Source organism: Mytilus californianus, unplaced genomic scaffold (genome assembly GCF_021869535.1).
Source record: "Mytilus californianus isolate M0D057914Y unplaced genomic scaffold, xbMytCali1.0.p SCAF_4, whole genome shotgun sequence".
NCBI lineage: Eukaryota > Metazoa > Mollusca > Bivalvia > Mytilida > Mytilidae > Mytilus > Mytilus californianus.
The window spans coordinates 19495946-19752606 of NW_026262690.1; the positions used below are offsets into that span (position 1 = coordinate 19495946).

Here is a 256661-nt window from a genome sequence, read left to right on the forward strand (position 1 = left end):
ATTCCTAAACATTTACGGGTAGGCTGATTACTCCCAAAATCAATCCCAGCCTTCCCTTTGTGATATGGTACCTTGCAGTACAATTTCAGAGAGATCCATACAATTGAACACAAGTTATTGTCTGGAAACTAGAAAAATGCTTATTTTTGGCCCCTTTTTCCTAAACGTTTTGGGCAATTACCCCTAAACTCAATTCCAGCTATCCCTTTGTGATATGGCACCTTGTAGTACAATTTCAGAAAGATCCATACACTTACACACAAGTTATTGTCCTGAAACTAGAAAAAAATGCTTGTTTTTTGCCCCTTTTTTGGCCCCTAATTTCTAAATTTTTGAGGCAATTACCCCCAAAATCAATCCCAGCCTTCCCTTTGTGGTATGGTACCTTGCAGTACAATTTCAGAGAGATCCATACACTTGAACACAAGTTATTGTCTGGAAACTAGAAAAATGCTTATTTTTGGCCCCTTATTCCTAAACGTTTTGGGCAATTACCCCTAAACTCAATTCCAGCTTTCCCTTTGTGATATGGAACCTTGTAGTACAATTTCAGAAAGATCCATACACTTACACACAAGTTATTGTCATGTAACTAGAAAAATGCTTGTTTTTTGCCCCTTTTTTGGCCCCTAATTCCTAAAATGTATAGGCAATTACCTCCAAAATCAATCCCAGCATTCCCTTTGTGATATGGAACCTTGTGGTACAATGTCAGAGAGATCCATACACTAACACACAAGTTATATGTCTGGAAGTTACAAAAATGCTCATTTTTGGCCCCTTTTTGGCCCCTAATTCCTTAACTGTTGGTACCATAACCCCCAAAATCAATCCCAACCTTCCTTTTGTGGAATTAAACCTTATGGTAAAATTTCATAGAGATCCATTCACTTAAACTAAAGTTAGAGTGCAAAAACCAATGTGTCTTCGTCCGAACGACGACGACGACGACGCCATTGTCATACCAATTTACGACCGCAAAATTATTTTTTGCGGTCGTATAAAAATAGCTGACATCAATTTTATCCACAGCACGAGATTTTTATATGGCGGGAAATAATATCACGTACCAGTAAACTCAGGTGACCTCTCTGAACGACCATGGCAAATTCATTAAGGTTTTTAAAGTTGCTTTGTATTAATGATTGACATTTTTGTGCGTTAGTATTGAGGCTCTAGAAGGTCCTTTTACAATTGATTAACCAGAATCTAAAATATAATCCTTTTCCGAATAAACGAACACACATCTTCTTTAACTATTTTATTTTTTATGTTTTATCACTTATCAGTCAAAACAGGACGTAGACCTGAACATTAGTTATACGTCCATGGTCAACAATATAAATTTATTGTAGATGAAAACACGACGCATGTCGTTAAGTTGGGCGTTGGTAGAGATCCTCTGTGAAAATGTGTAGATCGTTTAAATCCTGTCCACTTATTTTTTCACATATTTTTTTCTTGTAGCATCTGGGTACACAATATAATTTCATTTTAATATTTTTCGTATATATATTTGATTTTTTTCTTTAGTAATTGTTGAAATAATTCATTTTTTTTTCATTTCGCCAAGGACTTTTAACGAGCAGTGAAATCATGAAAATACGGATTGCGCTTATCCAATTTTATTTTAAATAATTAAAGATCAATAACAGAGATAAACACAAGATTTTTTTCCATATAATTAATTAAGTTGTGAATGTTGTGTTGTGCCTGGGCGGGGAATTTCTCTCAAGTGTTTTTTTTTTATGAATAAAGGGCATGCATACAAAACTTATTCCCTTTGTTCAACAGAGTTGTCACTTAACAGTTTCTTTTTGGAATTCAAATAATTCAAGTCTGTCATGTACCGAGGTAGTGAAACATAATATTTTACTTTGCAAAATAAATATCCACCGGAAATTGCTTACTGAGTAAGTCATGACCCGACCGGACTATAATAGAAATACAAAATAAGTTTTTTCTCCGTATTTTTCTTCGTTTGTACGTTTTATTTCAAATGACAATGACATGGGGCAAAAACATATAAGAATAATTATCGTATGCTGAATGATAATGTCACATCTTTATCTGTTAAAGAAAGGAAAACATTTGTTAAAATTTTAATACCGTGTTTTTAAAGCACACTGGTGCAATCAAGATCGATTAGATGTACATAGGTAAATAATCTGGCTAATACTATTATGTTGTCATGCGTCGTTAATTTTTAGGACATCCGATGGGCATCCGCGGTGTTGGGAGAGAATCTTTGGAGGAAATTGGGAGTATCATCCACTATACGCGGTGTGACTCCGAAAAACACGGAAATCAGAAAAAAACGACCTTGAATCGATCCGTTTAAATGGTACTGTATTTACTGTAATTATCCATCATAAATTAAACTAGAACATGCATATGAGGTGGTGAGGAAAGTCAACAACACAAGTGCTTTCTTACAGAGAAACATCTACCAGTGCCCTCTCAAAACTAAGGAACTCTACTATAAAACTTTTATTAGACAACAGATGTTATCAGTCAGGGGTACTACTTAAACAAGTGATTTCATTATCACCTATTTCAGTGATTTGATAAATTCAATTATCACCTATTTAAGTGATTTTGGTGTTTCCTTTGATCTTCAAATGCTAATTTCATTGATTTTCCATATTTTGACAAACTTTTCTATAATTTTCCTACATAGAACTAATTATCCCTTTCTTTTGTATATCAATTTCACCAGTGCGCTTGGACAGTAAGTTAGTGCGCTAAAGCTTTTAAAAGTACCCTTGGGATTTTTTCTATAATCAAATATGCATTAACTACTCTTACTATCAGACAAAGGTCAACAATATTAGGTAACCTGATTGGTTTTCTTAAGAGTTATAATGATCTACTTCAAGGTTATGTCCTGATCTACAAATTATTCCAGTTTTTGCATATTTTAGATAAACTGTAAAACTGACAGGCTAATCAAGCAAAAGACAATTTCTGCATGTACATAGTTGTTTTTTCAATGGAATTCTTGTCTTTTTACCAATAAAAAAGGCAAGCTTGCGGGAAAAATATCAAGAAAATGTTATAAACACGTGTTGAAGTGATTACATTTCAACTTCTCAAATTACTTGTTTCAGTGATTTTAAAAAGTCTGTGTCCATTTTTGTGAAAATTTTTAATATTTCACAGCCTAAATCACTTGAAGAAGTGATTCTGAAATCACTTGTTTAAGTAGTACCCCTGACTGGTTATTACAAAAATTAAACTTTGACACATGCTAGCCAAAGTAAATGCCCAGGTCAGGGGAAGACATTTCAGGGGCATTGATAGGACATTTAACAGGTCAGGAATAACTATTAATTGGTGGATTATACCTCAAAATTTATAAGAAGGAAAAGGAGGGGTAATATTAGTTTGGTTTTTTTTTTTGGGGGGGGGGGGGGGGGGGGGTTTCTAACAAATCACAGCACAAAATGTAATAAACTGTTAACACAGAGATATGTCTCGCCTATTTGTTATTTTGATAATGCAAATATTGAAATTAAAATAGCAATACTTTAACATGTAAGTTATGCAAATGTAATAGGAATGGATTAATTCCCTTTTCATTACTTAATTATTTCAGGTTGTTAATTGATTTGCTTGATAATATTTCATTTCCATTTGATTTATTCTATTTAGTATTCATATATTGAGCAATACTGACATTTGAGTTCCTTTATTTATTTGGCATTTGCGATAATTTTGCAATGTTATTTATTTTTGCTTACCATTTTGAAAGAAGCTATTTAAATGAAATAATTAAAATAATTGAATATAAACTAATCGCCTAAAGACAGGTTGCCTGTCTGAATGCGATGCACATTAAAAAGAACTACAATAAGACGGTTTATGTGTCTGAATACAAGCTCTATAGGCAAGCCTCGTGGCGTCATGATGGCTGAGTATACCTGGGTTTGTATAAGGGTTTTTGTCTATATGTTACTAAGATGTTTTGATGTGTTAAATGTTGAATCGAATACGTCTTTACTTTCTTTTTATTAAATTGTTATTTGTTTTGCTGCTTTGAGTATTATTTGAAGTGCCTTGGAATATACCCCATACACTGTATCCAGAACCATCCCCTCACATTTGGTCCCGCGAGGAGGATACAGTTGTTCCTTGGGTATATTGTTTATAAGTTTGATTCATTTTTAAAAATTTATATATATTTCTGGTCATGTTTCGGTTTGAAGAAAAACCTTGTTTGTTCGATGGTGTCAGCATTGATGTTACAGATTATGTGGTTCATTTTGAAACTGTTTCATTATGGAATCAGTGGACTGAGTTTGAAATGGCTTGTCAACTTATCATTAATTTGAGAGGTGAGGCTAAGACAGTTTTACGTTTTCTGGAAAAGAAACATATGCAAGATTATCAGTATTTGAAAACTAGAGGCTCTAAAGAGCCTGTGTCGCTCACCTTGGTCTATGTGCATATTAAACAATGGACACAGATGGATTCATGACAAAATTGTGTTTTGGTGATGGTGATGTGTTTGTAGATCTTACTTTACTGAACATTCTTGCTCCTTACTATTATCTCTATCTATAATGAACTTGGCCCAGTAGTTACAGTGGAAAATATTTTGTAAAAATTTACAAAAATTTACAAAATTTATGAAAATTGTAAAAAATTGACTATAAAGGGCAATAACTCCTTAAGGGGTCAATTGACAATTTTGGTCATGTCGACTTATTTGTAGATCTAACTTTGCTGTACATTATTGCAGTTTACAGTTTATCTCTATCTATAATAATATTCAAGATAATAACCAAAAGCTGCAAAATTTTCTTAAAATTACCAATTCAGGGGCAGCAACCCAACAACATGTTGCCTGATTGGTCTGAAAATTTCAGGGCAGATAGATCTTGACCTAATGAACAATTTTATACCATCAGATTTGCTCTAAATGCTTTGGTTTCAGAGATATGAGCCAAAAACTGCATTTTACCCTATGTATTATTTTTTTGCCATGTCGGCCATCTTGGTTTGCGGGCAGGGTCATCGGACACATTTTTTAAACTAGATACCCTAATGATGATTGTGGACAATTTTGGTTAAATTTGTCTTAGTAGTTTCAGAGGAGAAGATTTTTGTAAAAGATTACAAAAATTTACGAAAAATGGTTAAAAATTGACTATAAAGGGCAATAACTCCTTAAGGGGTCAACTGACCATTTTGGTCAAGTTGACTTATTTGTAGATCATACTTTGCTGAACATTATTGCTGTTTACAGTTTATCTCTATCTATAATAATATTCAAGATAATAACCAAAAACAGCAAAATTTCCTTAAAATTACCAATTCAGGGGCAGCAACCCAACAACGGGTTGTCCGATTCATCTGAAAATTTCAGGGCAGATAGATCTTGACCTGATAAACAATTTTACCCAAGTCAGATTTGCTCTAAATGCTTTGGTTTGAGAGATATAAGCCAAAATCTACATTTTACCCCTATGTTCTATTTTTAGCCATGGCGGCCATCTTGGTTGGTTGGCGGGGTCATCGGACACATTTTTTAAACTAGATACCCCAATGATGATTGTGGCCAAGTTTGGTCAAATTTGGCCCAGTAGTTTCAGAGGAGAAGATTTTTGTAAAAGTTTACGGACGACGGACGCAAAGTGATGAGAAAAGCTCACTTGACCTTTCAGGTCAGGTGAGCTAAAAATGTTGGTTCAAAGGTTTAACCCCAAGGAAAGGGAAGCATATTTCAAAATTGAACTGAAAAATTGTACGAAAAAGGAGAGTGAAAATATTTCTGAGTTTAGTTAGCGGTTCAAAATTTTGGCACACAAGGCATATCCAGAGAGTTATTTTGATTTGAATTTGTATTTGGTTGATTTATTGATGTCAAAATTGGATAGTGAAATGGGGAAACATGTCGCTTTGAAACACCCCAATTGTTTGGATGATGCAATATGTTTGGCACTTGATTACGAAACAGTTTGTCTTACAACTGGCAATTTTATTTCTGAAAGTGTTGAAACTGAATCGTGTGACAAAGCTTTAACTTGTTCTGAAATTGTTTGTTCGGGTTTTGAGATATTGTCTAAATTTGTCAAGAAATACTTGAAGTGTCGGAAGAAATGTAAACAAAATAAGTGTTTCAACTGTAGTCAAATTGGTCATGTACGAGCAAAATGTCCTTATAAAGTGGTTAAAGCCAATGTTTATGCTGAAAAGTCTGATGTAAGTGGTAGTATTGAAATGTTTTCAGAACCGGAAGTTTTAATCAGTGATGATTTCTTTGGACTGGCATACTAAAAACGGTTTACCTTGATGCATTTTCTTAGAATTTATGTGTATTTGTGTGTTGTAGGTGTTTTTGTAGTTGTTTGCATACAAATTTTGTTCTCTACTTTTGTGGCAATAGTTCAAAGACATGTCTGAATAACTGGTTTGTACAAATTTTCTTTTTACTTGGTTTAATTGGTGGTAAATACTAGTTTTAGGCTTGATCTGAAGGCAGGTGTGTAGTTTGTAGGATAGTTATTATAGTTTGAATTGGTTTATATTTTGGGTTTTTACTCAATTGTTTGGATTTGTAATCTCCATTTAGATATTTTGTATTTAGGGAGTTTATGATGGTCTGATATTGTGGCTTTTGTTAGTCATGGCAGAAACCAATAGTTTGTACCAATAGTTTGAAGTTAGGAACACTTCTTGCTTTTATAGAAGGTAGCACATAGATGGACCCGATCCATCTCAAGTGGCACACAGCTGTGTTACTTTAAAAACAACGTTGGAGTGCTGAACCCGATGGTACATGTCAAACGTACCGTCATGAGATCTACAATGGTGGACTTTACCTGGTATTGCCTCAACAGAAGCATAAACAGCGACTTTCGACCGTTACAGCATTTATTCACCTAGATGTCCGCCCGATATTATCTGTAATCCGAAACAACTCGGGGAATTATAGCAATGGAGATTTAAAGAGCGCGTCCGTACAGAATTAGCAGTTCAACCCTTGATGTGATGTGTGTATCCGTGTGCTGTGTTGTGACATTTTATGTGAAACTGGACATTAATTATGTATTTTTGAATTGAAAATTTCATGCACATTTATTTGTACATGTGTAATTTGTTGTTTGTGTCAAATGTTATTTCATGAACATTTTTTCTTAAGGGGGGAGGAATGTAATAGGAAAATGATTAATTCCATTTTCATTACTTAATTATTTCAGGCTGTTAATTGATTTGCTTGATAATATTTCATTTCCATTTGATTTATTCTATTTAGTATTCATATATTGAGCAATACTGACATTTGAGTTCCTTTATTTATTTGGCGTTTGCGATAATTTTGCAATGTTATTTATTTTTTCTTACCATTTTGAAAGAAGCTATTTAAATGAAATAATTAAAATAATTGAATATAAACTAATCGCCTAAAGACAGGTTGCCTGTCTGAATGCGATGCACATTAAAAAGAACTACAATAAGACGGTTTATGTGTCTGAATACAAGCTCTATAGGCAAGCCTCGTGGCGTCATGATGGCTGAGTATACCTGGGTTTGTATAAGGGTTTTTGTCTATATGTTACTAAGATGTTTTGATGTGTTAAATGTTGAATCGAATATGTCTTTACTTTCTTTTTATTAAATTGTTATTTGTTTTGCTGCTTTGAGTATTATTTGAAGTGCCTTGGAATATACCCCATACACTGTATCCAGAACCATCCCCTCACATTTGGTCCCGCGAGGCGGATACAGTTGTTCCTGGGGTATATTGTTTAGAAGTTTGATTCATTTTTAAAAATTTATATATATTTCTGGTCATGTTTCGGTTTGAAGAAAAACCTTGTTTGTTCGATGGTGTCAGCATTGATGTTACAGATTATGTGGTTCATTTTGAAACTGTTTCATTATGGAATCAGTGGACTGAGTTTGAAATGGCTTGTCAACTTATCATTAATTTGAGAGGTGAGGCTCAGACAGTTTTACGTTTTCTGGAAAAGAAACATATGCAAGATTATCAGTATTTGAAAAAAATGTTGGTTCAAAGGTTTAACCCCAAGGAAAGGGAAGCATATTTCAAAATTGAACTGAAAAATTGTACGAAAAAGGAGAGTGAAATTTTTCTGAGTTTGGTTAGAGGTTCAAAATTTTGGCACACAAGGCATATCCAGAGAGTTATTTTGATTTGAATTTGTATTTGGTTGATTTATTGATGTCAAAATTGGATAGTGAAATGGGGAAACATGTAGCTTTGAAACACCCCAATTGTTTGGATGATGCAATATGTTTGGCACTTGATTACGAAACAGTTTGTCTTACAACTGGCAATTTTATTTCTGAAAGTGTTGAAACTGAATCGTGTGACAAAGCTTTAACTTGTTCTGAAATTGTTTGTTCGGGTTTTGAGATATTGCCTAAATTTGTCAAGAAATACTTGGTGTCGGAAGAAATGTAAACAAAATAAGTGTTTCAACTGTAGTCAAATTGGTCATGTACGAGCAAAATGTCCTTATAAAGTGGTTAAAGCCAATGTTTATGCTGAAAAGTCTGATGTAAGTGGTAGTATTGAAATGTTTTCAGAACCGGAAGTTTTAATCAGTGATGATTTCTTTGGACTGGCATACTAAAAACGGTTTACCTTGATGCATTTTCTTAGAATTTATGTGTATTTGTGTGTTGTAGGTGTTTTTGTAGTTGTTTGCATACAAATTTTGTTCTCTACTTTGGTGGCAGCAGTTCAAAGACATGTCTGAATAACTGGTTTGTACAAATTTTCTTTTTACTTGGTTTAATTGGTGGTAAATACTAGTTTTAGGCTTGATCTGAAGGCAGGTGTGTAGTTTGTAGGATAGTTATTATAGTTTGAATTGGTTTATATTTTGGGTTTTTACTCAATTGTTTGGATTTGTAATCTCCATTTAGATATTTTGTATTTAGGGAGTTTATGATGGTCTGATATTGTGGCTTTTGTTAGTCATGGCAGAAACCAATAGTTTGTACCAATAGTTTGAAGTTAGGAACACTTCTTGCTTTTATAGAAGGTAGCACATAGATGGACCCGATCCATCTCAAGTGGCACACAGCTGTGTTACTTTAAAAACAACGTTGGAGTGCTGAACCCGATGGTACATGTCAAACGTACCGCCATGAGATCTACAATGGTGGACTTTACCTGGTATTGCCTCAACAGAAGCATAAACAGCGACTTTCGACCGTTACAGCATTTATTCACCTAGATGTCCGCCCGATATTATCTGTAATCCGAAACAACTCGGGGAATTATAGCAATGGAGATTTAAAGAGCGCGTCCGTACAGAATTAGCAGTTCAACCCTTGATGTGATGTGTGTATCCGTGTGCTGTGTTGTGACATTTTATGTGAAACTGGACATTATGTATTTTTGAATTGAAAATTTCATGAACATTTATTTGTACATGTGTAATTTGTTGTTTGTGTCAAATGTTATTTCATGAACATTTTTTCTTAAGGGGGGGAGGAATGTAATAGGAATGGATTAATTCCTTTTTCATTACTTAATTATTTCAGGCTGTTAATTGATTTGCTTGATAATATTTCATTTCCATTTGATTTATTCTATTTAGTATTCATATATTGAGCAATACTGACATTTGAGTTCCTTTATTTATTTGGCGTTTGCGATAATTTTGCAATGTTATTTATTTTTGCTTACCATTTTGAAAGAAGCTATTTAAATGAAATAATTAAAATAATTGAATATAAACTAATCGCCTAAAGACAGGTTGCCTGTCTGAATGCGATGCACATTAAAAAGAACTACAATAAAACGGTTTGTCTGTCTGAATACAAGCTCTATAGGCAAGCCTCGTGGCGTCATGATGGCTGAGTATACCTGGGTTTGCATAAGGGTTTTTGTCTATATGTTACTAAGATGTTTTGATGTGTTAAATGTTGAATCGAATATGTCTTTACTTTCTTTTTATTAAATTGTTATTTGTTTTGCTGCTTTGAGTATTATTTGAAGTGCCTTGGAATATACCCCATACACTGTATCCAGAACCATCCCCTCACACAAATATGCAAAGACAATGAACCATGACTGAAGGTACAGGGCTTAACAATCTCCATAGAAATGAGATATGCCAATGCAAAGACATCTGCATACAAAATACCATGGACTTTTCATAAGTCGTTTCCTTTAAACAAACCTAAACACTAACATTAACTTGTAAACTATGTAAAAGTTTCAAAGTCAATGAACCATAATGAGCGTGTGGGGTTATAAAATCTCCATGGAAAGAAACTTGCAAATGTCAATATATTTGCATACCAAATATTATTGACCTAACATTAGTTGTTCAACTTAAACTGACCTAATCACAAACTAATACATGTAAACTAAGCAAAAGTTTCAAAGTCAATAGACCATGACTGAGGGGGTAAGGACCAAATATTCTACATGGAAATGAGATGTGCTAATGCTTATACAACTGCATAGTGCATATCAATTATCATTGACCTACCACTAGTGGTTCTCCCTAGAAGCTGACCTAATCACAAACTTACATGAAAACTAAGCAAAAGTTTCAAAGTCAATAGACCATGACTGAGGGGAGGGGCCAAATAATCTCAATGGAAATGAGATATGCCAATGCTTAAACAACTGCATACCAAATATCATTGACCTACCACTAGTGGTTCTCCATAAACTGACCTAATCACAAACAAATACATGTAAACTACCCATAAGCAAATTTTCAAAGTCAATAGACCCTGACTGAGGGGGCGGGGCCAAATAATCTCCATGGTAATGATATGTTCCAATACACCTTATCGCCGGAGCGTCTTTTTACCACAGAACACCACAGAATACCACAGAACACCACAGAACACCACAGAATACCACAGAACACTCAAAATATACCACAGAACTACACAAAATACAATAAATCTACTGAAATATACCACAGAACATTAAACTTACTTTATAAAACGCAAATCTAATAATTCAGAATTATATTATTTCTTTAATTCGGGTTACACCAATGACATGACGATTGACTGGATGAGATATAATTTTTTTGTTTTTTGGCATATTTTTTTTACATTTGGAGACCTTTGAGACACTTAACTAATGCATTGTAATAATGAAAATCTAAAATAAACATTTAAAAAAATAGTTTTGAGCAAAAAACATTTACCGCACGGTTTTCACAGTCGCTGATCAATATTTGCTTTGAATATATTGAACTGATCGATAAAAAGTGTCAATATCTCTTTTGTTTTACAATATTTTTTCGTGAAATTAAGAAATCTGCGAGTTTGTTAAATATGTTGTTTACCAATAAAAACTTTATATAAATAAAACATGTTTTTCTACAAAAAAAGTTGATCTGACGGATTTTACCAGGGAATATTACGCTACGAATAATATTGATCTGATCGACAGAAAGTGCTAATTTCGCTTTTTCTTTTTAAACATTTTTTCATTAAATTAAGAAATCTGCGAGATTAATGAATATTTTATATGAAAATATAACAAAAAAAAATGTTTTTCTACAAAAAAAGTTGACCTGACTGATTTTACCGGCGCGAATCACGCTATGAATAATATTGGCTTGATTGGCAGAAAGAGTTAATATTTCTCATATGTAACTATTTTTTCTGTGAAATGAATAAACCTATAAGACAATAAATATAATTTTTCAACTAAAATGATGTTGAACATCGGCTCACATTTTAATCTTGAATTTTTATTATTATAAAAATTGTATTCTTGAAATTACTTGACAATGATTAGAGAACAGGAAGACTGCTATCAACATTCTATTTAATATAATATATATCATTAATAATGGAATATTTACAATATTCTTCATTGTTTGGATTCTAGTTGCCACCTGATTTTATAAGGTAATTCAATTAAATATATTTGATGTCTCAGGTGTGAAAACTTAAATGACATGTTAATTGGCTTGATTGGTGAATACGACAAGTGTCAAAATTGGCTAATCTAATTAAATTTTGGTACTTTTAAAAATTGTGTCGGTGAACTTGCTAAGGTCAACATTAATTTGGGTCTCAAAAATATAGAATCTATATGTAAATGCTACAAATACAAGTTTTTTCGATATAAAGTTTCAGTTCAACGATTTCTAAATGCATACAAAATTTGGTAAAAATCCGAAATATTGTCAAATGATTAGAGAAGATACACACACAACATAAGAATCCAAAAACAGTCATCGAACTTGAACTTTTTGATAATTAAAAAGACACACTTATAATATGTTATTAGTCAACTCAAATATAACTGTCCTACAACAAGTTCAGATATCTTTTTGAAAGTATTTGTAGCCCTTAACACAGGATTGTTTTATATATAACTCTAAAGGAGAAAACTTTGATGTACAAACAGTCAAGTTTAAATAATTGCAGACTACACGAATGAATTTTATTTTTACAGGACATTCGGTCTGGTAAACAACCTAGCTTTACCAGACCGAATGAAATTTTACCAGACCAATTTTTTTACATATAATTGTATATTATCCGACAAAATACAACAAACTTATGACTTGTTGTGACCTACTCCTATCCAAAATGCACAAAAACAAAGTCATGTGACAAGAGTGTATCTTTCGATGAAAGTTGTGCACAATTGCTTGAATGCATTTCAGTGATAAAGAAAAGTAATGTCACATTTTATTGGATTTTGACATGAAAATTATTTGTGAACTAAAAATAATTTAGAGTTTCTGTATAAAATATTAACTGTATCTTCTTTCTTTTTCTTATATCTTTTGGTTTTCAATTCTAGTGTTTATATTTCATAGCTGTATTTTGTGAACCTGCTTGGATTTTTTATTTTTTTATTTATTGTATTTGATCGGCAAAACCCGGAATTGGCCTTATCCGTTCCCGGAATCTGATCCGGTATTGTCTACATTTCCGGTTGATGGCAGCCATTGTTGTTTTTGTCATTCAGATATGTTTTTACTCGGATTTACACATTACTTGTTGGCGATTTTCGGCATAAAGCTAGCGGTTGAACAAAATAAACATCGTTGTCATGAATAATAAAGATGAAAATGAATTTCGAGATCGTTTGGGTATTTTGCTCCCAAAATTGGGAAAAATGTAGGGTTTTTAGAAAAATCCATGAAAAAAACAACACCGGACATTCGGACCGGAATTCAACAAAATTTTACCAGACCGATCCATTATTCACCGGATTTGTCCGACGAATTTCGTGAAGTCTGTAATTGTTTGAAACAACTCTAGATATCAGCTTAAAAACTCCTTTAATCACTTTTATAAAGTTTAATTATTTGTTGACAACAACTTTAATTAAATGTCACATTAACCATTTTTATTATTTATTGTAACAACTCTTAACATAAAAATAATAAAATAGTGAAAAAAAACTGATAAACAAAATAAATTTAACAAATAATTACGTATTTTCAAAAATGAATTAAAAATTTCAAAAAAGATTAAAATGTATTTAAAATATAAATGTCACAAATATAAATACTCTTTGTATATTATGGTTTTAATAGCTAGGGGTTTTCGGTATGATCCCAATTATTGGCCATTTAGTTGGGGGCATAGCGATAGTGAGTCGACCCTAAATAGAAAAATTAAATTTATTTGAATAATAAATGTCAAATTATTAAAAGAATGAACAATAACATGATAATAATGTCTGAAGTATTAATATTTCGAAGTTCTGTGGTAAATTTTGGGTGTTCTGTGGTATTCTGTGGTGTTCTGTGGTATTCTGTGGTGTTCTGTGGTGTTCTGTGGTAAAAAGACGCTCCCCCTTATCGCTATTTGTCCGCCATTACTGGATATCACAAAGGTTCCCGTAAAATTTTGACACCACAATGGAAAAGTGATGTTGTATGACGTCAGTAGTTCAAGAGGAGCAGATTCTCGGGTCAAGCAGAGCAGATTTCAAATAGGGATAAGGTCTATGCTAATACAACTGCATACCAAATATCATTGATCTACCACTTGTGGTTCACCATAAACTAAAAATCAATTACATATCATCACTAAGTGGTCGTCAAAGCTTGGTATTCAAATTCAAAAGCTTTATTTAAAGTCGGCATGTCACATAACAATAACATAAGCTCTTTGAGCTCTTATAACCGACAAATACATACAATTACACAATAAACATGCACAATGCATACACAATACTAATATTAAAACATAAAAGACATAGAACATATATTCATATGGTGATTGCAAAAAGATGCTCCAATATGTGGGATGTGGCAGTTCAATAAAACGATGTGTCAATTACTAGACACTTACACTTACATGAAAATTATTTTTTCTCTAGATGTCATTTCTTCTTTTTAGATATTTTCGTTGTCTTTTCTACTCCTCACTTTTTTTAAGAAATGCCGGGAAATATCACATGTAGCTTCCGGTGGGAGAATGTATCTGTAAACCAAAATGATTTAAATGAAGCAACAAACCATTACGTTCGTATTAACATTAACCAGCTACCTATGTAACATATGTAGTGTAAAGATGCGATGTACTTTAAGACCCATTTCTTACCATTATTTATCTGTGTGTGTGAGTGTGTTGGAAGGGAGGAATAGTGAATTAATCTGTATGATTTATAGATTGATTAATCAGTGATGGCGCTCTACACACGGCATCACACATTTTAAATAGCTAAGGGTCTGACCATGATATGGATAATATAAAATTAACATTAACGAGAAGGAAAGGAGTGACACACATCTATATGAGCATATTATATTAAAGATCAGAACTGGATCAAGTCGAAATATTTGATTCATATGCCGCTTGCACATATAAACTGAAGATTAAATAGACTAGTCATAATGACTTAACATTATTTATTTTGTATTTACATTGTGTCATAGGTCAAATTTATTTGTTCAGTCACGGTATGTTCAATGGTGTTAATATGTCCTTTGATTGAGTTAAGCTATTTCAGTTGATATTTTATAGTGTGTCTTTCTATGTTGTGATGTTACCCTATTGTTTCAGAAAAAGGGTGAAGGTTTGGTACCATTAAAACGTTTAAACCCGCTGCATTTGTTTGCACCTGTCCTAAGTCAGGAATCTGATGTTCAGTAGTTGTCGTTTGTTGATGTGGTTCATAAGTGTTTCTCGTTTCTCGTTTTTTATATAGATGAGACCGTTGGTTTTCCCGTTTGAATGGTTTTACACTAGTAATTTTTTGGGGCCCTTTATAGCTTACTGTTCGGTGTGAGCCAAGGCTCCGTGTTGAAGACCGTACTGTGACCTATAATGGTTTACTTTTATAAATTTTGACTTGGATGGAGAGTTGTCTCATTGGCACTCATACCACATCTTCTTATATCTATTAACTTCGGTCAACATTTCTATGAAATACATACTCATGGTATGTGCGGCAGACATTCGGATGATTGAGAAAAAAATCATGTTTAAAATAGTATAAGGAGTTGTGGTATAATTGCCAATGAAACAACTATCTAACAGAGCCCTGGATATAAGCAATTATAGGTCACCTTCAACAATGAGCAAAACCCATACCGTAAAGTCAGCTATCATGTGAGCGCTCAACCCTCCGCTACCCTGGGACAATGGTGTTACAATGCAATATCATAAGAACACATTGTAAAAATCAGTTGTAAATAGCTTGACTTAACAGAATAGCACGGAGCACACGTACAAACAAAAACTATTAGAAAGACAAAAGACACACTCGTTCTTACCCGCAGCAAGAATTTTTACTTTGAATAGGGTTTTTATCGGTGCTAACATTGCTTTTGTTTTTAATAAATTAAAACATAACTAAATATGTATTGCTTTTCCTTTTAGGAAAACTTATGGTCCTAAATACTGTCGATATTATCAGCTTATATTTTAGCATTGCATGAGATCAAGCTTTCCCCACACTGTTAATGACAGTACCGATCTCAAGAGTTTTAGCAGTTACTGAAAGCTGGGACTATTATACTAATTAGTATAATAGTCCCAGCTGAAAGCTAGTTGGAAGACAATAACATCTAATGAATAAAATATGTTTTCCCAAATCAAATATCAATCAGTACACATACAACCGATTTGGTGTAAAGACGTCATTAACAGTCTGGGAAAAACTTGATCTCATGCAATGCTTAAATATAAGCTCATAATATCGACAGTATTTAGGACCATAAGTTTTCATATTTTCTTATTCCTTTGGGCTTGAAAACACTGAGTAACTGTTACATGTGAATGAATATCAATGAGGTTAAAAGTCTGATCAAATCTTTGTAGTCAACCATTTGGAATTGAACAAATCTCTTCATATCTTAGAATTTATCAACTGTGTAACCTACATGTAGATTCGTGGATAATTTATTACCTACAATGGATCTGTGCAGGTTTGGTGACCAAGGAGACAATTATCCATCAGAGACCAACGAACGATGATGTAAACACCAAGAGGTGATCCTATTAAATCCTTGTTTTTACAATTTTACAAAATTATACTCCGAATTGTATTTTATAAGGTGAAATAGGCAGATTCTCTATTGAGATATATCTATAAAAGCAGATGCATATGAGAGATTTGTTATATGCTAAATAGATATGTTGTATTGAGAATAATTAAATGATTGTGGATATTCTGAATATTGAATTGTACATAATGTACCTAGATGATTCTTTCAATCTGTCCATAATGAAATAGAGAATGGAAACGTGGAATGTGTCAAAGAGACATCAACTCGAATAAAGAGCAGAGAACAGAAATGGTCCATATAAATGAGGAATACTAGTGTAGAAGGTAGAGAAGCCAACTATTTTTATAATATTGCAAGAGGAAGATACTTAGATTGTATATGTTCTAAAGTAACAGATCTTTGCAAATTTTAAGTATCCACATTTGATTCACACCGTCCCATATAATGGGCAGAAAAGGTCAATACCAGTTCTCTCCATAATATTATGTCTGGTGCTTTCTTCTCTGTTTCTATCCAAGACATCATAAATCTCCTTCATCTCACTTTCCACTGTTCTCCTCCATGTTCTTTTGGTCTGCGCCTTTTCCTCTTTCCACTTGAGGTCCCTCTCTATGACACTTTTGTAATGTTTGTATGTTTTTGTCTATTTCATTTCCATTTGATTTATTCTATTTCCTACTTCAAATTTTTCTTTCCTCTCTAATTTCACTTAGTGATGTCAGTTTGCATAAGCATTTGGTAGACCCAGCAATATAACGTTCATAGGAATATACAACCATAGAAATAATAGCATCTATGATAACAGACCTATGATTGTTCATGATTTCCCCCTTGGTAAGTGTCGTGGGAGTATATGTTGAGTTTCCAAGTGAATTGTCAATGCATGTACCTAAATCCTTTATTAAGCAGTTTATGTAATGTGAGTTACAAACAAGAACGATGTTGTTCGGGGTATATACGTCTTCTTTTGTACGTTTAGCCCATTGCTTTGCATAATCTTTGACGAAATCCATTAGTATTCCAAGTTATGGAAACTAAACAGTAAAAATAAACGGAACTCTACCTTCAAGACTTTTTAATCGTCAAGACCCTCTACATCAATAGTTACCAAATTACGGCGTCGGTAATTAATCATACACAGTTAGAAAATACGATGGATAAAAGTTGTAAAGACGCTGATTGTGATCTTGATTTCGACTACCAGGATTAAAAAAGAGATCGAAAAGTTATTATTTCTAGTATTTCAATAGTTTGTCACTTTATCGCTTAGGATTCCTTTACAAACCTTCAGGTATGTAAGATCTACACTATGATCGGTACTAATTTATCTAGTGTAATTACCATGATTACGGCTAAGTATTAAAAGATACATGGTATGTATCTTAAAAAAATGTATAAACTTAACATGATTAATGTTTATTTCCATGTCATATCAACCCTTTCGTATGAGAAAAAACAGGCATATAGTGTTGAATGTAAGGACACATGAAAGAATTACAGGAATTTTACATTTAGAACAAGGACAATGAAAGCATCACCAAGGCTGCAATTATTCTAGGTATGTTTTACTTTTCTTCACGTTTCAGCAGAAGGACAAATAAATTGTCTTATTTTTTCACAAATGTTTAGAAGAAAAAATCTCGAATCTAAGAAATTCAGAGGTAGGACCAATTTACCCTGAATTTATTTCAGTACAGGGCCATTTTCAAAAAAGTCATCCAATCTTTGCACGAATTCACAGTATAACAGCTCTATGTATGTATTTTGAATATTTTAGCTTATTTCTAATACATGATTAGTTTATAAACGCCTAAGGAGGCTCACAACTGCATTTTTGACAGATTTTGAAAAATTTTGAATTTTCATCCAAAAATATGTAAGAAGGTCATTTTGTAATCAAAAGCAAAATTCTGTTGGAGGTAAAGCTATATAATTATTGTCTTTCGGATATGGTTTTATTCATTTTTGTTACAGACGTCATTCGATACATCAAAATTTGAAATTGTGTATCAAAATGACTTCAACTGCAATATGTAGCGCTAAATAACATTTTGAATTTCAGGAAATGTGTAAATCTTTTGAAAACTGTTAAAGTGTATACATTGATTTAGGCTCTTTGATGTTCAAATTACAAAAATACAGAGGAAATTAGCCTTACTTCTTTTCTCTAGAGAATTATTCAGCGTAGTTCATGTATTTTGAAAATGCACATGATATAATAGTGATTGGTAGCTTTACGTGCAGTAGATAATAAATCAATTCTAAATAACACGAAATAGACTACAAGGGTGACTGGAGAAAACATCCTCTCTAAAGAATTATCTTGTTCATAGAAAATTGCTATTAGAATGTTGAAGTGGAGGACTTGTATCAAGAACCCGCAATAAAATCGAAGACAATTTATTCTTTAACACATTGAGAATCATGAAATAGAAACATTATCAGAAAAAGAAATAGAAACATAATCATAAACACAAACAGAAACAGAAACAAGAAACATAATCAGAAACAGAAATCAGAAACAGAAACAGAAACATAAGCAGAAACAGAAACAGAAACATAATCATGAACAGAAACAGAAACAGAATCATAAACAGAAACAGAAACATAAACATAATCATGAACAGAAACAGAAACAGAAACATAATCATAAACAGAAACAGAAACAGAAACATAATCATCAACAGAAACAGATCTAGAAACAACAGAAACATAATCAGAAACAGAAATCAGAAACAAGAAACAGAAACAGAAACAGAAACAGAATCATAAACAGAAACAAGAAACAGAAACAGAAACAGAAACAGAATCATAAACAGAAACAGAAACAGAAACAGAAACAGAAACAGAAACAGAAACATAATCATTATCATAAACAGAAACAGAAACAGAAACAAGAAACAGAAACAGAAACAGAAACAGAATCATAAACAGAAACAGAAACAGAAACCGAAACAGAAACATAATCATTATCAGAAACAGAACAGAAACAGAAACAGAACAGAACAGAAACAGAATCAAAAACCAGAAACAGAAACATAATCATGAACAGAAACAGAAACAGAAACAGAAACAGAAACATTATAAGAAACAGAACAGAAACAGAAACATAATCATGAACAGAAACAGAAACATAATCATAAACAGAAACATAATCATCAACAGAAACAGAAACAAAAACAAAAACAAAAACAAAAACAAAAACAAAAACAAAAACCAGAAACAGAAACATAATCATAAACAGAAACAGAAAAAGAACCATAACCAGAAACAGAAACATAATCATAATCAGAAACAGAAAAAGAAAAAGAAAAAGAAAAAGAAAAAGAAAAAGAAACTGAATCAGAATCAGAAACAGAAACAGAAACAGAAACATAATCATAATCAGAAACGAAACAGAAACATAATCAGAAACAGAAACAGAAAAAGAAACAGAAACATAATCAGAAACAGAAACATAATCAGAAAAAGAAACATAATCAGAAATAGAAACAGAAAAATCAACATAAACATAAGCGTAAATATTATTTCCAAATCGGAGCCCTTGTGGGCATACAGATGATACATAATAAGATAGAATGACTACACAACTTCTTTATAATCAAAATTAAATTCATTACATGACTCATATCAAGCTAATAATCAGATTTTGGTCCGAAATAGTATCCACGAAAAGTGACCTCACATGCTATACTCCCGATATGGTACCAGTATTGTTGATTCTACATTTATAACATAAATGTCTTAGATGATATTTCGATCTTTCGGGTGTTTTATTTATTCCTTTGTCAGATTGTCACTACACTTTAAAATGGTGATAATGATTGTCCGTTTCAGGTGATATTACAATCCGACTGGGTAGCCGTCTCCTGCTTTCATGCATCATCATGTACGTGTACCATGGAGATTTATTCTTCCATAATTTCATTGTTGTGTTGTTTATTTCTCCTTCAAGGACACATTATGTGCATGCAAATATAAGCAATATTTTGTACGAATTAAATATCATACCATGAAGGTGATAATACTCATTTAGATTCTTAATAAGCAACAAAACGCTATTCTAACTCATTTAAAAAAATAATCATTTTGTGAAAGGCATCAATTTTTTATGCATTAGTCTGGTCGATCAACTTAATGCTTTGCTTGATCTTTCACGACCAACTATGGTAAAAAATTGCAAAATCCTATATTTTCTGAAATAATTAGAACCTTTTCCAGAAAAAAACCCCAAATAACAGTTTTCTGTACTATCTTACACCAAAACAATATAGTTTCAAATATGGTTTGATATAATTCTAAACAGATTCTGAAACGTATTTTGTCCACACATGTATATCTGCAGGATCGAGTTATGTTTCTCCTTATGGGTTTTCTTCAAAAGAATGCATTTTTCGCTGTCCTCTTGAACAATATTATTGAACAATTAAAAACTAATTGTTCAGAGAACAATTGAAGGTCTTTCCACTTCTTACGATTCATTTTGATATGAAAGTATTAAAATACGGTTTAAAGTGTCATATACAGTGTCAAATGATACCTTAATGTACGCTGATTCAAAAAAATATATGGTTTCTAAACAATTTTATTGAAATAAGGGAGATAATTTGTTACTTCCGGTCTGAAAAATGTCACTTCTAGTGTTATTTGATAGTTTACTTGACACTGATTCCAAAAATATTTGGTTCTATATACTTTAGCATCAAATAAGTACAAAACAAAGCTACTTCCGGTTTACACAAAGTCATTTCCGGTTGGATTTTCAAGCTCATGTAAATTGCAACCTAATGAAAAGAGTCCCATGGCTTTATCGTGTCTAAATATGAAGTTAAAGCAAAGGTCAAAATCTAGAACGTCAATTTCAACTTTGGCCTTGAGCTCAATTTCAAGGTTATAAACCAAGGACCTTTAATCAAATTACCCTAGGTCTTTATTATACTTGGTAAATGAGTTATACCACCATACATGTAATTTTAAATATAAAAAGGGAGAAAACTCTCCTTTACGGTCAACGTACTCTTGCAATCAAAATTTACGTGTTACGACATGTCGCAACTAACAATTTAATAAAAGTACTTTGTCGATATCTTATACGGTTTTTGGAAAGAAGTGAAAATAAGCCAAAATCAAAATTTAGAATATGACCTTGACCAAGGACCTCAAATCAAGAGACCCTAGGTCTCTATCACTTATGGTTTACCAGTTAGAAATGCATATCTACATAAATGTAAAGTGGTCGGTTAAGCAGTGTTAGTTTCAAAAGCGTATAAACTGTACGATATCATATTCCAAATATATAAGCGACATCTTATAAAACAAGAACACAACGAAAGAAAAAAATTAGGCGGAAGAAAAAAAAATAATAATCAGAACAAAATCAATAGGTCTTTCCACGGAAAAGTGGAAAGACCTAATAATAGCCATTGTGACCGACACATTGTATTGTTTTCTGATTTGTTCCGCCATTTGATAATGCACCGCATATTTTCACAGATTTTGAAGATGACTGATTACATTCACGATCCGATACCAGATCATACCAGATCTTTTACGATCCAATCGCAATGCTTGAACTTTGTTACTTATTCTTTTACGATCTTATACCAAATGGCAACCATGACTAAATTCGTCGGGTAATTTGATCTTCAATTAAACGTCTATGTAAACACATCTTTTAGTTTAAAAATTCAGATTAAATGACGAAAGATATGTCAATTCACTATATTGATCATCTTTATCAACCTGTTCAATAGTTAAAGTTTTTCACAGGAAACTTGTTCAGATCATCTGACGAAAAGGGACTAACGTCTTATTTGACCAGACATACATGTCCTTTACTATAATAATATGGTAAGTTTTACATTTTTCACTTTTCATCAACAATGTGTTTGTAGAAGGATGTGTTATTCACTTTCTAAGCCGTGGTCGGTTTACATCCTTAACATAAAAGTACAGAAACTAGGAAACTGGATTTTGATGGAGGAGAAACAGAAGTATAACTTCAAATAATATTGTCTTTGTTTGTAAATCGTACTACTACGAGTGTCTTGTAAAAGAATTAGGAATGCACGAGAACTCTGAGTCTCAGGTAATCCCACATACAAAAATATATCATTTGACAAGGATGAGATTTTGGCGAATCATAAGTCCTTCATGACTTCAATGAACATTACATTAAACAGCAAATCTGAGGACTAACCTTGTTTGTATTGGATACCCAAATTTCACAAAATTCCGTACAAACAACGGTACATTGCCGACCCATCTCCATGTTCTGAAAAGGAATTGTCCATTAGATTGACAAAAAATCTGTCCGTTGTGAAAGAGGGTCTTCAGAAATACTGTGAAACTGTTTTTACTCGCGTAGTGGTATTAACCATATGTGGATTCTAAAAAAACCCTAAAGAACTTCTGGATAATTCTAAATCTCGATCTTTCTCTGAAATTAATTTTATTAAAACTTTTGCTTTTTCAACCCTGTATACCACCATTCTCAATGTGAAATTGAAAAATCGTCTAAAAGAAATAATCCACACTGCTTTTCAATATAAAAATGGTAGCATACGCTATAAATTTATTACTTTGGGATAGTACCATACGGCATATTTTGTTAATAGTGAACAAAAAGGTAAAATATGCTACACAGAGGAACAAGTGATCAGTATGCTGGAGTTCCTTATTGACAACATATTTGTTGAATTTGGAGGTAGACCTTTTCAACAAATTGTCGGCATTCCTATGGGAACGAACTGTATGCCTCTCCTTGCCGACCTCTTCTTATTTTCATATGAGTCGAAGTTCCTTCAGACAGTTGTCAAAAACAAGAAGATCAATGAAGCCAGATTATTTAATTTCACATTCAGATATATTAATGATGTTCTTTCTATGAACAATCAAAACTTTTCTGATTGGGTTCCATTAATATATCCTCCAGAACTAGAAATTAAAGAAACAACAGACACGGCTTCCTCTGCCTCATTATTAGACTTATAATACCTCGAATTTGACATAAGTGGTCATCTCAGTACCAGAATCTATGACAAACGAGACGATTTTAATTTTGAAATTATTAATTTTACCCACCTTAGTAGCAATACACCAACTTCACCTGCATATGAGATATACATTTTCCAACTCATTCGGTATTCAAGAGCTTGCAGCTGCTACTCAGACTTTATAAAACGTCACCAGTGTCTGAACTAAAAGTTGACGAACCAGGGTTATGTCAAAGAACGCCTCGTCCTTTTTCTAAAAACGTTCATCGGAAGATACCAAGACCTTGTTGATAAAAATTCCGTAACAACTTCACAAATAATACATGATGGTCTTGGAGTATAGATTCTAGGTACTGATGTTGTTTATCATCTTAAGGGCATACGATACAGTTTTGATCCCATATTGAAATTTTGATGAAAATTTGCATATAGGCTATTTTTTACCTGATTAAATCAAATATGAAATAAAAAATATACCATCATGTGCTACTTTTTGAGTAAATTGAGGTTGAAATTTCAGATTTTTCCTCAAAATTCGGATTTGTGGACGTATTTTTCCTTTCGACAGAAATACATAACTTTTTTGTTTAAAAAGACAAACACAAGCTGTTTTTTGTTAAATTATTTGTAATTTCTTTTTTATATAAATGTTCTATAAATTTGTACATTTTATTTTTACAATTAACTCATATTTATCAAATGTTCATGAATGTAGAAAAATAACGTCATTTTTTGCTGTATATTTATGAAATTTAAAAAAATTGCACTATTGACTTATTCATGAAAATTGGTATACATAATCTTCATACGCAATCAAACCAAATGTCACTTTAAAAAAGAGGGGTCCATGAACTCGTTTTCAAGTTAAATCAGTTTGAATGATAAAAATCAGTCGAAAACTGCATCTTTCCCCGATAAGTCACAGTTTGACGTCGCGAAAATAACAATTTACGTTAGCAACGTCATTACCTCCCATGTAACTGTATCGTATGCCCTTAATTACGTGTACGTTATAGGGTTCTTTTGTTTTTTCTTTTTGAATTATTTACCTTTAATGTTTGGTCCGTTTTTGGTGATGTCCTTTTGGCGTGGATCGGTGCTTGTGCGTCCCGCCGTTGTGTTGGTGTGCTATGGTCATTTTTTGTATTCTTGTCTTACGTTTTTGCCTATGTGCTTTGTCTATATGCGATTTTGTTTTTCTTTGTTGAAATATTTGGTTTTTTTTTTATAGTGATTAAGATTATAACACAATGTTGACTGCTGTACCCCTATTTTTGACATTTTTGCCTATTGTGTCTGATTGTTTTGTTCACACATTGCTGTCAGTATAATGGAATTTTATGCGACTGTCATACAAGTAAGAGGTTTAGCTAGCTATAAAACCAGGTTTAATCCACCATTTTCTACATAAGGAAATGCCTGTACCAAGTCAGGAATATGACAGTTGTTTTCCATTCGTTTGATGTGTTTGAGCTTTTGATTTTGCCATTTGATAAGGGACTTTCCGTTTTGAATTTTCCTTGGAGTTCGGTATTTTTGTTATTTTACTTTTTATAAGACCGTTTTTAAGGGGCATCCATAGGCTTCATGAAACATTTGATGACATGCAAGAACACGATGGCAATATTTAAGTAATTCTTACACAAATAAATAGTAACTTAAGTTATGATGTGGTGAAACAAATCTTTCTGAGAAATTGAAGACAATACAAAGATAATATTTAAAAAGCAATGATAAAAATGCATTTTTTTCGAGATCGAAAATCATTAGGCTATTCAGGGTGTATTTTTTTTTTGAGAAATTGGAGCTGGAATCCCGACTTCCTTTTTTTGAGTCTATTTTCAAGAATATGTTTAAGGCAATGATAAGTCTTAGATTTACTTTTAATTCACGATGAATCAAAAATCATTGCGGTTAAAGTTTATTATTCAAAACGCCCAATCGGTAATAACCATGAAACAGATGCAAATGCTCCAAATATACGAACTCTCTCTCTCTCTCTCTCTCTCTCTCTCTCTCTCTCTCTCTCTCTCTCTCTCTCTCAGCAGCCGGTTGTATACGAACGTGGCATTAGCCTAATGGGTCATTGAGTTTTCATTAAGCCTTTATGATGAATTCGGCTAATGAAGACTTAATGACTCATTAGACTAATGACACGTTCGTACAACCGGCTGCTGAACATTTTTGTATTGGAGTGTAAATTGGCGTTTTTTGCTAGAAGTAACTTTTGGTATAACGAAGACGTTTGTTGTTTCAATAAGTGTCCTTCATTCGTTTTAGAATATAGATTAGTCTTACATTATCTTTAAACTTACGATGAGTTTTGTTTAGTTGTAAAACTTAAACGTGTTTTATCAATTTTATGTAAAGTCACAATTTATGTTGATAGCAACACAAACATTTTTGGCCTATAACCATTTTTGAATTATTTATACAGATATATACCTGAAGATTACCTGAAGTGGATAGGAATTTCGTTTTGACCATTTCCCGTTTTGATACATGCATAACGGTAAGTTCAGTTTATCTAAAAAAAATGTACAGAACTAAGTTTTGTTTGAATTCTTTAGGCTGTAATATTTTCAAGGGTTGATCTGGACAAGGTCAACATTATGTATTTCGTACTCACGCTTAATCATTAGCACACAGTGTCACTGTTTTCTTTTAATTTGCAAAAACAAATGCGTTATTTTAAGACTTCGATATAGTCCTTAATACTTACATGTACCATTAAAAACCGACTGGTCATAAACGTCTGAGTTAATGTCATTTGTCGTCATATTCAACCATGATTTGTCTTCAAAACGACCTTATAATTAAATGTTATTTGCTCATTTATTGATAGTTCATAATTTAATGGGCGAGACCAAAATGTATGATTGGTTGATTGATTGATTGTTGATGTTAAACGTCACTGCCAGCACTCATTGCTAAATTGTTGCTGGAAAAATGTATGTATTTTTCACAAACAAGGAGAAGAATTATACTTTTTACGCCAAAACTTATTTATTATGACACCGTGGATCCTGTAAAATTATTGTTTTTAGTTTTGTATTACATTATATATAAAATACACAATAACGATAATCTTAGGTCAAAACTTACTTCAAATTTCATTGACAATACAAATAACAAAATAATGTCCTTATCAAACCCTGCATGCACTGTTCCGACTATAATTATATTATTTTTGAAACATTTGAAGTAATAGTTCTTAATAACACCAACAGTCTTAATTTAGGGATTCTAACGCCATCACTCCTTTCCATTAATTCTCAGTTTGAGGACGAAATACAACTTTCTTTAACACACGATAGTTGAACAGCTGGTTTTTTTTTCTAGGTCAAACCCCCATCTCCTGTAAGAAAATTGCTAGTATTGTTGTTGGTTTTAGTGACATTGTTTTTGTTTGTTTGTTTGTTTGTTTTTGTTTTTGTTTTTTATAGATTAATTGTAGTGCGATATTGTTTGGTTATATTGTTGGTTTTTATAGTTTTATCTTTCGTCCAGAATCAATGTGCTTTTGTAAAGTATCACTAATTCGGGAACATATCAATTGGTATGTTATCCAATTAGTCAATCAATTAAGTTATACATATTAATAGTTCTTACGCATTACTGTAACCTGTAAAATATGAAAAAAATATTTGTTTAGTTTTGACATCAAATGAAAGATTCAGGACTTGGGATCACTGTTGAAATACATTGTAGGAGGGTTTATGGCCTGATTTTCATATATCACCAGTACCTGTTATGTACGTCCGAATTTCCGAGCCTATTTTTTTAAATTCTTGTCGGAACATCTCTATGCAAGTTTATGTGACTACATCTGAGAGTACCATAAATCTGAACTTCCATGTTAACTTTAATAAGCATGACCAAAGTAAGAAAAAATACATCTTTCTTGACTTGGATGAACCACATGTAAATGAGGTAAACTTAATATTCCCAAACTATAATACTGTTCATGCAAGCTTAATGACACAGTTATACTGATTAATTTATTAATAAATTGGTAGTTAAAGACACACTTCGTCTCATATATATAGTATTCTAGATATATAAATACGGACTGGGACCACTATGAATACAATAATAATACGGAGTAATCACAACAAGGATCGAAGCAACTCGATAACTCAAGTATATCACACACATAAAAAGAAATATAAGTTTGAAGCTGTTAATGGTCATGGATGAACTTAAACAATAACAATAACAACATCTAAATCAATCCGATATAAGTTCACTAGATGAAAACCATATTATTATTATTGTTTATAGATAACAGTTGAAGACATGCAATTGATCGATGGTTGCTTAACGTCTAGTAGCAAATATTACTTGCATATTCAGGACGGTAATATGGCGATATAAAAATACCTGCTTTGTACTAGACTAACACACTGAGTACATTTTTATGTAAGTCCTGGCTGTTTTGACGACCACTCTACGCCATCCTACAACTTTTATGTAAGTCCTGACTGTTTTGACGACTACTGTACGCCATCCTACAATTTTATGTAGGTTTGTTACTACTTGGCAATAGGAAATCAACTACGTGTTAATCGGAAATTAAACATATATTGCGAATAATGATGTCACTTGCTTACTATGATCATTATCAATGCATGCAGTTATTTTTTGTTTATACATTCACTAACATAATGTATGTATAACGATCGAGGGTAAGTACATGTATGTTTACGACGCACAGGTTTCATTCAGAGCTTGTTATTTGTATTGTTAATTGGAATAACTTGGAAATATTCTAATGTCATTGAACTCCATCCCTAAACGAACTTTAGTTTCATTTCAGTTCGAAAACCAAACAAAGTCTATGTACACCATTTCTCCAAATATTTATACTGTTTTAATATCGGGATTTTAATACATATGTCACGTGTTTGAAGTCGTTTATTGTCCTTTGATGATAAGATGTTGGATATTTCCCTTTTGATTTTACTGCGGTATTCAGTCTCCGTGCACTTATTGTACTTAGCAGTAAAGTCACCCCTTTTACAGATTCCTGCAAGACTTGACCACGTTGACTGAAATATACAATAGTTGTCTATGTATTTTCAGCAAAATGCACAAGTGCAACACAACAGACCTTTAAGTACAATGAAGTTTTAAAAGTGGGTTGTAAACAAAAATCTAAATGTAAATAATCGGTCAAGTACAAACAGAAATGTTATCTTACTTTTTGTAGATTTACAGGTTCAAACATGAAAGCTCTTATACTGTTTGTAGTGTGCTTGTCGACAGTATCTGTCATAGAAGGTAAGATATCACATCTTCCTAGTTGCCTATTAAGTATTCGTTGTCATGATTAGTATAGAAGGCGTGGACTATTACATACATATACTTAACTATGTCACTGACTGGATAACGATACATCATTACCGGTATCTCTTTACAAACAACAGCACGATATAAAACACTCAACGATTTTAAATTGACAAACTTCATTAGGATATATATATCAACGTGAGAAGTCAGTTTTTGCTTATTTTAAGACCGTACGAAAAATAGCTTTGTGTGTATAAAGGAGTTGTACAATTAACATACTTTAATAACTTTTTCTCCAAATATTTTCACAATATTAAACAAAGTAGGAACAATCGTTTTCATTACATGAAATGAAGTTGTTTTTTACACTCCATGCGATATCTAAATTGAGTAACTCGTTTCGATCGCGTTATGTGAGTTTTACTTTGCTCGTTAGTGTGTTCTTACAACCAGATTACGTGTTTTAGAACTAGAGTCTGTGAAACCAAACACACTGACTCAAGTTCCTCAATTCGTCTTAATGCAAATAGTGGCGCCTTTTCAATATCAAACTTAAAAAGCAATGGAGGAGCCAATATTTGCATTAAGACGAGTTAATAAACTTGTGTCACTGTGGTTGGTTTAACAAACTTGAGTTCTACAATCGTAATCGGGTTGTCAAAACACACAAACTTGCAAAGTAAAACCCGCTAGTTTGAACTCGTAAAACGTAGAAATAACTCAATAAGACATGGCACATATAAGCTGCTGTACTTCCGTATTAACTTATACACCGCCGGGACAGTATCACGAAAAGGTGTCTACATATGCCTTTAAGAAAAACACATAAGACTTATACACAAACACAAATTAAAACTACAAATGTAACAGATTATACAAAAACACGCACAAATTATACGACAATACCATAAGTATATCATAAAGAGTATGGATGATAATGAAATAATGCCATCCTACAAATGCGACATTCAACCATTGAGTTTAGTTCAATACTTGCATTTCATAATCGACGTAACAAATCACATCATACTTTTTATAAATGGTGCTGCCTTTAGGGAGCAACCATTTAACTTCAAGGGGGGTTATGGTTTTTTGTCTGAGTCAGAAATTTTTTTTCGGGCACATTTTTTTCTAGTTTTTCGACGCTATCAATCAAAATATTTTTTTTTTCAAAATTCAACTCTATAAGGTATGGGGAAAAACTGGATTCAGAATATTTTTTTTTGTCATCTGCCTGACCACAATATTTTTTTCATCAAATTGGGGATCAGAATATTTTTTTAGGAAAAAACCATACCTCCCCCCCCCCCCCCTTTGAAGTTAAATGGTCGTTCCCTTAGTTGGACGTAGAAGTACCACACGAAAATCAAATACTTTTTCTGTATGTTTACTGTACTCCCCAACTTAAGGCATTATGGTGCTTTATGCGGGGACATATGGTATATCATAGTGTGCTTTATTGACATGACTTTTGTGTTATATCATAGTTTGCTATATTGACGTGTGTTATATCATAGTTTACTATATTGACATGTGTTATATCAAAGTTAGCTATATTGACATGTGTTATTGTGATAGCCTCTTTATTTTGTGTATATCTAAATTGTAAAATAACATGTATAGTTATGTAAAAATGTGAAATAAAACTACAAAACATATTGTCTTTTCTAAATTTTGATTCCATTGAAACGTTTCCATACATTATTGACGTATTAATGAATATTCATGATTATTTGGATTTCAAGTAATCTGATTGGTTGGTTTAAAGTTTTAGCGCTGAGTTTTGTGATTCTTTGTTTGAGATAGAAGGACGAATGGATTCGAAATGGACAGATGTTTATGTCCAGTAGTAGCCATTTAAATTATTGAGAAATTATATTGAGAATTGATATTGAATTGTATTGAAACGACAGAGTTGACATTTTGACAATTTGTAAGCTGTTGTATAAATATCACTGTGTAATGATATACCAGAATGTACTTTTGAAATGGTTTGTGCAGCAGTAACTACCTTGCTCCACAAGTTGTGTGTTTTACATTACTGATTAATAAATATCCTGAACCCAAGCAAAGCGACTTGAGTTTTATACGAAGTCTCAGCTATTTCATTATATCATAGTTTGCTATAATGACATGTGTTATATCATAGTTTGCTATATGGACATGTGTTATATCTTAGTTTGCTAACTTGGCATGTGGTATATCTTAGTTTGCTATATTGACATGTGTTATATCATAGTTTGCTATATTGACATGTGTTATATCTTAGTTTGCTATATTGACATGTGGTATATCAAAGTTTGCTATATTGACATGTGGTACATCATAGTTTGCTATATTGACATGTGGTACATCATAGTTTGCTATATTGACATGTGGTGTATCATAGTTTGATATATAGACATATGCTACGTCAGAGAGTCAGTGGTATATCGACATTTGGTATATCAAAAAGTTTTATATTGACATATGGTATATCAAAAAATTGAATATTGACATATGCTTGGTATATAAGAGAGTGATCTATAGAAATTTGATATATCAGAGAGTGGTATATCGCCATTTGGTGTACCAGAGAGTGGTATATCCATATTTGGTATATCAGAGATTGGTACATCGACATGTGGTATATCAGAGATTGGTACATCGACATGTGGTATATCAGAGTTTGGTACATCGACATATGCTATGTCAGAGAGTGGTATATAGACATCTGGTATATGAAAAAGTGGTATATCGACACGAAGTATACAAGAGAGCAGTATATATACATGTGATTTATCACAGAATGGTGTATCTGTATGTAGTATACCGTTAGCAAACACAATACCAGCCACCCTTTGCTTTGGTTTTTAAGGCTTCCCATCCCAATCTATGAATGAAATTAGTTGATTATTAAAAAAAAAATGAATAACGTCTAATAATGCATATAGAATTTTCTCACTTAATTCATTTGCACTATACGCCCAATAATTAGGAATTATTAATGTTTACTACAGGCACTTTGGAGGAGGACCTCGATAAATTACAGCAGGACTTCAGTAATTGGTTGTTTTCAGAGAATCCACAATTCGCCACTAGTATAAACATACATAATTATGACGACAGAATAGACGATTATTCCCTAAATGTGTTCGATAGGTGGAAGGTATAAAGCTTTCTTTTACTAGACGTTATGGATCTTTACGAATATAAAGAGTAGAAAATATTATGTAACAACAACAAAAATATATTTCATACAGTAGACAATCAAATATTTAAATGTACATAACGAACAATAACATTTCAAAATATTTTCCCGTAAATAAACGAGTCAGACAGAATTAAATTGGAGTATACGTCATAAGAAGAATTAATAGAGATTTCCAATAAAATGACATTACTCGACATAACCAACCAATCTTGCCGTATCTCTGCGTATTGAAGGATGACGGAGGGGAGCATAGACTGTATGAATGTTTGGCTCGTTGAATACACATACTTTGTTGGAATAGATGCTATTTAAAAATTAGCACAAACTACTATTTTAATTCTTTACATGTTTTGTTATCCGCAAATTTGGCATGATTTCATTGACCTCAACCTTTAAAGGGAATAATTAATTCAGGTACCGGTAATCAAATGCACCGATCATTACTTCGTTATTTCACTTGACCCATATATTTATCTCTCAAACGATGAATTCTCAAAGCTCCTAAATCCAAATTAAGTTTGAAAACATAAAAATAATGGAATCTGAAGCGAGATCATATTCTCATTTTTGATTTAAAAGGTATAAGATAAAACAAGAGTTTCAAACACGCCGGAATGTAAAAGGTGTACACAACTTGCTTCTTCTTCTTCTTTATTAGCATACTTCTATAATTTATTTCAAGATACTTTTGTCAGGTAAAATTCAGATCACTGATGCATCTTTCTGATAGTACTTTGTTACCTTTCCGTAGAATTTTATCAAATGGAATTTATGAGGACGCATCTTAAATAAATTTATTTCATTTTACTGAATCAGTTGATTTTTTATATCTTGTCTTTAATTATAATGATGCATGGATTCTAGGAAAAGCCCGTACAAACGTATGCGTAATTTAACGTCATTGCTCTTTAATTGTTTTTCTAAAATGTTTGGCGTTTAACTTATGCAAATACGTATGAAAAACGGACATGTACGGAATATTTGATTGAAGTTTTGTTAAGTAGGATGATCATTTTAGTTTTATGACCAATTTATGACAGCAAGGGGATATTATATTTACTGGTCTGTGCGTCCGTCCGTTCTTCCGTTCTGTTCAAAATATAAAACGTTTAAAATTGTATACCAAATTAGAGTTTGACCCGGATTAAGTGGTGCACTGAGCATGGAAATATGATCATGTGAAGGGGCACGGTGTCTTAAGGCCACACATTCTTGTGCAAATGTTTTGAATAATACACGTACATGTGTATGTATCTTCCATATTCATAACTGTCCCTTTTGTCGCGCGCTCGCTTCGACAGTTACCCCTCAAAGGTGATCGGCGGAATAGAAATATGGTCATTATTGGTTTTGTTCCGATCGGCAGTTAAACCATTGTCAAAGTGGGGAGTCCGTTTGGTTGTGCAGGAAGTACGCAGTCCCGTCCGGTCAGAGTGGGGACGTTAAATCCGATGCCTCTTGTAGAGAGAATGCCACGGTCTCTACACGTTAATTATGCATGAAATATTTGCCACTGGACGTTAAGCAACCAACTATCAATCAATCGACAGTAGCGTAACTTGAATTTTATTTCTGGTGTGGCAAATGATTTGAATATTTGCAGTCAAAGCCTCACCATGGTTAAAAGACGCCAATGCCAATAGGGAGTGGACGGTTAAATGAAAATATGAATCGCAAAATAGGTGTAGGTGATCATACTCTTGATAGGCCACACATTGGCAAAAAGATCATGTCTATGAAAATTTCGAATTTGTGGAATTTTATCATGAAATAATATTTCTAGTGCGCATTAAATCAATATATTTCAATGAAACTGCTGGTTAAAGGTTTAATTCTCAGTATTCAGTTACAGACAGGTCCTGATCAAAACAAAAATAATTGACAGAATTATATAGAAATAAGAAGATGTGGTATGAGTACACATGAGACAACTCTCCACCCAAGTCACAATGTGTAAAAAGTAAACAACTATAGGTCAAAGTACGGCTTTCAACACGGTGCCTTGGCTCATACCGAACAGCAAGCTATAAAGGGCCCGCCCAAAAATGACTATTGTAAAACAATATGTATGACCTCCTCTTAAATGCTTTTGTACAGATTTGGGGATATTAAGTTTAAGATCCACTATGTTTTTTAATTTTATATGTTTAGCTTTTGTCAAAATGAACGGATGATAATAACTGGGTGAACTATGAAGTATCGTGTTTAATTTAACCAAGGTAGAAGAGAACTACATAAAATGTAGGAATGCCAAGTGTCTGTTGAAAACTTTGTCCACAAAAAGTAACAAGTTAGTTGTCAAAAAAAATCAAGCATCATATCAGTGTCACAGTTATCCCCTCTTGTTTGAATCAGTTTTTTGCGAGGTATACTTTGTCTGTTACTTAAAAAAGATATTTGCATCTACCTTGTTCATTTTCTGAAAATAGTTTTCAAGACGTTAATAATGAGGAATGAGTGAGTAAAGAGTAAAGCAGTCAACGTTTTGAACCGTCGTCACTCAGTATACTTTATACTATGACGTACATGGTATATAATTCTCTTTATCTCTCGTTTTTAATGGTCAAAAATTTGGTGAGGCGGTTGCCTCATCCCGTCAATGAAAGCTACACAACTGCCCGAGTGCGGGAAGTCTTGGACTCGATCCTCGCATGTTTCAAATCGAAGATTGGCTGCCTCTCTGCCAAGTACGCAATATTTAAGAGTTACAGTAAAGATTGGTCGGTCCGGGGTCAAAATCATGTTTCCAGGTAGGATGACATGTCTTCCTACGGTATAATTCAAAGTCTGGTTCATATTCATCTTCTCGTCCTAACTATGCATATGTAAAATACATATGCAAGGAACACTTATATATGGCCCTACATCCTATTAATACTCCTATTTTTTTTCCACTTCTAAAAATGCCAATACCACACCCCCCCCCCCCCCCCCCCCCCCTTTTTTCAAAACCCTGGATCCGCGTCTGGCAACGAAATCTTATTATATTATGTTGTTCAATATTACTTACCTTACACATTTCCGTTAATGATTTATTCAGTAAAATGAATTCGGTGACCCCCTTTTAATTGTTTATCAATAAAATGGATAAAATACTTTAAGTTAATTTACTTCAAGGGATATAAAAAAAAATTGCCTGGAAATGTCTTATGTATTTGGACATTCCCGTTCAACAAATAAATACAGAACAATCCCTAATCGAACACACCGTAATTCTAAAAAAAAAAAACTACATATATAGGGATTTTTTTTATCAATACATACATGTATTATAATAAATGAAAAATACTTTTGTTTAGAAATAAATGGAAGCGATAGTTTTATCTCAATTTTCAATTTTTATAAAGAGACAGATTCAGACAAATTCTGGTTTCGATATTTCTGAAATTGTCAGAAAAATATCCTTCGTAATATTTTCCCCGCAACAAATATAATAAAAAGATAGATAAACTATTAAGAAAGACCAGAAAAAAAGTATGATGGGGCGTTCATCTTCAAAGTATATTGAAAAATAATTGTCATAATCAAAACCATGAAAGATAACTCAAATCGTACGTATGATAGGTATGAGATACGTGTGTTTAAACGTGATCTTATGTCAGTGAAAATAAAGGCGGGAATCTGGTAAACCACGTGATTAATAAAAATGCAAGGTTTCTATCATTTTTCGTCATGATGAAATCATTTTATATGGACGAACATTCCAGTGCGTGATTTTAAAGTCTTGGAATACTTTGTTTAAACTTGAGCGACGTATTTAATCAAATTGAATGGTTGGCAATAACCAGTCCCATTAGGTCCGTACGTCGAGTTACGTACGTATGTCATTTTATTGGAAATCTCTATTAAAACAAAGGTCCGTATTGTTGACGAAAAAAGAAAGTAGCAGTTAGTTTAGTCACTCTTTATTTGCAGCTTAACTTTTATCTTGTAAATAGTTTGTTTTCCCACAGTTTTTCCTAAATACGTGTATTTTTTTCTATCAATGGCATTCATGTTGGTTTGTTTGTTTTGTAGAATGCTGTTGACAGCTATCTTCAACAACTTGCTGCTATTCCACGAAATTCATTATCTGAAAAATATAAAATAGACTTTGATATATTCGAAAATTTCCTTAAAACATACCAAGAGGGTTATAACTGGAAGGAGTAAGTATATTATTTTGATACCGAAACTCGTCTGTACTAATATCAACTAGTTTAAAAACTTATGGAGTCAAATATAAAACAATATTGGGGATTAAACAATTCATCTTTCGCTTGTTCGTGTTTCGGGCACATATAGGGACAATCGTTCAGGACTGTCACTTGACCAATCTGCTACCGATGTACAAAATATGTGTATATGAATATTTCCACAGAGTAAACGATGTGGTTTATCAAATGATTCAAGTACTACCGTTTAGTTCATTCCATGGAATATTTCCACAGAGTAAACGATGTGGAGTATCAAATGATTCAAGTACTACCGTTTAGTTCATTCCATGGAGTATTTCCACAGAGTAAACGATGTGGCGTATCAAATGATTCAAGTACTGCCGTTTAGTTCATTCCATGGAATATTTCCACAGAGTAAACGATGTGGCGTATCAAATGATTCAAGTACTACCGTTTAGTTCATTCCATGGAATATATGTTAGGAGTTTTGTATATCTGATATTTTGCCATTATAGCTTCCGGATAGTATTAAGAATGGTATTTGAAAAAAAATGACACGGATGTACACAATAGATAAGGACTTTATGAGATACTGAAAAATAGATGAAATAAAAGCCGTTTCTATTTTCGATCTTCTGACATCTTAAAGCATACAGTTTTTTAGATTTAATTTTTTTACAGACTGATTTTGCTTTCAGCTACAATTCCTTGAATCCAATAAATTTTCTTGAAGGACCACACGTTGATCCAGACTATTTAGTTAGTATAACACCCCAAAATACACGTGGAGATTTTGAAAATTTCGTTGCAAGAATAGAAGGCTTTCCAAATCAGGTATAACTAGATATATTCAAAACAATGTACAGTTAATATAGAAGACATCTTTTGTTTCATGTTTTAATTTATATTTATACGTATATTTATAAAATTTGTAAACAAACAAGTCTCACGCAAGACTTGTCTACATATGGACAAAACCTTCAACTTGTTAATGTTTCATTCTTTGTTAAGATGTAGTTTTATATTGTGTTTTTTTTTTCAACAACAAAAAATTAATGAAAATTACAGGATTGTGGCAACGTCAGCTGGAACATATCAATGGATATCAGTGACATATATTCCACAATGTTCAACCAAATCATGAAGGCGTTCGTAAAAATTTCGAAGGGATGTACATATTACTCAAATCTAAATCAATTCACTGTTTTCATAAGAGCCAAATTTGAATGAAATTGTTATGATTTTGTTTTCTTTCCTGAATCTAGCTGCATCAGATACAAAAACGATTTGAGAAAGCAGTCTTACAAGGGAACACATACCACAACGTCTCAATTGTAAGTTAATGCATTATTGATTCCAATGATATAACAAATATGATTTGTAGGGATCCTTCAATTTTATAGCTTCATTTTAATGTTCAGTTTTTGTTTCTTATTTGTTGTAATTTGATTTCAAGTAGATTTTTGATGAAATAAGAAATTTGTTTGCTTAATTTTCATTTTTTCTGTATTTTTCCCTTTAGTACAGGTGTTTTATATAACCCTCCTGCTTCTCAGTTTTGTTCACTCGTAATTTAAACAGCTATAATTTATGTCAGATTTGTTTCTTTTTTATTTTATATCTAACGAATTTTATTTAGTTCAAGGTACCGTCTATGATCGACCATGGTATAACATCCAGACCAGAGGATTTCAGTTTTTACTCTCCATTTAACGGCACATTAGAAAACATCACAACTATACCGAATAACATAAAGTAATGTTAACACAAAATCGTATTATATACATTTTATAGTATAACGTAACATGCATCCATGTTCATTTCAACGAACCAGTAAAATATTTTTACTACTAACAAAAAGAAATAAGAACACAGATAATGTCTGATATTCCTTAATCCACCAGTCGATTTTTCTTTTGTTTGTATGCACTGAGCTGATATTTTATTTGTAAGTTCGTAATACTAACTTACAAATCGAGTTTGAGTTTATTTGCAACAAAAGGGGCACTCACGTCTTTTCCAATAAGCTAGTTTTATTTGATTCTTTCAACTTATCGTTATGTTAAATTATTTCAAGATCCTCATTAATTATCTTTAACATGCCCATTACTATCTTCAAGTTATCTTTTAATTTCCATCAAGTTATCTTTTAATTTTCTTTTAGTTTTATTTGATTCTTCAACTTATCGTTATGTTAAATTATTTCAAGATACTCATTAATTATCTTTAACATGCCCATTACTATCTTCAAGTTATCTTTTAATTTCCATCAAGTTATCTTTTAATTTTCTTCAAGTTATATTTTAATTGTCTTCAAGTTATCTTTTAATTTCTCTCAAGTTATCTTTATTTTTTTGTTCAAGTTATCTTTAATTTTTTGTCCAAGTTATCTATTAATTGTCTTCAAGTTATCTATTAATTGTCTTCAAGTAATTGTTTATTTATCTCCAAGTTATCCTTGATTATCTTCAAGTTATTTTTAATTACTTTCGAGTGATCTTTTATTAGTTTCGAGTTATCTAGTTTCTTGCAAACCCAGATATTGAAAATGATCAACTATATTTTTAAGTGAATGTTGTCGACTCTTTAAGTTAGATGTTTGCTAGATACACAAGGCATGATTCTATTAACTTTTGTCTTTCTTTTCTGTTTACTTCAGAACCGACTTACGTACTAGAGCAAAGATAGCCATTATCGCATACTTTCAGTCGTTGAGAGATGTTAAGACATACCTGAAAACGGTAGGTTTATCGTACATAAGGCGTGGAGGGGGAAAGGGGGGAGGGGTTTAAATTATTTTCAAACATTTTCATATCTGTAAAGATACTCATGGATGATGAAAAAACTATAAATTTTAGTCGCTGTTGTAGACTTGTAAAATAATCTTCTATTTGTGTAGCATTGTGATTTGCAGGCGATCGATCCACAAATATTTAGACGTGTATAAAATGTGCTTCATTTGGATGTCAAATCATAGCCGATGAAATATATATATATATATATACATAAACAAGTCTAAATTGAAAACAACGTTCAAACCTATGATTGCGTTGGATAAAAACCGCAATTTTTATACGTGTGCATGCAAAACAAATTTTTTGTTAGAGGGGTCTAACATACATACATACATGCCTTTTGAAAAATGGACAGTTTCAGAAACCATTTTATTTGCATTTTTCGTCTCTTTATGTGTATTACCACAAAGTTAGGAGTGTATATGCTAATGCGATAACAACCTGCACATTTCAGTTTGAGACGCGCGATTTCCTGAAAATCCGTCAAATTCGTTCCTTTAGTATTATAGAATATGAAAACATGTTTTTAATTTTTACACAAAGCATGTATAATTCATTTGTTGAATAATTATGGTTCGGTAGAAAAAAAAATCATTTTTCTTCACATTTTTAGGAATATTTTCAACATCTTCGAGACAGTTATGGTGTAAGCGGTTGGAACAACGGTTCAGATTATTATAAGTCAGTTTTACAGTGGCATCTGTCTTTGCCGCTTACACCAGATGAAGTTCACCAAAAAGGCTTAGATGAAGTGGATAGAATATCCAAGCAAATGAAAAAGGTGAACTGGATATAAAAATTCAATCTAAGCATACTTTTACGTTATTCGGTCTCTGATAGAGAGTTGTCTCCTTGGCAATCATGCCAGATCTTCTTATTTTTATACTGTTTGTGGCAGCTGTTTAAAACATGTATTGAAAATATATAGCTGGTAACTGTACCATCTAGATCATAGAAAACTCAAAAGAACAATCATATATGGAAATTTTCGAATAATAAGATAAGAAGGTCCTCTTCATTCTATTTAGGTCGCTAAATTTGAAACAATATTTTTGTCATCTAAGAATGATATATCTTCATGAATAACTTAAAGTAATTACAATTGAATGTTTTAACTTTGATTTTCCTGATAAGAAATATATGGAAAAGGTTTGAATGACCCCTAAAATGATAGAAATACCCAAACTGCTGACAAAATGAAATAAGCAGAAGACAGAAAATTTTATGCATGATTTCCTATGCATAATTTCCTATCAGAGTAATTTAAAGCAAGCCCTAACTTTTCTTAGGTATTCAAATCTATGTGGTTGTCAGCTACACTACATATTTATCGAAAACTGTCTATTTCAATCAAAAAAATGCAAGAAATTTAAGGAAAAGGATAATTTCAGGACTTTTCAAAGTCATAGTATATGGTGATGATAATGCTTTCAAGTAAATCATATACTGATAGTTAGTATATAAAAAAGAAGATGTGGTATAGTTAGGACTATATAATAATTATTATTATGTTTATTAATTTAAAATCAAAGATGTTCATGAGTACAGGTATTTCAATGTTTTTTTTTATTTCTTAACATGAAGGGTCGGTTAAATCAGATTCCTCCTCTTTACACTGTATCAATGATCAAAATAAAATAGTTTGTGGAGTTTTGAGAATTGACACAATATTTGATGGGACTTTAATGCTAAATCCTGTGCAAAACCCGAATTTGCTTTGAAAGTTTTAAGGAGTCTGTTTTTAAATATATAAATAATATGAAAATTGACAAATTGCGTATCCATGCTAAGTATTTTTTTTTTCTTCTTCAGATAATGGCTAATCTAGGCTTGCATGGATCTGTTAAGGAAGCGTTTGATACCATAAAAAATGATTCCAGATTTTATCTCAAAACAGGGGTAATAATATTAATCATAATAAATAGAATAGTATCTATTGTAGCTGTGTATTATTTCACCAACCTTCCAGTGCCTTTGCTAAAAAGGAAACCTATAATGTAATAGTTACAATTACTTTATTACAAAAGATACCACAAACATAGGAAAAAAAATGCATTAAATTTCAAGATAATTTAAACAAAGCGAAACATTCGAAAGTCCAAAATCGCTCACAAGAGGAAACACATGACAAATTGCTAATACTTCTGACTTGAAAAATATACTTACCATGGGAAAACGCATGAAGAGAGAGATACCTAACTTAGGACAAACAGTTGCCAAGAGAAAATGCATGTAGATATACACCAGAATAAGAACAGACACTTGCCAAGAGAAAACGTATTAAGAGACACCTGACTTAGAAAAGACACTTACCAAGAGAAAACGCATGAGGATACACCTGACTCAGAAAAGACACTTTCCAATGGAAAATGCACAACGATACAGTGACTCCTGACTTAGAACAGACACTTGCCAAGGATAAATGCATGGCAATATACTCTTAACTCAGAACACTTTTCGGTGATAAACGCATGACTCAGACTCCTGACTAAGAACTCACATTTTGAGGAACATTTTTGAGGAAAAATGCATGTCTATAATTTCTGAATTAGAACAGGTACATTCCACGAATAACAAAAATAAAAAGCATCCTATTAACAGTCACTAATCTATGTAGTAGTAAAACGAAAATGAACAATTTAGAACAATATCTGCCTAAGTTATAGGAGCTGTAAAGAATAATATGAAAGTAAAAGATATTCGAATAAAAGGTTTTATATTTTTAAGGCAGATATTTTAGCCAGATTTAACCACATTATACACGAAGAAATAGAACCAAAACTACCACTTATGTTCAAGAACATACCAGATCTTCCAGTGGAGTAAGTTTATTTTAAAATCAATCTTGATGATCTATCAGAAAATAAGAATACTATCAAGATATACGAAAACATATATTCAATAATGCAGTAAAAATATGACATTTTACAACAAGCCTACAGATTTGCTTCTGACAGTACTGACACGTAGTATTATCGGTCGTTCCACTGTCTATATCACTCTGCTCAGTATGCAGACAACCCGATAATCGGTACTTATTGATGCTTGGTTGTAGATATCGTCTTTACATAATTAAAAAAGTCATATCGATGTCAAACGATGTAAGGATCTTAAAATTAAGTACAAAAATGTTCAGAATCTAAAATTTCTTTTGTAATAAGTGTAATAAAAGATAATTATCCCCATTTCTTTACACTTTAATATTAATTTGGAAAGGGCTGTTTTATTGCACGTTTATTCTTGACGCTACTTCATAGTAACTTCAATATTTCTTGTCATTTAGAAGTGTTAAAACAATATTTACGTTAAAAATTGTATTGCACCAGTTCTATGTGCATTTTGACTATTAATTTTGTCTTCAGTGGTGTTCGTAGGCTCATTTTCAAAATAAATAAGAAAAACATATTCAAAGGGGTAATTCAGTGAAAAAGCAACCCAATTACACTCAAAATATCGAATGGTCAAATCGAACAAAAACCCTTTTGTTGATCAACTGTTTGTTCAGTACAAAGACTCGTAATGTACACAAACAAATTATATAATTCATATATGTGTATGTTTTTTTTTCAGGGTACGACCAATGCCTAATGATGGCCCGGGCGGGCAGTACATTCCAGGAACAGCTGATGGATCTAGGCCAGGGGTATTCCAAGTTAACCTAATGCATCCTGATGAAATGTACGTTGTTACGGGTATCTGCTAGTAGAAATGTACATTGGCAAGTTTAGCCTATTCTATTTAGTTTACTCTAGTGGTCTCATATTTTCCTTAAAATCAAATGAAGTGAAATAGCAAACTGAAGCAGTTCGTTCTTTATTAGTAATATTTGTTTTCTGTATTTAATAAAAAGAATGAATACCTGAAATAGCACTTAATATCCCTCCAAAGATATACATATGCGTAACTTTTATTATTCAGGCTGACAATAGATTTTATGGCTTTATCAATACACGAAACCAACCCAGGACATCATTTACAGGTAAATGTCGATCATGTACAAAAAGTTGCTGTCTGAAAAAATATTAAATGACCTTTCAAACAACAGTTGGAGGTATCATACCAGTAAGAATAGGACGAATTATTCTCAGATAACCATGAAATAACACTGAAAGCAACAGTATCTCCCTGAAATAGTGAAAATACCCTGGTCATAAATATAACTATATATGTATACTGTAGCTAGAACACTTCCTGTTGTCTTTATTTACCAAATTCATTAAGAAAGTGATATTTTGTGCAATGTCGGTTTAGGGATAGAAAATAAGTTTTATTTTTGTGTAAGCGAAACTGTTGAAGGGCTCGGTAAACCTCACCCTTTTCCAGTTTCTGAGGCTCATACCAAAAAGTTTATATTTTTCTGAAATTGACCTAATATTGTCTATATAAATACTATTATTCACGTTTACAGATCAGCACAGCATTGCTGGCCAAAATAGCAGACTTCCGAAGATATGGTATCGTTGAAAAATACTTCCAAGCTCCCGCTTTGTTTCCATTTTATACAGCCTTTGTTGAAGTAAGGATTAAAAAAGAGAACAGACACTTATTAAACACACAGTACAATTAGTTTTATAACATACACACAGAACAATTAGTTTTATAAAGAACGCACAGTACAATTAGTTTTATAAAGAACTCACAGTACAATTAGTTTTATAAAGAACGCACAGTTCAATTAGATGTATAAAGAACTCACAGTACAATTAAAAACCAATTGTTCACAGAACAATTGAAGGTCTTTCCACCAGTAAAGATCTATTTTGATATTAAAATATTAAAAATCAGTCTAAAATATCAGTTCCTATGGCTTTATGATGTATAAATATGAATTTAAAGCAAAGGTCAAAATCTAGAACGTCCTATCAACCTATGACCTTGACTTCAATTTCAAGGTCACAAACCAAGGACCTCAAATCAAAAGACCCTAGGTCTTTAATATGTTTGGTTAATGAATTATACCACTTAACGCATAATTCTAAATATAAGATGGGCGAAAACTCCCATTTATTGTCTACGTACCCTTTCAACCAAATTTTATAAGTTACGACATGTCGCAACTAACAATTTAGTAAAAATAAGATGTCGATATGTTATACGGGTTTTGAAAAGAAGTGAGAATAAGCCAAAATCAAAATTTAGAATATGACTTTGACCTTTGACCTTGACCTAATTTTCTTTTTTTTGGACCAAGGACCTCAAATCCAAAGACCCTAGGCCAATGTCACTTATGGTTTACCAGTTAGAAACGCATATCACTTATATGAAATACATAAGGGGGAATAACTCTCATATGGAATATCCGGATAGCTTCGGTCAAATAAAAATCCTAATCCTGTAGATGTAACGAGCAATTTGGTAAAATAAATTTGTCGTTATCTTTTACGGTTGCGAAGGAGTAGTGGCCACAAGAAAAACAGTGTTTGGGGAGATAACTCTTACAACGTAAGGTATTTGGTTACGCGGTTGTCAGTTTTAAAAGCGTATAAACTATACGATATCATATTCCAAATATCTAAGAGACAACTTATGAAACAACAAAACTACGCAAGAAGAAAAATTAGGATAAAGAAAAAAAAAAAAATAATAATCAGAAGAAAACCAATAGGTCTTTCCACGGAAAAGTGGAAAGACCTAATTAGTTTTATAAAGAACGCACAGTACAATTAGTTTTATAACGTACACACAGTACAATTAGTTTTATAACGTACACACAGTACAATAAGTTTTATAAAGAACGCACAGTACAATTAGTTTTATAACGTACAAACAGTACAATTAGTTTTATAACGTACAAACAGTACAATTAGTTTTATAACGTACAAACAGTACAATTAGTTTTATAACGTACACACAGTACAATTAGTTTGATAACGTACACACAGTACAATTAGTTTTATAAAGAACGCACAGTACAATTAGTTTTATAAAGAACGCACAGTACAATTAGATTTATAAAGAACTCACAGTGCAATTAGTTTTATAAAGAACGCACAGTACAATTAGTTTTATAAAGAACGCACAGTACAATTAGTTTTATAAAGAACGCACAGTACAATTAGATTTATAAAGAACTCACAGTGCAATTAGTTTTATAAAGAACGCACAGTACAATTAGTTTTATAACGTACACACAGTACAATTAGTTTTATAACGTACACACAGTACAATTAGTTTTATAAAGAACTCACAGTACAATTAGTTTTATAACGTACACACAGTACAATTAGATATATAAAGAACTCACAGAACTTAGTTTTATAAAGAACACACAGTATAATTAGTTTTATAAAGAACACGCAGTACAATTAGATTTATATAGAAGACATAGTACAATTAGTTTTATAAAGAACGCACAGTACAATTAGTTTTATAAGAACACACAGTACAATTTGATTTATAAAGTACACACAGTACAATTAGTTTTATAAAGAACTCACAGTACAATTAGTTTATAAAGTACACACAGTACAATTAGTTTTATAAAGAACACACAGTACAATTAGTTTTATAAAAAATACACAGTACATTTAGTTTTATAACGTACACACAGTACATTTAGTGTTTTAAATTACACACAGTACAATTAGTTTTAAAACGTACACACAGTACAATTAGTTTTATTAAATTGGACGTCACAGCGTATGCAAAATAGACATGCGCTGGCCATACATACCTAAAGAAGTGACCGAAATGGTGAACTATGGGTCCTTTTTCATTTTTTAGTGATACTAATTTTTCGAGATTTAGTCCGGATAAGTGAATAACGAATTTCAGTTTAAAAAAAAACCATATATCGTATAGAACTGTATGAAAAAAAAACCCACGAAATCATGTCTCTTCGAAAATACAATGATCCCTACATGCTTGAAAATTTGTATCAACGAAAATAAACTACAAAATGCTACACCATATAAAATCCAATGAAATAATATAAACATACTTTTATGCAACTGCAAAAGACAACTATATGCAGATGACAACATAGTACACTGAATAAGCTTTCGCATGCTGTAATACCTATCTTTGTTAGACTATTGAGATCAAATAAAAAGATATTCTGTTTTTGCTCATTTAAATCGTAACTTTAAATTAGATCAATGAAGTACAGTATAAAAAAATAATTCAAATTGTTTTGTGTAATTTCAGGGTTGGGCCTTGTACGCTGAATCATTAGGAGAAGAAATGGGTCTTTACAAGGATGAATATGATTTGTACGTTAAGATGTTAGCAATTATCTTGCAATAATTCATACTCTTCCGTAATTTTGATTGGCCTAGGCATTCCAGAAGTTAAATTTTATTTCAGAACAACATGCAACATATTTGACTGCACGTGCTATCCGTGACAACATTAAAACAATGAATAGGAAAACAAACGAGCGACTTGATTTAGCTCGTACCTTATACAGTTAATCATATACATTGAATGCTTCCTTTTGTATTTTTATTGAAGTGTAAAAGCGTTGCCTGAAGCACATAATATGCGCATTATTAAGAATAATTTTAAAGGTTTTATATCAATTTATTTTAGGCTCGGTAGATATGCGTCAGAAGTATTTCGTGCATGCAGACTAGTTGTAGACACAGGTCTTCACTCCAAAAAGTAAGCATATAGTTAAACTTATTTGTACAAGAGTAAAAGATCTTTGTCATGTTCTATCATCGTATTTTCATTTCTAATTGTAGAGTTATAACATTAAAACTATAGTAACAAACTTATCATTGAGTAACTATACGTAGATATTAAAATATTTCCGAGATATTTGAAATAGTATGGATCGAAAATCAAGATGAAAGTAAGGAAACGGCTATCAACAGACAAAGTTTTGAACACATATAAAACAAACCCCAACACCTGAATCTTTGGACAAAATTACTCCAAAGAGGACCACGTGTTAGGTAGTATGGTGTAGTTTACGCAGAGTGCTGCGGATGCTACAACATATATTGATTTCACCATCCGAAAGAGTGACATATTCTTTTACTTCGATAGCTGGACACGACAGCAAGCAATCGATTATATGGCAACTTATACTGCATATGGTGAAAGTGCGATTGCTACTGAAATTGACAGATACATAACATGGCCCGGTCAAGCCTGTGCTTACAAAATAGGAGAATTAAAAATTAGAGAACTAAGGAACAAAGCAAGGGCTGAGTTAGGTAAGAATTAGTACGAGTCTATGATTTTGTATATTAGACAATTATCTTGATAAATATTATTCGGCAATGCTATATGTAAACGTTTGCAACATAGATAAAGACGAACTAACTAAAAACGACTATAGAGAGGATACTCGTAAACCACAATAGAATGTACGATGATATAAATCATAGTGTTAATCAATATATCTAACATTTTGTCAATCTCTCAATTCTCTTGTTGTACAAGAAAAGTATTGCATACATAACATACGGAGAAAAGACTAGAAAAACAAGCAATACTCAACAATCAATCATCAAAGATCGAGGAACACAATGTATATATTATATGATATAAAACTATGACACTTCTGGACTGTTTTATCAATCAGAATTATGGCATTTTATCTTTTTTGTTGAATGATTGACGACTTACAGCTTATGATCAAGTTGTTCTACAAGGCAAAGGCTTATTAAGAAAACAAAATATTTTAAAACATGTGTTACATGCACATTGATGAAAAAACAAAATCCATAAGTATTGTTTCAAAAGATGTAATTAAAACATATTTCAGGAGAGCTTTTTGATATAAGAGATTTCCATGCTGTCGTACTTGAAAATGGAGCTTTGCCTCTATCAACACTTGAAACTATTGTTGATGATTGGATTGAGAGATCAAAAATAGCAAATGCCCGAACATCAGGTGAGATTTTGGGATGTAAATATTTACTTTGATAATGTTATTCTGGGAGATATTTATTATAAAAAAGTTAAGATTGTAATTTTGTATTTATTTTTCATTAAAGTTACTGTTATGTCGTTTTAATTATATATTTCTATTATCAATTCTTTGTTCTGTCTGACACGCTCATGTGCTACCATCTGTTAGATACATACAACACCGAACATCTCATTGGACTAATATATTATATTTAGATTTTCACCTCAATCTTATCAGTTCACACGATAATACCTCCTTACTTTTTAAATCAGTCTTTCCCTATGTATACCTTACCACCCTTATTGCAACAGAAATTTTCAATTACAACCACGTATTGAGGGATCTCAGTATTGACGACTTCAAGTCTAAACCTCCTTGATTGCACATATGCTAGTTCCCCGTTCATATATAATCCGACTGCCAGTGGACACGTTATTACTGGTGACCTGAATACTGTCGTTAACACTTCTCTGCGAAATGCGATATCCAAATGCCAGAAATATCGTGAGCCTAAATCCGTCAATTGGTAATTCAGTCGAGGATTATGCCCAGCAATGCGCTATATGCGAAAAAGAAGACGTAGATATCTTTCCGAATTGGTTAAGGCTGTGAGGTCGTTGATACAAATCAGAATAAAAAACGGAATGGATCTATGTATATACATGCTACGTCGTTCTTTAAAGACCGAAATCTTGCAAACACATGTGCTACCTCGATGGCAAATATGTTGTTGTCCCCGCAGATAAAGCCGCAAACAGCATAGTTTTTGTGTGTAAATCACATTATATAAACTGCTTGAAAAAGGAATTAAGTATTGACAATTCACCTAAAAACTCAATGTATAACCCCACGACACTTATCAAGGAAGAAATCATGAATAATCATAGGTCTGTTCTATGTTCCATTTTGGAATTTCAACCAAAGATGAAGAACTGGCTCTTCCTTCACTGTATTCGATATCTAAATTACATAAGTGTTCTTACAATCTGGGAACATATATTTGTTCCGCATAATAATTGTTCCCCCTGGAACAAAACTATGGATAATAAAAGTTCTTGGGAACAAACATTACATAATACTATTTCCACCTTCATAAGATATTTTCCTGGAACTAAAACGTCATAATATTTGTTCCTTTAATGAAAGAGTGTCATTTGATTTTTTACACCTGATTACATCTTAATTAATGTTCACCTCACATGACATTTACCTGTACATGTAGTACATACAAAGAATGGAGTCTGAGGAATACAACACTGTGACTTATTTAACTAAATGGTCCGTTAGTCTGTACCAATGAAGAAAGTTTAACTTATACTTTAGTCAAGCATGAAGTTAGCCACAAATTTCAGATGAAAATGCCTGTACTTTATTATTGGAAATTTACCTCCATACATTTGTAGCTAGAAATAATTTTGTATATTGTAGTATATATTCCTAGAACTTTAATTATCTAATAACCATGATAACTATTCCTGAAACATTTATAATATAGCCAATATTCCAATATGCCTGGAACTTTTATAATAAAACAAATATTCCTAAAACTTTTAAATATAACAAATATTCCTGGAATTGTTTTTAATATAACAAATTCTCCTGGAACTTTTATAATATAACAAATATTCCTGGAACTTTTATTATATAAAACATTGTCCATAATATTTATTCCAAGAACTTTAAAACATAAAACATTGGGAACTTTCCTTATGTAATATTTTATCCTTTGTGAAGGAAATTTTCTATAGCATTGGATAAAATATTATATAAGGAAAGTTCCAAATGGAACTTTTGTTATATGCTAAAAGTTCTTTGGAACAAATATTATGGGGGAACTTATATTCTGTCACATAAGTCTCTTTCCTCGTGCAATAGCATTAAAACATTTGATTTTTCTACCTTTTGCATAAGTATTTCCATTTTAAACTAAAAGACAAATTGGTTAAGAATTTGAAAGAATTGTCCTGCTTTCTTTCATTTAAAAGAATGGCCAACGTAGATACATGTATCTTGTCTTAGGGAGGGATAAATCGCACTTTGTGAAAAATCATTCTGATTCAAACAAAAAATTCTCTGAAACTGACATTATTTAGAAGCTTGATTTCTTGATTGACAACATATTTGTTACTTTTGGATAATGTGTTTTTCAAGAATCAATCGGCATTCCCATGGGAACCAACTGTGCCTCTCTTCTTGGCGACTTCTTTCTTTATTCATATGAGGCTGCCTTCATACAGGAAATCTTGGAAATATATTTTGTTTTTTCCCCGACTTTTTTTGTTCTGGTTGTTCCTTTGGGACCTTCTAGCTCTTTTTTACAGAACATCCTGTAGAAGACCTTGACAAACTAGAAACCGACTTTAGTAATTGGTTGCTGTCAAAGAACCCAGGAACTGCTAGATACTTGAATATACATGTTTATGACGAAGATGTCAGAGACTTTTCGCTCCAGTCATTTGATGATTTAAAGGTATAAAATACTTTGAACACAGAGTTATATGATAAAATGTAAACATGTCGAAATAGGTTATCTTTTCTATCCATAAACTTGCAATATATGGCGAATTAGTATTGATAGTTATATTGATAAATAAAACTTAAAAAATGCTTTATTTTCATCAACTTACTTTTTATACTCAATAAATGTTTTTTTCAGTACACACTTTCATCTTACATATTTCTTGAAATTTAGCTAACAGAGAAAAAAATGCAATCTATGACAAGTGTCCTAGAGTTATGTCCCAGGGTATATCGTTACTTATCTCAGTATTAGAAGATACGTTAAGGCAAAATCTCATTATGACCAAAACACAAAGGAAATACATTTCCAGGCAAATACTACTGAAGAAAGATATAAATGACTTCACAAGATTTTTATTCGGAATCATGAAGTGGTTGATCAGTAAGTGTTTTTCTCAGGTCTACAATGTAATCATTAATGTTGTCTAATGTTTTAGAAATTAAAAACTTACTAAGGATTTCGACTTGAATTGTGTTGAACTGATTCTTATCGTGTCGACGAATGCAGTCTATCACAATTTGGATTTTATAAGATTTTGATAATATGGACTCCTATAAGTCTGTTTAACACCAGAATATAACTGAACATCAGTGTACTACCTTTATATTTAGGAAGACGTCGACAGTTTCCTAATGAAGCTCAACAATATACCGAGAAGTGCACTAAATGAAAAGAACAAAGTGGATTTCGATATATTCAAAGATACTTTAATGACATATCATGATGGATACAAATGGGGATGGTGAGTTTTTCCCGTGTATGATAGATAACAGGTTTGATAACGTTTGCCATATGACTTGTGATTGGTATAGTGATGTTTAGTCAAATTTGATTGAAGTCATGTTTTTAAATGATTGCATGCAAATGGTGGGATGAATTTAACATTATGATTCTTTAAGTTTTCAAAGTACCAGTAACTAAAAATTGAGGTTTTAGCTTTTTCATCAGGACACACGAAAGTATTATTTGTTAATTCATATGGTTAGAAGTAGAAGATAAGAACCTGCAAATGTATAAAAATAAATCCAAAACACCTGATTACTCGAGCTCTTTATGAACTTACTAAACTTTAGACTGACTAAGAGGGTAATCAGGTCCTGCTTTGCATATTTCACTATTCGGTTAACACGTGTTGACATTTGTTAATAAGTAATATTAACGAAAACGAAATTCAAATGAAACTTATGTTTGGAATGCATGTAACATAATCAGTTCGTTATTGCCAAACAAGTCACAACACAGCTGCGAATAAAAGCCGATTCAAGAGATGAAGAAATACCTTGTTATTAGCAAATATTCATTGTTATTTTTTTTCATTTAATACCAGTCAAAAAATTCATATCCTTCAATTCATTTTAAAGTACATAAAGATAATATGTGAAGGGCGAGTTGTTTTAACAACATGTAAAATTGATGAATAAACTTGTATTCAGGTATGCCGCTGTCAATCCAATTAATTTCTTAGAAGGACCACAAATAGACCCATCAGGTGATGTTGATGTTTTACCAAAGAATATGAACCTTACTGACTTTGAAAGCTTTATAACAAGAATAGGAAAATATCCAGTGCAAGTAAGATTTCGGCTTCCGTATTGTCATTGCATATCTTTCAAATCAGGTTACGTAAAGAAACATATTTTTGTTTAATAAACATGCCATTTTTTTTTGGGGCTTTTTATATGTAAAAAGATTGAATAAATAGAAAAATTAAAAAGAAGGCAAAAGTTGCTGCTATTACATTACACTTATACAAATTAAAAGGGTTTTCTTGGTTTTTTGTGCAGTTTTCATCCTTTAGGGAGCAATATATTTGTCAATTCTTCTGACTTAACACTATGATAAAAAAAAAACACCAATTCTTCTTATTATGAAAATAACAACAAAAATGTTAAGAAAAAAATGCTTTCATGATTATATGTTTTTTCTTTGACAAGGACTAACCAAATACTTTAAGTGAATGTATCAAATATATGTCAAATATATGTCACATCTCTAGTAGATAGTATGATTGAAATAATATGAGGTAATATGACTACTTCTAGGGGTGAAGGTCTCGCATATATTTACCCTTTATAGTAAAATTGAAACAGAATTGTTTTCTTGATAGATGAACCAGTTTAAGGCAAGAATGGATAAAGCTATAAGTGAAGGTCATACAAATCATAATGCATCCATGGTAAGAGTTATAGTAAAATACCTTATTTTACTCTTAATACTATTCTTAAACTTTCTGTAGTTATTTACATTGTGCAAACCTTTGTTCTATACATATACATTTGATTTGATTTGATTAAATGACAAAAATGAAAATGTCAAATAAAAACATTAAAAGGAATAAACAATTTATACGAAATTATTTTAAAAATATAATATGTAACAACAAAATTGAAATGCGTTATTGTACTTGATTAGAGTATAACTGCACCGTTCAAGAAATTAAACAGATATAGTCAGTCCAGTTTCAGAGTATAATAGAGAAGTCACCTTTACGACAAAAGAGGTGATCTATGATTTTCCTTTATATTCATATAGTATTCCGGCAGCCCATTGATATTTCCGAGTTGATAGGGTATTTCTGAGCTTATGATTACTATCATGCAGGATTTCCTCTTTAGATGGTTGATTCGTATAGTACAAGGACTGTAATAAACCAAGGTTTCGCAAAGGAACCGTGGATGTTGCCATCAAAAAACGGGTGTCTGTTACGTTACATAATAGACACAGATGTCAACTAGTCCGAGACACAATACCGTCTTTATTTTCCTTGTTTATAATTATCTACAGATGTGACTTATCATCGGATTGTTTATTGCGAGGTGCAACAATTATAACTGCTTACTCTTCTGACATATGTATATTGTGGGATTTGTGTTACTTAATGTTTTTGGCGTTTTAAGTAGCGTTTATGGGTTGTAATTTGTATTTTCCTCAATTTGATTTTTGCGATGTTGCGATCTGTCTTTTTCGATGTATTATTGTAATTTCCCTTTCTGTATTTCCATGCATTCTGTGTGTCATACTTGCTGACGAAATAATGTTGAAAAAAACAACTAGCAGTATTATACTTACATTTTACCTTAATTACAAAAAGAGGTATTGTTGCAAGTTGATTGTTTGTTCAATCGTCAAAATAGTTTGGATACCTTCTGAAAAAGAAAGTTTTGAAGAACACATTTCTATCAGTGCTTATTTGACAGAGTGACCGATTGAATGCAAAAAAGATATATACTTTAATAAATAACAATAACAAAACAAATCAGTTGACTATTCTAATATAGGAAACAGCAAACAGACAACACAATAAGATGAGTAAAATCATTTCAGGTCAGCAAACTGAGTTAAATGTGAAAATTTCTTTTCAACAACTTCATTATTTGTTAAAACGTGTATAAAATGATGTAAAATAAAAGTTTACCAGTCGCTTGGAGGTTTAATTCGGTTAATGATGGGCTATTAAGTGTACATGTAAGCCTTTCTACAGAAAAATAAATAGGTGATACTTATGAATATACGGAACGGTAAATAAACATTTTTATTGTTATCAAGACTAATATGATGAACTGTTCTTTTTTTTTTTTACCTTAAAACAGTCAAAGATAACGTCTATCTATTCACACATCTTAACGTCCATTATTGGCTAAAACAGCGCTGACCGATATTTGAAACATTTCTTCGGCTTCGAATCCTATAAGTTAAAGTTCATTCTCAAAAGATAAGATCATAGACTTTAGAATTGTAAACAGACCAGGCACCTATCCCATGGGAGGGTATCACAGATACAGTAAAGCCTAAATTACACCTTCATTTCAATGAGACAATCAACAGTGAGGGTTGATTGTGAAGTAAACTTTACGACAAAAGAGAATATGACCTTATATGTTCTATTGTGTACATGAAATACTCATGTATTAGCATTCAGGAAGTTCATTCACATATCCGAGTTGATAAAGATTTCCTTAAAGTTGCCATCATATACCGTTACGTTAGTTAATAGACAGAGATGTTCAATTTCTCTCAATCCTGTTCTGACTTTCTTCTTTTATGACAATCAACGTATACAACTTATCAGCAGATAGTTTCTTGTCATGCGCAACACACCGAATGCATTACAGGAACTGTTCACGCTTCTTCATTTTGAGTTTTTTTGGGGGATTCATGTAAATCAATTTGTTTAGTGTACTAAGTAGTGTTTGTGGACTGCTGTTTGTATTTTCATCAATTTGATTTTTACGCTGGTTTATAAACAACAATAACACGTTATATATGTAGGACTCTAAAGTGCGATGGGGACGCTAAAGTACGATGGTCTGCGCTAAAGTGCGATGCCTCCATACGCTAAAGTCCGATGGTCCGCGAAAGTATAGACGTACGAAACGTAGTTGGATTATGACGTTAACAGTCGTTTATACAAACCAAAAATGAACATGCTGAAAGATAAATTAAGAATATTTGCTTAACAACTTTAAAATCAAATATCCATGACTTAATTAATTTAAACCTAATCGTGCTTTATCGGCTGAAGCAAATGTGGTTTTTTTTCGGGTGCTGGATGCAGGACTTGTAGCATCCTGCAGTCGACCATTTTACTATATATTTGTAGGATCATATAGATACAAAATAGTATACGCACATTAGTGAAAGACTTATTGAACGGCAAGCTACATAAATTATCCAAATATTTGATACGCCCGAATTGTTAAAAATTCATTTACAGGAAATATAGTATTTTGTGACACCTAAATTACCTTTTTAGCAATTATTACGTGGTCGGTCTTCTAAATTTAGAAACAATCACTTAAGCCTACAAGTAAACTATAAAGCCTATCACATATGTTATACCTTAGCATACTAGCTTTTGCAAAAATACTATTTTTTTAACATCAATATACTTTAACGTTTAAAGCCCTCGAACCTTACCCTATTGGTTCATCGCACTTTAGCGTGATATACCATCGTACTTTAGCAAACAAACAACCATCGCACTTTAGCGTGAGACACCATCGTACTTTAGCGTAGACCATCGCACTTTAGCGTGACCATCGCACTTTAGAGTACCATCGCACTTTAGAGTCCTACATATATTTGGTGCGTCCGAAGCGCTTTTTTATATACTTTAATCAGCAACGCTCATACCCACATATGTGAAAGACACATATGGGGAATAAATACCTTGGCATGTTAGGAGCTATATGACCAAAATGAACCTAGAAAGTATAGTCTAATGCATCAGAGGTCAACTTTGCCTGAAGAAGTAATAACCTTAGTTTCTTAATAATTTCTTGATTTAGCAATGGAAAAATTAAGAAAATATGTTATAAATCATGTAAGTACTGAATACTGAGCTGATGTCACTGATGATATCCATGGGAACTTAAAGTCCACTAACTGTGGTATCGACCCAGTTCTAGTAAATGAAAATAACAGTTGATAAATTTCGTGAGTCTTAAGCACTTTTCTGAATTGACTTTAATCAAGAACACTAAAACCAGCACATTTGAAAGCCAATGAGATATACATACTTAAAAACACGAGGAGCTCTATATAAACTTCTCGATGTATTTTTTTTTTCAAAATCCCTGTATGAAACTCCTTACCATATGTATATCATACTCGTTGGCATAATATTATCGCAATCACCAATTATGCTTACACTTTACTGTAATCACAAATGATGTGTGGTTATTAATTGATTGTTCAATTGGAAAAAGATTCTGGATACATATTGATGAACATATTCACTAAAATCGGTGCTTATAAGATAGAATCAATGACCGATTGTATGAAACAAGATGCGAACTTGAAATAAATAACAGAAGAACAAAACGCACGGATAGACTAGTTTGTCACATGAGGAAAACACATTATTATTGTATTTTAACAATTATGATAAACAATTAGACCAAATATATTATTCCTAATGCTGTTTTAGTTCCGTGTTCTAAAAAGATTTGAAGACATCATAACATCGCAGCCAGAAGCATTTCCACTGTACCAGCCATTCAATGAAACCTTAGACAATACTACGTCAATTACAGACGATGAGAAGTAAGAGTACAACATATATTCAACTTTTCAAAGTTTATCAGTGACACTTCAGTGTTAGATCTTTACAGAAAATAATTTGTAGAAGCGGTAATTGCACAGCCAATCACACTATATTTAAGGCATGCGCACAAAGAAAATGCAAACACCTTAAATTTGCTCAAACTGCAATAAACGTGGGAATGGTATAATGTTTTACGTTTTTTTTTTTAAATAATATTCGAAAAAGAGGAAAGTGTAAATGCACACACAAAATAAAACATGTTATTCATTGTAGATTAAACAATAACGTTGTATGCCATTTAAACATTAGATTTCGGTTATTGAAACACGTTTTCTAATTTTCAGAACAGAACTACGTCGCCGGGCAAAAGAAGTAATACAGAAATATCTGACATCATTGACAGAGATGAAAGATTACATTCAAAATGCAAGTACACAGCTATAACATATATAAAACTTCATCCACGAAAGCAATTGTTTAATATAAATTTAATGATTTTTTTCATTCGTGTTGCATCAATCATCTCGTGGTAGAATGCATGGAACAACTATGGTAAATTTGGGTTCGATTTCCGATTGATTTAAACTGAATACAAATATGTGATATTTTTTGCTTCTCTCCAAAGCGAAAGAAAATTCGAAACAGGAATAAGGACAGAGAAAAACAATAGTAGAAATGTAGAATGTGTCCAGAAAGAATGACCCTTTTTGATCAGATAATTTCTTGCAAATCATTAAAATAGACCTAAAAACGGTATAACTATCAAACACTTTTAATAGTAAAAAGATTTAAGAGGGAAACAGCCAATATTCAGTACTGTTGTTCAGACATTTTTCTTATGATCAATAAGAGTGAGACCAGTCAATTCTCATAGAAGCCATAATCATTTTTTTTATATTCGATATTATTTAATTCTTCTTCTAGACTTACATGAAACACCTAAGGCAGGCTTTTGGTGTTAACGTTTGGATTCATGGTAACGAGTTTTACGAAGCTTGTCTAAGATGGCATTTATCCCTTCCACTGAAACCAGAAGAAGTTCATCAAAAAGGCATTGATGAAGTCCATCGAATATCATTAGAAATTCAAAAGGTATATTCAAATTATAATAAACCGGGTTACAAGCACGAACATTTTTTTGAGGATACCATAACTATCAAAACTCATCATTTACACTACTACATACACTTTATGGAATAATGATTCGAATTGGGATAAGAATAAGAATGTTATGTACTGAGACCGTTATGCCAACCTTCTTTGTGAGCAATTAAGAAGAAGAACGAACATTTTTCACGTTCATATTATAAAACAGACCGATAAAATAGAAATGATGGGATATGGTGTGTTTATTCTTCGACAAATCCCTACCACCACTAGACAAACTACACAAAAGTGAAACCAAATTTAAAGGAACAGCGATTTAATTGATGATTTTTATCTCAAAGTCACATTAAGGCCTTCAATATGGGACGCACAGTTCACACATTAATGCAAGATTACGACAGGACAACGATATTCTCAGTAATTTGAACATGATTTGTGGGTAAACTTTCAGTAAACAACTGTAGTCATATCGTGGATGTTAATAGTTATCAAAGGTACCAGGATTATAATTTAATACGCCAAACACGCATTTCATCTACATAAGACTCATCAGTGACGCTCAGATCAAAATAGTTATAAAGCCAAACAAGTACAAAGTTGAAGAGCATTGAGGACTCAAAATTCCAAAAAGTTGTGCCAAATACGGCTAAGGTAATCTATTCCTGGGATAAGAAAATCCTTAGTTTTCCGAAAAATTCAAAGTTTTGTAATAGGAAATTTATAAAAATGACCATATAATTGATATTCATGTCAACACCGAAGTGCTGACTACTGGGCTAGTGATACCCTCGGGGACGAAACGTCTACCAGCAGCGGCATCGACCCGGTGGTGTAAATAGTTATCAAAGGTACCAGGATTATAATTTGATATGCCAGGCGCGCTTTTCGTCTACATAAGACTAATCAGTGACGCTCAGATCAAAATAGTTATAAAGCCAAACAAGTACAAAGTTGATGAGCATTGAGGACCCAAAATTCCAAAAAGTTGTGCCAAATACGGCTAAGGTAATCTATTCCTGGGATAAGAAAATCCTTAGTTTTCCGAAAAATTCAAAGTTTTGTAACAGGAAATTTATAAAAATGACCATATAATTGATATTCATGTCAACACCGAAGTGCTGACTACTTGCGTGTTAAACTTTCAGTTCACAATAAGATCTGTTAAATTAAGTTTGTTTGAACATATTCCATCTTTATCAATATTTCTTTTTATTTTACAATTTTTCATGTATTTCAAACATCAGTTTATCTACTGAAACAAAAAAGGACCCTTACTATATTTGTATATTGATTCATAACTGGGGATTTCCAAGCACAGAACATTTCTTTCAACGGTTCAACAGTTCCAGATCTTATACATCCTTGGCTTCCAAATATTAGGCTTTGGGCGTTCCTCATGAAGGTAAATTCAGAAAAGCGCTTCGAACGCATGAAATTTATTACATGTTGTTTTCATTTTTTTGGCAAAATACGGGGTAGTGATTTGATGTATTTTAGCAAACTAGCTCTTTAGCAAGTCTGTTGTATCCTTGTATGAAATTATATATTCAGGTGACATGCTTGGATCCCTGTTTTACGCTTTTAGAACCACAAGAATGTTCATCCGTTATGGGCTTTTGCATGACTTCTTGTCGTTAAAAAAACTACCCTATTAAGCAAACAATGGACCGATCCTTTACTTGATTTTTTTGTAGTAAATTATATCTTGTATGTTTCAAGGTAGAACTAAATGTGAGCCGTCCAAATTGGTGCTGTGTGGCCTCTTGAACGTACATTTTTTTGCCCTGTAATGACTGCTTTACTTTGTTACTTGAAAGAATGAACAACTGTAAAAGAGCTGTTCCTTTGTTTGGTTTTGACGAATACCGGTACACTTTTTTTCATTTGTCAATATCTCATCACTTCTTTTCTATGATGTCATCACAGATGGTTTGATCACATACATATCCAAGGGTGACTCGGGTATAGAAATATGGTCCCATCAGTCTTTTCCTTGGTTTATCTATCTGCAGACTGATATTCTAGAGGTATTATGCATACATGTTTATTGTTTGTACATGGCGAATGCTGAGAGGCCAATAATCCTGTAAAAAATGTGTTTTATTCTAGTCAATTTGATATGGGACTTTCCGTTTTGAATTTCCCTTGGAGTTAGGTATTTCTGTTATTTTACTTTTTGCACAGTCAATTTACAAAAAATATGAAAAGGTTTTTAATACTTCATAATTCTTAAACTGGATTTTATATCTTTTTTTTTATAGATCTTTAAGAGACTAAATCTCACAGGAACAACCAAAGAAGTCTTCGACGTAATCAAACATGATCCAAAATTTCTACTAAACAACACTGTGAGTACATAAATAAATTACTAAATGTAGTCGGATTCAGTTGACTGCTTTACTTCATGTAGTCCGATATAGTTGACTGCTTTACTACATGGGGTCTGATTCAGTTGACTGATTTACTACATGTAGTTTGATTCAGTTGACTGATTTACTACATGTAGTCTGATTCAGTTGACTGCTTTACTACATGTAGTCCGATAAAGTAAACTGTTTTACTAAATGGAATTTGATTCAGTTGACCGCTTTACTACATTAAGTCCGTTATAGTTGACTGCTTTACTACATGGAGTCTGATTTAGTTGACTACTTTACTACATGTAGTCTGATTCAGTTGACTGCTTTACTACATGGAGTCCGATTCAGTTGACTGCTTTATTACATGTAGTTCGATACAGTTGACTGATTTACTACATGAAGTCCGATAAAGTTGACTGCTTTACTACACGTATTCCGATATAGTTGACTGCTTTACTACATAGAGTCCGATATAGTTTACTGCTTTACTACATGTAGTCCGATACAGTTGACTGTTTTACTACATGGTGTCATTCAGTTGACTGATTTACTACATGTAGTCCGATAAAGTTGACTGCTTTACTACATTTAGTCTGATGCTGTTGGCTGCTTTACTACATATGGTCCGATATAGTTGACTGCTTTACTACATGGAGTCTGATTCAGTTGACTGCTTTACTACATGGAGTCTGATTCAGTTGACTGTTTTACTACATGTGGTCTGATTCAGTTGACTGCTTTACTCAGTTTATTGATTTACGAGATTTAAACAGCGGTAAGCTACTATCGCCTTAACTTACCAAAGATCCTCGGACACAGTTACCTACATTACTACAGGTTGTATAATACAGATGACTACTTTACTACAGGTCGTTTGATACAGTTGCCTACTTTACTACAGGTCGTTTGATACAGTTGACTACTTTACTACGGGTCGTCTGATACAGTTGACTACTTTAATACTGGTCGTCTGATACAGTTGACTACTTTACTACAGGTCGTCTGATACAGATGATTACTTTACTACGGGTCGTCTGATACAGTTGACTACTTTACTACAGGTCGTCTGATACAGATGATTACTTTACTACGGGTCGTCTGATACAGTTGACTACTTTACTACGGGTCGTCTGATACAGTTGACTACTTTACTACGGGTCGTCTGATACAGTTGACTACTTAAACATAGGTCCTCGGACACAGTTGCCTTCATTACTACAGGTCGTATGGTACAGTTGAATACTTAAACATAGATCCTCGGACACAGTTGCCTTCATTACTACAGATCGTATGGTACAGTTGACTACTTTACTACAGGTCGTCAGACACAGTTAAGTACTTTACTTCATGTAGTTCGAAACAGTTGATTGGTTTACTATATGTCGTCTAAATCTGATACAGTTGACTACAAGTCGTCTGATACAGACGATTGATCATTCAACAAAGCGTTTATATAAACTGTGTTTCTTCAATTAAACGCTTTAACAGATCACATTTTAGCCAATGTGAATATGGTTTAACCATTCGATTAAACTTGGACGCTATTCGAAAAAAACAGGACTGCTCTCGGAAAAGACCGGATATATACAAATTGATTTATTCTCAAAAAGTACTTTTCATCTGTTTCTGAATACTTTTGTATTCTAGATCTGCAACTGTAAGGAAATGCATAATCTATGATAGCATTTCCTTTCAATTATGCCTTCGTTTCTGCATTAAATGGGCTTCGTTCTATTTTGGAATAATAGCATTTTAGGATACGATTCAAAATAATGTATGGTTGATAATAATTTTCTATCACAAATACAAACTCACTTTGTATATATATTTCAAGACTAAAAAAACCGATTGGTTACATTTTACTTCATGTTAACGCGAAAATCGTGGTCACATTCGAAAAACACAATCCAAACTGGACTTTACCTAGCGTTGACATAATCTGTTTAAAGGAAACCCAGATTTTGGTGGGGTTCGTGTTGCTCGTTCTTTAGTGATCTTTGTTGTGTTTTGTGTACTGTTGTTTGTCATTTTGTTGTTTGTTGTTTTTCGTTTTTAGCCATGGCATTGTTTGGTTTAGTCTTGTGAGTTTGGATGTCCCTTTGGTATCATTCGCCTCTCTTTTAAAGGGTTTACCTAATATTAATAAAATAAGTACAGAAAATTAATGAAACCAAAGGTATTTACATGTATTAATATCAAAATCCTTGTATTTGTAGGATGCAATATTAGAGGACTATAAAGATATAATATTTAATCGAATACAGCCCAATCTTCCAAAACTATTCAAAAACATTCCAAATCTGCCTCTTGAGTAAGTATTTTTATTTTCTAAAAATAAGTGTGAAATAGAAGAGGGACTAGACAATAATATCAGTGATCCTCAATGAGCGAAGCATTTTCAGTTGCCATTGTGTTCAGTTTTTTTTTTTCATAATTTTATTTACAATTTGCAATTAGATGTAAAAACAAGTATGTGATAAACATTCACAGATTTAAAAAAATAAATAATAAGTTAACTTCTACAAAACAAAAATATCACTCAATGAATTTCGTTCCTCCGAAGTCCTTTTCTTGATTTCCCTTCATCAGGAACACTCAATCTCACTCAAAGTCAGGATGTATAAATACGTAGAAACGTTAAAAAACAAGATCATAGAGAATACTATTGTCAAAAGAAAATCCACATTGCAGGAAATCAAAGAATAAGGTATGGGTATCCCACTTGTTTGGTCCTTGAAATACTAAAATTTGAAAGCTTTATGAATCTTTGAAATAAAATCCTTCAGATGTTCACAAAAGTTGTCTTTCATTTATCAGTCTTAATTTTTTCGAATTTTGTCTTACATATTTGCATTTGGACTTTGAACTTGTGGCATCAAATTTTAAATGCCAAAACCTCCTATTAGCCACTTTATAAACTTGTCCGAAATATTAAGCCAATTTTAAAGTTTCCTTAAAAAAAGTTATGCAACGAAATTTGTTTTAAAGATACCAAAATGTACAAATTTCTTTTTTTAGTAAAGGTTGGATCATTTCTTTTTTTTTTCATGTGTGAAATAACCCTTATTGGTCAAAGATGTCAGCATATTTATGTCATTATAATGACACCACAACTGCTATGTTTATCATAAAATATCAAGATAATACTAATACTGTCCTTTTGCATTTATCAATAAAAACTAACATAATTTGTAAATAATATCGAGTTTGTCAGCGACTGATGTGTTCGAATATCCCTTTGGTATCTTCTGTCTCCATTTTGAAAAAAAAACCCAAATTTTTGCAATTTCAAGGACCAGATAATGACACATATTATACTTACTTCATCGTGTGTTATGCCTTGTTCACTTTTCCCCAAAATTTCAATTCAAATAGATTGCATATAATGGGTTTCAGCATTTATGTTAAATATGATGCAACTTATATCATAAATGCGTAAAATTCTTTTTTGTGACATGTTATTCATATAATATAGGGAATTGTGATATGTATATATTTCTTAATGTGGCTGTTTTCCCGTGGGTAAGTAATATTATCTATTCTATCATATTTCAGAGTCAGGCCATCTCTAACAGATGGGCCTGGGGGTACGTACCAACAAGTAGCACCTGATGGATCTCGTCCTGGAATATTTTATGCTAATCTGTTTCATCCGAATGAAAGGTAATGAAAACACAATTTATGATATAATATTTACTGCTACAGAAAAATATACCCGTGGTTGTAATGAACTTCCAGGCTTCTTTCTTCGTCTCTTCAACGATTTTATGATTCTCATAAACATACTATATATGATATATACAGTGGCCAAGGAACTGCCAGGATTAACCATCATATAAATAATCAGAATGTCATTTAGGGGAAGCCACAGATGCATAATCATATACACGGGAACGTACAGAACAAAGCATAATCAACTATTCACATTGTCTAAAGTCAATTTCTCATATTAGTTCGAAACTATGATTAATTTTGTACAAAACAATACTTTTCTCCGACAAATTATTCAAATTATTAGAAAAATATGCCAAAACTATACAACACCTGTACAGACGTGCTATCAATGTTTAGCAAAAAAAAAAACAAAAAAACAGGGATACTTTTTAAAAAGGCGAATAAGACCAGAAAAATTAACAAATCGCAGATATCGGGTGTTAAAATATTGCCAGTAATTATTGAAACTTTTAAATTATTTTCAAGACGTTTCAATATTTCAGTCCGACGTTTAACTTTGTTGATCTGGCTCTACATGAAGCCCTTCCTGGTCACCATTTACAGGTTGGTACTACACTATATAGATATAAAGATATAAAGGTATCTTGTGCAAAACATAGCATGAATGAAATCAAGTATACGTTTCCGAGAATTAAAGGCAAAGTTCCTCTGATACAGCATCCCCCCCCCCCCCCCCCCCACCAAAAAAAAACAATAATGTAGAGTATACCGACAGTCAAGTTCTAAATCGCCCTTGGAAAATTTTGACTAAAATTAACAAAGACTATGGTCAAAGATATCTTTCATCAACTCAAATATTCCTAAATGATAAAAAAAAGTCCTATACTGCCTTTGTTGAAGTCGGTAAAAAATGTCTAATATATAGAAGTATTGTGAATAGCATTAACCAATTTATTTTCCTGATCCTACTACACTGTGTTGAGAGTATATATATATTTTTTTTTAAATTAAAAAAAAAGACAAACAAAGACAATGGACGTACATATGACTAATTTTAACTAGTTTATGTGACCTAAACCCTGCCCCTCTCAATCTCGAGCTGTGAAATAAAAAAAGATACATGGAAACGTTAAAAATCAATTCCGAAAAGCACTTAAGGATGTTCGCTACTCTGTTTCAAAATAACAACTGTTATAAATTGATAGTATATAAATAAAGAAACTAATAAAGCAGAACAATATTAAGGGTTCGTGTGCTTGTTTTCGAGATATAAGCCATTAAAAATTTGGCGGGAAATAATTCTCTCTAGATTTTTCTTACATTTTACATTGGCACCTTTTTTCTTTCAAAAACGATGAAAAAATAACAAGGATTTTATAAGATTTTCAAAGATGACATTTTAAACTATATGTGATCAAATTATGGAAAGAAAAGTAGGGGTTAGGAAAAATTTTTAATGGCACTACATGGATAAAACCAGAGGATTCCGAATATCTGGCAAAAATTCAAAAACAAGAGGAGCGAACATCCTTAAGGATGTTTGCTACTCTTGTTTTTGACCTTTTGTCAAATATTCGGAATCATCTGTTTTAATCCATGTAGTGCCATTACAAATTTTGTCCGCAAACCCCTACTTTTCTTTACTTCATTGTATTAGATATAGTTTTAAAATGCCATATTTGAAAATCTAATAAAATCCTTGTTATTTTTTTTATAGTTTTTGAAAGAAAAAATGTTAAATGTATGAAATATCAAGAGAGAATCATTTCCCGCCAAATTTGTAATGGCTTATATTAAAAAAAAAGGACACGGACCCTTAACTTTTTTCTGTTTTTTTCAGTTTTATTTTTAATTGATAACAGTCTTTTAAAATCTTGCTTTTTTTTAAAACAGAGTAGCAAACATCCTTAACTCTATAGTAGCTGCATAATAGATAATAAAATACACGTACAAAGACAGCAATAAAAATACACCAAACCTATCGAAGATTGCTAAAAGCAAGCTTACATTACTTCATCTGTTGATATAAAATAGACTAATTATTTCGACAAAGTAGAAAATGACATGGCGCCTAATTATATAAATGAGAGATTCGAAAATCTTACAGACAACAACAGCGTCACAGATGACCACATGTATGTTCCACTTGTTCGAACCAATCCCATCCTCTTTTCCTCGATTGTTAATCGCCAAATGCGACTTACCATCAGATTTGTACTTGCATGAGTAAAAAGACGGGTGCGACAAGTGGAGCAAGTACTGTTTACCCTCTCTGATTATTTGAGTTCATGCCAGATTTTGATAGGGTTCTTGTTGCTTTTATGCTATATTTTATATCGTTGTTTGCCTTTTCGTTTGTTTTTTTTTTTCGGTCATGGTGTTGTCTGTTTTAATTGGACTAATAATTTTAGATTGTCCCCTTGGAATCTTCTCTTATCTTTTTTTTTATACAAAAGATAATTTTTGATTGATAAATACGGTGGTCAATATTACATTGAATCAAACAGTGAAGGGAATAAAGCTAGATGAGGAATTTAAGCCAGTCAGATAGAAACACTACGACACAAAAAAGAACCCCCAAAACTATAGAGGTAAACATATTGGCTTCAACAAGTGTCATTTTTTAGATGTAAATAAGGCACAACAAAAACAATTTTTATCGTGAAATAAACAATCATCCATCAATTTTTTTTTGTAGTTGTTACTTTTGATACAAATGTTCTTAAGATATTCTCCAAAAACAAAAGCAAATATTTTCACTATGAAAATTGTTTATTTTATTTTACTCTGTTCCTTACAGCTAAGCTATCAAGGTGTTGCAAAAATTCCACTTTTCCGAACAACATACGTAGATTGGACTTATATGGTGCCGACAGCTTTTCCATCCTATACTGCTTATATTGAGGTCAGTAAAAAAAAATCTTATTTATAGAAGTATTGTGAATTGCATTAATCGATTGATATTTTTTATTCTACTTCACTGTGTTAAGAGTATATATATATATTTTTTTAAATATTCAGAATAAGGAAATAAAAATATAAAGATTTCAAATGTTATCAAATACGAAACTAAAGATGCAGAATCTAATGTCATAAACTGTCTGTGCATGATTTTTCAAACATTGACTATACATACTTATGTATATATGCATATATATATATTCTTATAATATTGATATTGCACATTTTGTTTTCCTTTTTTAAACGAAGGGATGGGCGTTATATGCTGAGTCACTGGGAGAGGAAATGGGTGTCTTCGAAAATGACTATGAAAGGTAAGAAGTAGTGGTTTGCATTTTATGCTTCCATGCATTTCTATCTAGAAAAGTGAGTAATTGAAAACTCATTAGCAGACTACATTAGTATCTTGTATAAATATGTTTTTTTTCGTAGCCACAAATTAATTATACATGTATTTGCCTTTTTGCATAAAACTTTTATTGTGTTTTCTTGTGTTGAAGTGGCACAAGTCACAACTTTAAGTTTGTAACAGCCACGCACTCATATTCATGGAAGCAATGGAGTAATGATCGGTTGGATTTTATGTTTTTTTGCTTTTCTTCCAAAATCATAATAAGGTTTGACTTAAACTGATGTATAAAGATATATATGCGCTAGCAGTCAAACAGAATATAGCCTTGACAAAGAATACTTAGAAAATGAAAGGATATTGAGTAAATGTACATTGGACGAAATCGCACACAATACATAGAAAACATAGAAAATTATCAATGGACAGGGCTTTTATTACAAGCTATCTGGTTATATTTTGGAGCAGTGCAGAGATGAACTTTATCGGTGATAGACCATATCTAGATTGGCTTTTTTTCGAATACATGTCTTTGGTTTTGAGGAGTCTTTTGAATGTCTCAACTATAGACTAGGCTTTGGACAAGTCTTTTGTGACAGCTGCAGGTGATAAGTTTGCTTTGTGATTTTTGCATTGGACAGGCTTGCTTTTTAACGGTCTAGGGACAGGTCTTGTCAACACCTGCCCTGTGGACAATTCTGTATTTGACAGGTCCTCTTTTCCTTGATTGTGACATCACTCAATGAGACTCATCACCAAATGTGTATCTGCAAACCCTTCCAGAGCACATGAGACCCCCTCCCTAGTGTTTTGTAAAAGGGGTTCGTGTTTTTCTTGCTTTAGTCTTCAGTGTTGTACTTTGTGATTTTCAATTTTGAAATTTATTTTTAAAAAATGAGCGAGTGCGGAGATTTTATTTTAATTAGATTGGTTTCTACCGTTGTCCTAAAAAAATTGTAGTTTCAAAATTTCTTGTTCGGTCTAGTATTAGGATAAGAAAGTTTACAGACCGATGGTTTACGAAATTGGTGATGTCTTAGGGTTGGATAAGAATCAATTACTAGTTATTTATTTTTCTGATTTTCGTAGTAGAGCAAGGTTTTCATTATAACAGTTGATGTTCGATAGTGAACAACAATTTTCAAGAGTTTATAGATACCGATATGTTATAGCTAGCGATTTTGAATTATTTTGGACGTTAGCGCAGGACTCGGCGCTTTCTTTGGAAGTGGTGTCGGCATTATCTCGAGTTACAGGTTTCCATGAAATTATTTTTATATTTTTCCTGGGTGGCATTCATCACTAATGACAGAGGCAATAAAAGATTCAAGTTAATCAATCTTAAAATGTTTATCTAAAATCTATAGATGTTCATAACTTTTAGCCTAATTTATTTTTTTCTATTGATGTATTGTATAAACATGTATTGTCATATACACTACAAACCAGTAAAAGTCTGAAATGGCCTATATCTGTACTCGACTGTACTGATTTTTACTCGACCAGTCTGAATTGGTCTGAATTTTACTCGACATTACTCGACCCCAGTCTTAACCAAACTCGACCGTACTGATTTGTACTTGACCCTTATCTTTGCCATTGAAAATAGTCTGAACTATTACTCGACCAGTCTGAAACAATCTTAACCCATTCTCGACCTGTACTCGACCAATTTTTTTCAGTCTAAACCATACTCGACCAAAGGTCTGAACAATACTCGACCAGTCTGAACCATACTTGACCAACAAACCTATACTTTTTTTTTAATTTTAGCTGTTAAAATGAATTTCTTTTTTTCTGACATGACAACAGCCACAATAAAATAAAGATATATATAAAAACATATTTTTACATCCTTACATCATGTACATGATTCTCAGATTTATCAAATAGAGATAGTTAAATTAAATTATCCTATATAACAATTTAATTATATTAATTTTAAAGTTTTAGAGTTTTGTTAAAAAAAAGATGTTCTTTTAACTCAAAACCACACCTTTACTGAGGGTAATAAAACCTTATTAAGGTGCTTCTTGTTTGGCATGTGTTTATTTTTTTTTTTATACTTCATTTTCCTAAATTTCTAAAGAAAAACTATATAGGTTTCATGGTTGCATACAATAGTTATATAATTATCTTTTTAATGAGGTAACAACTGCCAAAAAATCACTGAAATTGTTTAACCTTATATTAGAAATATATCTATTCTTATTATTATTTGGGATACATTATATATAATATATATCAAAAATGGATAAAAAAATTAAAGAAATAGATAAAATTTTTCTTCTGATTAGTGGTAAAGTATAAAGTAATACCTCCTGCTTGGGGCAAACTCATCAAAAAGATCACACCTGGTCAGAGAGTATTAATTTCTAATTAACATTTATTAAAAATTGCCATATCTTGTAAAACTTAAATCGCAAGGCCTTGTGATTTCCCTAGAAAAAGGGCTTTCTTTTTACCTGTAAAAAAGACATGTACTGAGGTAAATAAACCTTATTAAAGTGCTTCTTGTATGCCATGTCTTTAATTTTGACAAAAGTTATTTAAATTTAATTGAAACAAATTTTTTCTGCAACTTTGGAACACATTTCCTTTTTTAAATGGTTATCAAGGATTGCTATGGAAGTTCTATTATCATGATAATATTAAAATCTTGGTTTTACAAAATAAGGTGTTATTTTTAAAATTTATTAAGTTGCATTATATACTATTTTAAATATATTTTAATAAAAAAAATGTTCACTGCATTATTAACTAAACTCAACTGACACCATAAATCTATACAAGGCTTAAGTAAATGGTGAAAATTGTCCAGTAACCATAAAATATATCTGTACATTCAAAAAATTTGAATAACATTAAAAATATTAGTCACAATTCAGTTTTGAGATTATTTGATCAGCTTGTGTTATTTTTACTTTAAAGGTGATATATATATGTAAGTGTTGATAAATATGGTGTTGAATTTATATTATGTTTATTGGGAAATTTTGGTTTCAATGCCATATTAAATACATTTTAAATTTCAAACTGTTGTTCAAATTTCTAGCCAGGGGAAATAGCTGTTAAAAACAGTTCCTAAATTGATGAAATACAATAGATAGATACAAAAATAAGGTCTAGGTTGGTTAAGACTTAGTCGAGTATGGTTCAGACTATGTCGAGTATGGTTCAGACTAGGTCGAGTGTGGTTCAGACTAGGTCGAGCATGGTTTAGACTAGGTCGAGCATGGTTCAGACTAGGTCGAGCATAGTTCAGACGAAAATAAAATGGTTAAGTACTGGTCGAGTAAAGGTCGAGTACAAGTTCAGACTGTTAAGTATGGTTCAGACTACAGTCGAGTATTATCAAGTAAATTTCAGACCAATTCAGACTGGTCGAGTAAAAATCAGTACAGTCGAGTACAAATATAGGCCATTTCAGACTTTTACTGGTTCGAAGTGATATGTTAGTTAATTTTATGGTTATTAAATGCCAGCTATATTCGTCCGCACGGCAAACACAACAGAACTTAGTTGAGTTTTTTTTTGTTGTTTTTTTTTGTTGTTTTTAGTTCGTCCGCACGGCAAATGCAACAGAAATTAGTTGTTATTTTTTAAGATTTAGATAGTTTTAAAGTATCATGAGTCCGTTCAGTGTATTATGGTATACTGGTCCGTCAACATTTTCAGTATGTCTGGTCTATTTAGTATTGAACAGTAAATACCCAATGGGTTATTGCGAGATACCTAACTTTTTAACTTATTTTATAAGAGTAATATAACCCAAAAATTGTTCGTCCCCAGTTCACTATTGTTGATTTTGTATATTTTTATAGGCCATGCCGCTTATCAACATTCCGAGTTGTTATTTGATTTTAATCATTCAATGGTTCATTATATAAATAACACTTAGCTGAGAGGGTGATAGAGCAGACACAGGCACTTGTCTGAATTTTTTTTCTTCCTATATACCTTAATGTTATATTAAGGTATATAGGATTTTTTTTTTTCCGAGACAAGTGCCTGTGAGAGCAGATTTTTAACCTGAGAAAACGTTGTTAACCGCGGCGAAGCTAAGGTTGACAATGCCTTTTCGAGGGGTAACAATCTGCTCTATTACCCTCTCAGCTATGTGTTATTTACTTTATTATACTGAATGTTCTGTTATTACTGTCTATTAAATTTCAAATTCAAAGTAATAAACTATGACGTTTTGTACATAACAGTCATCCCTATTTAAAAAAGCGTACAAATGATCAAGCGTCTCCGTGAAGGGTAATAGAGTTTTTGCCATGGGATAGAGTATTCCTCGTATTAACCAATCAGAATCCCGCATTTTGACATGAAGTATAATAATAAATTTTATGCTATTCAAAAGTTCATTGTATTTTATTCTATTCAAAAGTTATTTGCATTTTAAGATAAACCCGGTAATCATTTCGTTTAATTGAATAATCATAGATTTATGTAGATGAATTGGCACGTAGTGATAACTACCGAAAGCGACTCTTGACAAACTTAAGAAACGTAATCCGCACAATAGATATTGATTTGTTTCCATGCAATAAATTAAAACCAAACTTTTTAATATTATTGTTAAATAGAGAATTTTTATGCACATTCACGGTTCTTCCATCTGTCGATACCTGTATCTTGGCATTCAGCTTAAGGTCAAGGATTTTCTCTGACTGTTAATGACGTCTTTACATTAAGTCTATTGGATGTCGGATGTGTACTGATTGATATTTTAGTCTTAGATAGATGATTTTTTTATTTGTTGCTATTTGCTTTGAAGTAGCTGTCAGTAATTGCAAGTACCCTCAGATCTGTACTTAGCGTCTTTTTTGTTGTTGGGTTGTATAAGTACCCTGCCACGTCCGACCTGTGTTTAAGTTTATTTGTTTTTTTTTCTGCTTTGAATCGATCTGATGAGTTAAGCCCTTTTCAACTGATTTTTATAGTTTGTTATTATGTTGTACTGTTACACCACTGTCCTAGGTTTAGGGAAGGGTTTGGCGCCAGCAAACTAGTTCAACCCCGCTACATTTTGTTTGTGCCTGTCTCTAGTCAGGAGCATATAATTCAGTTGTTGTCGTTTGTTGCTGTATGTCATATTTGTTTTTCGTTCATTATTTTGTAAATAAATCAGGCTGTTAGTTTTCTCGTTTGAATTGTTTTACATTTGTCATTTCGGGACCTTTTATAGCGGACTATGCGGTATGGATTTTGCTCGTTGTTGAATGCCGTACGGTGACCTATAGTTGTAAACTTCTATTTTATTTGGTCTCTGGTGAAGACTTGTTTCATTAGCAATCATATCACATCTTCTTATTTTTTTTATTAAGAAACGTAATCCTCGTTTTCGGCAAAACGGGAATGTATAATTTGGTAACTTTTTATTGTAATTGGTTCAATTCCGATTGTTTATCAGAATTTGAATTTGTATTTTGAATTTGTTATGTAAAGAGGTCTAAGACAGAACTACGTACAATGTACAGAGTTTCTAAAGATAACTAGTTCGAAAGTTCAATGATTGTTTTGCACTGTGACACTGGCCGTGATCTGATGAATTCTGGTGTTAGCGAATTGTCACATGAACACGTGATCGTATAGCGGTATAACTGTTCGGTCCTGATTAATTCCAACCTACCCACGAAGGGGGAGACCTTGGCGGAATCTCCAGTCGGAATCTGCCGTTCTAGTCCAAAGCTGGATCTTATATAGCTCAGAGGGGCCATCAATCAGCTTTCAACAATAGCCCATAACTGTCGGTATAGTTTATAAAGTAGTCTAGCTGTTGAATAATACATGTACTAGGTCAAGCATCGGACAATGCAATTTCCCACATTGTGTTACAGTTATTCGGTTAAGTTTTTGATCATTGATCGAAATATATGGATGTGAATAAGTAATATATAAATTTTCCAGAGACTTGGACATAGAGACAGCCAGTTTTCCCCGAAAATATATATTGTATGCCCGGGACCTCCACGTGAACGTGTTAGTCTATTTGTCGTTATTCGTTTTTTTGGCGTTGTCAGCTTCTCATGACCTTTTGTTATGAGTATACAATGTCCTCTTGATATTTTCCGTCGTGATTTTTTTCAATATGTTTTTAACTTTTGATACCAGACATAGCTATCTTAATTTGTTTCTATAACGAAATTCTATCCTGTCAATGGTTAGTATTCTCCGTTGACAATGGCTCACCTTGTTTTTAGACAGGTATACTAGTCACAAACGATCAACATATCTTAATTAAAACCAGCAAAATAGAATCTTTCTGTAGCAGTGGCTATTTTGCCGGCGCCGGCAGTAAAGTAAATTTGTTATTTTGCCGGTTCTTTGTAACGAGTGAATTTTAATATTTACTTTTGAAAAGTATTACGAAAATGTGCATTGTCAACATAAAAGAATCAAATTATTACTCATACAGTTTAATAAGATAACAGTAACAGTACTTGAGATACATATTAGCTGGGACTATTATACTAGTTTATAATCGTTTAAAAACATTTAGTCAGTCAAACTGAAAATAAGAATTTGTAAAATGAAATAAAAAAAAAAAAATATTGAGCGTCCATTTGTAGCAATGAAATCATATCAAAACATGTACTTCATATTGAAATAACTTCTAAAATGGTCACAGTCTAATGTTACATGTATGCAAAGAATAAAATAAGATTTTTTAACTGTATGCTGTAAAAAATAAAAGTTGAAAATCTCATTGCATATAAATTTGATAAAACATTATACAATCTAACATAATCAATCACATAGCTTCAAGATTAAAAATGTTTAAATTAAATTAAATTTGATTTTGAAATAATAATCAGTTCTTTGAATCATATCTGTTAACAAAATCGGTTTTTACTGTCAAAATTGACTTTCGCTTACCTAGAGCCGGCGGCAAAATAGCATATTTTCTATTTAGCCGGCGCCTGCAAAATAGCCACTGCCTATTTAATTCAGTGGCGGATCCACTCCCCCCCCCCCCCCCCCCCTCTTTCCTGGGTTAGGAATCCCCCTTTTATAAATGGCTGGATCCGCCCCTGTAATTTGACTACATTTAATTTGCGCAAGTCGCACAAGAAGTTTGCAGCTTATCTCCCCAATGTCCTTATTAAGAAAATGTAATTTATATTTTTTCCCAAGCGTTACTAACTTTACTAAATCCAGATTATATTGCATGAGTAATTTTTAAAAATGTTCACTGTATGAAAATTAAACATCAAAACATATGTACGCGATATGAACACTTGCAATTGTTTTTTTGTGTGATTTAGCATCCTCGATTTTTTATTAGCTTTTTACAAATGCATTTGCAATTGTTAATTTGTGCATGTACACTTAACATTTTCGAGTTATGTGATAGTCCTTGAAATTTTGCGACTTTTTGGTTATTGAAAAACAGTTATTATATAACAGTTGTGTCAGACATTTTCTCTTTGACGTAAAAATTTTACGGAAAGCATGAGATGGAAGGTAATAGATGACAAAAATCGATATAGAGTGTCAGTGCATAAGAAGAATCGAATTAAAATGGTGGTACAGTAAAACTACAGTTATAATATTTTAAAGTTGTTTCGTTTACAGCAAGGAATTACATAGTAAGATCGTACTGTATTAATCATTGTTATCAGTTTTTAAAAGTTTGATAATTGATCTCAACTTGAAAATATTATCCATTCAATGTCGTTCTTTTTCATCTTAATGTTCACCTTTGAATGAAGGACATGTTTCAACCGATTTGGCTCACAAGTTTGGGGAAACAAACATTAACACCAGAACTTTCAAAAACGTGTACCGGCATTTTTAAGATATGAAAATATTTTGGCTACTCTTAATTGCTGCCTTCAGTGGAGGATCCGGGGGGGGGTTCCGGGGGTTGGAACCCCCCTTTTTTGACGATCAATGCATTTGAATGGGGACATATAGTTGGAACCCCCCTTTTATCCTGGGTTAAGACCCCCCTCCTTTTACAAATGGCTGGATCCGCCCCTGGCTTTAAACATTTAGTTGGTATCTAATAATTGATTGTTCCTAGCATAAATTGAAGCTGGCATACATGTACATCCGATTGTTAGGAATAAATCTACTGGTAGATAAATTTTTAAAACAAAGAAGAAATGTATCACTTAATTTTAAATGCTGATAATAAGTTAATTCAAGGATTCGTATAGTAATTACAAATCCTTGGTTAATTTATGTAACTCTAACTCTAAACTATAAAAAAAGTGTTAATTTTAATGCTGAGTTCCAAAGTCGTTTGATCTAAAGCCAACATGTATTGTACAGTGGTTTTGTCCACTAGTAACTTCTTGGATAAAAATAGACTTTTTATCTTGAATACACATATATATATATATATATATATATATATATATATATATATATAGACTAACTGGCTTGATCCAGATTTAAGACAGATTTATTAAACGACGATGAAAAATAGAATATATACAGTGTGTTGGCTTCCTATTTAACAAATGAGAATTTTTTATAGATTAGGACGTTACAGTGCTGAGATATTTAGAGCATGCCGACTCGTGGTTGACACTGGCCTTCATTATTACAAGTAAGTGACTCAATTCTTTTTAACAGGTGTTCGCTGTGTATTAACTTAACTCTCTCTTCTGTGTATGTGCCTCCTTTAAGTAGGAGCACCTTTGTATGGACCTTTACTATTAAATTCTAAATTGATTAAATAAAGCATTTACATTTTGAAAAAACAACCCACCTGTTTTACATGGTATGTTTACAAGTAAGGACCTTTTTAACCTTTAAAAAAAATCTAATAAGCTGAAATTTTTCAGTGCAAGAATAAACTTATACAATACCCTTATACTAAAGAAGTCTAGATACAGTCAGACTTTTTTTTAGTTTTAATATTTAATAGGTGAACATGGTATAAAACAATGAAATTAAAGAAAAGTGCCAAGTGAGCTTTTCTGATCTCTTTGTGTCCCTCATGGTCGTCGTCTGTTGTCATTGTCCATTTACTTTTACAAAAATCTTCTCTGAAACTACTTTGCCAAATTCAAACTTGGCCACAAACATCATTGGGGTGTCTAGTTTAAAAGCTGTGTCTGTTAAATCCAGATTGTCTGACAACTTCTTATAGGATTTATTGCCTTTAAATGACAAATTTAACCAATTGTTTTCATTTTTGCCTATTATCTTGAAAATTTAATAGATAAAATGAAACTTTATATGGCAAAAATGATCATCAAAACAAGATCTACTAGTAAGTCAACATGGTTGAAATTGTCTGACAACCTCTTATGAGTGTTACATTTGTATTGCCCCTGTATGACAATATTACCTTTCTTTTTTTTCTGTTTTTTCCGAATACATTTTTGTAATATCATAAAAACTATGAGAGATAGATAAAAACTGAAATAAGCAAATATGATCAACGTGACCAGAGGGCAGAAAACCAAAATTTGGAATGACATATATATAACCAACACAAGACTAAAATTATGAATAGAAATAAAAAAAATTCAGAATCATATTATTTCTTATTGGTTCATGTAGCTAAGAAAAAAGAAAAAGTCTTAACTTTTGGATAGGTCTATCTCTAGTTGGTCAATGGAAAAAAAGCAATAGTTTATAGTTTGATTGAATTTCAGGTATTTTCTTCATTTGGGATATTTTTAGAAGTGTGTATAAGTTGTGTAGAATATATATTTGTAAATTAGACAGTCAGCTTTGTGCCTTTTTCCAACCTTTTTTCCTAGCTTGTCATTGTGTAGTGAATCCAGCTGAATGAATCTACAGTAAATATTAAGGTATATGTGGTAGTTTGTTGTATTTCATTAAAAAAAATGTTTTCCTTCATCAAAGTGAAATCTACGTTCTAGAATTTCCTCCATCATAGTGAAATCTATATTCTAGAACACTGAAACCCTAAACATTCAGAAGTTGCAGCATGTACCAAGATGTCATGTTGAAGGCTGTACAGTTACATATAATTGCATACTTAAGCTTCAACAATATTTGATTTAGGATTGAGAGTTGTCTCATCTGACCATCATACCAAATCTCCTTTTTTGAATATCATGTGTTAAATTCTTTAAAGAAAAGTTGCTTTTGTTAAATGGAAATGTGTAAATCTTGTACTTCAGTATTGCAAAAGTTAAAAACTAAGACTTTAACCTTAAACAACTGTGTGAAACATGAATTGGACAAAACTACGGGTTTAATGTAAAACATAATGCAAAGTTTGGGGATAACAGAGATATTTATACATTGACATTGAAACCTGGCAAAAAGGTAAAAAAAACTTTTTTGAAATTGTTACTATATTATACACAGCTGATATCACAGCTGGCAGTTTGGAAATAGAGTACATATCGACATTGTGTACATCTTTCCTACATAGAAAAATTTACAACTTAAAACAGGTCAAAAGAATAAAATATAGACCCTGTTTACTTCTTTAATGGAATTCTATTGCTCCTATCAATCAAATGAGGACAAGGGACATTTACAGTTGTGTTGTGACGTTGTTACAACGTCTTATGATGGTCATAAATTACGTCATAAATTACGTTGTGCCAACGTTGTGTGGATGGTTGTCAGCACGTGCCTTGGAGTCCACAAAATTACGTTGTACCATCGTAATTTTACTACGTTGTCACAACGATAGTATTACGTTGTCACAATGTAGTGTCAACGTTGGATTGTTTACTGGGACAATACATGATCTTCAAATAAGTTAACATTTTTGAAATTGTCTTATGACTCCTTATTGGCGTTACTAATATGCTCTTTAATGACTATTTTTACCCAGTTTTAGTGTTTTTGCCTATTATCATAAAAACTATAAAAGATATATATACCAAATTATACCACAAGGGTCCATACCTCAAAAGTAAGGTTGGGATTGATTTTAGGGGTTTTGGCCCAAACCGTTAGGAATAAGGGGTCAATAACATGAATAAGGGGCAAAAAAACCCCAGGGATTTTCTGGTTTTTAGACAATAACTTGAGTATAAGTCTATGGACATGATGGATCTCAACGAAATTGTACAACAAGGTTCCAAACCAAACAAGGAAAGTTGTTATTAAGTCTCCCAAACGAAGTTTGGGAAGACTTATTGTTTTTGCTCAGTTCTTATTATTATTATTCTTCTTCTTCTTCTTCTTCTTCTTCTTCTTCTTCTTCTTCTTCTTCTTCTTCTTCTTCCGCCGCTTTTAAATTTGAACTTGTCCGCACCCGTTCTCCAAAACCGCTTGTCAGATTAACTTAGGGTTTCACAATATGTTAGACTAACATGTCTAGTGGTGCAATCAGGGTTTTGTTTGTGCAATGGGGTTTATAAAGGGGTACTTTGAGGGGCAAATAGAAAAGAGGGTTTTACTATAGAACCCTATGGGATTTTATTTTTTTAAATTTTCAAATGATTATAAATTGAAAACCGTTTGTGATAGAAACAATCTTTTTAATTGAAAATGTTCTAAATGATAAAGTCCATTAAATGAAATACAGGGTTAGTCCCCAGGGGTCACCCCCACCCCCTGCCATTTAAGAAAGTTCTAATACCTTGTAAATGGTCAAGATCCCCACCCCTAAACCATATATATTCTGGTTTGTCATGCTAAGATGGTTTGATTGATATACAGGGTTAGTCCCCAGGGGGTCATCCCGACCCCATGCCATTTGAGAAAGTTCTAATATCTTGTAAATGGTCGAGATCCCCACCCCTAAACCATATATATTCTGGTTTGTCATGATAAAGCACATCAATTGTAATACAGGGTTAGTCCCCAGGGGTCACCCCCACCCCCTGCCATTTAAGAAAGTTCTAATATCTTGTAAGTGGTCAAGATCCCCACCCCTAAACCATATATATTCTGGTTTGTCATGCTAAGATGGTTTGAATGATATACAGGGTTAGTCCCCAGGGGTCATCCCGACCCCCTGCCATTTGAGAAAGTTCTAATATCTTGTAAATGGTCGAGATCCCCACCCCTAAACCATATATATTCTGGTTTGTCATGATAAAGCACATCAAATGAAATACAGGGTTAGTCCCCAGGGGTCACCCCCACCCCCTGCCATTTAAGAAAGTTCTAATATCTTGTAAGTGGTAAAGATCCCCACCCCTAAACCATATATATTCTGGTTTGTCATTCTAAGATGGTTTGAATGATATACAGGGTTAGTCCCCAGGGGTCATCCCGACCCCCTGCCATTTGAGAACGTTCTAATATCTTGTAAATGGTCGAGATCCCCACCCCTAAACCATATATATTCTGGTTTGTCATGATAAAGCACATCAAATGAAATACAGGGTTAGTCCCCAGGGGTCACCCCCACCCCCTGCCATTTAAGAAAGTTCTAATACCTTGTAAGTGGTCAAGATCCCCACCCCTAAACCATATATATTCTGGTTTGTCATGCTAAGATGGTTTGAATGATATACAGGGTTAGGCCCCAGGGGTCATCCCGACCCCCATGCCATTTGAGAAAGTTCTAATATCTTGTAAATGGTCGAGATCCCCACCCCTAAACCATATATATTCTGGTTTGTCATGATAAAGCACATCAAATGAAATACAGGGTTAGTCCCCAGGGGTCACCCCCACCCCCTGCCATTTAAGAAAGTTCTAATACCTTGTAAATGGTCAAGATCCCCACCCCTTAACCATATATATTCTGGTTTGTCATGCTAAGATGGTTTGATTGATATACAGGGTTAGTCCCCAGGGGTCATCCCGACCCCATGCCATTTGAGAAAGTTCTAATATCTTGTAAATGGTCGAGATCCCCACCCCTAAACCATATATATTCTGGTTTGTCATGATAAAGCACATCAATTGTAATACAGGGTTAGTCCCCAGGGGTCACCCCACCCCCTGCCATTTAAGAAAGTTCTAATACCTTGTAAGTGGTCAAGATCCCCACCCCTAAACCATATATATTCTGGTTTGTCATGCTAAGATGGTTTGAATGATATACAGGGTTAGGCCCCAGGGGTCATCCCGACCCCCATGCCATTTGAGAAAGTTCTAATATCTTGTAAATGGTCGAGATCCCCACCCCTAAACCATATATATTCTGGTTTGTCATGATAAAGCACATCAAATGAAACACAGGGTTAGTCCCCAGGGGTCACCCCCACCCCCTGCCATTTGAGAAAGTTCTAATATCTTGTAAATGGTTGAGATCCCCACCCGTAAACCATATATATTCCTATTTGTCATGTGTCGAACATTTGAATGACGTATACGGTCAGTCCCCAGGGGTTCCCCCCACCCCCAATGTTCTAATATCTTGTAAATGGTTGAGATCCCCACCCGTAAACCATATATATTCCTGTTCGTCATGTAATGAACATTTGAATGACGTATAGGGCCAGTCCCCAGGGGTTCTTCCCCACCCCCAATGTTCTAGTATCTTGTAAATGGTTGAGATCCCCACCCCTGAACCATATGTATTCTGGTTTGTCATGCCAAGATGATTTGAATGATATACAAGGTTAGTCCCCAGGCATCACTAATGCATATAACTTTACTGGACCAAACCAATTTTCACTGGAAGTTGCCCAATGTCAGGCGACCCTGGGAATTACGAATTATGGGAGCATCGTTTGGGAGACTTCGTAACAGCATCCTGTTACAATCATTTCTTGTTGATATTTGTGTTTTGGGCAAAAATGAAAGAAGACAGAGATAAAGTGTAAATAGAAAAAAAAGATCACCAAAACAAGATCAACAAAAAAGAATTTTTTTCCATGAATTCTATTTTAGTCCACAATGTTGGAAAGTGTTAATCTGTTGAGGATGCACTTACAGATAGGTGAGCGACACAAGCTCTTTAGAGCCTCTAGTAATTTCAACTCAATCTAAGAAACAATTCTTTCTTCAGTAAAAAAATCAGAAAAATCTATTTATACTTAAGAGCTGCTTTATTTGCATTTACAGTTGGACAGAGGAACGTGCCATAAACTACATGCTTAATTTCACAGCATATGGACAGAGTGATATAACTAATGAAGTAAATAGATACATAACATGGCCTGGCCAGGCATGTGCATATAAAATTGGAGAACTCAAGATAAGGGAACTTCGAGCTAAAGCGGAAAAGGAACTGGGTATGTTAACAAAATTAAAGTCATGTATTGTATAAAAATAAGAAGATGTGGTATGATTGCCAATGAGACAACTCTCTGCCAGAGACCAAATGACATAGAAGTTAACAACTATAAGTCACGGTACGGCCTTTAAAGATGATCAAAACCCACACAGCATAGTAAGCATAAACAGAATTTAACTTGAGTCTTGTACTTGTGTCTTTTATTTCTTGCGATTTGTTAAACATAATTTCTTTCTATCTGTTTTCTATGTAGTAAACTTGATGTGAAGAAATACAAAGTTTACTTGTATATAACAATACATTTCTTCTTTTAAGTTTATTTTCTAATGGTAATGTCTTAGAGAATGTAATAAACTTAAAATGACACATACAAAAAATTCATACACACATTTTCTCATTGATAAAAGACAAAGAATGTTTATTCTAGATTGCTTGGAGGTTTTATTTGTATTATATTAACAAGATACATGTAGTTAGTACAAACAGATTTTTCCATACCACAGTCTTAAACAACATAATATTTGCTTTACAACAATGTTTTTACTTTATAACTTACATTGCAAATTGTCCATTAAAAGATATTCTTCTTATATATGCTCCCCAAATAGATGATATTTTTCTACAAGTTCTAGTTCAAAAATATTTTTAGCTTTTTGTTATGGTCTGGGACATACTATATTGTCAGTATTACAATTCCCACTGTACAGGTAGTTTATTGAGATAACTACCATTAACATTGTAACTAAGAAGAGCTGGATAATGGGGTTTTATTAATCTTCTTTTTGATTTATTTTGGATAGAAACATTGATTTTGTCTTTCAAATGGTGTTTTGATGCTGTTATGTCATACTTAGTCATAATAATTAATTTGACAAGTGAAATTTGCTTTAGATATGTTCCATAGTAAATGAATGAAAATGAACTGGCTGGAACTATATGTCAATAATCAGTATTTGATTGAGGGTTGCATTACTTTAAATCTACTACACCAAGGGATTCTAAATGCTCAAGCTTAAACCATCTCTGTACTGATGAAATGGACACCATATTTAACTTCTAAAATATTTTGATATTTATAGTTATGTAATTTGCTATGTCACTTGCTTGTTCACATATATTGTCGTACATCGAGGCTGTTCAAAAACAATTTTATTGCAGCAGGGACATTATTCATATGATGAAGACGTAATCTTTCAATCAGTTTAATTGAGGTCTGGAGCTGGCATGTTAGTAACTGCTAGTAGTCCTTTGTTCATTTATGTATCATTGTCATTTTGCTTAGTTTCTTTTGTTACCTTTTCTGACTTCGGACTCCAACTTCTTTTAAACTGAGTTTTACTGTGCGTATTGCTATGTGTTTCTTTATTCTACATTGGCTAGAGGTATAGGGGGAGGGTTAAGATCTCACAAAACATGTTTAACCCCGCCACATATATGCGCCTGTCCCAAGTCAGGAGCCTCTGGCTTTGTTAGTCTTGTATGTTATTTAATTTTAGTTCATTTATATGTTTTGGAGCTTAGTGTGACGTCCATTTTCTCACTGAACTAGTACAAAATTTTATTTATGGGCCAGCTGAGGACCACCTCCGGGTGCGGGATTTTCTCGCTGCATTGAAGACCCATTGGTGGCCTCGGCTGTTGTCTGCTCTTTGGTCGGGTTGTTGTCTCTTTGACATATTCCCCATTTCCATTCTCAATTTTATTGATAACTTATAGTTGATATTGATTAGGTATGAAAGTTATTTTATTTCAGGTGATCGGTTCAAAATTGACGAATTCCATCTAGTTGTTCTACAAAACGGAGCCATGCCGCTGTCAACCCTTGAGACAATAATTGATTCTTGGATAGATCAAGTAAAAAACACTCTTGGTGCAACAGGTATGCACTTGAACATCAATTCAAGCATTCTCAAATGTTATTCATATTTAGTAAAGACAGAATAATTACACATTAATTAAAACTCAATTACGGCTCAATCATGACAATGTTAAAGATCGGTAGTGAACTATGGTAACAACTCTCAATTTTGCATGCAATGTTAGCATGATGCCTAAGGTGAAATGGCTTAGTTCCTATTTTTGTCAAGATATTTTATATTCATTATATAACCATGATAATAAATATGCTGCAATCCATCCCCTTTATAACATTAAATCATGATAATTTCATTGACACTAGGTAAAAATATTTTATGTAAATATTGTAGTGTTTTTTTAAAATTTCTAAGCCATCTGAAATTTTGCATCCTAGAATGAGTGTAGAATTTTCTGAATTAAACATTTGTGATACGTTTTTTAAAACATTGTAATCATAAGTCATAACAAAAAGAATTTTGAGATGTCCTTTAGTGTGTTCTTCTTCGGAATAGAACTGTATACTCATACTGGTATTGATGCATGCCATGCTATATAACTAGATCTCTATAATTATCTTTAGAAACACCAGAAGACAAGTTAAATGAATTGCAAAACAGTTTCAGTGAATGGTTGCTAGCTGAAAATCCCGAATTTGCTACAATAATTAATGATCGTAGATATGATGACAGGCTCGATGACTACTCTATTGAGTTATTTGACAGATGGAAGGTAACAATATTATCATTATGTAATTTGTTTAACATTTTGAACATGTTGTCATAATGGTTATTTTGACTTGTTATCATGTGATTCCCTCAGCATTTTTTTTTCTCTCCTTTGATTTGTATCTCCTTAATTTATGAGATTTGAACATTGGTTAGACTGGTTCCCGATCGCAATATTCAGTATGTTACACATATACCTGGAACGTAGTACCAGGAACCAGGATAAACATTGGTAAACTTCTATTGTCTCTACACTTGTATGTTTACAAAAACATATCTTTTTATAAAATCTTAAATTATACAGACAAACAGGCTGTTCGTGGTCACCTGTATATGATGACACATCACACGCCCATAATTGAAGAAAACATCGTACTCAAACAACACATTATCTCTCAAACATATAAATGTACCAAATCGAATCAATTGACAAGACTCATGTAGTAAACCTATGAATTGTTGAATTATGTCATAAACTCTTACATGTCTTAGTCAACTATAGAGTGCTTAATACATATATTTAAATATTTTGAGAAAAAAAAATTATTTAGAATATTGAACAATTGATGACATTAATGTATAAAATATCATCTTACAAACAGGCTTAATACAATAAATAATAATATTATTTAAAAACTTATTGCTAAAGTTTAAATAGAGCATGTAGTTTAAAAGACCTGATATTTTTGCATACATGAACCATGCTCTCTATATTTCTGTTTTAAGAAAAAAAAATTTAAGAAATGCAATATCTGAACATCGAGAATATATGCAATTTATCTGAACATTTATGCTAATTGTCCCACGCGTGACTCTTTGCGGGGAACATAGAAATACTGGGTATCCGTCTGTCTGTCCTGTCTTGTTAGTGCTCTCACAAGTACAATTTTTGTCAGATTTTTATTAAACTTATATCATAGGTTTATAGCAGCAATGGGTCGGACAAGTTCGAAAATCAGTGCCCATCAATTATTTTTAAAAGAGTTATGCCCCTATGAAATATTATTTATATGGAAAATTGCATTGTAAGCATGCTCATGTGTACAATTTTTGCCAGATTTTTTTATCAAATTCATACCAAAGGTTTATATAAGCAATGTCTTGGAAATATTCGAAAATCAGTGACAATCAATTATTTCTAAAAGAGTTATGCCCCTTGGAAATATTAATTATATTGGAAATTGCATAATATTTCCTCTAAAGCTTTCAATTTTGTAAGATATTTGTAAACTGTGAGTTTTAAAGAACAAAAAAGAAATGCTTTTTTTAGTTATTGCCCTTGGATAGATAAGGTATGTGCAACAAGGGGGACATTGGAACTCTGTTCTTTTATTATTATTTATTTTGTCTTTTTAAATATTCTTATAAAACAAAACACTAAAAGGTAAGACTACTTATCATGCTTATACTAAATATAACCTCATTTCTGGAAATAAAACTAAGAACAACTTAATAGGCTGATAAATCCTGATGCAGTTGATTAACCACATTAATGCATGTTCTTTTTTTCATAAAATCAAACAAACATGTCCCAAGTCAGGACCTCTGGCCTTTGTAAGTCTTGTATGCTTTTTTAATTTTGGTTCATTTATCTGTTTCAGAATATAGTGTGACATCCATTTTCGCTGAACTATTATTGTCATTTTGTTTATTTTCTTTTGTTTCCTATTCTGACATCGGACTCGGACTTCTCTTGAACTGAGTTTTACTGTGTTTACTGTTGTACGTTTTTTTTTTCTACATTGTCTAGAGGTATAGGGGGAGTTTCTCGCTGCATTGAAGACCCATTGGTGGCCTTCGGCTGTTGTCTGATCTATGGTCGGGTTGTTGTCTCTTTGACACATTCCCCATTTCCATTCTCAATTTTAGGTATACATTTTTGTTTAGGGGCCAGCATTTTCTCGCTATGTTGAAGACCCTTTGGTGGCCTTGGGCTGTTTTCTGCTCTTTGGTCGGGTTGTTGTATCTTTGACGTCATTCCCTGTTTCCATACTCAATTTTTACACATATGAAAAAACCAATATGAATTCAATCTTGACGATTTGTTCTCATATATTTACATAGAATCGAGTTGATTCCTATCTTGACCAGTTATCAAGGATCCAAAGAGATAGATTGACTCCCAAATTGAAAGTAGATTATGATATATTCAAAGATTTCCTTCAGACCTATCATGATGGATATGAATGGAGAATGTAAGTTAACATAAAAGATTTAGTATAGGGTAAGTTATGTAGCCATAATTCTTGGAGTTTTTAGAAAAACAAAATTGCAAATTATTATATACGATGTGTTCACCTATTGAAGTTGTGCACCTCCTTCTTTAGTGTTGTAAAGAGATTTTGTCCTGTTTTTTTAACATGTTTTATATCCATTCTATTCAAAAGAAATTCAGTTTTGGAGTAACGTCACAACTTTTGAAATTATTAAATGTTATCTGTCTATCTGTCAGAATGGCTGTAAAAATATATTTCAGTGTTTTATATTTTTAAAATTGTAGGTACAATGCACTAAATCCCATAAACTTCCTTGAAGGCCCACAATCTGATCCAGATACTGTTGTAAAGAATATGGCGAAGCATACTAAAGGAGATTTTGAAAACTTTATAACTAGAATCCAAAATATGCCAATTCAGGTAAATATATTTCACATATGATGTTGAATAATGATACTCACACACTTGATGGTAATCATCACCTAACACCTAAAATGGCTTTATAAACATAGTAATCGTAGGATATTTCAAAGATAAAAAATAAAGTTAAATAAAAGATGATACTAGGCTTATTATTTAGTAAAAAAAAATCATAGATGCATGTTTAACCAACGTAAATTAAATTTTATTCAGAAATTTGCAATTTTTGAAAATTACTACGGAAACTATGAACGATATATTTGAATTATAATTGCAAAAATGATCGACAAGGGATTTATCTACCTTGAAAAATTCAGAATAATAGTAGGATTCTTACTTTGGACTTGGTTACTATACCTGTAATATTCGCCATTGGTGTATGAGAAGAAAGATACCAATACAAAAATACTTTTACAAAAACTATATATTTTATTTTTCAGCTTAACCAAATGAAAGACAGGTTTACGAAGGCAATTGAAGTTAATCACACATACAATAAAGTGTCAATAGTAAGTTTCGTGCTATCTTTTACAAAGTCATGTCTCAAACCGTCAGTTTTGTGCTACCGTTTACGAAGTCAAGTCTCAAACTGTCAGTTTTGTGCTATCTTTCACAAAGTCAAGTCTCAAACCATAATTTTTGTGCTATCTTTTACAAAGTCACGTCTCAAACCGTCAGTTTTGTGCTATCTTTTACAAAGTCACGTCTCAAACCATCAGTTTCGTGCTATCTTTTACAAAGTCACGTCTCAAACCATAAATTTTGTGCCATCTTTTACAAAGTCACATCTCAAACCATAAATTTTGTGCTATCTTTTACAAAGTCACATCTCAAACCATCAGTTTCGTGCTATCTTTTACAAAGTCACGTCTCAAACCATAAATTTTGTGCCATCTTTTACAAAGTCACATCTCAAACCATAAATTTTGTGCTATATTTTACAAAGTCACATCTCAAACCATAAATTTTGTGCTATCTTTTACAAAATTCACGTCTCAAACCATCAGTTTCGTGCTATCTTTTACAAAGTCACGTCTCAAACCATAAATTTTGTGCCATCTTTTACAAAGTCACATCTCAAACCATAAATTTTGTGCCATCTTTTTTACAAAGTCATTTTTCAAACCATAAAATTTTGTGCTATCTTTTACAAAGTCATGTCTCAAACCGTCAGTTTTGTGCTATCTTTTACAAAGTCACGTCTCAAACTGTCAGTTTCGAGCTATCTTTTACAAAGTCACGTCTCAAACTGTCAATTTCATGCTATCTTTTACACAGTCAAGTCTCAAACTGTCAGTTTCATGTTATCAAACCGACAGTTATTCAAAATGAATAATAAATAGTAGGAAACCTGCTATTAAAAAAAGACATTCTTTGATAATTGGTTCTGGTAAATATTTCAATATTTTCCAACATTGGTTCCTTCACTCTCGGTCTTTAATTTGCTATTAACAAATATGAAATATAAATTTTGGGTACATCCCATGTGCATCGCTGTCCACAATTGTTTTAAGATTAAGAAGTATTTGCAGATAATGTCAAACAAATGAAAATGAAAAATGAACTTTCTTTATCAAATAAAATCTATCCTTTACTCTCCCAGGATAAGGTACCAAAAACAATAAGAGAGATGATTACTGAAGACAGCGAAAGCTTTGTGTTGTACAAACCATTCACAGATGATTTAGATCAGATTTCAACCATAAACCAGGAGGAAAAGTAAGTTTTCAGTTTGAAATTTATCTTCATTATTCATTAGTTAAGATAGAAATAATAACAGACAGGAAATAAAGATTACCGAGAAGACAGCCATATATAATTTATATTTACTTGCATCTTTTCAAATCTATTCTGATATTAACATAAATAGAAACATATATGTTTAGCTGTTGAAATCTTCCCTTTGGTATGTCCTATATTCAGGACCAAAAACAAATTTCATTCGGCAGAGGTGCTTTTCTAGATTTACCTTCATCAGGAATGTTGGTCAACTTTGCAGACCATTACCTATTGAAATCATTGTTAACCTCTTTTGGTTCTGAATATGAATACATAATATATGCAACTGGACTTTAATTCTCAAACTTGAATTCCTGGTCAAAATTGAAGACTGATAAGAATTACAAAATTACAATAAATTACAATATATTAGTAGACAGCAGTTTATAACAGCATCTTTCTGAATACTTAATGCAATGATACATGAATAGATGGACTTGAAAGATCAACATTTTTTCCTGTCAGGATTTGTTCAGAGTTTTGATAAACTTAACCTTATTGTGAGAAACTAATTTATGATGTAAAATGTAAGACTTATTTCGACATCTTATTTTCTTCCTTATGTTGATTTTGAATAATTGTAAAGTTATATTGTCATTCTATTTTCTTCCGATTATCAATTTTGATAGATAGAATTAAATGAAAGAGGACACATTGCATACCCTATGTACCTATGAAAAGTATTTGATATTTTGAAGTTTTCCAAGAACTATTTTTATTTGTAGGGAAAGTATAAGGGAAAAGGCCAAAATAGCAATCACTCATTACATGAGGTCCTTACATGACATGGAGGTTTTTATAAATGAGGTAAGCTATAACTTAAAGTAGGAATGTTGATGTCAAATATGTGAAGATTCAACCGGATGATACTCATATACGTCTGACTACTTGGAAACAATAAAACTTTCAAATTTAATTAAAACATATTGTTAATTGAACAAAATTAAGATGAATTAAAACAAAAACAAAATTGGATGAACAGCAGATAGAAGAACAACACAGATAAAAACTTGACAAACAATAACAGTCCACAAAATACTATGTAACAAAACTTGACAAACAATAACAGTCCACAAAATACTATGTAACAAAACTTGACAAACAATAGCAGTCCACATAATACTATGTAACAAAACTTGACAAACAATAGCAGTCCACAAAATACTATGTAACAAAACTTGACAAACAATAGCAGTCACAAAATACTATGTAACAAAACTGGACGAACAATAGCAGTCCACAAAATACTATGTAACAAAACTGGACAAACAATAGCAGTCCACAAAATACTATGTAACAAACCTTGACAAACAATAGCAATCACAAAATTCTATGTAACAAAACTTAACAATAGCAGTCCACAAAATACTATGTAACAAAACTAATGACAATGAACCCAACAAGAGATATGGGTGAACTAACATGCTCTGGAAGGGTGAGCCGTTTCTGCACATTCTGTGACACGAATTGTGTTCAAAGTTATGTATACATGCAAGGGTTTCTTTAGATATTATTTGCAAAGAAGAAACATCTAAAATAGTTAAAAGAAAGTTAAACACATGACAGGAAAAAAAAATACATGGACTTGAAGTGTTCAAAACCAAGATGGCTTAGAATGAACAAAATGAAGAATGACAGTATGTTATGCACAGTTTACTACACAAGGGAATAAAAAGAGTTGCAGTGTATCAACCAACGAGATTATTAATCTTCAAAACAAAACACAATTACAGGGACTCGTGTCAAGTTAAAAAGTAAACTACAATTATTCATTATAGTATTCCGTGCATAATTGCTACAAAACATAACTTGTTGAATCAACGTAAGATACTGATATCCTTATTTCTGACATACTATACATGTATTTTTGTTATTTGTGTCGCTGAGTTACTGTCTCATTGACGACTACCCCAACATTTTAATTTTCTTCATACGTCTTTTTGAAATAAATTTCATCAGATATGTTAGAGACCAAACTTTGGAAAGCCAAATATTTTGAACAATTGTGAACAAAATTTTTAAAGCTTTGTATTCCCTACATTGACTGGAATATGAATATTCTTTGTAAAACACATACGAAAGAAAATATATTTTATAAGCCTAATCTATTAAAGATTAGTTCCAAGGTTACTTTGATTTTAACTTCGCAATCTGAACAAAGTTGGTGCAATGAGTTTTGTTGTGTGTACAATAATGTATCCGCTGGTTACTCCAATGAATATTGTTCATGTAATTGTAGACTTATCTGAATCATACAAGGCCAGGTTTTGGAGTAGGATCATGGGATAAAGGTATGGACTATTATATAGCTTGCTTGAAATGGCATACCTCATTGCCACTCAGTCCAGAAGAAGTTCATAGGAAAGGATTGGAAGAAGTTTCTCGCATTTCCACACAAATGAAAGCTGTGAGTTTTCTCAAAATTCTGTAATTTCTTATACATATTAAGAAAATTGACTTAACTCAAGGACACTTTTTTATATAAAAAAATTATTTGATTCAGTTTAGACTGTCTCCACATACATGAAAAAAACATTAATCAATATTTAATTAAATTGTATTCAACCAAGAGTGTGATCAATTCACTGATTCTCGTAAATAAAGTGATTGATTATTTATAGATAATATGTATATAATACTGTTGTCTGCTGCATATTATCTAGAACTGGCATTTATGAAAGTTGCACTTATATCTATTATAGATTATAAGTATGTTGATTTTATGTTATAAAAAATCTTTCACAACCATCCATAACTAGTAAACAGACAAATAGCAATTATATCGGTTTTCCTTTTTCAAAACTGCCCATTTCTTTTAACTATAGACATTAGTCTTATGTATTCCCTCTAACTATCTTTTTTTATTTCCAAATCTGTCAAGTAGGAATTTTGATAATTTTGTTTAATATTACAATGAATTAAGCTTGCTCTATTTTATGTAGATACATTGAATGACGCTTGCTCTCTGTTTGGTAAATATATTGAATTAAATGTCCTTTTTATTTGGTAGATATATTGAATTAATTGTCCTTTCTATTTGGTAGATATATTGAATTAAATGTCCCTTCTATTTGGTAGATAGATTGGATTAAATGTCCTTTCTCTTTGGTAGATATATTGAATTAAATGTCCTTTGTATTTGGTAGATAGATTGAATTAAATGTCCTGCCTATTTGGTAGATATGTTGAATTAAATGTCCCTTCTATTTGGTAGATATATTGAATTAAATGTCCCTTCTATTTGGTAGATATACTGAATTAAATGACCTTTGTATTTGGTAGATAGATTGAATGAAATATCCTTTCTATTTGGTAGATAGATTGAATTAAATGTCCTTTCTATTTGGTAGATAGATTGAATCAAATGTCCTCTCTATTTGGTAGATATATTAAATTAAATGACCTTTGTATTTGGTAGATAGATTGAATTAAATGTCCTTTCTATTTGGTAGATATATTAAATTAAATGACCTTTGTATTTGGTAGATAGATAAAATTAAATATCTTTCCTATTTGGTAGATATATTGAATTAAATGTCCTTTCTATTTGGTTGATATATTGAATTAAATGTCCGTTTTATTTGGTAGATGGATTGAATTAAATGTTTCTTCTTTTTGGTTGATATACTGATTTAAATTTCCTTTCTATTTGGTAGATGTACTGAATTAAATGTTCCTTCTATTTGGTAGATATATTGAATTAAATGTTCTTTTTCTTTTTGGTAGATAGATTGAATTAAATGTCCTTTCTATTTGGTAGATATACTTAATTAAATGTCCTTTCTATTTGGTAGATAGATTGAATTAAGTGTCCTTTCTATTTGGTAGATGTACTGAATTAAATGTTCTTTTTATTTGGTAGATAGATTGAATTTAATGTCCTTTCTATTTGGTAGATATATTGAATTAAATGTCCTTTCTATTTGGTAGATAGGTTGAATTAAATGTTCTTTCTATTTGGTAGATAGATTGAATTAATTGTCCTTTGTATTTGGTAGATATATTGAATTAAATGTCCTTCCTATTCGGTAGATATATTGAAATAAATGTCCTTTCTATTTGGTAGATATGTTGAATTAAATGTCCCTTTTATTTGGTAGATATACTGAATTAAATGTCCCTTCTATTTGGTAGATATACTGAATTAAATGACCTTTGTATTTGGTAGATAGGTTGAATGAAATATCCTTTCTATTTGGTAGATAGATTGAATTAAATGTCCTTTCTATTTGGTAGATAGATTGAATTATATGTCCTTTCTATTTGGTAGATAGATTGAATTATATGTCCTTCCTATTTGGTAGATACAATGAATTAAATATCCTTTCTATTTGGTAGATACAATGAATTGAATGTCCTTTCTATTTGGTAGATAGATTGAATTAAATGTCCTTTCTATTTGGTAGATAGATTGAATTAAATGTCCTTTCTATTTGGTAGATATATTGAATTAAATGTCCTTTCTATTTGGTAGATATATTGAATTAAATGTCCTTTCTATTTGATAGATACAATGAATTAAATGTCCTTTCTAATTGGTAGATATACTGAATTAAATGTCCTTTCTATTTGGTAGATATATTGAATTAAATGTCCTTTCTATTTGGTAGATATATTGAACTAAATGTCCTTTCTATTTGGTAGACAGATTGAATTAAATGTCCCTTCTATTTGGTAGATACAATGAATTAAATGTCCTTTCTAATTGGTAGATATAATGAATTAAGCTTGCTCTCTTTTTTGTAGATAGATTGAATTATATGTCCTTTCTATTTGGTAGATACAATGAATTAAATGTCCTTTCTATTTTGTAGATAGATTGAATTAAATTTCCTTTCTATTTGGTAGATATACTTAATTAAATGTCCTTTCTATTTGGTAGATACAATGAATTAAATATCCTTTCTATTTGGTAGATACAATGAATTAAATGTCCTTTCTAATTGGTAGATATACTGAATTAAATGTCCTTTCTATTTGGTAGATATATTGAATTAAATGTCCTTTCTATTTGGTAGATATATTGAACTAAATGTCCTTTCTATTTGGTAGACAGATTGAATTAAATGTCCCTTCTATTTGGTAGATAGATTTAATTAAATGTCCTTTCTTTTTGGTAGATATATTGAATTAAATGTCCTTTCTATTTGGTAGATAAATTGAATTAAATGTCCTTTTTATTTTGTAGATAGATTGAATTAAGTGTCCTTTCTATTTGGTAGATACAATGAATCAAATATCTATTCTTTTTGGTAGATAGATTGAATTAAATGTCCTTTCTATTTGGTAGATAGCTTGAACTAAATGTCCTTTCTATTTGGTAGATTTATTGAATTAAATGTCCTTTCTATTTGGTAGATAGATTGAACTAAATGTCCTTTCTATTTGGTAGATAGCTTGAACTAAATGTCCTTTCTATTTGGTAGATTTATTGAATTAAATGTCCTTTCTATTTGGTAAATAGATTGAACTAAATGTCCTTTCTATTTGGTAGATATATTGAATTAAATGTCCTTCCTATTCGGTAGATATGTTGAATTAAATGTCCTTTCTATTTAGTAGATATATTGAATTAAATATCCTTTCTTTTTGCAATTGGTAGATTGATTGAATTAAATGTCCTTTCTATTTGGTAGATATATTGAATTTAATGTCCCTTCTATTTGGTAGATAGATTGAATTAAATGTCCTTTCTATTTGGTAGATACAATGAACTAAATGTCCTTTCTATTTGGTAGATAGATTAAACTAAATGTCCTTTCTATTTGGTAGATATATTGAATTAAATGTCCTTTCTATTTGGTAGATAGATTGAATTAAATGTCCTTTCTATTTGATAGATATTTAGGAAAATGGGAATGACTGGAAGTATAAAAGACGGTTTTAATCAACTGAAAAACGATTCTTCATTCTTTTTAAAAACAGAGGTAAGTACATGTAGATATTATATGTATCACTTGTTCATACTCGTAGTGGTAGTTATTATGTTTTAAAAAATTCTAATTTATATTTTGACAAAAAATTAAGTCAATGAATAAAACTTTTGAAATTCTATTACATTCCTTATACTGCATTACCTCTCAAAGAACTAATAAGAAAACAGATTTGGTCAACTGTAAAGCAAATAAATCTTTTTCTTGATAACAAAAGGTCATTTGTCTAACATGTTGCTCGAATATTTTTTGATGTACTTCACAGTACACGACTGTACAGCAATGTATGTACTTACAAAAATGTTTTACTATTTGATATCCATAGGATGAAGTGGTTTCAACATTTGAGGATATTATTCAGAGACAGATAGAACCTAAACTTAACACTCTGTTCAAAGACAATCCCAATCTGCCATTAGTGTAAGTGATAATATATAGGTATTTATTTGCCTAATACATAGATTGCAATATCAAAAATTTTATATTTTCTAGAACAGTCACTATTTTTTCCTTTTCTGCAAAAGCAATGAAATACTAAAGGTCTGTGTTTGTTGGATTGATATTACAACAAAAAAGTTGATGTTGAAGTGGGTTATAAACGCCAAAGTGGCCAGACATATGTTTTGTCTACATAAGACTTATCAGTAGCTTTCAAATTGAAACAGTTACATTTGAAGACCAAATAAAAGACAAACTTTTAAGAGCATTAAAAACCGAAAGTTCCAAAAACATGTGTTGTCTGTTGCTTTAATTACATTTGCTATTTAAACATTGAGAGACATTTTCTTTCCCCCTTAAGACAATTAATTGCTTAAATAAAATACATTTTGACAGTTACTATTTTTACAATAAAAGACAATAATTTAGCCTTTTTCTTTTTTTAAAGTTGCTGAGTCTTTTGAACACAAAATGCATAACTGGCATACAAAATTATAAGCTTGGTATCTTTAATGAGTTTTTTTTTATCAATATATTACCTTATCTGTTTTAAAGATCTTCCGATCAGAATATGGTTTTAATCTTTATTTTGTACAGTATTTGTTTTGTTTAAAAATCATGGTAATTATAGGTAAAATATATATAAGTTTTTAGCTGTTTAAGATATATAATTGCATTTGTCTAATGTATGTAGTGTCCTTGCATTTGTCTAATGTATGAAGTGTCCTTGTATTTCTAATGTATGTAGTGTCCTTGCATTTGTCTAATGTATGTAGTGTCCTTGCATCTTTCCTTTCTATATATTTGTAACTAACATCTTTTCATTCACTTATATGATGTTGTCTTTTTTGTTTTTACTTGGTATGCCTTCATACATTATATTCATTTTAACACAATTTTCAGGAATTATAAATGTAAACATTCTATTGTACTATAGGGTTGAACCTATGCCGTATGACGGACCCCTGGGCACGTATACAACAGGGTCTCCAGATGGAACAAAGCCAGGAACATTCCAAGTAAATGGACTACATCCTGCGGAAATGTAAGCTTAAATTTAAATGCACTAAACCTGAAAAAAGATTTATAATAACACAGAAAGGAAACAACACATATACATCAAAACTTAAGTTAACTAGTATGCCAGTTCCGAGATATGGTAGTTAGTTGAATCTGTCATGTGACTTCCATCAACATGTGACAAAAATTTAGGCATCTTCACTTCCAACACATGTCGAGCGAACGGGTGAAAAAGTTTGATGCTATACTGCACAAAATATTCGGGAATTTAAAATATAATTAGATGGTCACACTCACTTTAGTCGTACAGGAACAATGGCTGCTAATTCGTCTTCCTAGAGATGACTTAAAAATGAATGATGTAAAGGTTGGAATAACTATGACACATTTTGATTATATATTCTTATACATCCCGTCAATGTGTTTGTATCTTTCATTTTTGCTGGTGTGTTTTGTATATGCGACTTTTTGTGTTTCTGTGGTTCTTATAACGTGACTCTGTACATTATGTAATTGTTCTATTATATGTCATTATGTTATTGTTCTATTATATGTCATTATGTTATTGTTCTATTATAAATTTGAAAATACTTTGAACGACAAACGACAAATTTATTTTACTCGCGTAGTGGTATTAACCATATGTGGATTCTTAAAAATTCTAAAGAACTTCTGGACAATTTTAAATCTCGGTCTATTTCTGAAATTAATTCTAACATAACTTTTGATTTTTTTAACCCTGTAAACCAACATTCCCCATGTGAAATTATAAAATTGTTTTGAATAAACATTGAATGACAAAATTTCTTCTTATGTGACGTTTACATTTTCTGACGTCAGACACGGGAAGCAATGAATGTGGTTTTTAATTTGATAGATGCTTTTGTGCATTTTTGTAAATAATTGTTTGTTTTGATATTGTAACACAGTGGTGACTGCTGTGCCCATATTTTGACTATTTTATTTATAATGTCTGTTTTGTTCACGCATCGTTGTAAATATAACGGGATTTGATGAGACTGTCGTACAAGTGAGAGGTTTAGCGCTATAAAACCAGGTTCAATCCACCATTTTCTACATTTGAAAATGCCTGTACCAAGTCAGGAATATGACAGTTGTTGTCCATTCGTTTGATGTGTTTTGTCATTTGATTTTGCCATGTGATTAGGGACTTTCCGATTGAATTTTCCTTGGAGTTCGGTATTTTTGTGATTTTACTTTTTTCTATAGCCATGATATATAAAAAAATTCTTTCAAAAATAGATTGGAGAGAAACCGAATGCGGACAAATACTACAAAGAACAACTGAAAGTTCGGATAAGGAAATAAAACAAAAAATTGAAAAACTGAAAAATAAATGTTTTTGTTGTCAGATAAGGAAAAAACATTGAAAATGTCATATAAAAGAAAAGCCTCTTTTTCACAAGAAAGGAGGAAGATGCAAAGAGGGCATTCAAAAGTCCAAGAAATACATACCTATCTATAACCCATCAAATACAAAATACTGTAACCAAGTACACTATTGCTGAAATTCTGGTATAAGCTGTCTTCAATTGAGACCTATTGTTGTCGGTCCAGAGGTGACACCACAATGACTGAACCTGAACACCGATATATCCAAAATGTTAAGGATGGTTTGTTAAAATGTGAACTTTACAGATTTTGTTTAATATTTTTTTTTTTCAAATTCTAATACTATACTGTCATTCATACTAAGTGTAGCTATTTTTTTCCAGGGCAACATTTGGATTTATGGCATTGGCTCTGCATGAAACAGTTCCAGGGCATCATCTACAGGTTAGACTTTATGTCTTGTGACCTGATATGCATATTTGTGTTCTAAAACACTGAACAGAAGTACATTTTAGTAATATTCATATTGTGCATCAAATCAACTAAGTATCCAGTGTTCATATAATAACAGTTGTTTGTATATACTATTTAGTAACTACGAGTAATCAATTTAAGGTATGAATTTCGAACCATGCAAATTTTCCGTTAGTAAAAAAATTTTTAAAACTTCATAAATATTTTAGTCGTCCCTTTTACAGTCAACTTGAATTAATTTGGTTATTTATGACCATCTTCTCATATATCACTTATAGGTATAAGTTTGCACTCGTTAGTTCGTCTTTTCACTGATTCTTCAACTATTGATTAGATATTTGCAATACAATCATACACAAGAGAATACAGATAAGTTTAAGTTTAATTTCTGATAAATTATTTTTGTGGATAGTGTGGCCCTTAGCATAGTAAACTGTTTACATAGTTTTTATGTAGTGTTTGTGGACTTGTGTGTCTTTTCATTGACTTTTCGTTATTTTCCATGGGGTTGTCATATTATCTTTGACTTTTCGTTATTTGCCATGGGGTTGTCATATTATCCTTGACATTTCGTTATTTACCAAGGGGTTGTCATATTATCTTTGACCTTTCGTTATTTACCAAGGGGTTGTTATATTATCTTTGACTTTTCTTTATTTACCATGGGGTTGTCATATTATCATTGACTTTTCGTTATTTACCAAGGGGTTGTCATATTCTCTTTGACTTTTCGTTATTTACCAAGGGGTTGTCATATTATCATTGACTTTTCGTTATTTACCATGGGGTTGTCATATTATCTTTGACTTTTCTTTATTTACCAAGGGGTTGTCATATTCTCTTTGACTTTTCGTTATTTACCAAGGGGTTGTCATATTCTCTTTGACTTTTCGTTATTTACCAAGGGGTTGTCATATTCTCTTTGACTTTTCGTTATTTACCAAGGGGTTGTCATATTATCTTTGACTTTTGGTTATTTACCATGGGGTTGTCATATTATCTTTGACTTTTCGTTATTTACCAAGGGGTTGTCATATTATCTTTGACTTTTCGTTATTTACCAAGGGGTTGTCATATTATCTTTGACTTTTCGTTATTTACCATGGGGTTGTCATATTATCATTGACTTTTGGTTATTTACCATGGGGTTGTCATATTATCTTTGACTTTTCTTTATTTACCAAGGGGTTGTCATATTATCTTTGACTTTTCGTTATTTACCAAGGGGTTGTCATATTTATCTTTGACTTTTCGTTATTTACCAAGGGGTTGTCATATTATCTTTGACTTTTCTTTATTTACCATCGGGTTGTCATATTCTCATTGACTTTTCGTTATTTACCATAGGGTTGTCATATTCTCTTTGACTTTTCGTTATTTACCATGGGGTTGTCATATTGTCATTGACTTTGACTTTTCGTTATTTACCAAGGGGTTGTCATATTATCTTTGACTTTTGGTTATTTACCAAGGGGTTGTCATATTATCTTTGACTTTTGGTTATTTACCAAGGGGTTGTCATATTATCTTTGACTTTTCGTTATTTACCGTGGGGTTGTCATATTATCATTGACTTTTGGTTATTTACCATGGGGTTGTCATATTATCTTTGCATATTATCTTTGACTTTTCGTTATTTACCATGGGGTTGTCATATTATCTTTGACTTTTCGTTATTTACCAAGGGGTTGTCATATTATCTTTGACTTTTCGTTATTTACCATGGGGTTGTCATATTATCATTGACTTTTCGTTATTCACCATGGGGTTGTCATATTATCTTTGACTTCTCTTTATTTACCAAGGGGTTGTCATATTATCTTTGACTTTTCGTTATTTACCAAGGGGTTGTCATATTTATCTTTGACTTTTCGTTATTTACCAAGGGGTTGTCATATTATCTTTGACTTTTCTTTATTTACCATCGGGTTGTCATATTCTCATTGACTTTTCGTTATTTACCATGGGGTTGTCATATTCTCTTTGACTTTTCGTTATTTACCATGGGGTTGTCATATTCTCTTTGACTTTTCTTTATTTACCAAGGGGTTGTCATATTCTCTTTGACTTTTCGTTATTTACCAAGGGGTTGTCATATTCTCTTTGACTTTTCGTTATTTACCAAGGGGTTTTCATATTATCTTTGACTTTTCGTTATTTACCAAAGGGTTGTCATATTATCTTTGACTTTTCGTTCTTTACCAAGGGGTTGTCATATTCTCTTTGACTTTTCGTTATTTACCAAGGGGTTGTCATATTATCATTGACTTTTCGTTATTTACCAAAGGGTTGTCATATTATCTTTGACTTTTCGTTATTTACCAAAGGGTTGTCATATCATCTTTGACCTTTGGTTATTTTCCATGGGGTTGTCATATCACAATTGACTTTTGGTTATTTACCATGGGGTTGTCATATTATCTTTGACTTTTGGTTATTTACCATGGGGTTGTCATATTATCTTTGACTTTTCTTTATTTACCAACGGGTTGTCATATTCTCTTTGACTCTTTGTTATTTACCAAGGGGTTGTCATATTATCATTGACTTTTCTTTATTTACCAAGGGGTTGTCATATTATCTTTGACTTTATCTTTGACTTTTCGTTCTTTATATCTTTGACTTTTTGTTCTTTACCATGAGGTTGTCATATTATCATTGAGTTTTCGTTATTTACCAAGGGGTTGTCATATTATCTTTGACTTTTCGTTATTTACCAAGGGGTTGTCATATTATCATTGACTTTTCGTTATTTACCAAGGGGTTGTCATGTTATCTTTGTCCTTTCTTTATTTACCAAGGGGTTGTCATATTATCTTTGACTTTTCATTATTTACCATGGGGTTGTCATATTATCATTGACTTTTCGTTATTTACCAAGGGGTTGTCATATTATTATTGACTTTTCTTTATTTACTAAGGGGTTGTCATATTATCTTTGACTTTTCTTTATTTACCAAGGGGTTGTCATATTATCCTTGACTTTTCGTTATTTACCATGGGGTTGTCATATTATCATTGACTTTTCGTTATTTACCAAGGGGTTGTCATATTATCTTTGACTTTTCGTTATTTACCAAGGGGTTGTCATATTATCATTGACTTTTCGTTATTTACCAAGGGGTTGTCATATTATCTTTGACTTTTCTTTATTTACCAAGGGGTTGTCATATCATCTTTGACTTTTCGTTATTTACCATGGGGTTGTCATATTATCATTGACTTTTCGTTATTTACCAAGGGGTTGTCATATTATCATTGACTTTTCGTTATTTACCAAGGGGTTGTCATATTATCATTGACTTTTCGTTATTTACCAAGGGGTTGTCATATTATCTTTGACTTTTCTTTATTTACCATGGGGTTGTCATATTATCTTTGACTTTTCTTTATTTACCAAGGGGTTGTCATATTATCATAGACTTTTCGTTATTTACCAAGGGGTTGTCATATTATCTTTGACTCGTTAGTTTTAATATCCCTTTGATATCTTCTGCCCCTCTTTTGTCTCTTTGTCTGTATACATTAATATATTTTAGATATAATTAGTAATTTTATCACAACTTTAGAAATGATTTAATATAATTGTGTTGAACGATTTTACAGATAAGCATACAATCCTTAGCCAAGAAAGCAGGTTTTAGACGAAATGGTTTAGACAGTAAATATTTTCAGCCACCAACACTATTTCCTTTTTATACAGCCTTTGTAGAGGTATATATATATATATGTATATATATTTATCAGTTCTTTCATGGATGAAATACTATTTCTAATCTATTTGAACTTGGTAGTTATTTCTAGATATGTGAAAAAAAAATTAATTTCTAACTTGAAAAAAAAAATTAATTTCTAACATGATTGTCTTTTCCTGTTTCAAAATAGCAAATTCGTAGATGGAAATAATTAAAATTTCCGTAATTAGATTCAGATCATGAGTTGATTTAAAGTTAAAAATCATGATAACAGGTTATTATAAATGTTATATTTATTTGCATGGTAATTATCATTTTAAAATTTACATTGAAATTAATCTACATATTTACTGTATCATTCAAAAATACACCTTATCGCTATTCATTCCAATCTGGAAAAGTTCTATAATTACACAACTCATTCAAACCAGTTGCAGCTATCTTGGGCCCTGTTTAAACAATGTACTGTGCATTAAAAAAATTTCAAAGAGTTATTTTTAAACCATTGTAAACACTTCAAACAAAGCATTTTTCTAACTTTATTTGTGTTTAAAAAATTGGATCATAAACTATACAAATTTCAAAATGTTCACTTTCTACACGTTTTCCGCCCTCATCTCATTACTGAAGACCTTTGTTCTTGCTTCACTTGACCCAAACAGGAAGTTTTCTAAGTGACTGTTTTTCCCGGATTGGACTATATAGCGATAAGTTGTATATAACAGGTGTGATTCCATTTGTTTGTTTTTGTCCTTTATTCAGTATTTTAAAAGTATCTTTTGCAGTGTTTAATTTTTTTCCAATACAAAATGAAATATTTTTGTTTTTTCTAATCTTATGATCCATTGAATTTATTGCAGGGTTGGGCCCTGTATGCTGAGTACTTAGGAGAGGAAATGGGTGTTTATAAAACTGATGCTCAAATGTAAGGTTTTGTATATTTACAAATGATGTAAAAATATAGAAATAATTTTATGTCTATTTTATTCCATTTTACATCCTGACTCTTTATATAAAAATAAGAAGATGTGGTATGATTGCCAATGAGACAACTATCCACCAGATTTCAAATGAAGAGGATGTAAGCAATTATAGGCCACGGTATGGCCTTCAACCATGAAAAAAACCTGTACCATATAATCGGCTATAAAAGGCTCACACATAATAAATGTGAAACAATCCAAACGACTAAACCAATGGCTTAATTTTTAATAAAACAATTTACGAAAAACAAATATGATAGACATAAACCAATAACAACCACTGAACTACAGGCTCCTGACTTTGGTTGGGCACATAAAGAATGTGGCATGGTTATTGGGACATTTGCACATTGTTTCTTTTTATAATGGTACAGCAAAGAACAAGTTTCCAAATGACTTATTAGTTTTAGTTAAATATTTGAACTAATCAATTACATATATTTCAAAGATTTCTGAATAATATATAGTTTTAACCTGTTCCTGCGTTTAAATAAAAAAACAAACATTTATTTGTGGATATTATATATGTCGATAGGTTGTTTAATTGTATTCTGAAAAGTAATGTCAGACTTCAAGTTTAGTTTAGAAATCGGATATGTCATGGCATGCAATAAATTCATAGGGAAATTAAGGGAATTACAGATAACCACATTTTACTAAAATCTATTACACTAAATATTTAATTCATATTTATTACTAAAACCTTGCATACTTCTTTTTAAATGCTAAATATAATTTTACATAGGTTAGGTCGTTATAGCGAGGAAATATTCAGAGCCTGCAGACTAGTAGTTGACACTGGACTCCACTATATGGGGTAAGGTTTTGAAATGCATTTTGCATTTTAATGAACATATTGAATCATATCATCTAAATAATTCATTATGCTGGAGTGTAAGGATATCTGGAACCTCAACCATATTTGTAATTTATTTTTAATTTAATAAGTTATTGACAGCTATACAAAGTAAGGAGATGTGGTATGATTGCCAATAATACATCTATTCCACAGAGTATAAAAGAAGTGGATTTATGCACCTATAGGTCACCATACGGCCTTCAACAATGAACAAAAACCATACCCTTAACTAGTAGTCAGCTGTAAAAGGCCCTGCCATGACAAAATGTGGAACAATTCATCTGAAAAAATCAACTACCTGATTTATGACAAAACAATAAATGAAAAACTAATATAATATACATTAACGAAAGACAATCACTGAATTACAGGCTCCTGACTTGGGAAAGGCACATAAAGAATGTGGCTCAGGATTAAACATTTTTGTGAGTGCTCAACCCTCCCTTAACCTTGGACAGTGATGTAAGAGCACAACATAAGAACAAATTTCAAACATCTGTTGGAAGTGGCTTGACTCATCAGATCGGAACGATGCACAAAAAACAAGTACCACAAAGATAATAGAATCAAAGTGCTGATGTTTTTGTAGTTACTAGAAAGTAGTTCAAAGCAAATAACAAATAATAAATAAATCGTGTTCTTCCAGACTAATTAAAGTATCAATCGATACACATCCAATGAAATTGGTATAAAGACATCTTAAACAGTCTTTTTATTAAAATAAGCCAAAACCAAATCCATGATTACTTGCAATACTATAATTGGACCTCATTTATGTCTGGATGACACATGTCCTTTTATTTTTGGTAGTCGAATAACTGGTGCAAGTGATTATGTAATGATGACCAAGGTTAAGACTGTTAAGTGTCTGAACAGTACTGTATATTCAGCTGTGAAAAACACTGAAATGTATTGGCAGACTGAACAGTACTGTATAATTAGTGTCTGTGATCAGTGTTTCTTAGTGAACTACCATTATAAAAGATGAATGTTGTTGCTACTGAAAACATTCTAAAGTCACATGCTAATTAAATTTACAATTTGAGCGCATCTTCATTCTTGGATTAGGGAATTGAAACTTTTCCACCAAAAGAACATTGGTTTGTACAAATGCTTACATATTGTACATTATTATGAACATATTTTGTTTTAGGTGGTCTAGAAAACAAGCTATAGACTATATGTCAAACTACACTGCCTCTGGTGAAAATGAACTGTCAAATGAGATAGATCGATATATCACATGGCCAGGACAAGCATGCGCTTATAAGATTGGAGAACTGAAAATAAAAGAATTAAGAAAGAAAGCTGAGGATGAATTAGGTACTTATAGTATCATAGTATTGTCGATACAAATAGTTGTAATATTTAAGACTACTGTATTTGCATAGACATGTGCAACCTTTTTGCCAAACCTGAGCAATCAATGTAGGAAAACTTAGTTTTAAAATGTCCAATTTAGGATCAGATTATGTAATTCCTACACTATTTTTTAAAGTCTGATAGTTGTCCATACCTTTGTCGAAGAGAGACGGAGGAAAGCGATCTTCTTATTTTATATATATGTGTTTTTGCTATGAAGATGCAACCATCACAAAGTATATAGAAATACATGTCAATCTTAACGAATTTTGATGCTTGAATGTTTCAATTTTCTTAAATTACTTTTAATTCAAGAAACAATTAACATGCATGTATTGTTAATCATTAAGAAAACATTTGTTCATTATTCAGTTGAAAGTATCTACCCTACCTAAAATGCATATTTCAATACTTTTTCTGAAGAAAAAAAATAACTGAAAATTCAATAGGATTTGCAAAATGTTCTTTTATTTATAGATGTTTAAGTAAATTCCAAAAATTAGGTTCGATGCAATCAAATGTTTGTGACATCATACAACTATTGGTAACAGAAAGCCGTATACAATTTCATTGCAAATACAAATGCATTCCAAAAAAAAATCAACCATTGATAGACTGCAAAATATAAAAATTTAGAGCCAAGTATTTATTTATATGAAGCTAAAGGGAGTATTGATAAAGATCCCATTTCCCTGTGTGGGGATGAAAATATGTCAATAGTATTCTTAAATCATCATTGTTGTGCAGCTAAACTTTGGTATATCAAAATGTTATACAAATTACTTTCATAAATCAAATCTTATTTGGTGATAGAAAAGTAAATAATTGGCATTTTCTTCGATTTCTATCCCCTCCCCTCTATTATTTTGCATGCTTAAATATACAACATGTGCATTTTTCTTTGCAAAATACTATATTATTCATGTAGCCGATTTGGGTGAATTTTTAGCAAATTTTGGTTACTTATCATTAGCAGTGTGGGGGTTAACACATTTCATTTGGATGTGATATTATCTGCCTTTGCTATTTTATTCATGTTTTGAATGAACTTGTAAAATGGGTTAGGCATACTATTTGTGTATCACCATTATTTTTAATCAATTAAAATTGATTATGCAATTGTGAGAAATAAAAAAATTCAAGAAAGATTAAAGTTTTCTTTATGTTGTTACAATAGTAAAGCACGAATTATAATTATAATTTTTTTCAGGGAACACATTTGATGTAAAGGATTTCCATTCTGTTGTTTTGAAAAATGGCCCAATGCCACTTACCACATTGGAGACTGTTATTCACAGCTGGATAGAAGAAGTGAAAAATAAACCACCAGCCACTCCTCCAAATAGGAAGACCAATACTAACACTGGATGTGTGGCTTCGTCAAATCTTTACTTGCAGTCATTATTATTATTTATTATATTTCACTTTGTTAAAAATTAAATCATTGCTTTTTTATCTTTTATTTTTATAAATACATCATACAAAATATTTATTTGCTTTGTTATAAAATGAGGTTCATCTTGTTAAATACATATAGTCGAAATTCATTAGAAGAAAGATAAACCAAAATTTCCTTATGGTTTTGTTCTATGTTAATAAACAGAAACAACTATTACCTTCAACCTTGATTCAAGATTGCCACTCTATTATATCATGAGCTAGCACATATTTTATAAGGTTGTCAACAAAACAAAACATGCTAATTTTTCAAAAAGCAAAGCCAATATATATAATATTACATAGGATACAAACAAAAAAAACATTTAAGACTGGTGTCATGGAGAACGTTTCTTTATTTAGCAAACCAATAATCTGAACTGCGAATTTATGTCAATGAAACAGAAATCATAAGGTACAGAAATATATCTACAGGTCAACACACAAATGTCCATACAATATGTCCAGCTCTTGATCTTAATCGATTGTTGTGGATGTTGCTATATATATGTGTGTATGCCAACGGCTATAAATTGGTGACTTACAGGATAACTGAAACTATGGAGTTTGTAGATCAGAATCTGGACAAAACACCTATAACCAGCGTGTCTGTTTTTATATGAAAACCAATTAAAATTCAACATACATTTTAAGCTACATATTTAATTTTTATACGACCGCAAAAAAATTTTTGTGGTCGTATATTGGTAAGACGTTGGCGTCGTCGTTGTCGTCGTCGTTGTCGTTGTCGTCCGGCGTCGTCCGGCGTCGTCCGAAGACACATTGGTTTTCGCACTCTAACTTTAGTTTAAGTGAATGGATCTCTATGAAATTTTACCACAAGGTTCAATACCACAAAAGGAAGGTTGGGATTGATTTTGGGGGTTATGGTACCAACAGTAAAGGGATTAGGGGCCAAAAAGGGGCCAAAAATAAGCATTTTTGTAACTTCCAGACATAACTTGTGTGTTAGTGTATGGATCTCTCTGACATTGTACCACAAGGTTCCATATCACAAAAGGAATGCTGGGATTGATTTTGGGGGTAATTGCCTCAAAATTTTAGGAATTAGGGGCCAAAAAAGGGGCAAAAAACAAGCATTTTTCTAGTTTCATGACAATAACTTGTGTGTAAGTGTATGGATCTTTCTGAAATTGTACTACAAGGTTCCATATCACAAAGAGAAAGCTGGAATTGAGTTTGTGGGTAATTGCTGAAACGTTTAGGAATTGGGGGCCAAAAAGGGGCCAAAAATAAGCATTTTTCTAGTTTCCAGACAATAACTTGTGTTCAAGTATATGGATCTCTCTGAAATTGTACTGCAAGGTACCATACCACAAAAGTAAAGGCTGGGATTGATGATAGGGGTAATTGCCTCAATATTTTAGGAATTAGGGGCCAAAAAGGGGCAAAAAACAAGCATTTTTCTAGTTTCAGGACAATAACTTGTGTGTAAGTGTATGGATCTTTCTGAAATTGTACTACAAGGTTCCATATCACAAAGGGAAAGCTGGGTTTGAGTTTTGGGGTAATTGCCCTAAATGTTTAGGAATTTGGGGCCAAAAAGGGGCCAAAAAACACATTTTTCTAGTTTCCAGACAATAACTTGTGTTTAAGTGTATGGATCTCTCTGAAATTGTACTGCAAGGTACCATACCACAAAGGGAAGGCTGGAATTGAGTTTGGGGGTGATGAATCATAAGGGGGTTCAAAAAATTTGGGGGGGGGGGATTTTTTTTTCTTCCTTTTTTTCCTTTTTTTTTTCTTTTAAAATTTTCCATTTTAAGTTGGTTATTTCTGATTTATATTTAAAAGCAAATAATAATGATATGGTAGGAGATACACACCAAACAGGATGTGTAAATTATTATATAATAAGTATTGTGCAATAGCAAGAAATTTTCAATTGCACAATAGCAAGAAATCTTCAATTGCACAGTATTGCGCAATAGCAAGAAATCTTCAATTGCACAGTATTGCGCAATAGCAAGAAATATCCAATAGCACAATATTGCGCAATTGCAGGAAATTGTCAATTGTACAGTATTGCGCAATAGCAAGAAATATTTAATTGCACAGTATTGTGCAAAAGAAGATACTTTGTATAAATTGCTTATTTCTTGACCAAATTCAATGGGGTTTTATTCTTGAATTCTTGGGGTTCTTTAATATGCTGAATCTAACCGTGTATTTAGTTTTTGGATTTTGGGCCCCGTTTTTAAATTGGTCCACATTAAGGTCCAAAGGATCCAAAATTAAACTTAGTTTGATTTTAACAAAAATTGAATTCTTAGGGTTCTTTGATATGCTGAATCTAAACATGTATTTAGATTCTTAATTTTTGGTTCCGTTTTCAAATTGGTCCAAATCGGGGTCCAAAATTAAACTTTGTTTGATTTCAATAAAAATTGAATATATGGGGTTCTTTGATATGCTGAATCTATTCATGTATTTAGATTTTTGATTTTTGGGCCCCGTTATCAACTTTGTTCACATTGAGGTCAAAAGGGTCCAAAATTAAACTTTGTTTGGTTTCATAAAAAATTGAATTCTTGGGGTTCTTTGATATGCTGAATCTAACCATGTATTTAGATTTTGGATATTGGACCATAATAGGTGAATGTCCAATTTAAAATTTTTAAGTTCTTAGACCACATTCATTCTGTGTCAGAAACCTATGCTGTGATGAATCATAAGGGGGTTCAAAAAATTTGGGGGGGGGGGTTTTTTTTTTTCCTTTTTTTCCTTTTTTTTTTCTTTTAAAATTTTCCATTTTAAGTTGGTTATTTCTGATTTATATTTAAAAGCAAATAATAATGATATGGTAGGCGATACACACCAAACAGGATGTGTAAATTATTATATAATAAGTATTGTGCAATAGCAAGAAATTTTCAATTGCACAATAGCAAGAAATCTTCAATTGCACAGTATTGCGCAATAGCAAGAAATCTTCAATTGCACAGTATTGTGCAATAGCAAGAAATATCCAATAGCACAATATTGCGCAATAGCAAGAAATATTTAATTGCACAGTATTGTGCAAAAGAAGATACTTTGTATAAATTGCTTATTTCTTGACCAAATTCAATGGGGTTTTATTCTTGAATTCTTGGGGTTCTTTAATATGCTGAATCTAACCGTGTATTTAGTTTTTGGATTTTGGGCCCCGTTTTTAAATTGGTCCACATTAAGGTCCAAAGGATCCAAAATTAAACTTAGTTTGATTTTAACAAAAATTGAATTCTTAGGGTTCTTTGATATGCTGAATCTAAACATGTATTTAGATTCTTAATTTTTGGTTCCGTTTTCAAATTGGTCCAAATCGGGGTCCAAAATTAAACTTTGTTTGATTTCAATAAAAAATTGAATTCTTGGGGTTCTTTGATATGCTGAATCTAACCATGTATTTAGATTTTGGATATTGGACCATAATAGGTGAATGTCCAATTTAAAATTTTTAAGTTCTTAGACCACATTCATTCTGTGTCAGAAACCTATGCTGTGATGAATCATAAGGGGGTTCAAAAAATTTGGGGGGGGGATTTTTTTTTTTTCCTTTTTTTCCTTTTTTTTTTTTTTTAAATTTTCCATTTTAAGTTGGTTATTTCTGATTTATATTTAAAAGCAAATAATAATGATATGGTAGGAGATACACACCAAACAGGATGTGTAAATTATTATATAATAAGTATTGTGCAATAGCAAGAAATTTTCAATTGCACAATAGCAAGAAATCTTCAATTGCACAGTATTGCGCAATAGCAAGAAATCTTCAATTGCACAGTATTGCGCAATAGCAAGAAATTGTCAATTGTACAGTATTGCGCAATAGCAAGAAATATTTAATTGCACAGTATTGTGCAAAAGAAGATACTTTGTATAAATTGCTTATTTCTTGACCAAATTCAATGGGGTTTTATTCTTGAATTCTTGGGGTTCTTTAATATGCTGAATCTAACCGTGTATTTAGTTTTTGGATTTTGGGCCCCGTTTTTAAATTGGTCCACATTAAGGTCCAAAGGATCCAAAATTAAACTTAGTTTGATTTTAACAAAAATTGAATTCTTAGGGTTCTTTGATATGCTGAATCTAAACATGTATTTAGATTCTTAATTTTTGGTTCCGTTTTCAAATTGGTCCAAATCGGGGTCCAAAATTAAACTTTGTTTGATTTCATAAAAAATTGAATTCTTGGGGTTCTTTGATATGCTGAATCTAACCATGTATTTAGATTTTGGATATTGGACCATAATAGGTGAATGTCCAATTTAAAATTTTTAAGTTCTTAGACCACATTCATTCTGTGTCAGAAACCTATGCTGTGTCAAATATTTAATCACAATCCAAATGCAAAGCTGTATCAAGCTTGAATGTTGTGTCAATACTTGCCCCAACTGTTCAGGGTTCGACCTCTGCGGTCGTATCAAGCTGCGCCCTGCGGAGCATTTTATTTAATTAAAAAACATATTTTGTGATAAATGGCCAGTATCCTCATTTTATTGATAGTTATATCATTACCCATTGTCTAAGTTCAAATTTTAAATATTCAAGTAAAAGAAAATATAATGCATTATAACACTATACATTTCGGGTTATTGCTTGCATCATTATGGAGGAAAAGGTGAAACAGAAAAACTTGGGAAAAAGTATTTACCTTTGAATAATTATATATTCCAACAGATTTAAAGAAATTAAATATCGAGCCAACCAAAGGGCCATGTGAGCTATTGCCATCACTTGGTGTTCGTCTCCTAGGTCGTTGTCATAGTAAACCTGTTTAAAGATCTCCTCTGAAACTACTAAACCAATTTCAATCAAATTTGAGATGAATGATCCTTATGGTAGCTTGTATAAAGTTTGTGTTTTTTTTGCCATTGCTTAAACTAGACCATAGTGGTAAAATGCATTTTTTTGGCTTATATATCAAGAACTAAAGCAGCTGAAGCAAACTGACATGGGGTAAAAATTATCAGCAGGACAAAATGTGAGTGAGGATTTTGAAAACGTCTGACAACCCGATTTGGATTTATTTTTGTTGTTATCTTGAAAACTTTTATACATAGAGAAATTGAGAAATTTTACACAGCAAAAATGTTCAGCAAAGTAAAAAATACCAATAAGAGCAAAATTCGTCAATTGATCTTTTATAGGAGCTATTGCCCTTGAAAGAATATTTTTATTGAATATATATATTTTTTTTCTCAGAAGCTATGATAGAAAGAGCACACATCTTCAGGAAAGATAGACCTTCAAATAAGTCAACATGACCGAATATGTCAAGGGATTCCTTATAGGAGTTATTGCCTTTTACCATTTTTTAAAGTTTTTTACAGAAATTTTGATAAATAGAGAATCTCAAATTTTGGTTTGTGACCTTGATTTGCTTTCGCTTAATCGATTTATGACTATTGGACAGCGGTATACTACTGTTGCCTTTATTTAAAGGCATGCTTAAACACACATTCATATACACAAAACAGCAAAAAATCATTGACGCATGATCTACACAAAAAATTCCAGGTGATCGATTCAGGCTCTTTGAAGCCTCTTGTTTCTGTTACTCGTAAATACCGCATTCTTGGCGAATTGGTTTGACAGATCGGGGATCGAACCAACCACATACCACACTCGAGACTGGCAGGATACCAGGAGACTAATGATGGGGTTTAAACATATTGAGGAAATTTTTGCCCTAACTTGATCTAACATTTTCAAAGGAACAATGTTGCATAATCGGGTTGTACTATGAACAATGCTAAACTTCCAATTGGGTTTCTGACCACTAAAACTAATATAACGAAATTCCACAATATGACTTATACCATGCTTGATTTGAATTTATCAATTTCATCTAAGGTCGGGTGATAAATTTCACGAATAGTGATACCAGCGAACCGGGAAACACTCAACATGTTAGCTGTGAACTCATTTCTGTCCCGATTATATACTACACTAGTATTGTCAATTTTTCCTTCTTAATGCTATTTTGTGATTATATTAAACTATGTCACGGTAACTGTGGATAAAACATAAAAACAGGTTAGTAACATAAAGAAGCTAATTACAAACTTAATTGTAAGGCTATGAAACAGATAGTCAACCGGTTGTGTTCCAATATCAGTCCTTCAAATCAGTAGGAAACAATAGCATGAACCAATATTGACTCATTCGAGAGGCACATTTAGATGTGATACGTCTTTATAATGTATAAGCTGCATATATATGCTTGGGAAAGAAAGAGGACAACGTGAGACATTTTCAATTTTATTGTAATATGCTGTACATCTTGGGAAAAGGTGCATATGATCTTTGATGCCTGAAATATAATAAGAAAGCTCGGGTCAATAACTAGACAGAAATTACTTCACACAGAAAGTAAACATCTTCTTTACCCATCATAATAACAACATTGTTGATTGTCCACAATTGTATCGATTAACAGCTTATATAAGTTTTCAATCTCAAACTTCGCTTTAAATTTATTAGTTAGGAAGTAATTCTTTTTACCTCTTATCCGAAAAAAATGTTCTTATTGAAAGAACCAAGATAATATTAAAAGGTTCAATGATACAAATAATTTCCAATGCTATACATAAATATTAATTGTAACTACAATATAACTTTTTTCATGTACCCTTTTACTGACAACGATCCTGCCCACAAACATCATCTGCAGAAGCCTCAGACAAAACTTTAGACTGGTACATTCTTATTACTTCATTACCTGCAAAGAGGAAAAAAAGAATCCTTATTCAATTACAGCTGCTACATGCTCATTACAAATATGATTTTTCTAAGCAAAGATGACCTTAGATGAATTTGATTATTAATTTTAGGTCTTTTTTTGTCATATAGCTCTTCAGCTGTTACGGTACTTATACATCCTTGGCATTCAAATATTCGGCTTTGAGCGTTCCTGATGAAAGAAAATCCACAAAAAATGCTTCAGATGCATGATATAAGTGATGTTTTCATTTATTACAGAACTTGGTCGGTACCTTTGCTGGTGGACTATCAGTATCATCATCTGAGAAGTCGATACTTCGGTACTGACATGATTTATTACAAACCTATCTCAAGTTGTCCGTTTATATATTTATAAATTATTAAGAAACTGAGGTTTCAACTTCCACAGCCAAAGTTGACATTAGATGGATTTGTTTATTTTAAGTCCTTTTTGCTCATATAGCTCTGAAAATATTTCGGTACTTATACATTCCTGGCTTTCAAATATTCCGGTTTGAGCGTTCTTGATGTAAGGAAAATCCAGAAAATCGCTTTGGACGCATGCAATTTATGAAGTGTTTTTGTTTTTCATTTTACTGACATGTTCATATATGTAGGTTAGTAGAGATAACAGAAGAATTGAGACGAGGGGCAATTTTTGTTCTATTAAAAAACCTATTTTTATAATTTTCGGAAAACACTCTTTAGACATATCACCCTTATATAACCGACGGACTTATTTATCAAATGCACAAAGGATTCACATCTATGAGTATCCATGCAAACAACTTATCAAAACGAGAAACTTAATATTTAGAACTGAAAAAAGTCATGGTATGAGTAAATACTATCATAAATCTGAAATGTAACAGTTCAATATCTAATTGAAGAAAAGCCTACTTTGTTCATAGTATTCTGACAGTCTAGCAGGTACTGGTTTTTGTTTTGCTACAAGGCTTACTCTGTCAATGTTGATTTCTACACACATTTCCTTAGTTGTGATCTGTAAAATATGTAACTTTAAGTATAAATTGTCGTTTACAATATGCATGCAATATATAACATATTTACATGATAGATAACATGATTTAAATGCAACTGTTGTTTATGATATATATGCAAGAATATAACAAGATAAACATAATTCTAATGCAACTGTCGTTTATCATATATATGCAAAAATGTAACAAGATAAAAAAAGGCAACAGTAGTGTACCGCTGTTCAATAGTCATAATTCTATTAAGCAAAAACAAATCCTGGTAACAAACTAAAACCGACGGGAACACATCAACTATAAAAGGAAAACAACGGAACAACAGAAACACTGAACTGCAAAAATGTAACAAGAAAAACATAATTATAATACAACTGTCATTTATAATATATATGCAAAAACGTCACAAGAACAAACATAATTATAATACAACTGTCATTTATAATATATATATGCAAAAACGTCACAAGAAAAACATAATTAAAATACAACTGTCATTTATAATATATATACAAAAACGTCACAAGAAAAACATATTTATAATACAACTTTCATTTATAATAAATATGCAAAAACGTCACAAGAAAAACATATTTATAATATAACTTTCATTTATAATATATATACAAAAACGTCACAAAAAAAACATATTTATAATATAACTTTCATTTATAATATATATACAAAAACGTCACAAGATAAACATAATTCTAATACAACACTTTTTGTAACGTTCATTTAAATTGAATAAGTAAAACCCCAAAAGTTCAGATGTCATCATATAAAATCTTATAGTGTTTTCTTCCATTTTCTTAACAAAAAGACAGCAGCATTACACTTCAAGATATTTGGGCGTCAATGTTTTATTTGATGATCGACAATTGAAGTCCGCGAATCTTAAAATACAATACTGCAACAAACTAAGATAATGATTATTAATAGCTCAAGTATTTCTTGATTTGCTTCAACACATATAGCTATTTATTAATTACCAGGAAACAAATATAAACAGAGAGCAAATATAAAAGAAATCAAAATCCATTAGTCAGCAAGCTTTCATATATCAACGCCCCTGAGAACAAGAAAAGGTTACTCTCATTGCTTTCCATTTCCAAAAAATGATTCTTTCCGATAATCGAAGTCCTTCCATATTTTTGTGAAAGTAATTCTACGTTGCAACAAAGAATTGGATAAAATGATGGATTGAGGAAGTTTTTAACTTTCAAATTGTGTTGACTGCGCGAAGGAAATCAAACACACACTGTTTTTCACTGTGAATATGTTATCCACCTTATCTCTAATTCCAATATAAAGGAGATATCTACCACTTTGACGAATCTTATTTAATCTATTTTAATGTCTAAATTTTTGTGAACTTACGATTTTGATTTGTCCTTTCCTAATCGATTTAGGAGACTAAAATAATGAAGCAATGGTCCAAGGTTAATTACGAAAACTCTATCCGTTTGACTAATTTAACCCCTACCAATTATTCATCTGTCCTAAGTCATAAACCTTTCAGTGGTTGTATTTTGTTATATCATAATGTATTACCGTAACAGATCTAGACTAGCATGCTTTTGATAAACAGTCTTTGATAGTCTCTGATAAATTATGTTCTCGGAACAATTTACAGCCTTATGTACTGTATATACATTTTCTTTTTAATTCCTATGTTAACGGTTAGATGTCTTCTGGGTTATTGTGTCTTTGGACTGCTATCTCATTAATTTATGTCCCATATCTCTCTTTATATATCTGTAATTAAGCAGCAATTTTTAAAACCATATTTATATGATCCTTGTAAATGAAGTAGCAGACACTTGTTTACAATATCCAATCAGAATCAAGTTTGATATGGTAACTTTGAAAAATAGCAGAAAAAAAACTGCCTGCCTTACCCAATCAAAGTACAAATCAAGTTGATCGGAATTAATCTCTCTTTTCTTATAAAGACCATATGTACTATTAGTATTCATGGAATCTAGATCAGCCTCCATTCCGGTAGGTAGAGCAATTTCCATATATCCCATAGTGCTGTTACCATCTCGTAACCAGCTTGAAATAAATCAGAGTCTATTGAATTTTAATTCATATATACAAAGCCCATCGTTTATTAACAAAAACGTGATAAAATATTCATGTTAATTTTTATTTTGTAAGAATCTTATGTATTGTCTGAACCGTACTGACTGAAAAACGTCCGAAAGACTGAAAAGTACTTAATAATTTATTGTTCAGTCTTTAAAAAGAAATGTTTAGATCAAAATGACCATTTTAGATTAAAATTGGTTTACAAGTGAATCAATCATTGTTGTATTGCATCCCCTCATTCAAATTATGAATAAAAATAACTAACAAAAACCCTCATAAACTTTTACCTGCATATAAATGACAAAAAAAAGAAAACGTCCAAAATTACTGCCACACTTCCAAATACTCAAGATACTGCGTTAGGTAAACGTCATTAAATATAAAACATTGATAAAGATAAAAGATATGATTTTATTATGAATTAAATATATTTATAAATGGTTAGTTAGGAAATTAGAAGCATACCTGAAGCAAAGTTTCAACCTAAATCCAAGAACAGAATCATTTAGAATTGTAGTACGTAAATAAAATGCTGGCTTCCGAAGTTCTTCTGGTACGTTGAAGAACACAGCTACCTAAAATTGAGTACAGCACAAAGCTTGATAATACTATAATTCAAATGTATATATATGGATTTTGCTCATTGTTGAAGGCCGTACAGTGACCTATAATTGTTAATTTCTATGTCATTTGGTCTCTGGTGGAGAGTCGTCTCATTGGCAATATACCACGTCTTCTTATTTTTATAAGAAGTTAACAAATGATCATACCATATACAAATGAGGATGCCTGTTACACATTCATATTGTAAGTCAACATTATTTAATTTACGAGAGAGATATAAATTTAGAATTGTTATTTCATATTTAGCCTTGTACTATTCATTTTACGATTTCTTTCTATTTTTGGTATCAGACAAAGTTAATCTGCCGAACACTATACCCGAATGTTACCACTTACTTTCAAACCATTTACTATGTGTCACTGTTTGTCACTTTAACCTTTTTGATAACAGTTACACCGCTGAAAGTCAACAGCTATATGTTATTACCATTTTGTTTTGGTGGTGATATTAACAAAAAAACTACATTTTTTTTTGTATTTATATGTCAATTTTCATACTAAATTAACAAACCCCGTGAATCAGAACAAATGCCATTTTTACCAGTTTATAACATTTCATGTTTCATACTTAATATATTTTGATCGTTCATTATACAAACCTCAGACATGAGAAACCCAGATCCTGCACAGTCTATAGATATTTTCCGTATGCTTGATGGAACCTAAGATAGAAAGCATCAACATAAACCTGTCACGTGGCTGTTATGGCATGAAATGCTCTTATCTCACTAAAAATCCGGTTGCGACAATCACATATCCGTTTTTCTCATGCATTAATTCACAAAACTTGTCCCACCCAGATCCTCCCTTATTTGATGTTGATTAATAAGGCCAGTGGTACCAATAACCAGGTTGCTATCCTTTTGGTGCCCAAACCAAATGCTGAAGAGTTACAGTGCAGAAAAAGGTACTTGATTAACACTAATCAGACTTAAGTAACGGGACCAAGATATAAGCTAACTGGTTATTGTATTATAGTACAAACTGAACAAACACATGGTTTGGGAGAAGAATCACAGTTTAATATTTTCTTTGCATATCAATAAGCAATAAACATATTTACAAAGAAAGCAAAATCAAGTTGAAAAACTGTGGTACTCCATACAAGAAGTACATAAAAACTGTGAGTTCTTTGAAACATTACTACTCTACTAATTAAACAATATAAAAGTATGCAAAGATTCTACGAATGCAACAATATCCGTAATATATGTATATAGCAAATAAAATTAAATGTAGTGGAGGGTGGGAGTAAATTATTGTCCCGAAAAATATAAAATGACTGCTACAAGCAAGCGCTGCTTTAAGAATAATTAAGTGTGCGCGTTTAAAACAAAAGCCCTGCTAAATAAGGTGCTTTATGGTAATCTATTGTTGGCTGTGGTAATAGCATGATCAGAGAAACTAAGAGAAAAGTTCTTTTTACCTCCTCAATGAGAAGTTAAAGAAATTTGCACGTTATTCAACGAAAAGAGGGAAAAAAGCAAATGTAAAATATAAAATATGCGTGTTACAACACAAAAGGTAATCCGAAAACATGAATACATTGTGTGTTGACTTTCCTTCTGCCACATATATATATACATCAGTGGCAAACGAATGAAAAATTCCAATGTACATAACTACTAAATACGATACCAAAATTCGATTTGTTCAGTGAAAGGACACAGTCTTTTTACTCATATTTAATGTAACCAAACTGGCCATACAAGTTTATTAATATCATCAAATACAATGTGAGATACTTCCTTTTTTGAAGATGTCGTTTACTGTATACCTGTGTAGCATGTTGATCAAACGCATGGCTTTCATATATCCCTGGTGTGTGGTTTAAATATATTACCTATTTAGATTTCAGAGGCCTCTCGCGTGTTTCACAGTATCGAGTGACATTTTCAATAGTGAATATTTTATCATATCCATTTGTTTTTATTAATTACTTTACTATTTCATAAAAGACCTAATATTAATTTAACTCACATCCACTGACTGTAAAACTAACGAATTTTTGTTGTCAACCGTAAAAGTATGACCATTCCACGATTCTCCTTTCACATTTAACACTGCATTAAATTGTTCTACAAAAACCTTTTCTGCAAAACCAGTGATTGCTTGTATGGCAATTACAGTATCCTATGAAATAAAAACAAATACTATTGAAAACATTTCATAGTCAATATTTGCCGTCTCATTGTCAGTTTGTTTTCGATTTATGAGGTTAATCGTCACTTTGGTTTCTTTCGCCTTCCTTCTTTTACAATGAAGGTTTAATCAAATAGAAATTTAATCCAGTCTTTACTAACGTCTGGTTATTTTCCGTTGATAATGAAAATTTTACTTGAAATTCGGTTTTTTTGTTATACTTTTTTACCAATAAATTGTGACCGGTATTATATCAGGTTTTCATTGGAAACAATGATTTAACTGGGTAAACAACATATATTTTGTGGCTTAGAAAAAAACCTCTGGGGGAATACCTCTGTGGAGCAGGACGTCAATACCTTTACGGAGCGCCTGATATTACCCCTAGTTTTGTTTGAAAGGGCTTTGTGTTGCTCTTGCTTAAGTTTTATGTTCTGAACTTTGTGCCTTTTAATTTTTCAATGTGTTAATTTTACCGGTAACAGTATTACCTATCCTTTGTCTTAAAATGTGTTTATATTTCAAACTTTCGTACTCGGTCAAATCTTATGGTTAGAAAATAATCATGGTCAATAGTATACGGATTTGGGGATGTATTAGATTAAGATTAGAGTCCTTTATAAATCCATTATTGTGTGATACATTATCACTTGATATAAATTATCAACATATATAAAATTGTATAGTATTAACCCCATATGTGTCTGATGTGCCTCAGTCTTTAGTTTACTGTGCAATGTTTTGTGGACTTGTTTATTTTTCTTCGTCGTTTATCGTTATTTGACCTGGCGTTGTCAGTTTCTCTTTTTATTATGAGCTTTGAATGTCCATTTTGGTATCTTCCGCCTCTTTTCGTAATGCTAAAACATTTTTTTGCTAAAATACTAACTTGTGTTGATATAAATCCACCAAATGGGTTCTTTTGTTTATTCAACCATTTAACGACCCGCACTCCATTTTCGATATCATTTCTTCTGTTGTATATTAGAAGAATATATGATGTTATTTCAATATCAAGTGCTCTGACGTTTACTTTCGGTGGTTTCCAACGTATGTAGGGCTGAATCGTGTTCGCTGCATTATCTGGTAATTTCCAGTATTTTGTTCCATCTTAAAAACATAGTGTAATGTATTTTGATCACTGTGGTCCATATAATGTATTCGAATCATATTCATTTTCTTTGAGGACTACTGTGAATGCCGGTTGAAAGAAACATTTGACTTAAGTTTAGGTTTAATCAGATGTAAAACAGTTCGGGTATGTCCACCTCACATGTGACAATAGAACTTTTATACAGATATGCAAAACTATGAATAAGGAAGTAAACAAAATATACGAGACACCTTTTCGGATTTCATGATTTCATGTATTGTATTTGGATTTATACATCTTGTGCGGTTGACATCTGCTTCCATCATCAGTAATGGACTTGACAAAATTAGACAAAATTAAGGTTACTAAAGAGTGAAAATTTGTACAAACCATCCACATGGACAAAAAGGTACGTATTTTTTTGAAGTTGATACATATATTAATTTGTTTTTTGATTAAATGGAAATATTGAGCATTAAATGTACCGGAGTTGAGCAAATTTGTTTTTCGTTCATTATTTTGTACATACATTAGACCGTTAGTTTTCTCGTTTGAATTGTTTTACATATGTCATTTCGGGGCCTTTTATAGCTGACTATGCGGTATGGGTTTTACTCATTATTGAAGGACGTACGGTGACGTATAGTTGTTAATTTCTGTGTCATTTGTTCTGTTGTGGAGAGTTGGCAATCATACCTCTTATATTAAATGTACGACATATACATTTTCTATCGTTTCTGCATTGTGGAAAATAATACAATGGCATCATACGGACACTAATATTAATTTAATATCGATATGTAATAAGGTCATACGTTGAGGAGTACACAAGTGTTGAACTAAGGTCCCTACGACTCAATTCAGAGTAAATTATGATATTTTCGGAAAATTCGATTGTGATTATATCCCTTAAGGAGGGGTTCTTAGCTTTTCAGTAGTCTGATATAAAAAAGTGCCAACTTAATGTCCCAAACATTTACAACCATTAATTTGGTCTATAACTATTACGGTCTCAGAATTATCTCATAATAAGTTCTGAGGTTAAAAGTCGCGGTGACCTCAACCCTTGACCATTTACTTATTTTTAATGAGTCTAGTAATGTCGATTCTAGTTCCAAACGACTTTTAAAATGATACATTGAAATATTTACCTTCTGTAGACGAGTATCTTTCAATCTGTCGTAACAGTGATTTGGCTAAAGGAGCATCCAATAATGTTAAAGCATATGTAGAAATTACAAGTTCATACAGATTATCCTGAAAAATGGAACTACGGTTCTCTAAAACTTTAACAATAAAGCTAATTCCATTTTTAATCGATTCCTGGGTTTTTTCAATCGTCTGAAATAAGAAAAAAGTAAAATACTGAAAAAAATTTGAAAAATCAATATAAAATCAACATATTTCCGCTGACTAAAATCTTAACATGAAACTCCTTCGGACTTTTATATCAAAATGGTCGATCAAAAAGAACGCATGTTCAAAGTTGATGTGACTACAACGTTCTGGTAAAATACTTCAAACTAAATCTTAACCAAAAGAAAAAAATTAAACTGAGACAAGACAGACGGAAATACCGAAGAACGGACGTGGACGGACAGACAGATGCATGGATAAATGATTCCACCTGCTATCAAAGGCAGGCGTAACCATAAAAATGGGAATCAATTTTTGCCTTTTCACTATATCAAATTTATCAAAGATACCAAAATTAATTACCTACATCATACTCTCGTTCTGTATATACCAGATTAACCAGTGGCGCTCAAAGATACAATTAAAAAAGAAAACTACTGATTTTAAGCAAGTGGTAGTTTACCTATACTCACATCATTTGGAATCTGCTTACGTATCAATGCCTCATGCAGAGCAATAACAACATACGATGTTAAACTGGCAGCACTTGATGCTGAGCCTCCCTATGGAAAAGATTGACACATCTTCATATGATAATTGCTAGTAAAATGTGCATGCTTCAGCTTCAACGAGCTTAATGTTTTCTGGTCATGTAGCAAACATATCATAATAAATGCATGGTGACATATATAAACAAGAAATGGAAACATAAACATGTTACTTAAGTTATACTTTTTTATGCGCGAAAAGGATGGTTGAATGTGTATCAGACGAACAAATTGTCAATTTTATGAAATTTTGGGAAATTTCTATTATCAATGTGGAAATTATTAGCGATGAGCTGAATCACTCTCAACTAATTACAAAATTCAGATACCCATGGCGTCGTGCGGCATCGGATCATTGGTATTCATCAGCTGATACCTGTGCTTTAGTAGATATCTATGCGGAGGATAATCAGTTATATGTATGTAAAACAACCAATGGACTTTCGAGGTAGACCTGCCTCAACAGCTTTATTGTTTATTCCGTACCTGGTTTTATTTTTCAAAATGTTGTTTTTTGGCTTGAGTGTAACAGATTACGTTAGAAGTACATGTATCCACTATACTAGTCAGTGTTACGAAATATCTGTAAAATTGTATTCAGATTTAAGAAATAAGTCTAGGTTTATCCTTTAAAAATGCAAGCGTGTTTTTATTTTTTATTTACTGTCCATTTTGTTGTATTTATTCTATATTTCTTCAATGTTTGATTTATTCAAATCTGTAATATATGGCTTTGAACAGCATTGAAGACAATACTAGTACTTGAATTTGTAATTTTGTACTGTAGATGTCCTAGGCCAAAAGTAACTGTGTGATGTAGAGATATTACAAGTGGTTGAATACATTTGCAAACGACTACCGTACTCTGAGCTTAAATGAATATGGCATAACATTATATGTACTCATCAATTAGTGTAAAACGGCTAAACGAAGGAGTGTTAATAAAATTACAATAATAAAAATATGATTTCATATTCATATTGATAAAAATATATAACAATACTTTGATATCCCCATTGAAAATTCTTATTTTTATAACTCTTTTACGTACCTGCATGCCTTTGTTTAAGACAACCCCTTTTTCTTTATATTCGCCATTTTTTCTGTCTTGTTTATTGATCAGGAATTGAATAGCTTTCCGCATTACGTTCGGATCAATGTAAGTCAAATCTGCTGCTTGCGCAAATGATTTCACAACAAAAGCCGTTAACCTGAAAACAAACCGTTCATATACGTTTTGATATTTGGCAGTATAACGTTGTTTGTAAGGACCTAACTTTTGTCTCTTATGGTATCATTCGCCAAGAAGCCCTTGATTTGGTAATATATTTTTATCATGTTTTGATTATATATATTTGTTTTGAAATGTTATAGTTTATAAATTCAGCTTGAAACTCTCCTAAACAATGTTGACACGCACTGTTTAGTTTACTTTATTTCGTTACGCTTCCTATGCTCCAAAACCATTTATATGCTCTCTTTTTTCTATTTTAGCGTCTATTCATCTTCGAATTAAGAATCATTATTGCCAGCTTGGTGTTTTTCCGCTTTAAGGAAATATTTATGTAACTTGATTAACAATATAGCCGTATAAACAAGTACATGTAACATGATAAAAATATATTACCATGTAGATCCATATCTGTCACGTTTCCCAAACGCACTGAATGATCCATCAAAACGAGAATATGATAGCTGTCTTTGGTAACCTATTAAAAATAAAACAAAATCTTATTATTTTGAATTCACAACTATATCACTCTCCTTTAAAATTATTTAGACCTAGCTGTATTATTATAACAGATGTTTACAAATAGATTTTAGATTATTGAATAGAATTGAGAAGGAAACGGGGAATGTGTCAAAGAAAAAAAAACCGACGAAAGAGCAGAAAACAGCCCAAGGCCTCTTATGGGTCATCAACGCAGGGAGAATATAAAAAAAAAACGTTTCTAATTCCTATCAGATATTACATTTTTGTTTTATTTCATGTAAGGACACTTTACCTTTTGCTGTAATGGAAATGAGCTAAATCTTAACTGAATGCCGCAAATGGAAAATTACATATACAATCATAGAGCAATAAGAACAACATTTTACTGCTAGCCATTGAATCATAGTTTACCTGCAGACAGGTATCTGTCAACTTTGTCTTTTATGTCATTTGTCAGCCTGTTTGTTATTTTCAAATACACAGATATAAAGACATTTGGTACAAATCGAACTAGGTTCTGTTCACCACAACCATAAGACATACGTAACAAATCTTCTACTCCGGCAAGTGTTGTACCTATCAAATCACCTAAATAGAGAATTCTTAAATTATTCTAACTTGCACTTAATGCGTAGAACATACAGAAGAATTGTATATATATTTTAGAACATATTTTGTCAATTTTTTTTTAACGTTGTAAATTGTATTAGATGATTGCTTCCGATTTTGTAATCGCTTTTGATAATTTTATAAAATCATACATTTCCAAAATAATATTTGGACAGTTCTGAAGTTTGGAAATTTGATTCACTAATGTTTTCCTACTTAAGAAACAGTTTAATATTCGTAATACGGAGTGTGAATACTTTGTCAAGTTTTATTTGCAAAAAAGATGCAAAATGACGAAAAGACAAATAGTGTTAGAAGTTCCTGCTCCACATGTGGCATGCGTCTTATTTGTCAAGGAAATATGAAATTTACTGACCCAGTATATATCGTATTAGCTGAGTAGCACAATGTGTAACTAATAATAACTTACAGCATTACTTACCTTCCTTACGTTTTCTTTGGAATGAATATGAAATTAATTTGTACTAAGTGACACTTTTCATTAGCGATAGAATAAAGACAATAATAAGTAGTGTCTACCAATTAAATGAACAATACGCACTAATAGTAAACACGAGCATTATTTCTCCCCTAGAGTTAAATCTTTCTTAGTAAAATTATGATTGTCGAAGGAAGAGTCAAAATTCGTATTAGTATTTACCATTCTTTTGCTCGTTCAATACTCCCAAAATATGTTTATTGCAGAAGTTGATAGAATTAAAGGTATAAGCTTGCATAGACTTACCTATGACAGATACCTTTATAAACTCTGAATCCGGAATGACAAATCGTGGTAAACTTATGCGAACATTTGTTGAAAACGTCCTATTTCTACGCAGGTCAATAACTACAGGTATATTATAGTTCTCTCGGATACCTTCTGGCTTCAAAATATAAATATCAAAATCTTTACACAGTGCAGATACAATAATATGTCTCCGATTACTTTTACTACCGGACTGATATGTAAACTAATTACTCCATAATATTTCTTTCATTTGGAATACTTGACAGGAGGCAAGTGGAATACAGCCAGGAAATGGATCCAGAAGAAAGAAGAGAAAGGAAGCCGAGAGAAAAGAGTCAGGAATGTGGTCAGCAAACTTTGCACAATATCTATATAAACATAGAACATTAGGTGTTTAACATATGATATGTTAGCTGTTATCTAAAGATATCTGTCCCTTTCTCCTATTTCTTCAGGATTGTGAAGTGGGTGACATATATTAATTGATAAATTTGAATGTTACAGCATTTTTATCATTTACCGAAGAAATTTAATTAAAATTCAGAAATATCCAAAAAGACAAAAAAATAATTACGTCTACACATTGTATTGAAATACAACAATTTTGCAAGGTTTGAACACTTATCTATTGAAGGATTGAATGATTTTTATTAAATTTTGTTCCCTGAAAGACAGAACGTAGTTCCACTTTATTTAGATGTTTAGATTTGTTCCTTATGTCCTTTACGTTCACCAAAAGACCAATAACATATTATGACATATTGTACACACATGAAACTGTGGTAGAGGTAAACATTCTACGACTTGAAAATTATCCTTTTTAAATAATCATTACAGGGAAAATAGGTCCTCAATCTTTTATCTTATCTTATTTTTTAAATCTGCCTCCTTGGTCTCATATTTCCAATCGAGTAAAAAGTAAAATAACAAAAATACCGAACTCCAAGGAAAATTCAAAACGGAAGGTCCCTTATCAAATGGCAATACGATTGGCAATACTATTACTTTTTCTTTTTTTGCCATGGCCTTGTCAGTTTTTTTCAACTTATGAGTTTGAATGAGCTACCATTCCACATGTGAATAATATGGCTTACATGCACATGTTGTCTAATTTTAACCTTGCACGGAAAACCTGAAACGTTACAGCGGTGAAAATTTGCTAACGGAAATTAAAACAGTGAGGCAAATAATTAAAACATTATAACTGTATGGTGTCATGCTGTAATGCTGTAATGTTGCGCTGGCTTTGTTACTTTTAATGGTGACATTAAAGTATATGTATCGATACTTTATACTATGAACATGTTATGTACTTTTTTATCTTCAAATACCATTTTAGTGACAAAACCAACACGCAGCTCTTCTTATTTTGTATGACAACTTCTATATCCTAATATACCTTTACTAAGAGTGGCCTCTGCACAGCGTCAGCTGCAGCTTTAGATCTGACATTCGCATCTAGTAAGGTTCGGCCTATTTTTGTTGGAATGATTGGAAAATACACGGACTTAACTGTCTCTTTTGGCATGAAAACCATCTGATAATACAAATTTAAAACGTGTCTTTTTTTCATAGTTTCATACACTTATAAATATTATTTGTTGTATATTTTTTATTCATATTTATGAATTAATTCATTTTGCCATTTAATTTGAATTCCTTTCATATTAACGGTACGTAAATGTCAGGGAAATACGTTTATATCATTGTGCAATTAATCATGTTAAATGATAGTTTACCTTCAAATGGCTATATTCTAAAACTATTTATTTCCATTCTCAATTTTATTGACCATAATTTGAAGCTGGTTTATCACAAATGTATGAAATTCAGAGCATGTAACTTTAAACAGAAATATGTGTCTCTGCTTTAAATTATTTACATGCATACTTGAAATAAAATTTGTGTTTGTATAGCGTCAAACATGCGAACTTTTCCCCAATTGTTACTTTAATTTTAAAAAAGTACTAAGTGAATAATTGATAAAAATTTTATAAGATAAACGAAAAAATAAAATCAGTTTAAAATATGTTTAACCCGAAATTTGGATTAACTGTTTAACCAAGTAAAGACTAAGACAAATTGTTTTCAGTTGTTCTTATTGTCTTTGAAATTCTCTTCCATGTCTCCATTATTTAATGGGGTACTGGGGGATCCACAGAAAGTAGTAAATTATAATCTTGTTCGACGAACACTCGTATGTTAGGATATTTCTTAAGCCTCGGTCACACCTTAACGGATAGCTCGAACGGATGCCGAAAGGATAACTTTTTTTCAATCCGTTCATGTCCGTTAAACGTCCGTTCTTATCTGTTAGACGTCCGTCCGTATCCGTTTCATGTCCGTTTAGCGTCCGTTTTATCCGTCGACGCCCGTTCTGTCCGGTGGAAAATTTTGAGCATGTTCAAAACTTTGAACGGACGTCCAACGGATGAAGTGTCCGTTGAACGTCCGGTAGGCGTCCGTTTTGTACGGTACTCGTCCGTTTCGTTTCCGTTTTGTATCCGTTACTTGTCCGTTATACATCCGTTAGAGGCCCGGATTACAAATTCACCAACGGACTTCTACCGTATAACGGATAAAATGGATGATGAATGAATGGGAAACGGACATGAACGGAAGGATAACGGATACCTACCGAATGTAAAACGGATAAATGCCAACTGAAAATTTCGCGTCTCTCAGAAATGACAATTATTGATATGTCAGATTTCTTGAGTGTCATGAACGTCTATTACTCGTGATGGATCTTGGAGTAAGGGCATGTCTTCACTATCAAGCAGCTCTTATTCAGGTCCGACTGAACTTAAATGTTGCAAATATAAACCTACTAGTTGTCGAAAGGAGAAGAAGGAGAAAACAAAGGAGATGGTGGGCAAGATCATTGCTTAGTACTGAAAGATATGTATTATTATTATCGCTTTTATTTTCCGCTTATCTTGTTCATCCGTTTTATCCGGTACGCTTCCGTTAGGTGTCCGTTTTATGCGGTACTCGTCCGTTGGATGTACGTTTGGCGTCCGTTCTGTCCGGTACGTTTCAGTTTCTCGTACGTTGCATATCCTGTGAGTGTCCGTTAGGCATTCGTTACCCGTTCGTTAGATTTGATCAGTATACCAACGGACACCCAACGGATACAAGTTTTGTCAACGGAAAACGTTTTTTTTTTCATCCGTTCGGCGTCCGTTCGAGCTATCCGGTAAGGTGTGACCACAGCTTTAAGCAGAAAAACTGATTACGTCTGTTTATTTGACGTATTTTTAGTGTTGCTTTTTTATATTCATTATATATGCTGTACCTTTGTCCATGCCTTTCCCCTAGGAACAACTGCTTTACCTTTCACATCTACAAACGTTAAGTTGACATTTTTGTTGAGACTCACGTGAACCTAAAATTTATAAAATGAGATATACATACATATATATATATACCGTAAGTAAATAAAAAGACTGCCAACATGGTCGAAAAAACAAATCCACGATCTTTAGTTTTCTTTAAAGTGGTTTTGATGACTGATGTTTGGCGGTTTTTCATTGCTGTAGATAATTTCAAATCATATTGAAAAGGCAGACAATGACGAGACTAAGACAGAGTGTTGGTCAATTTTGAAGAGCAGAAAAATTGATACATTTTTTGATACTTTGCAAATCGGTCGAACAACTTAAAAAATCGATTTCACCATAAAATACCCCGTTTGAACGATTTTTGAAATAATTAAGTTAGAAGCAATTTGAAAAACGTTGTAACGATTTTGAAACAATTTGAAAAACAGTGTGACGATTTTTAAACAATTTGCAAAATTTAGATAAAAAGTAAAATAACAAAAATACCGAACTCCAAGGAAAATTCAAAACGGAAAGTCCCTTATCAAGTGGCAAAATCAAAAGCTCAAACGCATCAAACGAATGGAAAAACAACTGTCATATTCCTGACTTGGTACACGCATTTCCTTATGTAGAAAATAAAAGAAGATAATTGTTTCTTGTTTCTGACATTTAAAAAAAAAACATCGTAAAAACAATTTACTCGATTAAAAAAAAAACGACACAACGTTCTTACATTTTACAACAATCGGATTTGTAAATCGCAAAAAACAGCAAAAACCAGTTTTCCTTTTTGAATTATACAAACAATTTTTTCTTTAAATGGTACGAACGGTTTATCAAATTCTTCAAACGTTTTTTTAAAAATTGAACAAACGATTTGTTTCATTGTAAAAAATAGTTTTTTAATAGAACAGTTACTTTAAAAAAAAAATCGTATGAAAGGATTTTGAAATCGTTTAAACGATATTTAAATTGGATTAACGATATCTTTTTAATCGAGCAGACGATTTTTTAAAGAAAAAAAAAATATTGAAAAAATCGAACAAACAGTTGTTACAAATTGTACGAACGGTATTTTAAATGGCATAAACGGTTCAGCAATTCCAAATGAAACGAATGCTCAGTAGTACGAGACCGTATTTCCAGCACAGAATAAATCAACATCCTCTACAATCACTATAGTTTGTCATATTTTACATCATAATTAATTTTCTTTTATTATGTAGTATATTGTACAATGAGTCATTTAAGGTCTTTTTAATTACAACTTACTACACTGTGGCCATTGACTTTTTTTCACAAAATAAAATGGTTTCGACAATCGAACTAAGGAGTACTGTATTTACGTATTACTCAATTGTAAATAGTAACCATATTTTTTTCATTAGAAACTTTCTCGTTACTTCTTTATGCCGATTTCAATTTTATTTCAAGAGCTTCTTCCCATTTGCCATTTTCAAGATTATGTTAGAAGTTTAGTCCATCAATTTATCGTATTAATTTTCGTCCTAAAATATATAATATTCAAAATTATTTGATATGTTTAAACTTCTGTTTTTCAGTCTAAAAACATTTTAATAAACATTACTCTTTTAGTTAAGTACATGTCTCACTAATCATTTCATAGATTATTCTTTACTTCAAAAACGAAATCTGAAAAAAATCACCCTACATCTAGATCTTCTTCCATGTAATTAAAAACTGTAATCTGTAGAATTAGTATTTCTCCCCGTATTGCTGAATAAGGAAGCTCAAACCGCATGAAGAATCTTTGAAAATTTGTGATCTATAACGAAATATATAAATGCATTCAATTCTTTAAAAATAGGAAAATTTTGACTTATTGTGTGATGGCATCATAATTTAAAACATAATATAATAGAATATAAATTGTTTCGATAATCCTGGTTATCACTTTGTCTATAGACAAATAATAATGTTCCTGAGATAAATATATCATAATGCATTATCAGAGGAGGGACGACAGCCTAGGTGCCGTGTGCAAAACTTTTCAGGTCACGTGGTACGATTTCAGTTTCTTTTTTGGCTATTTTAATATGTACACGATATAGTTGTTCATGTTTTAATATCAAATATACACTACTGCATTAATAAAGCATTTAACAAGTTTTCACATAGACAGATTTATCGATGATCGAAAATCACTTTTGCATAAAATACTTAATGTAAATATTTCGTTAGTTGCAAGTTAAAACTTTGAAATTTTAAAGCAGTTGAAGAATATTTTTCATATAGCCTAAAACATAAAAGGTCTCATTAAGTCCCCATCCGTTGCTGCATAGTAAGATGCTAAAAACGAGGATTTTCAAATAAAATGTCCAAATATCTTTGTCAAATTCGTCAGTAAATATATAAACCTTAGGCACAAAAACCATTGTTTTGTGAATTTTACAAAATAAAAATGTTCACCCGGAAAACCAGGTAAAATAGCTTTTTATTTTTCAATAATGTTTTATTTGTGAATTTGTCGGCTTGAGTTGTCTATTGTGTTTCTCTTTTTTTTTGTACTCATAAATGAAGAAATTCCAATATTTTATATTTTGTACTTAATAAAATTTTGTCCAGAATAAAAAGTGAAAATCAATGAAATGTATTCAATAAACGAGTATTCAATTAACGTCAATGCCGTACGAAATAAGCACCCGGGAATCAGCATTTTAATAAGGGGTACATGTGTATATTCCCGCAAATAATGACAATTACCAAATTCATTTATTATGTTTACATGTATGTACAAAAAAATGTATATTATATAATCATTACAACTGTATATTAGTGCTGATGTTTATAATCTCATTCAACATATTGCGAATGTCCAGGTGATATTCACTCCGCGGAAATGAAATTGTAAGTCCTTACTTTGGCAGGATTAGCCGCTACACCCAAGCCAGTTCGGGGATTTACAGCAAAAGATGTTGCTATCCATTGGGTTATTGTATCTGGAACTAGTGATGTTACGGAGGCAACGCCCTTTCGACTGAATAAGTGAAAAAAAAATGTATTCTATATCTATATACTTGTTATGATTTCAATAATACTAATAGTTTTCCCAACTATATCAAATGTTAAAAGAAAAGTTTGTTTTGAATGAAAGAAATGTCAAGTCATACAATTAAATATGAAATAGATGATTTCAATCAAATTATATCATCTCCAAGTACAATATATGCCAATCGGGTATACAATTATCGTGCATTTGCATTTGAACTTTTTTCTAAATAAATAAGTGCGTTTATTTGGTAAATTGTTCTTGGTTTGTAATTAAACAATGTACTTCATCATAAAAATGACGAGTAAAACAGTTAGATTGCTTCAACTTTCGTAAATACTCTGTAAATAAGCACACTACACCATAAAAATCAGAATATTGTTAAGAAGGTTCAAGGACGAGGTATATCGCGAACAAAATTTGATCAAAAAGACACTTGCAAGGTAAGGTCAGTATTTATTCCAATTTCTTGAATAATAAGATCAAATATTGGAAAAGATAATGTCTGTCAAAATGGTTCAACATTATGATAAGTATCTGAAAAAGATCGAAGTTTAAAAATTCCGTCCCAACATTTCAATGACAAACAAAATGTAAACCATCATATTTGTTTTTCATAATATGAATGACTTAACTATTTATCTCTAATCAATAAAGTTTTGTAGTAGCTCATCAAAAAAAGCGAAATATTAATATAATTTAGATTTTTTTGGTCGTGAAAAATCAACAAAGATACCAGGTTCTAGTTTTGTACGCCAGACGCGCGTTTTGTCAACATAAGAATTATCAGTGACGCTCAAATACGAAATCGCAGAGCAATAACAATAGAAAATTAAAAAAAAATGAACAAATTACAGCTAAGTGCATCTATTGCTGTGGAGAAGAAAAACTTAGAGTTTCGAATAATTCCACAGTAAATTTACAAGAAAGGAACATTTGTGAAGGCCTTACGGTGACCTATAGTTATCGACTTCTATGTCATTTGGTCTCTGGTGAAGAGTTGTCTCATTGGCAATTATACCACATCTTCTTAATTTAATATCAACGATATTTTAGTGAACGAACATAACAGTGCTGATTTCGGCACTGATGATTTCAACGGAGACGAAACGTGCACCAGCAAAACGTGTACCATCAGTGGCATCCACCTAGTGGTTGTAAAATATCATCAACGACACCAGGCTTATAATTTGGTACACCAGACACGGGATCCCTCTACATAAAACTAATCAGTGACTCATGAATCAAAACAATTGGAAGGCCAAATCAAATACAATGCTAAAGAGCATGAGCCGGGGGAGACAATATGATTTAGGCAATCTATAAGATAATGTTACGTTTTTTATGATCGTAAAAAAATATCTTGAAAGATCAGATACCGCATATTTATTTTTGCACAAACGCTTGAAAGCATTCCAACCATTCCGAAATTATTTATCAAAGCAGTTGGTATGAGAATTTGACTGTATGTATTGATTGTTATTGGTTTTAAACAAGCTTATAGCTGCTTACATTTACTTCATTTGACCCTGGTGGATAGTTGTCTCATTGGCAATCCTACCACATTTCGTTTTGTTTCCTTTATAATACACGACTTATTCCTCTTAATTTTTGTCATTGTGTGTGTGTGATTGGCTGGAGATATGCTAGGGCTACAATGTTTAGATATCATAAGATCTGATTCTATATTTTATTCGTGAATCTTGCGATTACCCAACCAAGTTGAAAAACAATGCAACTGGCAAAGCCAACTTTGCATCCTTGTTCTAATGGCGATAGGATCAAAGCGTTTCATTGAATTTCCTATTGATTTCTCAATAACTTTGATAAATATAATTTCAAAAGCCCCTAATGTTAAAGGTAGTTTTGGGGTCTTAATAAAAAACGATCGAATTTGTTCATAGTTTGCCAAAGCGTAGATTATATCAAATGTAATACAAGAATCGGTCATCCAGCTTTTTGTCAAGGTATAGCTTGTGCAAAATTACTTTGTATGGATTATACACAGGAAAATATCTAAAGTGTAGTTTATATTAATTTATAATAAATATAAAATGCCACTGCTGGTGGAGGTTTCCTCTCCGAGGTTATCACCAGCCCAGTAGTTAGCACTTCTACCCCAGAAATAGATTACCTTAGTTGTATTTGGCAAAACCTTTCGGAATTTTGGTTCCTCAATGCTCTTCAACCTTATTCTTTATTTGGTCTTTTTAATTCTTTGTGACTCACGCGTCATTAATGAGTCTTTTGAGGACAAAACACGCAAGCAAAATGTTAATCCTGTTATCTATGATGAGTTTAATTCATGAGTAAATTTATTTGTCGTCGAGCTTTTAGTCAAGGTAAAGGTTGTGACAATTTGCCTGATTGTGTAATGTTATACATTAAAACACTTTTGTGTGAACATAAAGACAACTAAACGATAGAATTTTTTAAAATATAATACAAGAAGGTAGATCTTAAAATGAACGTCAAGAAAATTAGAATAGAAAAAAGTAAAATAACAAAAAATACCGAACTGCAAGGAAAATTCAAAACGGAATGTCCCTTATTGAATGGCAAAATCAAAAGCTCATGTCAATCACATCAAAATGATGGAAAACAACTGCCATATACCTGAATGTTACCATACTAGCTTTCTTGCTATATAACAAAATACTGTGGATTCATTTATTTTTATGAGGAACTATTTCGTGAATTGAAGAAAAATTGTAATTAATCTCGTAGTTTTGCGAAAGTTTCATACAAGCCTATGAAAAATGTATACTTCGTTTAACATTTAAATTCGTGATTGATCTATACCCATGAAATCCACAAAAAACGATACCTTACGAATAATCATGAATCCACAGTAGGTAAATTGACTGTACATTCCTTAGGGAAAATAAATTATTTGAGTTCTCTCTTCTGGCATGACATAGTTTAAAATGTTTTCACCATAAGATAAAATCATTTTTTCCCCATTTAAATGAATAGTCTTGCAGATAAATACCAATTTATGCGCCTAATTTGCTACTTTTAGTAAAATCTTGTGCAGCTTTTTCAAAAAATTTCAGCTTAATCCCATTAAAAGTATATCAATTGGCAAAAGAAAACTATTTTTTCTGATTTCACCCACTGCTCGATTTGTCACCAAAATTAATGATTATGGTTGAAACATATTTATATCTTTACTTGTTCTTATAATATCGGCTACTTTTCCAGAAAAGTTTAAATGTGGCATAATTTACTTGAACGCGACCAGAATACTAGTTTATTTTCGACAGACATTTTTTTCTGATTTGTTCTGCCTTTCAATAATACAACGATTTTTCCACAGACTACAAAACTTGATACGATATCTTTCACGATCTGATCGCAATACTTGACAACCGTTATTTATCCTTTCATGATCATGTGTTGTCTCGATATATTGCATGGCGGCCGTGAAGTGATATTACAAGGTTTACAGTGTTCAGAAAACAAATATTTTAAGTTTCAAACAACAATGGCCATCTATGTTTTACCAAACATTAGCTAAGATACACTAACATACACACTAAATGTACTATAGTACCGTTCAATATAACACGCACAAACACTCAATATAAGACACCATTCAATTCAAGCGCTTATACTTACTTTGTGGTCGTATTTAACCATAACCAGGTTTCTGGAAATCTTGTTCTTGTACGTGTAGGAGATGCAAGGGGAGTACTAACCCCCGTGGGACCAGCAGCACCGACTCTAGACCTAGCTTGAGGAAACGACGAGCGTAATTGACTTCCACTACTGGCAATCCTTAAAGCACTAGATCTCTGATGTGCCGATGATATCGCTGATTCTACAATCAATTGACCAACATTAGAAAAAAAAACAGTAGAAAAACTTATATCTTTGCACACTGAAAAGACTCCTTTGACATAAATATTTAACGCAATAATCTGTATGATCAATTTTAATGAAAAATAATGCAAGAATATACATGAAAGCATGTTTTCATCTTTGTACAGAATATTTGCAGCTTAATCAAAACAAGCACTGTACGATGATCTATAGTTGCTTACATCTTCGTCATTTATTCTTTGGTGGAAAGTTTTCTTATTGGCAATTATACCACATCCCTCCATCATTTCATTCTCTTTTTATTATATTTTGTTTTATTATAAAAATGGGTTATAGCGTATGGATAATATCATTCTCACTGAAACAACTATTTGAAATTGATCCTGAACGTGATGGAAATTATACTCAAATATATTTTTTCAATCAGTTCGTTACAATTAACGGAAAATATACCAGTTCCTGAACTATAAACTATTTCTAACTGTCTTACATATGTTGTCTATAAACTATTTCTGACTGTCTTACATATGTTGTCTATAAACTATTTCTAACTGTCTTACATATGTTGTCTATAAACTATTTCTAACTGTCTTACATATGTTGTCTATAAACTATTTCTAACTGTCTTACATATGTTGTCTATAAACTATTTCTAACTGTCTTACATATGTTGTCTATAAACTATTCCTAATTGTCTTACATATGTTGTCAGTTACGGTTACTAGGATATAAATTTCAATTTGTAAAGCTGTTATTAATCTATTAGTGTTGCTGTTATATTATTTCTATGTCTATTGTAATTTTAGCGCATTTAAAGAAATTGGGAGCCATCGTATAAGTTTTCTCAATAGTCTTTTTTTTATTTAACAAAGTCAATCTGTTCTATTTGAAGATGTTTTGTACCGTCAAAATGTCAACATTTATACAACTGAAGTATTAATAAAGCAACAATATAGCTTCAAACCTTTCGTTTGACAGGTCGAAAATCATACGGTTTATAAAAGGATTCTCCCAAATCGGTTGCGATAGAATGAAACATAATAAATTTCCTTTTTGTATGAATAAAAGGGAATTTGAAGTATAGTACATCAATGACAGAGAAAAACCAATGACACAAAAAAACAGAGACAAGAAGATAACCAATTTCATTTGCTAAACGAAAAGCTGAATAAAATAATTTAAGACAGCAGGGAAGATTAATTCTGTATTCTTTATTACTCAGACTTAAAATAAGAGGGAGCTATTTATACTGTAAATATTATGATGTCTCTGTACTGGACAATGGGTCAGATGTGTCATACTTAATTAAACGATAAATTGTTGAAATTATATAACATGTTTTCACGTGTAGAGAAATTTCACTAATGACCAGTGATTGGATTACATCTTTCTTATTGGTCAATGATCTTGTGGTGTCAGCACGGGTTCACGTGTATGTGCTCTGTAGGCAATTTCTTTTATCATCAGCTTTTGACTTGTTAACTTGTAATTATTATCAAACAATTTGTGAAAAATTCCCACCCGCATACCTCCCTTAATTTTATCTTTAGAAGAAGATATGTATATATGCTTATTAGTGGGGCAGATTTTTCTCCCCACCTTTGCTATTCTTTGTCATTTATTCAATTGATATGATTTTAGTTGATGCAATTTCTTATTAATTATGTATTATAATTTCATATTAATTATGAACTTTTATGTCAAATGTTTTATTTGCAAAATGTTTTTTTTTTGCATTTTTTTGCACTCTGGCCTGTGTATACATTAGTATGTTGATGGTATCCGTCCGTCTGTCTTAAAGAACAAAACGGTCGTTAACAATAGACAGGTGTTATTACGATCGAAATATAAAGTTCTACGCTCCCCCTCCCCGGGAGTCTTAAAAGGATTTAGATGATAAAACAAAGACTTATCACCACCAAATTACAAAAATTAATAAATTATAAATTAATTAATAAAAGTACAAAACAAAACAAAACACCATTAAAATGTATTAGACGACATGGCAACCACTTACGAGGTTCCTGACATAAGAAAGGTGTCATTATAAATTCGGTGGTAACCCTTATTCGGTAATGTCACATTCGAGGAACAGAGGACGGAATTGTGGTTACGAACATTTTAGTATAAACGTCGTCATTTGTATAAATTCAATAACTGTTATTTATAACTTACTTCTACGTCCAATCAACAGACAATCTGTCGAAACATATACACCGCTATTCTATAAGACATAAAACAACATTTTTGTTCAAGCAGATACTTTCAAGAATAAAAACGCATTGTGTTACATTCATTCATTAATGGTCGTGTGGTATTCAAATTAACATCATGACCTCTCAGTTTTGTTTAATTAATTGTAACATTCCAAAAAACAATGTATGTTTAAATGTTCTGCTTAACATGTACATATATACCAATTTATTATTAATTAGTTTTGATACTTTCAGTGTGATTAAACTCATAGATACCAGGACTAAAATTTTGTACGCCTGACGCGCGTTTCGTCAGCGACGCTCGAATCACACAAGTTAAAAAGGCCAAAATAAAGTACGAAGTTGAAGAGCATTGATGAAGATTCCGAAAACAGCCTATCCTAACGTATAGTTCTAACATTTGAACTTGAAATAGAAAAATGGAAAATAACTGTGTGGTATTTTGTACATTCTACATATTTATAGACCTATTTCACAAATTTTTGATTGATAGTATATCTGGAAGTATCGGTGATATTCAGATGCAGTTCAACGAGTTTGAAAGGAATTTCACTTATAAAAACTAATTTATCTAGTTGATTTAAAAAAAAAGTAAGGAATCTTCAGATATCTTACATATATGCTCCTATAAACCTTAACAAGTTAAGCGTGGATTTCAAAGAAAGCACCTTTAACAATGAGAACGTGTATGTACTTTCTGTTAATTGACACAAGAATACTGACCTAAAACATAAGTTCGGAAACGTCATGAAAGCAAGCTTTTCTTAAATTTTAACATACCGCAATTACATCGTGACTTCAGAAAACAGTTTTCAAAGATAAACATTCACCACCGTGAAAATATCCCTTCAAATAAGTTTTCAGAATGTAGATACATGTTCCAAAAAGCATTCTCCTGTGGAATATTTGTTTAATTATCGTATGAAAATAAACACGTAAAAAATTGCAATCAGAACGTTTTGGACCAATATCTAAACATAAACAATGAATCCCGAAATCAAGAAAAGGAAGGTGAAGCCTTAACTCTCACTTCTCCTTTAACGCCCATTCAAGATTAAAAAAAGGAAGGTGAAACCTACTCTCTCTTCTCCTTTAACGCCCATTCAAGATTAAAAAAAGGAAGGTGAAACCTACTCTCTCTTCTCCTTTAACGCCCATTCAAGATTAAAAAAAGGAAGGTGAAACCTACTCTCTCTTCTCCTTTAACGCCCATTCAAGATTAAACTAGAGGCTCTCAAGAGCCTGTGTCGCTCACCTGATTCTACTTTGGTTTTGGAAATCATGTAAAAATAGATTAAAATCATAACAGATACCCTAATAATGAGTGAGGCCAAATTTGGTTTAATATTGGTCCTGTAATTTAATAAAAAATCCTGGTGGCCATCTTGAACAGTAAATCGGCAACAAAGTAGCAACACTTAATCAGCACCTCATAAAAAACATTTATGCCATGTTTTGGTTTCATTCCATTCAGTGCACCTCTAGAAGAAGCATTTGTATGTATTTCCCATAGGGTCTTATGTTAAAGGAAGTCCCCCCATTGGCGGCCATCATGGATGAGGGATCAGCTTCAAAGTAACAAAACTTAGTCAGCACCTCATAAGGAACATTCATGCCATGTTTGGTTTCAATCCATTCAGTATGTGGTTCTCTAAAAGAAGACATTTGTATGTATTGTCCATAGGGTCCTTTGTTAAACATTGTCCACATCTGGCAGCCATCATGGATGAAGGATCAGCTTCAAAGTAACAACACTTGGTCAGCACCTCAAAAGGAACATGCATGCCATGTTTGGTTTCATTCCATTCAATGGTTCTCTAAAAGAAAACACTTGTACGTATTTCTCATAGGGTCCTATGTTGAACTAAGTCCTCCGCTGGCGGCCATCTTAGATTATGGATCGGCTTCATAGTAACAACAATTGGAAAGCACCTCATAAGGAACATTCATGCCATGTTTGGTTTCATTGCATTCAGTGGTTCTCTAAAAGAAAACATTTGTATGTATTTCCCATAGGGTCCTATGTTAAACTAAGTCTCCCGCTGGCTGCCATCTTGGATGATGGATCAGCTTCAAAGTAACAACACTTGATCAACACCTCATATGGAACATTCTTGCCATGTTTGGTTTCATTCCATTCAGTGGTTCTCTAAAAGAAGACGTTTGTATGTATTTCCCATAGGTCCCATGTTAAACTAAGTCCCCCGCTGGCGGCCATCTTGGATTATGGATCGGTTTCAAAGTAACAACACTCGGTCAGCACCTCATAAAGAACATTCATGCCATGTTTGGTTTCATTCCATTCAGTGGTTCTCTAAAAGAAGACATTTGTATGTATTTCTCATAGGGTCCCATGTTAAACTAAGTCCCCTGCAGGCGGCCATCTTGGATGATGGATCGGCTTCAAAGTAACAACACTCGGTCAGCACCTCATAAGAAACATTCATGCCATGTTTGGTTTCATTCCATTCAGTGGTTCTCTAAAAGAAGACATTTGTATGTATTTCCCATAGGGTCCAATGTTAAACTAAGTCCCCTGCTGGTGGCCATCTTGGATTATGGATCAGCTTCATAGTAACAACACTTGGTCAGCACCTCATAAGGAACATTCATGCCATGTTTGCTTTTATTCCATTCAGTGGTTCTCTAAAAGAAGACATTTGTATGTATTTCCCATAGGGTCCCATGTTAAACTAAATCCCCCGCTGGCGGCAATCTTGGATTATGGATCGGCTTCAAAGTAACAACACTCGGTCAGCACCTCATAAGGAACATTCATACCATGTTTGGTTTCATTTCATTCAGTGGTTTTCTAAAAGAAGACATTTGTATGTATTTCCCATAGGGTCCTATGTTAAACTAAGTCCCCCGCTGGCAGCCATCTTTGATTATGGATTGGCTTCAAAGTAACAACACTCGGTCAGCACCTCATAAGAAACATTCATGCCATGTTTGGTTTCATTCCATTCAGTGGTTCTCTAAAAGAAGACATTTGTATGCATTTCCCATAGGGTCCTATGTTAAACTAAGTCCCCTGCTGGTGGCCATCTTGGATTATGGATCAGCTTCATAGTAACAACACTTGGTCAGCACCTCATAAGGAACATTCATGCCATGTTTGCTTTTATTCCATTCAGTGGTTCTCTAAAAGAAGACATTTGTATGTATTTCCCATAGGGTCCCATGTTAAACTAAGTCCCCCGCTGGCAGCCATCTTGGATTATGGATCGGCTTCAAAGTAACAACACTTGGTCAGCACTTCATAAGGAACATTCATGCCATGTTTGGTTTCATTCCATTCAGTGGTTCTCTAGAAAAAGTTCAAAATGTAAAAAGTTAACGCCGACGACGGACGACGCCGGACGACGCCGGACGACGGACGACGGACGCCAAGTGATGAGAAAAGCTCACTTGGCCCTTCAGGCCAGGTGAGCTGAAAAAGGAAGGTGAAACCTACTCTCTCTTCTCCTTTAACGCCCATTCAAGATAAAAAAAGGAAGGTGAAACCTACTCTCTCTTCTCCTTTAACGCCCATTCAAGATAAAAAGGGAAGGTGAAACCTACTCCCACTTCTCCTTTAACGCCCATTCAAGATTAAAAAAGGAAGGTTAAACCTACTCTCACTTCTCCTTTAACGCCCATTCAAGATTAAAAAAAGGAAGGTGAAACCTACTCTCTCTTCTCCTTTAACGCCCATTCAAGATAAAAAGGGAAGGTGAAACCTACTCTCAATTCTCCTTTAACGCCCATTCAAGATAAAAAGGGAAGGTGAAACCTACTCCCACTTCTCCTTTAACGCCCATTCAAGATAAAAAAAGGAAGGTGAAACCTACTCTCTCTTCTCCTTTAACGCCCATTCAAGATAAAAAAAGGAAGGTGAAACCTACTCTCTCTTCTCCTTTAACGCCCATTCAAGATTAAAAAAGGAAGGTTAAACCTACTCTCACCTCTCCTTTAACGCCCACTTAAGATTAAAAAAAAGGAAGGTGAAACCTACTCTCACCTCTCTTTTAACGCCCATTCAAGATAAAAAGGGAAGGTTAAACCTACTCCCACTTCTCCTTTAACGCCCATTCAAGATTAAAAAAGGAAGGTGAAACCTACTCTCTCTTCTCCTTTAACGCCCATTCAAGATTAAAAAAAGGAAGGTTAAACCTACTCTCTCTTCTCCTTTAACGCCCATTCAAGATTAAAAAAAGGAAGGTGAAACCTACTCTCTCTTCTCCTTTAACACCCATTCAAGATTAAAAAAAGGAAGGTGAAACCTACTCTCTCATCTCCTTTAACGCCCATTCAAGATTAAAAAAAGGAAGGTCAAACCTACTCTCTCTTCTCCTTTAACGCCCATTCAAGATTAAAAAAAGGAAGGTTAAACCTACTCTCACTTCTCCTTTAACGCCCATTCAATATTAAAAAAATGGAAGGTGAAACCTACTCTCTCTTCTCCTTTAACGCCCATTCAAGATTAAAAAAAGGAAGGTTAAACCTACTCTCACTTCTCCTTTAACGCCCATTCAAGATTAAAAAAAGGAAGGTGAAACCTACTCTCAATTCTCCTTTAACGCCCATTCAAGATAAAAAAAGAAAGGTGAAACCTACTCTCAATTCTCCTTTAACGGCCATTCAATATTAAAAAAATGGAAGGTGAAACCTACTCTCTCTTCTCCTTTAACGCCCATTCAAGATTAAAAAAGGAAGGTTAAACCTACTACTCTCTCTTCTCCTTTAACGCCCATTCAAGATTAAAAAAGGAAGGTTAAACCTACTCTCAATTCTCCTTTAACGCCCATTCAATATTAAAAAAATGGAAGGTGAAACCTACTCTCTCTTCTCTTTTAACGCCCATTCAAGATAAAAAAAAAAGGAAGGTGAAACCTACTCTCAATTCTCATTTAACGCCCATTCAAGATTTAAAAAGGAAGGTTAAACCTCATACTCTCTCTTCTCCTTTAACGCCCATTCAAGATTAAAAAAAGGAAAGTGAAATCTACTCTCACTTCTCCTTTGACGCCCATTCAAGACTAAAAAAAGGAAGGCGAAACCTACTCTCACTTTTCCCCATTCATGTGCTAAATTATATAATGATGATTGGAGTTACTGTATCATACCAACCAGAATAAATCTTGTAAATGTCACGTAAAATACAAAGGTATTTTACCGATTTTCAAGAATATGATTATTGATATATCTTATTGCTCTTACTAATAGCTTTTTTGAGCAAGTGTGCTACTGAAATTGCCATCATCAGAATATGCCCTATTAACTAGTATACTTTATAAACTGAAATCATCGCCATAGCATTTGATGATAGGTTTCTACTCAATGATGGTTACGTTGGCAATAGTGAAACTAAAATCATAGAGTTTGTAAGTAACAATTTGAAGACAGGGATTGTGCATATAAACTTCTATAACTTCACTACTTTTGAATTTGTAAATTTTTTTCGACCATTAGTATCATGTAAAAGGTATAAATGCACCAAGTTTGAAATTAAACTAATAACATACAGAGAACACGGTGTTTGAATCAACTCCGCTGTCCACGACTGAAACTATTGAATCCCAGTCCTCCTTAAGAAGGGGCAATCTTGTATTTTTAAACCTCTGTAACTCTTTTAGTACCTGCAAAATTACAGAATATGATAATAAATCAAAGTTAGAAAATGAAATTAAAAATGAAAATAAGAGCTACATGTATTCTAATATCATCTCTAACCTCCAAATGTACACCTCTGTTGTCGTTTTTATTTGCAGGACACGCACATTTGTCTAGCCAATGAATACTATTACATTGCTTTGGATAGCTGAATTGGTTATATTGTTGACACACTAACCGGAAAATTGCATTATGTGCATTACAAAAGACCACTAGGACAACTTGAGCTGGGAAGTGTAATTATTACGCACCGACCACTAATCTTTGGAAGGAGAAAAGAAGGGGTAGGATTTTGTCAAAATGAAGTGTTTGATTCTAAGTTTCTAGAAAAAAAAATTATTTGTTTATATATGTTATTGAAAACAATAGTTTTTTTGTAAGTTTAAAACGTTGTGTTTCCTGAGAAAATACCAACGCCCACCTGTATTAGATGAATGGTCGGTTTCTTACAGGCAAATGGTGTTGAAGGCAGATCTATAATTATAGTCTCTTTTGAATTAATTCCGAAGTTTCCTGGACTCGAAGCAATTTTAGACTTGACAGGTTATACATATAATTGTTTATTATTTTAATAGAAAAGAAAGGATATTGGGTATCCATCCTTGACACAAAATCAGTATATTCAGAGCAAAAGACACATAAAGCAAAGGAACAGCGCTTTTATTGCTGATCTTCTTCTCAAAGTCATAGTGAGCTCTTCAACACGGAGTAAAAAAAAGAAATAAAATAAAAATAAACTCTCACCCGTCATTGCAAGTTTAAGGCGGGCACTAGTACCTTAAAACCGTATGTTGGACTCATGTTTTGTTCATTTGAATGACTTATTGTACTAATTGAATCAGTTTGTTTAACAATGAAAATAACACTATCAGTTTTATGCATCCGAAGCACTTTTCTGGATTTACCTTCATCAGGAATGCCCAAAGCCGAAAATTTGAAAGCCAGATTGATGCATGTTAGTTAGACACCACTTTACAGATTAGTAAGCACACAAAAATTGATTGAGTAGCTTCCTCTAAAAGTACGAGGAATGTTAGTTGTGATAGACGTTCAAATATTTCACTTACATTGTTGGCTGTGATATCATTTGCACTCCCAAGTAACAATACACTTTTGTCGACAGCTAAGATATTAACCAGTGACCCTGGGTCAGCTTTGACTTCTAATATCACTGGATTACCTGGCTCAACAACTTTCTTATCAAATTTCATGGTCACCTACATCGATAAATTAATGGCAAAGTTATATGTAAGAAATATCTTATTGAATTTAATATATTCTCTTCGTATACATCGTTTATATTTTTTGTATTTTTATATAATCAGTTGGAAATTACAAAAACAAACGTCTTAGATTATATATTTTTTTCTCTATTAGGAGAAATACTAGAATGCATAAGCTGGTAATAATGATACATGCATAAAGTGGTTTAGAAGTTCAGTGTCTGCTCTCAATATCTTATATAGTATCTGTTATAACTAATCATATATGGCAATTACTTGTTATCATGCTAATTGGTAAACCGATGAATATCTTTAACGTAGATCATCATTCAAGAGACACAAAACCCGCATAATTTACCAGGCAATAGTAGGTAACTGACAGTAAGATATCGTAAATAAAAAAAATAAGAAGAAACAAATCAAGGTAAAAGAGAAAAAAAGTGAGTACGCATGCGTCGTCAGACTGCTATGCATACTACAACCGATATAAGAATTTACACTCAGTTAAAATATAATAACGTTTAAAACATGATGGCCTTAGTGTTCTGCTTTCATTTGAAAACACTTACTTTATTCCTGAAGATTTCTTTTATTGAAAATGTTACGGCATCAGCAACAACCTCTCCATATCGTCTCACATAGTAAACGAGTATTTTAAATGATGGAGTCATTTCATGAGTAACACGTATAGTTTGTTTCCTTGATAACCGATGCATTTTGAATATCCCTTGCTGTACAACTGTTCCTCTGGAAAAAACCTACATTTACAATTGTATATACATTACTTTATAGCACAGAATTTCAAGCACATTTCCTTGTTAAGTCCTTGTTTTTACAATAAATACTTCTGTTTGTATACAAAAAAGAATTCCCAAATAAAGAACCAGAAAATATCAAGGCGTACAGGCGGAAAATAACAAAAGGCAACAATCATTCTACATGTATACTTAGTGAGTCGGGAATTAATATATACTGACGGAAAAAAACGAAGGCAACGATCATTCTACATGTATATATACTTAGTGAGTTGGGGATTAATGTATACTGACGGAAAATAACAAAGGCAACGATCATTCTACATGTATACTCAGTGAGTCGGGGATTAACGTATACGGACGGAAAATAACAAAGGCAACGAGCATTCTACATGTATACTTAGTGAGTCGGGGCGTAATGTACTAAGTTATCAACATGTCCGTCTCTAGTTTCTTATTTTTATTATTGGTGCTACATGAAGCTGATTATAACTTATGATCCCGTCTCTTACTTGCAGCAACCCCGTTACGTTAGGAAGTATCATGCATTGAAGCTGGCATGGCTTGGTGAAGGAGACAAACTAAACATATTCTACTAAAACTATTCTTAGAGATGTAAATCGTTTTCGTGTTTAGAACCTATCGCATTAGTAAAATCATCTCGCACGAGTTAAATCATCTCGCATGAGTCAAAGTTATCTCGCATGAGTCAATTCATCTCCCATGAGTCAAACTGTCTTAGTGTAGGGGAGCCTCAGGATTAAGCGCTCACAAACGTAACATTCCCCCCTTAACATTCCTAATATGCCTGTCCCAAGTCATGTGCCTGTAATCCCGTGGTTGTCGTTGGTTGGTGTCTGAAATAGTTATTTTTCGTGTATTGTTTTAGTAAAAGTTATGCCGTTAGTTTTTCTCATTGGAACTGTTTCCCATATAGAAATCCGCTTTTTACTTTTGCGTTTCTTTTCATTATTGAAGGCCGTAAGATGGTCTGTAGTTATTCACATCTTTGTCCTTAAGTGGACATCTGTCTCATTAGCTATCATACCACATCTCTTTTTTTAGATATATATATCTTACTTTATAGTAACAAGAACGTATTTGCTCTGTAACTTGAACTGTAAGCTGTAACTTCCTTCCCGGCTAAAAACAGGTTAACAATTAAATCAAAAACGAAAAATAATAATATTTTACATGACATCGTTTGTAGAAATATCACACACGAGTCGTGTGACTTATGCATTACTCTTATTAGTAAAGAGGCTATGTTTTGCATAATATCAATAGGTCAAATGATAATTTTGAAAGTGCAAAACCTTTTTTATTACACCAATTAATAATCGTGTTATTGTGAATACAGATAAGATCATGTTGATGCTTTATCTGTCGCCACACGGAAGCTCTACTCATTGTATAATATTTTCAGTAAACTTTAAATGGAACAACTTCTCCTTGGATACATGTGTTTTTATATGTTTTGTCTCATGTATGTTTTGTTCACCAGCGAGTTAATAGATTTGGGATTTGGAGCTTTACGTACTGTTAAAGCACATATATATGTTTCTAGGACTGTATTTTGCCCTCTAGATGTCTTTTTTATTGGGTTGTTGCCTCACTGGTGAATTACTTAAACCTCCTTTTATTCATATGTGTATTATATAACTTATTTCTTTCTACCATTTGCATCTATATATATAGACACAACAAACCTGTACACTTGACCGTTCTCTCCTCTTTCTAACCTGGATATAGTTATTGCTTGGTGAGGTTGCTTTTGATATAGACTTAGAACTCAGATATCGCCCATTGTATACAACCTACAAATGTATTAAACAACATTATTTCCTCACATCTTTTCACAAAACGTACATCTAAATAATTGGAAAGGTCAATTACAAACACAACTGCAATTCCCTGAATAGTTCCATTTACCTAGTAATTTTGTTGTTACTTTTTGCCTCCCCCAATCCCGGTCTGAATTATTCCGTTGCTACATGTTACTTTTTGTTTCAATTTATCGTATTTATTACCAAACGCAAAATTCCATGAACAGTTCTACTTCCTTTTTGATTTTTACATCGCGATGACCGTGAGGGCATTCCGATGTATTGCTATCGCCTAGATTTCCATTACGTAACTTTCGTGTTGGGTTTGTAACCGATCTATAAACATGATAAATACGCAGACATTAAGGAGTGCAAAAGTGACATTCCTTATCGTTTGTTATAAATACATCTCTTCAATGAATACTGATAAAAATATTTTTGTTTAGAACATAAATTAATAATATGAAAATGTTTTGTCGTTAGATATATATGTATAAGCAAAAAATCATTGATAATATCTATGCACAAGTACCGAAAAATTGCGTTAACGCATGCGGAAGAATATCTCAAGAACGTTTTGCGGCAATCCCCGCAAGGACCGGTAACTCTGCATGAAAGTTTGCTTTTTGCGGGAAAATATGAATGCCTACTCATATCCGATCTTTTAGAAAAATCGAAGAGTGTCCACCATGCACTTGCACTGCACTATTATCAGAATAGTAGAATAGAATGATGTACAAATGGATGAAAATTATATATACATGTAACTGTTATATTAATATAATACATAACAACAAACCAGTGTATACTGATTTGTATCACTACAATATAATAGTTATTACGGTGAGGTTGAATTTCCAGTCATTTATTCATCATCCACGCACGAACTTGTCTCAGAAAAAAATATATCTATGTACATTAATCTCAGTTTCAGGTATAGAGATGTGATTTTTTTCTGAGACAAGTGCTTTTGACCATCCACAAGAACTTGCGGTCATCCGATGTTCAGTACTTCAGTACTTTGATTTGTGTTGTTATGTCCCCCTCGGACACAAATATTCAAATAACCGTTTGTGAAAATCCAATGTTTCAAAAATCCACAAACAAAGTTCAGAACAGCTAAGAGAAGGAAAACGCAGTAATCGTTAAAAAATCAAGTACTAGTAATATAGAAATAAGAAGATTTTATAGGCTTGTCAATGCGACAAATCAATTAAAAACAAAGGCAAAGATGCAACAATTACACACAATCCTAAGGCCTTCAAAACAATGAATAGCCCATACCATCAACATTCGCCCCTGTATGACAAAATGTGTAACAATTCAAAAGAGAAATTCATCGGCTTTTTACTGCAAAAATGAAATAAAAACAAATGTTTTATTGTTTTATTCATCTCAATTATAAAACGTTTATATAAGCATTGGATATTTGCCTTTGATTTAGGAACAAATTGGTACTCACATAAATTCTGCAATTCACTGCAAGTTTAGGAAATAAAACTTGTTGAATTATAACTCCAGATTTGTCAACGTCAATTGTTTTTGTAAAGAAGATTTCGGTCTTTCTAGATTGATTTAATGATCTCTTTTTGATCTTGACGATAAAATCATAAGTTATGATCATTCTGACAGTACCCGGTGGTGTTCCGATGCTACTTCCGTCTGACTTTTCTATCCTCATCTAAAGAAAAACAAACTAGTAAAAAAGTTAACTTAAGATAACTAGAGGCTAAAAGGAGCCTGTGTCGCTCACCTGCTATTTTTGTTTACAATTGATGCATAAGATAATGCAACCATTATGCTTTTGCTTTAGTTTCAGATTTATAAGCCAAAAACTGCATTTTACCCCTTTGTTCTATTTTAAGCCTTGTCCGCCATGTTGGTTGGCACGTGGGGTCATCGGACACATTTTTTAAACAAAATACCCTAATGATGATTGTGGCCAAGTTTGGTTAAATTTTGTCTCAGTAGTTTCAGAGAAGAAGATTTTTGTAAAAGATTACAAACATATACGAAAAATTGTCAAAAATTGACTTTAAAGGGCAATAACTCCTTTAGGGGTCAATTGACAATATTGGTCTTGTTGACTTATTTGTAGATCTTACTTTGTATTTTGCTGAACATTATTGCTATTTACAGTTTATCTCTATCTATAATGATATTCAAGATAATAACCAAAAACTGTAAAATTTCCTTAAAATTACTTATTCAGGGGCAGCAACCCAACAACGGGTTGCCTGATTCATCTTAAAATTTCAGGGCAGATAGATCTCAACCTGATGAACATTTTTACCCCCATTTCAGATTTTCTCTAAATGCTTTAGTTTCAGAGATATAAGCCAAAAACTGCATTTTACCCCTATGTTCTATTTTTAGCCATGGTGGCCATGTTGGTTGGCAGGCGGGGTCGTCGGACACATTTTATAAACTAGATACCCCAATAATGATTGTGGTCAAGTTTGGTTAAGTTTGGCTTAGTAGTTTGAGAGGAGAAGATTTTTGTCCAGTAGAGCTAACAATACAATATAAATATGCTTATAGAATATCTTCTTCACACATTAACGTTTATCCCACACCTCCTTTCAAATCTATTGGTATATACTTGTCTGTCTTTAAATGCATCTCTGATATCGTCGACAAAGGAATTATTGTATTGATGTTCATTTTCATAAAATGGTGCACTGCTATAAAATGTAAATGAATATATCTACCGTTTCTTTCAAAACACTATTTTGGTCACACCTTACGCTTAACGCATTGAGCTTGACACAAACGAAAACACAGATAGCTGTTTTTGCTTTATGCTTTTCCTAAAAATTTTCAATCGATAGGGAGGGTCGGTTGAGTGCTGAAATTTACAGAAATTATTTGCCTACAAAGGTATTGGAAGTATATTCAATAATGTCCGAAATTCATCTACCTCTTGTAGAATAAACTTTACCTTAACTGTCGTGTTATGTTTTTATTTTCCTCCTTTAATTTTTAGAACTTCTATTTTCTATCCAAACGTTAGCTGACAAGGATACATATATTTTTGTGTAATGTAGGGTGTGTAAGAAAAGCTTTCATATGACATTGAAGTCTTAAGCTAAAAACAGATCACATGCAAGGTGCCATGGTAGAAATCATATAAATTTTAGAACAAGTATTTAGTCAATTGATAGTACTAAAGTCTAATTAACATCTACAATATGCATCCTGTACTTACAATGATTGTATATTTAAGTCCAGGTTTAAAGGTATAAGGCATACTCTGTGAGAACACGACTTTATGTTTGTAGGTATATAGTTGTAAATTTGTTGTATCATTTGCTTCCTTTCCAGTCACAGTTTCGTTCACTTTTACGAAGAGTTTGTAGTAAGTTCCAAACACAGGATAAAGGGACCACATTGGAATTTTGATATCAACTTTCCCGTTTATCTGAGAGAAAAAAACATATCAGTGATAGTCAATAAATTAAAAGTATATATATATAGATTAATATTTCAATAAGATATACAAAGGAATATCATTAACTCTCACTGGAAAATGCAGACCTTTTGGATATGATAAACAACTTGTCCTTCAAAACACCATTTACTTAACTCTCATGAATGGTTGGAAAAATCATATATAGCGTCACTGTTTGAAAAACTATGTTCCCTGCCTTATATAATTGAATCTAATTTGTCATATTTTTGTTAAAACATAATATTATCTTCATAAGATATATCATATCAGACGATTCACTTATTTGATGTCAACTAATGCAAGGTTTTGCAATCATCATCTTTGTTAAATAAAACATACATGACTTTCAGATGAAGAACAGCAATACACGCACTTTTTGTATGTTTTTTGCTGTACTGATTTTGTGTCATGGATGGATACCTCTTATCCTTTATTTTTCTGTTATACTCATGGTCTTTGGTGCCATAGTTAATCCTATTGATTGATTGCTCAGTCTGAAATTCTTTCTTGTATTATGTCAAAATCAATTTTGAATACAATTATTTTTTTCCAATCTAACACTAGGAAACATCGAGAAAGTAAAAATTTACAAAAATTAATTCATATTTATTTTTACAATAATGATAAGGTAATGCCCAACATGAAATAAATCATAACAAAATGTTAAGGAATGAACTATCACAGCGTACCGCATAAAGAAGAATTCAATTTCAAAGGATAAATCTGTTCCTTAATTGAGGAAAAATTAACCAACCTATAACACTTATAAGTCCAGTGAAGAATTGTGTTATCAAATAAAATAAAATCTTAGAATATAATAAAAAAAATAACTAAACAATACCTTTTGATACTTTACAAATAAACTATCTCTTTCTCTCCAGGTACGAGTTACGTTGAGAAACACATATCCTTCTACTGGCTTTCCAAATGTGTATCTATAGGTAAGCAAAAGTGTTATTATATCTCGACATTAGTTATCCTTCCACTTGCATTTCATTTCATCATTCGACTTCATCAGTTAAGTATAGATAAGTTTCGGAACCTTTTGACTCCCCCCCCCCCCCCCCCCAAAAAAAAATATATATACAATAACAACATACAAAACAGGAATACGGAGCAAACTAGGAATGGTTATATTTATACTAGTATTTTGTTTATATCAACATCATTATTGCACTTAAACTGTTGTGTAGTACTTCATTGGTCTACCGAAGATGTAATCGAGAAGGGTTCAAGTATATCAACGATTGAGACAGCAATCCAATGTAAAACAATACGAAAGACTTTAGAGGTTTCATTGAATCATAAACAATAAAAAAAAGTATCTGTTCAATATGTCGAGCTCTTCATCACCCTGAGTCTAGATCAATGTCAATGCATTCGTATATAATATCATTAGAATAGTACTTACGCTGCGGTTACTCTCACAGTAACAAAGTCATCTTGCACAAAATTTTCTCCGAGTACCGACACTTCAACGTTAAATTTTGGCAACACTATAAAGTTTCATTATATAGTTAATGTTATTATCGTAAAAAAGCAATGATAATTAGTTGTTGCACGTTAGAAAAGATATTGTGTTGTTAGTTCTTTCAATAATAAATAATGAGGGAGTGAAACTGTGAATTTAAAAAAAAATTAAAAAAGATTGAAAATGAACAAGGAAGTAATTCAGTGGAATTTGGTCCCAACTCTTTGTTGTGTTATTTTTGTTTTTCGTGTTTTCAAATTTTATAAGCACCCCTAACAACAGAGTTGTAAATTTCAATTTTAAGTCATTTTTCAAGTTTTTCTGGTAACTTAAGTTTATAAAAGCAAAATGAGGTATAGGCAACACCACTATTAATTTACCGTATTCTTTCACTTCGATGTATTCTCTTTTCTTTTGTCCCTGTTTGTAATATATAATTTTATACTTATTCGAACACAATTGGAATATAAGTTCTACAAATGCTTAAAATGATATTTTGTAAAATGTATAAAAAAAAAAAGAAGGACCCTATTAATATTGGCACTGTTCATGCTGTTTTATACTAAGATATATACTTTGTTGTGACTTTGTTGTGAAATTCGGTGGTAGGGTTGTAACTCTTGAAAACTATACAAAAAATATTTCTAAATCAAAGTCTCTGACGACTATCATTTGATACATTTCATGATACTTCTTAATTTTTCATTACAAGGGTAAAAAATGGCCTCTTCATACCAGTATTAAGTCGATGCCACTGGTGGCTGAATGTTAGTCTCCGAGGGTACCTTTATCTTAGATTCTCCGTCGATTAATTCATAAATTATTTTAAGTAACCAAGGTTCCAACTACCTCAGGCAACCTTGGCCTTAGATAATTATGCTGTTTTTTTAGGTTATTTATGGTCATATAGTTCTACACGTTCTATAAACATCTTTGGCTTTCAAATGATTAGGTTTGTACGTTCCTGATGAAAAGCGCTTCGTACACACGATATTAATTAACCATTATTTTCATTTACGAATATATACAAGGTTTCAGTTTTATGCGAGATGTTTACCAAGATTGTTGCATTTAAAACATGTACATTGTGTACATGATTACATACCATCTGGTTCATTTCTATAGCCCATCTACCAAGATGTGTTTCCGGTGATAATTGTAAGAAACCAGATACAACGCCATATTCTTCTTGTAATTTCAAATATTGTTTGACTCTATTACCTAGAGGATCCTACAAAATATCCATAAAATAATTTAACTTAACTTGTGACTTTTGTAATGTACGAAATAAGAAAATGTACCGTTATGACTCAAATTCACAACTACGAAAATACGGAGAGCAAAAAGAGTTTTACAAGCTGTATGTGTATACAAAATTAAGTAGACATACAACAAAATATGGCTATAATCAAAGGACTAATGCAACAATATTCAATATTGCAAATATCCCTGCAAGGATGTAAAAGTGTTATTTAGTTTATAGAAAAAGAACATGATTTATTTCGTTCATGCATCATTGATACAAAAACATATAAACTATTTTTAGGAATGCCTTTATCAAATTATGCAAAATGAAAATGTCGCTTTTTTTCTTCATCTATAATTCACAATTTTCTCCAAACGTTTAACTTACATATCGTGATCGACATATCACATACATTACATTCCATAAGTACCCCCAGTTTTTAATGGGGTTCGTGTTGCACAGTCTTTTTCTATGTAGTTTTTTGGTGTATTTTCTATTCGTCGTATATCATTTTGTCCTTTCAACGTCCAGTCGAGCACGTAAATCTGTCCACTGAATGTTCCGTCGAGCACGTAAATCTGTCCACTGAACAATGTCCCGTCGAACACGTAAATCTATCCACTGAATGTCCCGTCGAGCACGTAAATCTGTTCCCTGAATGTTCCGTCGAGCACGTAAATCTGTCTCGTGAATGTCCCGTCGAGCACGTAAATCTGTCCCCTGAAGAACACAGCTCTGTGTCTTACGGGACCAATTGTTTTTTAAGTAGCTCCTCCTTTTATCAAACTTATATGAAGGAAAAGCAAGACAGAATGTTTTTTTTATTAATTTTACAAATATCGTTAGCTTGAACTAACTAAAGATTTAAAATATTAACGCTATTCTGTTACCAGCTACCTTCCTACATACCTCTATATATATACACCAATTGGTCACTTCAATGAAGTAACACAATATATTAAAAGTTAAATATATCGAACTGTTTACTTACAAATATAATGACATCAATAGGAGCTTTAACGACATCCAGTGATGGTTTTATTCCAAAAGCTCTGAACTGTACTGAAATATAAAAAAGACTTAAACTTGTTATTTGCTACGATTAAAGCAGGATATCGACTTTGAGAATTGGTTGAATTGAAGTATTTTACCTGTTATTTTTCAGATAAATGCACTTGTTCATAGATTGGAAATAGCCTTTAGGAGTATAACGAAGTGTCTTTTTTGTCCATCTGTCTGTAAACATCTATTTTGCCAATGTGTTGACTCTTTTCTTTTCTGTATTTTTTTTGTTAACATGTCAATCAGTACCATTAATCAGTCACAAACATTTTCATTTCAACTTTTGAAAACAAGTGGAACTTCAGCACTACATTTTGCTACTTTTTCAGGTAAAAAAAAAAGATGATGATGATGATGATGTATGAATATTAACCCTACTTTGTACTCGACCGACACGCTGATCCGGATTTTTAACGTACTAGTTCACAGGAAAATATGAGGGTCTTGACGGGGTTTACAGAATAGAGCATAATGGCCCAAAAATAATGAATAGAGAAAAATAAGCACAGAAATAAATAATAGAGAAAAATGAGATAAAAATTAAGGTATATAGAATAATGGTGTGCAAAAGAATAAAGAATAGCATTACTGTTAAAAAATAAAGAATTAGGTTGTACAATACTGATTACAGAAATGATCCATGTACAGAACAAAGAAATCATGTAATAACAAATTAATCCAATAGTAAAATGAGAATATTACAGAATAAGCGTAATTTTTAAAGATAAAGCAAAATGAATAATAAAAAAATAAGGAATACAGAAACGAAAGACCCCCCTTTCCAGACCCTCAGACATGTTGGCCTACCAGGGCACATTATTTGACCAACCAGTTTTTCCTCTTACTCCTTAATACCGCGTGCGTAGCGGAGAAGCAGCAAATACCAATTTTTAAAGTCTTTGGTTTGACCCGGACGGGTTCGAACCTACGACCTCCCGCATTCGAGGAGAACACGCGACCACAATACTACCGAAGCGATTGGCCATAAAAGACCTCGGATGACTTAATGTGAAACAATTTTAAAAAAAAGCCTGATTTATACGACAATTAATGAAAACTATATATGGCAGACAGCAACCTACGCCAACCACTGGATTACAGATTCTATGTTGCGCCCTAATCCTTATTGTGACACTGAGTGTGGATTTGACTGGCGGGTAATGCACGAATAGTAGGAGATGTCTTATATGTCGACACACCCTTGAGTTGATGCGATTCCTGCCATTTTTTACCTTGATTTGTATTTTCTTATTCGATTTATGATATTTGAACATCTGTAAACTATTGTTGCCTAAACCTAACCCTAGACAGTGGTGTTACAACTTGAAGAAAGAATAAATTGAAAAGTCATTTTGAAAGGGCTTGGCTCATCATGCCAATACTAAACACAAAACAAACAACAAAAAGACAAAAGATAATGTTATTTTGTGGTGCAATATAGATTCGTATTAATTCAGTTGTAATACGGCGCCCTGGTGCAGATATACTGCAATGCATAAAACATAGACTAACAAAATCTCCTCACAACAGTACACAGTGTATAAATGTTCATTTTTCAAAAGAGTGTGTAAGTTATATGTATCCTTTTACTAGTTAATTTAGACGAACAGCTTCGCATTGCATATATGAAAAAATGTATATGTGAATTGAGGCAGAAAATAGACAAAAACACAAAAAATGATGAACCGTTGCACCATAAGTATATGATACACCCGACATCACGCGTTTAAATGTATTATGTCAAGACTAATTTCCAATAAGCCCGAACAAATAACTACGAATTAAAACAGTACAGTGGGGAATTTAGTGTCAAAAAATTAACTCCCTGCAAAGACTTAAAGCTTGATCTTGTCAATGCTTGCTCCGTTTTCGCAAGGACGCTATTAATTATAAATTCACAAGAAAATTTAAATAAAAACAAAATTTCAATATAATGTTATCATTTCCCTCCATATAAAGAAAACGACGAGCTAAGCAGGCTTTTTGTAAACTTGTTATGCGGAAAAATTTCTCAAGTACCAACTTCAACTACTTTTTCTACAGGCTGTATACCGCTTGGGAACATTACAATTATCTGTATATGTATGCAGCTAGATCAGAGAAGTTCTGGGAAAAAAATACCAAAAAAGATTGATCTGCAGTAAAGATTAATACTTTAAAAATTAAGTTACTGGGCACATTCAAACGGACTTCATTCCAATGTAATTAAATGGGAATAAACCGAGTAGACCGCACATACATGGTCAAAATATCAAGACGACCTCTGATAAAAAAAAGTAATAATTTTGTAATAATATTTGAATCAGAACAGACATAAATTTAAAAAAACGTTATATTTAGTTGAGGAAAATAGATATATTTTTAGAAAATTCAAATGATGCTGAGGACTTTATGGAACACTCTAACCAATTGGTGACCGGAAAGGGCGTCAGATATTGTATGTACATTTTTTTTCAATTTTTAAAATCAATATGCAGCAAAATTTAACAGATTTTTTAAATTGCAGACGTGTAGCAAATAGATAATTTTATAAGATGTAGCATTATCATGGTTAAGAAATAAGTTTATAATCAGTCTGGTTACCGGCTTAAACCGGTAAACAATCTACAGATTTTGTGTCATTTTATATACGAAGTGTCACTTTCTATATATGTGTTCTCGCGTCAATGAATCATCAAAATGAACAGGAGGATAAGCATTATTAGCTGAAACATGCTATTTTTGAAACCATTTCACTAATTATCAAAAGAAAGAGGACATTTCCACATGTTGTGCTCTACGGAAATAACAATTGCCCTTCTTTAAATAATGTTGTTAAAATTACTAACGAATGAAACATTAAATAATCATTTAGATATTAATGAACTTTCTAATATTATTATTAACATCATTTTATAATGTTATGAAACTATTTCATTATTTGAAGGAATTTTGATATTGTAAATAGTATATGATACCCCTTGAATAATTTAAGTCCAAATCAAAATTACAGTTCAGAAAATCGTCAATATCGAAAGGATAATGTCAACCCATCTCTGAAATGATTTAAAATGTCAGCATATTGTACTTATTATACGAAGAGTAAAAAACGGACGAATATTGTGACAAAATATTATATAAATCTTTCTCACAAACTATGTCGGAAACTATTACTTGGCTTTTGGGGAGATCAATATCATTAATACAACGTATAGTTGTAAAGTCCGACACTTTCTTTATCATTGCAAGAATAGTACAACTGAATTATTAACAATCTGTTGATAGAACGAATCCCAAATGAGTAAAGTTTTGAATCAAATTAACATTTGTTATATAACCTTGGACATGATATAAACATATGCGACTCGTTATACAAAAAGACATACGAGAAAAAATACTCACATTTCAGTATAAACTAACGATCAACTTTAATAGCCCTTCTTATGGACAGTACTATATTTGCCATATAGCATCAGTGCGTACAACTATATAATGTCGAATTACTGCTGGCTTGCCAACATGCGAACCTCTTCTTAAAAGGTAAGTTCATGACTTTAAAATAGTTAAGATTTAAAATACAATTCCAATTCTTTGTATTCGCGTATTTTTGTAAAGTTAAATAAAACTTAGATAATTACTATAATTAATATAATATTAATCAAATGTTATGTAAAAAAGTATTGGCTGTTCTAATAATTAGAAATTAATTGAAAAGTAGATCATTGATATATATTTCCTTAGATAGAATTTTCTTATACTTTGCCAAGATGTAGATTTTACCATGCTTTTTTTCCCCAAAAAAATAATAATAAAAAGTATGGTTCACCGTACTATTTTCAAAACTACAAGTTGTGCAAAACTGCCCAATTTTGCATAGATTATAATTGAAAAAACACTTTTTGTGAATAAAAATAAACCTGTGAGATAGAATTTTGAAATAAAATATAAGATAGATTTTATAATAATTATGATTTAAGAAAATAAAAATAAAAAAATGATGTCACCAATATTGTTTTCTTGCTACATGTAAAAAAATTAAATTTTCTTAAACATATTTTTACTTTAAGAGCTATCTCCCCTTAAATGGCTAAGTTGAAAAAAAAAAATGATTGGAACAAACATAAATATTTGGTATTTTCTAAAACAGTGTACAAGAATGCAATAAATCACTTACTTTTCTGAATTCAAATAAACAGTCTTACACCTGAAAATTACCAATTTGTCCCGAAATTTGCAGATTTAGGCAAAGAACTAAACAGATTGTGTACTGCTATTTTACACTCCAAGATGGCGGTAAACAGTTAATTTACATTAATCTTGTAATTGTTCTTCAATATGTTTTACTGTACAAATTGTACTTTATCTTTATTGTTACTACTTTTTCTTTCTTATTCTTTATAAAAAAAATGCGAACCTCTTCTTAATAGGTGTCAAGGGCTATCTCTACGCCGACATCAATTGCTGCAACATCGACAGCAAGGCCGCAATATATCAGCAGCAATTGGCGCAACATCGGTGGCAATGCTGCAATACATCAGCGCGGCGCCATTATAACCAGCTAGTCTGTCAACAACATTAATATTCAGTTCCTGCTCTCACAGAAGTCGCCGAGAGTCAAGGGGGATTACTCAAAGACAGACCATATTACACCAATATCAACATCTCGTCATTTCTTTTTTTACAATGAATGGTGGATTATTTCTTTATTACAATACGAACAAATGAATAAACGAACGAATATAAAATTAAAAGACATGTTCATCTAGACGTCAACAATCAAGTATCTACAACATATGTCAACTTCTTTAATTTTTTTTTATTTATTATCAACAAATATCTTAGTTCATACGGTATTTTCTGTATTCAACTATGAAATTATATTTAAAAGTGAAAATTACTGATGTAAACAAATCTTTTTAACACAGTTATAAAGTTTTTTTATTGATTTCTTAAAAGTGTTTTTGTGAATGGTATTTGTGATACTTTTCATAATTTGCGACCTATGTCATTTACCTGTGTTATAATTGAAAAAGCTATGCTTTTCGTATATAAGAAAATATTAAAGAGTTTCATCTAGTTCATTCGTTCTAATCTGACACAATAATGATACGAGCAATATTCATAGTTTTCATTTTGTGCGTTCAAGTTTTTGAAAGGAATTGCCACACAGGTTACTATATTCGCCAACAGTTAATAGAAACACTGATGACAAACTATTCAAAGCATATAACACCACGACTTAAACAAGATATATTAGTGGACGTGAAAATAGATCCTTTGATGGAGCAAATTATTGATTTTGACGAAAGTAAAGGTGTTTTTTCATGGTATGGGTCTTTTGAAATGATCTGGACAGATGATCTTATGACTTGGAACGTTTCTGAAAACGGTGGAATCACCAGTATTCATGTGCCGTTTAATGAAGTGTGGGTTCCAAAGTTGATCATTGCTAATAGTGCAAGTAAGAGGACATTTTATCAATTTGATAATGACTTTGACTATCTAACATCAAAAGTATCCTTCGATAATAGAGGAACAGCTTACTTGCTAGCTGGTGGAATTATCGATACTTCGTGCGATGCCGATATCGTTTATTACCCAGCGGATAATCATATATGTCAAATGGAACTGCAGCCAGAGACTAAGGAAATCGAACTTTTGAAACCTAAGCCAAATATGTATGAAATCGCAATGAAGTATTTTGAAGGTGATCCTGAATGGGATGTGACTAATATAACATCCGTTTCATTCATAGAGGGAGGTTACCCTACTCTGGTTTTTAATTTTCATATCCAAAGAAAGCCTTTGCATCTCATTAAAAGTCTCATTCTGCCTCTTATACTTGTGAGTGTTTTGAATATATTTACGTTTATTTTGCCTGTTGAGTCCGGAGAGAGAACGTCATTTGCAGTGACTTTATTTCTTACTTTCGCCGTTGTTATGACAGTCGTTTCGGATACATTTCCAGCTACCAATAAAGTGAGTGCATTTACTATATTCTTAATTTTACGATTGGTAACAAGTGGTCTGACAACAATAATTGCAATCTTATCAATATCAGTGTATTTCAGAGATGATGACAAAACGTTGAAAAATAGCATTGTTCAGACAAATAGGCGAAATAAGTTTAAAGAGGACGCGAACCTAAACAACAGTATTGCTTTACCACAACAACGTTCACACAGAAAATCAGGGAAGGAAATTTCACTTATTATAGACAAACTGGCTTTGGTCGTTTTTATATTTGACATTAGCGTGGAGTTTATAGTATTTGCTACATTTTTCGCAGTAAGATGAAAAGAGCACAAATTTGAGTAAATATTTATATCGGATTTCATATATCTTTTGGTTACAGTACAAAATCAATTAACGCACAGACATCCGTTTCAAATGCACTTAATGTCATCTTTGAATATAACATTCGATGTCTACAATTTACTATAAACGCAGATAGTGTGAACAATAAATAAATAAATAGATTTATTTTTTATCATCGTTTTGAATCTAGATAGAAACATATCTAATATATCTAAATCACAGAGTGACTGAATCGTGACAGGTAGAACATCATCATTTTATCACTTTAATGAAAGTAGATGTGGGATAAACGTTAGAAAACAGTAAAACGCAAGCTTTACATTTGTTAACTCTTATCTGTTATTGGTGACAGTATGTTTCTCTACTGATAGTTTGGTTGTCTTTTGCCAAATATTAATATGTTTGTTTTGTCATTTTAGGGAATTTGGGTTAATTTATTGTAGATCTTTGATAATGTTTTCGCTGCGATCTTTTTCTGACTCGATTAGATCCTGACATATTGTTTCGATATATCTTAATTGTTAAAGACAGTATGATCATCTCTAGATGTTTTTTTTAAGTTTTTGGTTTGTTTCAATTGCTTTGTCGTTGACGTATACATAACATCTTCTCTTATTAATTTGACAATTAACAGACGATTACAAGGTAGGAACACGGTACAGACACTTGTCTATTATCTGTGTTTGCTTTGGTTTTTTTTTTTTTTGGTTTTATTATGATTTTACTTGATGTGTTTTTTTCTTCTCTAATTTTTACTGTGTCTGGTTTTATTAGATAATATTTCTTTTGTTTTTATTTTGATTGTTCTGTTTGGTTGCCGTCGGCGGCTTAACATATATAAAACTTATATATGATGTTTGATACGTTGGTTATTAAATGAAAATGATCAAAATCATCTAAAAAAATAAAAAAATGTACAATGAATGTCAATCTTTCTGCCTTAAATATGCTTCTACTGCTGACAATAGATATAAATTAATTTGAAATATTTAACACACAAATTGGATAGTGACAGATACCCGATTTTTTTACCAATGATGTATGTATATGAATTACGTGCCATTTTTCGTAGAAGTAAACAATATCGTGCGTCGCAGAATAGCAACAGTTCTAATTTGTTGTGTAGACTAAGTTCATGCGAGTTGAACTGTAGCATTTTACAAACTATTCTTACATTTCTAGTTGAGATTGACAGACGGGATATACGTAGTGCTTGATGCTAAGATTTTTAATTCGTAAATACTTTTGCATATAATTATCAATATAATAAATGTTTGAGTTTACCAAAATCGCCTGGCTTGTATATTGGTCTATCTGTCTGTATAAACATTGAAGCATTCCTTGAGTCAATTCGGATCCTGTTAATATTTTTGTAAAACACTATCCACCCAGTACAAATAGTGTCTAAATGATAGTCATATCCTGACGGGGCATCACTTGGAACCTATTGCAACAAAAACAAAACATTTAGCTAATCAGTAACGAAATTTGAAATAATACAGGTTATTTGATATAAGAACAGTCAGGCTCTTTGAAACAATTCCCTATTGATAAGATTGTTATTAAAAGTCTTTAAAAGTGAGACAAGTTTTGAGTAAAAAACTCATCCAAGATAACAAGCTTATAATTGTGTACAGCAACCGCGTGTTTCGTCTACTACCACTCAACAGTGACAATCGAATCTAAAAAGTAAAGAGGCCAGATAAAATACAAAGTTGCAGAGCAAATCATCATAGGTTAAATTTTAGAAATAAACAACATATAATCAAAAACACTTATGTGTATGTTATCAAACTGATATATTATACGGTGTTATATAATAATCAATGTTTCAAATCTATGAATTTAAGGTTTTTAACTTTGCTTAGACTGAGAGCTTGAATTTCAGATAATAATTTTCAATTTTACCTTCAGTTTAACAATCTGTGGTTTTCCTGCAATGAAAATGCATTTTGTGTAAATTTTTATCTCTTTCACCATTGGATAAAAAAGAATACTGAAAAATGTGTTATAGAAAAAGAATCTCCACAATATTGGACAGAATTACAGTATACAGAATAAACCAAACACCAACATCCGAATCCAATGAAGTACAAACAAACAAAAACCATTCAATATCTAAATACAATATGTCTTAATGATTTGTACGCCGTTTCTCAATTAAGTCACATGATTCTTTGGCAACTTTTATGCCATTCCATGTACGTGTACTGATGTTAACATTAAATATTTGTTTCAATGAGTTCTTTATGCAATATGTAATATATTATATTATGCACGCTAATCTGACATACATAAGTATACTCAACAAAAAAGATATCGAACCACTTCTACCCATATACAGTAGTTAATTATCCTTCGTCTCAGATGAAAATATACACACGACTTAAGTTTTCATAAATTTGGTTATATTTTTCTTTTTGGTTTGAAAATGAGAAGTATTAAAAATATTCTTCATTTTCACAGAATTTGGTGTTTTTACTCTAGAAATCATGTGTCAGAATTTGACTTATTTAAAAAAAAAACTTTAATTTATAAGCAATTGAAATGTTTCCTCCAAATTAATGAATGGAGTTGGTGCGTATATTTTGCTATTGAGTATTGATAAATTTTTGTATATGATTTTGATTTTGAATCATACCTGATATCCCCGAATATATCTTTGAAATTCCAGATATCGTTTTTCCTTTGTTATTTCTTAATACAGCAGCTATATTGACATTACCAGACCCTTTCTTCCATATTGTGATACAAATATCAATTTCTGTTCCTGGTCTGGTAACCCTTGGGACTGTCATCATGTAAGTACAGCTAAAATTATAACAATTATAGTCATTATTTATAACCGATTTTATATGATTTGAAATGGATATTCATGAGATAAAATGATTTTAAATTCAAAAACTCAGAACGTTGGGGTAGGTATGATAATATCAGATTATTACATGGCATTTTTCATATCAGATGTATTATCAGCCCAAGGTTCAATGTCAGCACAAGAGCCGATATGAAAAATGACATGTTATGATCTTTTTATCATATGCTTCAACAATGGAGAAAAATAACAGTTTAATATATTGATCCTTTTAAGTGGTTCTCAAGTAGAAGTTCAAAAAGTGAAAAGTTTACGGACGACCAACGCTAAATGTAATACATCCGATATGAAATATTTCTTTCATATGCCTCAACAGAGGAGAAACAACAGTATAATATATTTTATATTGACGAATAAAAAACGAGGGCCGATGAATATTCTGTTATGTAAGGAAGCGTATTAGCGCCACACGTTTTTTTTTTTTTATATTTCTTCCTATGTTTGCGTTATAACGCAAACCTTTGCGAAATAACGCAGACATTTGTTTTATTTTATTTCTTATTTAAGTTTCAAAGGCAGCAGCTGTTATAAATGGAAGAGGCTGCAAATATTAAAATTTATCACCCTTTGTACTCATTGCAATGTAAAATGCTTGAGTGTTTAGCACACATCATGGGATAAGAATGAGCAGGATAATACATGTATATATATATATATATATATAAACAAGTCTAAATTGAAAACAACGTTCAAACCTATGATTGCGTTGGATAAAAACCGCAATTTTTATACGTGTGCATGCAAACAAATTTCTTGGTAGAGGGGTCTAAATGCAGCACAAACAACATTTTCCAAAAGACCAAATGAGTGAAAAAGTATATTTTAACAAAACGCATTTGACTAGCAGGTCGAACAACTGATGTTCTTAAACCCTGCTGACTGCCATTGGCGATTGCCAAATAAACGGATCACAAGATGTAACAAAATAGATCTTATTATTAATATATATATATATTACAAAGAAAATTGAGTAAATTGAAGTTATACCGAAGAAAATAAAAAATCAACCCCGCTAGTGTAGCCGAATTTAAGTATACTTCCAAAGTAAGCGCTCGTTTGAGCATTGTGTAAGATTGGTTAAATTCAAACAAGCTACCCTTTTTCCATAAATGTATAAGATGAAGATGCTATTTTATTATAATTATGTTCTCTACATTCAAATTGCTACCCAAGCATCTTAAATAGCTACCTCACTAGATTGAAATTAAAATTCAATGACTTTTTTTAAAGAATCTTTATCATATTCTGAGATTTCAACAAACGATTTCTTACATCAAAATTTAAAAAAAATGTTTTTTTCTGAATAATAAATTTTAAAGCAGAAAGATCATTTTGTCTATTTGACTTATAGTTTCACAACTGTATGACATTATTTTTGCTCTTATCTAGTTTACCACTTTCCGTTATTAAAAATTTTCAAAATCTTGGCCTTTCAATTAAAATTTGCCTATACCATATCTATTTACTTGTTAAATTTATATAATCTTCTGATGCATAAACCATTTATTAATTTGTGTATAATTGCACTTCAAATATTCCTTTATTTCTATGCATATTTATTATAATGATTTGGCCTTGTGTTCATGGTTCTTCTTCTAACTAAATCACAACCGAAATTTGATGACAGACGGACATGCAAATGCCGACATTTACAAAACACTGTTTTCAAATTATATAATAAACATAAAATGTACATTTATTATTATGTATAGTTTTTTATTATTAAATATTCAAAACTTAATGAATAATTAAAATCAAAATGTTTGCGTTATTTCGCAAAGGTTTGCGTTATAACGCAAAGGTTTGCGTTATTTCGCAAATGTTTGCGTTATAACGCAAAGGTTTGCGTTATTTCGCAAATGTTTGCGTTATAACGCAAACATAGGAAGAAATATTAAAAAAATCGTGTGGCGCTAATACGCTTCCGTAGTTATGAACAAATGACATGTAATGATCTTTTTATCATATGCTTCAGCAGAAGAAATACATACAAGAACTATTTTTAAAACTTTGAAAAAAATGCATTTAATTGTATCATTTGTTTTACATTTTTCAAAATAGATTTTCCTGTTTCCTAATATATTTTTGTTATCCTACTTTGTTATGTTTTCCCTAAAAACGTACCATTGAGGTGTATTTTCCGAAATTTGCCGAGTGACGCCGAAATGCCAAGGGATAATGTTATGGAAAGGCATGCGATAATAACCGGAAGCAGTTGATAAAGTTTTCATAAGTTATTTGCTCTAAGTATATGATAAGAACCATTTTCTTAGTTATCTATTTCTTGCAAGAAGAGATATATCTCGTATCAACTGCACGGAGTGTGAGAAGAAAAAGTGATACGAAAACTGGGTTATTTTGATTGGCTTATCCAGCATCATGAGACGATACTACGACATTTCTAATAGCTATTCGTTAAGTCATTGATAACTTTCAAAGGTTGAGACGATGTACATTTTGTCCATGGCAAAGGACATATCTGAAATCTTCAATTAGTCTGACGCCGGTTATAGACATATGACGTCATACAGGTATGTGATAAAGACTAGAACGACGATTCGCGAAATTTTAATTTAACACAATAAGCTCGTGAGAATTGGATATCGCTTGATATCAACTCTCGTTATTTAATTCAAATAGTAATAATAAACTCGACGAAGGCTCCATATTGTAATGAAATTAAACTAACGATATCCAATTCTCACTCGTTATGATTAATTGGTCCCATTAATTTCTAAAATAGTATACCTTCATATTTAGTCTAATTGATAAATGAATACAATTATATCATTTGGACACTATGGTGCACAATTGTCGATGTAATGTCACTATGATGCCATTATCATGTTGACCTCAAGTGGACTGAGTCAACTCGAAACGCGCTTGAAGAGAAGGGGCTATACACACAAAACTATTCAAACAAGTTTTTAGAAAGTGGAAACTATCACAAGGAGTAAACTGTAAGAATACAAGGATAAAAATAAAAATAAAAGGACTCCATGTGTTCTTTCTACCCACACATCTCTCAAAAACAGCTTCGGTGTCATTCGTGAGCATTGGAAAACAGTTGAAAAGAATTCCAAACTATCAAAGATTTTTCCCGAGCCCCTAAAGGAACTAAATATACTTTATCCAAACGGCATCAATAAGAAACACTAGCAGTTTTATAGAGGGACTCTTCTATTATTTTACACACATTCTTACATACTACTGTATTTTGACAATTTGGGATGTATATATACGCAAGGACGTCTATAGATTATTGAGTTTTGTTTTATTTGATGAGGATTTGAGATTAAATCAATAGACCAAAACTTACCTGTATTAGGCCGTGTTCATACCAAACGCTGTGTGCTGTAAACCTGTTTACAATTAGTTTCATGTAGTGAATACGTCTAGGTTAGTCTATGGAAAGGTATATACTATGAAATTTAGAGCGAGGGGCTTGCCCCAAGCTCTTAATTTCATAGTATATACCTTTCCATAGACTATCCAATTTAGCACATATTTACAACTTGAGTAATCTTTTAATTGGTCTATTGATAGTTTAGCACATACTTACAACTTCTCGTCCAATCAAATTGCTTATATTTGCCTTCTAATTTTCATAGTACATACTTTTTCCATGTACTAAGTAACTACGCATGAATGACCACAAGAGTAAGATTTCATTGTATCGTAATCAAGATATTAAAACAAAAATTGCTACTGGCTATTTTGAAATAAATGCTGTGTTCCAAATTAAACTAAATAGTTTGTAATTAGTTTTCAAATTGATTTTTAAACATCCTACTATTTAATCTTTGGATCTAAAAATGTTTTTGACGATTAAAAGTTTCTTTCATTTCAATAAAGAGTAACACATATGTTTTTTTTATACCTTGATTAGAGTACAACGACATCTGAAAATTGTAATCATTTATCTTCCATGCAATTACTTTGTACACAAAAAAGAGTGAACCATGAAACCTTGTGAAGGAAAATTACAGCAATTTGATATATTTCGTCATGCATTGATTGATTATTGGTTGCTTAATGTCCAGTGACAAATATTTCATGCATGTAAACTATCCACTAGACTACCTATGGGTACATACAAGGGCAGATCCAGTCATTTTTAAAAGGGGTTCCAACCCAAGATAAAAGGAGGGGTCCAACTGTATGTCCTCATTCAAAAGCATTGATCATCACAAACAGGGCGTTTTCCATCCCCCTCCTGAACTCCCCCTCCTGAACTCCCCCTCCCCCTTTTTGGATCCGCCAGTGCAAACTATCTATATGTGTAAAATTTATTATAGTTTTAGTTTTTAGGTAAAATTGAAAAAATGTTTTCAAGAATGTAAAGCTTCCACTGCAATTTAATTATTGCCTGCTTTTGGTCAATTTATTTTGTCATCTTATCATGTGAAGAAGTACATGAATAGTAAAACACCGCTTTATGTCAATAAACATACTTACACCAGCAGCTACCATCTTTTCATTCTGGATTCAATATTTTACAATGAAACTAGTGAGTAGATTTACAAAACTACGTACATGAGCTACACCTAGTCAGCCAAAACATATCAATAGACTAATTACAGGATTACTCAAGTTGTAAATATGTGCTAAATTGGATAGTGTATGGAAAGGTATATACTATGAAATTAAGAGCTCGGGGCAAGCCCCTCGCTCTAAATTTCATAGTATATACCTTTCCATACACTAACCGACACTTATTTTGGCTGACTACTTGTATCACAGGTGTTTGTAAAACGGAGCTCATTAACGAATTTTGTAAATCTACTCACCAGTATCATTGTAAAATATGTGATTTCAAAAGGCCCTTCACTCCAGAATGAAAAGATGGTAGCTGCTGGTGTAAGTATGTATACTGATATAAAGCGGTGTTTTACTATACATGTTCTTCTTAGGTAAGATGACAAAATGAATTGACCAAAAGCAGGTAATAATGAAATTGCAGTGGAAGCTTTACATGTTTTGAAAACATTTTTTAATTTCACAGTAAAACTAAAGCTATAACAAATTTGAAACATATAGATAGTTTGTCCCCAAAGATATAGTCTAGCAGATAGGCATTAAAAAGCAACTACAAATAGATCAGAGATTATAGGTTTTGTGTGTTTTTTTTTATTAGTTCAAAGTAAAAACTAAAAGATTTATCAGAATATGTTTATATATATATATATATATATAGGTGGCACATTATCTTCAGACATAATCACAGTTTTTCAATTCATGACATCGTCCTGAACATGCAGGAAATATTTGCCACTGGACATTAAGCAACCAATAATCAATAAATCAATCAATTCATGACGAAATAGATCACTTTCCTTAAGAAAGTTTAAAAAATTATTACCAAGTTGCTTTAATTTTCCTTCACAAGTTTTCATAGTACACACTTTTCTGTGTACAAAGCAATTGCATGGATGATACATTATCATAATTTTAAGATATCGTTGTACTCTAATCAAGGTATAAAGAACCATATGTATTACCCTTTATTTTAATGATAAAATTTGCAATTGTCAAAAACATTTTTTAGATCCAAAGATTTTAATAGCAGGATATTTAAAAATCAATGTGAAAACTAATTACAAACTATTTAATTTAATGTCTTTAATTTGGAACACAGCATTTTATTTCAAAATAGCCAGTGGCAATTTTTGTTTTAAATATCTTGATTACGATACAATGAAATCTTACCCTTGTGGTCATTCATGCGTAGTTACTTAGTACACAGGAAAAGTATGTACTATGAAAATTAGAAGGCAAATATAAGCAATTTGATTGGACGAGAAGTTGTAAGTATGTGCTAATGGTTTCACATTAAATTTGTTCTCATCTGTACATCGGTTTTAATTACCTGTACATGAAAATTGTTCACATCAGTAAACAACATGTACACGTAATTTACATGTACATTACATAGAATTGAATTAAAAATTTCTCTGTTAACTTTTGTATCATATTTTTTTTATTTTTCTAAATTTTTTTTGGGGGGAGATAAACTGTTTAAATTAATTTTTTTGAAGATATGATATTTCAGCTGATCTGTAACAATTCCATCTTCATGCCTTATATATCATGTACTGTATTACGACGCTAGATTAAAACTGACGGGCCACCGAAAGCTGTATTATTGTGAAGCCTAGGTGGTCGTGTGGTCTAGCGCGTCGGTCTAGCGCGTCGGATACATAATAAAGATTAAAAAAAAAAAGCGCGTCGGATACAGTGCAGGCAATTTGGTGTCACGATATATCAGTAGCATGAGTTCGAATCCCGGCGAGGGAAGAACAAAAAATTTGCGAAAACAAATTTACAGATCTAACATTGTTGGGCTGATGTTTAGACGAGTTGTATGTATTATTCGTCTAAATAACAGCCCAACAGTGTGATATCTATGTTATACTTCCTTTCTTGTTTGACTGCAAACAGGTACATTTATAGTAATTAAAACATACAAACTTACTTCTCTTATAGACTGTATAAGGTACATCTAAAAAATACTAACTGACTCATTGGCTGAATTTTAACAGGTTAAACATAAAAAAAGAACACGTTACTTCTCTGGCTGACTGTCAACAGGTACAAACATCAAGAAAAGAATCGCATATATCATTTTCCTCTTCTCAAGAATTTGAAGCAGAAGGTTGAATCGTAAGACTGAATGAAAACACGTTGAAGATTATGTTACAATATTTGAAACAGTATGAAACGTTTTGTCAAATTTTTAACTTATATTTTTTAAAGGAATAACAATCATGGGATTTCATTGTTTACGTTTAACATTAATAGGAAATATACAATCATAATAATTTTATTACATTGTAATTTTTTTTTCAATATAGGAGTATGATAGATACATATGTGGTAGAAAATCCAGTCATATCTAAAAATAGAAATTGATTTCGTATGTCTGTTCTCAAATTCATAAATCTATTTGTTGAAAATAAATTATTTGAAGGTTATCATTGCGGTTTATAATAACTTTTTTTTCGATGTCTAGAATTAAGGCAACCTTTTCAAATGAGTATGTGATAGCTACCACAACCATAACTTAGGGAGCCCCAAAGGGTAACTGGGGAATAGAAATATGATCACTACAGGTCTTCTTCCGACCGGCAGTAAAACCCTTGCCAAAGTGGGGCGTCCGTTTGGCTGTGCAGGATGTATCAAGTACGCAGCCACGTCCGGTCAGAATGGGGACGTTAAATCCGATGCCTCGTGTAGAGAGTGTGTCACGCTCTCTGCACGTTAAGTACCCTTGCAACAACTCTTTGAGGGGTCCGAAGGTGGCTTGTTGCAAGGCTAAATTTCTGTTTTATCCAATATACCCTCATTTTTCCGTGGCAGTCCAAATTTTCCCAACCTTCAACCCAGTTGACCTCTATTACCGGACCTACCTATTGTATTTATTGTTAATTTGTTCTCGTCCTGAACATGCATGAAATATTTGCCACTGGACGTTAAGCAACCAACAATCAATCAATCAATCATAACTTAGGGTTTCTGTATCAAACCTGCTCGAAAAGTTTACTTTATTCACAAGAAACAATGTTGATGATAATAAGAATATTGACAATAAAATTATTAAGACTTCTGTGGATGTCTTATGATTGCAATTTTGGTCTGGAAACACAGTTACAGCGAGTACTCTTAGATCGATACTTTGTGGGTTTTTATCTCTATTTGCTTGTCGTTTTTTATGCTTTAAGTCCTTTCCTAATGTTTTTTTACAGTTTGTTTTAATGTTGTGCTGTTGAACCACCTTTCCAGGTAAGGAGGTTAATGAGTGACCAGACTCAAGCTAGCGACCAATTCTAGCGACCAATCAAGCTAGCGACCAATTCTAGCGACCACTAAAGAACACAATGAGAATCAACTTGTCTAAGAATCATTATGTGGTATATGAAAAAACCACAACACCACATTATGAAACAACGTTCTGTTAAAAAGAAAATCTATCTACCAGTACGGTATATATATTGTTTTTTAACGTTTAAATGATCAGAAATGTCCATCAAATTAAGGGAGAAGGGACACTACAATACGAATGACGTTTGTAGCTGAATGCACTAACTAGTTTGGTTGCTAAATGTCTGCATCAATATCAATGAGTAAAATATAACGTGCCAGAAAATCGTAAAAGTCAAAACAATTTAATACAATAGAAAAACAAAGGATATAGGGTATCCCTCCATGACACAAAATCAGTAAATGCACAGCGAAAAACACACTGAAATGATTTTTTGGGGGTTAGGACCTTCTGGGAATTGAAGGGGTTCAAAGTTTGTATTATTTTTTTTTTTACGTGTCCACCGTACATTCTTTCGGCAAGTCTCGCCAGCTTCGTACGGCAAAGTTCGACACCGGACATAGCTCAAATGAAAGGTAATGAATCAGAGCAGGACCCACTGAAATGATTTTTTGGGGGTTAGGACCTTCTGGGAATTGAAGGGGTTCAAAGTTTGTATTATTTTTTTTTTTTACGTGTCCACCGTACATTCTTTCGGCAAGTCTCGCCAGCTTCGTACGGCAAAGTTCGACACCGGACATAGCTCAAATGAAAGGTAATGAATCAGAGCAGGACCTACTGAAATGATTTTTTGGGGGTTAGGACCTTCTGGGAATTGAAGGGGTTCAAAGTTGACATTCAAAGTGTACGGTCTTTTTTTTAAACAAAAAAATCTTTACATTTCTTTTAAGTAAGGATGCATGCCGTACAAAATAGTGCACGTATACTTTCAATTCAAAATATGGTTTGTGGGCATGAAATGTACTCTTACAGTTTGTTATTTTGTATGTTTTCATTTTCAGTATAGGGAATAGACATTAAAAGTTCCTTTTCTAGAAAATAAAGGATATTTGAGGATGCCGAGTGTATGGAAAGCCAGTATATAGTTATTCTTTCGCACATAATATTTTTCTTATTTCTTTTATTTGAAAGCTGATACATTGTACAAAGGAACACGTTTAAGTGAACTCACATTAAATAGTTATTCTATGCTCCGCCTACGACAGTAAAGCCCATAATATTATCTGGTTTTTGTGTTCGTTCGTTAATTCGTTTGTCCGTTTGTCCGTCCATTCATACTGCATTAAGATGACGTTAGTGTTGAATCTAGTCTAAGATGACGTTGTAGTCTGGTTAACTTGAAACTAGGTACACATGTTCATTAAAATATGTACTTTTTAAATTATTTACGGTTCACTGAATATTGAAAACGATTGTGCGAGCAAATCATCATAAACAAACACTCTTTTTTTTTATTATTCAAATTCTAAAAACTCTTTAGCTTTTTATTCTGATTTCTAAACCGCAAAGTACTATTGTATAACCATTATGTGCTTGGGGGATATACGCTCCGTTTTTAATATTTTGTTTACAATAATTGATTTATCTTTGCGATCTCGGATTAGAGTTTGGAAAACAGAGAAAACGTAAAGAAGACGTCAAAATATGGATTACTTTATTTCCCAACTAGTCCCTCTCCCGATAGAATAAACTCCGGAGAGGGGCGCACCTTTATTTATATAAATACATATATGATAACATATAGTATGTGTTCGAATGTAGGGGAATAAAAATAGTTCGTTAACAAAGAATGTTCCTTAGCATTTTGTGTGTTTTTCGCTGTGCATTTACTGATTTTGTGTCATGGAGGGATACCCTATATCCTTTGTTTTTCTATTGTATTAAATTGTTTTGACTTTTACGATTTTCTGGCACGTTATATTTTACTCATTGATATTGATGCAGACATTTAGCAACCAAACTAGTTAGTGCATTCAGCTACAGACGTCATTCGTATTGTAGTGTCCCTTCTCCCTTAATTTGATGGACATTTCTGGTCATTTCAACGTTAAAAAACAATATATATACCGTACTGGTAGATAGAATTTCTTTTTAACAGAACGTTGTTTCATAATGTGGTTTTGTGGTTTTTTCATACACCACATAATGATTCTTAGACAAGTTGATTCTCATTGTGTTCTTTAGTGGTCGCTAGAATTGGTCGCTAGCTTGATTGGTCGCTAGAATTGGTCGCTAGCTTGAGTCTGGTTAATGAGTGGTCACAAACATGTTTAACAGAGCCACATATTTGTTTTTTTCGTTTTTTAGCATAAACCAGGGCGTTGGTTTTCTGTTCTGAATTGTTTCACATTTTGTCAAGCTAGGACAGTGTATAGCTTACTGTATATACTGCATAAATTTTGTTCATTGATCAGGGTCGTACGATGACCTATACATATAGTTATCTACATCCTCGTCAATTGGCCTCTTGTGGATAGCTTTTGAATTGCCAATAATACCACATCTCCCTTTTTTTTATAATGATGATAGGTTAAATAAAGAATCACTGAATATACTGCAAATGCAACAAAACCAAATTCCTATTATCTAAGGTACTTTTATTGCAGTATTAGGATCTTCATGTGCATATACTAGAAGCAAAAATAATTAAGTAAAAGTGAAACTACATTTTTATACACTTACCTTTTTCATGTATAAAACAATATCACTGCGTTTTCTCTTTCTTAAAATTGGTGAAACGGCAGATGTTAAAATACAATATAAATACGTAATAGGATTAAAGCATTATTGTATTTATGCAATATGAGTTTCCTTTTCATTCCATTGATTGGCTTCACATGAACCTATTACGAATCTTTTAGAAAACGTGGTCTCGTGAACATCAACCAAATAATTTTTATAGTTGTATACAGTTTAGAATAAAGGCAACTCAATGACCATCTTTTAGATCCGTCTAAGTCATATATCAATGAGACAGCAACTAACACAAATTACTTAGAATATATTTACATGTCAACCCATAGTATTCAACAACAGAAATATGTCTATAAATTATACCAAGCTCCAAAACACCCGAGTAAAAAACAATATTTGGAACTTGTATTTACTACTGAGTCTCAAAAGCAAGTTAGGTTTTGTACACTGTTGTTAAAAATTGAGAATGGAAACGGGGAATGTTTCAAAGAGACAACAACCCGACAAATGAGCAGCCCAAGGCCACTAATGGGTCTTCAACACAGCGAGAAAATCCCGCATCCGGAGGCGAGCTTCAGCTGACCCCTAAACAAAAATGTGTACCAGTTCAGAGAAAATGGACGTCACACTAAACTCCGAAACATATAGATGAACCAAAATTTTAAAATTATACAAGACTAACAAAGGCCAGAGGTATCTGACTTGGGACAGGCGCAAAAATGCGACGGGGTTAAACATGTTTTGTGAGATCTGAACCCTTCCCCTAAACCTCTAGCCAATGTAGAATAAGCAAACCCATTTGTCTTTTGGTTTTGTCCGTTTTTAAAAAACAAGAGAAGCTAGATTATTTAATTTCACATACATGTATATTGATGATGTTGACTATACAAACATTTCTGATTAGGTCCCATTAATGTATCATTCTGATCTAGAGATTACAGAAACCACAAATACAGCTTCTTCCGCCACATTTCTAGACATATACCTAGAATTGACTACAGCGGTCATCTCAGTACCAAAATCTATAACAAACGAAACGATTTCAATTTTGAAATTATAAATATTCCTCACCTTAAAAGCAATTAACCAACTTCACCCGCGAATAAAGGATACATTTCTCAACTCATACGATAGTCAACTTGCAGTTGCTACTCAGACTGTTTAAAACGTCTTAGGTGTCTGAGCAAACAAAAAAATGGGTTTTGTCAAGGAACTTATCGTCCTTTTTCTCAAAAGTTTATCGGAAAGTACCAATTATTCAGTGTCTATTTCACAAATAATACAAGATGGTCTTGAGATATAAAGTGTAGGCCCTGAAGTTGTGCATCATTTACTTACTTTACAGTTTTCCTTCTATTTGTCTGTGTGCTATTGTGTTCATTTTGGTCGTATGACCCTTGACGTGACTCGATATTTTTGCATCCAACTATCGGGTTTTTTCGGCTTTAAGCTTTCCATCTGCAGATGGGCCCAGATGTGCGGTTCGGACGCGAGAGGTTTTAACATTGTTGTTTCCATTTTGTTTACCCTAGTATTTATATTTTACTTAATTTCTAATTTATCAGGAAATTGTATACATTCAAGTACTATGTTTTAATATACTGGATGCTCTATCAAATACAAAAAAATCATTTTGTTGGCGTCATTGTCAAATTTGCTATCAACTACAATATTTTTTTGTTAGTGTCTTTGTCAGATTTTTGTGTATGTTTGTTTGAATTTTTCAGTCAATTGTGTTGCATGTCTGTGATGTATCTTTACCAATTATGTCTGTTTTGGTTATTCACCCAATTTTTTAATTAATAAAGTATAACGTAACTATAAACAGACGTCATATAAGTGGGATGTTTAGCAAGTAGCTATAAAATCAGGTTTAACGGAAGATTTTCTTCTGAAAAGGACTATACCAAGTCAAGAATATGACAATTGTTTTCAATTCGGTCCGTTGGTTGACATTGTCTTTAGTTTTCTATGTTTGTTTTGTATACTGTTGTTTATCTTTTGGTCTTTTGGTTTTTTTTTGCCATATCGTTGTCAGTTTATTTTCTTGTTTAATGTCCATAGGCATCTTTCGTCTCTCTCTTTGATATATTCTATCGTTTGATTTTGTCAGATTTATGAACTTCCCCCTTTTATAATTTACCTTGGAGTTCGGTATTTTTTTGAAATACTTTTTGTCATCGACTTGTGAGTTTGAATATCATTTTGAGACCTCCCGCATCTCTTTTACGTCACTTGACCCCGGAAGTTATGATGATTTGTTCCTCCGAGAAAAGTTACATTTTCCTAGGGCGTCGTCAGATGAAAATACGACATATCGAGGGTGAACCAATCCACATATTTTCCTATGACAAGTCAAATCAATGTTATATTTCACTAATACATAAAACACCTATCCAAGATTTAATATTTATAGGGATAAATATTGCATCAATACTCAATCATTTGTTATATGACAAAATTTATTCTGTTCGATCATACACCTGAAATAAGCTCATTTACAGTTTATTGGTCCTTCAAAACAAATAAGGAAATGTAAAAGTAATATGCATTACTTATAAATTCACGAAGGAGAAATAGCATGTACATGTATTAACAAACTTCTCCTTGATTGCATTTGTACTTATAAATTATCATTTATGATGAGGTGTGTGCATAGTGATGAACATTAATCTAATTTCTTATTCATGCATAAGCAAACACTTGGTCCATTATTCTGAAAATCAAATAGCATATGTTATATCTAAATTAGAAGATGTGGTATGGTTGTCAATTGGACAACTTTCTACTAGAGACCGAATGACGTAGAGGTTAGCAACTATATGCCACCTTCAACAATGAGCAAAACCCAAACAACATATGCTGTTATGAAAGTCCGCGACGTGAAAAATGTAAATCCATTCAAGAGAAATATATGGGCCTGCTTGATGTACAAAACAACAAACGAAAAACAAATATGGTATAAAGCAACAAACCACTGAATTGCAGGCCCTTGAATTGGGACAGGTGGGGTTAAATATGATTGCGGGCGCCCAACCATACCCTAACCTGGAACAGTGGTGTAACAGTACAACATAAGAACAAATTAAAAAAACATGTTACTAGCTATATAGCAAGAATGTTAAGAATGTTTGATCAATTGATAACATAAGCACTGTTTATTTTTTTTTATATTTCCATTATACATTTTGTACATTAAGAGTACATATGCTTAAATTGTTATAGACACGATATATGTACGACATGCATTTGTTCCTTGCAGTGAATATTTTCTTCCTTTAAAACGCAGTAAATTTATCAAGTGTTATTTCCTTTATGCACACGAACGATTTTCTTAAGAACAAACGTGTAGCATATAAATATTTTACGATCCTGTTCAAACTTAGTCTAGCTGCTTGTAACTAAACGAAAGCTTATGATTTAAATCGACATATTGTTCATCTGTGCTATAAGTAAAATGGAATAATATTAACCAATACCAATTTAACTGCACCGGATGCGCATGTCGACCATTAATGTCTCCTTAGTGGTGTTCGGGGACAATATATTTGAAATCCATATCCTTTGCTTGTAACTAAACGAAAGCTTATGATTTAAATCGACATATTGTTCATCTGTGCTATAAGTAAAATGGAATAATATTAACCAATACCAATTTAACTGCACCGGATGCGCAAAAAAAATATAGACTCAAATTTGAATGAACGAAACGAATCACAATTTATCAACATCCCCTTTTCTTAAGAAAGAAATTAGTTTTAAAATTCGCAACAATTATCAAACAATTTAACCAAAAATAATTTGCTCAATGATAGTCTGTTTTACACGTATGTAAACAAAGTCAGTATAGAGAGTTTGTGATAGCAGTTCATTTTTTAAAAACTAAACTAATTATAAAATGACTAGAAACTAAATTGATGACTAGAAAATAAACTTCTGAACAATTTAAATTGTTACATCTTTAACGCACAAAGTCTTTCAAATAGACTGGTTCTCTGGTACATTTGTAATACGTTTTGGTCTAGCAATCGTTTCGATTCGCTTTTGTTCATTTTCAATCGGTTTGCATTCGCTAACTGAATTATCAGAGTTCACAGATTGCCCTAAATTGTTTGATACTTACGTCGGTATGACAGTTTTTGTTTCTACGATTTGATTGGTGGTGACATATCACGGATTTACACATTTATGCTCGTCGGCCGCATGCGACATCGATTTCGTCTGTACGGAACTCCTTGGTTTTGAACTATGTATGCACGTTCGCTTATTTTTTCTTTTACTTTTCCTAACTTCCAGTGCTGTCCTTGTTTGTGTTCGAAATATACTGAGTCACCAGTTCCTACCGGTGGTAAGTTCTTTGCGCGTCTGTCATAACATTTCTTGACAGATTATTTCCTTGCTGATCGCAATTCTTTAGCTTTCGCATTCGGTTCATTTTGCATTATGTGAATAGATGGAATCATCGGTCGGGATTTTCTTCCGAACATCGTCTCGGTCGGACTGAGACCAGTCTTCTGAATAGGAGTGTTTCGCAATTCAAGAAGCGCCTCATATTGATCACGATCATCTTTAAGAGTTTTCTTTAACATGTTCTTAATCACTGTAACAGCTGATTCGGCTTTTTCGTTTCCTTGTTGATGGTTCGGAGATGGCACTATGTGATTTTTTCCCCATTTTGTTGTAACTTGTCTAAATTCCTCTGACCTAAACTGAGGTCCGTAATTGGATACTATTGTTGTAGGGATCCCAAATCTCGCAAATTGTTTCTTGAGAATTGCGATCGCTTGACTAGAGGTAGTTGTCGATAAGTAGTCTACTTCGGAAAAATTCGAAAAATAATCAATATGGTCTGCCTTTTATTTCGAACAAGTCCATTCCTATTTTCGTCCACGGTGATTGTCCACCACTGTGTTGTATTAACGGTTCTCGTTGGTTTTTCGTCTTTGAATCTTGGCAAATTTCACATAAATCTGTCATTTGCTTAATTTCCTTTTTTATTCCAAGCCAAAATATTGTTCCTCTAGCTCGCCTCATCATGGAATCATAACATAAATGAGTACTATTTGAACGGTTTTTCATACCATGTCTAAGTGATTTCGGAATGAGGATGGCTTCTCCTTTTCCAACTATTCCTTAATGGGTACTTAATTCGTCGCGCCATTCAAAATACGGCAGAGTACAATAAGGAACGCGGTCTCTATGTTGTGGCAATCCATCATAAATAATGTCTATGAGAGTTTGTAATTCGGCATCTTCTGCAGTAGCAGTTCTTACTTCTTGTAGTCGCGCATTTGGTATGTCTTCAAACGTGTTTACTTGCATAATTCGTGGTCGCTCGGTCTCTGTGGCATTGTCATTTTCCAAAAACGCTCTGCTTAGAGTGTCTGCTAGTACAAGATTGACGCCCTTTAAAAATTGGAACTCAATATCATAACGGAACAATTTTATCATCATGTCCTGTAATCGTTTCGGTGCTCGGCTCAGTAGTTTACTTAATATCGCAGCAAATGGCTTTTGGCCATTCTGAACTATAACTTTACGTCCATAGGTGTACTGGTCAAAACGCTCGAGATCATATAACATCAATAATGCTTCTTTTTCAATCTGAGCCCAGTTACACTCTGACGGCTTTAGAGCACCTGACGCAAATTCAACAGGTTTTTCTTCTTGCAGCAGTACGGCTCCCAGACCTCTCTTACTACTGTCGACTTGCATTACAACTTCTTTGTTGACATAAAAATAAGCCAATATGGGTGATTTGGTTAGTCTTTTCTTTATTCTTTGAAATGCCACCTCGCATTCACTAGACCATTCCCACAATACATCTTTTCTAGTGAGTTCTCGGATCGGTGATAGATCATTCGCAAGATCTGGCAGAAATTTTGCCACGTATTGTACCATACCGCACAATCGTTTCGTTCCTGACACGTTGGTCGGATAGGGCATTTCGCTTTTACTTTTGCATGGTCAACTTTTACCCCTTCTCTTGTAATACGGTGACCATGAAACGTGATCTCGGTTAACCCAACTTCTTTCTTTTCCTCATTAAGAAGAATGTTATGGTCATTACGCCGTTGAAACAACTTTATGAGTTTTCGGTCATTGTCTGTTTGTGCTTCCTCGTCCATACGACCACAACCTGTAACAATGATATCGTCTGCTATTGTGAATACTCCTTCTATATCTCCCAGAGCTTCTGTGAGCTTACGTTGAAAAATTTCACTTGAAACTTTAAGACTAAATGGAAGTCTCGCCCAACGGTATCGCCCAAATGGTGTTATCATTGTTGTTAAATCACTAGACTCTTTGTCAAGTTTGCAAATTCTCAGTTTTCCATTCGGTTTTCTTACGACTGCCATTTGACAAACCCATTTAGACGGTTCGGTCCCTGGGATCAAAACTTGTCTCTCAACTAATTTGTCGATTTCCTTTTTAACATCATGTTGTAGAGAGAGCAGCAGTTTCCTACTCGGTAATGTTTTTGCAGGTAAATTCTCATCAACATTCAGAGTTATCTTCCCTATATCTCCAATTTTCTGGGTTTCAACTTTTGTAATGAAATGGTCATCATTGACAGTAATTAATCCCATTCTACGGATTGTATCCAGGCCTAGTAAATTCATATTTCCATTAGAAACAACAACAAAAGTTGCCATGGTTTCATCGCCATTTTTCGGATTTATCAATTTCAAATGTACCTCTCCTGTCGGTTTCAAAGGTGATTTGTTCCACATACGTAGTGTGATTGAGCTTGGTTTTACTTGTTCTCTACGGATATATCGTTTACAGATCGTATTTACATCGGCTAAGCTATCTAATTGAATTCTTACATTGTAATCATTTACATTCACCAAAGCTGAAATGTTTTAGATGCTGCACCTATTGCCTGAATTACATTATCAGATGAATGGCCTCCTGTGATAGCATTCAACCAGCAGTTATCTTCTTCCTGGTCACTTTGTGTTGAGCTAATTGAGTGTATTTCCTTGCATTTAGCTTTAAAATGGTTTCAACCTTTGCAAGCATCGCATGTTTTTCCTCATGCTGGACATTATTTCTTTTTTCTTTCATGTTTGTAGCGACTTAAATTACATTCTTTGTTGTTATTTTGTGTATTGTAAGGAGTTTTACTCTGTGATTGAGTAGGTCTTTTAGTTTCAGGTTGGTAAGTTTTCTTTTTATTATGGTGTGTAACTTTATTGACTCTGTGAGTCGAATATGTAGATTCTCTAAACTCCTTAACATGTTTATTTGACTGTTTATCAGCTCTGCAAATTTTGATTGCTTTGTCTAAGTTAGTCTTGTCCTCTCTTAATAAAAGTTCCTGCAGTTTGCCCTTGACACTGAAGATAATTTTGTCACATATCATAAAAAGTAAAATCACAAAAATACTGAACTCCGAAGAAAATTCAAAACGGAAAGTCCCTAATCAAATGGCAAAATCAAATGATAAAACACATCAAACGAATGGACAACAACTGTCCATTCCTGACTTGGTACAGGCATTTTCAAATGTAGAAAATGGTGGATTGAATCTGGTTTTATAGCGCTAAACCTCTCACTTGTATGACAGTCGCATCAAATTCCGTTATACGATCATACGATCTTTGTCTTGGAAATTGTACGAATTTGCCCTAGTTCTCAATTCAGTTAAGAAATTGTCAAAGGGTCTTGATATGGTACCATCCAAAATATATGGGACTCTAGAACTTCATTTTTTCTTGGATTGCAGTAGGCCTCTAGTTTTTCGAAAAGTTTGTCGGGTTTCCTTTGATCACCTCATCTGTCCATTGAAGTTGGTCAAATATGTCTACAATGTTGGGACCGGTACAATTCAAAATTATTGCTACTTGGACTACACTGTCCTTTTTAACAGCTCCGCTAGCCACAAGAGATATTTCAACGTGCCGTTTCCATTTCTTAAAGTTTTCAGACACATTTTTTTCTGTGACATTTAATTGTGGGGGTAGACGTCAGTATTTGTTAAAGCCTCTATCATTGCTGATTCAGCGTCTTTCGACCACGTGGAAAATTGTTATTTTGTGATGGTGCTTTAAGGACCACTTACGCAAAATGTTTACCATAAATGTCAGTTTTATAACGTTTCAGACGTTGCTCACCGCTGCCACCAGGTTATTTGAGGGTATTATCGGACAGAAAGGCTCATTAACACAAGAATTGTTTCAGGCAGAATAACAACATCAACTTGCTATCATGATGTGTTTTGTAGACAAAAGAATATCTAATTACAGACACAACATCCGGTTTATAAATACATCTATAGATAATTAGCCATGTGTCGGTTTCAATAAAATATAGACTCAAATGTTAAACCATCGTCGTGACGTCAGCCTATTCATTTACCGTGGATTCTTTTTCAACGCTTCCTAAATCTGTCGCTGAAATGGACTCACCAAATAATATTCAATTGTTTCCTTTGTGTGCCTTATCTTATTAAGTTTGAATTGGCTAATTTGCTGATTTCTGTTCACTAATGAAATTAATTTAAAAACTTACCTTTGATTTTTGTAATTTGTATATGCCTTCACTGGGAATCGAACCCCTCCTTGAAATCTGTTATGTGTGAATGACATCAACATATCGACGAAACCTCTCGACTACCAATGGGTTGTAGTTTACATGTCTATTTTATATATATAAATGAACATATGATACACATCGGTACAACGGACACCCAGGGCTTGTACCTTTATATATACATACTAAGCAATCGTAAAGCGTAAGTTGGTAGCCGCGAGGTTAGCATGGTTAAAATCAATGAGTTATAAGAATCAAGTTAAAGGTAGCGACTTGTCGGTTAAGGTTCGAATCCCTGTATTCTCTTTGTTGTCCCTTTTCTTTAGTTTTTCCGTTTTTCTTATTTTTGTATGTTATTGTGGATATTTGTGTAACAATAGCAAGTTTTCCCGTTTATTTTTTTTTATTATTAATGGCTATTTCACACATTTGAAAAGAAAATGATTACATTCAACTTGTCCATTTTTGTTTTATAAATATAGTATGATTGCTTCTGTTTTACTACATACGTTTACAAATGTTTATTCGCAAATCCCCGGTATGCGAGTAAATCGTGATGTGCCTAGAATTAGGCTTCTTGCTAGAAATTTCGGTAACATAATTATTATATATACTTAGAAATAAGTTCGAATATGTCTTATTTTGTAAATTACGGATAATATTCAGATGTCTGATAATTTAAAGACAGAAGTGTTATGTTATATTTGTATTTCTCTAACCAATTAACTGTGAACTTAGATTTATTAATGCATCGATCGTTGGTCTTGATAGCATGGTTATTTAAACTCACTTACAATACATTCTAATTAAGAAAAGGCTTTAATTTTGAAAAGACATCAACAAAATAGTTTAAGTTATAGATACAATGGATAAGCGTTGATTCATGAAAAACATTCCATTCGCACTCCGGGCTTATGGTTTCTTTTTAAAGAATCAACGTTTATTCATTGTATCTATAATACTGAATGAACGAAATGAATCACAATTTATTAACAGAAATGGGTTTTGTCATTTGTCTTAAAATCGTAGAAGTTACCAAAGGGAAATTCAAAACTCGATGACAGACCGACAAAACCATGACAAAAAATAACGAAAAGACACAAAATCCTTTTGCTGAAGAGTTATAGGACCAAAGAAAACCCACATATATTAGCCAAATCCATCTAAGATGAACTTGTGTTGATGTAGATAAAACTCTCTCACGAAAGGCCTGTCAACCTATTCTGATACTGGTATTCAAACTGAGCGAATAACTCTTTCCTTTTCTCCTAAAAACATTAAATACTTGAACTGTTTAGAGTGTTACATATATATGTACGAATATAAAACGTTATTTTAACTTTCAGTACTCAATGCAAACAGGCAGAATAATTTAACATCAATAAATAATTTTGAAATATGCATATGATTTGATTGAATTTCCGTTCATTCTATATGTGTTTCAAGTAAAACCTTCATCCGGTACGCCCGTGACCGAATGTCTGATAATGAAAACCAGAAGGGTCTAAACAGAACAGTAAACATTGTCTTCATTCAACTTTGCCTTAGGGATTTGCAAATTGTTTTTGTACATTCAATTTCGTGGTTTTTAATGGTTCATGAATAATATAAAGCGTTTCACCTGTAATGAGCACAACAACGAATAAGGAAATGCACATCTTCACACAAGAAACAAAGGATAAACATATGATTATAAAACAAATGTCCATAAGGGACGAAATGCTATCATATATGTTAGTAATTATAGGTCACCGTATGTACAGCCTTCTTATGAGCGAAACCCATACCGAATATCAAATTAAAAAAATCTATATGAAAAAAATGTAAAAAGAATTCAAATGAGAAACCAAGAGCTGATTTATGCATAAATCAATATAATCGACTGCATCAAACGGCTACCACAGGCTCCTGACAGGCACATAAATGATTTTGCGGGGTAAAACATGTTTGCGGGCGCCCAACCCTCTCTTTAACCTGCGACAGTGGTGTTAAAGCGCAACGTAAGAACAAATTGTAAAAATTCATACGTTCTTTAAAGTGTTTTTTTCTGGGTTTTATCAAGTTGTTTTGCTTAATCTTTAGATATTCTGTTGGTTTTTATGAACTTAAGTTTTTGTTTTTTTTTTTGTCTGTAGTGGTCGTCTGTATTTTTTCAATTGTCCTTTTACAACCGCATGTTACACAATAGCTGATGCCAATGCTAAATATAAATAGCTATTCCTGTACGAATCACTTCTGGGTAACCAACTTTTGACAGTGTTATTATTGAACAATGTTGAGCTACCCTTTTAAGCGTTTTGAAAACTGGTGTTTTTCTTTCATTTCTGTTGTTGTCTGTCAGTGTTCAAATAGAAATTATGAGGGTGTCCTTTGTGTCTGTTATTGAATATGTTAAAACAAGTTCATTGATACGACTTTATTTTCATTGAAGTAGGTAATCATTAGTATTACATAATATCTGGTGAATCTTTTTACTGACAACGATCCAGTCCACAAACATCATCTGCAGAAGCCTGAGACAAAACTTTAGACCCGTACATTCTTATTACTTCATTACCTGCAAAAAAGTCAACCAGTGTGATAGCAGTTATAAGCAAGCATATCACTTTTGTATGAAGAAGGTTGTTTTTGTTGAAAGAGATTAAATTATTCTCGAACGGACTTTACGTAGGCCTCTTTTTAAGACTTTGTCATGGTTTACGTAAAGAATGTTATCCGTGCTCAAACATTTGAGAAAGTAAAAGGAGAACGTCTCCAATTTTCTGACATTAAATATATTTGACTAAATAAAACTCTTTGAAAAAGCAACTGCAATATATGCAAGTCGCTTCAGTTTGAAACATGTTAAAAAAGCAGCAAAACTTTATTCTAGTCGCTTACGTTTGAAACTCGTTGACAAAGCACCTAAAATTTATTCAAGTCGCTTACGTTTGCCTAAGATAATCATTAATTTCTCCATGTAATATGTTTTTTTGTTAATAATATATTACAATATGAAACTTATTTCGAATTGGTCATTTCGTTGTGATATGTGTTAAGACAAATCAAAATTCCTGCAATTGTCAAATCCACCAAAATTATAATACTGCTAAAATGTGTTGAACGTATTTTCTCAATATCAAAAAAGGCCTACTTTGTTCATAGTACTCTGAAAGTCTAGCAGGTACTGGTTTTTGCTTTGCTACAAGGCTTATTCTGTCAATGTCGATCTCTACACACATTTCTTCAGTTGTGATCTGTAACGAATTTTGGTTATATCATTACGTTACAAAATGTAACAGATTGATAAATATATCAACCACAAACGGCTCAGTCAGATGAAGAAAACTAATAGCCTTGTTATAAATTAGGCCGTTAGTTTTCTCAATTGAATTGTTTCATATTTTTCATGTCGGGCTCTTTTATAGCCGACTATACGGTATGGATTTTCTCATTGTTGAAGGCCGTACGGTTGCCTATAATGGCTTACATTCACTTCATTTTAACTTAGATGGATAGTTGTCTCATTGGCAATCATACCACATCTCCTTATTTTTATATTAAATTTGTCTTGCTTACTTATACATACATAACTTGCAAAGAATCAGCAATTGAAGTAAACAGAACACAATTGTGACAAATGTCAAAACACCTTATATAATTTGGGAAACGTGAAGGTTCCCTTAATTCAAGTTGGTGAATTATCTATTTCTATAATTACAAAAGACTAACAGTCAAATAAAAAAGGATTCAACTAGTAATACACACGGTTTTTTTTCGATAACCCAATTGACATAAGACTATAGAGGTGCTGACACTATTTTAACAGGGGGACACATAAACTGAAGGATGGACTAGTAAGAAATTTTACTTTTCAAACTTTAGTTTTGTTGATTACAGTTAAATCCGCCTTCCTTATCGAAGAGATTATAAAATTCACATAATGTTCGATATAAACCGTAAGAGAGATGTATACCGCTTTGATGTTAGCATTTGCATTTAAGTTTCAACGTGGTTTTGCATAATCCTTTACTCGCAATGGTGTTGCAATAACTGTATAAACAGTTATCTTTGTTGTTTAATGCAATTGGTGTTAATTGTTCTGGGATTGCTATCTCAGTGATGTATACATTGTGATTCCTTTCATTCATCTGTTCATTGTTTTAAAGTATTTGTACAGCACCAATATATTTTAAAACAAAATCATTGTAGTACCATATTTATATCATACATGTAGAAGCAAACAATTGGTAAAGTTTTTAGTCAAGATCCAGTTTGCTCAACTGAATTTAAAATATGCTAAAAAGTGCCTTACCCAATCAAAGTATAAATTTAACTGATCAGACGAGGCCTCTCTTTTCTTATAAAGACCATATGTACTAGTAGTATTCATAGAATCCATATCAGCCTCCATTCCGGTCGGTAGAGCAATTTCCATATATCCCATAGTGCTGTTACCACCCCGTAACCAACTTTAATAAATCAAATTGAATTTAACTCAGTTTTTTAAAAAATGCATTATATTTATTAACAAAAACATGAAATAGGCATTTCCATTTTGTTAAAAAAAAAAAACTTTTCATTTTATATCAAAGCATTTCATCATATACATGTACACAGAAATAAATAATTTTTATTTGAATTTGAAATATAGTTAACACAAATTTTGAAAGAGCAACCCAACGACATAAAAACAGAAATTAGTTTAGATTTGAAATAATGTTTAACGAATAGCAAAAACAAAAACATCACGCACAAACACAAATCAGATTTACCCCCCTCGCTGTTAAGTTGCTATCAAAATTTCAAACGAATATTGAATAACTTATATTTTATGGAAAATATGGAAGATGAATTTCATATTCGATTATTAAAATATGAACAAGATAAACCATTTCAATTAGAACATATTATGTAAATAATGAAATGATGTATTAACAAAATGGTTACGAAGAAAATTAGAAGCATACCTGAAGCAAATTTTTAACCTAAATCCTAGAACAGAATCGTTTAGAATTGTAGTACTTAAATCAAAAGCTGGTTTCCTAAGCTCTTCAGGTACGTTGAAAAAAACAGCCACCTATAATGGAATACAGCAAATAACAAATTCAAACTAGAATCTATGTTAAACGTGATGATTTCAACTTTCTAATTGTCAACTTCCAATTTCTGAGCAGAAATATACTCTCTGCACCGTCGTTTGTCGTTTATATATCTCAGTTAATACGTAACGCTCGTACATGTTCACACTATGCGGAAATCGTTAACAGGGGAGTTCCTCACACAAAAATGCCCAAAAAGAGTTATGAGTAAGAATGACTGAAATAGACACTACCAGTGTTTTACGTTCACAATCACGAATTGGTTGATCTATACACTTTGATGATGTCTCAACTCACTAGCGACATGTTTTCGTGGTTTTATATCTTTAGATACCAGTATAGTCGTATGCTATGTAAATTACCGATTGTGTCCTATTGTCTGATCGTAAAACTTTTTCTGAATGTGGATTCGAATGGCGAGTGAGAAGTTTACCCTGTCGACGCACACGGTCTCCCTAAATGTTTGTTGTTACCTTGATTTGTCTTTTTTTTATCAATTTTTAAGATTTGAATATCGGTAAACTACTGTTGCCTTAATCTATTTTATTTTCAGTATGTCTGTCTGACCAACTAATTTTTGAACTTTCTAATTTTCTCAAAACTACACAACATGGTATTTCTTGTTGTTTTATGTTCATAAATAAAGTATGTCAGTCATCACATATTAAGTAGTTTGTATTCAGAAGTTTCACGATGCATAACTAATGCAATATTGTACAGCTATAACATTTCGGTTCATATGACCACGATAATACAAACCTCTAACATAAGAAATCCCGATCCTTCACAGTCTATAGATATTTGTCGTATGTTGCGTGGAGCCTAAGATAATAAAAGAAATTCAAAGTATACCAATACATGTAAGATTTAACAATTTATGTGATCTTGGCAATACGTTTAATCACTCTGTTATTAAATCATTATCACACGTATGTTAATTCCCTAAAGGTTCTCATCTTACTCACTCTCCGAGCAAATCACTAAACATACCCAGTCCAAAGCTAATGGCAATGGCTTGATTTATAAGAGGCATGCGAGCCTTTCTTGTTTTTAGTTTATAAATCATGTAGTTTCTTGCAATTGCTTCATGCAAACGTTCATCTGTTTGTTTTATGATAACTAGAACACACCCGCGAATTCGCAGGCATTAAGAGCGTGGTTGAAAGTATGTAAACTGTTGTAGGATGAATTTTTGTAAAAGATTTGATGACTGGAGAATTTAAGGAAAGGTATCAAAAGTCATAGATACTTGGGGACAGGACGATTTGTTTTAGCCCTCTCCCTTTTTTCCAAAATCCATTATTTTTTTTCTGTTATTTTCAAATATTTTCGCGTTTTTCTGTATACTATGAACATACATAAACTATAAATAGAGTGTATTTGCTATTTACTATCAATTCCAAATTTAATATCCACGGCTCTCTATATAATATATCAGTGACCGCCGTGGATAGTAAACTTGGAATTGATAGTAAATAGCAAATAGTGATCATACACTTTATTTATAGTATATGTATGATCATAGTATACAGAAAAACGCGAATATAATTGTCCTGTTCCCAAGTACATATGACAATTTTATGTGTAATTTTAAAACAGTCCATAACGGAAGTCTTGTCTATGACTTAAAAGTCCGTCCGATGACGAAAACAATATCCGGATGCTTTTATTTTCGTTTTCCTCCCAAAAGATATCAAACTGAATAATCATAAGCGAGGATGACAAATGCGACTATGCATGGGACCTATAGGACACAGAGGCATGACGATTAATTTATTGTGGAAGGAAGAGAAGCGACACACAAAATGAGGTCTTCTCATTTAAATATGATGATCATACGTGAACTTTCGGAATCGAGCGCATCGAATGAAGGCTATTTCTGAAACTCGTGTCGTGCGAATTGAAAATAATATCATACATTATATTCAATCCATTTTGATTTTGAAGGTCAAAAAGAGTTAAACATTCACAAGCAAGGGGTTACAGACAAGATTTCCTTTCAGTTTCTGCTAGATAATAGAGGCGGAAGATACCAAAGAGATGTTTAAACTCACAAGTCGAAAACAAACTGCCAATGACATGACAAAAAAACGAAAAACGATCAAAAGACGAGCAACAGTATACAAAACACATAGAAAAACTAAAGACCGAGTAACACGAACCTAACAAAATATCGGGTGTGATCTCCGGTGATCCGGAAGGGTAAGCAGATCCTGCTTCATATGTGACACCCTTCGCGTTGCTCATGTTAGTACAAACCCGGTGATAATTCAGTATGTCACATTCGAGAAAAGAGGACGGTAAGGCATTTTGTTCATATTTTTTATCAACATTGTCCGTATAAATTATTTTACCATTAAGTATTTTGATTTTATCAAATATAATTTGAGATACTTCTGATTTTCAGTTTATTCCACGTTGTCGTTTAATGGTTCTCGTTTGTTTAGATATATCCCTGGTTTTGTTGTTTAGAAAAGTATATTTTGATTTTACAGACCTCGTAGCATTTCAAAGCATTTATTGAAGCTTTTGGATAGTTAATAAAAGATCATGTCTATCCCTTCTTTTTAAATAACGTTACGACTTCTTGTAAGACGTAATGATATCAACTCACATCCACTGAATGTAGAATTAAGGAATTGGTGTTATCCACCGTAAACGTATGACCAGTCCACGAGTCCCCTTTGACAGTTACAACTGCATCAAATTGTTCTACAAAAACCTTTTCTGCAAAACCAGTGATTGCTTGTATGGCAATAACAGTATCCTATAAAACAAACACAAATATCTACAATGTGTATTTATTTATGACAACATGGCAGGGGATTCTCTAGATACCACCGGGAACCATTTATTGCCAACACTCGGACGGTAGGATGGACCAACAAAGTGAGTATTATATGTTCCCGAAATTTTTGAATTGTAAATATCTTTTCAAATTAAATGAATATCTAATATAGGAAATATAGGAACGAATATCACACAAGATCAAAGAAAATTTCCAAAAAACCATTTCATATATTCAACATGTATCAAATACATATATGAAATATGAAATGAAATAGAATCGTAAAATCTTTGTTTTACCATGTTTCATAATTATAATGACAATGTTTTCACCTTATGTTTGTAAACATTTGACAATGAAAGTATAATTCTTATTTTTAGTCATTTATTCTTACTCCCTGTTTATTCCATGCTTCAACATTAGAGTAATTGCGAGTACTCTCAAATCGTACTTTCGTAATGCATTTTTGTTATTCAATGTTTACTTATTTGGTGTTATATCTCGTATCACTATTTTCAATATGTACCACCTTTGATTTTAGTATGACGATAAATTTTCACTTCTGTACTCGTACTGTGAACAACAAATTTATTTCTTTTGAAAAAATATTTCTGTACTCCTAACCCAAAAATTATTATATTTAAAATAATATGTGTTCGTTATTCTATTTAACGCCATTTTGTCCCAGGTTACAGTTGTCTTTTGACATTGTTCTACAACTTTCTTTTATTAAAACTGTATTCATATTGTGTCATAGATTAAACTTATTTGTTCAGTGTATGTTTACCTGTTTTTGTTCATATGTCTTTTTGATCGAGTTAAGCCATTTCAATTGATATTTTATAGTGTGTCTTTTTATGTTGCAATGTTAAACTACTGTTTCAGGTTAGGGTGAAAGTTGGCGCCTGTTAAAACGTTTGAACCCGCTGCATCTGTATGCACCTGTCCTAAGTCAGGAGCCTGTTGTTCAGTGGTTGTCGTTTGTTGATGTAGTTCATAAGTGTTTCTCGTTTCTCGTTTTTTATATAGATTAGACCGTTGGTTTTATGTTTGAAATATTTTACACTTGTCATTTCGGGGTCCTTTATAGCTTGCTGTTCGGTGTGAGCCAAGGCTTCGTGTTGAAGGCCGTACTTTGATCTATAATTGTTTCCTTTTTACACATTGTGACTTGGATGGAGAGTTGTCTAATTGGCACTCATACCACATCTTCTTCTTTAAATTCTTTTGCATCTAGGATTTTAAGTACCATTCCGTCTTAGAATCATGCAAATGGTGATTTCTGGGTGGGAAGCCTATACATATTTTTTTCTTTAAGTTACAGTTTATTTTCATGTTGTGCAGTTGCAACACTGTCCCAGATTAGAGAGGGGGCTGTAAACATGTTTATGTTGTTCAGTGGTTGTCGTTTGTTGATGTGGTTCATACGTGTTTCTCGTTTGTCGTTTTTATATAGATTAGACCGTTGGTTTTCCTGTTTGAATTGTTTTACACTAGTCATTTTGGGGTCCTTTATAGCTTGCTGTTCGGTGTGAGCCAAGGCTTCGTGTTGAAGGCCGTACTTTGACCTATAATTGTTTACTTTTTACACATTGTGACTTGGATGGAGAGTTGTCTCATTGGCACTCATACCACATCTTCTTCTTTATATTCTTTTGTGTATGGATTTAAAGTACCACTCCGTCTAAGAATCATGCAAATGGTGATTTCTGGGTGGAAAGTCTATACATATTTATTTCTTTTAGTTTTTGCTCAGAATGCAAATTTACATATTAAATCTATGCATTTCTTTCTACTGTTACATATTTCCATAGGAGATTTGAATTATATAAAATACGATACGAGAGTATGGAAGAGGAGATAAATTCACAATATGTAGTGCATTCCATTGAAAATGCATATTTAATATACAGAATAAAATTGAGAATGGAAATGGAGAATAAATGCAACAGTAGTATACCGCTGTTCAATAGTCATAAATCGATTTAACTGAAACAAATCCGGGTCACAAACCAAAACTGAGGGAAACACAACTGTAAGAGGAAACCAACGGAACAACATAAACACTGAACTGCTACAAAAACAAACACCAACATACATAGAAACGGACTATTTCATAACAACTCCCATATTCCTGACTTGGTACAGGCAATTTGAAGAAAAAATGGTGGGTTGAATCTGGTTTTATGACTAGCTAAACCTCCCGCTGATATGGCAATGTTAAAAATACCGCTAAAATGACAACATTACACGACAGGAATACATTACACTAAACGCAAGAACACTCAGGACAGAGACATACATAAATAAATAATATAATAGTACATTACAACATGTAAACCACAGAATAACAACGGACACCTCTCATTTACACCACAATAGAATTATGAACTGTGCGTCACACGAATGTATTAACGCCACAAAAAGTGACGTCACAGGCAAATTTCTAAAAATTGAATATAAGATTGGGATTAAGTTTGTAATGGTGTTAATTTATGTATTTTCTAACCATTACAAGAATATTAATATAGAATTGTGTTAGTAATGGTGAAATTATTTGTATTTTCTAACCATGTCGGTTTTTCTTCTAAATCAAAACTGTATAAACAAATTAATCCTGTGCATATAGTAGCTTTAAACTAAAGATCATATAAATGAAATAGCTGATAAATTATCTTTACTTTTACATACATGAAGAAAATAGAAATAGAATTCAAACCACAAATGATAAGACATAACACAATATGGAACCAGAATTACAAACGAAACATCATACCTAAATACATGAATGTTGGATGTATAAATACCAAGACACGTCTAATAGCAATGCGGGAAAACAGTCATATTCGAGAATAGGTCGCGTTCGATACTTAGCAGACCAGACGACGTAGATGGTAAACCACAATCTAAGACGTGGTAAAAATGTCGTTATATAGTTTAGACACAGACACATCGTATAGATCAATCAATTCGTGATGGTGTCCGTAAAATTTACGGAGTGTCATTTTTAATCTTTCCTCCTCATAACTCTATTTGAGCAGTTTCTGCGTAAGGAGCACACTCCTGCATTTGAAGTCCTCATAGTGTGAACATGCACGAGCATAACGTATCAACTAAGATATGTAAACCCCATACGATGGGGGCAGAAGGAATGTGTCAAAGAGACAACAAACCGACCAAATAACAAAAACAGCCCAAGGCCACCAATAGGTCTTCAACACAGCGAGAAAATCCCGCATCCGGAGGCGTGCTTAAGCTGGCCCCTAAACAAAAATGTGTACTAGTTCAGTTAAAATGGACGTCACACTAAACTCCAAAAGAAGGCTACTCAAGTATCTTTTCAAACGGTTTATGTACAACTGTAGTATTGAAAATTAGACAATAAATTGTGACAGGAGTAAAATTAGGTGTTTTTCTTAATATGTTTGAGTTGGAGCAACAACCGGAGCATTACAGATTTTGTGGTTAAGACAAAGTATAATTGCAATGATAGAAATTCAATATAAATGGATACTAATATGCTTACTTGTGTTGATGTAAATCCACCAAATGGATTCTTTTGTTTATTCAACCATTTAACGACTCTCACTCCATTAGTAATATCTTTCCTAATATTGTATATCAGAAGAACATATGATGTTATCTCAATGTCAAGTGCTCTGACTTTTACTTTAGGTGGTATCCAATGTCTATACGGCTGAATCATGTTTGCTGCATCATCAGTTAATTTCCAGAATTTTGTTCCATCTTAAAAAAAAAATTGCAAAATTTATTTCATTATGATTTGAATTTGATTTACCTGCATATTTCTGCCTAAATATTTAAGCCACAATTGTTGTAAGCACAGCGTCAAAAACCACTTTCACTTCGTTTTAATTTAAATCAAGGGTAAAAACCAATTCGCTGCAAATTGTTACTTTTATGGCATGTAATCACCCTTTAAAAAGAATTAAGACAATAGTTGAGCTAACTTTGAATATATATAAGTAAATACCTTCTCTAGAGGAATATCTTTCAATCTGTCGTAGTAATGTAAGAGATATTGGTGCATTTACTAACGTTAAAGCATAAGTTGCAATCACAAGTTCATACTGATTATTCTTAGCAATTAAAGTACGGTTCTCTAAAATTCTAACAATAAAGCTGACTGCGTGTTTTATCGAGTCCTGGGTTTTCTTAATTGTCTGAAATAATAATATACTTATCAGAACACAATTATCAGACATTAATAAAATATGTTAGTTCAAAATAACTTCAAAAATACGGGAAACCAACAGAAAAAAAATAAAAATAAAAGTGACGGCAAAATATCTGACACAATTTCTTTTTAGAATGAAAATTAACAATACATTTAACCACTGACGAGATAAATGACATGTGTTAAGTCTTTTTGTAAGCTTGTTACATGCTTGGTGTCGATCTGATGAGTCAACTGAATTCAACAGTTTGTTCTCATGGTGTGCAGTTGCAACACTGTCCCAGATTGGGGAAGGGGCTGTAAACATGTTTATCCCTACCTAATAGTGTATGTGACCAATGATCCTACACATCAACATTGGTCGTTTGTGTTTGTATATCATATTTGCTTTGTACATATATTAGACCGTTAGTATTCTCGTTTGAAATGTTTAACATTTGTCATATCGAGGTTTTTTTATAGCTTGCTATACGATATGAGTTTTTATCATGGTTGAAGGCAATAAGGTGACCTATAGTTGCTATTATTACGTCATTTGGTCTCTGATAGAATATTATTTCATTGGCAATCATACCACATCTTATTTTATATGAAAAACAATGAATCCAATGATATGTATAATGCTTTATTAAAAAAAAAGAAAAAGATAAAATTGTGAAGACAAATTGAATTAATCTTAACATTGAATAAAACTTTCAAGTGGGTAAAAAGAACAAATGTCATTTGCCACTCTAAAAATCTGAAACATTGCCGGTTTCAATATAGAATAATACATTTACATCTGCCTCTTTGTTTCAATTCGATTTTAAATAGACAATACATCTAGATAATGGCTTCAACACAAAACACAAATAATAATCCAATTCAATTTAGATATCATTGTATTTAGAAATTTCGAAAGACTATATAAAAAAGATAGTATCAAAAACAAGTTATACTACTACTAAATTTTAAACAGGTAGGGCTTTTTGTTATACGTACATCATTTGGAATCTGCTTACGTATCAATGCTTCATGTAAAGCAATCACCACATACGATGTTAAACTGGCGGCACTTGATGCTGAGCCTCCCTTTGTGATAGATAAATCATTGGTTCATATAATTCATGATTAAGTGAGGATGCTTAGGCTCTAATAAGCAAAATATGTATATTTTAGCATGACCATTTATGATGGATGGTGAAGTAATAAAACATGAAAAAAGAAACATATTAACCGTTCTCAATATTTTCTTTGAACGATCGAAAACAAAATACATGTTGGATGCATGTGTACAAAACAACAGTCTGTTAAAATAATGGAACATGTTTTTGCGGCCTCTCTACGACTTCTGAATTTTGATTGTCCTTTTGATATCTTTTTTCGCTTATTTCTATCAATGTGACAACTGATTATAATGTTTTAGTCATCTCAAAAGTTTCTGAGTAGAATTCATCGAAAACATGAATCTCTGTAAATTCTTAACAAGAATACAATCACACATAATGTCTAGGCTTTTCACCGTTTACTGCTGCATGTATTTTGTACAGAACTATGCTGGATAACGAATTAATTAACCGTTAATAACATAATTAATTTTCTCGAAGTACACCCACCTAAACATTTTTCCTTAAGTATAGCTGCATCGGTATACCCACCTAAACAGTTTTCCTTAAGTATAGCTGAATTGGTATTGATCTCCAAAATGTTTTATATGGTTTTTCTTTAATTTGCTGGTAGAAGGTTTAAGGCTTAAGAGTTCATTTTGATCGTATAGCTCCCAAAGATTCTGTGTTTTTATACATTCCTGGCTTTCAAATGTTTAGATTTGAACGTTACTGACGAATGTAAATCAAGAAAAGCGCTTCGACGCTTCGGACGCACGAATTTTTGAAATTGTAACTTTCGTTTACTGACGCTAGAGACATCCACGATATAAAGTATTACACATTAATAAAACATATCTGTATAATTATATAGACAGTTGACAAAATGCAAAAGTATTTTTGTTTTTGTTTTATTGGTCCAGTTATTTAATCATTTATAGCTATGTAACGTGCGATGCATTCGAAGTTGTAATATACATCAACTAATGTTTTGATCACCACTTAACCAGAAACCTTTGTGTGAAATTTTATATTGTATTTATGCTAGTCAAAAACTGCCAGGCTGTAAGATATTGTAAACTTTGCAATTGATCGAATACCTGTCACATGTTCATCGTTCTTAGAAACTGCCCCAACAAAGTTATGAGGAGGAAAGATTAAAAATGACACTCCGTAAATTTTGTCGACACCATCACAAATTGGTTGATCTATACGATGTGTCTGTGTCTAAACTAACTAACGACATTTTTACCACGTCTTAGATTGTGGTTTACCATCTACGTCGCCTGTCTGCTAAGTACCGAACGTGACCTATTCCCTAATATGACTGTTTTGCCGAGTGTGAATTCGCACTGTGATACATACGACGTGTCTCGGTATTTATACATCCAACATTCATGTATTTAGTTATTATGTTTCTTTTGTAAGTACGGTTAGATATTGTGTTATGTCTTATCGTTTGTGGTTTGAATTCTGTATTTTCGGTATATTTCACATATGTCTTATTTGTCAGTATAGTCGAGTTAGTTTCCATTTTCCATGGATAAAGTATTGTGTTAGTCCAAATAATTATGACGTCGTCACAGCATTAATTCAGAATAGCCTTTCAAGACCGTTATAATCATGATAATTATTTGGACTAGTATTGTGAAAATAATTGTGAATTTTTAGATCTCGTTCCATATAATTGTATGAATTTCAAGATTTTATATACGTCACAAACATACTGAGTGTTTGCTTGTACTGCATTCCTGTCACGTATTGTTGTCATTTTAGCGATATTGTTTAACAGTGCCATATAAGCGGGAGGTATAGCTATCCATAAAACCAGATTCTACCCACCATTTCTTCTTATGTCCTGTACCAATTCAGGAATATGGCAGTTGTTATCAATATAGCCCGTTTCTGTATGTTGGAGTTTGTTTTTGTTGCAGTTCAGTGTTTCTGTTTTTCCGTCGTTTTCTTCTTATAGTCGATGTGTTTACCTCGGTTTTAGTTTGTAACCCGGATTTGTTTTCTCTTAATCGATTTATGATATATATATACTACTGTTGCCTCTATTTAGAGCAGACAAAGACGTACAGTTTTTAGTATAACATGAACTGTACACATTTGTTATAATAAAATTACCAATTACAGGCATGGTTAAAGATATAACAATATATGATAATATTTTGTTTGCCCATTTCGTTTGTTTGTCCGCCCTTTTATAAAACTACTACAAAACCTGCATGCTCTTTTGATAAACAACACCCTTTTCTTTATATTCTCCAGTTTGCTTGTCTTGACTGGTTATCAGAAAACGAATAGCTTTTCGCATTACGTTTGGATCAATGTAAGTTAAAAGTGCTGCTTGTGCAAATGATTTCACTACAAATGCAGTTAACCTGCAATAAAATTGTAGACGTCGTTACTACAGTAAATGTTATTACAACTAGTATAGATAAGATAACAGTAGTCTTCCAAACACAAATCTTATAAATCAATTAAAAAGATACAAACAAACGTAACATGAACTCCAAAAGGATGAAGATTGGGTACGCCAAGGTAAGCGTATCTCTTAAGTCGTTCCGATATATATGTATTCCAGATCGATGCATGTATATTCCTACATTCCAAATCTATATTTACAGAACAATGCATTCATTCAGAAGCTATTGAAAAGCAAATAGTCAATTGTCAATAAAATAAAAAAAATATATATTGATGGAAAACATTTATTATTTATACACATATAAAATGAAAGCGAGAGGGAAACTAACAAGGAGTTAATTTCTACAGCTTGATATTTAGATCACACCATTTTGCAAGTGATTTCATTGTGGTAACTTAAACTAATTTTGAAAACGATTATAAGCTTTTTTGATAAGCTCCCTTTGTTTTGATGCACACACACATTTAATGTATTTTGCTTCCAGTCCCTTTTGGTTTGACAGGATGAAGATTATCCCAGAAAAATAGTCTCTGATCTAACCTGAATATAAAATTATTCCAGAGTACACCCACCGTTCACATTCAAATCGCGTTTTAAACTTCATTGTCATACCACTTGATCGATACTGCAGATAACTGTAAGTCTCTATGAGATCATCTGCTTAGAGGAATATGTTGTTACTACAATGGTTTAAATAATACATTTGAAAATATTTTTTCAATTTATCAAATGTTGGGATTTAAGGAATTTAAATTTGAACTAGCTAGGATATGTTGATATGGTTTCTTATTGCCAAAATTATTCTTCCATCATGCGTTCATAATTTTTTCAATAAGAAAAGGGTATCATTGTAGAGATTACGAGCTGTCATTGTAGCTCAGCAAAGCTGCAACTTTTGTGACATTGAATCACTAAAATTCTTACTGAAAAATCGTATTTTGTAAGACAAATGTTTCTGTTGAATAATTGGCACAATGTAAAATATTTTTATGCGTTCATGATACTTAAAACATATTGTTTGATTAATTGTCAAGACGACTTTTCAATAATTCACCAAAAAAGTCGTGAAAGGATAGTTTATAAAGTGTCAGTAGATGAAGATTTATTGTCACAGATACCTGTTACATGCAAAAATTTAAAGATACGAATGTTTTTTTTTATCTTAAGCATTTTCAAGATACAAAATCATACGTCTGTGGGGCAGGTCTTTCTGGCAGATATCTCAAAAGTCTGCACTCTGTCTGGATTCCATTTTTTGTCCATTTTTATGAATAAGATAATTAATATGCTTGATTTTGATTTACAACAGTGTATCAAAGAAAATAAAAAAACTAAACAAAGTGATGCCCCAAAACTCTACTTTGAAGTATCTGTATTATAACAAAGTCAATGTAGGACTTTCTTTGAGATATTATTGTGTCTGGGAGACACAAATGATGCCCCCACAGAATATGCACGTCTCATACTCCAAAAATGACTAAGTTCAACAATCTGCCAAAAGAGCAAATATTAATAAAAATCAAAACCCTGACCACATGCACACCTTCAATATATGTACAAACAGCCAGCATAGTGAAAACTTCCTAGCATTCAAACTGTAGGAGGAGTTATGTGGAATAACTATATAACCATAATGGGACGGACGGACGGACAGGGATAAAACAATATGCCCCCCCCCCAAATTTTAGTTGCGGGGGCATACAAAAAGATAACTGATATTCTTTTTAGTTTTGACGAGCAAACGTTTGCATTGTTATTTAATTGCCCTTATATTTGGCTGCTTAGCCCTGTGAACTTTACATGTTATTTTAAAATTATATCAATATTAAGCCTGAAAATATAACTATAATGGAATATTAAGCGTTATGATATACAAGTTTTGTTTTGTTTTATTTGCTGTCAGGACAAAGAAGTACATTAAATCAATCGTGAATGAAAAAAATAATGTACCCGGCTTTATATTAACCACAACGTAATAACTCATTGTCAGTGTATATGTTTATAATAATATTGCCGAGGACGGAGATGAAATGAATGCATTTAAATCACAATAGGTTTTTGATGGGATTCGTTTTGTTTGGTCTTTGGTATACTATGTAGTATGTTGTGGACTTGTTTGATATTTCGTCGTCTCCCGTTTTTTGCCATGGCTTTGTTCGTTTTTCTTCGATTTATAAATTTTAATTGTTCCCTTAGTATCTTCCGCCTTTTTTTCAACAAATCAATCTTTTCAGTTGTCGATGACTTTTCATTAATTGAATTTATTACTATGGTTCATGAATATTCAAAATGTTAACACCTATCAAAACCAATTTTTCGGGTCTTTATTTGTCTTCAAATTTTATGGACGCGCAATGAGTTCCATACTATAAATTGCATTATTTTTTTAGCGCCCACTAAAACAGGTATAACCAAGCCAAGCATGCCCATTTTGCCCTTTTTAAATTTTAAATCCCTCCAAAACTATTTGAATGTTGTTTGGTTTTACACAGTTGGTTACTGTTTATGTTTGTTTTCAATTTAAGAATTTTGACTTCCGGCTTTGCCAGTAAAAACACAAAAACAAAACTGTTAAATTTACGAAATTCATAATAATTTTGAGAACCGGTGTATGGACTATATCGTTCAAGTGAAATATGATTTATTTATTGATTTAATTAACAATTGGTTTTCTAGTTCAACAATGTTCACGAAAGATCTAGCAATCTACAGTGAAACGTATAAAAATAATACCATGTAGATCCGTATCTGTCACTCTTCCCAAATGCGCTAAATGATCCATCAAAATGAGCATATGATAACTGACGTTGGTAACCTGTTTTTATATAAGTAATACTTCTTATTTCCACAATTGAATTTAAGGATACATAGGTCTATATTATAACATCACTAAAGACTTTTGTTATCTAAGTTATATGTTTACAAAAATATTTTTCATTGTTAATAAACGTTTAAAGATCATGTTTGAGTGTTTAAAGTACAATTAATATTTTTATATATTTGTCGAAAAAAAATTGCACAAAATTTCCTGCTTTACATAAATTAATTGATATAAGTTTTTAGTTTTCTAACGCAATATGACAACTATTATATTATTACAAAAGTGCAATTAAAAAAAAGTTAACCTGCAGACAGGTATCTGTCAACTTTGTCTTTTATGTCCCTTGTCAGCCTGTTAGTTACTTTCAAATACACAGATATAAAGACATTTGGTACAAATTGAACTAGGTTTTGTTCACCACAACCATAAGACATATGTAACAAATCTTCTACTCCGGCCAGTGTTGTACCTATTAAATCACCTAAAAAAGATAGTTTTACTTATTTTTTCTTGTGCTTTAATGTGTAGAACAAAGATAAAAAGTGTATAAATTATAATAAAACTTTTACTTAAAAAACATATAGATCTTAATACTCTGGGCTCCTGTCACGTTTTTATGTTTCTTTTAACATTTTAATTGTGTCTATTGAAGACATAATGTTTCCTACGTATAGTTTAAATCCAATATCGTGTTTGTTGGTGCAATATGTATGAATAAAACTTTCACCATAGGTTTTTGATGGGATTCGTTTCGATTCAACAGATGAAATTCTGTAAATATCCGAAGACAACAAATGGCTCCCATAGAGTTAACTTCGAATCGTATAAGTTGTACATGAAATAGAGGCCGGGTGGATTTTACATAACTTACAGCATTAATCGACATCATATCGATCAATGGAAAGTAATATTAAGTGATATGTACTTGTGTGTACCTTTGATGTTAAAGAACAAAGAAAAAAACAGATTTAACAGAAAAGTTCTTCCTAATGAACAAATATGAATGAAGACGACAATTACTTCTTGCCGCGATACTGCCTTCCTAGAGGGGAGGTAGGAAGTGGTGCTATCCCGAATTCCCTTAAAAAAAATCATTCGTTCCCCGGATCACGAGAAACTAATCATAAGTTCCCGATTCCCGATAGATGTTAATCCAGATTTCCCGCGTATATAAAGGATCATCCCGAATTTCCGAAAAAATAAATGCTCAATCCCGACGTCCCAAAGAGGGGCCGAAGTGTAGAAATAAATGTCTATGGAAACGACAAGAGTCTAATTATAATGTTTTTCTTATATATGTTGAATACTCAAATACCATTTTTGTGACGAATTTCAATTGATTTTTTTTTGATAAGTTTGCCAAGAGACTTACCTATTACCGATATCTTTATGAACTCTGAATCCGGGATAACAAATGCTGGAAATGTTATGCGAACATTTGTTGAAAACCTCTTTGTTCTACGCAAGTCAATGACAACAGGTATGTTGTAGTTCTCTCTGATTCCTTCTGGCTTTAAATCAATAAATGACATCTAATGAAATATGCACGTTACATTTTGTAAATAATATCAAAACTATGATATGGTCATAATTATAAATTAACTGTTTACAAAACTTTACATTTTTGAAATACTAAGGCTTTTCTACCTCAGGAATAGATTAGTACCTTAGCTGTATTTGGCAAAACTTTTAGGAATTTTTGGTCTTCAATGCTCATCAACCGTACTTTATTTGGCCTTTTAACTTTTTTTGATTCGAGCGTCACTGATAAGTCTTTTGTAGACGAAACGCGCGTCTGGTGCAAATACAATATTTCAATCCTGGTATGTATGATTTGTTTATTTATACAAATATTCAATTACATCGAAAATGTATAGAGTTTTTAGGTTCGTGTTAAAGGCAGTTTACGAAATACAACACATTTTGCAGTGTTTTAACAGTTATTTATTTAACAATCCAAGAAACTTATTTATATCTTGTCTATGAGATTTAGATTTAGATCAAAGTTAAGAAATTTGGATTTGGATCTGCATGTAATTTTTTTATAGGATTTGATCTGATTGAACTTAATATTCATGTTCTAAGTAGCGTTTTTGACTTCTGATTGTGTTCGCTAATAATACAAATACTGCTAATTGGTAGTGTTTTTCCCATGTTATACTTCTATATCTTCATTTTTCCACCTTGGTGACAAAATCTAACGTACAGCTCTACATTTAAATGACAATATTTATAATTAATATTTAAATATACCTTGACTATGAATGGCCTCTGCACAGCATCAGCGGCTGCTGTAGATCTCACATTTGCATCAAGGAGGGTGCTTCCTATTTTTGTAGGAATTATTGGAAAATAAACGGACTTTACTGTTTCTTTGGGCACGAACACTATCTGGTAATACAAATTTAGAAAGGTTCCTTCTTAAAGAGTGAAATACACAATCTTTTAATTTCTTTATGTGTATCATAAGGATAATAGTCATTTAAAGTCATATGAAACGAGTTTCGTGAAATCTTAATGTTATCAAAATTATTGAACCAATGCATGCATATATACTAAACAAAGTCTTGCGTGCACGTCTTTAATATTTCTTACACATCTATAACGTATTATCGACAAACAACATTTCATTCAGGGGTTGTTGATCGCAAGCTAATTAACTTCTGAATTTGTTGCCGAAGTTTACCGGACATTGATAAATAATAAAAACAGAGCACGTGGAAAGCTTGACAGATTAGTGAATTGAAAGATCCATGACATTTGTTTTATATTTTCCATGTATTCCCATTTGTTAATTTAACTATTCCTTAACAGTTGTTAAATGATTTGTTGTATTAAATTTGTTCTTTGATAATCTGTTATTTCTATGTACCCCCAAGAGCACGTGTGTTAACATTCTTTCATCACGGTTTTCCCCTCGCACTTGCGCTGTGCGGTGGCCGAAGTTATAACGAGAGGTCTCAAAGTTAAGATCACTGCATACGGGAAAATATCGGCGAATTAGTGTCTGGGAAGTTAATAATTCAATATCGGTACATTTATGAAGATTTTAATAATATAAAGGATTTTCTTTTAAAAATAAAGTTCACGTTCACTTCTTTTAGAGTAAAACTTAGCCATTCAAGTATATGAAACATGTTCAACTTTTTTTTAAATTTGAAGTTTCATATGACTTTTAAGATAATATCGTAAGTAACAAGCGAGAGAAATAAGTACATGCCCATGTGTACTTTACGCCATTATCAAGTGAACTTGTTTGACTGATATTTTCTTTCAAATGAATTTAGCATATAATAAATGTAGGACCATATTGTGTGCTGATTTTGATTTTAGAATATGACACTCACAGAAGGTTACTTTTAAATCATTTATACTAGAAGTACGCTTCAGAACTCTTTATATATATATAAAACAGCAGTTATCTTCATTTTTCGTAATTTCAGTTTAAATGAATATGCCAGTGTATAAATTATTCTCATGAGGCAAACAAACATCGTTAGTATCAATAAATAAAATTGTGAGATTATATCATGGAATATGAACTTTCTCACCCGTCTTTAATATTGTAAACCTGAGTAAATCATATTGGAAAATACACTTTTAACATACAATGTAGGTATATCCAAAACCGATGTTGATGACGAAAAAAACATCCCGGAAATCATGTTGTGTTCCGAATCTTTCCACAACAAACCCAAAATGAATAATCATAAGGAAGGATAAAAAACTACCGTTAGCACACATTTTTCAGCATATACAGCCATATTGATTGACTTGATCTGGCAGACGGAGAGGCGACACACAACTCTCCTCATATAGCATTATAAATGCAGACATAGAAAGATATTTTTGTTTGACATCTAGCATTTGAACATTTTCCTAAATAAAGTCAGATGTTATAGTGGACACTTAATGAAGTTTATTGAAAAGATGTACAAAAAAGAAGGCAATATTAATTAAAACTAGTTTTTACTAAAATGTTGGGTTCCATTAGTTGTACCAATTTGCTGACAATTAACCTTTGATATGAGTTATTATTTATTCTGTTAGATAAACTGTTTTTAGATTGTGGTGGATTTTTCAATTCCTGTGTAAAGTCAAGCCAGCCAAATTTAAGTTGTTCTGATAGTCTTTCAAAATATTACCTTGTTTTATCTGTTTATATCGTATCCTGTAAATATGTAATTCTTAATCTTGCATGAACAAATATCGTTTACTTGCACATCTTACTTAACTCTGATATTAAGTTAAAAAAAAACATGATCAGTAGATACATGAAAATAAGATGTTAAATTGCTTATTAAACAAATTTCCAATAGAACTCAAAGAACGAGGAGGTATAATATTCACTTTTGGGATCCTGTCAAGAAAAATGTTATGTTGATTTTTTTTAAATTTCATCGTAATAACATACCTTTGTCCATGCTTTACCCTTAGGAACAACTACTTTGCCTTTCACATCTACAAAGGTTAAGTTGACATTTTTGTTGAGATTCACTTGAACCTAAAATTGATAGATATACACGAAATATTTTATGATGAGTCGAAAATGGTAGAGAACAACACGGCTAAAAAGACAAACAAGTCCGTAATCGTTAGTTTTTTACTGTATAGTGTTATTGCATGTGAAATGTTGTATTTTGTTTTTTCCATTTGAACATTGCGTTGCCTTTCATTCGTCGACCAATGAATTTCGATTACTTCCTAAGTATATTCTTCCTTTACCGAACCTTACGCATAGAACCTTTTATGCGAAATGACCGATACATATTTAAAGTACATGAAAAAATAGACAGAAGATACCAATGGGACAATCGAACATCATAAGTAGAAAAAAACAAGCAAAACCATAATCTAAAATATAAGCTGAGGAAAGGAAGGCAACTGTTTACATAACACTACACAAACTCCGAAACAGTGGTGACATCATGCTACGCTTCTTTTTTGTAGAGAAAGGGAAATATGACCCGAAAGATAACGCTGTATGGAGTTTGAACACTACATAGAGTAGGGACCCTGCGTATGCTCTCCTAGACTACTAATGTAATTGTATTAGGATATTGAAAATAAATTGTATTGAATTGAAAAAAAAACCCCAAAACCACGACACAGAGGGTAAGCATACTCTGCTTCTCTAGTGGCACTAACAGTCATACTGCAAAGACACTACGACATTGTTATCAATACAGTATCATTTGAAATCGTTTGTAAGTCTTTGGTAAACTTTAAAAATCGCTTGTTCAATTTAAATTTCACAATTGCTCATATAGAATAGAAAATCGTCCAAACATTTTAGAAATAATATATTTTAAAAAATCGTTTCTACAATATAAAAATCAATTAGAATAAAAGAAAAACTGTTCGCACGAATTTTAGAATCGTACCATTTGTTTAAAACCATTTGTCCGATTCAAAACATTTTTCGTTTTTAAGAATTTTATATCATTTATTTAATTAATAAAAGCATTCGTAACTTTTGAAAGATAAATCGTTGATGACCCGTGTGATCGATTTAAAACAAATAATTGCACGATTGTTAATCCTTCTTGAACTATTATTGATATGGTTATAATTATAAAATAACTGCTAACAAAAGTTAGATTTTTTGAGGATTGAAAATATCCAAAGGAACAACATTGTCGAAAATTCATAACAGGGAACTGAGAATCGTCTATTTGATCGAACATTTTAGTATTGATATTCCCCTTTGAAACAGAAAATGAAAATATAACATTTTATACACTAGGCGCGTCTGTGTCGCTTTTCGGGATTTATCTTCATTAGGAACGGTCAAAATCAAAATTATAAGTACTTAATACGTGATGAGCTATATGACCAAACGGCTAAATTCTTCCAATATTTGGTAAAAGAAGGAATGGTAACATCTATATTTTGGCAAAGTATAAGAAAATTCGATCTGAGGAAATGTTCAGAGATAATCCACATTAAATTGACCTTATTAAACTAATTAATTAAAAAAGTTGTTTATTTATGTTTGGATCTTGTAAATGGATTAATAAGAGACAAATCCTGGTAACAAATAGTAACTGAGGGAATCACATCAATTCCAATATGAGAACGACCGAGTGCGTCGACATGGAAAACGTCTCTCTTATGCCAAACAGATACCCATACAATTAAAGTACTTTTATCTTAAATGGAATGATATATTTCATTTCATATATTTATTCTTTACTTTGGTCGAATCATTTACAATGAGTAATTAATCACCCGTTTTAAATTGAGAATAAAAAGTCCAACTTATATTTAAGAATAAGAAGATTCGGTACGAGTGTCAATGAGACAACTCTCTGCTGGAGACCAGATGATTTAGAAGTTAACTATAGATCACCTTACGACCTTCAACAAAACCATTACCGCAAAGTAAGCTATTTCTAATTCCTTTTTCTATTTTTTTTATACAAAAAAGCTTCTTGAGAATTTAAGTTACACTTATAAGTCTACTTTCAACTCCTATGTAAAGCTTAGGGAAACAAATTTACAGTAGAATTGTATACTTTTACCAGGAAAAAAACAAAGTAGTTAGTGTAATAAGGGCCAATTTTTAGCAACCAATATCGTGTTCATTTTTATGATAAATATGTTTTGTGTTGGTGTATCAACATGTGAGAAAGGAAAATAAAATGATTTCTGTTGAGCTTTTCAAATAATGCGCTGATATTCACACCTCAAAAGCTTACAAAAAGATATTTTGGTGAACGTTGAGAAATATCTTATATTCAAACCTAGAACACATGGTTCAACAAACTACAGTTTTTTAAAAGAAAGGTAGGTGAATTGGTCTGTTTAATGAGTCGTTTGTCGCAAAAACCTTTTTGTTTATGTCGTTTGGCATAATTGCATCTGATAAGCTTGTCATATGCCATCAATTCTACATTCTGTATTTCAGTCAAAATCTATTATTTTCTTTTGTCTATGACGATAGTCGCGAAAGCCAATCAACCAAGTATTATCTCTGTGTTAACAGTAAACCAAATATAATCTATATAATATTATTGTCACGTAGATTGACAATTATATTCATATTATTTATCTAAAATATACTTTGTATTGAATGATTCTATTAAGGTAAACTTTTGTTTTTAAAGTTCGATTTGTTTTCATTTTTCTAATATGAGATTTAAATCTCTGTAGATGCCTTGATATTCATATAATAAATAATTTTATACTAAACAATACAAATATTTAAAATCAACCTACTTCTAAATCTTCATTCATGTAATTAAATACAGTAATCTGTAGAATTAGTATTTCTCCCCGTATTGCTGAATAAGGTAGCTCTAACCGCATAAAAAACCTTTGAAAAGTTGTGATCTATAAAGAAAGTAATATAAATGTGCAAAACTTTTTAAAAAAAGAAACACATCGACTTATTATGTGATCACAACATAATTTAAATTGTAGATTGCCTAATACTGATGTTTCATCACATGCACACTATGTGGTTTGTTAATATACAAGCATATTTACAATGTGATGACAAAGTAGTTTCATCAAGCTGGCAATGTACAGTACATTAATTTATATAAAAAAGAAAAGTAACAAAATAATATTTCATTCAAAAATTTTAATCAAAGTTAAACAGTTAAACAAGAGGCGGATGATACCAAGGGGAAAATCAAACTCATAAGTTGACCAGAGACCGACAAAATCATTGCAAAAAAATCCCGAAAAGTAAAACAACAGTCTACAAAACACTATAAAAAACTAAAGACTAATCAACACGAAACCCACCCAAAACTTGGGGTGATCTCGGGTGCTATGTTTATAAATAATGGGAATCTACTGAAGTAACAGTCCTTTAATATGTCAGGCATATATTAAATGTCTCGTCCCAAAAAAGAATTTTGTGAATAAAACTTTAAAATACTTCAACAGATAATACGTTGAAAATTAAATCCATATTCCGCTGAAATAAAATTATAATTTCTTACGTTTGCAGGTTCTGCCGCTACACCCAAGCCTGATTGAGGATTTACAACAAAAGATGTTGCTATCCACTGCGTAATTGTATCAGGAACCAGAGATTTTAGAGAGGCAACGCCATTTCGACTGGAAAAAAACCCAATATGTTACAAAAAAATATATTTATTCATGTGTTTTTTGTATTTGTAAGTAATACAGTTATCATCCAAATATCGACTGTTAAAACCAAATCTTGTTCTGAATGAAACCAATATCTAATCATTCAAATGTCTAATTTTTGGGTATGCCAAACGCATATAATCATTTATTTGTACATATGTTTTAAAGATGAATGCACTGAACTGGATAATCTATCTTTCTTTTAATTCTAACAATGTACATCATCATGTAAATTAGAAGAATAAAGTTATAAATCGCTTCATCTTTCTTATAAACTATTCTTTTGTAAGTGCCTGTCCCAAGTCAAGAGCGTTTAATTCAATGGTTGTCGTTTGTTGCTGTATATAATATTGGTTTTTCGTTTATTGTTTTTAACATTAATCAGGCCGTTAGTTTTCTCGTTTGAATTGTTTTACTTTTGTTATTTCGGGTCCTTTTTTGTTCATTGTTGAAGGTCGTACGGTAACCTTTAGTTGTTAACTCCTATGTGATTTTGTCTCTGGTGGAGAGTTGTCTAATTGGCAATTATACCACATCTTATTTCGAATATAGATTTTCACTCTACAACACCAATAACAGAATGCTGTAAATTGAGAAAAACACCTTCGATTTGAAGACCTGTTCAATTAAAGCTCCGTATACTTACTTTGTTGTGGTATTTAACCATAACCAGGTTTCTGGAAATCTGGTCCTTTTACGTGAAGGCGAGGCAAGCGATTTACTGCCATCCTTTTGAGCAGGAACAGCCCCTGTACCATCATTAGGAAACCCTACATCATTGCCACTCCCGACACCAAAATGGCCAGGTCCTAAACCATCACCAGCAGGCGAACCAAAAGCAACAGGCGGTTCTACAGTCAACAAAAACGGCAATTTTTTTTTTTTACAGAAAATAAATATATTTTATAAAGTAGTGACTACATTCTATTGTATTGAAACAATTTTTCAACCAAACAAAGGTATGGTTAATTTTAAACATAAATAATTTAACAATATGAATGAAATATAGTAAATACTACAGAACATTGCTAATCCAAAACTAAGTTAAAATTATTCTTTGATGATCATAGAGAATAGAAATGGACAAAATATTTAACATACCTTACTGAAGTATTGACATTTTGTTTACTGATGCTTACATTTGATTTTCACATTGAACATCAGTTAACTAAATTTTAAACTGCTTAGCTATTACAAATTACTTTCTGAATGTAATGGTTGTTTCATTCTCCAACCCATTTACTATTTTGACATGCAAATTCAAACTTGATCTGAGTTTAGTTGTAAAAGCATTGTGTATAAGTTTCATAACATTTGGTTGAGGCAAAATAAAGTTAGAATACGGAAACGAGAAATTCTGCATTTTTCCGTATATAAAGGGACATAACTCCAGAACGTTTACAGTGACGCCACTCAAATTCGAACTTGTCAGATCTGTGTTTTGTGGTAATTAGCATTTTGTATAAGTATCATAACATTTCATTGAGGCGAAAACTAATTTTGGAACGTACGGACGGACAAGCGTAACACTTAATACCCCTTCCTCCGCGGCGGGGGCATACAAATAAATGGGATGTTAGTAAACGGTGTGTCCGACTTTTTCTTTACCTTTCATGATTAAATAGTTAATATGCCTAAATTTTTCACTAAAAAAGTATTGAACGAAAGTAAAAAAAAAATGCAAGTAATAAATACACAACTTTAACCTTTGAAAAAAAAGTTTTTCTTTTGTAAGTCAAACACACCAACTCTGTTGTTGTGACACATTAGAAAGGTACTTCACTTGACCCATATTAGATGTCATGTTTTGGTTCTGTGAATTTGTAATGTTATTATATCAAAATGTAACCTAAATATATAAATATAATATATCAGAACTGAGACTGATGTATTCAATATGTTTGCTTTCTACGTTTTAAGGAAAAAACAGTCAAGTCAAACACGCTCGAACGTAAAAAGGTGTTCCCGATTTTCTCTTTTGATAAGATTATTGTCCATTTTTGTTGTTTTCTCCAAAAAAGTACATGAAATGCAAATCACAGTTTTAAAAAAATCAATCAGTGCGATTCGACAATTAGAAACAAAACAGTTGGAATATCACAAATTCATGACTAAAAAAAATCTAAAATTAAAGAAAGCACTTTGTGTTTTCAATTCAGATTTCGAATAAAGAAAATATATAAAACCAACTCTACAGAATAATAAATTTATATTTTGTTTACCCTATGCTGAGCCTAACCAAGTTTTACGCGGTTATTCATTCAAAATATTTTAGCATTTTGATACGGGCCCTCTATTTGTTTAGTCAGTGTAAGTATCGGTGTAGGTATGATTGTCCGTGTGGATGACTTTTCGAAAATGTCTAGTCGGTTTATTGTCAGCATACTGAGGTCAAAGGGTTTATATTAGTTTTAATCTGCAATAATGGTTTTTACTTGGATTATTCACTGCCCGGACGCTCCATTTCATTTATCATTTACGTATGAAACATGTTAAATAAACTTCCGTTTGGAAAAAAATAGGTACACAGTTTATAAAATACTTGAAAAGGAGCACGTGTCATCTTCACTGGTAAAGCGCTTTTGTATTAATTTCAACATAAACTTTGTTCTTTAGTTGAAGGTAGATAATTAAACAATTGTGGTGACGCCAGTCTATTCATGTTCGTGGTTTCTTTTATAAAAAGCACTGCTTCTTCAATCCGTCGTTGAAATAGATTCACCAAATTACATTCAATGATTTCCTCTGTGTGCTAACTTGTTTTAAGTTTGAATAGGATAATTTAATAATTTCAGTTTTATTCTGTTGATAAATAAGAATTTATTCAAAATATGTTTTCCGCCTTTTTTTTTTTTGGCAATGCAATCTCTCCCCTTGAATTTTTAAATGTGTGACATTGACGAACCCTTTCAGCAAACAGTTGGTTTAAATCAAAATGTATATTTTCTATATATCAAAACGATATAACATTTTAATGATTGCGTGCCTTCTAAAAGTTATTTTTATATATGGAACAATAACGGTATATGAGATTTAAGCATCGGTAAACTACTCTTGCCTCGAATATATGTTTATGGGTACATGCCAATTTCTATAGTCAGCAAACATTTAAATTAGCATAAATAAACTACATGTCTGTTGATAGCTTTTGAGTTTACATAAGTTGGGAGAAGAGATTTGAGGCTTTAAGAAAAAATTCCTTGTTTTTGTTTTCCATTATCTATTCGTTTTTTCTTTTATGTGCGTTATGAATATTTTTTAGGGAAAACATATTTTTCCGTTTTCATTTGTTTATTAAAAAGTAAAATAACAAAATACCGAACTCCAAGGAAAATTAAACGGAAAGTCTCTTATCAAATGGCAAAATCAAAATCTCAAACACATCAAACGAATAGAAAAGAACTGTCATATTCCTAACTGTTTCGGTTCTTGTGAATCCTTGGCTTTCAAATATTCGGCTTTGAACATTCCTGATGAAGGTCAATCCAGAAAAGCGCTTCGGTACGCATGGAATTTATAAAGTGTTGTTTTCATTTATACAGCACTGGATCCATACCGCTGCTGATGAACTATCGGTCCCAGAGGGTATCATCAGCTCAGTGGTCAGTACGTCGGTACTGACATGATTTATAACAAACCTTTCTTAAATTGTTTGTTTATAAATTCAGAAATTATTAAGAAACTAAGGTTTAAACTCTCTCAGGAAAGGTTGACCTGACATGGATTCGGCATTTAAGGCCCTTTTTGGTCATGTAGCTCTTCAACTGTTTCAGTTCCTATACATCCTTTTTTTTCAAGTGCTTCGGCTGCATGAAATTCATAAAGTATTTTTTTAAAATTTTTTATATGCTATTTTACGTATTTCGAAAGAAAATGATTAAATTCAATGTATTCATTATTTTATTACGGGTGATTTAATCTGTTTTGATACATATCTTTACAAATATATTCGTAAACAACTATGACTGTAAATCGTGATGTGGCATGAAAGATGTTTTTTCCTTGACATTCATGTCTTACCCGACACATTCTGTATGTGCCTATCCCAAGTCGGAAGCCTGTGGTTCAGTGGTTGTTAATTGTTGTCACATTTCTTTTTCGTTTGTTCTCACAGTTCTTTTTCGTTTTTTTGTCACAGCTTTTTTTTGTTTGTTGTCACAATTCTTTTTTTTTTTGTTTGTTGGCATCTTTTTTTTTCGTTTTTTGCTTTGAACATAACTCAGGCCGTTAGGTTTTCTCGTTTAAATTGATGAACGTTTTGGTATATAGGGGCTTTTTTAGCTTGCTTTGCTGTATGGGTTTCGCTAGTTGTGGAAGGCCGTACGATTAAACATGGTTACTAACATCATCTAACGTCATCGGTCTCTTGTGGTTAGTTGACTCAGTGGATTTCATACAACATGTCCTTATTCTATATTATACCTGTGATAAACGTTAACCTGGTATCTATGATGAGTTTATTTAGTATATGTTTTGACAAATTTATAATTTCTATATCCTTCCATTAAATATTGCGTTTAAGTCTATTTAGACATTACTTCAAACATGCGCATACACAGTGTGTGAACTGGTGAATTCAGGACAATTGAAAAGTATCTTTTCTGATTATAAAGGTAACAGAATCAGTAGATTGTCTACGTCGGTAACCATAGTCATTAAATGTTACTTGGAAATCACAATCGTATATAGTTTCTTTTTAAATCATCTGTTAAACTATGTTACTTGAAATATACAATCAAATACAAATTGACTTGTTTTCATTATTTATCGTGACAAAATTATCGAAGGTCGTGTTATTTTTTTGTTCTTTGTGATCATGGACTTCCCAATATAAATTTATCAACTGTTATTTACTACTTACCTTTATGTCCTATTAACAAGCAATTTGTCTTAACGTATACACCGCTATTCTATATGAAATTTGAAAAAAAGTAGTTTAACAATATTTTCAGTCTTTAGGTTTATATAAAGTACTTTTTGGATTGTTGATCGTCTTTTCGTTTTCTTTGCCATGGTTTAGTCTTTTTTTCGTCAACTTGTGGTTTTTGAATGCTGCCTTCGTATCGTTTCTATTTTTCAATTGTACCGCATACTAGTATGTTGCAATTTGCAGGAATGAAATCTATTCGATCCAGTTGAATTTAAAAAGTAAGCTCATTACTGATACAATCTTTTCATATTCTATTTTTAAAATCATATACTGAACAAGTTGCATGTGGATCTAAAGGAAAGCAAGTTGGTGAACGTTTTGTTTATGAACAGAGGAAAACTGATCTAAACAATCATAGTTAACGTACAAAAAAGAAACCTTATTCAAATTTTAGCGTTTCCGCATACATTTTATCGAGTCCATGCATCGTAAGTTGTTTATTTTAGACTTTTTATAATTTGTACGTTTTAGTATGTTATAAATTAAATATGAGAATTTGAGTCAAATCGAGGAATGCAAATTTGACAGCTATTGCCCCTTTGTCTTGTGTATTAAAAAAACGTTATTGAAAGTAGGTCACTACTTAATAATGAGACGTTGGCAATAGTGATACTGAACTAACTGCTTATGTCGGTTGTTTCCATTCTCAATTTTATCAATTTGAATAAAAAGATTTAGATATGAAGAACACGTCATGTCTCTGTAATATTCTTAATTTCAAATTATCATTGATCATACATACAACAGTTTTAAGGTTAATCATCGCTTTACATTTCCTCAGATAGAATTTTCTTTTACTTTGCCAAAATGTAGATGTTAAACATGTTTTTTTATCATAAACATAACAGAAAGTATGTGAACTGATATTTTACAATCCAAGATGGTGGTTATATCATTATTCTACCTTAATTTCAAATCAAAGGGACAGTAAACTGTTAACGTACAGAGAATACTGTTTTTGAATCAACTCCGCTATCCACGACTGATCCTATGGAATCCCATTCTCGAAGTATAGGCACTGTTGTATGTGTAAACCCTTGTAATTTTGTTAATACCTTGGTAAAAAATAAACAAATATTAAAGTTGTATATTATACAAATATATCATACTTACAAGGGGTATTTGCCAAAACTATCAGTGGAGAGGTAAACAAATTTCCAGAGCCGTTAGTCAAGGGAAATTCCCCTTGTAAGAGACATGTATTTGCTAGCAAATACCCCGGCACATGTAATTCCTTAATGACAAATACACCGACAGAGAAAAGAAAATCTAAATACATAGAAAATTGGTGAAAAATAAGGTAAAATAGTATACAAACTGCAAATGTTACAACGCTGAAAACAGTTCTTTCTTATCTTTGCGATACTCATCATTTACGTAGCAAATGAATGTTTTTCAACATTAAATCTAGATTTCGTGATATTTATGACAGTGATCCAACAGATTGCATTACAAAAAATGCAGATGAAACATTTTTGTTGTTCTTAAAACACAGTTTATGTAAAAATCTATGTGTACAATCCAAAAACATTGATAACTACAGACGTATGGTGTTAATGGCAGACCATTGATAGTCTGTTTTTATTTATAATTTAATTTAATTGAGAAACTCTATGGCTCCACATATCATATGGTCTGTAATTGGAGTCAATACGTTTGGTTGCTGTTTTATTGATTTTTACCTAAAATCTATCGTCAAAATTCGGAGTACAAGAGAACATTCTTGAAATGATTCGGCACACAGGGTTGGAGTATGAGGAATAATTTAAGGGGTTAGTCTGCAGGATAATGTATATTCAATAATTATCTCTATAACGTGTTAATCAAATATGTGTGCAATTTGTTGAATTATTGATTGATTTAGTTAGTTAGACACACTTTACAATAACAATTAGATATCAGCAGTTGAATTTATTACAACGTATGCTCGACGCTATGAGAATAAATGGCTACTATAGTGGTATATTGTGTTTTCGTGATATTAAGATAATTTCACTAACATTGTTTGCTGTTACATCATTTGCATTTCCAAGTAACAATACACTTTTATCGACAGCTAAGATATTGACCAGTGACCCTGGGTCAGCCTTGACTACTAGGTTAACTGTCTGTCCTGGTTCAACAAGTTTCTGGTCAAATTTCATAGTCACCTGCATAGATAATTTAAATATAAAAGTTGTTGTTATAAAATTCGTTCGTTAACCTCTAAATGTCTTTTAAAATGTTGAATTATATTGGATAGTTTTGATGGAAAGATCATATTCAAATTTGTATTGAATTATATCAAATAATCATCTAATGGATAGTACTCGTACATATTAAAGGTGCTTCAAAAGTTACGCATCTACTGCTCTTAATGTGTCAAAAAGCATTGGTGTGTGCATATTGACCTGATCTTTCCATAATTGGAGTTTCAGAGATTCGTTTGATATTGTTTTAAATCTTAATAAACTATTCAAAATGAATTAACGTGATCTGAACATCGGTAAACTACGTTTCCCTTTCTGATGCCTATAAAATAAATCATTATGTGTATAATAGTAGACTTATCATTTAACCCTAAACATTTAAAACAAAATAGTTGTACTGTTATTCTGACCCTCATTAACAAATCATTACTTTATTCCTGAAGATTTCTTTGATTGAAAGTATTATTGCATCAGCAACAATCTCTCCATATCGTCTCACATAGTAAACGAGTATTTTAAATGATGGAGTCATTTCATGAGTAACAAGAATAGTTTGTTTCCTTGATAACCGGTGCATTGTAAATATTCCTTGTTGTACAAGTGTTCCTTTGGAATATATCTACAATAAAAATTTCATATAAATTTACGTATAAAAATAATTCAAAGAAAATTTAACTTAGAAAAAAATGAAATAACATTGAAACGGTACCTTCATTCTAACTAAAGGACTCTTCGTTTTTCGTAGCATTAAATACAATGTCTTCTTATGCATTATAGAAAACCGGTGAATAAAAGTTCACCTCAAAATAATTTTGATTCCCAATGGCACAGATATAATTTTTGTGATTGCGTAATACCTTAAAATGTTATTATGCTTGAAGAACAGAGGCATTATGGAAATAAGGTGTGTTTTAAGTTTGGGTTTGGATAAACAAAATTATACAAATGCCATTAGACACAAAAACCTATTTGCTTGTTTAATTGAAATATAGCTATACATAGATCTAGGGTGGATATAAAGAGCGGACGGACGAACAATTAAACAAACAGACAATGGACTAATGATCCTTTGTATTTCCTCTTCAGTTAACGGTGGCATAATAAACATACAGTGTTTAAAAAATATGTTTACTTCAATTTACCTATTTTGAGGTAAAACTATTCGCCACTAATTGTGTATTGTAATTTGGTGCCAAGTTTAGCTAACCAAAATTAATGATTCTGTCTTTTACATCTAGTGGCAGGTTCACCTTAGAATAGTTGGATTGATAAATGAGTCTATCTTCTTCACTTTCATTTATATTATAATGCATACCTTGTAGTAACATGAACGTATTTTCTCTGTAACTTGAACTATAAGCTGTAGTTTTCTTCCAGGCTACGATTAACGAAAACAGGTTTTACTGCTAGTAGTCTGTTGTTATTTATGTATTATTGTCATTTTGTTTATTTTCTTTGGTTACATCTTCTGACATCAGACTCGGACTTCTCTGGAACTGAATTTTAATGTGCGTATTGTTATGCGTTTACTTTTCTACATTGGCTAGAGGTATAGGGGGAGGGTTGAGATCTCATAAACATGTTTAACCCCGCCGCATTTTTGCGCCTGTCCCAAGTCAGGAGCCTCTAGCCTTTGTTAGTCTTGTATTATTTTTAATTTTAGTTTCTTGTGTACAATTTGGAGTTTAGTATGGCGTTCATTATCACTGAACTAGTATATATATTTGTTTAGGGGCCAGCTGAAGGACGCCTCCGGGTGCGGGAATTTCTCGCTAGATTGAAGACCTGTTGGTGACCTTCTGCTGTTGTCTGTTCTATGGTCGGGTTGTTGTCTCTTTGACACATTCCCCATTTCCATTCTCAATTTTATTTAAAATGTTTTATCAGTCTTGTCAGTGAATAACACGGTCTTAATTTTACACGCTTGTAATAACTAAAGCATGGTAGAGGGTTGCCTTATTGGCAATCAAATCACATCCTCTTATTTTTATAAAAAATACTCAGGTATGTTCTTTCACAATTTCAACAGGTCAGCAGGGTATTGTAAATGTCCTTGGTCACATGCATATTAATAAATTTATAATCATTATAACGAGTGCCAACGTTTCGATGACTTATTTTCCCGAAAAATAAATCTATTCATCGATTAAGATCTTCCACCTGCTGCTTAGTTCAAGAAATACATCATTTAACGGGTATTCCTTGAGATAATTTTGGCCTCCAAATGTTTTCCGATGTCTTTGTTTATATTCATAAACTCCACATTTACCTACATTCTCAGTACATATGTACTAAAATTATTTTATTTCGTGTGAATGTCCCATGTCACAACGTTGTTTGTTAAAAATCTTAAACCATGTCTTAATATTTTTGTTTTTTGGAGAATTTGGACAACTGAGAGCTTGGTATAATGTTAACATTTAACTATCATTGCTGTCTTTCTTTTACACACTTGACATATTTTTGGTTACTTTTGTAGTTAGGTTACTGTTTATTTGACGTTAATGTATACCTTACATGTAGTCAAATATTTACAAAATATCAAGTTTATTTTAAAATCAATATAAACAGAACTAACCTGCACAAATGACCGTCCTCTCCTTTTTCTAACCTGAATATAGTTATTGCTTGGTGAAGTAGCTTTCCGAATATACTTAGAACTCAGATATCGCCCTTTGTATACAACCTAAAATGTATAAATCTATTTGATTACGTAAAACAAGTATGTATACATAATGTTACACCTTCTTTTGATGTTCAGCTACTTGATTGACAGTTTATAGTTTAAAATTGTCCAATGTTATATTTGTACAATGAATAAACCCTTTCTGTAAACTATTATATTCCCTATTGCATCCTCTCTTTGAATAATTTAGTTATTCAGATTGTATCCTCTCTTTGAATAATTCAGTTGTTCAGATTGTATCCTCTCTTTGAATAATTCAGTTGTTCAGATTGTTGTTCCACGTCCAGAAAATCAACAAACAAAGTGCTTGCAGCACCTGGAGAGCAAAAACAGAGAGTACGAAAAGAAAATCACGTATCGGTAACACTGCCATATCGCTGTGGTTGAAACCGTTCTTCCTTATTATATATATATATATTAGAAAATTAATAAAAGATAATAACGGTTTCAATTCATCACTTTTACTAGCGCTTTCACTTCTTTCACAGATCTTCAGGTAATGTGACTTGTATACATAGGTATTATAAAACAATTGACTGACGTTAACAATAGTATGACGTTAACAAATACAAGGGAGACTACTAATGTCATTTTAAAGTTTGAGTAAAGTCTTTAAAATATTATTTAATTAAAAATTAAAATTTTATTGATCATTCAATTCCGGGTTGAGTATGTTTATGAATAATTCTTCTTTCTTCCTCCGGAGAAAATCATTTTGAAGATTGACCATATACAATGGAAAAATTTTAAATGGTCCATTAGAACAACGATGGAAATGGTCGTTAGCCCGGATGATTGTTAAATCTTCATGGTTGGTTTGCTGCCTATGAACAGTCATTCATTCTAGTCCGCAGTTCTTTTTTTTTTTGTCTCTCCAATAAAGAATTCCTCACAATTTGAACATGATATGAGAGAATAAATGACGTTTGAACTTTTGCAAGACATGTTTTGTTTAACGGTGAAAAGCTTTCCATTTTTAAAATAAATTGAACTTTCTTCTATTATATCTGGATATGTCATACATCGTTTATCCGTACATTTTCTAACAATAGGCAAAGTTTCATTAAAATGAAATTTTGAAGATGTTAAATATCGTTTTAGACTTTTTGACTGTCTTTTACTGTTGATAATCTTCTTTTTTTGTAAGATTTTGTCCATTTTTTTCACTTTATATATATACTTTCATTCTATACATGTATACATGTATGTTGTTCTTAATGGTTTTTCAATTTGTTAAATATATGTTAATAATAAAAAGTAAATTAACAAAAATACCGAACTCCAAGGAAAATTCAAATCGGAAAGTCCATATCAAATGGCAAAATCAAAAGCTCAAACACATCAAACGAAAAGAAAACAACTGTAATATTCCTGACTTGGTACAGGCATTTCCTGATGTAGAAAATGGTGGATTAAACCTGGTTTTATAGCTAGATAAACCTCTCACTTGTATGACAGTCGCATAAAATTCCATTATATTGAAAACAATGTGTGAAAAAAACAAACAGACATAATAGGTAAAAAATGTCAAAAATAGGGGTACAGCAGTCAACATTTAAACATAAAACGTTTATATGAACACTGGATATTTCCTTTGATTGCAGTAATTTCCAAAACAATAAAGCACTCACATAAATTGTACCAGAATCTGCATGTTGAGGAAACGAAACTTGTTGTATAACAACTCCAGACTTGTCAACAGCAACTGATTTTGTGAAGAACAGTTTGGTCTTTGTAGTTATACTTTCTTTGACCTTGACGGTATATTCGTAGGTTATGATTATTTTGGCAGTACCCGTTGGTGATTCGATGCTACTACCGTCTGATTTTTCTATCCTCATCTAAAGTCACACAGCAGTAAAAATTAGTTTTAAAGTTTACAAAAGTTAGCAAAACAATGTTAATATAGTTTTGTGATTTTGTAGCGTTAGATTGCTTTCTCATTGACATTTATCAAACATATCCATTTTTCCGTATTCTCTTCAATTTATTTCTCTTATATATCTTCGACAAAAAAATATAGATTATCAATAGTTTTTCGAACGAGAGGGTGTTTCTTAGCTACTATCTCTGAAATACTTGAAACTGCTTTGAGACGTTGTAGCCAAGAAACATCCTCGAGTTGAAAGACCATTTATAATCAGTTTATTTCTGTTTTCATATGCACGCTCATGTTGTCATAAATTATTTTTGAGAAAATTGCGATGATATGTTATATAACTTTTCAGAAAGAAAATAAAGATGCGCTGCTAACTACTCACAACAGATGTATTTCCGGATCTTTCCTACCGGGTAACCGGATAAGAAGTTTTCCTGATAATGTTATTTGAAGATGATATATAAATTTTCCATCTTTCTACTCGCTATGATAATTATAATCAATATCAAAATAGCGGATCCACCAAAAGTTGAGTAAAATCTCTTTCAAGATACTAACTTCAATTTTATAAGATATCAAATCCGGGTTTAAAAATGAAAACATCACTTTATAAGTTTCATGCGTCAGAAGTCTCTTAACCTTCTTCAGGAACGTTCAAAACGAAATATGTGAAAGCCAAGAATGTACAAAAACTGAAAAAGTTAGAGAGCTATATAACCAAAATGGACCTAAGTAAATAGCCAAATCCATCTAAGGTAAAATTTCGGTGGGAGTTGAAACCTTAGATTCTTTATAATTTCAAAATTTACAAAGGGACAATTTTAGAAAGGTTGGTTATAAATCATGTCAGTACCGAAGTATTGACTACTGATCTGATGATACCCTCAGTGACTGATAGTCAACCAGCAGCGGTATCGATCCAGTGCTGTAAAACATGAAACAACACTTTATAAATTTTAAATTGATATAGTACTCTTGAATGGTTCGAATCAGATAGTGGAAAATTCAAAGATCACTAAGAAGAACGTCATCAAAACTTAGATGATGTTTCGAAATATTTGTTTCAAAGATGACTATATGGCCAGTTTTAATATAGTGGGGTAAATGTACATGTTGCTCTATCTTTGAATAGACTATCTGTTTCATAGAAGACCATTAATATTTTAAATGTGGTTGGGTTCCTGCTGCTCTATCTTTCGTTTTCTGTTCGATGTTGTGTTTTTGTTGCTTGTCTTTTCGTCGGTTTTCCTATTTTTGCTGTTATTTTGTTGACTTGTTTTCACAAGACAATCAGCTTTGAAAGAAAATATGCTGTGTGTCTCTTTTCACTTTTCCGTATCGTAAAGGATAAAAGGAATATCGGTAGATGTCCTTTCACCGCAAATTTACAGTTTGTTAATCGCTGAGTGCAACTGACCCGTTGAACTTGAAACAAGAAATAACACATACACAGATGTGTCTGCTTTATATCTTACTTTTCATCTTGAAAATGGATATTGATGATCGATTAAGAACTCAAGCTTAAATCCAAGGAAATGACTCTCATAGTTCCATAACGAACCTTTTATTCTTATCAAGCAACATTTAAACAGTATCTGCTTAATAAATTGTACATATTGTCCCACATGATACCATATTCCAGTGTGCGTCCTATATAGATTTCCTAACAAAGGGGCGAAATGGAAACTACTGAATCGTAAAATTTAAATGGTTAAGTTGAAGTTTTCGAAAAATGTTAATGACGCCTTCAAAACTTGAATGACAGTTACAAATTATCTGTTTCATAGATGGCCATGATCAGACTTAATTTGCTGTAGCCTCAGTATTGTCTTTTTTTTTTTAGTAAAAATTGTTTTATGAAAATATGCAACTTATACACGGATTTTTATAGGACATTATGAACACGCAGTGCCACTTATGGCGTAAGTACTGCTTACCCTAACAGAAAATCTTAAACACTTTGGAAAATCATACAACACGTCTGACTCACTGATTTGTTGTGAACTTTAATAGGGTTGAAGAAGTAAATTTAGAAAGTTAATTAAAATGATATCTACGATCATTTGAGCATATTTTTTTTTTCAAAGATCTGAACTACAACTATGTTATTTGTTACATTTTTTAATTATTTTGAATTTCAGTTTTCTGTCCCAACATTTCGCTTCCGATCATACATGACACTTTTCTTACAACAAATAACATGATAAATTTAAAAGCATAAGCGTGCTTAATCTTAAAAAATATAGGTTCATGTGATATTTAGTCGTTAAAATAAAGAACGCTCTTTACTTACCATAATTGTATATTTAAGGCCAGGTTTGAATGTAGATGCCATACTCTGTGAAAACACTACTTTCGTCTTTTGGGTATATAGTTTGAAACTTGTTGTAGCATTGGCTTCCTTTCCAGTCACCGTTTCGTTGACTTTTACAAAGAGTCTGTAGTCAGTTCCAAACGATGGGTAAAGAAACCACATCGGAATCTTGATATCAACCTTTCCATCTATCTGTGAAAAATAAACTTATAGCATATACGTTATACTTATGGGGACTTATATCTTAATACAAAATAGAAAGATACCTCTTTTATATCACCACTTGAAAACGAGTACCTTACAATAAACCATTTAGTTTAGGCAGGTCTTTCTGAGAGATAGTACAATATGTTATTAGCTAATTTTGGTGTGCATAATTTGTGGCTGTGAAAATATAGAAAAGAACAATGGTACGAATAGGGTATATCAGGACATGTCAGGAAATGTTTATTTACTTTAATAATCTTGCTACTTAAGTTTCCTGGCAGCACAATGCAATATTTGTTTTGCCTTTTAATTACCTGCTACACTATAATTAATTAAAAATATCAGGAAACAGCGTCTTTTTTTGACAAACTATGTTTCAAGATACCAATATTTCTTATTTGTCATATGTTTGTTTTCATCCAAGAAATAAATCAGTTGTGTGACATTTCACAATGATAGTGTCTGTTGGATTAACCTCTTTTCATTGTGCTTGATTTTCATATGATGAAGACATAATCTTTCAATCAGTTTAATTGAGGTCTGGAGCTGACATGTCAGTAACTGCTAGTAGTCCTTTGTTAATTTATGTATCATTGTCATATTGCTTAGTTTCTTCTGTTTCCTTTTACATCGGACTCGGACTTCTTTTAAACTGAGTTTTACTTTGCGTATTGCTGTGTGTTTGTTTATTCTACATTGGCTAGAGATATAGGGGGAGGGTTGAGATCTCACAAAACATGCTTTACCCCGACGCATTTTTGCGCCTGTCCCAAGTCACGAGCCTCTTGCCTTTGTTAGTCTTGTATGATTTTTTTTTTTAATTTTGGTTCATTTATATATTTCGGAGTTTAGTGTGACGTCCATTTTTACTGAACTAGTACACATTTTTGTTTAGGGGCCAGCTGAAGACCGCCTCCGGGTGCGGGATTTTCTCGCTATGTTGAAAACCCATTGGTGGCCTTGGGCTGTTTTCTGCACTTTAGTCGGGTTGTTGTCTCTTTGACACATTCCCCGTTTCCATTCTCAATTCTACCCCATATTTTCACTATTATCCCATGAAAGTCACTAAGTTACTTATTATAACCTATTTTGTAGTATAACATCAACTGAACTGAATGTCTACAAAATAGTACCTTTTCATACTTTACAAATACACTATCACTACTCTCAGTACGAGTTATGTTTATTAATGCGTATCCTTCTACTGGCTTTCCAAATGTATATCTGCAGATAAAAGATTTCAAATATATGTCAAAACTTATAATCACCATTCATGTTCATACTATGTCATCATTCGACATACAAATAAATTTACAACTTGTTTGAACCCCCTAAAAAACAAAAAAACAAACAAAAAAAGAACACACAAAAGAACAACAACTAATTTAATTATCAACACAAAGCGAATAAGGACAACCATAGAGAAATTGTATACAGATCATAAATTTTACAACAACATTGCACATCAACTGTTACTTTTTCATTGATCTGCCAATAATACAAAAAGGTTCAAGTACAGTCGTATTCATTTATGACACAGTAACCCAACGACACAAAACAGTAAAAGATATCTTGTCTAAAGTCAAAATTTTAGAGACAAGTATATATACTATTTGTCAAGCTCTATATGGCCTCGAGTTTAGTAAAGTGTTAGTATTCGAAATTTTTTAAATAGTACTTACACTGCAGATACTCTAACAGTAACAAAGTCACCTTGCACAAAATTAAATCCAGGTACCGAAACTTGAACGTCGAATTTTGGCAACACTAAAATATTTCATAATATTTATTTTATCTTTACATGGAATAAAAATCAATAATAATAGTAATAATATATATCATATATATATATATATATTAGCAACATGTTTTATTCCAATACAATCAAAATGTCCATCTTTTCAACATGTTCAAAAAGGAATTCAATAAAACATATGACACCTACATCTCTGGAATATAAGAATTATGGTCATGAAACATCCGGAACCTAATTAAATAATTAATCTGTATATGAAAAAGAATACATTACTTTACGTATGACATAATTTGATTTATTTTGTTTTTAAAAGTCCATCTAGTTCATTTTGTTAAAAATAATACTTATTATTATTTTCTAAAACCATATCAATTGTTAACCATCTTTAATATTTAAAACGATCGGTTCATGTTAAAAATAAATCATTAATGCCTATAAAAACTTTTTGGTCTCGTCTGCTGTTGTTGCTGATAGTATAAAAGTGTAGTGTTGACTGTCATATTGTAATTCCAATTCTATGTTAATCCTTGTCCGGATTTGGCTATATGTTTAGTCTTTCTTTTGTTTTTTTATCTCTTCAAAGTTTATATAAAGTTCTGGAATTTCAAATACTGTTGCCTCGAGCTTCACTGAAAATACACTATTTTCAAAATGTGCTTCTCGTGCAGCATAATTGGTACCGTTAATGTTATAACTACTGGATCGATAACTCTACTGGTGGACTTTTAATCCTCGAAGTTATGACAAGCTCAGCAGCAGCAAGTACTTCTCTACTGACATGAAGATACGGATATTGTTTCATTGAAATTAGATGTTATAAAATTTTCGAAATGATTTTTAATTAAGGAATGACTCTTCCTCGTGCACTAATATGATTCCTTATCTGGATTTTGACTGTACGTTTGTTTAATTTTTAGTTCCTTTAGGTCTTTAATGTTGATACATTTGTATAAGGTTTTGTGCTTTTAATGTTTTGGCCTGTTGAATCACTGAAGAGACATTCATGCATTTATCAGTAAAATACGGAAAAAGAAAAAAAATTCAATTGTTTTCTCAACATGGTATCTCTTGATCAATGACCTGGAATATTTGTCGAAGTTTCATAAATTCCATGATAGTTTGACAAGAATTTTGATGTTTAAACTTCAACCCCAGACTTCGTTTAAATATAAACTACAAAGAAATCTAAGTCAATCTATCAGTAAAATACAGACAAATTTGAAAAATAGCTCCATTTGCTATATCTTTATCATAAAAAAATTTCTGACCAAAGTTTGTAAAATTCAATGAATTGGACAAAGTTATTAATATCAAACCAGAAACTGATCCTTTGGGTAAATGAAAAGATAATGCCGATGTCGTCCACGAAACTGACGGAATACAGGATCGTTATGTCACAGCTTACCTACTTTCGTCGAAGGAGAAAAAAAATTTCAGTGTTCGAACCATTAAAGTGCACACTGGTATCTCTAATTTTACCAAAGTTTGAAAATCTTCTAAATCACCCAAAATTGAAATAAAAATTCGAAGCAAATTGACCCTTACTTTTTTTTGTATACTTATTGTTCATTTGTTTTCATATTTTCATTTTCTGTTTAATATCATTAACGGTACCATTTTGTTCTGCTCCAGATGCGCATTTCGACAAAAAAAGTGTCTCTTTAGTGATGCTCGAGATAAAAGTATTTGAAAATCCAAAACTTCTTGAAGTATAAGCAATTACCGTATTCTTTCACTTCGATGTATTCTTTTTCCGTTTGTCCCTGTAATATATAAATGTTTATTTTTAGGATAAAATAAGAAATAAAATTCACCGAGGACTGACAATATTTTGTTTTTTTAAAACACAATTTGTGAAAAAAGAGAACGGGCTTAATTGTCCTGGTACTGTACATTTTGTTTTGTATTTAAAATTTTCTTTTGTAATATCGTAAAATTCTGGGATTTGGTTGTTTCTCTAGAAAAACTGTGCCAAACCAAAAATATTAGAATCCCGCTTTTAAGTATTTTGTGAATAGGAAGTTAAAGAGCAATGGATATGCAAATGAATCGCACAATCTAACAAGTTCACATGAACTCGTATGACAAATTTCAGGACGCTCTTATTTGTAAAAAAGATTCGTTTAAATTATTTGTCAGACAATGTTCGGTTAATAGGAAGTTGATGAAAAATGAATCTGAACACGCATCACATGATGTAGCATATTCACATGAAGCCTGATAACATATTGCAGACAGCCCTTTTTTTGTAAATCTCAAGAAAAATTTGAAAAGCATTTCATACATTGCCGTTATGTGTTAGAAAATATCAGTATTCGGTAAACAGGAAAGTGAGGAGCGATAAATTAAAGCATGTTTAAATAAAACCTGATACCGAATTTCAGAAAGGTCTGGTTAGTAATTTGTGACAAAAGCGAAGAAAATTTCATAGGACGGACGGCCATACAGTCAGACAGACAGAGAGAATCGGAGTTATACAAATTAATTCCAAATCAAAGTCGCTAATAGAGTGTTACACCCTTACAAAACTTCTAAATGTCTGAAATAGAGGCTTCAAAAAATGACATTTACAAATTTTCTTCTTTTCAACGGCAAATTGAATTCTTTCACTGTAATAAAGAAGATATAAAAGCAAGTTTGATATCCAGCAATTCGATGTTATAATGAATTATGTATTTGACGTATATCATACAAACTTTTGGTCTTTTTTCTGCCGTGAAAAAACCTTTGAGTAAGCATATGGTACTTGAATGTCAAACATTAAGAGGGTAAACAATGTTGAACCCTCAGTTATTTATGATTGCCGAATTATGAACATCATAAATTGGTAGGTCACTTTATGCAGGGTTGGTTATTTAACACTCCAATTCGGGCCCCGAGAAAGCTTAACAGTTTTATACTAATTGTGACAATAAAAATTCAATTTCATTGATGAATTTACACAAAATTCATAATTAAAAAGACATATTTAGACTGTTGTTTGAACATCTCTCAAGTTACAAACCAGCTGGTTCATTTCTATAGTCCATCTACCATGATGTGTTTCCGGTGATAATTGTAAGAAACCAGATACAACGCCATATTCTTCTTGTAATTTCAAATATTGCTTGACTCTATTATTTAGAGGATCCTACAATAATTGTCATAAAAATGAGTATTACTTAACCCTGTGATAGTTGAAACATAAAATAAGTACACAAATGTATATGAACACATGTACCATTAAGATATGGTCTAAAATTTATAATTACAATAATAAAAAAAGTTTGTACACCCGCTTTTTGTATATGTATGCTTCGTGTATCAATGTGAACAAGAAATATGGAGAAAACTCTTTTTAAAACTTATTGCGAAAATATTCATAAATCACCCCAAGTATTTATTAAGCAAGTCATACATCAAGCGTTTTTCATGTTTGCAGCATCGGAAACAAAAACGTATACACTGTTTTGAGGAACGACTTTATTGAAAAATGAACAGCAAAAATGTCGTTTTATTTTAACAAGCATTTCACAGTTTTGAAATGTATACGGAGGGTTTCAAAGTTACTGGTACTTCTTGTATTTTTTTCAATTTTATCGTTAGCTGTACCTGAGAATCTTTGTTAACGCTACCAAGAGAGGTTTGTCTATCTTTTAAATATTGAATATGCAATTGCCGAGAAATGGGAAATATCGTATTGCATGAGATTCTGTGGTGGAGACTGTCTCTCTAATGCTATTTGGACGATATGTAGACAAAATGTTTCTCTGATCTGCAAAAATATGTGTTTCTTTAAAGGTGACGTCATCAGGCATGGTCGCCTTTTTTAACGTCACATCATCGTTTCATCAAACGAAAGGAAAACAACTGTCATATTCCTGATGTGGTACAGACATTTCCTTATTTTGAAAATGGTGGATTAAGCCTGGTGTTATTGCTCGCTAAACCTCTCACTTGTATGACAGTCGCATAGAATTACATTATATTGACAAAAATGTGTGAACAAAACAAACAGACATAGTAGGTAAAAATGTCAAAAATTGGGGTACACAAATGAATTTTTCAAGTTTTTCTGGATAGATATAGGAAAATTTGTATTTCGCTCTATAATTAATTGTTACGAAAAGGGTGAATTATCTATTACTCAAAGACAAGGTATTATAACCTGTATACCAAAGGGAGATAAACCAAGACAGTTCATGAAAAACTGGCGACCAATAAGTTTACTAAATACCATATATAAATTAACGTCAAGCTGCATAGCAGAGCGTATAAAATTAGTTCTACCTCAAATTAAACAGTGATCAGACCGGTTTCATTCCTTGTAGGTTTATAGGGGAAAATACTCGTCTTGTTTATGATATTTTATTTCATACAGAACTTAATGATTAACCAGGACTGCTCCTTCTCATAGATTTTGAAAAAGCTTTTGACTCTGTATCATGGAATTTCATTGAAAACGTTTTAGACTTTTTCAATTATGGCCACTCTATAAAACACTGGATAAGGACCTTTTACATAAATATATAAGTTCTGTAGTTTCTCAAAATTGTTTTTATCTGAATTCTGAGGTTGTCGACAAGGGGATCCTTTATCACCTTATATCTTTCTTTTATGTGCAGAAATACTTGGAATATTAATTAGAAAAAATAAAGAAATAAAGGGAATTAAAATAGATGATACCGAATATTTGATCTCTCAATATGCAGATGACACGTCAATTATTCTTGACGGTACACCAGAATCTCTGGATGCATCTCTCCGCCTATTACATAAATATGCTGAAATGTCTGGTCTCCATATGAACTTGGACAAGACAAAGGTGGTGTGGATAGGGATGAAAAAATATAGTCAAGACACCATGTGTGTAAACTGGGGATTGGAATGGGGTTCCAGTAGGTTTACACTACTAGGAATAAATGTTTCGGTCAATTTGCAGGAACTGGAATCTTTGAACTATTATCCTAAAATAAAAGAAATTGAAAATATAATTAATATTTGGTCTAAACAAACACTTACTCTAGTGGGAAAGATAACAATTATCAAGACACTAATTATTTCAAAATTAAATCATCTGTTTTTAACACTAGAAGCACCATGCTATACTACTATTAAACAACTTATTCGTACAATATATTCATTTATTTGGGAAAACAAGCCTGACAAGATTAAAAGAGAAATATTATGTCTGGATCATAAATTTGGGGAGCTGAAAATGCTAGATATTGAAGAATATATTAAAGGGTTAAAACTAACGTGGGTCCGACGGTTGTTAAAAAACAATACAAAACTCAAAAAGCTAGTAGAAAGCACAGAAAATATTAATATTGAAAACCTAGTATTTCTAGGTCCATCAAACAGATGTAAAAACCCCTTTTGGAAAGAGGTTTTTAAAGCATGGACAGAAATGCAAAATAAACTTACACCAAAAAATGAAGAAGAATTTTTAACAGACTCACTTTGGAATAGTGAAAATATTAAAATAGGAAACACATCTGTTTTCTATAAATACTGGGCTGATAATGATATTTTGTTGATAAATGATCTGGTAGATAATGAGGGTAAATTAATGTCTTTTGAGCAATGCAAAAATATTTATGAAATTAAATCTAACTTTCTAGTTTATAATGGGGTTATATCAGCAATTAAATTATATCAAAATTCTCTCAAACATAATATCTCTATAGACAGTCTTTATGAAATTCATGGACCAATTCTTCCATATAATATAAGAACATTTTTTTTATCAAATAAAGGGTCAAAAGATATTTATAATGTTTTATTAGAAAAAAATAGTACAAGGCTTAACTGTGAAGATAAATGGTCTCTAAGATTAAATAAAAAATTGGATTGGAAAAAAGTGCATAATATGTCTTTTTACACCACAAAAAGCTCTAAACTTCATTGGTTCCAATACAGAAAAGTACACAGAATCATAGGCACAAATGAATTTTTATTCAAAATTAAGATAAAACAAACAGATAAATGTACTTTCTGTAATGAAGCTATTGAAGATATTGAGCACCTATTTTGGACATGCTATAAAATTTCAGATTTATGGATTAAACTTAGTGATTGGATTTATAATTAAACACAAATAATAATTCCATTTATATTATTTTATTTGGAAATTTAGGAAACAAAGGAAACAATGAGATAAAAAACTTAATATTACTCCTTACAAAATTCTATATTTATAGAACAAAACTCTGTGAAAATCAGGTAAATCTTACAGGACTAAAAAATTACCTCAAAGAATCTCTTACACTAGAAAGGAATATATTTTTTAAAAGTAACCCTTTTCATATGGCCAATATCTGCTGGGACCCCTGGCTTCCAATATTAGAAGAATAATTTTTTATTATAAAATACAAAATGTATTAGGTACTTTGTGTACCTGAATTACTTCACTTACATTTCTTTACCTTATCCACATCACCATCCATGTTATGATTTAATACTGTTATATGTTGGTTTATATGTATGCTTGATGTTTTGTCTATGTTTATAACTACATTTATGTTCCTCTTAGTTATTGCCTGTACGAAAATAATTGAAAAAAAGTCTTTTTGCGAGCTGTAATGAATGCTGTAAGTAAGACATACATTTTTGTTTTTTGTTTTTGCTTTTTCCAAAATTCCAAATTTCTGTGATTTTTATTTATTTATTTATTTATGTCTAGCGCTATCATCCATCTACGGGGACTAGTTAGTCATTAAATTAACATAATGCTTTCAATTTTTTATAGATCGAAGTGTTTACTTACGAATATAATCACATCAATGGGAGCTTTAATGACATCAAGTGACGGTTTTATTCCAAACGCTCTGAACTGTACTGAAATATAGAATGTCTAATTCTTGCAATTTGCTACGAAAATGGTTGCAGTTGACATTTGGTTTAGTTGAAATATTTTAACTATCAGTATTTGCAATATTTCAATTGCAAATTATACGCACTTCTTCCTAGATTGAACATAACCTTAAAGACAATGACGAAATGACTATGTTGCCAATCTCCTGCAGACAAATTCTCCACCAATGTGTTGGTTTCTTCGCTTATCTTATCTTTATATGAATTGAGAACGAAACCCAAAACCAAAAAGATTTGAAAACAACTGCATCATGAGTACATATTGATACACACCTTGTGATTTATCTAAATGAAATAAAGGCCCATAAATCTTCAATTACCCTGATCATTTTATCTTAATTACCTGAGATATCGTTGACAAATCCTACCATTTGTTTAACGATCATTTCATTTAATAAAGGAAGTAACGACATCTGGTACGTTATAAGGTAGAGAGTAAAAGTTTGCCATTTTTTTAATACAGTTTTTAAAATTGAAATCAAACAAAAATTTAAACAACCAATCAAATCAAATGAATAATATCTATCATTTTTTTTTATTATCTTAAAATTTGAGGAAAACTTTTTTGACTTTTTTTTATCGCAAAAAGGGCTTATTTAAAAATGTGAAAAAAAATATTACATTTATATAACAAGCAAAAAAAGACCCACTTCGAGAAAACAGAGTCTGTCAATTGTTAAAAAGGAAGCTTTCGTTAATCAATCTAAGTGTAATTAAGATTAAATGTGAATAAGATGAAGCAGTCTTGACCAACTGTATTAACACTACAACTATATTTTAGACAATCCTAACAGTTTTAAGACAGCTTCCTATAATCATTTTTTTAAATTTTGTAAAATACATTTATTTCAGATGATTTAAAACGAAAAGATAATTTCTTTCGTCGATATTTAAATTTCAGAAATCCTGTCACAGCAAATTTCACTTATTGTACTGTGTGAACATACGGACGGTCGGATGAACGGGTTTTAGTATTACCATAAAATGTTCCTTTGACCACAGTCGCATAAAAAGAGTCCAAATATACTCTTATATTCTAGGTCAAATAGTTTCTCTTTCTTTCGACCATTCAAGAAAACATATAATAATAAAGAAATAAATTATGGTACTAATATCTACACAATGTTATCATGAATAGTTACAGATATTATGTTAACTGTATAATTCTGCACAAAACGTTACTTTGGACATTGTACAATGCATGTTCTCATGAATTCTGAACAATAATGAGAGTGAAAGAGTGTTTTTGTATCAGAGAATATAATGCTTTCAGCTTGGTTTTAGTAACTAGGTTCAGTTTTCAATGCTGTAGTATTTGAATAATAGAGACAAAAATACCAAAGGGCATTCAAAACTAATGAAGTCAAGAGAAACTCTCAACGATATGGCAAATAAAACGAAAAATTACGACGAGACAAACACGGTATCAAAACACAACAAAGAAAAACTAGCGACTGGGTAACACGAACCCCACCAAAATCTTGAGGTGATCTCAGGTGCTATATATGGAAGGGTAGACATATCGTGCTCCGATTGTGGCTCCCTTCTGTTACTCATGGAAAGTGCAAATTCGGTGATGAGTCTTAATCGAGGGACAGAGGACGGGATTGTGGAAACGGTAATCATATCCGTGACTCAATTATTCCATAAGGTCAACCAACTCGTGATGGCCTCTGTAAAGTTTTTAAAGCATACAAATTTTGCGTACACAATCAAAGTTTACAGTTTTAATTGACCATATATAAAGATTGACAGACAGGATATACAGTACGTCGTTTGACGCTTAGATTGTTATTTGTTTTATATATTTTGCATGTTATCATAAAAATAATAAGTAATTTAGTTTACCTAAATCTCCTGGCTTGTATACTGGTTTGTCTGTCTGTATAAACATTGATGCATTCCTGGAGTCGACCTTAATATTTCCAATAGTTTTAGAAAACACTACCCACCCAGTACAAATGGTGTCTAAATGATAGTCATTTCCTGATGGGGCATCACTTGGAACCTATTGCAACAAAAATTTGACATTTACCTCATGAAAATGAAACAGCTTATTTTACATTAAAAGATTCATGTTCTGGACAATAAACTCATCATAGATAACGTGATCTGTTTACGTCAGACGCGCGTTTCGACTACAAAAGACTTATAAGTGACGACGAATCAAAACAGTGAAAAAGGCCAAATAAACAGCATCAAAGACCCAAAATTTGGAAGGGTTTTGTCAAACGCTTAAAAGAAGGGCAACGCCAAAATTTGTAGTCTGTTTGTTAAAATTGAGAATGGAAATGGGGAATGTGTCAAAGAGACAACAACCCGACCATAGAGCAGACAACAGCCGAAGGCCACCAATGGGTCTTCAATGCAGCGAGAAACTCCCGCACCCGGAGGCGTCCTTCAGCTGGCCCCTAAACAAATATGTATACTAGTTCAGTGATAATGGACGTCATACTAAACTGTTAGTTTGTTAGTTTGTAAATGAAAGTCTTTTAAAATGCAAGAATAGCAAGTCAGACAGGTGATTAGAAAATTATCTTAGGAACGAATTACAAATTCAGCAACAAACTTATGGAAGATACACAACACAAATAGATACGGTGGTCTATACTCAGTGCTCTTAAATCTGTGAGCTTTATGACGATTTGATAAAATATAAAAAAAAATAACTTTACCTTTAGTTTTAACATATACAGTTTCCCTGCAAAAGAAAAAACAACATTTGTTTAGCAATTTTTTGTTCTATCTTCATCCTAAAGAACACAAAACAGAAAAAAAGACACAACATTCTCTGTATGTATTTACTGCATATAGCATTTGTGAAGGTGACTAGACATTTGAACCAAAAACCAATTCTGTAATGATCATAATATAATGTAACTTCTTTGATCGCAATTCCAATGCCCATCCTTGCAATTGATGGTCCGACCGAAACGCCTTTCTAGCTACGCTCAGTAATCACAAATCAAAACATTTGTGGGGTAAAATCAATGAGACAGCAACCCAAAAACACAAAAAATAAAACGAAATGTAGAGGTAAAGACAGATGTCTAAACAATAGTGTGATCATCTGTGCAACATATATTCCTTAACACTACAGTATAATATTAACATGCATTAGCAAAGAAATGTCCGGCTCGTTTAAAGATTATTTTAGTCATAAAACACAACTAAAAAATCAACTGTTTTAAAAAGTAACTGCGAGTACTCTCAGATCTGTACTTAGTGTCTTTTTGTTGTGGGGATGTATTACCAATCCACGTCCACTCTGTGTTTCTGTTAGATGTATTTCTACTTGTATCCATCTGATGAGTTAAGCCTTTTTCAACTGATTTTTATAGTTTGTTCTTATGTTGTACTGTTACACCACTGTCCCAGGTTAGGGGGAGGGTTGGCGCCTTCAAACTAGTTAACCCCGTCCCATTCTGTATGTGCCTGTCCCAAGTCAGGAGCATGTAATTCAGTGGTTGTCGTTTGTTACTGTGTAACATATTTGTTTTTCGTTCATTATTTTGTACATAAATTAGGTCGTTAGTTTTCTCGTTTGAATTGTTTTACATTTGTCATTTCGGGGCCTTTTTTAGCTGACTATGCGGTATGGGCTTTGCTCATTGTTGAAGGCCGTACGGTGACTTATAGTTGTTAATTTCTGTGTCATTTGGTCTCTTGTGGAGAGTTGTCTCATTGGCACTCATACCACATCTTTTTACATTAACAATGACAAGATGTGTACGTTAATATTACGGACTACCTGTATGTCAATTATACTATACAAGTCTTTAATAATTAAACATATAACCAAACAAACTTGAATTAAAGGATACCACAGACATGCAAGATACAGTTAAGTCTGACTGCTTCGTATCTTGACTTACAATAAGAAATTAACAATGAGAGTTGGACATAAACGAACGACATGAGAGATAATTTAAATGTTCCCCTTGTGAGCCTTCAATTTGTAGCAACATTCAAGCGGAACTTGCATATGACATATATATATATATATATATATATATATATATATCTGATAAGGTATTCCAGGGCTTGCATTTCTTATCACGACCTCTTTGGTATGACTTTGTTGCTCACAATGAAAATATTTAACCTAGGGTTTTTTTTTAAAGTAGAGTTGAATTTATCCCTTCAATGGACTCCATCATTAGTTGGTTGACCTTTATGGAATATATGGGTTAAAATGACCGCGAACATATTCTGATATGATCAATGAGACAGTGAACCGCTAGTTTGGTAGGAACTACTTACCCTTTCAAATCAAATTCATTCAGACAAACAAGAAAACATACTTGAAATTATGTTTTTTAGATAATTGTTGTTAATTTATGTTTACAAAATTTCAAGTGACACTTATCTTCGGCAACGGTTTCGTCTCTCAACGTATTATTGTGTTTATGTACTTTATTTTAATTGATTGCATTTCGTATTCTATTTGTATAATAAACGCTTACTCGACATGCGCAACTTGAAAATTGTATTTAAGGTATATAATCAAAAAGTGTATTATTGACGACAATTATGCATTACGTAAATTAAAAATAATTTGCAGATTTGAGTATCAAACCCGTCAAATATTGCTTCCAATGTATTAGATCACGTCATAATCTTTTAAACAAGTTTCGTTACATATTAAGCATACATTTATTCTGATTGTACTATTAACTCGTACCTGATATCCCTGCATATGTCTTTGAAATTCCAGAAATTGTTTTTCCATTGTTATTTCTCAGTGCAGCAGCTATACTGACATTACCGATCCTTTCGTCCACATTGTGATACAAATATCAATTTCTGTTCCTGGTCTTGTTACCTTTGGGACTGTCATTAAGTAAGTACAGCTAAAATTATTTAAATTTTGGTTATTTTATATGATATATGCTTGGTGGTTCATGATACAAAATATATTTGAATGTAAAAACTCAGATAAATTGAAGAGGACTGATTAGAACCACATTTGACGCTTTTATTTTCTAAATTTTTAAAACTTTTCAAGTGTTCAAAATTTGTTTTTTTTATCGATAAATGCATTGAATGATATAGGTTAGACACTGTAGCACAACGGTCGAATGTGATTCCACTCTGTTTTAATTAATAAAAGACTGCTACGATAGGGTAGGAGTCTCCTGCTTCGACAGGGTAAGAGTTTCAGCTTCGACAGGATAAGAGTCTCCAGCTGCTTCGACAGTGTAAGAGTCTCCAGATTCGACAGGGTAAGAGTCTCCAGCTTCGACAGGGTAAGAGTCTCCAGCTGCTTCGACAGGGTAAGAGTCTCCTGCTACGATAGGGTAAGAGTCTCCAGCTTCGACAGTGTAAGAGTCTCCAGCTGCTTCGACAGGGTAAGAGTCTCCTGCTTCGACAAGGTAAGAGTTTCAGCTTCGACAGGGTAAGAGTCTCCAGCTTCGACAGGGTAAGAGTCTGCAGCTTCGACAGCGTAAGAGTTCGACAGGGTAAGAGTCTCCAGCTTCATCACACACCATGCGAATCCACAATCAGTCAAAAATTCACAATCAGTCAGAAATTCACAATCTGTCAAAAATCCACAATCAGTCAAAAATTCACAATCAAGAATAGAACACAATCAGTAAAATTACGAGTCTTACTACTTTCCTGGTTTGTAAGGATCTAAGACTAAGAAAACATGTCTTTAATGAGTTGAAACATAGACAAATCGTATATAAGTCAACCAATTTGTGATGTTAACCGTGAAACGTATGTAGTGTTGTTCTTCCTCATTAATCTGTTGTGTTGTAGGGATATGTAAACACTAATTACGATGGGGAAGAAGGTATGTTACTACTACGAAAATAGGAAGTTGACTATTGGAAAGTTGAAATCTTTAATTTCGTTGTAGATTCTAGTGTGAAGTCGTTCATTATGTCAATATCAGGGAAAAGATTAATGTAAGAAGCAAACCTTCTATTTTCGAAAGAATCTTTATTCTCTAGATCACTAGAATAAATGAGATACAAACACTTACTAAAATGAAAAGCCAACTTACTTCTCTGGCTGACTGTCAACAGGTACAAACATCAAGAGAAAGATCATTAATATCATTGTCCTTTTTGAAGCAATTGGCAGCCGAGGGGTGAATTATACGACTAAATGATAAAATATTTAAGAATCAATTACAACTTTTAGCTCTAGGAAACATTTTGTCAAATTTTGTTTTATAAATAGACAGGAATAAAAATGATGTAACTTCTCTGTTTACATATACTATTATCAGAAAATTTCTCAAATAAAAAATGTAAAATATGTTCCGTCCAAATGCATTATTGTCAAATGCGTTTTGTTAAAATATACTTTTCACTTTTTTGGTCTTTTGAAAAATGTTGTTTGTGCTGTATTTAGGCCCCTCTACCAAGAAATTTGTTTTGCATGCACACGTATAAAAATTGCGGTTTTAGTATATTAATACTATACTTATGGTTAGTTATGTTATGGAATATCTATTTCAGAGATGACCACGTATATGTTCCAATTTTCTCTTTTTCTCGATAGTTATTTCACAAAATTAGTACTCACTAGAGCATCACGACGTGTGCCACAAGTGGGACAGGGTCTGCTTACCAAGCCACTGACATCGTCATTGTTTTTGCAGGGTCTGTTTACCCAGCCCCTGAGATTTTTTGGTGGGATTCGTATTGCTTATTGTTTAGGTTTCTATGTAGTATTTTGTAGACTTGCTTGCCATTATGTCGTTTTTTTTTGCCATGGTTTTGTAGGACACTCTTTGACTGATGATTTTTGATTGTCCCTCAAGTATCTTGCACCTATTTTCTCCTTAAAAAATGAAAACAACACGTTATAAATCAAACAGTTTTTACATATTGTAAAATGCAGCAGAACATAACTTCTGATGTTTACAACATAACTTCTGATGTTTACAACATAACTTCTGATGTTTACAACATAACTTCTGATGTTTACAACATAACTTCTGATGTTTACATAACTTCTGATGTTTACAACATAACTTCTGATGTTTACAGTTCTTTTTGGTAAATATGAATCTTTATTGGCATATATACTTAAACAAAATAAAGCAATAATGAAACTGTTTTAAAACTATATTATATATTTACTTGCCTTGTTTCATGTTCAAACAATATCACTGAATTTTCATTTGTTAAAACAGCAGATGTTTACATACAATCTTACTACGTAATAGGATTAAAGAATTATATTAATAATGCAATATAAGTTTTCTTCTTATTTCTTTGATTTGACCTCTCCAATCAACTTCTTAAGAAATTTTTCCACGAATTGGGTCGTGTTAAACACCATCTATTTCCTTTACTTTCATGCATAATATGTCTGGCCTTTTGTCCCGACAGCTTTGTAAAGTTTCCCAAGTATATCCAATTCAACTGAAAAAGATAAAAAAAATATTTGCAAGAATTTGAAAAAGAAATAAATAATAGGCATCAATTTTGTACCAAGTAGCCATCGATAATCGGAAAATTGAAGGATTAATTGTTGATTGCTTAACGTTCAGATTTGATTCATCTCTTTGAATACCAAAGTCAAATATCAAGCATACTATTTGTATATTTAAAAATCATATTAACCAATAAATTGATTGATTGTTAGTTGTTAAGCTTACAATTTGTTTTTCCCTGAAAAAAGCCGTGACTAAATTGCAGTACATATTAGTTTTCCTTGTGGTGTTGTGGAATACAAATTTACCCAACGTTACCTGTTTTGGTTCACCTAATCAACGAAATGAAAGTAAACACAAAAAAACTGACCTTTGAACTGAAGACAATTAACAGCTTTCACTTTCAAAGTGTTGGGTATAATTAACAATTCATTCAAACATGCAAAGGGAATTACTTGTGGTCTTAAGCATTCTGCATGAATCCTGCTTCACGATGAAAAATGCTAGACAGCTGTTCTGTACACATTGTTTCCATTAATTATAAAATAATAATAAGGCTTACAAATGTCAGATACACACGCGTCTATTAATTACAATGAAAGAGAGCTGAGCGTTAAAATTGTTTTAAACAGCTCAGTATCAGTGTTGCAGTTACATAATTGTATAACCTTACTATGGCAAGCCGTTCTCGTCAAAACTATGTTTAAACCATTTTTCGAAATTAAAAAAAAACACTGAGATTAAAAAACCTAAAAACACACACTGAGAACAAAAATTACACACTGAGATTTCATAAAGACGCGCTGAGATTACAAAAAATGAAAAACACACACTGAAAATTGAAAATTACACACTGAGAATTGAAAACTACACACTGAGATTTCAAAAAGACACACTGTTTTTTAGTTTATTTCATCTCAGTGTGTCTTTTTGAATTCTCAGTGTGTAATTTTCATGAGATGAAATAAACTGAAAAACACTCACTGAGATTTTGAAATTACACACTGAGAATTTAAAATTACACACTGAGATTTGTGCGCATTTTTTATTGCGCACATATCTAATTAGCATACTTAATCTGAATCTATTACAAGCTTAAATCAACTAGGGGACAGAACTCGTTAGTCCTTCAATTTGGCGCCAAATGTTTTATAAAAAACATTAGAAAAACAACGTATTAGAAAAAATACGTTATTAAAGACCAATAGAACAAGAAAAATACTCACTTACTCTTTACCCAAGTGCCTATCATAGCATATAAACGTAACAAAAATATAAAAGATTAAATTGCGAAATCAGGGTAACAGTTGAAAGACTTTTTAAAAGGGACCCATGCTTAAACAGTTTTAAGCAAAAAAATCTCTATACACTGTTAGTAATAATCTGCATTATAGGCAACGAATTTATGAATACGAGTTAAAAAAAAACGATGTTAAGTCTTGAAAAGTATTACGAATGTTGGTTGAAGGAACCGCATTTCATTATAGTGACAAGAGTTCGGGAGACCAAGATATTAATCTGTTGAATTATTCATCTCATAAATATTCATTAGTAATGTGCATATTAATCTCAGTGTGTATTTTTGAAATCTCAGTGTGTAATTAACAATTCTCAGTGTGTGTTTTTCAATTTATTTTATCTCATTGTGTCTTTTTAAAATCTCAGTGTGTAATTTTGAATTCTCAGTGTGTGTTTTTCATTTTTTTAAATCTCAGTGTGTAATTTTAAATTCTCAATGTGTGTTTTTCATTTTTTTTTAAATCTCAGTGTGTAATTTCGTTTCTCAGTGTGTTATTTTAGGTTTTTTTCTCAGTGTGGTTTTTTTAATTCTCAGTGTGTAATTTTTTCGAAAAAAGGGTTTAAACATAGTTTTGACGAGAACGGCCATACCTCACTCTATTAAAATACTGTTGTTTATCGGGTTATTTTCGCGTCGGGATTTGTTCGTAGTTTTGGAACTTGTGTTGGGCAGTTAAATCTTCTCGTTTCATGGCTTTGTACAATACATTTAAACGAAATGTGGAATGTTCTTTTAGTATAAATTTTTGCGATACAATGTCAACCGCGGAATAATAGCAAAACATAGACACATACGATGTCCCGATATACGTCATAAATGTATATTGAGATGTTATGGACGCATGTGGTGATGGATAATTCTGGCATTTTGATATTTTTCTTAGAAAAGAATAATTTTCATGTGGAGCAAATGTCATATTGTTTGAAGCGGTGTAAAAGATTTTATATGTCATTATTTTTACAAAGAATGTATAGGCAAATTAATTGTGGTGTGTGGCCAGAAGGTTTTTTTTGGGTATGCCAATTATATGAATACTAAATCATAAACACGTTTTTTGAATGTTTAAATACCTGTAGTTGTAGCATGTTGTATGCGCTCTGTATTTTAAGAACTGAAACAAGAGTTTGGTCCGTTAATGACATGAGGAATTAATTTGATCAGTGATAGAATTATTTGATATTTTTTTTTAAAAGAACAATGTAAACTGGAATCAAAGGAGGTGTCGGATATACGTTAATGAGCCAGCAACCCAATAGAACAAAACCAACTCAAAATTCAATGATCTCAACTGTTGACATCTTTGACCTTTAGTCTTTATAAATAGATCTTATTTTATTTAAAAATCTAAAGGTCAAAATATGGTTTTCAACAATATCTGTTACCCCGTAAACGGATGACAGGGATTATCGAACACAAGTTCTGTCGTTTTGGTACTTCCGAAACAAACGTATATAGATATAAGAAGATGTGGTATGAGTGCCAATGAGACAACTCTCCATCCAAGTAAAAATTTAAAAAAGTAAACCATTATAGGTCAAAGTACGGTCTTCAACACGGAACCTTGGCTCACACCAAACAGTAAGCTATAAAGGGCCCCAAAAATTACTAGTGTAAAACCATTCAAACGGGAAAACCAACGGTCTAATCTATATAAAAAACGAGAAACACTTATGAACAACATCAACAAATGACAACTACTGAACATCAGATTCCTGACTTACATGTAGGACAGGTGCAAACAAATTCAGCGGGTTTAAACGTTTTAATGGTATCAAACCTTCAACCTTTTTCTGAAACAATAGTGTAACATCACAACATAGAAAGACACACTATAAAATATCAAATGAAATAGCTTAACTCAATCAAAGGACATATTAACACCAATGAACTTACAATGAACAAAAAAATTTGACCTATGATACAATGCAAATACAAAATGAATAAACTAAGGGAAGAATAACATGTTATATCGGTATGAAATGTTAAACAATTTAAGAAAAACAATGTGCTCGAACAAAAATATCAGCCATTTGCAATTATTTTAAACACAGGTAAATGAAAATAACTTTGTTGTTAGGTATACGTGTACAGTTCCAATAGAGAAAGGAAATATTTTTACAAAATAAATAATTTTGATGTTCATAGAACCTTGAAACATATCTTAGTCTCAAAATTAAAATATTTACTTATTCGGATATTAAATAAATAAACATAAATAGTTTTATGGTAAAAGTGATATGCATAACTTATAAATTAATGAAGGACAAATCACATGTACATTTATTGACAAATGTTTCCTTGATTGCATTTGTACTTATAAATTATCATTTGAGATGAGGTTTGTTTTTATTGATGAAGATAAAGCTAATTTTTCATTTATATTTAACATAACAATGACTCCGCTATTCTGAAACTCAAATGTTATAAATTTAGCTCATTGTATATTTACATTAAACATAAGAAGAGAAAATCTGCTTAAACTGCTATTTCCATATACATAAATTATGTTCGTTTCATTTAAAAAAAACAATCCCTTCTTATGCATACGAAAGTGTTTTTTAATAACAAATATATTAGAATATTTATATTTAACAAGACTGTATACACTTGTTTGCTTGTAACTAAATGCTATATAATAGAAAATTTACACATTTTTAAATATTAAATATCAATAAAATCATTATATATCTTTAGGTAAAATGTCAACAAATTTTTATGATATGCATAATAGTGCGGTGACAGAAGTGAAAAAAGTCGCCTAAATTTCGAGTTTAATCTCCTAAAATAACACACGGCTAAAAATGGTCTTAACTTAAAGATGTCTACTTTATTTTCCACCCTGTCGTAAGAATTTCTTTTGGTCATAAAAAATCTATAAAATCGTTGTAATGACTAGAGTATATTGGAAAGTTTGCAACCCCCTTTTTCAAAATGAAAATTTAAACATATTTGCTTACATTTAATTAATATATTTTTTTCTAGATATTATCATATGTCAAAATATTTTATTCAGTATTTCATTTTCATCTAATCTATAAAATTTGCAAAGTTCTGACTGTTTAAAAGTGAAGTAATGTTTATTGCAAATTCAGACACAATCTTTAGTTTCTTCTTCATAGTAGTAGTCATTACTACCTAATAATGTTTTAAGAATATAGTACTTTACAAAACTTAATTGTTACTGATAAAAATTTCAGAACATAAATATTAAAAAGCCTTAAGATATCAACGAAAAAAGAATAAAGTAAAAAACTGCAATTTGAATTTTCATCACGGAACTTGATCACTTTCTTTTCATCACGTTTTGTGTATTACTAAACCTTACGGTTAATAATTTGCACTCAACTGATATTATAAACATACTGCCCTTGGATGAAGGTGTTAGAGTAGATTAACACACGAGGGAAAAAATTATCTCCCAAGACGAAGTCGCGGTTGATAATTTTTTCACCGAGTGTGTTAATCACCCAAACACCTTTATCCAAGGGCAGTATGTTTTTTTTATTATACTGAATGCCTTATGATTCAAGGGTGCACTATGTTATTAGAAGGACAATTGTAAAAAGATAAAGTCATAAATTAAGATAGTTTACTTATAACAACAACAAAACGACGGAAATGATAAATGGTAAATTAAAACCTCGGCCGGAGCGGGTGTTACATTTTAGTAGCACCCGTTGCAAATATTATCACATGTTGCTATGGGTGGGCGGGGCTTATGAACGGTAAGTGAAAATCAACCAATGCCGCGTGTCCAATGAAATGATTCATTGAATGGATACTATAAGAAATTTGCATAAAGTATAATAAATGAAATTATTACTTTTTTCGCTATTATATACAGATAGTTTCAATTAAATGTACTTAACGTATTAGTACCCTATATTCCGTCAAATATCACTTTGTCAGAAAAGTCTTATTGTATAAAATCAGTATAAACTTCCAGAAAATCCATGGACTCTTTTTTTTCTTCGTTCATGCCATCGTTTCAAATAAGGAAAACTGCCGATGCCAAACATTTTGCTGAGGTAAGAATTTTTTTGAAACACACATTTTGCCTTTGACTGAAGAATTCCGAAGACGGGGTTGTGAAAAATCTCCCATATTTAAGTTCTTGGACATGTAAAAATGGCTTGCAAAAACATGTCCCAGAACAAGGTTGTGGTGGAATCAGTGGTGTAACACATCAAAAGCCAGCCCTAATAAAATAGTGACTTACTCGACATGTGCTTACAGATTTTACATCAGAAATGAAAACCAGGTCTGGTTGCATCAAAGACAAAAGCGTGGAGCATGATGAGGTAAAGCTAACAGATTTAACTCCAGACGAAGAACAAGTTCAGAAAATTGTGGACCATGTTCTTGAAAAAATGACTGATCTGTTCACCACAGAACTCCATCCACCATCACTGATAAACATTTCAAGTGGAATATGCACGCTTCAAAAGACATACAGACCTCTTTGACGTCGGCTGTTGATGATGGTAACACAATGGCATGATCATTTATCGACGGGACATTTGCGGAAGGCAAAACTCGTAGTTTCTTTGGTTCTATCCTTCGGTCAAAGTTATTGAAACATTTGAGGACAAAGAAAACAAAATTAAAATGTAGAACAGGAGAAATTTTGAATCTTCGAATTCACATCAATCCTGAACTCGTGTTCCGTCGAGCATTGGTATTAGCGACGTCACGCTTGAAAAGGTTTTGTCATTTCCGATGGGTCCGATCTGCATTCCTTTTTCATGATGATGGAACCATGAGAAAAGCATGTAAAGCCGATCTTTGCCATCAACTCGAGAACGAGACATCGTATTGTCACTCTCTCCCAGAGTTCTATAAATCGCTTACCATTTTGATTAACCAGTGTATCAACGCTAAATATTTGAAACATTTGGTGACCTGGGGACAGAGATCGTCCAATCTCAGCTCTGCTGTTTTCAAAGGATACTTTCGTTGTTGATATCTTTGACAGCTGTGACGTCAAACTTTCTATCAAGGCATCAGAACGGGACCGAAGATTAAACTTAACACCAAAGGTCTTCCAAGTAACTGAAGGTCGCTCCCAACCAGACTGGAAAACGTGTTTATCTTCTAATGAAAATAAGCAAGCATTGATCCAGTTTCTTAGGAATTGTTTTGTTTGTTACCACCAAAAGAAAACATAATAGCAAATAATAGTGAACTAACTTTAGCTAGAACTTTTTCCGATCCTCTAATCGCAAAACACATTTGCGCTTAAACTGTCATTGACTTCGTCGACCTTTTCAGTACGCATGAGGAAGCTGATACGCGTATGATTTTGCACGCCATATATGCCGATAGACAATTTGGAAGTGCTAGCTGTAAAGGAAGGATCATAGCGAAATCCCCTGACACGAATGTTTTAGTTCTTTGTGTCCACTATTTTTCTTCCCTGAAAAACACAGAAGAACTTTGGTTTGAAACAGGTACTGTAACCAGCACTAAGGATGCAAGACGTTTTATACATAAACACGAACTATGCAATTCTTTAAATTCCATCGTCAGTCAACGCTTGCCTGCCGTACATGCAATTTCAGGATGTGACTCCACATCGGCAATGTTTGATATAGATAAAAAAAAAAAGCCGGTTTTCAAAGTCCCGAAACAGGTGTGAAGTGATGTTTCCGATTTAGTTAACCCGCAACTCGACCTTCGTAACTCGCAACTCGACCTTCGTAACTCGCAACTCGACTTTCGTAACTCGCAACTCGACTTTCGTAACTCGCAACTCGACTTTCGTAACTCGCAACTCGACTTTCGTAACTCGCAACTCGGCCTTTTCAACTCGCAACAAGTGAATCTCCTAAAAAAAAACAACAACTAGAAGATCGCATAAAGTCTATTACATTAGATGAACAAAATATTAAACATGACATTCCGTGAAAAAATACAAAATGACCCTTTTCAACCAAATTCGTTCTAAAGTCATAGCAAACTCGAAGTAGCCCATCATGATATATGTGTCATATACATATTCATGAAGTTTTTCCGTGCAAAAACGTTTTTGGAATTTGCCTTGACCAAAAGATTTGCGCGTATTTAAAAAATCTTCAAAAATGTTGGAGGAAGAGCTTTCCGATATACTTTTGTCACACGTTGTAGAAAAGATGAAATGCCAAACTACTGTACAGTTGATATATCCCACATTGACTCTCTATCTCATGAAATAATGACATCACTCTTTCGCAGATTTGCAAAATATGGAAAATGAAAAGCATGCGCTGGAGGGAATATATTTGATGACATAACCAAAACTGTGAGAATATATGAATTAGAAACGGACCAGGATGATTTTTGAAATTGTCTGTTAAATGCAGTATGCTGGAATTTTGAGTCTTCTGATGCGTCTAAAGAACGGGACGACAAGTTTAGATCTGCTTCTTCCGTTTCCGAATCAGAGATAAAAGACTTAACTGAAGGCCAGGAATCTAAAACACTAAAGCTAACACGATGTGGGCGGGGAGAGTGTTGGAAACGTGGAAGGGGGAGGGGGAAAGAACATGTAGCACAAAAGAGTTGCCAGAATTTAAGGACATAGATGCCACTTCACTATATTTTTGAATGCAAAGATTTATCATGGAGGCTCGAACGCAAAAAGGAGAGGAATATACTCTTAAATAATTTTTGGCTCCCACGTTGCTGAAAGTCTTCAGAAAACGGTATTCTTTTACTGGTTAATTTTTTTTGCAGTGTGAACAGTTTAAAGTTGGTTCAGATGAAAGAGAGCAGGTCTAAAATAAAAACGCATTTAAAACTTATGTCTCAATGTGGACATCTGTACTACTGAGAAAGCTCATTACTTGGATAATTCACATTTCAATTAAATTACAGAATAAATTACAGAGTTTTTACAATTTAGACAAACATTTCACAAAGACACAACAAAATAAATAATACGTGTCTCTATACCTCTGTTTACGAAAGAATACAAAACTCTTCAATTTCTCTACAAATATCTGAAACAGCTTAGAAAAATTAATAAAAAGCAATCATCGAAATACTACATTAAATAAAATATGTCATATCAATGTAATTTTCAAGCGTAACAAAATGGTATTATTTTTGAACAATTGTTTCCAAGAATTACAAGTAAAAATAAACCAAATCTTTTTTTTTAATTATGTTAAACAAATCTACTGGAAATGCTTAATACTATAATGTTTTATTCATTGGTGAAGGTGATAAATTAATGTTCACAATAGTATATCTTAAATCTATATAACAATTCATAATTGTTGACATGAACTGTTGTTATAGTTATTTTATAGATTTTTTTGGTTTTCTTTAAAGTGGGGCGCTGTTACATGAATGCTATATGCCCTTCTTTTTGAGGTTTTAAAATAATTATGCTACAAGTAAAACGGTTCTTGGAGCTGTCTAGTGTGGAATAGAAGACTTTAAGATTTTTGTATGTGCGAATTTTGCCCTACTGATGAAAAAGAGAGGCAAAAGGTGTGCGAAAGATAACAAAGGGATTTCCAACTCATAAGTCGAAGACAAATACAGCAAACAAAACACAACATAGAGAACTAAAGACTGAACAACACGAACCCCACCAAAATACCGGGGGTGATCCCAGGTGCTCCGGAGTGTAAGAAGAATGATCCTGTTTCACTAGTGGCACCCGTCGTGTTGCTCATGTGATGTACAAACCCGGTGGTAATGTGAGAAAAAGAGGACGGATTGTTGTTACAATTCGAACATATCCGTCGTCATCCGTGAAACAGATATTCCATAACGGTCAACCAACTCGTAATGGCGTCCGTAAACTTTTCGAAGGGATGATTTCAACTTCACCACTTGAAATACTTGGTTTAATAGCTTCCTTGAAAGCAGCAACTCTCTATCAGGGAAATCATGATAGGAAATGCAGGCACTAGAATATCGTACGAACTGCTGGAATGTTGCTTCATAGAGATGGAAAGTTCATTATTAGAAAGCTGAACTCATCCCGTTTGTCGTTAAGTTTTGTTATCAACCGACATGTTATAAAAATAGATGTTAATTTCTAGATTCAAGTCAAGATATGAGGCAGACTTGACTGTACCAGTTGTATATTTTTTTGCAAGTTCAATCGGATAGATGCGTTCAACATAGTCACTAAATTTCGAATTATATCAAGTTAGAGAACATCAACTATATAGCGGAATGTGAAGTAAAAGGATAATCCTAGCGCCTTTTAATTCCTCCTAAGAGACTCCTGTATGAAGTAAGCCTCATATGAGTACAGGAACAAGTCGGCAAAAAGAGGAACACAGTTTGTTCCCATGGAAATGCCGATCGTTTTTTTTTTTTTTTTGAAAATCACGTTCTCTAAACTTTTAACAAATATACATATTTATTGTTAAAATATAGCTCTAACTATACAATGGCACAAAACGACAAAAACGCTTCAGAAAACCGATCCATCACGTAAATAGTAAAATGCTTAAAAACATTGCAATTTATTTCGAAATAATACCCTGACTAAAAAGGTTTTCGTTTAATCTGTCGTCACAGTTAAAATTATTGTATTATATCTGAATAATTTTATATATTTTTCTGTGTTTTTACTTTTTAGGCATTTTTTTATACAAATGCTATGCTATTTATTGTAAAAAACATTAAAAGAAATTTGCATGGTGTCCCTTTTTGTAAATGACAAGAAATAAAATGAAAAGTAATAATAGGAGATAAATGCGGTATAAAATAAAGGATATGGAGTATGACTATCATGGAAAATAAAGTGAATATGTAAACAATAAATATTCTGATGACCTGAACATATCAATTCACGTATTTATAGTATTTAATATTTTGTAATAACATCGATAGATATGAATATTTGAATCATAGACATTGTTCAGATAATATTATTGAATGGATGAGAGATATGATAACGATACACAGTATCACTATAGTCCACACATACCCAACATCAAAGTTCATGTGATTATTACAACGCATATATAGAAATAAAAGATGTGGTATAATTGCCATTGAGACAACTCTCCGCCAGAATATAGAACTGCACAGAACATTGTATATTCATCGGAAATTCGATATGTGGTCCTGCGCTTCTGCACAACTACCACCAGAAGAAGAAGGCAAGTATTTAGGTCTGCTCCGGTAGAAGCATTTTAATTTTCATGAGTTAAACTACTTGAATTTTAGATATACAGCATACATGTCTTTCGTTAATCTTTTTTTATATCAGATATTTACTCGCAAGTATATCTTTGAATTACAGTGTTGTAGTACACTATAGAGATATTACAAATAATTACACCTTATATAAGAATGCCGGATTTTGATTGGTTGTTAGCCAGTGTATTTTTCGCATATTCTAACATTTTTTCCTCATTTCAAACGAATTTGCCTGTTTTTTCACCACTGCCGGTGAATTTGCCTCAAATTCCCCTCTCTGCCGTGGTATTTGCCATTTTTGATATTCCTTTTTTACCCTCGCGAGCCTGTTCCCGCCAAAATTATTCGGAACCTTTCTCACTTTATCCCGACAACATGGTTAAGCACTATTGATTGAGTAAAACCGAAAACTGTCAGAAATATACATATAAAGAGGGGAAAGACATGTCTATACAAATGAACGATTTAATGATGGAATAACAATGACGTTTACACATATAGATACCATGACGTTACAAAAAGACAGCACTAACGCATATAAGTACATGTATAATTCCCGCGGTACTACGATTTCCCTTCACATGTACAGACAATTTCAATCAAAATCTATTCGGTGTAATTAAACAGATATATCATGTTATGGAGGGGTATTTGCGAAAAATACCAGTCTTGGGACCAAATTTCCCTCGCCTAACGGCTTGGGAAATTTCACCGTCCCTTGACTGGTATTTTTCGCAAATACCCCTCCATAACATGATATACCTGTTCAAAATACAATCAAAATTTGATATCAACTTATTCAGAAATCAGAAATTATGTAGGTTTCAATATACATCTTCGTATCCCTCCCCGGATTTCGGATGGAGATACCCGGTGTGAATTTAGAAAAATAACTACAATGAAACATCGTGGTAATCTGCATTCACATGTACACATAAAGTAATCCATTGTATTTCTGTTTAGAATTGTTTCAAATGTTGTCATGCTGCTGACTTTTAATGCTTGCTACTAGTATACGTAGGTTTTGCTCATGGTTGAAGACCGTACAGTACCCTTTGATTGTTTATATCCTTTTCTTTTGGTCTCTAGTCGATAGTGGCCTCATTCGCATTTATATAAAGAGCTTCAACTACCTCTAGGGTGATTTCGAAGTAGCGGGGGTCAATACACCTGCTTATATTCCTGACCTAAATCTGAGTTTCTGTATAGGTCCCGTAAAATTTCATTGACAAATCAGTCGTTTAGGGAGGTAACCTATACAAGGGGAACACACAAATAAAAAACATTGAAAAGAACAGTCGTAAAGTGTGTCAACAGTTTACATTGATACATTTGTACGTATTTTGTAAATATTGTTTATCTCCGCCTTTTTTTTAAATCGTCTAACTGCAAATCAATCGTATAAAAAACCGAAACTCAAAATTGGAAAAAGAAATCCCCTTTTTGGCTATAGCTCATGTTGTATTTGAGCAATATAAGCAATCATCGAAACTTGAAAATAATTGATTATATTTTACAATATACATGTATATAACATTCAAGGGTAAGAAAAATGTATTAAAATGTATTGTTAAATATAAGCTGCAATTCAAACATGGTAGACATTAGGATGTTAACAATCTTTGATGACTATTCCTTAACGTGGTTACATTTTGTTTGCCATGAAATACAGCAGCCTAACAATTGCGACGTCGTAATGCCCGACTTTGAAGTCATAATGCCCTGCTATGACGTTACATTGGAGTCCCATTAAAGAAAAAGATTACCCAGTATAATCTTTGGTGTTTTATTTGAAAAGGATACAGTAATGAACAAGTGCTTGTATAAATTAAAAATATCAACATATCTGTCACTACGGTAGAAAGAGAGTTAATCAAAGGAGCGATGTGCGATGAATAAATCCTATCTAAAGTCTATTGTATAAAGTGTGATTTTCCTTTCAGTAAGACTTTTCAATATCAGACAAAATGCTGTCAAACGATTCAGAACCATAGCTATAGTGATGGTAGTTGGTTCTGTTCTGTCTATTGGCACCGGCATTGTACTTTTGATAGCAGCTGCAGGTGGAGGATGGCCATTGATGTCTGGAAGTCCAATCTTCTCAGGTCTAATTGTTAGTAATTTATTCTAACTATTTGTCGTAAACACATCATCAACAAGATAACCAACTGCCAAATTCCTCCTCCTCCTCCTCCTCCTCCTCCTCCTCCTCCTCCTCCTCCTCCTCCTCCTCATCATCCTCATCCTCATCATCATCATCATCATCATCATCATCATCATCATCATCATCATCATCATCATCATCATCATCATCATCATCATCATCATCATCATTTGAAAATACTGTTTGAATTGCAAAGTTAACCCCACAGAAAAGACCACTTGCGGTTTATCTTTAAAAAAAACATATCAAGTGAAAGGATTTCAAATGTGATTCATACTTTCCTAGTTTATAATTGTCGAAACAATTTCAGAAGAAAAGGATTGCATTTACATTGCGTAGCAAACGTTACAAAGGATGAGTAAAAATACTTTTTGATGTTACAGTTTACGCTACTTTCAGTTCTATTTGCTGTAGTGCGCGCACCGTGCGTTGAGAGCTTTCAAACTGCTCTCACCACCATTCAAAAATCGATGGCGCTCTCTCCACCGTTGTATTAAAGCCAGTATTGGTATCAATAACGTATTCAAACAGTTACAGATAAACAGAGATTGGCTTTTTCTTTGTGGCCAGTTTTTTTTCTCTTTCTTTTCTGACTTTTTGATGGCTGGTATAAGGCGATACAAAACAGAAATAAAAGTAAAGGCAAATCAAACGACGTATAACGGAATAACGGAATGATGAGTCTCCGTTTTACATGTTTTGGTGAACTTAATTACTATATAGTAATGGAAACATTTTAGAGGCATTTTTATCAGAAACTTCAGGTCACTTGAAGTTTGTTTTATTATTAATTTGCTTTATGGCCCAAAATTCAATGAATGATATAATGAAAAATAAACGTATTATAATGTTTTAATTAGTTTGAGATCGCCCCCGTAATTTTTCGAATCTTATTCTTATTCGTACTCGGAGTCGGGTCGGAGTCGTACACTTTTTGTCAATCTCTATTACAACGTACTATATCTAATATATACAAATTATAATATGTGGTATGATTGCAAATGAGACGACTCTCCACAAGAGACCAATAGATGATTGCATATGATATTTGCCGTTGACAGTTGAGTAGAATCAATCGCTCGATTAAGCATTTACATAAGTATACATTTATAAATGAAATACAAGTTAACATTTTAATTTATTTATAATTTAAGGTTTTAGCAGGGGCTATCTGTGGACTAGTGTTGGGTTGTACCAAGTCCGAATGGAATACTGAAGAGGAAAGATCAAAACAAAGATGTCTGGTATGTTTTAATGAATCTTTATATTAAAGTTAACAATATCAATAAAAAAACCAGATTTAATGCATTAACTAACACTCTTTTTAATTACTTTGTTAACACATACCATAGTTATTGCAGCAGCGCAGGAAAATATTGTCTTCCTAAATATGCATGAACTATTTGCAACTGTACGTCAGGCAAACAACAACCAATCCCGTAATTCTAATCACTTGTGGGATATACTTGTTTACGATTAATGTGTTCTATGAATAGATGGTCAAATAACGATTCAAAAAAATTATTAAAGTGTACTATATATATAATATATAAAAATGTACTGATTTGGTATAGCTATTTTCTACTACACTCGCCGTACTTTGTCTTACAATCCAATCCACTTGTTCTCTGTTCTTTTTCTTTCCTTATTACACAGAATGCGACTTATTATACGAATTTTATGATAACTATGGATTCCACTTAAGAAGCAAGACATGATTTTGGAGGATTTCATTTGAACCAACTTTCATTTTGTGTGGATCACTATTTATCCTACGGAAGCCGATAAGGGTCATCCAAAAAAAAAATTTATGTCGTAATTACGACATAGTATGTCGTAATAACGACATCGCTATGTCGTAATAACGACATCGCTATGTCGTAATAACGACATATTATGTGGAAATAACGACATCACTATGTCGTAATAACGACATATTATGTGGAAATAACGACATCGCTATGTCGTAATAATGACATAATATGTGAAAATAACGACATCGCTATGTCGTAAGAACGACATATTATGTGGAAATAACGACATCGCTATATCGTAATTACGACATATCATCTATATCATCTATAACAACAACCTTAACATTGCTACTTTGTGAGCATCGAAACACTATGGGAAACAACATTTTCATCTTTATTTTAAGAACTACTTGTCAGAATTGAATCAAACTTGATATACGTTTGCACTATAAGGTCATATTCAAGTGTTATTACTTAGTTACACATTGGTTAAAACACATGACCGACAAGGGACTTTGAAAAAATCAATGTTCAAAATCTGCTTCTCAAGATCGCTGAAATGACTGAGCTTAAACTTAGTATAAATATACAATGTGTAAATAGTATCCAGGTCCTTAAAAAGAGTTTTTACGTTTTGAGCTGATCCGAAGTTAAAAATGGCCGCCAGTGAGGGCAAAGTTTGTATCAAAACCCTATCGTAAACATATTCATTTTTGAGAATGATAAACACTGAATTTAATCAAGCTTAATTAATATTAAAGTTAGTTACGCTATATGTCTGCACATAATAGAACTTTATTTCATAATCAAGTCTAATGGGACCCTTTGAAATGGTGAATAATTCAGGCTTGTTGGAGCCTCTATATTTATATTTGGCATTTATGTAGATCACATCAAGAAGATGTGTTAAGTACCAGAAGGATTATGTGTGCTATTGCAATCGCTTGTCGTCCGTCGTCGTCTGTATTTACCGTTAAATTTTTATTAAAGATTACAAAAATCACAAAATGTTGATAAAAGTTTAGCCGCCGTCGCCGCAAAATGAATTCCTAAAGTTTCGCTATTTATGACGTTCGTCGTAGGCGAGGTAAAAATCTGCTATTTCGCTATGTGGTCTTTTTGTATAGTATTGTGGAAATAATTGCATACAGTTCGAGATTGCATGTGCGTTACGTAAGCGCTTAACTGTTTTTTATATCCTGTGGTGTTTGTCGTTGATGAAATATGTTCGCTGTTGTTCTGCAGTTTACATGTTTTGCGACTATTACTACACTGTAGTATATTATATGTTTGTGCGTTTCTCTGTGATATATGGTCTTGCGTGTGTTTGATCTGTATTTCTGTCACGTAGTGTTATCATTTCAGCGCCATTTTTAACATTGTCATAAAGCGAGAGGTTTGGCTAGCCATTAAACCAAGTTCAACCCACCATTTGTTCTTAAAATGGCCTGTACCAATTCAGGAATATGACAGTTGTTATCAAATAGTTCTTTCTATGTATGTTAAGGGTTTATTTTTGTTCACTTTAGTGTTACTGTTGTTCGTTTATTTTCCTCTTACAGTTGATATGTTTCCCTCGGTTTTAGTTTGTAACCCGGATTTGTTTTCTCTCAATCGATTTATGACCTTTGAACACCGGTATATTACTATTGCCTTTATTTAGTGTCCATGCTGTTGGTTGCCGGTCAAAATCGACGGACTTCAATACATGTAGCTATCCCCAAAAAATGTTTTAGAGGACACAACTTAGATATGGGTCAAACTGATCTTTCTGAAATTTTCGGCATAGGTCCATTTTGTCATGATGAACCCTCAACAGATTTGAGATAAATGTAACGATATTCGAGACATTATCAAAAAACTAATGTGTGACCATTATGTCCTATATTTTCAAGTTAATAACAGCGGCTGTGTTTTAAGGAGTCAAAAATCAAAGCACTCCAATGGAAAAGCTTTGAAAATCTTCTCATTAAGAACTACAGGCCATATTGGATCAATCTTAGAGAATGGATGAACCTAGTTATATGAGGAGGATTAAATATAAAGAAAGAAGATGTGGTATGATTGCCACAAGAAACCAAATGCCACAGAAATTAACAACTATAGGTCACCGTACAGCCTTCAACAATGAGCAAAGCCCATGCCACATAGTCAGCTATAAAAAGCTCCGAAATAAGAAATGTAAAACAGTTCAAACGAGAAAACTAACGGCCTAATTCATGTACAAAAAATAAACGAAAAACAAATATGTAACACATCAACAAGCAACAACTACTAAATTACAGGCTCCTGACTTGAGACAGGCACATACATACAGAATGTGGCGGGGTTAAACATGTTAGCGTGAACCTAACCCTCCCCTAAGTTTGTAGGAATAGTTGTCCTGGGGAACATTGGTTTAAAGAACTTGGGGTCCAACGTTTAATACAGGCTTCAATGGGGAGGACGCTGTAAGAATTTCATAAAGAACAAACAGTAGCAATGCAGTTATAATTTGCATCAAGCATCAGTAGGCCATTGTGTACAAATGAAGGTACAGAGGTCCATGGGTCTGAGGAATAGGAGTCCAAAGTTTAACAGTCTTTATTTGGAAAAGCTTAAAATTTATCTTCTTCAGAATCTGCAATGGAAATGCAGTCATATTTTACACGAATCTGTACATGCCAAACATAACTAGAGGCTCCAAGAAGCCCGAATCGCTCCCCTGTGCAACTGGGTCTCATTTGACTTGATTATAAAATAAAGTTCTAGTATGTGCAAGTAAATAACTTTAATTAAGCTTGATTGCATTTAGTGTTCATTATTCTCCAAAAAAATATGATTATGTTTACGCTTCAAACTTTGCCCTCACTGGCGACCATTTTGAATTTTCTATTGCCTAAAAAAGTGACAACGCTAAGGTTGTCGTAATTATGACATAGCGATCAGGAGCCTGTAATTCAGTGGTTGTCGTTTGTTGCTGTGTGACATATTTGTTTTTTTTCCGTTTTTTGTACATTAATAAAGCCGTTAGTTTTCTCGTCTGAATTAAATTGTTTAACATTTGTCATTTCGGGGCCTTTTATAGCTGACTATGTGGGGGCTTTTCTCATTTTTGAAGGCATTATGATGACCTATAGTTGTTAATTTCTGTGTCATTTAGTCTCTTGGCAATCATAATACATACTGTTTGTTTATATATATAGCGATGTCGTTATTACGACCTAGTGATGTCGTTATTACGACATGCTATGTCGAAATTACGACATAGTTATGTCGTTATTACGACATGCTACATAAATTATTTTTTTCGAATGACCCTTATCGGCTTCCGTATTATCCTGACGTATTTGGTTTTATTTTTTGAACATGTCATACTCTACTTAACTTCTATAGTTATTTGTATTGACCTTTTGAGCTTTTTTCGAAAATATTCAAGGGCTCCTTTAAATGATCCTGCTGGCGAAAAAAATACTGTAAAAATGTCTTACCTATTTACCGTCTTAACTTTTTTGTCACATTACATATATGAAATATTTGTTTAAGTTAAGGAGAAGAAACTGTTCAAAATAGAAGATGCAAATTAACATATTTATTTCAACAGAACTTCAGCATCAAAAACGACAAAACGGTGACAAGTAGAGGCCACAAATATGTATTCATCATTGAATTTACACCAAAAAGACAAAAAAGACACAAAAAAAAAAAGCTGAGCTACCTAATTCCAAGAAAAATCTCAAAGGCCACTATGCTAATTTGATTCTCAATTTAACGAGTATTTTTCGACAACTTAATGATGCCAAACTTCATAAAATTTATTCCATGGAAATGTGATAATTCAATCTAATTGAACATTACAAAGAAGTTATGGCATGTCAATATAACTTTGGTAATTGTCCTTTGCAAAGTAGTATAAAAATACTATTATACCAACGTTTTAAATAAACAAATACGCAAGCAATGTATTTATCACACAAGATCCATTATATATATAAATTGCCTGGAAAATCAACCTAACAATATATATATATATAAGAAAATCTAAATTGAAAACAACGTTCAAACCTATGATTGCGTTGGATAAAAACCGTAATTTTTAAACGTGTGCATGCAAAACAAATTTCTTGGTAGAAGGGTCTAAATACAGCACAAACAACATTTTCCAAAAGACCAAAAAAGGGAAAAAGTATATTTTAACAAAACGCATTTGACTAGCAGGTCGAACAACTGATGTTCTTAA

General features: G+C 32.2%; 3 protein-coding genes and 1 long non-coding RNA gene across 5 annotated transcripts; 2 read left to right on the forward strand and 2 right to left on the reverse strand.

Moving 5' to 3' along the window:
* The first annotated feature begins 17882 nt into the window (after nt 1–17882).
* LOC127737626 (uncharacterized) lies at nt 17883–105458 on the forward strand. The gene is made up of 51 exons (XM_052248480.1): nt 17883–18003; nt 25878–25952; nt 28653–28723; nt 31732–31880; nt 35943–36073; nt 36781–36916; nt 37348–37416; nt 37722–37837; nt 38742–38823; nt 39491–39658; nt 40690–40776; nt 41605–41699; nt 42448–42555; nt 42796–42856; nt 43286–43393; nt 46024–46088; nt 46408–46479; nt 46870–47039; nt 47594–47722; nt 50062–50210; nt 50873–51003; nt 51695–51833; nt 52369–52437; nt 56191–56306; nt 56652–56733; nt 57232–57399; nt 59676–59762; nt 61991–62085; nt 63330–63437; nt 63992–64052; nt 66250–66354; nt 66660–66724; nt 75254–75325; nt 80683–80852; nt 82608–82733; nt 83292–83440; nt 85501–85631; nt 85937–86072; nt 86513–86581; nt 87676–87791; nt 88577–88658; nt 90091–90258; nt 93692–93778; nt 94110–94204; nt 95160–95267; nt 96979–97039; nt 100676–100783; nt 101625–101689; nt 102493–102564; nt 103760–103929; nt 105179–105458. Exons 3-51 carry the CDS (start codon nt 28669–28671, stop codon nt 105406–105408), a joined length of 5391 nt encoding a protein of 1796 aa, XP_052104440.1. The 5' UTR covers nt 17883–18003; nt 25878–25952; nt 28653–28668; the 3' UTR covers nt 105409–105458.
* Nucleotides 105459–111659: 6201 nt separating this feature from the next.
* Nucleotides 111660–172838, reverse strand: LOC127737628 (CD109 antigen-like). Of its 2 annotated transcripts, XM_052248482.1 has the most exons (37): nt 172800–172838; nt 168865–168964; nt 162062–162231; nt 161329–161354; nt 160705–160864; nt 153053–153123; nt 151921–152046; nt 151196–151235; nt 150756–150840; nt 150186–150279; nt 149102–149314; nt 147356–147574; nt 145777–145884; nt 145148–145210; nt 143882–144070; nt 143157–143306; nt 141942–142055; nt 136394–136442; nt 134015–134216; nt 130264–130381; nt 129056–129169; nt 127356–127445; nt 125457–125594; nt 124055–124193; nt 123112–123288; nt 122614–122695; nt 122038–122197; nt 120912–121001; nt 120234–120423; nt 118879–119099; nt 117828–117980; nt 116447–116509; nt 115689–115798; nt 115031–115187; nt 113035–113137; nt 112043–112132; nt 111660–111724 (listed from the first exon to the last, which is right to left on the reverse strand). In XM_052248482.1, the coding sequence occupies exons 2-36, from the start codon at nt 168918–168920 to the stop codon at nt 112047–112049; spliced, it is 4326 nt and encodes a 1441-aa protein (XP_052104442.1). In that variant the 5' UTR covers nt 168921–168964; nt 172800–172838; the 3' UTR covers nt 111660–111724; nt 112043–112046. The 2 variants fall into 2 exon arrangements, with proteins under 2 accessions (XP_052104442.1, XP_052104443.1); XM_052248483.1 differs by lacking the exons at nt 168865–168964; nt 172800–172838 and adding an exon at nt 165615–165671 and having other exon boundaries at nt 111668–111724.
* Nucleotides 137475–140393, forward strand: LOC127737632 (uncharacterized). Its single transcript, XR_007999724.1, has 3 exons — nt 137475–137612; nt 140042–140096; nt 140365–140393. It is a non-coding gene; the product is annotated as an uncharacterized LOC127737632 (long non-coding RNA).
* A 10920-nt stretch (nt 172839–183758) lies between the features above and the next one.
* LOC127737629 (CD109 antigen-like) lies at nt 183759–236787 on the reverse strand. The gene is given in 36 exon segments (XM_052248484.1): nt 183759–183906; nt 184483–184585; nt 185644–185800; nt 186299–186408; nt 187190–187252; nt 189045–189197; nt 192745–192965; nt 193213–193402; nt 194398–194487; nt 196729–196888; nt 199669–199750; nt 200061–200237; nt 201129–201267; nt 202010–202147; nt 204171–204260; nt 206978–207091; nt 207712–207829; nt 208509–208713; nt 212724–212772; nt 213737–213847; nt 214793–214942; nt 215412–215600; nt 216297–216359; nt 217560–217667; nt 219299–219508; nt 221840–222052; nt 223201–223291; nt 223750–223834; nt 225547–225586; nt 226828–226953; nt 230572–230642; nt 232527–232686; nt 233354–233379; nt 235363–235449; nt 235452–235531; nt 236692–236787. Coding segments are annotated over 36 exon segments (4311 nt in total). The 5' UTR covers nt 236748–236787; the 3' UTR covers nt 183759–183820.
* Between the last annotated feature and the right edge of the window lie 19874 nt (nt 236788–256661).

Excerpts from the sequence above, each read along its gene's own strand:
- LOC127737626 (XM_052248480.1), top strand. The coding sequence starts at position 28,669 with ATGAAAGCTCTTATACTGTTTGTAGTGTGCTTGTCGACAGTATCTGTC. Across the intron at positions 31,881-35,942 it reads ATGTGTTCGATAGGTGGAAG|AATGCTGTTGACAGCTATCT; the intron begins GTATAAAGCTTT and ends TTTGTTTTGTAG. Across the intron at positions 90,259-93,691 it reads TTTCCACACAAATGAAAGCT|ATATTTAGGAAAATGGGAAT; the intron begins GTGAGTTTTCTC and ends TCTATTTGATAG.
- LOC127737628 (XM_052248482.1), bottom strand. The coding sequence starts at position 168,920 with ATGATATATGCGATTCTTTTCTTGATGTTTGTACCTGTTGACAGTCAG. Across the intron at positions 149,315-150,185 it reads TATTTGTAAAGTATCAAAAG|ATAAACGGGAAAGTTGATAT; the intron begins GTATTGTTTAGT and ends TTTTTCTCTCAG. Across the intron at positions 124,194-125,456 it reads AGAGGCCACTCTTAGTAAAG|CCAGAAGGTATCCGAGAGAA; the intron begins GTATATTAGGAT and ends TATATTTTGAAG.